At 41.7% G+C, this 211,033-nt stretch overlaps 5 protein-coding genes across 10 annotated transcripts; 2 read left to right on the top strand and 3 right to left on the bottom strand.

The window, feature by feature from the left end:
* Nucleotides 1–2,868: 2,868 nt before the first annotated feature.
* Nucleotides 2,869–47,361, bottom strand: dpysl3 (dihydropyrimidinase like 3). Of its 3 annotated transcripts, none has more exons than XM_047606810.1 (14): nt 46,957–47,361; nt 27,935–28,023; nt 26,161–26,345; nt 24,641–24,805; nt 24,350–24,411; nt 22,820–22,900; nt 21,705–21,773; nt 20,660–20,780; nt 17,770–17,926; nt 16,991–17,132; nt 14,751–14,921; nt 11,573–11,752; nt 9,027–9,201; nt 2,869–4,681 (listed from the first exon to the last, which is right to left on the bottom strand). In XM_047606810.1, exons 1-14 carry the CDS (start codon nt 47,320–47,322, stop codon nt 4,587–4,589), a joined length of 2,058 nt encoding a protein of 685 aa, XP_047462766.1. In that variant the 5' UTR covers nt 47,323–47,361; the 3' UTR covers nt 2,869–4,586. The 3 variants fall into 3 exon arrangements, with proteins under 3 accessions (XP_047462766.1, XP_047462767.1, XP_047462768.1); XM_047606811.1 differs by having other exon boundaries at nt 9,045–9,201; XM_047606812.1 differs by lacking the exon at nt 46,957–47,361 and adding an exon at nt 39,477–39,674.
* Nucleotides 47,362–52,738: 5,377 nt separating this feature from the next.
* On the bottom strand, nt 52,739–78,310 carry jakmip2 (janus kinase and microtubule interacting protein 2). 2 transcript variants are annotated; one of them, XM_047607531.1, is made up of 24 exons: nt 78,111–78,308; nt 68,220–68,470; nt 67,393–67,647; nt 67,041–67,283; nt 66,508–66,717; nt 66,041–66,139; nt 65,652–65,798; nt 65,393–65,533; nt 65,189–65,245; nt 64,066–64,188; nt 63,778–63,906; nt 63,307–63,390; nt 62,077–62,139; nt 61,788–61,886; nt 60,069–60,170; nt 59,902–59,955; nt 59,747–59,812; nt 59,591–59,659; nt 58,997–59,074; nt 58,780–58,830; nt 58,216–58,368; nt 57,506–57,571; nt 56,808–56,884; nt 54,932–55,079 (listed from the first exon to the last, which is right to left on the bottom strand). In XM_047607531.1, the coding sequence occupies exons 2-23, from the start codon at nt 68,346–68,348 to the stop codon at nt 56,834–56,836; spliced, it is 2,469 nt and encodes an 822-aa protein (XP_047463487.1). In that variant the 5' UTR covers nt 68,349–68,470; nt 78,111–78,308; the 3' UTR covers nt 54,932–55,079; nt 56,808–56,833. The 2 variants fall into 2 exon arrangements, with proteins under 2 accessions (XP_047463486.1, XP_047463487.1); XM_047607530.1 differs by lacking the exon at nt 56,808–56,884 and having other exon boundaries at nt 52,739–55,079; nt 78,111–78,310.
* An 880-nt stretch (nt 78,311–79,190) lies between these two features.
* Nucleotides 79,191–90,618, top strand: LOC125021740 (sodium- and chloride-dependent betaine transporter-like). Its single transcript, XM_047607903.1, has 14 exons — nt 79,191–79,517; nt 79,634–79,768; nt 80,073–80,213; nt 80,353–80,434; nt 80,745–80,877; nt 83,533–83,667; nt 83,753–83,856; nt 84,050–84,174; nt 84,891–85,003; nt 85,085–85,222; nt 87,745–87,847; nt 88,004–88,104; nt 88,524–88,694; nt 89,527–90,618. Exons 1-14 carry the CDS (start codon nt 79,379–79,381, stop codon nt 89,659–89,661), a joined length of 1,755 nt encoding a protein of 584 aa, XP_047463859.1. The 5' UTR covers nt 79,191–79,378; the 3' UTR covers nt 89,662–90,618.
* A 7,967-nt stretch (nt 90,619–98,585) lies between these two features.
* p4ha2 (procollagen-proline, 2-oxoglutarate 4-dioxygenase (proline 4-hydroxylase), alpha polypeptide 2) lies at nt 98,586–123,717 on the bottom strand. Of its 3 annotated transcripts, XM_047607532.1 has the most exons (16): nt 123,550–123,717; nt 116,394–116,490; nt 115,107–115,203; nt 114,231–114,382; nt 112,887–113,024; nt 111,171–111,410; nt 108,815–109,011; nt 106,807–106,983; nt 106,411–106,481; nt 104,802–104,901; nt 103,858–103,911; nt 103,162–103,221; nt 103,028–103,093; nt 101,289–101,357; nt 100,964–101,060; nt 98,586–99,249 (listed from the first exon to the last, which is right to left on the bottom strand). In XM_047607532.1, exons 1-16 carry the CDS (start codon nt 123,709–123,711, stop codon nt 99,179–99,181), a joined length of 1,848 nt encoding a protein of 615 aa, XP_047463488.1. In that variant the 5' UTR covers nt 123,712–123,717; the 3' UTR covers nt 98,586–99,178. The 3 variants fall into 3 exon arrangements, with proteins under 3 accessions (XP_047463488.1, XP_047463490.1, XP_047463489.1); XM_047607534.1 differs by lacking the exon at nt 103,028–103,093; XM_047607533.1 differs by lacking the exon at nt 103,162–103,221.
* Nucleotides 123,718–151,342: 27,625 nt separating this feature from the next.
* On the top strand, nt 151,343–197,489 carry pdlim4 (PDZ and LIM domain 4). Its single transcript, XM_047606626.1, has 7 exons — nt 151,343–151,619; nt 161,910–162,061; nt 171,659–171,740; nt 182,214–182,503; nt 184,689–184,846; nt 192,568–192,706; nt 195,000–197,489. The coding sequence occupies exons 1-7, from the start codon at nt 151,527–151,529 to the stop codon at nt 195,202–195,204; spliced, it is 1,119 nt and encodes a 372-aa protein (XP_047462582.1). The 5' UTR covers nt 151,343–151,526; the 3' UTR covers nt 195,205–197,489.
* The last annotated feature ends 13,544 nt before the right edge of the window (nt 197,490–211,033 follow it).

Genomic DNA, 211,033 nt, shown 5'->3' with positions numbered 1-211,033 from the left:
TTTTTTTTTATTTAAATAAAGCAAAGGACGAGTGAAAACAACTAAAGTGCAGGTACTGTGTAATGACAGACCACTCCAGTTCAGCCTGAGGTTGCTGACTCAGCTCCATGAAGGAAGTTACCCAGTCCTCGTTTCCTCCATGTGACATGATTACTGTGATAACATGAGGACGCATTAACCCACCACTTAACAACCCACATGGGACCTCGAGGGAGTTTTAAAAGGTGGAGGCGAGTGCGTGTGGAACCTCCCACTTCTAGTAACTCAGCAGGACTGACTGGGTGTGGACCTGTCATCTGCAGGATATCCTGAATTCTGTGCATGTGACATAGTTCTTAATAATTAAACAACATTTTAATGTTTTTTATTATTTTACCATTTTCACACATATTGTATGATTGTGTCTCTGTTTGGGATTTCTATTGTTATATTAGCTTGGCTACATAGTAAATGAGGCCACTGCCTTAATACATATAAATGACTCTTGTATTCTTAATGAAGCTATGATTTGAAATATACTACTACATGAAATTGGTGGTATCGAACATCACTACTTTAAACCAAGTCCACCTTTACAAGAGCGCTAAATTCAGATGCATTTTGCAGAGACCCATTTTTTCCACTTTGATATGCCAAATCAAGATAAGATTAAGTTCCAGTGAGCCAGCTCAAACTACACCAGGGTTCCAGTCCACCTAAATGGAACAGGGTTGCACAGTCAACTTCAGTTCATTCCTCCCTGTACCACTGAACCAAAACATTAAGTGTCCACATAGCCGGTGTTATTTTCAAACCAAAGGCAGATTCTTTTTAACCACATCTTTGCATGAGGTGAAACTGCGACTTACCTGTGGTTTAACAAACAGCCTAATTAATAGGAACTAATATGCAAATGCCTCGTGTGTTGCAAACTGAATTACCTGTGAACTAACCGGTAGTTAGTTATAGCTGTTAGTGATGTGTGGGTCGGGGCAGCACAGCGGCACGGTGGTTAGCGCTGATGCCTCCCAGCAAGAGGGAAAGTCCGGGTTCGAGTCCAATTGGAGCCTTTCTGGGTGGAGCTTGCATGTTCTTCCTGCGTCCGCCAGTGCTGGGCAAGTTAATTTCATATTACAAGTTACTTGCACTTGAAAGTAATAAGTTTCTTTACAATATTACCTTCTGTGTAGAGTAATAAGTTACTCATTACTTTTTAGTTACTTTCACCAAAATAAATATTTACGACAGGGCATTACAAAATGAAGGTGCACAATATTTTGTCATGGTGAATAGTCCTTTTAATACTTTCACTTGTATTCTTTTAATCTACTTTGTATATTAGATAGTTGCATAGTTTTAAAGGTTGTCTTCCGTGAATGATTTTTCTTCAGACACCGAGACACAAATCTCTAGTGACTCATAACTTTATATATTTCTATTCATATTTTTCTTAGTTGGCGCTTTGTTCATTACCACCCACATTGTTGTTTTACTTAACTATTAAAGTATTCTGAGATGATGTGACAACAACCATGAAAATCCCTCTGCAAACACAACTGACTTCACAAATTAAAACAATTTGTAATCACTGAATCACCTCTAACACCACCTGTAGTGTCTCATCTTAAATGAACTATTGGTGGAAATGTGTTTATACCTTAACAATAGGACTAAATCATTAGAGATTTGTTTTTACCTTGTCACTTGATCGAACAGGGATTTTGCCGTCATCTTCCGTCTGTTTGCTAGCAAGAGGTCGTTTAGCCTCTAACTCCAGGTGTTTCTTCAGGTAACTTGTAGTATTTATAGCCGTAGACAGTTCCCTCGGCCTCCCACCAGCACATAAAGTGCAACTTAAGTGAGGTTATTATCCGTTTCTGTGGCAAATATAGACTAGTGCGAGTATAACCACTTCTTCAATCAGCTGTTGCCATCGTGCACGCTTCTTCTTCTTCTTCTTCTTCCGCTGCTGATTTAAACCCGTCTTCTTCTCCTCTTTATTTACCGCTGTTATGCTGTCGATCCTCAAGTCAAAATATCGATACTTCCCATACTTCAGTCATTGGTGGTCATGTAGGAACCTTGTGAAAGTTTTCAGACAGACATTTTATTGTAGTGGTCTTATTATTTTATTTTTTGTTTTTTAGTGTGTCTAACAGCATTTTTACATATTTTTTATGATTGTGTCCTGATTGTGTTTTTTTTCTGTTGTTGTATAAGTTCAGCTATATAGTAAATGAGGCGACTACCTCAATATACTTCAGTGTTTAAAATAAATAAATAAATCATTCTGATGTCTTGTATTCTTTAAGTTATGATTTACTTTATTTTAGATTTACCCGACACATTCGGGTGTCTCGACGATACCAGCCTGAATTTTACTTAGTATCGGTCAGAAGGGAAATCGGTGGTATCGAACATCACTAATAACGGTGCGGTCGTGCACATGAAATTGTGTGATGCTCAGTTACGTCCCCTAGCGGCCGAATAAAAACAGTAGATGTTTACGCATGGGAAAGACAAATAAACCGCCCCATAAAGTGGACAATACTGTGCTGTTTTATTCAGATATTTCATTTCTTTTCAATTTTTTAAATTAAATCATGTAGGTGCAAATATACAGTATGTGTGCACTCAAATTAATAAAAAATTCATCCCTGATCTAAGTCATTTCATACTTTATAATATATTGTGGCCTACTTTTACATTTTTAATGAAAGAAGTCTGTGAGTTGACATCATTTTGCCAAAAAAAAGGAAATGTACTAATTGACACTGATTGATTATTATTCTGTGTATTGATGTATTATATTTTTATGTCAAATTTTGGTGCATAATAAATGTTTTCATGTCAAATAATTAAATAACACACGAGAGGTTAACTAGTCCGTAAGTTGCAACTCATGTTTATTCAGGAAACAAATCATACTTCCACACCACACCTTATTTTTGACCTGCCATCTCTGGGTTTTGATACAACAGTAAAAAAGAAACAACAACAAAAAAGAAAAAAACAGTAACAAAGGTCGGCAAACTAACATAAATACAACAAACCACCACTTGTGCCTGCCCCGGTCTGCCGAATGAAAACCTCCCTCCTTTCCCCCACAGTGGGGCGACGACAAAATAAAAGCTTCCCTTACTGCACTGCAATCCCCTGCCTTATCAGGAAACAGCAGAGACTTAAAAAAAAAAAAAAAAAAAAAAAAAACGAGCTCTAACCCCCACCCCCGCCACCACCTAACACAATCAGAACATTAGACTGAACCCAGCCAGGCTCAGTTATATTCAGGCTGATGTTGAATTAGTTGAATTAGTGGGTCAGGAATGAAAAAGAAAAGCAAGAAGTGAAGTGCTGTTATCTGAAAGCAGGTTTTTGTTACTTAATCGTTTCATCTATTCTTTTTCTTACTATTCTTACTATTTTTGCAGGTGCCCTCAGTTGCAAAGCGCTCCGCTGAATGTTATGGTTGAACTTTGTGGGACAGTTTTATTTCTTGTCGTGATCAGGTTCAGGTTCTTGTCGGGATGATCACAAGGTGACGAGAGCAGCCCGTAAGCTAGAAGCAAATGCAAAGGACGGTTTCTTTTTTTTTTTTGCAATGTTATTTTTATACAGCGGCGATGGAGTGCAGGAAATAAAAAAAATAAAAAAACAGACATAAAAGTTTTGGGGTTAAAATCCTTTCTAGCGTTTTTTTTTTTTTTTTTTTGTCTTATTCTTTGTTTCTTGACAGATTCTTTTCAGATGTGTCTACCTTTTTTTTTTCTTCTTCTTCTTTAAACATCAATAATGAGCATAACATATCATCATGGGAGCGGTATTCATCAAACCACCTCAGAGGAGGAGGGCGAAAGGATCCTGGATCACGTCGCCCATGTTAATGCGGCCCATGCAGCTCCACGTCCCACGGCTCTCCCGCTCTCTGATTTGATAAAACACCTCTTACTTGGTCCAGTGAACCCAAACAGGCTGCAACAACGTCATTCACAAAGCATTACATCTACCATATATATATATACAATGCCACCTAGAGTTAACCAATGGTACTGCATGATATTACATGGCTAATTTAGGATCTAGTGTTGCTGACTATGGAGAAAGCAGGCTACTGAAAAGTGGGGGGGTGACATTGAAAGTCAAACAGGATGAAAGAACCACAGCATCGTTCTGAGAAATGCAGTATCCGTTTTCCGTCTCTTCATTTGATTAAATGTGTGGAGGTTTACTGGTTTATTGTCCTGTTGTTAACATATTGTCCCTGTAGTGTAGGTAGGTAGTGTGGTGTGGTGTGGTGTAGTGTTTTCTGTTCTGAGTGTGTTCAATGTGCTTTGGTAAAAATTAAAACCACCTCAATTATCTAATTACCCAGGAAAAGGGATACTGTTCTCATCCGAGCATAGTAGCATTGTGACAGGTAAGGCATGAGGATTCAGTGTTTTGCTTTTTTTTTTTTTTCAACTTTTAACTAATCATGGTCCTCTGCATCTCCTCCTCCTCCTCCCTCCCCGGTGTCCCTCCCTCCCCTCTATCCCTCCCTCCCCTCCCTCCCACCCTCTGGCTGTTGCCGTTTTCTGGACGCGTGCCCCTTTTTCTCTTCCTGCTGTTTAACTGAGAGATGTGATGTTTGAGCGGCCACCAGGGGGCACAACGATACGCCGGCCGGCGGGCCTGATGGGGACCTCGTCTGGGGTGGGGGGGCCTGGAGAGAGACAAAAGGAGGAACGGATGAAGAGGGGTTTCGCGTACGGAGACCAAAGAACACATGAGGAAATTAAATTTTAGGGAAAAGAGCGTAAAAGAGAGAGAGGACTAACGGACGGCGGCGGATTGAGAGAAAAAGAAAAAACATAGAACATGATTTCACATGAAAGCAAACAGGATTTCCATGAGGATTTGCATAAGAATATGGACGCCTTAGCTCCACACTGCACATGCATATAACTAAATACAGAACTCTGTTTATCTTTGAATTGTTATATACTGACTGATAACAGGAAACTGTGTTAAATATTTATCAGAATAAACAGAATAAAAGTTCTTTTTTTGGATACTTTTTTTTGGTTTAATATCAACCTTGACAACAGCTGGGTTTACATGGAGTCAAATATTCTGATTCCAATCAGTTTAGAAGGCCAAACCGAATGAAAATGCTCCATATGAACACCTCGATCGGAATAAACATCGAGTTATTGGGTTTCACTGACCGATCTGAAGTCATGTAAACGGTGAATGTGAACGAAGTCAGGCTCCGTTCTGTCTGAGCGTGATCTGTCTGGACGTAAATGCGCAGTGACGTTTCCTCAACTGGAGAGCTTGTTTTTTAATAACTAGACTAAGAACTAGACATTATCTCACGCTTAGACGGCAGAAAAATAGAAATGTCAAACTGTTTACAAAGGTCTATCAGGATAGACTGAAGAGCGGAACAAATTCGGAACCGCTGGAAAACCTTGAAGACCGGCTACTATAAGGCTAACACAAACTTTACAAATCAAGCTGTTGCTGTTGCTTTAATACTCAAAGTGTAAAAAACAATAGAAACTATTGCTGATGAGACAGAGACCTGTCGAGATCGGTCGTGTGATGTTTTCTGTCACACGTCTGTAAAAAGGCCGCTTCAATTAAAAGCAGAGGTTTATGTAAACATCAGATCAGAATAAAATGAAACCTTCAATCTGAATGAGAAAAAAGTCTCCATGCAAACCTGGCTATTGTTACACCATAAGCTTCAGGTGTCATGTGCACACGTACAACACATGTGGAGGCTCAGCCGCAGTTAAAACGAATCAGGCGTCGCTGTGTTTTATTAAGAGAAGATGAATCCAAAGATACTTGGGGAAAAAAAGGTGTTGCTTGCTATATGAAATAATCCTCTGAACGTCTAACAGATCCCTGACTGCACGTACAGATAGGGCCGATTCTTTTCCTTTTTCCCTCTGCCAGCCTTTTCACACTCAACAAGTTTTAGCCGTCACAGCACACAAAGTGATCGTTGTCGCACACTGTTATTACTTCCCAGACGCTGCATGATTCTCGAGACGCGTTATTATCTGTGACATATGGTGCGTGTCACTGAGGCGACGGGGGGAACGCAGATTTCAGCAAGAACGTGCGCCAAAAGCTACGAGCGCTCTTCGTTAACAATAACAAACATTTGCACAAAAAGTGCTGGAGTTTGACATAAAAGGGTGATGTTTCCGAAGGATGAGCCAGGGTGTCGGCCGCGAACAAATCATCGGCGGGTGCATGAAACGGAAAGTGGGATGACGTCAGGCTGCGATGCGGCGTGGGCCCCGAAGCAAACAATCCTCCCAGACAAGTGGATAAACTCTGCAGGTGGGAGCCGTGGAAAAACTAAAATAGATAAGACACAGGCTCGTTCTGAGAGCGTGCACGGGAACGCACGCAAACACATAACTATTACGCAGCCTGGCAAACCGGCAGAAACCTAACTCCCCTCTTAATTCAACTTTGGAAATACTTTCCAGCGGAGGTCACTTTCTTTTTTCATCAGTGAGGTATTACACATCAGCTTGTAAAGGCAGGTTTCTCAACGCGGCCAAGGGGCTAATCCCAGCTGTGTCGACTGCTCTTTCAAAATGAGTTGTCACCTATTAATAATATCACACGTATGTACAAATACCGCTAATACTAACACAGCTGCGCGCTCGCCAGGTTAAAAAAGGTTGCTCTCGCTGATCTGAGGTTACACATGGACACGTTTAGTCTGTCAAAGGCAGAGGAGGGAATTAGCAACCGTAAAACAGTGGAAACACTGACTCTCCGGTTTGTGATTTTTACCCAGCGTATAAAGTGTCACAGTTTGGTAGCCTGACAAAAACTATTTCTCACATGCGTTTTCGGGGCCTGAGCTAATCCACCGCGGACCTGACATGTGGGCATAATCAGCCTGTCACTCGGCAGCGTGGCATAATGGAGCAGATGCTGAGCGCCGTTGTGATCTCTTACATTTGATCTTAACGGACCAGATGCCTGGACTGGGAATGTTTTAGCTGAGCTGAGCCAGAAGCCAAACTCGCGCATCCAGCCCGTCTTCGAATGAGCGCGACTGCGGGGGAAAAAACATCAGTTCCCACTGTGGATTCTCGCGTCAGGGAGGTTGCAGTTTGAAGTCGCTTCTCTCCTTAAAGTTATCGTGTTTGGGAGCTGCAGCGTTCTGCAAAGGTTATCAGTGAGAGGTGCATTTTTTAGGGATGACTCGTTAAGGGGAATGACTCATTAGGCCGAGTTAGAAACAACAAACTACTGTAATAAACTTTTGAGGAGGGGAAAATCTAAAGCATATACCCAACTATGTGACATTTACTCACGTTTTATTAATGAGATCGGTGTTGATGTTGCGCTGAACTACATCGATATGTGTTTATAGTTTCCTTCCCTCCTCATAATCCACATGAATTCAAATAGCAGCGCGACCTCTGACCTCTGGTAAACATCACTGAGAACGTCAACCGTACATTATTATCAGCAGCACGTTATTATACTGTTCTTTAATGACATTACGTTTTATTAGGTTTTCTTAATCAGGATGTCCTGATTTCAATAATAGCATTAGCATCTGAAACAACAGCTCAGACAAAACCACATCCGACAACACAGACTCTGAGGGGACAACAACAACCAGTGTTGTCTAGTGTTACCTAATTTTTATCTTATTATTCTATTCTGCTTTTTATCTTATTATTTATCTTTTACACAGTCCACTCTTTATTCTTGTTACCTCTCTGCCCTTATGCATGCTGTTACAAACTGCAATTCCCCCATTGTGGGACAAATAAAGGTTTCTATTCCATTCTATTCTATTCTATTCTTTAGAGAGTATCCATATAATACTGTAGCTTTAAAAGGATAACGAGGAGTTATCGCAAATATTCAGTTTATTGTTTTATTGTTTTCTATTGTTGGAACTGAAATAGTTACTGTCGGCCGTAACTACGACAAAACAACAACATCCACAAACTTTTCTGTGGCTGGATTCCATTTGTTTCTTCATAATGCAGCGATCCATTTACTAAGATAGAAATCTGTAAAAATATATTTCTGACTGCTTTTCAAATCTGTTGGTTCAGTCAATCGCAAAACACCTTTTTACAATTGAGATGCTATTAAAGCCTATGATTGAAACTAATGCTGCTAATCTCCATGTTCAACTGTCACTTTCTGCCACTTAGTGGCCGTTACCATGTAGACATCACTAGCTGTGATGTCACGTTCATACCCTCTATTCTAGGTAGGTGGATGGAAGAAGGGAACACTCCAAGCTGATACAGAAGAAGGAGAGTTTAAACTTCAGCACTAACCCCATCACTTGCCTGAAAACCCTTCACATGCAGCTCAGTCAGCTTAAAAAAAAAAGATGAATGATTAACTACAGCAACATCTAAACTGTAGCTTGATGTCGTTTTTCTGTGTAACGTGTTGGCGTGGCAACATTTCTTTGTAACTGGTGTTAATTAAATGAAAACAAGTCTGGAGGAAGTGTGGGGGGCAGGCTCCACTCTACGACCGTACTGATCAGTCTCTGGCTCCAAAATCCCAAGATGGCGCCGCCCGTTTCCCCAGGAAAATAGCATCAGTTCAGCCAATGCGAGGGAACAGGAACGCGTCGTCCATATTTATATACAGTCTGTGATGTATGGCTGTACGGTTTTCATCTGGGTTCATTTTAATTTCATGTCCAATCACACTAAAGTGAAAACACGCAAGTTAAACCGTGTTCATAAATCTAACTCAATGAAGTCTCAGTTAGACCACAATGAAACTAAGGACGCCAACTTAATGACATCCATAAACAGACAAATTATCGCATAAACACTGCGTCGATTCTTTCACAAAGAAACATGGGAGGCTGGAAACAAACGCATGACACACTGCGGACATGATAAATACGGATAATGAGAGATTATTAGGCTATGAGCTGGCTCACGGACATTCATACTTGATGTTCACACACAGTGTAAACAGAAAGGAAGTTCTGGAGAATAGACGGATGGATGGTTGCTCTAGTAAGAAGCTGGGCTCACCGCATACTGCAGGGTTACCTGCTAGACTAAATCCGGACTGGTGGTGCAGGTTTCTGACGGGCTGTTTGGTCGGAGAAGTGCGCGCAGACGCGGACGGGGTGCCGCCACGGGACATGGAGAATTCGGAGACGGGGCCGTCGTACATTCCCCTGGGCACTGCCCTCAGGACCGCCAGCTGCAACACAATCACACAAACAGAGACGGTGACTAACAAAGACCAAAAAAGAGGCATTTTATAACAGAACATGTAACCGAGTTCACACATGCTTAGCATTAAAGGAGTGTTTGTGTGAATTAGATATGCATTTTACAGTTGTTCCAGCTTTACACACACACATACTCTAACCCTTCTACAGATTACAGCAGAAGAAGAACAAATATGACATTTTGTACGCCCTCAAATCAAACTTTGTGCCGGTAGTAGTGATCGCGCCATTGTCTTTCTGTCTGTCGGTGGCGTGACTCAGTGGAATCTTGGAAGCGCCGTCAAGAGTTAAAACGAGACATCTGTGAATGAAGAAAGCATAACAGCGACTGCTACCAAGATAAACAACCCACTGTTACTACGGCTCCATTTTCTCATCGGCAGCCAGCTGCAAATTAAGAAATTGTTGGGCAATGAGATTTTCTGGGGCCACAAGAAAGATGGCAACAGAGCAAAGAGCAGGGGCTGCCCAAAGAGTGAGCCACTATAGACGTAATGCAATTCTTTTCCAAATTAAAAATTCTTTAATTAAATTAACTGCTAATCCTATTCACTATTTCATTCTTCCTTTTTTTTAATAAGTCTTTAAATTAGAATCATGGGAAATGCATTAATTGCTGCTACCAGACTGCATTTATAACGCTGTGAACTTTCCAAAAGTTGGACATACAAGCAGCATTCTGACGTGAATTAAATTAAATAGCATCATATCTGTGGCTCCACTGAATGCGGTGGGCCTCTGAAGACCAAATCCTTTTTTAAAAACCATGATGACAAACCCTGGACCATCATCAACGCGCGGACCCTCCAGGTTATCCGCAGAGCCAGCGTCCTGTGGCTGACCCTCGGGTGAAGTCAGACTTACTGTATCTCCTCCGCACCCGTGTTCATTAGCTCTATCCATCCTGCTTTTTTATTTTCTCTCCATCTGCGTACAACTATTTCAGCCCAAATTCCTATTCACTTAAAACCTGTTAACTCCAGCATTCCTCCTTTTCTTGAGCGTAATTAAAGCAGGAACGCTTTCTCCCGTTGTGTCTGGTTTAGGATTTATGGTATAAGTTGATTTTTCATAGTAATTAGTTTAGTTTAGTCACATTCAGAATGTGAATTCAGATACAAAAACTAACAATGAATAAGCTCGGCTTATTACCCCTCTATCAACCTCTGTCAGCTCCTACATGCTACATACAGAGCAGTAAAGTAAATAAAAGAAAACATACTTCTACATGTACCCACTGTGTCACTGTGGCACAAACATATACACTAACTCACATCCACACATAATGAGCATCCAACTTTTTTAAACATTTGGTTTGTATTGGACTCTTTAAACGTACACTATTTTTACCTTAACATCTATTTCTGGCCACCACAGCTGCCAGTATTTTACCGTAAAACACACAGATGTTTTATTTATTTTTAGGTCACACAGTACATTTCCCACAGATGCTGCGACCCAACAGTGTCATGAGCACTATGATGGCTTTTACATGAAACTAGTTCAAACTGTAGACTTTGACTTTATATTTTGGCAACTCTTCAGTTTCAGCCTAAACTGAGAATTTAACACTTCATCACGGTTGTAAAATACTAAACCATGGGTGGAACAAAACTGAATCTGGGTGGAGGGTCGTGGCCCAAAATGTTGCTGTACATTAAGTTAAATATGGGTGTTTATAGCATGCATGTGCAAAATAAACACTCTCACGAAATAATTTTGAAAAGTATATGACACTGGTTATTGTGTAATATAGAAGAGGATTAGGGGCACTAAATGGAGTGAATGATTTTAATCTTTTTTTAGTTCTGACTTTTTTTTGAGTCAGCTACACTAGTCAGTCCATAATGCTTCACATTTATGTTCAACTGACTGAACATCTATCTGGCTTCTTTAAATAGGAAAAATAATTGCAGCGCTCTGAAATATTTGAAGACAGAACTTGGATAATTACTAGACCTTGTGTCTTCAAATACAAAGACATTTAGTGCGATGAACAAAGTAACATGGGACAAAACATGTCCCCATTAATCATACAGATGTCGATCATACAACATAACAGATCTTTTATTTATTTATTTATTTGTCTGCTGCCACTGCCTAACAGCTCCATCTGCATCCTCTTATTCACTGCTGGTTTTACTTCACCGCACAGAATTTGAGCTGGTAGGAGCTCAACAGCGCCACCCTACCATCAATGTATCACAATGATATTCTCTGGTCAGGGGTGGAATTGCACCAATAAATAATCAATGAGAACAAGTGAGTGCTGACAGTGGGCAAGGTGCAAATTGGGGCAGCCAGGTACTAAACATTTGGAACAATTAAACATATGTTTACCTGCTTCCTGGCTTTAACGCGCTTGTAGGCAAAGTCAGGGAAGGGAGAGCAGGGGATGAAGCGGCCCACTCCAGAGGTGACGTGAAGGTTCCCGTCCTCCAGGACAATCTTCCCCTGGCAGATCACTACCAGTGGGGCTCCGCGCAGCTCCATGCCCTCGAAGACGTTGTACTCAGCAGCCTAAAGCACACACATGTATGAAAGTATTAGAGATGTTTATGTGAATGAACTTGTAGGAGGAGATCCTTAAGTTTTCCTCCAAGGACTCGTGAAATGAAAGAAGAGCTGATAGCAGCGGTGGTGAGTGTTTCAGGGCAGATGGAGAGACAAGGCGGCACACGTCTTTCTCTCCTTTTTTTTTTATCATTCACCGCCTCGTTTCTTACACTTGTCTGCTTGGCATGTACAAACAGCTGCCATCATCCAGCTGGCCCCCGATGCCTCTCGTAACACTTCTCACTTTTCTTCTTTCCCCTCGCCTCTTTCTTCACCCCCCAGCCTCTCATTCTTTTCTCATGCCTCTCTCCTCTTGTTTTCATCGGCCTCTTTCTTTTCTCACCCTCACCCATTCCTGCCCGATTCAAACAATCCCATTTCTTCCTCAGCCGCACTACTCACACTACTGTCTTCTATTTTTCCATCGCGTCTGCAATCTGTGATGGTCCCCTCCCCTCATTCCATTGTTGCTTACTTCCTCTGCACACGGCCCCGTTTTCTGCTGCCGTCCAAATTCAGGCCAGAACAGGACATAACTAAGAGTTACTGCATGCCAAACATGATGTCATGACTTAGCTCGGTGTGTGTCTGGTTTGCTGCCTGTTCTCGTGTTCTCGTGCATCCGAATATCCTTCGTACGCCTCCATGTATTTTTACGCTGACGACAAAAGGCAGCCCAGGCCAGATGCGGGGTAACTGATAACACACTCAGACAAAGCAGAGTCTGAGAGAAGCTGTTTACCCCAGCCTAGAGTGCGGGTAAACAGGGTCACCGTTGTGAGGTCTGGCATCAGGCTGTCCATTAAGGTAGATTTAGTGGGAGCTGCTGCACTCTTGTCCTCTGTTCTCTTCTGTTATTTTATCTGGAAGGACGACCGGCAGGAAATGAAAGGGTGACATCATTACGTAAGAACTCAGTGATCCTCGGTGGATGTACTCTACATTTACTGAAGGCATATTATTAGGCCAGTTTCCTTTCCTTTCCTCCATCCGGACACGGTGGAGTATATCTTCCCTCTCCGACTCTTCGACAACTGCTGCTGAGCCACTGAACACACTGTATGTTATGTTTACAGTCCCACGTGCACGTGACTCCTGTAAAAGCAGGAGTTGCTTTAAGCCCTGGTTTCCTGCGTGGACGCTTCCTGTGCCCCTGAGAGGCCTGTGTGGGATCCTCTCATGGCAGAATACATGCGTGATACTTGATCAGTTTGGGATGTAGTGGATTTGGAGGCCAGGTCGACACCTTGTGCTGTTCTTTGTGTTTTTGCATTTTATTGTGTGTTAGGCTGTGTCCTGCAGTCACTGCTATGGGGTGGGGGGGGTGCCCAGTCTGGTCTAGATGGATGTGACATGTCCAAGCAACGTCCACATGAATTAATGCCAGCAGAAGGTTGAATTGTCACAAGATGATCGATTTAATTTCTCATGTCAGTGATGATCATATTAAAGTGTTTTTATGTGTGTGTGTCTGTGTCAGGCTGCTGCCGTCAAGGAGAATCATCGCTATGGGGGTGGGGGTTCCTGGTCTGGTCTGGTCTAGGTGGGTGCTACATGTCTAAGTAACATCCACATGAATGAATGTCTAAAAGTTTTCTCAACAGAACATTGAAAGTCAAAAGATGGTTTAAATGTTATTTACTTCTCCTGTCAGTGGTCATAATGTTATGGCCGATTGTAGATAGACTAAAAAACACCCAAAAAGTACATAAAGTAGTTTTAAATTTCACTCCGCACTGGACGATTAGAAATAAAAAATAAAGTATTTCAGTGGATAATATCATTATCATTGACATCAACTCAAGAATTTCGAATTATGAAGTTAAATAATCTTCCCTATTTCCCCCTATTTTCTGCCCTGACTCTTATTTAATAAAGTTATTAAAGTTATCAGTCACATTGTTCTGACAGTTTTACAGGAAAATAAAACCCTAGCTGTTCATTCGTGGCCGGTTCCTTCAAACATACGAATCACCGCGTTGGAAGAAAATACTCAAATAGTAATAATAAAAAAAAAGTAATAAAAACGTAAAAATAATAAAGAAAAGCAAAGTGCTTTGGAAAGAACGGAGTAAATGGAGGTCGCAGATCCTGAATCAGATTGACGAGTCAGACGTTTCAATAGAAATCAAATAAATTATGTATTCTCCATTTAATAGAGGGAGTTTTTCCTCAATAAGCAAAGCGTACAGATGTCCACGATCTCTGGGGTTTTATGAAAGTATTTAAAAGAATAATATTTAGTGTAACGGGATCCTGTGCGATGGATAACATTCTTTAAACCCACATGTCCTATATTGCATGTACTTTGGATGATGTATTGTGCATGTACAAGTGAAAGTGATATAGTTGGAGGAAATACCGCTTGATTATACAGCACAGGGACACCCAGCTGATTAACTGCAGTTTGACTTGGTTAAAAAAAAAAAAAAAAAAAAGCATTTGGGAAATATCTGGATCACAGGCAAAATGTTTTTTGGATGTAGATAAAGAGGGATAAACCGGAAAAAAATAATCCGTATTACTTCATCATTGCTTAATGTTTTAGGGTTCAGCTTTACATTGAGAGGCGTTCGTGTGTCGAGCTCAGTGCAGGTCAAACTAGGAGTGAAGATCCACTGAGATTTCATTTCCGTTTGGAGGAACCGAGAGCTCTCTGGAAGCTGCTCAAAAATGTGCTCTCCTTCCCTCAGTCTTTCTTTTCTTTTTCTTATTTTTGTCTTTGTCTCTTGCACACACACACACACACACACACACACACACACACAGATGCAAACACTTATCTCATGTCACATATTCGTTTCCAGTCCCTTCATAAAAACCACACCCCTTCAAACAACATTTCGTTTGACTGAGAAGAATAAAGTGAGACGAGAGGACGTAGAAAAAGAGGAACCGCAGAGGAAAAGCCAGGAGCCGTGAGGTGAAATGAACACGGAGCAAATGCAAACTTTGCACGTACCGAGTTGTGTGTCTTGGCAGTGATGGTGCGAATGGAGTCTGTGTCCCAGATGACCAGGTCGGCATCAGAGCCCACGGCGATCCGGCCCTTACGCGGGTACAGGTTCAGGATCTTGGCTGCGTTAGTGCTGGTGACGGCCACGAACATGTTCTCATCCATCTTACCCGTAGTCTAAGAGAAAACCAGGGAGACACAGGGGATTACTACATATTCCTCAAAAAGAGGAAAATGGCGTCACTTTCAACCCCTTTAACTTATAGACAGTGTTGGAACAGTCACTTCAAAAACCCAATGCATTACTTATTACTGTCATTTCAAAGGAATTGGTTACATTATAAGACTTACATTACTTTTAGTCAATAGTCTCAATAGATCTTATTCCATCCAGTGTAGCTCAGGTGATGTTGGATGACTTAATGACTAAGCTAGGCTAACGCTAACAGCGGCTCAGTATAATGGAGTAGTTATGGCTCATGGCTCAACACATACTGTGATAGAGATACTGTGAATTCAGGTGTATTCGTAAAGAAATCAATATTACTAGAAGCTACTACTGTGTATTGTAACAGAACACCTAAAGAAAGCTGCCCCTAGCTACATGTTTCCTGAAATTACCTGCGCTATTTCACAAGGTACAGAGATCTTTTGGTTTCCCACACAAAGTGAACTTAACTATAATGTCCTTCGTATCTTTTTCTCTAATGAACTGAAAATAATGAGACTCTTCAGTCAGCTGTTCTCTAGCACCATGCTAGCACTCTGCTCCTTCGCTAATCTCGAATATGCATAAAAATAAACAACTTAATTACTTTAGTTAATGTCAGGTTTAAAATCCATTGTAATTCATGTTACTGACATTTTTACCAAGTAAAATATTACAATTATGTTTTTGTAATGCCTTATATTCACCCCAACACTGGATATAGACAGATATATTGAATGTTCAGTAGCTCTAGCTGGATTGGAGGCAGATTAAATTCTTCTTCGTGTAAAGGTGAATTTTTGACTTAGGCTCCCACTTGTTTGTCTCAAGCACGCACTTAAGTCTACACAATGCGCATGCAAGTGTGCAAGTACGCACATCCTACAAATGAAATGTTAATGTGTCAAGAAAAACAGGAAGTCGCTTGTTAGACCTCGTTGACACAGTGAAGATTAATGTAACTCTGCTTACAAGATAATTCATACTCCACATTTAAGGCGCCAGTGCTTTTGGACTTTTGTCTCCCCCTCTGGCAGCGACAGTAATGAGGCAAACAAAGATGATTGGCCCTTTTTGTTTGTCATCAATACTTTAATCCTAACTCTGAACGATGTGTCTTTAATTATTTGGAACATTTACGGAAGTTTTTCTTGGTTATTTTGGCACAATCCTAGACACTGGAGCATTCATTCTGTTGTTAGAACAAGTTTTTTGGCCAAAGTGGAGCCATTTGTCAGTCGGCAGGATCTCCAGAAGCCAATCCATGCATTTATTAGTTCACGACTGGACCTCTTACTGTAATGCACTTTACGTTGGCCTCAGCCAGACTTCAATTTCACGTCTTCAACTCGTGCAGAACGCTGCTGCCCAGAAGTGATCACATTACCCCTGTGCTGTCGTCGCTCCGCTGGCTTCCAGTTCGTTTCAGAATTGATTTTAAACTTGTGTTGTTTGTTTTTGATGCCATTAACGGACTTCACGGGTTTTAACTATCTGTGATCATGGCACGGCCCTGCGTTTTGTTAAAAGTCCCAAGGCTGAGACATAAACAGTGGGGTGGTCGTTCTTTTGCTGTTGTTGCTCAGAGATTGTGGAACAAACTGAACGCCGACATTGGCACCACTTCTGATCTCGGCCTACTTTTTTAGATTTTAGACTTTTTTCCGACTCTTGATTTTAATCGTATTTTATTCTTCTTATCTTTTCCGTTTTATGACTTTGGGTAAAGGGCTATACAATAAAATTTAATTGATTGATTGTTGGCTCCAGCAACTTCAGATGATGCACTATCCAACTTTTACTGTGTATGCACGTGTGTGTGGTCCTTTTTCCTTAATCCCACCACTCAGAAGGTCTAACATCAGAAGGAACAGACTAATCATTTTAGGAGACACCTTGGGTTCTTAACAGTCCAAAGGCTCAACAAGTTACAGCCACATACTGATGCAGTGCAATAAATTTGAAACAAAGCTCAGGCAAAGACAAATGATGAAAGGAATAAAAACCTAAAAAAAAAATTAAAAAAAATAGTGCTCACCACAGCTTTATCCCAGATGAGGGCCATCCTCTCCTCCACTCCGTTGACACCTTCCGGGATCTGAGTGAAGTCATCCTTGCCGATGGCCTTCTGAGCCACGCTGAAGGTACAGTGAGCGCTGCCAGTCACACTCAGGTCTCCGCTGAGAGAGGAAGAGACACAGAGATGGAATTAATTATGGCAGCACAAGGAAAGAGTCTGTGTGCGCAAAGAAAAGTCCTGCGCAAGAACGTGTGTTTATTTACTTTAGCAGGAGGAGCGAAACAAAACAGAACAAAGGCCGAAAGTAACTGAAATGTGCAGCGTGCCAGAGTTTGTTCTTCCAGTACAAACCATTACTAATGTTTCCTGTTTCCATAGAACGCTGTAAGTCACTTACCAGATGAAGCCCACTCGCTGTATAACAGCTACTGATTTATAATAAACAACTCGGGAAGACGGGACTTTGGTTTCAGAAATCAATTTAACTTTCCCTTAATTCAGCCGGGCGTTATTTGTCATTTTCGGGTCGAAACGTGCCCTTGCACATCTGTATGGAGAGAAGTGCGGTGTGCTGATGGACATTTTGACGTCGAACATAACAAGCTAATTCTATGTGTCTGGGTGTTTGGATTTCTTGTTATTTGTGTGTGTGCATAACTGTGCAAATGCAAAATGAGCCTACAACAAACATACTGTATTACATGCACTGAATCCTGTTTTACCCTTTGTCATGTTAGCTTTGTACACAATACAGTAGACGATTCAACATGATGTAGAAGACGGAGGCGCAGTGATACCTGGACAGCAGTGTGTTCAGATAGTCTGGTGTGGTTGGATCAGGGCTTAGAGGAGGTGATGTTACAAAAGAAGCTGCTTTGGCCCAATTCTTGCTCCAGTAATGTGTCCCATCAGTCCCCAGGCTGGCGGTGATTGGCTCCCCAAACACAACATTTCCTGAGGAAGAAGTAAAGGCTCATTTAAGGTACTGTCCATGTAGCATATAGCCGGTAGCCGGTGTGAGCCGTTGATACTCTCTGAAAACTGCATCCAGATTTCTGGTGCCACTGTGTCATTTTTGCCAGTCTGGCTTGATTTTTGTTATATAATGTGTATTTTAATTTTTTTCCGTGATATATATTGCAACATATTGCAATGTCATAAAATCGCATTAATGTATCATATCGTGACTTAAGTATCACGATATGTATCGTATCGTGAAGTCCTTGCCAATACCAACCCCTCCCGAATGCCGATATCTTTTTCCAGTATGATACAGATTTTCAATGCACCGGAAGCAGCCAATGTAGCGCTTCTAAACACACATGGTGCGACTATGTCACTGCGTGGTGAATATGGAAAGTTCAGAAAAATGAAGCGGCTGAGTGAGAAGACTTGTTCCAAAAAGTTAAGACAGTTAAAGCTGCCTCTGAAAATGTCCCCAATTTTAGCTTTTTATGAATGAGTGAAAAATGTTGATGGTAGACTACAATCATTACGGCAGCCGGTTGCGTACTATTGACATTACAGGCATAGCAGTTTAAATATGTTTAAATATGAATAAAAATGTCAAAATACATTAAACTGTAATTGTCCCTATTTCTTCATTTCATCTTGGTAATGTCTTGTTTTTTTTTTTTTTTTTTTTTTTATGTCTGAGCTGCAAATGTGCCCAGATTTCCACATCAGCAGACAGTGCTAACATGCCATGCAAACCGGTTTTACCACTAGTGTGGGATTATTGTACAATATTTACTCATCATCATAGTGTGTGTATGATCTGCGCTGTCGCCATAGCTACAGCATCAAATTGACACAGAAGTCTCAACCGCCGTCAGTGTTAAATATGAGGTGTGTTGGTATTGATGGAAATCTATTTTTAGTGATTCTCTGTTGGCAATGGACACGAGTTACAAAGTTTTCGTTTCTGTTTGTGCATGCAGGAAAAACGCACACGTGTAGACGGTGAATGAGGCACAACGCCCTGACATACCCCGCTACACTTTGTCCAGCGAATACCTCAAACTAAGTCGGTGGCTGATTTTGAATTGTGCAAAACGTCAAGTTGCATCTCTCAACTCACACCCTATTCTCACATCTGCGGTTGCTAGTTGGATTGTGGACAATGATCAACACACGGAACAGAAACTCTGGGCCAGTATATCTGTTATCTGTAATCCAGATACACACTGAAAGTCTGAAAGATCGGCCCCCGGAGGCCAAGTCATCAGTCGACAGCTGATGGTTTTCCCAGATTGCACCACTTAAACCTGATGAATTCGTCAGCAGTTTAATCTCACTAAAAGCTTTGGTAATTCATCTGATTGTTTGCAGGAGAGGAATCATTGCCACCACAGGCAATGTACAAATTTGGCTCAGATGCAGTTGGTCTTGTTCTTCCATGCGTTATAATCCAGAGTTTCATTTCCTGTCAGGTTTAGATTTAAGACCTTGCAATGGATCCAAACACAAGTGTCAAGATCACAAAGGCCACATGCAGGAAAAAAAAAGCCATCTGAGGTCAGCACTCTGACGGCTGAAACCTTATGTGGCCTTTCACCAAAGACATCTAAACACACATTTTTTTTTTTCCCCTTTCCTGCCCTCTCCCATTTTTCCCTTCCATTCTCAAAAATTGTATATTTCACAATCCATCACCGACCGGGAGCCCCTTGGTTCACATCTGCTCTTTCCTGTGAGAAATGGTGTGCATGACAGCTGGACCACAGAAAAACTCAAAATTGAAGATTACATTAGGAACAGCATATATTTTTTTTCTTATGTGAAGTAGAGCGTGGCCACCCCTGAGAAAAAAAAAATGAGAGGAGGTAGATTATTTTTTTTGGTCAAGCACTTCAAGAATTAAGTTGTTGAAGTACAATTTTGAGAAAAAAGTCAAAATATTGAGAAAAAAATTGAAATACAACTTTAGTCATGGGGTTAGGGTTATCGGTTAGGGTTATGGGTTAGGGTTATGGGTTAACGTCTGGTCTTTGGCAGGATGGATAAACTGTGTTCTCTTGTTGGGACCCACAGGGAGTGTGCCACGAGCAGTGTTTGTGTTTTGTGGAGACCTGGCTGCATGCGACTTCCCGGACCACAGTGCGTCTGTGCCTGGCTTCAAGACTCTATGGGTGGATGGAGACACGCTCCTGAGCTTTGGAGTTTACGTCCCTCCCTTTTTGCGGACAAGGCAACAGTGTGTGACATTATCCAGGCCACTGTTGACATGCAACAGTCCAATATAATATATCGGCTAACATATTGACTTTTCTTCTCAAAATTTCAACCTTTTTCTCAGAATTTTGGCTCTTTTTTTGAAATTCCGACTTTTTCCCCAAAACTTTCACTTTTTTCTTGAAATTTCAACTTTTTTCTCAAAATTTTGACCTTTTTCTTGAAATTTCAACTTTTTTTCTCAAAATTTTGACTTTTTTCTCGAAATTTCGACTTTATTTCTCAAAGTGCATGATGAAAAAAAAATCTACCTGCTCTCATTTTTGTTCTCATGGGTGACCCCACTACTGTTCGGTACAAGGCCTGCGTACATCTGAGAGACAGTGAATTTTTTTATCTCATAAAGACACAGTGAAAAGACACAAGTGATGAACGTATTAAGGATAGAAAAAACAAAATCAGAGAGAAAGATGAATGTAAACATGTAGTTTACGTCCAAATGTTGCTCTTTACCTTTTTTCCGGGCCTGTGAGATGATGTCGGCGGCACTCTTGCTCATGACGCGGGTCACGTAGAGGGGACAGTTGGTTTGGCTGGCTATGGTGACGGCACGAAACACCGCCTCCGCCTCCAGCTACAAAAGGAACAGGGGATATTATGGTTGACTTGGAGTGGCTTTTCCAATTAGGATTTCTTCCTTGCAAATAAACTTAAAATATCTTAACCACAGCAAATGATGCATTTGTGGAGCCGTATTATTTGGACTATTTATTTTTAACCAAAATGACGAGCAGAAGCTTATAATTTGAAATTGGAACGGTCACGGATTAATTCACTTAGACTGAAATCATGGTTGTTAAAAGCAAATTGAATTAGATTGGTAAAAATAAATACATTAAAATAAACTCAAGTGAGGTCAGAAGGGCACCGTGGTGTGGGCATTTCCTAACGGGAAGACTTTTGATGTCGTCGATGGAGACGACATGGTAAATCTGTTTTACAGTCAGCTCGCAGAAACTCAAAACCACTTTCAACACACAGGAAAAAGGAGGAAACGAGTCTCTAGTTGTGACGACCGTCTCCAACATGTGTGGGTTTTTTTTTTTCTCTTTCCAATATGGTGCAAACACCCCATCTGATAACCCGAACCAAAGAGGACACCAGACAGTGACTCATCCATGGTTGGAGATCACTCCGCTGCACCGAAGGCAGACAATTTGCTGAGTTGAAAGAGCGGCTTTGATTTCACTGTTTATAGAAGAAATGTTAGCAGCAGCAAGAACCTGTAATGTGTCTGAAAACACATGCGTGTAACTAGAACAATGTGTGTGTGTGGAGACCAGTTCAAAAACTACATGGCAGAAACAGAAAAGTTTTCTAGAGAGCGCAGTCCAAAATGGTTGCACGTTTCAAGATGAGTGCACATGCAGACTTCACGCTCAGTGTGATTTATGTACATACACTACCATTTAAAAAGTCTGGACACACTTTCTCATTGAATTGACTGGTATTGCATATATATACAGTATATAGGTGCAATGTGTTGCGGGTGCAGTACCTCTTCTGGCCTGCTCAGCACATGTCCCTCTGGTCCAGTGATGCCCATCTGCAGCATCCGGGCCTGCTCCTGTTAAACAAATGTGCATTACGTCGTTCAGTTCACAGACATGTAGGGATGTTCCATGACCTAAAATGCTTTCACCAGATTCTCGTCACACTTGTAAAGCATATTGTACTTAATTCTTGATTCCTTTTGCACGTGTGAAATATATGAGCAGCAGTTGTATCATCAGCCACACGCTGACATCTCCGAGGCTCTTTACAGCAGGATTAATAGATCTACATGTGGCCGACCACCCAAAAATTCTGGATGCTCAAGTTGTAGACAACTGCACAAGGCACAAGAACTTAGTGATGACATTCTTCTAAGAGGACTTTTTCTATAAGCATTAAAGGAACATACCATGTTTTTTATCTTGGATCTTGCTCATACCAACTCGTAAACTGATGCCGATCTCGGGCAGAAGCTATAATAAGAGCTTGAGTTTATGCACTTTGGTACTGTTATCACCATTCCTTTATTACAACATTTGTTTCATAAAGGAAACAGCATTAATTTCACATGTGTCTAAACAGGGCGTCTATCTCAGGACATGTAAAGCACAGGACATGACATAATCTGGGAGTTCAAACGTTTTTTGGTCATACTACTAATGGAAATCAGGCTCCTTTATAGTCCTTGTTTCAGGCCTTGAGGAGGTTTTGCGAGGAATCAGATCCAACTTACGCGCACAGTGATGGGGTCCAGGCGCAGTCTTGAGCCGTGACTAATACCAATGCTCAATCCACCAGCTATTACGGTTCATTCACTTTCATTTGTCCACAACCTGGCACAGCCTTTTGCAAGCTACACCCACACATTAACTGTCCTACAGGAAACACATGCTCCCTCACATCAGTGACAGCGTGTTTAGTCTGTAGGTAGTGGAGATGCGCTGTGATATGTCAAGAAAAGTAAATTCAAGAAAAAGGAAATAAATCACTCGAAACAAAAATAGATCACAGACCACCTGGACGTGGGGCAGTGACCGGAGAGAGTGTAGTAAAAGATGAAGAATCCAAACACAGGAATGAGAATGAGTGTTAGTTTATTTATTCGTTTATTATTGTTACCTCAGCGATGATCTCGCCATTTTCGGCGTGGACCTGAGCGATGCCTCCCCTCTCCGCCAGGAAGGTGAAGACCTCATAAAGCTGCAGGAGAAAGAGACAGGAACAGCGAAATTACAGTGGCACCGCTTTGATATTTAAAGAAATCCTGACCTCGCAGAACGGGACACTCCTGTTTTAGCCGGGAGTCACCCACGAGCCACAGTTTAAGCGAAGCCCACAATTTTCAGAATGTCTACCACGTCACGCCACAATTACTGTGTGTGGTCTCCAGAAATGGTGAAACTGGTGAGGGATGAGCTGCATGACATCAGGTTCTCAGGGTGGACTGTTCGGGACGCCTCATGTTCTCCTCTGACCAACCAAATTAGCTATGGCGGCATGGGAAACTAGAAGAGTCCCGCCTCATCCCGTCTGGGCTTGTTTTCACAGGACTTGTGAACTCATACTACAAACAGCAGGCTACAGTTTACATCAGGACATGGTAAAAAGAGAGAGTTATTGCACTACTCTGAACTACACATCATTCTCTCATCAGGTCATGAGCCAAGACACGGCCCTGTTTTCATGCCTCTTCACTATTCGGTTACTTGGAGTGTGAGCAGTTTCAGATTTATATCGATTGTAATTGCTCTTATTTGACTGCTACTATAAAATTATTGCATTTAAATTACACGCTGGGATAAACCAAGATCATACCGCAACGTGATTTGGATTGCTGTGCATGAACACACACACACATACACACACTTATTTGCACTGAAAGTGTTCAAGAGTATATTGTTATGGGAAAAATATACTTTCATACATGGACATAGGTTTTTGGTTACTTCCAGTGGAGAAAATCCTGTGTAACAGTGGAAAGCTAATATGAAATAACAACATCAAGAGAAAAACCTCCAACATCGCAGTGCTTTTAGTTGGAAAAAAAACTGATCTGGATCTTTAGGCGTTCAAATGAGGCCTTCCATTTTTCACAGTTGCCGTCATGTTGGTAGGAAATCATTTAAGTACTTCTCAGGCACTGTTTACATACAGATCACCAAGAATTAGTACGTTTACATGCACATGAAAAAAAATTGCCGTAATCCGACTTTAACTGGACAACTTAAGTGCACGTTAACACGTTACTCCGATTAAAATCAAGTTCTCCTTATCTGATTAAGACACCCAGATTATGCTATTGGATATAGATTTTCTCCGACATGTATACGCCTTAATTGGACTTTAACTAGACAACGCGTGTGCACATGCTCCAATCGCTGCACTGGTGCATGACCCCAGAACAAAAACATCCCAGAAAAAAACTGAAGAAGAAGGTAAACAGAGCCGGTAGAAGAACCACCTGAGGGATAGCACCATCTTATCTGCAGCAGAAGTAACACAAACATTACATATGAGATTGAAAAAGGCTGAAGTGTCTGCTGCATGAACGACTCTTGTTTATTGTTTGATGTAATAGGTCAACCGGAAAAGTTGCATGTAAACCTGGATTGAGACAGCATTCAGTAACATGTGCACAAGTTATTGTACCTCACTGTTGCTCATCTGGTAGTAGTCCTTGTAAGCCATGTAGACCTGGAACGAGTTCACACCTGTGATAAATAAAGAAGGAATCATCTGTCACTGTTATCTCACCCCTATCTCCTTAATGTTATGATTTGACTCTTATAACAGTATCTGATGTTTTTAAGGAGTGAGAAGGTTTCTAGCACACACAAAAAAGGTGGTATTTTGTAAGTATTCTGGCTGTTTGATTAGAAACGACAACTTGGAAAATCCCACATACTTCAATAGGCAGATGTTATGTTATGCCATGCTCACCTTTCTCCTTGATCAGATTATCCACCTCCTGCTTCACACTGTCGTTCCAGTGGGTGATGTCCACGTGGAGAGAATAGTCGCAGCAGGCCTTCTCATCAGCCCACTGCCTCCACTGGTCGTAGGACTCCTGCAGGCTTGCACCAGGATCTGGGATCACATGGTCCACTGGAGCAGATGGATGGAAGAGGAAAAGAGGAATGAATGGGTGAGGAGGACATAAAACATTTGCAGAGAGAGAGATGAGAAAGGGGTGATGGACACGAGGAGGAGAGATGGCAGGTGAGGACAAATGAATAGACAGACAAAGAGTGGGGTGGGGACAGTCACATAGTGTCAGGATTTGCCTGTTGGGCTGTCTGCTTTCAACCCGTATTGTTTCTCTTGCATAATCAGCTGTCTCTCTGAGTTCTTAGACCGCTCAGCCAGCAGGGACCAACCTTGTCAGATGTCACATTACATTTTGTGTATCTTATTCTGAGGGAAAGTGTCCTTGGAATAAAAGTGTGGCTTCAGCTGTTAGGAACTTTTGCTTCGGTTATCCAGTTCTTCCATTAAGGTGCTTGTTTGTTTTATTTTCACTCGCATGCATTAGCTCAAGCACAAGTAATTACAAATATAGTGGATTTATCTGCAAGTTTTTCTGCGTAACTTCAAATGCAAAACCACACAAGTTTATGTCTGTTTTCTGTCACGGTAAATGTTCTGTAAACAACAATGTCACAGCACATAAAATATCCTGCTCCTTCTTACTCAGCTGTACTAAAATAAGGCCTCCCGCTGGCTCGCCAGCTGACTGCCTTCTTCATCTCATTAAAGACAACCCAATCTTCTTATGCTAATAGGATAGAGCCGAGTACAAGAGCCGCAACAAAAATACGACAACTATGACAACATTGACAACTATTTGAACTGCTTTTTCCTCATTCTGTTCACCATCACTCTTCACAACACTTCATCATCCGCTAGCAAAGACGGGCCTAAACGGTACATAATACACACACTAGAAGACACACAAACAGACACACATCTCCACTTTCTCACACATCGCCGCCCTGGAATATAATCCCTCCATGAATGGAGCTCATGAATAGAGCTTACTACAGTAGCACGCCTGTTAGCGAGTCTGTCTGATTGAACACAGAGAGACACACACTGGCAAACAAGGAGCAGCCAAAGAAGTGTTACCAGAAACTCTGGTATCTGCCAGCTGTTGGTTGTGATAGCGTCTTTTTTTTCTAGCATACACACAAACACATACATTTTAAGCCAAATCCAACACACAGAGAAGAATGCAGACACACACTGGTGCCTTCACCCCCCCACCCCAGCCCACCGGTCCTCCTCTCCCCCTTACACTCAATCTTTTGTATGGTCCTCTTTTGGAGAGCTGCCCACAACACACTAAAACTGTTTCCCACCGACACCCCCCACTCCATTCTCTTTTTTTAAACCTTCTTTTTTTCCCCCTCTTTTCCTGCACTCAACTTCCTGCGTAGGACGACCTATCCCACAGCTCTCACCGATCATGGTCGTGCCACCAGCGAGAGCAGCCTTGGTCCCCTGAGCAAAGTCATCCACGGTTGTGGTTCCGCGGTACGGCATCTGGAAGTGGGTGTGGATGTCGATGCCGCCGGGGATCACCATCTTCCCGTTGGCCTCGATGGTCTTCACGCCACCGGGCACGATCAGGTTGTCGCCGATCTGCCTGTCAGTGGGAAATAAGCTTGATGTAAATGATGAAGTTTATACCGACACTACTTTTTCGATGCAAAGCTAACGTCATTGTTACTACATACGTGTTTTCATCAAAATCTTTAAAGGAAAAGACATAAAAACTGATTTGGTAGATGTTAAAAAAAAACAGCTGATGCTTTGTGTTCCCGACAAACTGTTCTCTAATGACCCCAAAACAAAGTCAGCCATGCCTGATGAGGCACGCTGTCACCATGTCAACACGTCAACATGTCACCCCATTAAAAAACAGCCCCGTTGTTCAGACTTTATCGAGGAGACAAACCAGACAGACAAGCTGCCAGAAGCCGGCGTCTCTGAAAGTTCGCCAGCAGCCCGATTGGTGCTGCAGGCATGTGGGTGTTTATTATGCAACGCCAGCCTTTCTGTGGCTGCCTCCCTTTGAGCCGCTCCACTAAGGGGTGATGCGGACAAAGGGCCTACAATTGGAAAATCACTTGGGGACAGGAGAGGGGGAGAAAAGGGAGTGAGAGGAGTTCACCCAAACTACGACAGCCTTGTCTGGTGGTCCAGAGACAGAACTGGGGACTAGATTGGCTGGTACCACTCTAGTGGTCATTTACTCCAAGTTTTAGTGCATTTTCGCGCTTTGTGGATGATTAAGCAGTTTGTGATCATTGTCACTTAAACTGTGAATATTTAGCTGGGATTCATTAAGACTGAAGTTTTTGTTTACTAAATATCTCTGGAGGAGGTGGTGCAATGGAGACTTCGGTCTGCGACATTATTCTCTCTGCCAAAAACAACAGATGAGATACGGACCAGGATGAATGTAGAATGTTAAATTGTTGTCACGTGACAGACAACCGACGGGTTCGGATGTCGTTGCTAATGGAAACCAAACATTTACGTCTGCTGCGTTTAACTGACAGGAAATGCAGTGTGTTTTTGTTGGATTAGCACTTACTGCCAATAAAAAATGCAAAGGCATGGACAGGTTGAGCACTTCCAATTTCTTCTTCTTAGAGAGGCAACCAACTCCTTTCACCGTGCCCTGCTCTTTGTAGACTTGTGCAGAATACAATCAAATGTAGTTTGATTGCAGTAGATAAAGTATTAATGCGCATTTCTTATTACCAGCTGCAGCAACATGGGGTCAACCAGCACTGAGGCGTTCTTTAACATGTCATCTCCCCCTCCTCTACAAATTCTCATCCTAATCAAACACACATTGGTCACATTTAAATTGAACTAAAAACAGATATTTGAGAAAAGGTGAATTTTAAGCAGTCTGCTCAGACAGTTTAAGGTTATCTCTCTTACACAGTTTAAGCTAAGCTTAAGAGGCTTCATCAATCCTGCAAATGTCCTAAATCTTTACAAGAGTAAAGACAAAAAGCACTCAACATAATGCATTTCTCGGAAAGATCAAACTGAACAGTTTGCACACAAGTCCAGAGCAACTTTAGCAATGGTTCGCACCCTCATATGGGAGAGAAAGTATTTAAATATGGAGAGGGGATCGGGTGAGCGGAAAATGAAGCTAGATGCAAAATGGGCGAAAGCAAATGGGAAGAGAAACGAGGGCAGCGAGGGACTTACTTAATGACGCCATCCTCCATGTAGATGTCGGCATGGAAGGACTGGTCATCGTTCACGATCCTCCCGCCTTTGATCAGAAGCCTGTCGCTCTGCAGAAAGAAAAAGACGAGAGGGTGGGAGATAAGAAGGAGAAATATAAAAAACACACGTAAAAATCCACTGGGGGAGAGATTTCCTATGTCCAGAAACGTATCTTCGGGCATGTTTGTCACTCTGGTCCCAAACACTTCACAAACAGTTTAGATGCAGACCACCCTGGAGCTCTGAACAAAACAACCCAGATTTGTGTGGACATATTCTCTGATAAACAGCATAAATCTGAATCTCTGTAACTACATCAAAGAGAAAAAAGACGAGATGACAATCCATATTTGGACTGAATAAAACACTGCACACATTTGTGCACAAACATTTCTTTGGCAGATTCAAATGTATGTCAGGATTTATGTAGTAATCCTATCTCTTTTTGTCCAGCTTTAACTCAACTGGATTTCACAATGTGGCTCACAATGATGAAACTATTAAAAGTAGACCTTCAAGAAGAAGCTGCAGTGAAGTCTAAATTCAATCCTTAAGTATGACAAACTCCAGCCGTGGCGATCTGAAATCTGAGACTGTTTGCTGCTGAAAGCTGCTTTTAAGGACTGACTCTGGATTAACATATTAACCGTGTTCATCCAGTTACACAACAATACTAATGGAGGATCTTATTTTCTCAGCGCAATCCATTTATCCTACAGACAAAAACGCAATCCCTAAAATAGATCAGCGATAGGCATTAATTTTTATTCTACACGAGAAAACAATCATCCTTTTCAGGGACATGAAATGCACCGAGCAACGTTGCATCTCCCGATGTGCTGAGATCTGGGCGTTGCCATGACGCCACGCGGTCAGACATCAAGAATTTTGCTGCCGCCGCTGCAACGCTGACCGACTCTGGCAGGCTGTTGTCATGGCAGCGGGGCTGACTGCAGGCAGAGAGGCTGAAGGAGGCGGGGAGGAGACTGTCTGTGAAAGAGGGTGGAGGGCTGCAGGGTTAGGCGAGGCTGTTATCTGGAGGATGGGTGACTGTGCGGCTGGTTGGGCGACTGTTCTGTTTGTTTCAGCTGGTGGTTAATGCAGAGACAACGTGAACATGCGCTGCTGGGAGAAATGTAATGGAGCAAAGAAATGATTGTTCGAACGACTCGTCAACAGACTATCCCGACAATATTCTGCCGCTTTAGTCGCCAGGAAGCCAGTTTGAACTTCCCCCAGTCTAAGTCGGTCCGCTGGGAAGGGATTACGCTCCGGCAGATCTGTCGGCCCAATTGAATTATTTGGGCGGATCTTATGCATTCATAGACAGAAGAGTAACTGTGACATAATCCTACACATTGGTTGCGGGTATTGTTTTTAATCTCGGCATCGGCTGAAACACAACCCATGATTAAGAGCTGAGACTGGCTACAGGAGACTAACCTTTTACACCAAAAACATGTGGGTTTAGACGACGAGGAAACAGTGAATCAATGAAATAATTTAACAAATACAGAAAAACAATAACCTACATGGTGAGAAAGTTCTTGTTCCTTTTATTCCTTTTCACTTTGCATAAATGATTGACAAAATAATGTAAATAGGGGCGTGTAAAGCATCTAGTATTTGTATTTGTATTTGAATAAAATTCAAAACAGGTGTGAAAATCTCTTTTTTTTATTTACACTTCTAACTGAGGACATGCATGTGTAAAAATAAGTTCTTTTATTGGTCATTGTAATAATTATGGATGTATCTGCAATATTGGTTGATGTTTTGCATTAAATGCATATAATAGAGGTGATTTATTCTGACTTGTAGGGGCAGAACATGACTGTGATGATGATTTGGTGCTTGTGGGAGACAATAGTGGCTCAGTAGGTAGAGAGGTTAGAGGTTCAATCCCCAGATCGGATTGTATGAGCAAATGGGTAGAAGTGTCTGTGACTGTAAAGCACTTTGAGTACCAATAGGTAGAAAAGAGCCGTATAAAAGCAAGACCATTTACTATTTACCAGTAGACAATAGTCTGAATTACCGAGCTAACATGCTAACACGCTAACATGAGGGACCCTGACTGCAGATGTCTCAATACTAATGTAACGTGACAGAATCATCTCCCGGTCAAACTCTGCTTCCCAAAAGTTATTTGCTGCCTCTGCAACCCAGTTATGGTAAAAAAAATAAATAAAAATCTATTTGACAAAACTAATGATGCATTAAGTTGTGTTTGGTCCAGTCACAGCGTCCTCTGATGCACATGATGAGAAGCAGCTTTTTGACTCGGATGTTTTTCGCGAATACAAATAATTATACAAATAATAACTATTTGTTCGAAATAAGTATTTGTAAAAAAAACACGTTATTTGTGCCTTTACTGTACACGGGTTCGACTCCACCCTTAAATGTAAAGAAAGATTAGTTGCTATGAAGAAGAACAAATCCTTTTCACTTTAGTACACAATGTACCTTCTGTGTTTTTGGGGGGAAAAGCTACATTGTGCTTTATCCCTAACAAGCATTGGCTCATTTGTGCATCTGCCCTGCGCAAAATGGCAAGACTCATCGTGCTAAGAGGGACAGACTTCCACATTTTCCCATCAGCACATGTGTGCAGTGATTTACACCCCTGGCTCGGGTCCCAGAGTTTCATCACCGTAATAAACTGCAGCCGTTGCTTTGCACATAAAAAAACAAAACAAAAAAACAATATGATTTTGTGCGTAGCTCGAGCATGATATCTGCTGAGCTCATCGAGGCACAAACAGTGCGGGTATTCTTGTGCTGTGCGTGCATGCGTGTGCGGTGGTGATGGTGATGGAGGAGAGTGAAACTGAGCCCAGAGCCTCTTCGAGCAACCACACCCTGAACCAACACATTACAACACGCAGTCATCAGCAGCTGGAACACAGCACCGGGCATAGATCATACTGCAGAGCCCTAAAACTGTCGCTCATTAGCCCAGCGAGACGGTTCTTTCCCAAGCGGAGCGCGTTGGACGTGAATGGCGTGCAGATAACTTCACTTGACCTCGAGAGCAGAGTGTCGAAACAGGCTTCAGGCTTCTTACATTTGACCTTTTGACACATTTCTCATTCTTTTGCAACTGAAAAGTCGATGGGAAAAAAAGTGCAGAAATCTGGATTAATCGTTGTAATGAGCAAAAAAAGCCAAATGAATGTTAGGATGTTAGCAAAAGCAAGATAAGATTTTCTAATCAGATTGAATAATATAGAGGCCGAGCAATGCAGGCCTGCCCTCATCGAATGCATCAGACGAAGTAAAGGCTCTTTATTTGATTTGTAATACTGCAGTGATGGGTGTGCCCTCATGCATGGGTGCCTTACCCACTCTATGCCTCTCACACACACACACACTTCGCCCTTTTTCAGCTACAGCCCACTGGTTGATGACAGCACGCACAGACCACAATCATTTAACAATCAATATCTTTCCATTTCCACCAAACCCCAGTGGCTGCCCCGACTGTTCGCCGGCTTCGTTCAGAACGACGGTCTGAACAGCAACGAGCCCACTTCCAAACGCGTCTCAGGTCCACGTGCCGGCGGAGCAGAATGTCGAGCCATGTCAGGAAACACGTAATCTGAATGTTTTAATCACGTTACACTTCATAAATCTGAACGCGGCCCAGGGAAAGCTCATCGTGGCTGGAATCATCGCTTGTGGAATCTGAATCAGCATTCACCCGCTGTCAGTCGACCACAAACACCAATATGTTGCACATACATAGTGGATACATCAAGTGATGTCACGCTGTTTCCAAATGCTGCCACAGTTATGTAGTGAATGGGATCGGGTCAGATTTTCCAAATATGATTGACTATGATTAAAGAAAAAGAAGGACATTACTCAAGCGTCCTCGTTCCTGTAACTGCAGACAACATCCAAACATACCAACAGAAATCTGTCATAATGACTTGTGCTTTTCCACCCCGCGTTAACTCTTGTGGCTCTGTAACAGTGATACTGCTGGAGTTAAAACCGTCTGCGCTATTATGTGGTTACGGGAATCTTTGTTAACGAGACAGTACGGTCCACATCGCGAACACACACCACAGTCATAACGCTGTTTGAATTTCAGCTGCAGCCCAGGCTTCGACCAGAACTGTTTAATGGGAGTCAGACGCTGGCGCTCATCATCCTACGAGCTGCACAACCACAGCTGTTTCAAGATTCGTTTAAGTAGGACATCCGAACAAATGACTGATCCAATTACATCTTGATGGAGCCATTAGCAGACTGCACATCCTCCTCCTAATTGTACCGATCGTAGCTACTTACCCTGTTAAAATCTAATGAATAATGTAGCTATTTTATTACTTCATCTAAGTAATGTAACTTATTATTCGAGTACAAAGGCTTTAAACTCTTTTGAATGCAACGTCTGTAACATTTTTACCATTGGTAAACAGGCTTTGTGCTGCACAGTAACGTTGAAAACTCTTTTCAGATGTCGGAAGAAAACTATTGGTGAATTTCCAGGCGTTTAGGTTGGAGAAAACAGTCACCTGACCTGTCGTTTTAGGTTGGTTTCAGGCTCGAAAGCGATATGCACTGGAGGCAGACGAGAGGCCGTTCAGTGTCTAGACAGAGATAGCTGTTAGCAAGCCGTCCTACCCTTGATTTTGTCCCAACAGTTTTGTTGACCTTCACCGTCGGGCAGCGTGCCAAAAGAAGGGCGGACAGATGCATTCTGAATACCAGCTTTTCACTGAAGGATACATTTGGATGTAACAGTAACAGTCTGAAGTAACTAAACACAGTTCTTATCACAGTACGAATCGGGTAACACGCCATTGGGCAAATACTTGGATAGTCCTACATCTAATCAGGGCTTTCATTAAGTCAATGAATTCATTTCGTCTTGGGCCAAACGGAGCGAATGCAGACTATTTTTTGGGTCAGGAGAACTCCCACGCAGATTTCTGTTTCATATATTTTGAAAATAAATCACAACACATTGAACTAGTTACTCAGTTTACAAGTGTGTCTGATTTCAGTAATTCAGTCTTTGTGTTTGTACCACACACACGAAGGATTGTCAGGCATTGATTTCAATTGTTTCCTATTCACAACCTTGTTTTTTTTTTGTCTTGGTTTCTACTCAGTTGTTGCCAATTATCCTCTACAAGGACAGTGTATTTTGAAAATATACCGTCTGACCACTGTTTGAGACGAGTTTCTCTGCAAATCACGCACTACAGCATCGGTCTTCAACAGGGGGTTCGCAACCCCTAGGGGGGCCGCGGAGGTACTGCGGGGGGGTCGTAAAATTTTTGGTTGGAGATTTTTTATATATTTTTTAATTCCCTCCCCATAAATTTAAATTTCCTTAAATATACATTACTGTAAAGCTAACATATGCTAGTAAAGGGATAAGGGTTACATTAATAGCTTAATATTGAATGCAAAATGATAATAATAATGTGTATTTATAAATAGCGCTGGGCTGAGTTTAATATAGAACACATTTAATAGGTAGGGCGTCCATACTTAGTGTCTCCATCAGTTTGGGGTCCTTGGCCTAAAAAACGTTGAAGCCCCTTGCACTACAGTTTCTATGACCTAGATTTAATTTCTATGACATTTTGGGAATGAGTGCATCTGAACCACGAGCACGAGGTTTGAACTGGAAGAGCAAAATGCTCCATCTGGGACAAATCCATTCACCAGACAAACAGATATCTCTTTCTGAAATATCTCATTTCATTAGGCCTCACTGTGAACAGTTTTTTTCTAAATAGTTTTCTTCTGTACACTTATTATAGCTCCGTGTCAAAATACTAAACGAAATTCAACCCTCGTTATTTGAAATGAATATTTCCTTTTGTCTGAGGATTTGCTCTTGGGTTGGAATATTCACATGAGCCATCAGCCATGATTTTGATTTGCTCCGAACTTCCAGGGTCACTGACCATGGCCCCGTTTGTCAATCATGTTACTATTACCACACTCACTTTCTGAAGGGAAAATGTCTGTGGCTGAGCCGCAATAACGTACAGGAACCAACTTCCCCAGGGTCATTGCACATTTATGAAATACGGCCCCAGTAAAGGAAGCACTGACATTCATCAAAACGCCCGTCTGCTGCACCAAGGAAACGTTTGTAGTTAACTGTGTTCACTTTGAATCTTTCCGTTTACTTTGTGTGTCTTTATTTTTCCAGAAGACCCCACGACTCATAAAATGTTAGTTGAATGTTTTACTGTTGCTTTACTTAATTACAAATATGTAATTAGTCCACCAGGCTCAGCCTTTACAGGCCAATAAAAACTAAACTAAGCGTGCTTTAGAGTTGATAAATAAAGTATCTAATTAAAATACAATGAAATGACAGCTTGCTAAATAGACAATGAAGTCATGTGTTTTAGTCGATTTCTCATTTATTTATTTACTAACTCCTTGTTTTCTGATGTTGTCAAATAAGTTTTGCAAATGTTAAATACAATCATTGGCACTGGCATTCATTCATGTGGATGTTACTTAGACATGTAGCACCCACCTAGACCCCCACCCCATAGCAATGACACACATGAAGAACAGCATAAGGTGTTGACCTGGCCTCCAAACTAATGAAGTATCTGTGGGCTGATCCACAGAGGCCCCTCCTCTCAAAGACCCCCACTAACAACAGACACCGCAGGACACCTCCAGAAGGCCCATGTCCATTCTCCGATAAGTCACAACTGCTTTGTAGGCATAAGGGAGACCTGCACAATATTGGGCAGGTGGTCATAATGTTAAGCCTGATTGGTGTGATATAGTTTTTTGTAGGGCCGATACTTATAAACAATTTCTCCCTCCATTTACATGATAAAAATTGAATTTAAAGAATATTTAATGCTCCTATGCATACACACACTTTTCTAGTGGAGGAGGGGCAATGTATGGGCTGCACGGGTCCGCAGTACATCCAGCCGCACAGGGCTGCCTGTGGATGCGCCTGTCTGTTAATCATATATATATGAGTGATCTCTTATTCATACAGTATGCCTTCATAGCATTTTCTTGGAAAGTGGTGGAAATACAGCACGGGTTCAGTTCGCCTTCTGCACACTGTACCGTGTGAGTATAGATGGGCGGAAAAACAGAAAACACAACCGTTGCCAGGGATTTATGTGCACTAGCTAAGATGTGTGTTTGTGTGTGTGTGACCTATTCTCAACACTTTGAAACGGTTTAAACAGCAGAGGATTCAGTGGTCTTAGTCAAATCAGGACAGTTGGAAGAGGGTTTGGATTCACAAACATCAAACACACTTAACAGCTCTCTTTAGAGCCGACCTCACACGATTACACAAAGTCTGTACGAATGCTTTGAAATTAAACTTACAATTTGAAATCTGACTTGTTTAGGAAATGTGTGCGTCTTGTTCTGTACTTTAGATGTGATGTCAACTGTAATACCTTGTTATCGGCCTCAGCCGCAACTTCTCACAAGTGCTGACAAGCTCATCTGTTAAATTTCTGGCAACGGAGTGGAATAAAGTTCAGGTGGTAAAAATATCTTGTCATTCAACTCCAAAACAAAGCTCCGAAAATAAATTGCCTCCCGCTGCACAGGAAACTGTCATTTTCTCTTACACAAGCCAGCAGTAATCAAAAATAGCCGGCAGGATGTTGTTCTTGTACTACTACACTGGTATCCACTGACACATTTTTTCCACTTTCACCAGACTGGAAAGGGGGAAGAGCTCATAAAGCGGGATGCAAATTAGTAATAACCACTCCGGTGTGCTTAATAAACGTCTCTGGAAAACTCCGCGGCTACAAAACAGGTCAAAGGGGCCAAGAGGATATTTCTGTAGAGGAGACCTCCATTAGCTGTGACAGAGACCTCTGTGTGTGTGGGAGGGGGGGAGGCGTGGAGGTGGCTGTGGGGAGGCAGGCGGGGACCAGTGGAAGAGGGAAGTCATCTTGAATGTGCACCAGAGCCTCTGCAGCGGCCCTGTTGCCTAGCAATCGAAAATATTTACTCTTTACCCAAAACTGCACAGGATTTTTTTTTTTTTTAATTTATTTATTTTTTTTTTTTAACATTCTGGAAAAGTGAACAATGAGACGTATCCATCTAAATTAATCGTGGAGGCTCCTGCCAGCCACGGTCATACGGCGGAACTGCTCGTCTGGAATGTTGATCTTGTGATAAGCCGGAATAGTGTAAGTGTGTAACCATGGCGACGGGGGGGAGAAAAAAAACCTTCAATCTGGATCTGATTGGGCTGGACAGGTTGAATTATAAACTTTCTCAGTCAATAAGTCTGAGAAATGTCTGTGCTTGTGTGCGTGTGTGTGTGTGGGAGGCCGAGGCGCGTGTCCAATCACATCTGCACACGACGAACCGAACGGGGGCTGTGTTTTCCCGCTGTCACGACTGTATGTTGGTTGCCATGGCAAGTCGCACCACTGCAACATCTGGGTGGCCGTGGGGTATATTATTTGCACCGGAGCCCCGCTCTGCTGCTGCAGCCGGCGTGGTGATGGTTACGGCCTGGCGTGGTGGGAGCCCCCGTCTCGTGGCACGTCAACGAGGGGGGAAGGGGGTTCAATTCCCACCCCGGGCCGAGACGCCTGTCTGCCAGGCCCCCCGTTTCAAGCCCACAGATGGAGTTGGAGTTGGATTACGGATGACATGTACCAGCCTGGAACAACACTGCGAGTCGGTCTGAGGGAAAGGAAGAACCACACCTAGAAATCTGACAGGGCTACTGTGGCAGAGGGTGGATGTTCGAAAAAACAGCTGGAACACGGGTGGAAACGAGAGGTGGGGAATCTGTGAAGGGAACGTTAGGAGCAGGTATACTGTTGCAGGTCCTTCCTAGTGAGTTTTCTAAAAGCATTCTGCGCTCATCCACCCACAAACATTTCTTTCTCAAGATTCCAGGGCCTGTTCTTGTTAGAGACATGTCTCCACGTAAATAAGCTTTCCATAATAATGAATGAGTCACTTTTATTTTTACCGGACAAACTGCACCTCTGCAGTGTGACAGAGCACAAATGATCTTATAGTGGAACATTTATACACAAAACTAAAATGTTTGCTTGGACTTTCCGGGTTCTAACTGATTTCTGTTTTGTTTTTACAGTACAGATAGTGGTAGTTCAGAGGGTAGAGAATTTATCTCAAGATTTATGTAAAAACAAAACAAAGAGCACTATCCTTCACCGCGTCCGCCCATCCATCCACCCTGACCTCCTCCCTCGACAGTCGCCTAAAGCTAATGTTACTTCCTCCTTTGTTCGCAAACAGTTATTGTAGTTGCTCTCCGTTCCTGTGACAGATGTGGGAGTGAGAAGTGAGTGTAAATAAACGGGCGTATTTTTTAATAACATTGATATAAAGAGCGATCAGCCACAACATTATGACCAACATCGACTGGAAATTTGCTTCACAATTGGATATTCAGTGTTCTCCCAGGAAGCTTTTGGACCTGGCATTCATTCGTGTGGATGTTACTCAGACATGCACCACCCACCGAGAACCAGACCAGACAACCCCCACCCACCTTGATGGCAGCAGCCATCCCCAGCAGGATGCAGCCTGACACAGACACACTCAAAAAAACATGAAGAACAGCGCGAGGTGTTGACCCGGCCTCCAAATTCACTAAATCTCAAACTGTTTAAGCCCCCATGAACAGGAGGCACAAGGGAGTATTAGGAAGGTGGTCATAATGTTATGCCTGATTGGTGAATACACCCTGTTCACAAACACTTGCCCGTACCATCACCTAACTCAAGGGGTTAAATTCTGAGGATGACACATTAAATCCACCGGATCTGGATTTGAATCGGTGCACGACAGTGAACAACTGCACTTCACGGTGTCATAAATTACACCTTCGTTCTCCTCGAGGACAACAATGAGATACTTTGTGCTGTGGGAGCAGCTGTCAGTCTGCGTTAACGTCTGGTCGCTGGTTACAACTGGCAAGACGTTGCATTATTCTCTAATAGAAAAATTGAAGTTCAGTAACCAGATTACGCATCTTTAGGCCGTGAGCCTGAACACAATTCACTCATGTTCCACATCCTTCCAGCCTGTCCCTCTTTAATGCTCTCTGCTGCCATCGCTGGTTCTGTCTATGGGTGTGTTCCTGTTGAAATAATCTGTGTGCATTTACAAAAGTCCAACACTAAGGCAAATGAATACGAAACCAATACTTTCTATTTCTGGGGTAGAATTAAAATTTTCATCCCTATAATGACTCTGCAAAACATGCCTTGGGAAATAATGGCCTATATTCCGATATTATCGAGACATGTGCTGCTTTATGGGTAATGATATCAATTATCTGTGCTATGAATATGGATGGAGAATATAAGACCTCTATAAGGGTCAGAGATGCAAGTCTTCCCCACATCACCCCTGTGGTTTAAAAGCGGCTGAAAAGACGAGACAAAGGCTGAGCAACACACCCCTGACTGCAGCGTAAACTGCAACAATGAGACCAGGAAGGCAGGCGTTTCAGATCCTCGCTCACAGAGCGCAGGAGAGGGAGTGGGAGAGGTTTCTCTGCAGTTGTGACACACTCCAGCACCCGGCTGGCTCGCTGTGTAACACCAGCGTGCCCTGAATTCAACCCCCACCCTCGGCGCTCTGACAGGAGCCTTGACTCTTTCTCCTTCTCCTGATCCAGAAATACAAGGCCGGCTTATCACAGCTCATCACAAATGGGCGTGTGTTTCCACCCTCCCCTCCTCTCCTTCTCACTCTCTGCCGCACCAGCCTGCAACACAAGCCCTGTCAGTGGTCTGGGGAGGGGGTGATTTTATCCTTTAAATAAATGAGGGCGTTCGTTAAAAGGTGGGCCGATGTACGAGGAATCATATGAGGTCAAAATACTAAAATAAGACAAATTTCACTCTTCAATACACAGCCCCTTGTAAGTGATTGATTAGGCCCAAAAATAAAAAATAAAAATTTATCACACTCAAATTGAACATTCATAATGTCTAAAACGCGATTCTAATCCATGCATGGCTATTTTTATGCATCTGTTTTTACAATTTGTGTGTTTGTTGTTGGGGTTTTCCGCCAAAAAAAAAAAAAATATGAAAATGAAACTACATTCATGCAAAATTGTCAGGAACTGTCAATAAATTAGATCATAAAAATGGTTCTTAAGCTCAATCCAGTCACCACGGAGTCTCAGCTCTGAGGGCAGCAGATGTCCCTGCACAAACGTTACAGTGATTTTTTTTTTTTTTTTATGGGCGAGCCGGCTCGCCACACGGCGTGGAGCCCCTCAACAAAGAAGATGCAGGACACCTTTAAGAAAACGCCTCATCTCCCTGCCTGCTTGTCACTGTGGCATGCCACTCATGCTATTTCATTGTGCGCATTTATTTTATTTTTTTTTTTTTCCACCGGCTTCCTGCAGCCAACATTTCATCAAGTCTCGCTGGTGATGTTTCAAATGCATCGCAGCAGGTTTGAGGTGGAAAAAAATGATCAAAGTTCCTACGGCCAGTGAAGCAGAAATAACTCATTTACTCACTGTGATCTTCGGGATGTTCTTTTTTCCTTGATAAGACATTTTTTATTTGTCCGATTCCACCTTCAAAAAAAAAATCGAGCTTCAACAAAACGGTATTCCCTCTTTGCGGATGCTGCAGCGGCCCTCGCCTGGATGAGAGCTTCAAGGAATGGTCGCCCCTCCGTCAGTGCGATGTTCAGTGCCTCGCTGAGCGCTATAGGAGCGTCTGTGGTCCAGTCACCCACCCGGCCCCTCCCTCCGATCGGCTCAAACTGGAACGGTGCGGTGTCGCAATCTTTCCGCGGGAGGGCGCAGTGGAGCAGATGGTTGGGCGAACATCCTGCAGCCAGTTGTCTGCATGTCAGAGCTGTCCAACATTCTTTCTTGCACATAAAGTGTACAGCACATATCCAGCATTACTCATTACTAAACTATCAGAAAATGAAAACGTAATGAGAACCACCTGGTTCCAGAGAATCGCATGTAATCCGCGGTCTCTTCAGGAGAGGACGAGGAGCTGATTGATATGAGGAAGCCAGCAGTGATTAATTGGTTCAAAAGGGAAATAACAAAGGAGAAAAAAAATAATGAAATCCCCTCCATTACACCCTGACTGAATCCTTATTATCAGCATCATGTTCACCATGTGCGGCGATGGAGACAATTCAGCAAGTCATCTAAATACATTTAGACTCATAAAACAGGCGTCATATTCTATGAACACGTCAAATGGACGTGAATGCTTTAATTTTCACGTCCTTTCACTAAGTATCCACTGCAGATTTCGGGGAGGGGGGTTTGTTTTGGTGAACGCAGAGGAGCAAAATGGTGTAGCAGCTGCCACAGGGCCTGTCCACCACATTACACACCCCACATGTCTGCTCTCCACGACACACACACACACACACACACACACACACACGCCCTCTCGCTGCGTGTCCCCACCCAGCCATGTGTCTCTATTGTTTGAACCTAAAGTGGACCCCCCCCCATCACTCCCCTCCTCGGCACTAATGCAGATAATGAGGTCCTGAGATCGACGTGCGCGGAGGGCGGGTGGGACACGTGACCGAGGGTGTGTCTGTTTGGGTGCACGCATGAGAACCACTACTGTTCCTGAAAAATCCTACTGTCCGTCCATTTTACTTTAGTTTCAGCATCGGCAATTCTTCAAAAACAAAAAAGCTTGTGTTTTACATCACGTGTACAAGATATGTCAGATATATTAAGATTTAAAAGCAGCATCTTTAGATTTATATGAACAACAAACCCCTCACACCACCTTTCTGCTTCCATCCAGTAGGTGATACGGGGCCTTCAAGACCGGTACCACTACGCAGCAAAACACATCTGCGTTTGTGTGGTCATTAATGTGGGAGTGTGTGTTTTGTTTCAAAGCCTGCACAAGCAAATGTCTGCTTTCACTGTGCTAGGACAATAAAGGCAGATCTAATTCCCATATGACATACTCCTGGTATTTATTCTAAATTATTTGTCTTGTTGATCATTTCCCCTCGGCTCCGGCTTCAAGAAGACACAGCGCCTGCATGCTGACATGTCCTTTCATGGAAGTAAAGCAGCGAGACATTACCTCAGCATTTGAAGGCCTCTGAGAATGCATCAACAACACGCTGTTCAGCTTGCAGCCCTGCTACCTCTGCAAACCACATTAAGCAGCTGACACTGACGGACAGACAGGGGGCAGACAGATCAAGGATGCAGAAAAGGACTCGACGAGGAGGCTGCGCCGGCGCGTTTCACACGCGGGTGGCCTCCGAACGGCGTTAGAAACGTCCAGCTTAACACTCGGCAGTCATTGTGAATTACCGAATTTAAGTTTAGCACGGCCGCGTTTAGCACCCCAGCTAATGTGCAATCTCATCATGCACAAGAAGTCAGTGGATTTAGGAAAAAATATCTACTGTGACACTGGATAGTGCACAAGAGCCCCGCAGATCTGTGCAAAGATGGAGACCTGCAAGAGGCATGTAAAAACTGAGATATGCTCATATAATTATTTTACAAGGCGAACGCCAAAAAAAAGGGCAGATATTCCAACAGCATCTCTTCACTATATGCCCTTAATCTTCCTTTTTTTGTATGTGTGTGATGAAAATCTGAAGTGAAGCTTGAGGACCTGTTTCACAGGTGAATGCTTACTTGTGTGTGTGTGTGTGTGTGTGTGTGTGTGTGTGTGTGTGTGTGCGCGTGTGTGTGTGTGTGTGATTGTATAGAGATAAAGTGCCACCCCCAGCCTGGTGTCCACTCAGCACGACAACAAAGGAAGGGGGGGTTCATCATCTCTAAACCAGCTTCCTTTGGACATCTGGTCAACCACTTTTCATTATTCACTCCATTACTGCAGCTCACTGCACTAATTAGCTCAGCAGAAGACAGGAGGAGACTTAGAAAATACATGATCGTTTAAGAATATAGAGCAGAATATATGAGCATAAGAGTCCCAAACACTTTCTGAAGGAATTTAAATAAAAGTAAACTGGTAGACTTGAAAGAATTGTCATATAACAAAAGCAAACAGATTTTCCTCTGTTTCTGCAAGTAAAGGTTAAGTCTGACCAGCACCTCAATGCGCATAGATAACGTTAGAAGAGTATGCATGTACTGTCTTTGTGAGATTAATGTCTGTGTTGATTTCTGCTGAATCATCTGGTCCCTCTGGAGGTGCAATACTGCAGTTCAGTGTAAGGCCACACGGTGGGAAACTGGCTGCACGCCACACTGAAGACGTCCACGGCTGGGCTTAGAGGAGAGTAAAAAAGGGAGAATACATTCAGAATTCAGGAGGGAGAAATGAACTACATCACTGGTGCGCATGAGGATGCAAATGCAGACAGACAGAGATAGAGGTCAGCCAGGCAGGGAGCAGTTCAGCCCTCACAAAGATCACCGTGAATCAGTAGCAACATGCCGGGATCCACAGAGGTGCAAAGAGGGAGGACAAACTAGTCAACGAAAGCCGTGGAGAACCATGCACCAGGCAGTTTTTGCTCACAAACACTGAGCTGTGCAGATTCAGCCAGCCTCTCGGCGTTAGTCTGACAACAGGTCTGTCAGTCTTCCTCCTCTCTGCTGAGTCTCCGATGACTCAAAGTTAGAGGGAGATCAGAAGATCTGCCACCACAGCACAAACCGCTGCAGACTCTCACGGTGTGATTCGACCTAGATCCAGCACGGTTACTGTTTTAGAAAGAATGTGTGAGTTTCTTTTTATCATCACAACAAAGCTTTTATTACTATTAACAATAATAATAACATTAAGAAGAAGAAGAATATCCTATATAGGAATTTATTCTTCCTATATAGGAAGATATTCTTCCTAGGCATAAGTTTTGATTATAATTAACACATGAATGAGACAATTAAGACCAAGAGAAATCCAATAAACAGAGTATTGAAAAAAAAACATGACACTGGAACACAACTAATGTGATTGAAAAGCCTGTTCCAGTAACTTGCAGCATAAAAGCTAAAAGCAGCCTCATTAGAATAACTACGAAATAGTAGGTATTTGGAAAAGTGGATTAACCTCAGTTTCAGTTATTTTCACTTAGTTTTAGTTCATTTCAGTTATGATAAATGTAGCTAAACAAAAGATGCTAATGCTAAGAGCTTTACTGAGAATGTTAGCCAAACAAAGGACAATGAGGAGTGATCACAAATAATCTGTTTATTGTTTTATTGTTGGAACTGAAATAGTTACTGTCGGCCGTAACTACGACAAAACAACAACATCCTCAAACTTATCTGACAGCACCTCCAGAACGTAACTTAGGAAGTAACTTCATCAAAATACAGCATAAATTAATATTACCTGACACTAAATGTAAACCACAACACCAGGTTTCTGTGTCTGGATTCCAGTTGTTTCTTCTAATGCAGCGATACATTTACTTCTCTTTTCTCTGATCTGTAAAAAATATAAAATATATCTCTGACTGTTTTTCAGATCTGTTGGCTCAGTCAATCACACAACAGCTCTTCACCTTTAAAAAATTAATTTTACAATTTAGATGCTATTAAAGTCTATGATTCAAACTAATGCTGCTAATCTCAATGTTCAACTGTCACTGTAACCATGGAGACTTCACTGGTTGTGACATCACATGCATACCCTCTACCCTATTCTATTCTATTCTATTCTATTCTATTCTATTCTATTCTATTCTATTCTATTCTATTCTATTCTATTCTGTCATTATGCTGTCAGTCATACCACAGAGATATTAGGGTGTGACACTATGAAAGAACCTATCACATCACATTTGTGTAGAGACCTTTCCTCAGCCGTTACTGTACATGTTCCTTTTTCTAGTTAAAATTCTGGCAGCTACATCCTGGAGAGGCCAGATTTTTCAGATTAATATGAGTTTTCTTTTCAGTGTTTTCTGGAAATATTAGCAGCACGTTCGTATCTACAGGTCTTTTTCACTGTTTTCACCAAAACCTTAAATGTGTCGACATTAGGCAGAAGAATTTTATGAGATTCTGTTTAACCATAACACATGACGTATTGTATTCCATTATCTCATTCCATAATCCGTGCTTAACTCTTTCCTGCATCTCATAAAGAACAACTCGTCGCTCTATTCATACATTACATTCACATGGGCCTGTGTTTGTGCCAATATGTGCTCAGCAGTTCAGTGACTAAACGGCTAACTGGTAATTATCCTCACTTCATCTAATGGCTGCTTGTCTCTCTCGGCCAAAGTTTTGTGCGAGTGTGTAACCGTGCGTTTGTGCCAGAGGCAGCGAAAGAGACGTGAATCATCAATTTCTTCGTCGGCCGGAGTGATCTCAGTCTTACATCAGACACTTTCTTCTGAAAATAACTGGATAATTAATGTAAATCACACCAACTTAATTCTTTCTTGTTGATTTGTAGAAATGCAAATCTTTTTTTATGCTTATGCTGTTATATGGGTCTTCAACAGAGGATCCACGACCCCTGGAGGGTCTATGGAGGTACTGCATGAGGGTCGCAAAATCTCTGGTTGATTAGACATTTTTTATATATATATATTTTTAATTTTCCCCCAAAAATTTAAATGTCTTAAACACACATCAACATGATTCCAGCATATTTTTGTAAAGATAAATGGAGGCAGAGAACGTTTTCTTTCATTCAGTGATACAGGACCTGTCTCAACAGCTCACTGTTTCACGCAGAGCGCCACACTGAGGCGGAAGCCTGTCAATCTAAGCCTCCTGTACACAGCAGGCCCCGCCCCTATCACTGCTGAGCCAATCATGAGGCTGCATATTACACGCTGACTCTGTCAGGTTCCCCACAATTGGCCGAGAGCCTATTCAGGGTCCCTACTTGATCTCTCATCAGTTTGGGTCATTGGCCTGAAAAAAACATTAAAGAACCCTGTTCTATTGTAGTTCACTCTATTTATTTTACTTTATTTTATTTCTATGATGAATAAAATCTAATCACACATATAAATATCACCTGCACAATATTCTTTTCCTTCTACACTTATTATTGTAATAAAATTAATCAAGACAGAAATTTGAAAAACACAATTTTCATGAGAATAATTTAGACCTCATGATAAATTGTCATGTTTTTGAAGTTTTTTCTATTTTAATGACTTGATTCACTTTACAATGCTTTATTTCTGTGGTGCTTAGTTTCCATTTCTCTCTCTCTCTCCATGGTGCTGAAAATATTAAAACCCAGACACACATATGACTGTATCATACCATTTCATGTTACTAGTTATGATCTCTACTGTAAAAAGGCATATGAAAACTAAAAACTAATATACAAGTGCAAGTATAAGCTTTGTTTATTCTCGACAAATAGGTTAGAACGGACTGTGTTTTCAGTGATCCCATAAACATGGCTGTGTGAGTGCAACTAAATAGTTGTGCGTCTCCCTGTGTTAGCCCTTTCATCCTTTGTGAAGATTTTCAACTTATTTGTATAGATACAGGCCTCGTGGTTAAATAACTGACTGTAACACTACTTGTATTATTATTATGCAGCTTTTAGACCTGGCATTTATTCATGAGGATGTTACTTAGACATGCAGCGGCCACCTAGACCAGACCAGACCAGACAACCCCACCCCATAGCAATGACACTCCTCGATGGCAGCAGTCATCCCCAGTAGGATGCAACCTCACACAGACACACACACACACACACACACACACAAACAGTTGGACCCACAGGACCCAAAGGTCCCCACCCACTATCAACACTGTGCTGCCAGACACCACAGGACGCCCCCAGAAGGCCCATGTCACTTCTAGGATGAGTCAGGCTAGATTATAGTACTACCAATCAGCCACTTTATAACAGTCTTTGTTCTCTCTAGTAAGAAAGACAGAAGAGGAGAGTGGGAGAAGTCAGACGGATGTGAGGCTACACTGCTTCTGGTCTGGTCTTTCTATAATCAACTACAATCAACACAACAGTCACGACATGTAATGATGTACTGAAAAGCGTCAGAGCAGAGGTGAATTAGTTGTTCTCCAGTTTCAATAGAAACAGAAGGATGAGCAGAAACTCCCCAAATATTTCCAGACTGCACTAATTGAATGAGCACAATGAGGTGTAATCTGATAATGTGGCGTAGCTGTTCTGCTTCATCTATAAATCTGTGCCACTAAGATGAGCACGCTCTATAGCTTCTCACTTTAATTTGGTGTGTATTTCATTTCAAACCTGACACTCGCTTGTGTTTACCAGGGCAGCAGTGTGTCGCTGGCTGGCTTGCTAGTTAATCTATACAGTTGTCGCACAAAAATAGCACATCAATACGAATGTAGCAGCAACACTTGTTGCTTTTCTTTTTTTGTGTGTGTTAGTATATTCAGCATCAGCAGCTCTGTGGTTTCATGCAGACAGAGCGTGGTCTGCTGAGGCCCAGGCCCGTAGTGATGACAGACATTTTCATTCGTCCAGCCTTGAGGCTTTCCACTCTGGCTCCATTATGCTTTGCTGGTACATCGGTTGAATTCTGCTGCACTCCTCAACCAGACTTCAAGAAACAGCCCAAACAATAGCCGGCTGTGATGGGTACGACTGTCTCATTTTTCAGTCATTTGGGCAAAAGATGCACTAAAACACTGCAGTGATGTGGCACCACATCCAAGCAACAGTTAAGAGACTCATGTATAATTAAGAAATGCACTTCACAGCCTCTCTCAGATGAACAAGTTTATCGGAGCCTGTGAGTGTATGGACGAAGGACAGGCTTTAAATTATTGGCTATTAGGCTTGGCCCCTCAGCTTAATAGCCAGCCACTGTGGCCATCTGTACATTACAATCATAAAGTTATATTACCGAAGCCATCATAAGAGCCCACAAAGCTCAATAACTGAATGCATGCTGTTGTCTAATACTACCACTGAAGCAGCATCATTAACTGACACAAAAGAAACAACTAAAGGAGGAAAAAGTAAAAGAAAACACACATCTTCTGTTATCCACGCATGCTGCTCCAATCATCCAGACCTTACCTTTTCATCTCCCAGGTTCTGCAGCACTTCTTTCCCACCGCTGGTCCTGATCTCAACCTGCGCTGGGTCGTTTCCTCCTTCCCTGTCTGCAGCGAGACTTTCCACAGCGGGGAGGCTCTTGCTGTCACTCGCCGGGCTCCTCGCCTCCTGAGCGGTCTCTCTCTTGGAGATCCTCGGGGTGCGGGAGCCCCTCTGCCCAACGCTCAGGGCGTCAAAGTCTATGGTTTTACTCTCGAACGCGCCCTCGACGCTGCAGAACAAGCCGCCGTATTTCTGCCGGGGCACCTGGTCTGCAGTGCCGGGTCGGGCGAGGTAAACCGGCAGGTCGTCCTCCGCTTTTTCCCAGTTTCCTCTGCGCTCTGCCATGGTGGAAGCCCTGCACAAGTGACCGTGGAAGAAAAAGGGGGGACTGGTGCTGGAGTGGTGCGCGTCTGTTTGTGCGTGTGCGCACGAGAGGAAGCCAGAGTAGAAAGGCAGGACAGGAGCAGAATTAAAGCCAGAGGTGGCACTGTAGTGGTCACTTATGGCAAAGTAGTGTTGTGTGATTTCTCTAACTGTTTAAAATAAGTTCAATTACGCGCGGGTATGTAGCCTTAAACTGCAGCTTGCAGCAGAGCGATCCAAGATACATGCACCATTTCAAAATGTCATATTTTATGATGTTTTTGAAATCCGAAACAAGCAATTCTGTTTTGCATTTTTAATGTCTGGTGACTTTAATTCAGCTGAACTAAAACGGACACAGGTGTGTGCACTTGGCAAGAACACAGGTATCCAGAGTCTCTCCTTTCCTTAAGACATTTGAGAGTCTACATCAAGCACACACTTTCTTCAAGTGCTTGTCTGGCCCTTCAGCAAGGACGGGGGCTGGACTGCGTCAGCTTTCAGGCTGCAGGTCTCAAACTGAGAGGATGCTGAGTGGAGCGGACAACGGAGGGAAAACAGGAGTCAACAGCAGCCCTCAGTAAACAAGAATGCAATTATGTAACAGCCAAATATCAGCATGTTTCACAAGTTGGGCTGAGGTCACAGCGGGGACATTAGCGGCTTCTTCTTCCTCATCTTTTCCTCCCAGAAATGATAAAGTTCTGCATATTTATTAAAGGTAGTAATTGCAGTAACATATGCATCTCATATAAATAATCATTATGGGATAATGAAACAGATTGCTCCACCAAATAATTCAGATTGTGGATTCACAGGGCGGTGAAAGAACCGGAGGAAACTTTCATCAGGTGGATTAGAAATAACACCCAGCTGCCTCAGTGCTGAGTGTGTGTGGGAGAGTTACATGGGGGGAGAATGAATGAGGGCACACGCTCCACAGAGATGAGATGGAAGAAAGACGTCCAAGGTCAGTCACACTGGGAGCTATACAGAGAAGTCCAACAGGCCACAGCCTCAGGTCTCATCTAACAGGTTGTCATCGCTGAAGTGAAGCCTCGGCTTCTGGGCAGGGTCGTCACATCAGCTTCCAATGTGTCCTGCAGCTCCTGCAGAAAACAACCCATGCACGGAAAGTCAAACTAAAAAAAAAGTTCATTGCAAGTTTGCAAGTTTGCAAGCCAAAAAAAAGTTAATGTGCATGATAGCATCAAGGAAATTACTACTAGTCATATACTGTAGATGATTTTTCTAATCTTAACTCCATATGATTTTGTAGCCGACGTCACTTTGACTTTGCAACGATCACACGCTATAATCTGAAGAGACAGTTTAGTGGAGACATATGTAAAATATGACAAGAAAGCTCTATTTGCACATGTTTTCCTTTTCTCTCTCTACTGAATAACAGTCTCGGTTCCTGGGGCTCGGTTGGCATCTAATGCAGCAACTTGTCAGGCCAGCAGAAATTTTCCCCTCACATGAATGTGATTAAAGCATCAAGGTTTGTAGAGATGCCAAGAGCCCACTAAAAATGTTCTGCTTCTCTTATCCTCGTCAGAGTCCTTTAAGGCTGCCTCTCTCCTTCCACCGCTGCCAGTACGTCACATGTTTTTAGGTTTTCACCCTTGGAAAAGTTTTCGTCCGACACCAACTGGCTCTTTGGCCTTGGATAGAGTTAAATATTATGTGAGAGAACAGAGCTCAGGGGCTCGTGCAGAAGATTTTTGTCTGAAAGCGTTCCCTGTTTTAGTTTTGGCCGGGACGGAGCAGACAGACTGGGAGGTGGTGGAGGCATCAGCTAACACTATGTGGCTGTCAGTGTCAGCCGCACGCTACAACGGCAGAGCAGTCAGTGGTTTATCCCAAATTAAAAGTTTTACTGCAAAAGTAAACCCCTCTGTTTGAAGACACATTCGCTGGCTGCGTATCTTCTGAATGATATTGATTGACGATCCTGCATCGGAAGCAGTTTCAACCAAACAGGAGGCCATCTCTGGCTCCATATTAAAAATGGATGCGCATGTAAGGCCAGCAAATAAAAACCGATGCGCCCCCCAAGACAACAGCTCTCATGTTGCCACTGACTTAAGTGCTTGTTCATTCAGGCATGATGGAACGATGGCAGATAGGACAGACTTTGGCAAATTCACACCCAGTGGTCTTCATGGATTTGGCACGAGACGCCTCGCGGCAACGCAGACCTTTGAAGAAGTGGGTAAGTGGGCCACTGTTGCGCAGACAAGTCGACAGGACTTAATTCAAGCTGCACGAAGTCTGACATGCCCCGTGCACCGGAGATGTGCAGGTTTTCCTCTACTTCTAGTCAATACACAATCTCAGCACTAACCTACATCCCTGCATACGTATACATATACACAACCGGTCAAATGTTTTAGAATAAATGTTTTAGAACACATATTTCTTTCTTTTTTTATTGAAATGAATGCAGTTTGATGTCTCATTCTACTTCACTGTCTTACTGTAGGATGAAGGATACTGTGTGCTGTTTTTTAAAGGTTGGAGTCTATATGTATATGTGGATCCATTTTTTCCTTCACATGTTTGGGGAAAAAAAAACAGCATCCAATTTCTGCTTTGGTTATTCATAGGAGAGCATTAGTGCAGTGGCCCACAGTCAGGCAGCAGTAAAACCTTTGGGAACAGGCACCAGCATTAAGCAGCTTATACGAACTCTCATATTGCTGCTGTTTGTTGCACCCTGCGCATCCTCTGTGTCGCTGCGTCCTCGTGATCCTTCGAAGAAACACTATTGACACATTTTAGGTGAAAGTAAATAAATAAAAGGAATAACTAGAAATGCGTTAGCTGCAAGTCTCGCTTGGAGTCTGAGCCGTGAAGTCAGTGTTGCTAAGCAGCTGAACGGAGCAGACCGGGCAGCTGCATCCGGCTGGGATGCTTTGGCCTGGACCAGCTGCTGCCGAAATAAGGTTAAAGAGCCTCCAAGGATGGATGTGTTTGTCCCTTCAAAGTGAGACCGGCTGTCTAACGCGCAGCGGCACAGGGGTTTTCCTGTCGTCCTCAATGACTCATGATCAAAGTACAATGTCTTAAACTTTCCTTTGAGTTGTTTTCTTTTTTACTTTTCAAAAAATGATAGAATGCTCTGGAAAAGCATCTTTCATGCAGAAGACGCACAAATAATAAAGTGCATTAAAGATAGAACCTAGTGCAGATGGTGTGTTTTGCTAAAAGTAAAAGTACCTTCATTTTATCAGCTTTACTTCCCCTTTTCCCTAAATTGCAGTTATTCGTCCACTACGAGCACAGAGCTCTGAGAGTGACCCCTGGGTGAGCGCTGAAAGAATGACAGATAAAAATGCATTTGTGACAGACATCCTTTGGCAGTGCTGGCGCACAGCAAAAAGCCTGGCACGCCCTCCGTTCTCGTCTGGCTTGGCAAGGACAGGCACGACAGAAGTCAAAAGACAGACTGTTCCCCTGGACTCGCTATGCGAAAACCACAATGTTTAAAAAGCCTGTGATACAACTGAAGCCTTCACTGCGAGACACAACAAGCCGCACAACTGTTCCTCAACACTGAGCTCTTCTATGACGAAGCTGAAAATTTAATTAACCTTTAATAATATTAATGATATTTCTGCCTTTTGATTGGGAGGGAAGAATCTGCAGAGGAAAACCTGACACCAGCCGCAGCTCAACGCTTATTTCCTCTCATGACATGAGGACGGAAGCTAACAGACACTGACAGTAGACAGCGGTAAAGTGCAAGTCAAACAATTAATACACACGCACTGCAAAATCCAATGTGTTACCGGACAGACAACTGATGAATTATGAAATTCTGATTTTAAAAGGTAACTCCTGACATTGGAAATCTTGCAGGACAAAGGAAACTGAAGTAAACACTTTAAATTGTCCAGGAAGTCCACAATCTAAAAGACAGATTCATGTGGTTCATAAGTATAGTGCAAAATCAAAAGGTTTTTCTGCACAAAAAAAACAAAAAAACAACTTAATTTAACATGTTGGTCGAAATGAAAATAAATAAAATCATCTCAACTCAAAACCACTTGAATTTTCAACAGATATTTCTCCTTATCTCATCATAGTGGTGTGTTCAGCCCAACTTAAAGTTCTTCATAAATAAGTTATCGTATTCTGTGCTGCCGTTTGGGGGGTTAGGACAATTACAGAGGCTCCAAAAGATAAGTTAAAAAAAGAGAAAATTTTCACAACAGTAAAAATAAGTCTTGATATTTATTGATTTTCCAGTCGACATTGAAATTCAGATGAACGAATGGTACACGGACCCTTCAGCCTTTAGCTGTGAGGGGGGGGGGCCCAATCAGATTTTTTTTCATGGGCCCCAAAATTCCTGGCTGCGCCCCTGTTTGTAATAAAAAAACAATATAAGGTAACAATTTGCATGAATCTTTGTAAGTAGAATGAGGCAGGAGGTTGAGTTGTCTAATAACTGAGAGGTTGGTAGTTTGAGCAGCTGGTAGTTTATCTATGATAAAGCGCTATATATTATTATTTTAACACGAGAGAGACTGAACCAGCCCAAAGCAGCTTCACTTTAACGTGAAATTTAAGCAGCACTGTAATTCCAAGCAAAGTTGGCAACACCACCAACACCATAAAGCATTTGTGGGGACGCATGGTATTAAATATTGAAATAGCCATGAGTGTCAATGAGTCTCAGCAGAACATCGCTAGTGAGGATCCAGTGACCAATTTCATATTTGTTTCTTGTTTAATAAAATTGCTGTTGTTTTTTTACACGAAACCACGAGTGCCTAGTTTTTCTAGACCAAAAACTAACAAGAGGAATTGATGAGGGAATCAATAAAGAATCGGATCGATAAGATTTAAATCTTACTTGGGAGTAGGGTTGTAGAAAGGAGCAAGACAAGTGACAACTGTGACAAAGCATAATTCACTGATCACTGACAGAGGCCATCTCATCTACAATCTAATGACGACACCACGGACGTCCCGTACTGTGCACTCATCCTTTTTATCCACTGTCATCCTCCCACGTGTCATGAATCAGCACGTATCCTGTATTAGCCTAGTATCATGTATCATACACCACATATAAGCTTGGCCCAGGTGGGTGCATGATTTTAGGATTCCTCCTCCTCTCCTCCATTCTCCCCCTCTTCAGACAGCAGGACCTGAGGTGATGGGTTCTCCCATATAAGCTGCTTCCTGGTTTCTTGCCACCATCACCGTGTTTGTGCTCGATGTCGTGGTTCCTGGCTCCAGGTTTGATAAACTTCTCGGGACAATTTGAATTATTATTGATGCAACGTTAATAAAGTTGCATTAAAAATGTTCCCCTTCAACATAAAAGTGTCACAAAATGCCTGTAATTAAAAGAAAGACAAATTCATCTTTGAGATCAAAGGCCATTATTGTTTTTTTTTATTTTTTTTTATTTTTTACAGCATTACTCTTTTTTTTCTTGTTTAATAAATAACCTAAATTAAATTAGGAGGGATTATGTTCTCGTTGGAAGACAGACGGGAATAACATTAAAAAAAAACTTCTCTGAGAAATAAAAACAAAAATATATATATATATATAATATGTATACATTACACAGAATGTAACGTATATCTACAACATACTGTACATAAACCTGAAAAAATAAGAGCTCAAAAGGAAAGTAGGAGCAGAAAAAAGGGGGGAAAGTGCATTTAAGGCAACTGCTTGTTAGCTGAGTTTGCACAAAAATAGTCTCAGTCGTTCCCCGTGGTGGGATAAAGTGAACGGGGATGTAGTTACTCTCCGCTTCACGTAAGGAGATCCCACAGAGAGGCAAAACCCCGGCCGGTGAACGGAGCCACGGGGGTGATGTGATGGCAGATACACTAGCTCGGATACACAGGGAACAAGCACGGTCGACTGGTAAATATTTCAGGGGCTGGGCAGAGTCGGCCTCGCGAGAGACAAGTGGAGCAGGTGTAGCGTTGCATTCACTTTCTCCTGTTTCATGTTGGGGAGGTGGACACCTAAGCGCCCAGTGGCGTTGAGTAAAAGAGTGTTGTTAGTATCAAAGATGATTCTGTTAGTTAAAAAGAGAGAGAGGGGAGAAAAAGAGACGGCCCTTTCATTTTTGGGAGCAGTGGAGTGGCCTTCCACGTATCTGAACCAGACAACCAGCCCGAGCATGATCACAAGTCCCCTCGAGTGGAACTTTAAAGGGCATGTTCAAAGCAGCACCCCCTGCTGGTCAGCCAGAGCAACACCACTGTGACAGTAAAGACGAATTTAAAAATGATATTAAAAAAAACAAAAGAGGGATGCACATAATCCATTATTCCACATTCTTATTCCAACGATTTCTCAGTTATTATTTTCAACGAAATAAAGTTCATCTTTGCAGCCGTCACCACAATAAAACAGAGCAATTTATACCCTTTTTTTTAAGTCATTTATAAACTGCCGAGTACATCAACTGTTCAAGCTGCATCAGAGTGAAAAAGAAAAGTGCCACCAGTCACAAATAAAAAAAAGGAAAACGTGAGGAGGAGACTAGAGTAAATAATTCAGACACATGTACATATCAACAATGTATATATATATATATATATATATTACAATACAGAATAGGGATGTTTCCTCAGTGGAAATCTTGGGACACAGTATCTGAGTGGTAAAAAAAACAAGAGAGAAACCAGAGAGTAAAGCTCTTGCAGTCTGCTGGCTTTTGAGAAAAATTAAGAAGCAGTCCGTAGGCTTTCCTGTGGAGAGCTGGAGCCGGATCAAAGAGTTGCCTTTGCCCCCAGAATCTTTCCTTTTTCATCTCCCCGCTGTCACTCTGTGTGTCCGGTGAAGACGCGTCAACCTGAGGGTCCCGCGTCCCACTTTCAGGGTCCTCGCACACCAGTTTCTGCAGCGTGGTTCCGTCTGTTTTTTTTTTTTTTTTTTCCAGGTGTAACCTCCGGAGAGTGCGAGCAGTCTGTGTAAGCACCATTCTGGGAACGGCGACGTCAGGCCAGCCGGTGAGACACCGTGTCCCAAGAGTCCCTTAACACGGTTTGACCTAAGACCAGTTCAAACGGCCTCTGCACTCGTGGGCCCTGAGTTGCAATGGCTGCGTTCGCGGAAGGACGTCTTCTCGAGGTTTGGAATGGGAAAGAAAAGAGAAAAAGAGGAGCGTCTGTGGTCGGTCTGGTGGTTTGTTTTCCTCGTTGTCTATGAGTTTTCTGTCTGTTTATATTCCCACTCTGGCTAAATGGTGGTGGGTGACATATTATTACCCTGCATGGCAGAGAGAACATTTCTCAGGCTTTGGTTTGGATTAGTCAAAGCTTGTGTGTGTGTGTGTGTCTGTGTGTGTGTGTGTTTGCATCTGCATGCATCTGTATATGCATGCGTGTCCATAAACTATGTGTGCACGTATGTGCGTGTCCGCATCTGCTGTGTCTTTCCAGCAGCGTGCCCGTTCTTTGCAGTCCGAAGTGACATTTAGCATCCGACACTGCTCGTCCCGGGGCAGCATCCAGAAAAAAAAAAAAAAAACCCCACCCCCAGTTAAAAAATAATTTAAAAACGAGAGGTAAATAAAATAAAAAAATAACATCTGACGTGTGAACAGGCCAACGCACATCACATCCACCTACACCGACAGCAGTCACTGATGTTATGACACGAGCAGCCACCGCTACGCACACCGCTTCACGCTTGTCCAGAAAATAAATAACACCGCGGTCACAAACAAGATCTCCAAGCTGACACACCACCTGAGAGGAAAAGAGACGGAGAAAGAGAGAGAAAGAGAGAAAGAGAGGAGTCACAAAGGATTACAACAGAGAGACGCACACTGGGCACATTCAACAGTGTTTAGATGCGACTAACGCACATTAATAGACTCAAGGCAGGTCTGTCATCCCGCAGAGAATTATAACCACACAACCTCATCTCCGCTAAATCTCTAAACCAATCAGCCATAACATTATGACCGCCTAATGGCCACCCTTGTACACCAAAACAGCTGTGGCTCATCAGAGAACGGGCATGGACCCACAGACACTCGACGCTGAGGTCAGCTCCCGATTCGGCGCTTAAGGGGAAATGAACTGAATGTGCAGTGCGACTGTTTCCCCTCTTTTAGACCGGACATTAACGTTGTCTCACACCTGCTACTGTATCTGTGAAACCTTTATTCTATTCGTGAAAATGCAACAAAGCCACATTTACTACACACTGATGAAATTGCATTTATTGCACTTTCACAAATAGAATAAAGATTTTACAAATCAGAGACAGTGTTATGATGAATGTTTAGCCTCTGTAGATTAATCCAGTCCAGATCTGAGCAGCCTACGTACGGTGGCTTGAAATCACCCCTTTAGCATTTTCACAAATCAAATAAAAGTTTCACAAATACAATAATGGGTGTCAGACAAAGTTAACGTCTTGTTTAAAATGTGTAAAATGTTTTCATATGAAGAAGTGTAAAACAACACAATCAGTGGGCAAACAGTCATACTGCACGTTCAGTTCATTTCGGCCGAATCGGAAGCTGACTTCAGCGTCGTCACAGATACGTGATCAGTTTGGGATCTAGAACCATTTTTGTGTCTGTGTGCATCCTACTGAGTGTCGCTGCTATGGGGTGGGGGTGTCTGGTCTGGTCTAGGTTGGTCCAAAAGTTTCCCACGAAAATACTGAATTGTCTCAAGATGTTTTAGTGTCACTTACTCCTCTTGTCAGTGGTCATAATGTTATGCCTGATCGGTGTAAGCCTACAAGTTAACTGTTCTGGTTCATTGTCTCCAGATCCAGCCAAAGCAGAGCAGCTGTTTTTTAGTGACACAGATTTACTGGCGATGGACTGTGCTGCCCCCAAGTGGCTGAAATCAATATATATTAAAAAAAAAACAACAACTGTTCAAATTGTTTAAATTCTAAAAACACATGCAGAAACATAAGTTAATTCCCCAGAGATGACAGCAAATTAATACACAAGAGATGTGGAGATGCTGATGTTGATGTTGATGTCAGTGTTAGACAGTAAGTTAAAATGTTATGCTCATGTCACATGGGGAAAAAAAGAAAAATACATAGTGTGAGATGCTGAGAAAGTTAAGAAAAAGAAATAATAAGCTAAATATTTCTAGGTGGAGGCAAGCAGGAAGAGTTTACAGACCAGGGTCAAAGATATATATATATATTTTTTTTTTTACTTGTGGAAAGTCTGGCGCCACCCAGTGGTCACATGTTATTGTACAGTTTGAGGTGAACAGGTGAAATTCTGTTAGAATTAACCATTGACTGGTGGATTGAAGTAGGTCAGAAGATGTTGATGAGGAAAAACATCTGACTATTCACATTAGTGAAGCCAATAAAATAATAATAATAAAAAAAACTGCAGCTTCTACTTTAACTGGTAAATATTTGACCGAGGTCCAGAAAAACAAAGAGTTGGTGGAGGTTTGAAGGTTCTGCTCGAAGCCCACAGGACTCACCTCTGCTACAGGACACGCCAAACACTTCAAGGCCAAAGGATAAAGGCAAGAGAAAAGAACAAGAATAGAAACAGAAACTGCAGACAGAAAGAAAGACGAAGAAGGGAGAAAGAAAGTGAGAGAATTAGAGAGATACTGGAGATACGTTAGTAACAGCCAGACAGGGCCAGCGAGAATCAGTGAGAATCAAACCACTCTGACACCACAGTTTCTTCATTTGTTCTAAATTTGTTCTAAATTATCAATTTTTAGTTTGTTTTGTTAAGATCTTGATGTGCGGTTTATGCTTCTGTGAACTTGACGTCGTAGCTTGTTTCTGGCTGCTTCTCCATCTCTGCAATATTTAAATTGATTGTTTGGGATCAATAATGACAGAGGAAAGGTTAACTGAGGGATGACAAACATTTCCATGACGCGTCTTTCATCGGCACAGTTGAAGGTGAAGCAGGAAGTAGAAAAAAAAATGTATCCGCCTGTCAAAAAGGAAACAGCGCCGACTAGTGTTTGGGTGGCGTAGTTACACAACGAGCCACACTACGGCTCCATGTCCTCCAGAGGCATAAACCGCACTTTAGGGTTAAAAAATATCCTTGATTGTCTCATCTTGTGTGTAAAAACTAAAACTGAGCTAAACATGAATCTGATGCTGAAGTTGAATTAACTTCTTCTTTTACAGAAAGACATCGAACACATCGTACCTTTTCCTCCAGGTCTTTAATCTGCCTCCTCTGGATTTCTGTCTTGTCTTCAAGGTCACGGATTCTCTGCAAGAAAAATGGTTTTAACTGTGACCCACAAATCTTGTTGTTTTGTTGTTGCTTTTTTTTCTGGTGCTATTTATAAATATAAATTATTATTATTATCATTTTGCTCAATATTAAGCTATTCATGTATTAATTTTTTTATTTCAAACATGTGCAAACATAAACATATATGTATATATATATATACTGTATATATATATATACATATATATATATATCGTGCACTGTTAGCTTCTCTTCTGCTAATATTGCAGCGTGAGTCTGGGATTTCACAATTGAGGGAAACCTGACAGAATCAGCGTGTAATATGCAGCCTCGTGATTGGCTCAGCAGCGATATGGGCGGGGCCTACTGTGTCCGGGAGGCTTAGATTGACAGGTCTCAGCTAGTGTGACGCTCTGTGTGAGACGCTGTTGAGACGACTCCTGTATCAATGAATGAGTGAAGCGCTGAATGAAAGATAACGTCTTCTGCCTCCATTTCTCCCTTCTCTAAATTATGTTGTATTCGTGTTAAAGAAACATAAATTTGCAGGGGCAATATTGTGCGTAAAATTTTTTTAAAAAAATCTAGAATTTTTCTGCATTCCTGTTTAAGACCTTTGCTGTAACGCTTTGTTTTAACAGGCACAGACGAGGACAGACCTGGTGGGCCTGGTGCAGCAGCTCCATCCTCTCCTGGAGGATCTGGCAGTCGTACTCTCGACTCTTTCTCAGCATCTGCCTCCTCAGCTTCTCCACCGCCGTGCGCAGCTCGTCCTTCTGGAGCTCATCCAGAGGCTCGCCGTACTTTATAACCTGGTGGAAGGAAACGCGTTGGATTAAAAACATCCCTTAGTTAAACTCATGTCCTTAAAGCCTGTTTCCTAATTTCAAAGCGCGAACGTTCAGTTTGCAAGAATCCATGTAGATCTACAGTGTCTCTTCTACTTTTATTTATTATTTTATTCCTAGTTCACTGGTGCAAACTCCAATAAGAAAACAGCAATAACCTGAGTGACAACAACTCCTGATTCAAGCACAAAGAAGAACAGTATGTTAGGAGAATAGTTTCAGTTGATTCTGGCACAGAGTCGTCTGCTGTGTGGTCCTGGATCGCATTGAAAAACTACAGTCAGACAGATTAGAGCCTCTGGCAGCCCGTGTGTTTGACAGCTGTGATCTAACTGATAAGGATGTACTGCAGGTAGTTAAATTAAAAAAAAAAACCTTGTCCTGCTGCAGGGCGTTGTATAAAGTTGCTTCCAGCTCCTGGATTTGCTGTTGAGAAGAAGAAAGGAAGAAGAAACGCCTGTTACTTGGTTTTTACTGTCATACTTTCGTTTAGATTAATCAGAGTTTAAGTTTAAGTTTTACAGTATCCTCTCACAACCATTTGACTTCAGCATGAGTCTGTAAATGAAATGAGATGTTGACTGTGACCAACCATGTAGGCCTGGTCCAGGGCCTGTTTCCTGTAGTCGAGCTCCTCTTCCAGATATCCTTTTTGTTTACAGAACATCTCCTGCACACAGCGAGGCGGTGGGAACATTCATCAGAATAAATGAAAGGTTTTCTTTTATGCAGCTCAGCTGTAACATGACACCTGACCTCCATCAGTTATAATGTTTAAAGCCAACATTTTTAAAGCGAGGGTGTATGGAACAAAGGCGAATAAATAAAACGTTCAAGAGTACATTACGCCATACTGAGTGTTAGGTCTATAATATAACTAAAATAATTATAACTAACAGTAATGTTTGTTATATTGGGATAATTTACCACTAGAGTCTAAGAGGGGATATTCAATAAACCAGCTGCAAAATACTGTCATGGTTGCAAAAAAAATTTTTGGAGCTTACTGAGCAAATTTGCACAGATTTGCAGTTGCACATTTGCAAATACATCTGCAAATACGTATATTAGCAACACCATTGTGCTTTAGACTCAGGATGATAGATGGGGTGAAAATGCATGTGCAGGAGACGCTTTCGTCTCACTATTTATCCCAGAACACTGATCAGTTGTATCAGAAACCCACCATCTCTATCTCCAGGTCCACCATCTTCTGGTGCAGCGCCGCCTCCGTCCCTTCGATCTGCTGAATCCACTAGAGGGCAGCACAAAGCAAACAGGGGTCAGAGCAGAGCAGAATATTCTGCGACCACATCAACGGTGATGTAACTACCAGTCGTACCTTTTCTGCTAGCGACAAAACAGTGCTGGCTTGAATAATGGCCACCTGCTCCTCGTTCCTTAAGTTCTGTCAAAATGGAAAACAAAATATTAATAAAGTGCTTGATTTAGAAGATGTTTATATGTTATAATTTATATAATATAAATATATGTTACCCCGTTGTCTCCGAGGATGTCAAGTAGTTTAATCAGATCTGGAATGCACACGTCCTGTAAAGAGAATTTAAATATACGTAACAGGAGCATACATTTACTTTTCTCTGCTTTGGGTTTGTTATATGCTTTATTCAATGATTAACCCGATAAAGTGACTTGCTGCTCACCTTCACCCCTTCCTTCATGCAGTAGATCTGCAACGCACTGACTCCCTCTGAGAACGGATGCATCCTCAAATGATTGAATGGAGGGGACCTCCTCTCGCGCTCCTACAGCAGCAGGAAGGAACAAAACGTCATTCACTGACGACTCCTCGCTTCATTTTGCTGCACTGTCTTTAAATCGAGATTATCTCAAATAAGCTTCAGTTCTCTGCACTCTTTCTGTACGTTTGAGATCAGTCAGTGAGTGATATTCTCTGGGCAAAACTACAAAGAGTTAAAACTGACACACACCTGATACAGACACTACAGGCCAAACATTTGGAAGCAGCTTCAAGTTTCTGTTCACGGAGCCTTTCTTAAAAGAGCAGCATGAGTTCTATGTATTTACTGCATGATCAGACTTCGCTTCTATTGATATGAACCATTTTCCTCAGTTTACCTTTAAGTGTACACTAATGTTACCAGACCATTGCTGAATAAATGTGAGCAAAAGAAAAGAAGGACTTAGTTTTGGGGTCGAGAACATTTGCAAGAGTCACAACTTCAGTGCAAAAGAAAAAAAAAAAACAAAAAAACAAATCACAGTTTGTATTATTCGCTTTAACTCTTTGGGGCTTGTGAGAGTCTGCAAACAAATATCTCTTGGGCAGTGAATGCCTCGTACATGCCGTGCTGTTGTTAAAGAGGAGGTTACTTACTTCCACGAAGCTGCACTTTATGTTCATTGTTACACCTTCTTTGTACGTATTTTTTTACTTTAAGGGTGGTTTTTCTATTCAAGTGTTATTTAAATGTTTGTGTATTTATTTGTGCCTTTAAGCCGGGGGTCTCTGCAAAATTTCGTTATGTTCTCAGTATGACACTAAAGACTCGGACTTGCATCCAACCTTCTGGCCTGTAGTGTACGTGCATTAAGGGTTTTTACTGAAGACATTTGGACACTATCCTGTGTGATCACTAGGTGGCGTCTCAGCCCTCACAAGCTGCCGTCAGTATCTGCACTGCAGCACGAACCAGAAGACTAAAGGCCAGCGATCGGCCTGACAAGCTGCCTCTCTTCATCACCAAGTCAATAACTTCACAGGTCGATTTCAACAAGGGAAAAACCTGTAGTTCATTAGTTTCCTAACAGGTTAAAATTGCACAGTATTTTAATATTCCTTATCCTGATTCTCTGTCAGTTGACAAATCAGATATTTGCAAAGTTGTTGTTTTTTTTTAAAACCTCACTCTTCATTTCTGTATCTCATTTACAAAACTACATCATCTCTGAGTCACTGACCTCCTGGAAATGAGACCATGAGATCACTGCAGGGACTATCGGATATATTTCTGTTTCTTCCCATGACACCCACTGAACTTTTTTTTTAAATAATGGCCCAAGCGACTGCAACAAATAAACAATTGGGCTGCACAATAAGCCCCAGTAAAATGTTAATGTGAGCTCATAAAAGGGTAATCTGGGTGATGAATGTGCTGACAGGACCTGCCTCGGAACCCGATAGGGCGCCTTAACAATGGTCTCAGGATGTGTTCTCGGAATAATAAAGTGGTTCCATGAAACTCCATAAAGCGAGATCTAGGCTCACACGGCTGGATCTATAACGTGTCTAGTAAAAGGTCTTTGGAAGTAATGGAATTCTGGGTCCGACTCACAAGACTTATTTATTAGCTGCAAGACTCAAGTTTTGGACTCCAGAGAGTGAAAAATCTGTGACCCACCTCGAGCTCCAGTATCCGAAACTCCAACAGTTCATTTTGGTCTCGGGAGTCTTGCAGCTCCTGCTGCAGCCGATTGCAGTCTGACTCCAGCTTTTCCAACTAGACACCATAAAAATGTTTTGGATGAATGAAGGCAACTACAACTGTAGGAAACACCTTCGATTAAACGATGCTCATTACCAAATGGTCCATTTCTAAAAAGTGTTACGTAAACCAGCTTCAGCAGTGCAGATTTAACATCGACATTTTTAAAACTTATCTGTTATTGGAAATAAAACTCGAGTCCAACCTTCTCTATTAACTCCTGATTCCTTCGCAGGAACAGCTGCTTCTCCTCCACCCATTTGGAGTCCTGATAGGCGACAGTGACAACAGATCAACTGATGGTTTGAAGCAGTTCATAGATTAATAAACTGATACATATATATATATACATATATATTCTTCCTGTTAAAACAATGTACAAATTCAAAATTTCGCAATGGTATGACACTGAAACAAGAGACAAGATTTGTAATTTTTGCTAAAGTTTTTGTATATTTTTCTTGGATGACGAACAAATTATTTATCTATCACATAACCTTGGTTTCTTGTCTAGTTGGGAATATGTGGGTTGCAATTTTGAATTATGTGGTCTTCATTAATCATCGGCAACATGCCAGGACGGTCTAGACACAAGTATGGAGACCAGGGAGACTTTGACACTCCCACTCATCCCACTGTGAACAGGCAGGAACCAAAACTCCTCTCAGACTAAGGGGTTAATGGATAACTATTGAAATGTTACACCTGTAAATAAATGAAGTGCAGGAGCTAATTAAGAAATATCACAAAATAAACCAAATCCTGCAAAGTCCTACTTAAAATATTGCCCAATTTAAAATGTAAAATTATTATTATTTTTTAATTAATTTACTTAATACACAACATGAATCTTTATTATTATAATAAAACCACATCCTTAAAATAATCCCAAAATTAACAGGTGTAACTACGGTTACAACTAAGGTTACAGTTACAATTACCGTCCCATTAGAGGCTTCACACAGTTAAGCAGTGACTACATTTTACACAGATGTGAAACCCGGAGGATTGTGTATGCATTGTTCCTGGAGGCCATAGGACGATGAAGGGCAAGGGAAGGAGACTTTATTCCACAACATTTAGCTTCAAGGCTAAGCTAGCTGTCAGTGTCACAGACATTTTTGTCCTCATGAATGTAGTTTCTTTGCTGCTGGTCCCTTTTAGGGGATTTCAGTCTTGCTGCAAATTGCCCAATTCATTGACTCATCTTATTAAATCAACTTTCTTCAACTTTCTGCAATGTATCATGAACGGATTAGGTATCACGAATGTCTAAATGCACTGGTCATGCTTTCCACAGGGACGAAACTAATGAGGGACCTGGCTGATTTCAGTGAGGGGGCAACTGATCGTTTACTTACTTTGAGACATGAGCACAATTTCTACATAAGTGACTGACGGACTAATACTTACTCTACTGTAATCCATTTCCTACCTGTCCCTTCAGGGTTAGTTCCTTCTCCAAGTCTTCTATTTTGGCTTTATACCTGAGAACGTCTGCATGGAGTTGTTCTTGAGCCTGAAACACAAGCAAAACAGACCTGCATTAGTTTGTGAGCCACTGGAGGTGGGAGTCCATTGACCTCTGGTGCAAGAAAACCACCATCTATAGCTGATATGAAGCCTGAAGTAAACAGTTCTGATTAAGAGTCAAGCACATTTGATGCATCGCCATAAAGACCACATCAGTAACTCTGGTCTATAACTGATCATGAGGACAAGCACCTAGTTAAAAGGAAAGGAGATAAACCATGGACTCCATGGAATGATCATATAATAGTCTTATGGCAGCCATGTAACACTGTCACGCATTCAGTACATATGCAATAAAGAAAAGTAATGAACTGAACCTGAGCTAAATGTTAAATCACATTGATTTTATCGCCATCTACAACATGTGCGGTACCTTGGCTTCCATCTCAGCATCCAGGATGCCTCCTTTCTGCTCCTGCAGCAGGGCGTAGGCTCGTTGTAAGGCCTGATATTCTCTGGTGAGCTGACGGAAACGTAGCTCCGACTCCTCGTTTGCTAGACCCTTAATTGACACGTACAGGAAAGGGGTCAAAATCTCGTTAGGCTATAATTCCTCATCTGGTGCAGCTTGAACGGATTTGATATCAATGCTGAAGGTCAAGGAGGTAAAACTCAATAGAGGATACTGATGTAGTCATTGTAGTCGCTGACAAGCCCTCACCTCATCCAGGTCTTCGTCGGGAGTAGCAGGGGTCCTGTCCATCCGAACTGAAGCGACTGAGGATGTCTCAGAGTCCATAGACTCCTCGTCGTACCCGAAGTAGGTGTCTACTACAATGGGCCTCTGCAGAGAATAAAACAGAAAGGACTATGTCCTCACTCTTTCCCTTGTGTTTAACTTTAGAAAACAATTTCAGTTTGTTTTCTGACTTATTCTAGGACACTCTAGAGGACTTGCTGCACTGACTTGCTTAAAGTTACAGTGCGATACATACAGTCAGGTACACAATCATCTCTTTGGCTCTATACACCACTATGAACAAGATTTGCTTGAACTGCAGACTTTCAGCTTTAATTTGAGGGTATTTACATCCAAATCAGGTGAACGATGTAGGAATTACAACAGCTTGTATATGTGCCTCTCACTTTTTAAAGGACCAAAAGTATGGGCTGTTCCATGTCCAGGTGTGTGTTATTCTCTCATTATTCCATTTACAAGGAGCAGATAACCCACTTGCTTTTCAGTGCTATATTACGTCGGTATATAGCGACATTCTGACACATTCTAACCATTTATGGGGCAAGGAACCATATTTGGTAACTTCGGCACACCTGTTCCTCTCAGTGAGGTTTTCATTCAGTCAATCAGAGAAGATCAAGGAAATATGCTCTGCTCAAATCAGAATCAAATGTGGTCTTCAAGGTCCACCTCTGCATTAACACTGAGCAGAACTGATTTATTAGGCACCATGAAGAGGAAGTGGCCTAATGCTGTCTAATGTGATAATGTTGACAAGTGTCTGAATCAGCTCTGATGTTCTAATGCTCTAAATACATCACTTACATCACACATTTATCACTTAAGGCGCGGCTCTTCAATGTTTTTCAGGCCAAGGACATCAAACTGATGAGAGCTCATATTAATGTGGGGAAAAAAATAAAAAAATATATATAAAAATGTCTAATCAACCAAAAATTTTGCAACCCCTCTGCAGTACCTCCGTGGAGCTGGAGTGTGGTAAAGTGTCTGCCTAAACCTGAACCCAAGACTTTCGCGAGCTTTAGGGATTTTATCTAAACAGGAATGCACATTTTTCAGAAGTCATAAAATCAATTCTTCCTACCTTTAACGACCTCGTGCTTCTTTTATGTCTTTTCTTTCTAAGCAGTTTTTCTCGGTCCTGGGAAAACAGACAAAGGCAACGAAAAAGAAAACACAAATACTATTAGCTATGAGCAGAGGCAGATGGAGATCATTAAATCGTCAGCGTACATGTGCGTTTAAAAAGGTGAAACACAGTGAAAAAGCTTGAATGCATCAAACTTACTCTTGCCAGTTCATCAATCATGCTTTGCTGCTCCAGGACTTGAAGTTTGAGAAAGGCTATTTCCTGGTCATCGTGGGCTTGGTCCAGGTCGTTCAGAGACTTCGGCTTCTTCAGCGGCGGATGGGAGCTTATTCTCTCCTTCTGCAGATGCACAACACAGAAAGAGAAAAGAGAAATGAACCCCTAACATCACAACATCCGTCTGTATGGCAGTCTGCTTTAAGTATATGGTATGATGTTGATGTGGATCTGCACTGACCATCTCAAGGTTCTCCTTGGCCAGGCTCTTCAGCTTGTCCTCCAGCTTCTGGATCGTCTGGGTCAAATCGTCATTCCTCTTACTCAGTAGCTTGTTCTTGTCCAGCAGGGGCTTGCATTGCTTGTCCGACTCTCGAACTCGCTTCAGCTGGTGGGGGAAACAAAAAATCTCTTATTTGTTTTGGTTTCGTCTGGATTACTGTAGTTGTTACCGACACCTGGTGAAAATATCATGTCAATAGCACTTTTAGAAATATGTTGACTATGAAAAATTGTGATGAATTCAAAATTTATTTTACCCGCTGTACATATATATATATATATATATATATATATATAACCGTTGTACATTATTTATTATGAATCAATAATTCGATGATTTGGTCATACCAGCTCACTTCTCTCATCGACCAGCAGTGAGTTACGGTCCTCCAACTTGCGTATGGTTGAGTTGAGTTCAGCCATGCGCCTCTGGTTTCTTCTCAGGTCCTGAAACAGCAACAATAATTTGACCAATCACAACTTATATGTGGAAAATGTATATCAGTGTATATCTACTATTGGCCAGTGTAAACATCCTTCAATAGTTACATAACAATTAAACAACCACATCAGCTGAGGTTAGAGTTCTGAAACATTAAAAATTATAAAAGATTAATTTCAACAAGTTATACACTACTGGTCAAAAGTTTCAGAAATACTATTTAGAACTAATATTACTCTGAAATGAAAGCACAGACCAAATAAACAACTGAAATGTTGTGAATGTTTCATGAAAGCTAGATCTGAAACTAACAGGTGATATTAATGTTGGAAATGAATGACCACGTCTTCTCCTTGCTATTCTCTCTACTCACTGGACTGCCACAGTGCTCTGCACCATCTCCAGCCCGGCCCGGTATCTCCCTTTTCGGGCTTCCCAAGCCGCACTCGGCCTCCTTGACCAGGAACAGCTGTTCATCCAGGGCGTCCTTTTGAAGCTGCAGCTTCTGCAAGTAACCAGCTGTGGACTCCAGCTCCTTCTCCAGAGAGAAAATAGTGCGATCCTTAGATTTAATTTCATCCACCTGGAAAGAAAGAGAAGGAAATGACGTAGGAAATAAGTCCCAACTAATGTATTTTATTCTATCATTCTGTTAATAAATTTTACAATTTGCGGTGTTTTGTTAGTTTAACATTGTACGAGAGGACAGTAAATACATTGTTTTCTTACTGTTGTGAGAAAAAAAGGAAATTTAAGTATTTTTAGACATTTTATGGACCAAAAAAACATGATTTTGTGGCCACGCCCACCTGTAGTTTAGCATTAACCTTAAACAAATCTACCCAACTGTGCTCCATCCCACACAAGACATTTTGTCATCAGTGTTCAAGTGACGACTGTACACACCAGTCTGCGGATGTCCCTCTCACAGTCCCACTTGATCTTGGAGATCTGCTCCTGGTGCTGCTGGTGCTCCACCCGCAGGTCTCCGGCCTTCATCTTGTCGGCCTGGATCATGTTGCTGAGAGCCTCGTCCGTCTGCTTCTTCGCAGACTTCAGCTCCGCGATCTCCTGCAGGAGCTTCACTCTCTCCTGGTCAAAGAAGCGCCGGGCCTCCTCCTTGGCTTCCAGGGTCAGTGCTGTGCGTACCTGCAGACGTAGCGACACGACAGACGCACATTTCAGCAAACGCACTTTTGGTGTCTCACTCACATCTGCCATCTGAAACGTGAGCTCCACGTCTTCGGCTTAACCTCACCTTCTCTCCGCTGCCGTCGCGTATGGCGCTCAGAGCGGCTTTCAGCCTCTGGTTCTCCTGGTCTTTGATTTTGGCGTGGCGGGCCAGCTCCTGCTCATGCTGCCGCGTCAGGTTTTCCCTGAGAGCCTGGAGCTCTTTCTGTTTCTCCTCGTGCCACTTGGCGCGCTGCTCTGTTAGCATGGCAGTGTGACGGTGCTGCTCCTGCTCCCGCACCCGCTTCACCTCCTGCACCTTGTCGCGCTCCAGCTTGCTCACCTTCAAGAGGAGAAGAGAGAAGGATTCGAGTATTTTACGTACATACCTACTAGTTTTCTTTAGAAAAATTTAAATTTTCAATTGAAATTGCCAATATGAGCTAAAGATTAAATAATAATAAATAATAAACCCCCAACTTCCGTCAATACACTCGTGTGACTGGTTTTCAGGTGCTGCTTGGTAAAGTGGTGCTTTACCAGAACTAGTCCCTAGTCTAATCTTTCTGCCATAGGCAATCCCTTCATGTTAATTGCCCTACATTTGTAGTCGATGTGAATGTACAGTTCGCAAGAAGTAAATAGGAAAATTCTTGAGTTTTTTTTATAACTTTTGGCAAACGACTGGCTAATTGGCAACACTACATTACAGCGGCGATGCTAAGCTAACAGCTGCCCTGCCAGATAAGGACAATGCCTGGACCGATTTAAAAACGCTTTTTCTGACTTATCCAATTCTGGGGAATACGGTGAGTGGCTAAATTTCATCCCTTTAAGCTGAAACAGACACAAAGTGACAGAATGGATCATATTTAAATCACATATACTGTATGTGTTCGTATTTTTGTGCAGTACCTTGCATTTTTCTTGGTGCAGCTCTATCTGAATGTCAGTCAGCTTGGACCTGAGATCTTCATTGGCTGCCTGTAAGGCAGAAATGAGCGCTTCGGGCTTCTCGCCCTTCGTACGCCCCTTCTTAGCCATCGAGTCAAAAAAAACTAGAGAGGCTCTTCTGTTGCTTTCATCGAGACTTCATAGAAATTTTCCAAGGTGCTCCCAGGGTTTCCAGTTCCTCCTCTTCCTCATTCTCCTGTCAGACACAAGGGCTGGAGGGTTGGAGGAGACACAAAAAGAGAGACCGAATGAGACAAGCCTGTGTCTTCAAATTATATGTGCTTGAGGCTAACGACAGATTTTAAGAGAAGTTTTTAGATTTTTAGCAGATACAATCTACTTCAGCATATCAACATTTATTAAGTGGGAGTGCACACAACATACAGGTTGACCGAGGTGCAAGCAGCCTTGCAGATAACTGTTAATGTTTTGGGAAACTTATATTTTTAGATATTACAGTTCAAACATGGTCTGGACAGCAAATTAAATGTTGCCGAGAAGCATTTAGGTTTAATATGCTCAGATAGCAGAAGACCACAATGCAGGACATGCAAAGAGAAGAGGTTAAACTCTCTTGACTAACAACAGAACTGAATGTCTGAGAGAAAAAGCAATAAAAAAGACCATATGGGCAGAAATTGCATAACTAAATTTTCTAGATTAAATTCCTCATTGCCATCATCATTTTTGGTTTCTAGGAATCTGTAATCATGCAGTGGTGTGTATCTCAAGAAACTACATCGCATGTGACATGCAATGTGTTAAACTGTATTATGTCAGTATAACATGACAAGTAAATCTCAGTGATATAAAACTGTCAGAGATGCATTTAAGCATATACAAAAACATAGTCAAAACGAGGGCAGTTTGACACTGGTGCACACTTAAAACTCACATGTCTGGGTTCAGTTAACAACTAATCCTCACCTGCAGTTACACAAATTTGATAATCTAATTGCAGGTGGAGGGCCACAATAAGCGCCCAGGTAGTGTAATGGTCTTAACCATAATGGCTGTGCAGCATTCCAGAAAAGTGTCTTTTGGAACAGATGGCTATTCGGTTATGCAGAGTCTGGGCTAATCTGTCCTGCCCTATTATTTGGCTTTGCTTTGCTCACTGTTTGAGGTCAGCGGAAAGCCAACAACCAGCTGGGTGTCGCAGGCACCAGGCTTATGTCGGGATAGGGCGAAGACTAAAGTCAGACTATGAGAAAGCGTGGACACCTTTGTCTGACAGTTAGTGAGCCTACACAGATTACTTTAGTTGCTATGGGAGAAAGATTTTTTTCTATGTGGAATTTTTAATTAAGAAAGTTCAATGCTGAATATTTAACTTGACGGCCTAACAAGAATTCCCATGGTCTCTCTAAAACTTTCATTACTGGTGACGTATCAGGGCATGAAATAGTTTATACTTTTGTTTTTTCTAATAGTCAAACCAATGAGAGAGTGAGTCCGTCTAGGCTAGGGTTAGGTTAGGGTTAGAAATAAGCCTAACACTAACCCTCTAGATTTTCTAGATTTCTGCATGTAAGTGACTAAAAACTTCAGTAGATTTTCCCGTTGTGGACAAAGATAGGTCAATCAAACAAATGAAAGAGTAATATCATGCTTTCGTTTATGCTTATTCAAGAAAATTGGTAATTTGTACATATTTGTGAGGCTCACAGGAAGACCTCTGCTTGGTCACTGCCTGTCTGACTAGATTTGTAGAATCCAAACTCTTCAGAACTTGTTTTGTAATTGTTTCCAGCCTGATAATCAGCAATAAAAAAAATTTCTTCATCCACACCATCACACACTTCTGCAAACGTCTTATGAAGATCAAAGACAAAACCCCTATGTCTTTCCCAACAAAATGGTGTACTGAGTGGCCCTTGAGTCTTCATTACATTGATTGCTATTATATTGATTATTATTGCTTAGCAGTTGTGGAAAGTGGTGCATATATATATATATATATATATATATATATATATATATATATATATATATATATATACACACACACAGCTGGTATACATGCTGCTGTCAACATCATGAATTGAACTCATGGTTACTGGCTGAGCTAATCAGGGTGACTTTAATTACAAAACGTCAGGGCAATCTATACTGGCATCGGGCCTAAAATAAGGCTTATCAGGTTGGATAAAATGTCTTTATAACACGAAGATACACGTATTAGAATATGTTGCTCCATCCCTAATCTGCTATGGGAACATACAGTGCTATACAGTATCATACTTAGATAGAGGAAGCAGCCTGACACAGACACACATACAAAAAAAAAAAGGAACAGCTAAAAAACACGAAGAACAGCACAAAGTGTTGACCTGGCCTCCAAATTCTCTAAATCCCAAACTCAAAGTCATCCTGGAGACAAAAGTCAAAAGTTTGGGGACACCTTTGACTGGCAGTGTATATACTGTATATCTTCGACTACAGTAGATTGCAGCGCAACAGTTTGCTTTGAATCCACACATGCTGACGCTGTTGCATGTTTTGGATATTCATGTTTAATTCCTGCTTAAAACTATGTCTCCTAAACCAGAATCGGTCAACTGCACCAAGCAACTGACCCAGACGATTATCAAGCTCCTACAGAACACTGAAAGTCTGTACCAGATGCGTAACAGTGAGAACTTTGCTGACTCAAGACTAGCTAACTTATCAGTACTAACAACCAGGAACTGCAAGAATAAAAGTCCTGACGTTCAAAGTACTGAACGCACAAATGTCAAGAGGTAAACACGGGACTGAAACAATGACCGACGGGTAACTCGCAGACACCTGACGCCTCTTAGTGCTAATCTACTCCGACCAAGAACTGGACTGATGTCGTCTGTAATGGCAAATTGAAAAAATGCAAGAAGGGAGAAAAAAGGTCCTGCTGAAGTCAAGCAAGGTCCTGCTCCGTGTATTAAAAGCACTTCATGGATGGGCTAAGACCAAAGTACATCAACTCACTATCAGCCTCCAGGAACACTTCAATTATCTTGTGGCATTTTATTACCTTCTCATTTATGTTTATTGTTAAATCGGCCACAAATATCTGATGGTAAGTATTAATAGCTGAATCATGTGTATACAAGACTATAGGTCATCGACCAGCATGAACGCTTTGTTCTAATGCTAGGGCAAGAAGTTTTCTGTTATTGTTCTTTTATCTCTTTCCTTTCTTGATGTTTTTAAATGTTCTTATGTTGCTTTTAATGTTCTTTCTTTAATGGTGAAGCACTACTGAGCTCCAGTGTTTGCACGGAATGAGCTATACAAATAAAGTTTATTATCATTATCATTATCATTTAAATCACAGGCAAACATTCAATGCAAGAAATATGCGGTAGCTCACTGGTTTATCACATTTATCTGGAGAACGTCCTCACCCGTTCTAAATGGTCTCAGATGATCATTTGATTCAATAGTGCACACGGATAAAAACTCAACCTGAACACGCAGTGACTGAAACTGCTTTTTAATTGCTACTTCTGGGAGATCTGTTATTAGTGTCTCAGGTGGGTTGTAACCGGATGCTCCCCGTGAACCACACACAAAAGGCATGATAAGAATGTGACGGGTTGTGCGTTGCCACGGAGACTCAGTAGGAGGTGGACGCGTCCGTCATAATCTGAAGGGTGATGACATAACATCGCTTAAAAGATTTTGAGATGCAGATTAGAGATGAAGCAGTGGTCACGTTTAGGTCACACTGCTGCTGCTCTTTTTAAGCTTCCCTTTAGCCAAGTGTCCCGTGTGTCACTTAGTCGCTAACACATCATACACATTAACAGAAACCTTGCAACTGAATAAAAATGGCAAAAACTTGAACTCTGCATAGATATCTCATCCTTCCTTTTGGTTTGCTAAGGGTCGCCTTTATTTTTACTCAACAGACCTTCGTTCTCCTGGTTTACCTGACAACTACCTCTGCAACATGCCGCTCTTAGCATACTCTGGGGCAAGAACCATCCTTTCCATCTAAATGTTATTTCTGCCGCTGTCCTAATCATTTCTATTACTTTAGACAATGTTTTACAGATTCTTTTCTTTACATATAAAATAAAAAAAAAAAAAAAAGACTTTGAATTTCTGTTTTACAAAATATTATAAAACATAGGTTTTCAACATGGGGTTCGCATCCCCTAGGAGGTCCGGGATGGTACTGCAGGGGGGTCGCAAAATCTTTAGTTGATTAAACTTTTTTTTTTTCATATTTTTTAATTTTCTCCCACAAATTTGAATTTGAAATCCAACATATTTTAGTAAACATTTAGCTATGTTTTAAGTTTAAAATTGAATCCAACAATTCTTTATATGTTTTCCACAGTTATTTTTATAGCTAATATTGAAATTAATGATTTTAAATATTATAAAAATATAATATAAACAGCGCTAGGCCAATTTAATATAGAATATAGAGGGTAGGGGGTCCCTACTTAATCTCTTGGCCTGAAAAACATTGAAGACCCCAATTATAAAAGATATAACTAATGACTTCTTAATCATTAACTTAATGATGCTTCATTTGTTGATATTAATGAACCAGTTAGTGAAAATTCAATTGGCAAGATAAGCAAAAATATGTGCAAAAAAATAAAATAAATTAAATAAAGCTAGAAATGACGGTGGGAATTATGATGATTCACTACCTTCATCTTGGTTCCAGCTGAATGCACCATCATCATGCAGAGCTAACCACAAGTCACCATTACTGCTAATACTGTATTAACCTACAAACCATCCACAGAAGCCAGATAGTGCTCTGCAGTGCTGGGCTAGATATGAATTGGCCTTGAGCCCAAGTCAATCTGATTACTGTCACATTCCACTGGAAAACACTCTGCCGGCTAGACAAATGGATATAATCTACCAGCACATGGGGATCATCGGAAATCCATGGGCAGTAGGCCCCGTCTAACCTGTTTTGACTTCCATTTCTATTTTTAAACGTATCACTTTCGCTGACTTTCACTCCTCTTTTTGTGATGTTGCTTAACTGATTTCAGGGGTAGGACTGTGGTTCATTTTGTTGAAATTAAAATAAATAAATAAATAAATAATGCCTGGTTGTGCAGGATATATACATACGGGAAGGTATGGAGTGGGAGATTTATCACTTAAGCAGGATTTCAGCTGTTATTAAATAGGCTTAAAACTAATTAGTCACATTATAATAGCTTCATCTCGTAGACACTATAGTGTTCCACATAAATACAAAGTGACAGCAGCATAGAACATTTAATAATTATCTCCCAATTAAACTTCAGAACAAGCCTAAAATGATTTGATAATTAAATGATTCCTGTGTGTCTTTTGCAGCAGAGGTTGTGCTGCAAAGTAGAGGTGACGAAATCCGCATGTGCCATAAAATAAAGAACAATGAAATTCCTACAGAAGTCATGAGTTAAGAACAACTTATCCACACTGCAGATTGATTTTTTTCCCTTTTATAGACCAAATAAGAAGCCAAATGAGAAATGACAACAACAGTGTGTATTACTGAGTGCACTCCTTTGGGAAAAAAGCTAAAAACAACACCCACCGTTATCATCTTCACAAAAGTAGAATTACCAATAAATAAAAATGACTTTAGAAATATGAAATAAAATTTTAAAAAATGTAGAATAAACAAGTTAGAGCACCAGTACCTTAAATCATTTTCCTAGTAGTTGTCAAAGCAAATCGTAATCGAAGTGCAGTGGCAGCTTCTCGAATAAGAAATGACACTGACTGACCAAACGGAGAAGGACTTTATGGAGGAAGGAAAAAAAGTTAAGTGAAACGCTCCACTCAGATCAGAGAAGGGTTTGAAGTAGCAGATTGTGCAAAAAGCGGTTTCCAGTTTTCTTCTACGAACTACTGAGCAGAAGATGGTTCATCCCTTTAACTATAATTTAAGAAGATCTAAATCAATATGTAAAAAGCGAGCAATAAAGCTATAAAGGGCAAATACTCCATTACTACTTACTAGCATTATCCTTTAATCTTAATACCACATGTTTGCTCATTTACTGGAGTCCTTGGCATGGGGCGCCCTGGTCTTTCTCACACTTATGCAACCACGTCTTCATTGCTAGCTATGGCCGTGTAAGAAACAGTTTTAAGTCGGATGGAGATGTCGTAGAGAGATCTGCTAGTATCATCACCCAGGTTGGATGCACTGTTGTCGGAGGGTCGTACGCAAGTGAACCCATAACCTTTGTTTTGGCTGCATCCCCATGAGCTTTTACTTTGTGTAGATGATGAGCTACATAATCAGATGCTAACACAATACCATAAATCTGCCTTAATCCCTCAGGCATGTAGCAACATTAGCATTAACTTGGAGGAAAAGTACTGGTGTTCACCACACAAATATTAGCCCAAAGTTCAAGCTGCATTTTCGTCATAATATTCACCCTCCACTTTTCTCTGTTTTTGTCTACGCTGGACATATCTCTGAACTATATGGTGCCAAACAAGTAACACACAGCAGGCTTATCAGAGCTTTTCACTGACAGCAGCTGCGTCCGGCTGCAAGGTGGATTAGAGTGGAAAGACTGAGCCATGCAATAAATGTGTTGTCCTTTGAACTGAAACAATGAGCAAAAACGGAGTGAAAAGCTCTATAGAGCTGCAGAGGTAGACAATAATTATCCAGAAACTTTTTACATTACATGTACTCCTGTGATATTAATTAGTGAAACTTTAACAACTAATCTCTGAGCTCCCAAACGTAAAAAAAAAAAACCCAAACCTTTTCAAATGGAACACTATTTGAACGGACCAAGGACACGCGTGGATGATTAAATACCTACGTGAATGGGAGGTGGTGCGCAAGTCGGTCTTAAGGAAGAGATAAGACAAAAAACATAATAATCTACAGTGTGACCCTGCATTCAAACGCTCCGTTTTCTTCCCGTAGCCTTGATGCGAGTGTGTGGTGCATGCATTATCAATATGTGCTTGTGAACGGTTAATACTACAACAGGAAGCACAATGGTGCCCACTGACCCACTTTTGATTACTCAGACATTAAATTTCAGTGTTGCCACTGGATTTTCCAGACGGAGTCTGCGAGAGCGGCAGTGCAGAGGCTCATTGCGGACTATCCACTTTATAAGGCCTCAAGATACAAACCACATGCAAATGTTTTCGGGCTTTTTAGGCCATATTTTTATTTTTTTTAGCTGTGTTTGGACTTCACTGGCCTTCATCGTCTGCAAATTTCAGTTGTCGTGCAGTCGCTCCCTTGGGAGTTGATTATGCCTTGGCAAAGACCTGCTGGGCCAATGGAATAGTTTGGGTGGTCAGACAGAGTTTGTTGCGATTGGCTGAATTCCCAGAGTTAAGAATACGCATGTCCACTTGACAAAAATACCCACGAAGATGACCATAACCGCTCATCCACGATGACGTGGCTGAACCATATTCCTGTAACACAAAAATAGGAAAAGGCCTCTTTCCATGGCACCAAACACCAAGACAGTGTCTCCTCTCACAGAACCCTAAGACACTTGTGTCCAGTAAATCACGAAGAGGGAGACAGTAATATCCTCAACAGAAACACTATCGTTGTGTGTGGTTGAGAATATCCCAGTGACCAGGTCAAACCATTTTTGAATTAATAATCAACTAGTAAATTCACTTCCGCAATTGGATCATCTAGTTGCATGGAGAATTTTTTTTTTTCCCATATTTTCCATCTTGAAATCCCATCGGCATGTTAACGGACTCAGGCCAAATGTGGCTCCTTCACTTCCTTTAGTTTTACATAACATAAAAAAAATGAAGAGTCAGCAGCGACGTTCTGCTCGGTTGCGGCTTGCATCAGCTCTGGGCCTTCTGACACTTACAACTGGCCATTTCATATTAACTCAGGGACATGTGAAAGGACAACAAGCTATTGATCCCTCCATTTCCAGGATGAAACCATTCTAACTGGAGTCAACGTTAACCACGCTCCATAAAATAACTTAACATGTAGCAGCAAATGTCTTTTAAATGAAACCTACTGCCGACTTTTCTCTCGGCTTAAAGACGACGCGTGATGTGAGATATGCATACCAGGCAAACCGTAGAAAATTATACATTTAATAATTCGATGTGGAGTAACCCAAAGCGGCAAAGCCACAGACATCGATCAAACATTCTCTAATACCAGACCTAGACAGACAAATCTCTTTAGTGATTTCATGTCCACGTGTTCCTAACTGCTCCATCAGCCGTTACTTTCCGCCCTGGTCTTCATCCAGCAAATAAAATCTTACATTCCAACACTATTTCCCGTCTTCCCCATAATCTGTGTTATGCAACTGCATCAGCACAAGTTACACTAATGCCAGTGTGAATGAGCAACTTGAGTTTAATCAGTATAGGGTGCGATTTAGTTGTAAGCATGGTTTAAAGTGTCACTGCATCGGCTGGAGTGTAGCAGCACTCTCCAGGCTTCGTTTTGGTTTGCATATTAGTTCAGTCCAAGAAAAAATGACTTCTAATCCATCTGCCTGAGGTCAAAAAACGTCCAGAGCTGTGCAAATGGTGCAGGACGGTGGCCGAGGTTTACGTCTGCTCCGTGGTTTGCTTAAATTTGTAAACTGATTAGTAAACTGAATGCTGCTAAAGCTAAAACATCTGCTTTAAAAAGTGGCACAGATCTGGAACTCAAGTACCAAAACCATAGTGTAGAAAGTCATCCATTTATTTTTTTACTTAATTAAAGTATTAATGAAGTGTATATTTCAGAATAACACACAGTATACTAATAAATAAATATGATGATTGCCCTAACCCTGGTTTTATCCTGTATAATATATCCATCCATTAGACAGAGGGGGAGGCCTATCCAGGTAACACTGGGTGGAGGTGGGGAACACCCTGGACGGGTCACAAGGCACATCTGGAGAGGATCAATCATTCATACTCACACATGCACAGATACAGAATCACCTATTAATCTAACATGCAGGACAAATCAAGCCTAATCGCATGATTGCCATTATGGCCAATAAATAATTACCTTGTTGGTTTTAATCTGTTCGAATAAATGAATGAATGAATGAACCTTGTGGTCAGTTCTGCATCTGCTGACCCTAAAACAATAGTGTGACAAATGTCTTCCTGGCTGCTGGTGAAATCAGGCCAGTGTTACACCCTGAGGCGGCTGCAGGCTAACAGGCTGTGTGCTTCAGTCTGGAGGCCCCACCACCAGCCCACTGTGGACAAGCATCCCTCTTGCAGCATCACTGCAGCATCCGTTCACGACTAATGTGTGGCGATGTGCCGGGCGGAAAAGTGCACACACAGAATACCACGCGTTTAATTATGAATAGAAGCCGATGCGCATCCGGTTTTTTACCTGGGGCGCAAGGAAATAACAGCTGGATCGCTGCACAACAAGCACGGCTACCAAAAGCCGCCCCCCCAGGAGCGGTAGAAACGGACGGACAGACGGCGGGCTACTGGAGGCAGCCCGAACAACCGTCGTGAGCGAGAAGACTGTGCATGGCGGCGCAAATCCCTAATCGGACGCAGACTCCATCCCCGTCATCTTTAAAGGGCTTGCTGGTGTAGGCCGGGCTGTGCTACTTCGGACGTGCAGAATAAAGGAACGCCAAGCGGCCAAATAAAAGCACGCTTTTCGGGTTTATGAGGTGGTTCGCGTCTAAACCATCGTTCCCTTCACCAATACATGTTTTTATTTATTTTTTTTTTCTAATCAAAGCACCGCATAAATAAATCCCACATCTCGCTTCCTGCCACTGAGACGATCAATGTGACTCAAACCGCCAGGCCCGCTAGTAACTCCCAGTTCAGACGATGATAAAACCGACCCGGCGCCATCACCATCACCATCAGCGTCCACCGCCTTACCTCGTGATGGATTTTCATCATGTGCGTTCTGCTAATCTGTGTGAAATCGTGTCCATTGGCATCCTCTTATTTCTCTTATTAAAAAAAAATATCTCCCCCTCCGCTGTGATCTCCGCATCAGCAGCAGCCCCGTACAATGAAGCAGTGATGGCCGGTGGTGATGATGCTGGGAGCCCCGCCTTCCCTCCTCTCCGTGCAGCCAGAATGAGCTCACTCCAGTACCGCTGCAGTCCACCAGCGCGCCGCAAATAAACTTTTATTTTCCCTTAAGCCTTTGGTTCGGATATTTATGTCTTCATTTCGTGTTTTCGTTCTCTTATTTCCACCCTGTCAGATCTTGTTTGGGTGTGAGCCGGACCCCCAGCGCCTTTTGCTTTACTTTTTATTTGAAGGCAGCAGTCCAGATCTTGCTCAAGACTTCATCAGCTCCCCCTAATGACGCTTTAGATAGTGGAGACTGCAAGATTGAATTCATGTGTTGCTTTTTTTTCCAGATCCCCATCAGTTTCTGCTACAAGGTCTGTAGAGTAACAGGATGTAGGTATGGACGTGTGACTTTTAACAGGTTATTATCATTTTCGTATAATTTCCGGAAGGTCAGCTTGAGCGCAGAGTTTCTGAAGGATCTACAAACGTGTTTTTTTTTCTTCTGTTTTAAGCCTAGATTTGAGACGGTGTTTTTTTTTATATATATATACATATCACAGTTACTGAAACCCAAACTCATTGTCCTGTTCAGGATTGTATATTTATCATTGTAAGCAACTGAGTTCTTTACTACTTCATCTCTGAATGCACTAGAAATTTACCCCGGTAGTTTCCTTTTATGTTCTGTTTAAGTAAGTGATGTTGAGAGCTTGATGAATTGTAACGATGGCGACCCCCCTCATCTTTTAAGGGTGTGCGGGTGTAGGCCAACCTGTTGCTACTTCCACCATGCAGAATAAATTAACACCAAAGGCACGGTTTTGGGGTCTGTTCCCGTAGACTGTACCACTATTTCCTTAACTTATTCGACATTTTTGCATGAATTAAGGCGGAGCCAATGCGCGCTCTCAAAGCGCACCAGCACCCTCCCTCGCACCCCTAACCCACACAATTATTTGTCTCGGCCATTCACAGTGATAGGACTATCAGAGCTGCTGTCACAGGAGGACAGTCCTGAGCGTGTATTCAGCCTTAACCTGTGCCAATGTTGTTAGGATTTGGCACAGCACTTTATGCAGTAGCATAGGGCACTGGGCCATAGTGATTTTAAGGACGTGAAAATGACACAGAAGGCTAAACAGGTGAAGGATAGGGGACACTGGGAGAACAAAGCCGAGTTCATCCTCACTGTGATGGGCGCAATCATTGGACCTGGAAATATATGGAGGTTCCCTTACCTGTGTTACAGAAACGGCGGAGGTGAGTGATTTCACACAGAAAATACAGTGTTGTCAGATGTCAAGCACTTGAGCTCAGTGTGGCATCATCTCGGTCATAGTTTGAAAGAACCAAAAAAATTCTTGTCTTTCTTACAGGTGTGTTTTTCATCCCATACACCTTGTTCATATTTACATGCGGAATCCCCTTGTTCTTCCTTGAGACTGCCTTGGGACAGTACACCAGCCAGGGGAGCATTACGTGCTGGAGAAAGATATGCCCTCTTTTTCAAGGTAAAGAGGAAAAATTATTTCCTCCATAATCGAATTTGAAAACGGCAGTAGTGATATATTAACTGCATCGGCTGTCAGCTGACGCGGTCTGGGTTTCACACTGCGCGCGTAATTACGCACAGACTCGAGCCTTTTCACAGCTGGTCCTCGGTTGATTTGAAACAGAAGTGGTATTTTTTACCACATCCTAATATTACTTTATGTCTGAAATACTTACATCACAGGACACTTATTACCCAGAAAATATTGTGCAACAGTCGAATATTTTCAGTGCGCACACATGGTATCTATTTGTTTTCTCCAGGCATGGGCTATGCCAGCCACTTGATCATCGCATTCAGTGCAACGTCCTACATTGTCATCCTGGCATGGGCGTTCTTTTACTTCTTCATATCCTTCAGTGCGGATTTACCCTGGGCATCGTGTGGGAATTATTGGAACACAGGTAATTGCAAATTACAGACTTCAGTCCACCAGTCTCTGATTTTGCTTTTTTTTCCCCCAGTTAAAATTGTTCGTTATGACTTTTACTTTGCAAATTTGAAACAGTGTTGCATTGTTGGTGTTTTATTTTCTTCAAACAGACTCATGCTTGGACCTCAACCAACACAATCTGAGCATGACACCCAGAATGAACACTACTCTTCCAGTTGTGGAGTTCTGGCAGTAAGCAGCTTACACAAAGTCAAACTGAATGCTAATTTTTTCTCCCACACACACCCCCTCCCCCTCCCCCTCCGTTTGCTTTTCTCTCTCTTATATCAGCCATCCCCATCTCTTCAAACCTTCTCCCCCACCCCTGAACCCTTACCCCCTTTTTTTTTAGCCTGCCTCTGATTTCTCCTGCTCTCCCGCTGTCACTCATCCACCCTCTCAATGTGAAACTCACTTTTCCTCATTTATTTAGTTTCTTCCCGTTCACCTGTCATTCATTTATGATTTTACCTCCCCACCACTGCTTCCTTCATTTTTCCAGGCGGAGGGTTTTAAATATCTCAGGTGGCATTGAGGAGGTGGGCAGCTTGAGGTGGGAGCTGGCCCTGTGTCTCATCCTGAGCTGGGTCATCTGCTACTTTTGCGTTTGGAAGGGCATCAAGTCAACAGGAAAGGTTGGGTGCTCAAACAAACACATCCTTGTAAAAAACAAAACAAAACAAAAAAAAAACTAACAAACAAAAAAACTTCTTCATTTCTAAGGGACCGGTGTGAGGTTTGAGGTTTAAATAGGAAACAGGTGTAACAGGTATAACCCACAGGAACTTGCTTGACTTGTTTCTGTAAAACAAGCTTGCGACAGTGCCACCCCCTGGCATGATATTTTTATGCAGGCACACACATTCAGTATGCGCCACATATCTCTCTTTGAAGAATAATTCCTCACATTAAAATGCGAGCAGATAGTGAATGTTCAGCTGCATCAACCTTGCACGGAAGGTCATTACGAAATAAAAATAACAAACAGAAATTATTGTAACATCTCAGTATTCAGGCAGCACAGTGGAGTGGTGGTTATCACTGATGTCTCATAGCCAGAAGGTCAACTATGGAGTGTGGGGGGTGTGGAGCATGTTCTCCCTGTGTCTGCGTGGGGGCACACAACCGTCCTCAGGCTGCACACAGGTACTGAACATATGCTCCCAGGTCAGGTGCATGGCGTCAATACTTTGCCATCAGAAAGTTCATAGGTTGCAGGACCTTTCTGGACAAGAACTCTGAGGGGCTGTGTGGACTTGGAGTGTCCTTTCTTTATGATTCCTGGCTTCCTGATCCGAACAAATGACCCACACACAACGTTCATCCACATAGCGCTTTGCTTTGGTTTGCTTCAGAGTCACAGTCAGTCTCACAGCTCCAGCCCCCCCAACTTGGACAGTAGAAGTTGGATAGTAGAAGTCCAGCTGGGGAGACTTGAGACTTGAGACAAAGGTCTTCCATGGCTTCCATCTTCAATATCAGCTGTTTGCAGAGTCCTTTGACGCTCCGTTCCATTGTTCAACTTCTTAGGGTTAGGGTAGTAGATGGAGCTGTGGCAGTGTGTAATGTCCTGAGCTGCTAAGAAGCCCTCAAACTGGGCACGCTACGAAAGGATGACAGAACCAACCTGGACCAACCTCAGACCTGCCTGACTACCACCTATTTCCAATTTAATGGAGGATTCTACAGGCAAAAACATAGCTGTGCAATGGGGTCACCAATGTCACCAGTCGTGGCCAATCTCTACATGGAGGAGGTAGAGACCACAGCCCTGAACACCTTCACACAATCCACCCTCACCCACTTATTTCAGTATATTTACATGTTCCACAGTCTGTAGTGGATCTCCTCACTCACAGTAGCCATGTCCGCTAGACCCCACCTCTGCATTGCTGCAGCGAAGCGTTCCACGTCTGTCCTCAGCTGGTTGAGGGTTGTCCACTGCTTTCGAGGCAGGTGCTGGCCAGGGACATCTGTGGGATCATTGATGTACTGGTGAAGCTTAGATGGTCCTGCTGCCTGCCACTGGTCCCTCCGTGTTGTCCTAATCCATGACCAGCTGCCCCATAAACCGGCCACCAAATGGTGCTGGTGGCATGATTGACCTGGACGATGGCACACTGGATTGGCTCGCTGCAATGGAGCTGAAGGTCTTGGGACATATGCAAGAAGAAGAAGAAGAAGAAAGTATGTTTACGACACTTGGGTTAAAATCAACACAGTGGAATCTTGACAGCAACATCAAGTTCATTTCGATATCAGTGGCCTCACAGCAATAAGGTCAATTTGAGTGTGGGTTGTCTGTCTCCCTGTGATAGACTGGCGACCTGTCCAGGGCGTACCCCGCCTTTCGCCCAGTGACAGCTGGAACGGGCTCCGGCCCCCCTGTGACCCTGAGGACAAGCGGCTACAGAAACTGAATGAATGAGTCTCCTTGACTGTGATATACGTTATGATGTGGAACCCCACTGGTTCAGGTATGTGAACAACACTTGGGTCAAAACCAACACCAGTTCACTCAAGTTCACTTGGGAGGACATCAGCGGGGAAAGATTGGCCTTCTTGGACTGTCTGGTGCACGTGGTAGAAGACAGAATCCTCAACGCGGGAGTATATAGGAAACCCACTCACACTGGATCACAAGCTAGGAGTCATCAGAACCCCTCAAGACTAGATGGAAAGAAGAAGGAGGAAAAACACATCAAACAAACCCTCAAGACGTGTGGACCTTTGTTAAATGTTAAAAGATATCCCAAAAGGACAGGGAGGAGGAGAAGAACAAGAGGAAGAACGCCATCATTGCCTCCATGGCTGGTTTACTGGAGAAGTTCAGGAGTTAGGCAAAAACCGCTCCACTCCAAAGACAAAAGGCAGAAACAGAGTAATGTAGTGTGTTCGAATGTTCAAAAGCATGTTCAAGAATAACTTCTGACAACACTAGTGTTGTAAACAATGTTTAATCGAGGTTCAAAGTCTCCTCTCACTGGGTGACAACCAGGATCTTTTATTAAATTCCTTCAAAGTCCTCATTACATGTGTTACATGAGTCTAGACAGACATGACGGGTCAAATACAACTCTATAGGCACTGTGAGGTGGTAATAAGTTAAATATTTACAATTTACTGTGTTCCAGGACTTGGTGCTAGCACGAATCTCATCCATATTTATATCATATCATGTGAACTGATTGCTGTAAAATCGGAAAGTAAAGCAAAGGAGGACATTAGTTTCCTGCAAACTAATCTGAGCCTACAATTTGTATTTAACCTACTTTCCTTTTCCATTTCAGGCAGCTTACTTCACAGCCACCTTCCCCTATGCTATGCTGTTTGTATTGCTAATACGTGGTGTTACCCTACCCGGGGCGATGGATGGAATCATTTACTACCTGTACCCTGATATCTCTCGCCTCTCCGATGCCCAGGTACAGTAAGACGATGTGGACAACTTTTCAACTTTTCATCTGCTCCAGTCTTAACAGGTGCACTGTGTGTGTCGAACCTCTGCAGGTGTGGATGGATGCCGGCACCCAGATCTTCTTCTCTTACGCAATCGGCCTCGGTTTCCTCACCTCTCTTGGGAGTTACAACAATTACAACAACAACTGTTACAGGTACCAAACAGTCATCACTATCATCTTCTCACTATTAAAGTTTAGTTGTAAAGGGAGATATTGGAAGATTTTTCATCTGTTACGTAATGTTACCTAACTCTTTGTTTAGACCAGTTCCAGGCTTAAACGCAGAATTATGTTATGTTTGATGCAATAGGCATTCAATTCTATTTTTTATCCATTTCTCTTTCAGGGACTGTTTCTACTTGTGTCTGCTGAACAGTGCTACCAGCGTCGTAGCAGGCTTCGCCATTTTCTCCGTTTTGGGTTTCATGACGTATGAACAAGGAGTGGATATCTCTGAAGTGGCAGAATCAGGCGAGTGTCGACTCAGTCGAGCTGAATGTTAAATTGCGCCCTGTCAAGACGCCCTCTTTTCATTCTGTGTGGAAACTGTGTGAAATCCTATGGAGTGGAACGGAATTCATTATATTTGGAACCTAAGAGGCAATCTGATCTGACGGAGCAACCTTGGCAGCCTGTCAGAATACTTGTTGTTCCTTTTTTAGTTTTTCATCTGATGTATGGACTTTTGTGGCTAAACCGCCCTGTGTCAGGTTCCCGGTGAAGTTGGAGCCAAATGCAGGACATAAACGGGAGGCAGGAGTAGGACACAAAATAAACACTAATGTTAAAATCAGTAACACCTTTGCTAATTATAATGGAGCTGGGAACTTGAACTTCAGTCCACCTGTTAAACTAAAAACAAACAAAACTATCCAAACAATTGCAGTAATAGTATCCAAAAGAAAAAGAAAAAACTCCAAAAACAGACGAACTGGACAGCGAGACAAACGGGTTTTCCAGTTCATGTAAGAGTAATGGTCAATAAAGTTTTCTGAGTTCTGAGTTAAAAGGCAGAGGTGCATACCCATTCACACACACAGGGGCTGATGGACAGGTGAGAGAAATGAGGTGAGGAGCACACAGACAAAAGACACAAGGCAAGAATCAGGAATCAGATATTCATGGTCTAAGGATGCAACTCGGTGGGACTGGCGCCATCAGCTTACTTTTCGTGTGTGTGTTTGCAGGTCCGGGGTTGGCATTCATTGTCTACCCACGTGCTGTAGCTCTGATGCCCATGCCTCAGGTGTGGTCGGTGTGTTTCTTCCTCATGATCATCCTGCTTGGACTGGACAGTCAGGTATGAGCCGAACACATCCGACTGGATGAATGGGAAAAACAGAATGAATGAATTTGACCTTTTTTGGGTTTGATGCTGCAGTTTGTCGGCCTGGAGTGTCTGATGACGTCAGTGGTCGATCTGTTCCCCGTGTATCTGCGAAAGGGATTTAGACGTGAGCTGGTCCTGCTGGCTATTTGCTCAACCTGCTGTTTGCTGGGAATGTCCCTGGTCACGGAGGTTTGTATGCGAACGTGCAGACAACTGAGCTAGAGACTTAGCAAAAACCCTTTATAATGTTTTCTTAAGTATCAGTTATGCAGGGACAATTCAATAGGGAGAGGATGAATTAAACACTCATTAAGCACACTCATAGTGAGTCCACACCAAAAAGGCTTAATAAGATTATGCAGAGAAACACAAGAAGGGGGGTGGGGACAGCTAGCCTGGCCTGCTACCACCTCTGAAGAGCTTAAATTAACATTGGGACAAATGACACTGCAGACAGAGGGTTATATGTCAAATTATTTCTCGACTACCTACCAGACTAGCTGTTTCCTCCCATTTCTGGATCTCCTGAGGTCTGTACGGAATTTTGAGAAAAAAGTCAAAATACATAAAGTATAAAAAAGTTATGTTTACAACATAAAGTAGACCCTCAAACTGGCGGTACTGTATGCGTAGGCACCGGCCCAATACACCAGACGAGTATTAGGGCTTAATTAATAATTAATATAAAGAATTTTTCAGTTATGTTGTTGATATATTAACATGCATCGGGAGCACGTCCCTACCCACCCATAGAGTCCCAAAGCCAAGCACAGACGTACTCTGGTCCTGGAAGTTGCAACAAGTGTGCACAGTTTATAGAAATCGGCGGTACGATCTGTACTCATGGCGAATGTGAGGTCTTTGTCAGGATGGATAAACTGTGTGCGCTTGTCGAGACCCACGGGGACTGGCAGTGAGCAGTGTTTGCGTTTCGCGGAGACCTGGCTTCATGCGACTTCCTGGACCGGAGTGCGTCTGTGCCCGGCTTCTGGACTCTATGGACGGATATTAAACCAGAAAAGTTAATAATCATAAATAAACAAGTTTCAACTGTTAAATTACATGAGGCTTTGAACCTTGTCCACTTTCGTTACGTGGTCGGCTGCAGAATGAATCCAAGTTTTTAGATCTAGTTATGAGGATAAAAGTCTAAATGAAGCAGAATAAGCCGCCACAAGCCTGAAACTTAACGTCCCCATGTGAGGACACAGGGTCTCAGGAGTTGAATTGTGATCTAGACTGCACCACGGTCACTTTAATGCAACCTTTAATGCTACTCACATCTTAAAATGTGTAATTGTGAAATGATCTAGTGTAAATACAATCTTTTGTAAATACTTTCCAAACATTTCATTTAGACAAAACTTATATGAATTGGAAACAACAGACTGAACTTCCTGTTAGCAGGAACTAGCTTTTCCTAACTATGAGTCTCCAGCCACAGTCTCCAGTGTAAGATTTCACTGGGTCATCTCAGGGTACCGACCGCACTGTAGAAGCGCTAACCTATTAACAGACAAGTATAGTTGCAGGATTTTATGTGCAGTGCATCGGCGAGCAGATTAAATGAGCAGCGAGTGTTGTAGTTGGTAGGTTTTCAATACAGAGTTCAGAATCTCAAGCTACTGCATAGAAATAAAACTTGGCATCATATACACTCCAGCTTGCTTCAGTTGCTAGGCTAGGCTGAAGGGTATGCAGAAAGGCCAGCCAAACTCCTCAAGCGAGTACCTTCTTGTCAGCTTTCTAATGTTATTGTCTTTTACAAAGAAATGTTTCACAACCTATAGCGCACAAGAAAAATGCGTGGAGTGAAATGGAATAATGGAAGAGTTTGATTCAAGCAGCATTACTTTCCACATTAAAGAGTACTAAGTTCACATTTAACGCAGGCTGAAGCCACAGCAGCTGAATGTACTTGAAAAGAGGATTAGATTAAAGGATTACTGTCTTTCTTGTATAATGGAAGTTTAGAATTTGTGAGGAAACCGTTTGTTGATTATGTGCATAATGTTTCTGATCCTGATGTTAATGCGGTTACTGGCTACAGTGTGACCACGGAGGTTTATTAATGTTATTAGGAGACATGGTTGACTTTATTATATTTGTTTTTATCAGCATTCAATTGAAAAAGGGGAGCTTGGGATAAAGTGGACAAAGCAAGTTGGATTTTTCTTTTTATTACTTTGAAGAACTCTGGCTGACACACACAAAAGCTGCTCAAGGGTTCATCTTTGTGATATCTCGACAAACAGTCTTCAAATTTGGTACAAGCATTCGGTACAATTCTGGGAAAGTGTTCAATCTGTACAAATCTTATGCGATATCTCAGGATCATCCTCACAAAAAGTCTTCCAATTTGCCACGAGCATTTGTTTGGTCTCAAATATTGTTGCGTGAGTGCATCAGTTCAATGCTGAAGGTCCTTGTAACCTCACCAAACCCAAGGTCTGTCCCATAACTCAACTTATGAACTCGACTTATCTCAGGAACAACAAGAACAAACTGATTTCAACTTGGTGGTCAAAAGTGAAACTTTTAGTTTGCCCTTGCAAAAACATGTTTTCTGGGCAGACAGCAAGAATTTAAATTTCTAATTATTTTTTGGCAAAAATTAGTAAATTGCAACTTGATTGGTGGATCAGGAAGTGTACAAATGAAAGGCAGTAAGTGTAGTTGATGTGGATTGTTACTTTTTTCCTTGTTTCTAGGGGGGGATATACCTGCTTCAGCTTTTAGACCATCATGTGTGCAGTGGCACCACCCTGCTGCTCCTCTCCTTGTGCCAGTCCATCAGCATTGGCTGGGTGTACGGTGAGTCCCAGACATTACTGCGCAAGATCTTATTATAATATATAATATAACCACAGGTCCTGTCGAACATTTAAGAGCCAATGCATGCCTGTTTTGGTTTGCATCTGTGTAAACTATGACAGTGAACCTGTCTAATACCTTTCCTTTTCCCTAAAGGTGCTGACCGCTTTTATGGCAATATCACAGACATGATTGGTTATCGTCCGTACCCATTTATGAAATGCTGCTGGCGCTACATCACTCCCCTCATCTGTTTTGTATGTTATTTCATTGTTTCTGTCATTGGTGGGGTTTTTGTATGCGTTTTCCTTGTCCATTCTTGCCAAAACAGTCTGTTGAAATATGCTAACCGGCGTTTACAGGCTATAGTGTTTGAGATTTTTTGCCTCCAGCTAAGCCCCGCCCCTCAAAAAACATCACACTGTTTACAAACTGTGAAGGGGTCTATACATCCAAGTTTAACTTTGCACCCTAAATACCCCAACAGAACTTCTGCCACTAAAAGTTTTAATACTATGCATCTCTCTGTGTCTCTTTGTTACTTTGATATTTAAAGATGTCCAGTATATAATGACTTGATAAGAAGAACATGCGAGAATCATTTTAGTTTCAACCAAGATTTCACCAGTATTAGATAATAATCCATTTTGTCTCATCTCATCTCATTTCATCTCAGGGGACATTCATCTTCTCCATTGTCAAACATTCCCCACTGAAGTTCAGTAACTCTTACGTTTATCCGTTCTGGGCAAACGTTCTGGGATGGTTCATCGCCACAATCTCCCTCTCCCTCATCCCGCTGTTTGTGTTGTTCAAAATGGCCCAAGGAAAAGGCACTCTCTGGGAGGTAAGGCACGAGTCCATGTTTTGTAAAAGTGTCTTAAAGTAGATTTTGTTACAAAAAAAAAAGAGAGAGAGAGAGAACAGTCAGCGTATCAATTGCTGCGTTTCCATTTCCCCTAGAAATGCGCAAAACCCAAATATCGCAATCAACAACTGGTAATGGAAACACCTACATTTCGAAAAACCTCTCGAATATCTAATGCTAAAACACTTTAACGGTCTCGTGGTGTTTCAGATGTATCGATTGATACCCTGTCACCGGAGATGACGCAGGGGGTCACGTGACCAGTTCATTTCGAGTCAGTCCTCCTTAAAGTGAAGTCTTTCTGGCTTGACGAGACTTTACAAGAGTCACAGCTCATTCGCAAAACACCTAGGGGTTTTTGGAAAGGCCTGTCAATGGATACACGCACAAAGTGAAAATGTTTTTATCGAAATTTCAGACTTATTGCTTTTATTTTTCAAAAAATAAGGTTATATCATACAAAGTTATATAAATAACATAGTTTTGTACTTGTGACAGATAAGTGGTTTTTTTTGTGCCAATAGAATTATACTTCTATGATGAATACATTTATATATTTATTTCAATTAAAAAACATTGTTTCAACTTGCCACTGTTTTTAAAGAGCAAGTGGAACTGGATGAATGGCAAAGTTAAATGTACTTGTTTAGGCCTTGCTCCAAGCTTGGCTACTGTAATTACGACACAAAACTAAGCTGGTTCAGAATTACAACATGTTTGCAGGAATGTTGCATTCAGTAAAAAAACAAAAAAAGGATTTTTTTTTTTCTTGCTTGGACTGGTTGAATCTGTGCGCCTTTTCTCTCCTCAGCGTTTCTTGGTCCTCTGTCAGCCTGAAGACAACCTCCCCATGAATCAAAACCGCCCTCCCGCTCTGCAAATCAACGGCACCGCCTCCCACACGGAGCTCAGACCTTTATCCCACAACGGCGAACCCTCTCAGTGAATGCACCTGAGAGATGAACTGCAAAACAGCGTGTGGCCTTCATGGCACGCAATCACCTCATGTTTATAATCATGCACAGGAATTTAATACGTTGTGTGCCAGCGGGGCAGCCACTTGAAGAAAATATCCCTAGAGTGGCCCGTACTTACACATTAATCTGCATCAGTTGATGAGGTTTTATCGAGGGGTTTGGTGTGTTTGTGTGTTAAACTTAAATCAGTTTGGATTTCACTTTTTGCTTTCATTCTGATATATACAGATATACACTCACTTGCCAAAATATCGACATGCCCATATATCAATCCGTCATATCCAGCAGCTAATATACTGGGTATATGTGGAAAGTAGTGTAAGACGTGCACCGGTTTCTATTGTGTTACCATTTTGGATGATGACACTGGTGCTGCCGCGTCAGTGAATTTGGAACACAATAAGAATTCATTACTACTGTAAACCACAGCCTCCCAGATGAAAACAGCTCTGCTAGCTCATTTACACAAATGTTGATTATCCGAGAGCCAAGACTTCTTTGCCAAGACTGTTATATATTAATAGGGTGTGCGGTTTAAAGGTTACACACATCACTTTAGGAAAATCATGAATGAAAATGGCTCTGTGTTTATTGTTTTTTTGTGTGTGTGTGCATGATACATTAACAAGTATTATATGAGCATTTATTTTAACCTCTTGGCTGTCTGTCTCACCCTGCACAGTGCTGCAGATTATCTGTATCTTTGTATCACACATATGCTACATATGCATTGACTATATACTGTATGCACAGTACCTCTTAAAACTATGTTGTGCCTTACAGCTACACAGGTCATTAGCTTGTTTTATTTCCTGTCCTTGGACTCACCTATATAAAGTGGGAACTAGTATTGTGGGAGGTGGATTTTTGATTGAGGAAGCATGTGTGTTCATTTTAATGCTTAATAAAGGGTATGTTATATTGGATCAAGGATCATTATTACTGTGTTTATGTTGTTTACTTTTTTATGCATGGTGGATGTGATCACTTTACCACAGTCCACACGACAGTGGTGTCGATAAACATAAGACATAAGATATAAGACAATGTTTATTTATCCCACTTATGTGAAATTACCTTTTCACAGTAGTGTAGAACGTAGGTCTTCAACAGGGGTACTGCAGGGGGGTTGATTAGACATTTTTTCTATATATATAGTCTTCCATTACAATTTTAAATTTCTTTAAATACACATTAACATGAATCCAAAATATTTTAGTAAAAGGTGAAATGGAGCCAATCATGAGCTGACTATGTCAGGTTTGCCGCAATTGGCTCAGAGCCTATCCAGCCCCCAGGTAAAAACCCAGAGGCACACTGCAATATTACCCGAAGACAAGCTAACAGTGCAGCTTGCTCCCATCAGCCAACTACTGATGCCAAAACTGCTTGGTGATTCACCGTCCCCACTACATTTAGCTATGCTTGAATCTGTGTATTATTTGAATAAGGTAATTTATAAATGGCACTAGGCCGAGTTTAATACAGAACACATACAGTGGGTAGGGGGTCCCTACTTAATCTCTCTATCAGTTTGTCGGTCCTTGGGCCTGAAAAACGTTGAAGACCTCTGGCGTAGAATTTTGTAATAAATACATACAAAAAAACAATAAAAGACAATATCGATTTGAAAGAATGTACTAAAAAGCACTCTGACAGTCAGTATGTGGGCTGGGAATTAAAGAGAGGGAAGAAAAAAAATGGAGTATAAAATAATTGCTATAGATAGCAAACGTGGTGAGTGCAGAACAAAGACAGACAGGGCAAATAAAACAGATTTTTGTGCAAACGAATCTGTGAAAAGAACAAAGGACAAAGGTTTCTCACGTGTGAGTTATTGTTGGCTGGTGTTGTTGTACAGCCTGATCGAAGTTGGGATGAAGAACCTGCGGTAGTGTTCCTTCTTGTAGCGTGGATGCAGCAGTCTGCTGCAGAACAGTCTGATGTAGTGGGTGACGGGGGTTGTCCAAGATTGATGTCAGCTTGGCTAAGACTCTCCTCTCACCCACCTCCTCGATGGAGTCCAGGGAGCAGTCCAGGAAAGAGAAAGTCCATCTGACCAGCTTGTTGAATATCTCCCTGTCCCTCTCTGAGCTCCCACTCCCCGAGCAGTCCACAGTGTACCGGATGGCATTAAGCCTAAATCTAACCCTTCATGAAACCTAACCCTAACCCTTTATGACCTCTTACCCTTCATTAACCCTAACTCTAACCTTTCATTAAACCTTACTCTAACCCTTCATGAACCGTAAGCCTAACGCTTCATGATCTCGAACCCTACAGGACCTCTAACCCAAACTCTAACCCTATATTAAACCTAAATCTAACCCTTCATAACCACCTAACCCTTAATTAACCCTAACCCTTCATGACCTCTAACCATTTAACCCCAACTCTAGCCCTAACCCTACACTAACCCTAATCCTACATGACCCAGATGAAGGCCCGGAGCCTCCATCTAATTAAGTTGTTCCTTATACTACAAGAGCTGCTGGAGTTTCGACTTTTCTACAATTTCATTTTCTCCCCCATGCACCTTGGGAGCAGATGAGGTCGCACCAGAAATCCAGTCTTTTCTACAGCTGACATTTCTACATGTAATAGCAGGAAAAACACGTTTTGTATGGGTGGATTTCAAAATGGCTTTGCTCTACATTGTTAGGATTATGGTAGCGTGACAGTGACCTGGCTAAACCCTGAAATCAAAGAGGCGAAATGGGATTCACCCGGGGTTATTTGTTTTAATTAGTGACACCTGTACCTTTTCGGCATGGCGAGATGTCACCGCCTATAAGCTCACTCACTCTTATATGCCCGTAGGGTCGGCAGAGGGTAGGAGAAAAACTCCACCTGACTGACATTTAAAATGACAGGTGTAATCACATAACACGTTTCAACATCGCTTTCACACTTCTGTCATAATACGAAACCAGTTAAGTTCAGATAGTTGGCAAAAAGTCAAGAAAATTCAGAAACCAGGGGCGAGAAGACATTGCATGGACACAATGAACAATGAATTACATTAAAGTTGTATAGACAATGCCTTCTAAGTGTTGGCACATTTATTTCCAAATTTTACAAACCAAATTATGATATTACATTAGATTACTTACCAGTAGGATCTAATTCATACAATTTTTGTTTTGTTTGTTTTTTTACAATAAAAGTCAGTGATTTCAAATAAAATAAAGCCAACTTAAATATTTCTATTTTCAATAAATGTGTTTCAGTGGCAATGAAGCCACTATATAATTTGTAATAACTACTTATTTCGCATCCTCTTGAATCAACATTTACTATTATCTAAAAATCCACTTTATTGTGTTATATTGTGTTATATAGTGTGTACATGTCTATATCTTTGTTTTTTCATCAGCTTCTAATGCCGCCACCATGCATTCTAAAACTCCTAACATCCGCTCCATCTTTCCAGCACGCTGATTCGTTCAGGAGCCTTTGGGTCTCCTAACAGCACCACTCTCCCAATTTCTATCAACAACATCAACCCCTGGCTTGCCACATGACCTCTCAACTTTTCAGATCCAAATTCCAAATGTTTCTTGGAAGTGGAAGGTAATTAAACACAGCCAGAAACTTGGACATGTGACGCCATGAGGAAGAGTCACACTGGGGCTCCAGGGCAATATATCGAAACTGTAAATAACTTTAATTAGCTGCAATGCGCTCAAACACAAATCAGATTACTGGTAATGACACAGGTATGCATGGAGATTAAAGAAACTTAGTTTCGGATGAATCAGAATCGCAGACTAAGAATGTGTGCATCAAAGTTTATTGAAGTTTATGCAAATGAAACAATCCAAAACTGATTTTATAATTTAAAAGTCACCCCATATCCCCGACCTTGATGTAACATGCAAGAATTTCTCAAATAAAGGCATCGTGATTGCACTTCCTTTGAGGGCAAGTCAGGTCAGATCTTTGACTGTCGCCTCCAGTTCCAGATAGATTTACTGCCAGAGAGATTATGAGGATCCGACGAGAACAAGCCAGGACTTGAGAAACCAAATGTGTGAAAAAGAGGTGGAGTAAAGCTTGTTTTTATCATGTTAAATCGTCTCTACATCTGTTTCCCACAAATCTACAAGCTAAAAAAACAAGCTGAATAACAAGTGAAACCTCTTTTGCTCCTCAAGTGTTATTCGAAATGATGGTTTTCTAACTTTGCCTGACATCACACAGTTGTAATTATCATTTCCTCCTTTGGGGCTAATGCCGGCCAATATATCCAAACCTGAGAGCGTGCAGACAATTCTTTGAGTTGCAGGGGCAGTTATAATAGGACTCTGAAGTGGGAGAAGAAATGTGACGCAAGTGAACTGAGCCTAAATCGATGCCTCAGGTGACGGATAGTGGGACACTACAAGGAACTGACCCGTCACCTTTTTCAGTCAAACCTGGCTTTAGCTTCAAATGAGGAAGGACTTAATATATACTGTACCTAGGATGGAGTAGTAGTTAAAGATCTGGAGCCCCAACCATCCAGGCCAGGACAACCCCCAGGATGGCGCCCCTGCAGACAGGCCAGATGCAGCTTCTGGCGTGGAGGGCCCTGTGAGAGAAAAGAAAGCCCTTCAGCTTCTTCTGAGCTAGCTCAGGTTCTATAATGCGTGCACTAAGCTGCTCCAGATGACCTGTTGATTTCTAGTGGCCAGTGCTGTATTGTGCTGAAGAGGAAGAGCTAGGACTCGTTCATCCAAAAGCTCAACCAAGTCACAGACTCAACCATCAGAAAGTTGCTGTGCCACTAATTCTAACTAATTGAATGATGCTCTAAGGACCCAGAAGCTAAGGCTGTATTGTAAATTGATGATAACTCAGTTCACCTCCTCTGTTTGGATGGCGTCCTTTACTCCTCTTTCAAACCATCTGTCTTTTCTGGCTAAGATCGTTTCCCCAATGTTCAAGTTTGTACATTCCTGGCTGCACTGACTAGCCTTCACTACATTACTCTGTTTCTGTGTGCGTGTTTTGTCTTTGGGGTGGTCCACTTGTTGCATAAGTGTATTGCTGGGTTTGAAATAAACTGGAATGCGGTGTTCCCCGAAAATTCTCCTGAGTTTCTCTGATACACCAGACACGTAGGCGATGACATGTTCTTCCTCTTGCTGTTCTCCTCCTCCTTGTCCTTTCTGGGATATCTTTTGAGCCTTTAACAAAGGTCCAGTTGGGACATCCACACGTTTTACGGGTTTATTTGATGTGTTTTCTCTCCTCCTCCTTTCCATCCAACCTTGTGGGTACAGTCTGTGCTTGGTGCTGAAGGGTTCTGATGACTCCTAGCTTGTGTTCCAGGGGGTGGTGGGAATCAAATAATAAATGCTGACCAGTGTTAGTTATATACTCCCACGCTGAGGCTTCTGTCTTCTTCCACATGGACAGGACAGTCCAAGAAGGCCAAACTATCCCCACTGATGTCTTGATTTTAACCCAAGTGTCGTCCACATAACCCACATACCAGTGGAATATCCACATCACTACGTATCTCACAGACAAGAACACATTCATTCATTCACTTTCTGTAACCACTTGTCTTTCAGAGGGTCGCCAGGGGGGGCTTGATCCTATCCCAGCTGTCATTGGGCAACAGGTTGCCAGTCTATCACAGGGAGACAGACAACAACACTCAAGTCGACCTTATGGTTGTGAAGCCCTCAGGAAGTCATACCACAGATATCGCATATGTAACGTAAAGGTTTGTGGTAATTTGTTTTGCATTTCCCCTCTGAGGGATGTATAAATGTGGAGCTGACCTTTGACTGTCAACTAAATGTTTAAGTTTAGATGGCAGATAAATGTGGCTATTAAATCACATCCTTGGGTCACACAACTCACATTGTAGCTCCAGTAAAACGGTGAAGGCATACTTAGTCCTTAATTCCTCCGGGCCTAAGAGAAGCAGCCATGGAGGCTCATAGATAAGACAGATAGATAGATACTTTATTTATCCCAAGGGATATATAAATCCAAGTTTAAGGTTTAGCCCATAATGCCCAGCGGGTGTGAGGAAGATTTATATATGTGAACGCATGTTGAAATCACCCTGTAACTGAAAGCACGGGATGTTATCGGCATCATTTTTGCAGAGGGCCAGGACACCTGTGGAGAGCTGTTCAAGAAGCTCTGAATGTACTGTACATTCCAGGGCGAGACGGTTGAACGCTCAATGGCAAATTTACAGCCCAATACAGAAGATCTTTTAAGAAGTTTAAGAAGTAATAGCATTCTTTTCGAGTTCAATGGTATGTCACGAACGGCTTTAGCAGATCTGCCTGACACCGAAAAGTCAGATCACTTTTCTGAACCTGGAATAAACCAAAAGTAAAGTGTAAAGAATTAAGCATTTGAGCAAATTGGCATTTTTTTAAAAATTATTTTGACTTCTTACTGTAATGAAAGTGTAGTGATAAACAACTCCATTCAATTAATGTCATTTCCTGTGAAAGTGTTTGGATAATGGTACCTCACATTTAAGCCAGAAGTGACAGTCATCTTTATGGGCATGCAGACTGCTTCTACAATCATTTGTCAAAGTATGGGTCAATCTCTCGGGAGCTCAGTGAATTCCAGCGTGGTCCTGTGATGGGATGCCACCTGCGCAACATATCAGTCGTGGAATTTCCTTGCTACTTAATATTCCACAGTCAACTGTCAGTGGTATTGTATCATAGTGCAAGCGATTGGGAACAACAGCAACTCAACCACTTAAAGCCGGTTATCCATACGTGGCCTACCTCCACACCACCCCACACCGCCTACCTCGTGTCGGTACATTTTTTAAATGATGACTGGAAGAGTAATGGCGTTCTGGACCAACCCGGAGGTGAGGGCTTTTCTGTCCTTGTTGGGAGAAGATATATATACGGTGGGAGCAGGTCAGGACCAGCTGGAATGACAAGGTTTTGCAGTGGATCATGGCTGAGATGGCCAAACTTGGCTTTATCAGAACGGTAAAACAAATGAAGGAGAAACTTTAAAAAACTGAAGGCCGATTATCGGGTAGCCAAGGGGCACAACAATATGAGTGGTGCTGATCGAAAGGTCCCGAAATAATATGAGGAGATGGACGCGATATATGGCCACAGACCAGGGAGCACTGGTAGGGAAGCTTGCCTCGAATCCATTACACCATTGGCGCAGTCCTCCCCTAAGTTTTTATCTTTTATTACGTTCATTGTGTTCTGCTTGATAGCTCATAACTGCATAATTGTTGTTTTCTTTGGTTCCCTCTGGTTGTTGGAAGATAACTTTATTGTGTAGACCGCGGTTGCTAGTAGCAACAAGTGTGGATCACTATTAAGCAATAACAGGTAGTTAAAAAAAAGCTGGAGCGGTGCGGGGCCGTGTGGAGGTAGGCCATGTATGGAAATCCGGCTTAAGTGTCAGGCTACAACACTGGCAGGTGCCAGAGACTGCATTGTGCCAAGTGTGAAGTTTGATGGAGGGGAGCTTATGGTGTGGACTTGTTTGGCTGGGCTTGGCCCCTGAAAGGAACTCTGACAGCGGCAATTGGGTTAGCTCAAGAACAGTGCGTAGTCCAAAATTTCTTGATAGGCTGAAACATGCATAATTCTATGCTCCCAACCTTATGTGAACTTTTGGGGATGGCCTCTTCCTGTTCCAGCATGACTGAGCACCAGTGCACAAAGCAAGGTCCATAAAGACATGGATGAGCGAGTCTGATGGGGAAGAACTGGACGGGCCTGCACTGATTCCATGACCTCAGCCCGATAGAAGACCTTTGGGATGAATCAAAGTGAAGGCTGCAAGCCAGGCAGAACAAGAGAGGAGGCAGAGCGTGTAGCTAGGTGCTCTTGCTATGCTTGGAGGGTCTTACTGCAGGACATGGTGACCACACAGTGATGCAGCTGGTCTGGATGCTGTTAATGGTGCCTCAGCACAACATGCCCATAATGGAGGGCGAGGCTCTAATTTTCCTCAGTTTGGCAAAGGAAGTAGAGGAGGTGTTGAGCCTTCTTTGCCGGTGATGCTGTGTTGGTAGTCCAGGAGAGATCAACTGTGACGTGTCCACCCAGGAACTTGGTGATGCACACCCTCTCCACAGCAACACCTTTGATGGTCTGAGGAGCATACTGGGTGTGCACTCTTCTCAAGTCCACAACAATCTCTTTTGCTTTCTCCACATTCAGAGATTACTGTCTCTGCACAACATAGCCAGATGTCTTACCTCACTTCTGTTGTTGGTGTCATCTCCGTTGCTGGTGAGACCCACCACAGTCGTGTTGTCTGCAAACTTGAAGAATAGGAGCTGTTCAGTTCAAGATTCAAGATCACTTTTGATCACAATTGATCCATGCAGGGAAATTATTTATTCTTTGTGTCACCGTGCAGTAAAGGTGCAGTAGAGTGAAGAAGAGGTGGCTCAGCACATATCCCTGGGGGACACCGGTATTCAGAGGGATGGTGCAAGATATGTTGCTGCTAAAGCATACTACCTGTGATCTTCCAGTTAGGAAGTCCAGCATCCAGTTGCACAGCGTACTGAACCCTAGCTCCAGATTTCGGATGAGCTGTCAGGGGAGGATTGTATTGAAAGGTGAAGTCCTTCGCGTCCCGATCTGTGTGAGATGAGTGAAGGGTAATGGAGATGACACAACCAGCTCTTAGAAGCTCTTCATGAGAATGGAAGTGAATGCAATCGGACAACTTGTCGACAACTTTTGTCACAGGGGTATGAAAAATGATTTGAGCTAAACTGACAAGGAATTTTGTTCAACTATTACAAGCCATTACAGTGCATTGGAAAAAATAAGTGACCATTGGCAACACTGTCCAAAAAGGCCTTTGTATGATACATATCACAAAAACAAGCAACAAAACATATCACACAGTGAAAAGAGCCGCAGAACAGTTTAATAAAAGACACTGTTTATTGACTGTCTTGTTGGCCATCTTGTAGAAAGAGGATACAATGTAACAACAGTGTAATAATTTAATCGCTACATAAATAAACACAATGAACATGATTTGAAAGACAGGTCTATCAAGTTTGAAGGGGAATAAAATGCTTTGAGTGCAAATGATAAGGAATGAAATCACAACAATTGACCAGTTAGCAATACATTTATAGCGCTACTGCTAATTTGTGTAGGAACATCACTGATGTAAACTTGAGACGCTTTTTTTTCCAAGATTTCTTCCAGTCCAAAGTGTAAAATGTAATTTCTGGAAACCAAGCATGATCTCATGTTGTTTTTAATGCTTGTTAATTCAACAGTCAGTGCATATTTTTTTAGTCAAGAGGGATATGCAAAAGAAAACTGAGCTCTCGGCACCAATGGGCTTTAACTGTCCTCGTCTGCCCTTAATAATGCAGACAAGTTGAGAAAGAGAGAGAACACTGATGTAATTTTTGTAGAATATGTCTGTGAGTTGTGTCACTGCCAGGGATAAAACATAGTGTGAGAGAACATGTTTGTGTGCTGCATAGATGTGTGGTAATCTTCAGTCCACTTCTGTGAGGCCACACGGTCTCCTGAACTCTTGTCCTCGCTCATGAATCCACTTGTTTGACACTGACAACACAGGAAAAACAAACGCGAGGAACAAAATTAGCTGAGATGGTTGAGTGAAGTCTCTAACGTTTGCTCGAATATACAGAAGATATGAATGAATTTAAAAGATCTAAAGGAACCTGACACGACACATTCAAAATCATCACTCTAGAAGAGTTTTTTTTTTTTTGGCTATATATCATGCGTATTTTTGGATTGAAGTGCCACAAGATAAACAGTTTGTGAACTAATTATCCCCTCAGGTGCCATCAAAACACACCCAAAGTAGGAGACACAGACAATGAGAGTTGCAACCATTGTATTGTTATTGATGCTACATAAAGAAAAATAAAACTGAGGGAATATTATAATAAGACCACCAACTAAACCTCAAATGGTGGAAAAGAACGTGGCACTAATCATTTTGCTAGTTTCATGCAGCCGTTTATATAAATGAACAACTAAGACAACTCTAAAAAAGCAGTCACTTCAAATAGCTGCTGACGGACGAATACGCAATAACTGACACAGGCATTTTTCTTTACACCGATCAGGCATAACATTATGCCTGACATAATATTGTGTAAGTCTCCCTTGTGCCTCCAAAACAGTTGTGACTCTATCAGAGAATGGACATGGGCCTTCTGAGGTGTCTGGCAACACAGTGTTGTTAATGGCGGCCTTTGGGTCCTGGGTGGGATGGCTGCCGCCATCAAAGAGTGTCATTGCTGTGGGGTGGGAGGTGTCTGGTCTGGTCTGGTCTAGGTGGGTGCTACATGTCTAAGCAACATTCACATGAATGAATACCAGGTCCAAATGTTTCCCAGCAGAAAACTGAACTGTCACAAGGCGGTCAATATTATTTATTTCTCCCATCAGTGGTTTTAATGTTGTGGCTGATTGGCCACAACTATATATGAAGTATGAGTAGAGTTTGAACTGTCAAGACTTGTTAGAGACCATTCCCAATATACACCATGATTTAACTGCAGTAGCTGACAGTTTGACTTGCTCACATTGTGTCTTGTTCGTTCAATAATCGCACAACATAAGTGCTAATGTGGACTGTTCCAGTAGAGAAGATGTTTTTATGTGCATTAGGAACATTAGCACGAGAAATTAACATCGCTTTAGTTTTATTACTGTAGAGATAATGGAATCGTGAGCAATTGTCTGAAGAGTGCTGAATAAAACCTGAACAGTCTGCACGAGTTACATGCGTATTATATTGTCATTTTTTTGGAAAATGCATCAATACACACTGTACACTTCATCATGTCATGGAAAACCTGGTTGGTTCTGTTGACAAAATTCCAGTTGTTTTTCGGGAACACCTGCCCAGAAATTGAGTAATTTCCTCTTTCTATAAATCTCTCGCGGCTCTGGCTTGTAAAGTGTGGGAAATTGAGATAAAAGGGAAAACATTTTGGACAAGTCGGTAACACATATTGCTATGAGATCCTGGGGTTAGAGATAAAAGATACAGTAGGCCTACAAGATGTTGTTGAATATCAGAGAGGAAGGCAATCATTTCACGGTGGGGAGCATTAAAGATGACTGAAATGCACCTTTACCAGCAGTGACCACAGCGGTGCATTGCTTGGTTTGTTCGCCAAGCAATGCTTCTCCAACGTAGGAGGTGCAAAAAACATTTACCGTAGGTAACACTTTTAATAAGTACCTCATACAAACCTATCGATTCCATCAAGTATCACAAATCTGAACTTAGACTCACCCCATTTACTTCCTACTAGGACAGGACAGGCTGCATGTCTTGTCCTATAGTCTCCCTCCCCGCTCCTGAACAAATTGTACCAGAACACGGCCGTCCCCTGTGGGAAAATTAAATAGAACAGAATTATGGTGATAACCATAAAGACACAGATGCTGGATTAAAGAGGAACGGGAGCACATGAGACTAAATGCTGAGTTTCTGGCCGGCTCACACGCAATACACGAAAATGCATCGGTCAGAGGTAAGTGAAACCAATTTAAAGTTAATATAAAATCTTTCTCATACTCATTCATATGGACAGTAGACAAACATACACTCTGGTTACCTTTCTAGGCCAGATCGCTGCTCCAAAGTCAGGGAAGACTGTGGCTCCTCCCGCCTCAACATCAGTCATCTGAGAAAAGACGAATTGGTTCAATTAAATTTAATTTCAATTCCAGCGGATTCATAGAGTGTTGACAGAGATACAAATTGACTCAAGATGCTTTGCAAAACCCTGGAAGGTAGTAAAGTTTGTGCTTTTCTTTAAGGATAAAACTCAATAACTCTGAAAAACCGTCAAAGCAAGGCGTGACACAACAACATGCTGAAAGAGGCAAGTACTGACGTTAACCCTTTTTTATGCATTTCTCTTCTCAGAATAGAATAGAATGTCTTTATAGACCCCTTCATGGCCCACATCACAGTGACGTCACGTCGTTAGCTGGAGGCAAAACAGAGAAGCTGGAGGCGAACAATGTCACTGTCAACTGGGAAAATGTTGTCTTTGTGTATTTTTGGCTGTCAAAACCGAAAAAATCAAAGACACCTACCAGCCAGTTGCATTTTACTACGTTCAACCTCCACAGTGGTTCCACTTACTTCTTGTAATATCTTTGTTGGAGAGGCTTCACTTGATAAAGACAGACCAAACTTCGTCCCCTCTGTGTCCTCCTTTGGTCAAATTATCCATCCAGTGAGTGAGAGTGTAGGCGTCAGTGAATAAAGACCCGTCAGTAAAGTTTTTGAAATAACACTCACGGTCTCAAGGAGTGAGCATGTTAATATATTCTCTAAAATATGCGTTTTCCTCATCCATTCTTGCCAAAACAGTCCGTTGAAACATGCTAACTAGCGTTTACAGGCTATAGTGTTTGAGCTCTTTTGCCTCCAGCTAAGCCCCGCCCCTCAAAAAACATCACACCGTTTACAAACTGTGAAGGAATCTACTGTCATTGCACAAGTACATGTAAGGTGCAGTCCTCCTTAAGTGCATTTTTTAAAAAGTATGATAAAAACACAGAAGAATAAAGGTGTAAAAGAAAAAGAAAAAGTAGGTGCACAATAAAAACAAATAAGAAAAAAAATAACGTTTTCATGAGATACTAACACAGAACATTGAGTATTATACATCATGCTGTCTCCACGAGTTAAACCTAATTGTGTTCAATTTGTGAGTTGTTTTCCCTCATACTGCATCAATGTCTCGGTGTAATTATTTCCTTCAGTGCTTTTTTTTTTTTATCTGTAATACAAAGTGCTACTTCTCTGTTGTCCTGAAATACTGGTTCATCCTAACCACGGTTTATCAGTAAATATATAGTGTTTATTCAGTGGATTTTGCTAATATACTGATGCACATTTCATGCTGTGTATCAAGGATGAACCGTACTGGCGAAACAGGAAGAAGACAATCCATACACTGGAATTTTTTATTTTTATTTTTTTTTTATTTGTAGATTATTTTGTTAGCAGGGGCAAAAAAAATAAATTAAAAAAAAATAAGTAGTTTCTTTACCGGCGTGTTAATGGTGAAGGGCCAACAAAACTCTCCACAATATGTACTGGAACTGATTGACAGACGAACTAGATTTGTTTCATGCAGGTGTTGGTACACTCATTAATTTTTAGTCAGGTTTGAGCTGTAAAACTGTGAAGGCCAATTCCAAACACGTCAATCAATCCCAAGTCCAAGATTGAACCAGAGCTGATGCCCACGCAGCTAAACAAAACGAAGGAGAGCGTGTTTCAGGGGACCGCCACCACCGGCCTTCAATCAAACGGCGACTGGATGCACGTACTTACGTAGTTTAAAAAAGTTGCCACACGATTTCCAGTGCCTAATCTTTTGAAAGCATCAGGCTCATCTTTCTATAAAGATAAAATTTAAGAATGAAAGTACACAATGAAAAGGACGCAGTCACACACACATTACTTACGTAGTTTAGGAAGGTAGCAAGTCTATTTCCATCGGCCTTGAGGTTGCTGTCAAAAGGACGCTGCAACAGATGTTTATATGTTTAACCCACCGATAAGACTCACACTAGGAACCCGCCGCTAAAGGCGCACAGATGGAAAACAGATCAAACTGAATTTTGTTTCTAACTGGGTTGTAATAGCTTCAAATGATAAGCTTCAAAGCACGGAATTCAACTCTTATATTATCTTATTTATCATTGGATGATGGAATGGATGACTTTTGTAATAGTTCTTTGCATCGTATATATATATACATATATATATATACACACACACACACACACACACACACACACACATATATATGTATATACACACTACTGGTCCAAAGTTTTAGAACAGCATCATCATATAGTTGGTCAATGCTTTTATTTTGGAGTAAAATGAGACATTAACCTTTATGCATTTCAATAAAAAAAGAAAGAAACATTGGAGTGTTCTAAAACGTTTGACTGGTGGCGTATATACACATTAAAATCAGTCATTCTGTAGCAGCTACACATGTGTCGCGTACATAGAGGGATCGCATGACATTCACAGCCACGGCCGGAGAGAACACACACGAAAAAGTGGAGCTCAGAAAAGCAGCGACAAAGTCAAATGAGAGAAAAGCAAACATTCACACGAGCACACTTTGAACCGGAAAGTCAACTCACCCGTGAGAAGTCATAATGTGGCTCGTACTGTCCCCCGACTCCATAGTTTGCAACCTGGTGAGCCATTGGAAAACATAATCCACACATACAGGTAATGAATAAGCCCTTCTGTCCACTAGACACTGTATTGTACGTCATTCTCTTGCCCTGTGTACGTTTTAACTTTTTTTAACAAACCTCAACCACAAAAGTGTGACGTCAGAAAACTGTTTATCTGGTTCGTTAACATCGTTCGTTAACATAGCGGCTGTTCTTCTACTGCAGCTGCACGATACACAGTGATACACAGTCCTACCAATGGATCATTTTACTTCTGGGATTAATGATGCACACTTTGCTACAATATTTTACTCTTAGTTAGGGGGTCAAACTACTCATTTGTCAGCAATCGAGTGACTTATTGTTTGTGGAAGGACATACGCTTGTATAGAGATTATTAAACTCTTTAATTCCTTGAGTTACATAAATGAAAATGTTCCCCATCAAAAATTAAAATGTCCTGAAATGCACATTAACGTGAATCTAAAAGGGTAAAGGGTGAAATGGAGCCAATCATGAGGCCACATATTACACCGACTCAGTCCCCAGAGAGAATCCCAGAGGAACGCTGCAATATTAGCAGAAGAGAAGCTGATAGGGCAGTTTGATTGCATCAGCCAACTGTTGCACATGTTTGAAATAAGGAAATGAATATTTGAACCCGTACAGCTTAATACTGAATGAAAAATGATAATAATGTTGTATAGATATAAACAGCACTAGGCCGAGTTTAAAATAAAACACATAGAGGTAGAGGTCCCTACTTAATCTCTCCATCAGTTTTGATGGGTGGGCGCAGAAATCAACAAGCACGCCTTATACTTTCTAATCCATTATTATCTGCGACGTTTTAATTTAGAAGCACGAGAGAATATTTTGTGACAACGCAGCAGTTCGTGCGTTACCTGCAGTAACTCCGCGGTTTCCACCGTGAGGCCCGTGATGTCTTGTATCCTCTGATTTACTCTCTCAATGACGGGGTCGTCCTCTGCTTCCAGCCATGCACTGAAGAAACAAATTAGAATATTACACACACACATTCACACTTAAACAGCTTGTGTATCCACCTTGATAATATCTGACTTGTAAGCCTGGAAAGGAAAGCTTGGTATGAGTACACTTCTGTATAAATCATCTTGATTTCTGTGAAGGTGCTCATTCATCTAGGTTGTGGTATATCTTCATCAGAAACCGACCCTTTGATCCTACCCTCTTTCTCCAGTGAGTGTGAATGGAGATAAAACTTCTTGGGGTCAGATGCTGAGACTATGTTGTTACTTTATACGATCTTTATAAACATCTGTCTTCCCTGGCTAAAACGTGGATGACTTTGTCTTCAAGGATTGTCCTTTGTCCTTCGGGTGTAGGTGGACCGCCGAATCGTTTCCGGACGCGTTGTACTGTGTTCTCAACGTATAAAGCTGTACATTCCTGAATGCACTGCACAGCACTGAGCAGCACCGAGCAGCGTATCTAAATAGCTCTATTTTTGCCTGGGGGGGGGTTTTGCCTTGGGGTTAACGGGTTTCTGGGTTCTCAGTGTGTGACCAGGAATGCGGCGTTTCCCGAAAATTCTCAGCAAGAGGAACATTGTCCTACTCTACGTGGCCGGAGTACTAATGAAACTTTTCAGGAAACATCCCATGCCCTCTGTAGATTCAGTGCGGTTCATTCACGGGTTATTAGAGGACCATTCATTGAGGGTAGAAGACAGGATCAAACGGACTCCCACGACGACAGGTATTTATCTAGTCTTCACAGAGTTTCTGGTGAGTAACACCCACAGATGTTCCCATTTAAACTCCCCATCTGTTCTGTCAGAGCTGAAGAAGCTACTCGGATGAAACATCCTCAGGAAAGCCCGGTTGCCCGTCTCTTCAACCTTTTGGGATACAATCTTGATTTAATCTCCCTCTATCTGATCATATGATTAACTTATTACAGTGATCTTATCCTCAAAACAAGTGGTTGGTTGTCAGTGTTTTTAATAAGCGCTCGTACTAATCCATCCCAAATCTGATATGAAGTAAAACATCAAGGCCTTGGATCCGCTTTCACTTGCTGGCGACGTGGCCCATGTTACATAGGGACAAGTCAATACAGGACATGGGCCTTCCTCACATGCTCCTCATCAGCAACCTGCTTTAGTATTTATTTGTATTTTAATATTTTTTGCAAAACAATCTATGCAGCTCTTCTACCTGCAATCATTCCTGTTGACATTTACAGCCACAACCATTTGTTCTCTGCTTTTAGCTTGATCCAGCAGCATCTTACTGATGGCCGGAGTAATGCATTATTATTATTATTATTATTATTATTATTATTATTAGAAATTTACGTAAGGAACGTTGAGGTGAAAATGTCCCAGAGACTCTCAAAGAATTATAAAAAGCAAAACAATGAATAATCACTTCAGTTAGATTAATAATAATTAAGAAAAAAATGATAATAATGACCTAAAATTATGTTTTAATGTCTAAAATCCACAAGAGGAAATCCTGTAAGCATTACCTCTTTGATACTCTGTAGTTGGCTGTGGTCAGGACACCTGTTTTGGGGTCGCGCACAGTAGCTCTGGCAAGCTGGAAACACAAAATAAAAATCAACAAACAAATTTGCAGCTTTAAATTTGAATTATATCTACTTTTCATCTACTCCTATTAATTAGTGTAGTTTCTATAAATTAATTTAACATACTATACATCTATTCCTTATATTCTATGCATAAGCAGAACAGTTTTAATACATTTAGTAATGAGTGATCTGCAGAGTTAATTCAGAATTTGTGCAGGATATCAGGTTTCCAGGAGCTTTTTTTTTTTTTTTGTTAGAGGAATGCATCGCAAACAAACGTGCATTGTAAAAAGACAATTTCAGTCATTATTTACTGACGGCTTCTTGTCTCACCCTGGGTTTAGCCAGCTCTTTAATCTTCTCTATCTCCTCATCTGACAGCATGTCCAGGTAGCGCACAATGTGGGGACTGTCCCACTCATCCTCCTCCTTCATGGGCTTCAGCAGGAGGCGAGGGCTCCTCTTACCGTCCTGGTAGCGACAGAACAAACGGCTTCGCCTCGCTTCGTTCTGGTGAAATATGAACAATAACCAGGAAAAAAAAAAATGAAATAAATAAATAACAAACTGCATTTGGAATCATTTTGTGCATTTGTTCACTTGAACCTAACGAGTGTGCCATAACATGTGTTTCCAATGCAGCCTCACAGCAGGGGGAGGCTGAGCACTGGGCTCCACCCATCTTCCTCTTTGGTATCGGGGCCAAACACAGCTACCCTGTTCTCGTCTCTTCACGTGTCCCCAGTGTCGAAACTGAAAAACCCTCCGTCTGTAAAGTCTCTTTGTTTTAAGGTCTCTGCACTTTTGTTGCGCCAACTCGATTCTCAGAGGCTCACGATTTGGTTTCACCCCTATTGTATTCTCTTTTTTGTAGCTATTATATTTGGCCGCGTCACAACCGTACTCAACACCTCCTGCTGTTGCTGCTTTTCTGCATTTTTCAAAGAATTGGTAGGAAACAAAACACGTCCATCAGAGAGTTAACAGAGCTTCATGGGCGCTGCAGGTAAACTTTTTGACCCTTCTGCACGATACAATGGAAAAACACCTGCGGCGCAACTAATCCCCTACACGGTGGAGCAGCCCTGTTCTATTAGAGGAACGGACTCTGATTTATTTTAACTGTACCCTGCTGAGAGAATCCAATTTCACAAAATAATAGTTTGACAGTTCTGTGTCTATAGAAGTTCTTATAGACTCACGGTGCAGCCATATGGGTTCTAACATTGTTCCGCAGGTTTGAACAGTTACGTTTCTTCTCACGCTTTTTAGACTTCTTGACTCGTGTGGACCTTCTGAGGGTGTCCTGTGGCGTCTGGGAACAGAATATCTTTAATGGGGAGGGAGGGGGCTTTGGGTCCTATAAGTTGAGGGGAGGGTCCTCTGTGGATATTTGATCAGTTTGGCGATCTAGTGGAGGTCAGGTCAACATATTTTTTTTTTAATTGTTCCTAAAGCATTTTTGTGTGAGTGTGTGTGGCAGTTTTTCATGCCTTTAGTAACGCAAAACACCTAACATCCTACCAAGTTTCTTTAGCTGTGCTGTTGTTTTCCCGATGCAAAACCATTTTATTAAATACTGTAGATTATGATTTTGGTTCCATTTTTTTAAATGTATATGCTGCATGTACCGTTTCTGATCTGTGATTCCTCCTGTGATCTGAGCCACTGCACCAAAATTTAAATGACAAATAAAGTCTGTCCATGTCTAGTTTCTTCTTTTCTTACCACAGTGCTTCCTGGTTCTGGGCAGTGACAAAGGACCTGAGCAAAGTTAGAGGCTGTCTTTTATAATGCCTGAGTATAAAGAAGAGAACATGCTCAGTCTATCTTACTGCACCATAATAAAATGAGGCGTTAAGTGAACGCTTTGACTCATTTAATGTGTGGTAAATGAACGTAAATAGATTTAAAACGGTTCCTGATGTGGAACATCTGTGTGATTGAATTTATTCAATTAAAGATGGTATGGTCCAGTGGGCGGGGCCTGGTCTTTGAATAGAGGGGATGTACAAAGAAGGTCTGTGGTGCTGTGTAGAAACTAACAGTGTTTTCTGGCCAAACTTTGCAAATATCTTTGTGTTTCATGGACTGTCTTAGAAGGACAATAAAAAAAATCATGTAACACACTCGGTCTTGCTACTTTTTGTAGCTTTTTTTCCAGTGAGATTTTCACTACTCTGGGTTGGTGTTAACATGTAATATAGTTTTGTAGACAAGTTTTCCTTTATTCAGTTTTAGATTAGATGTGTATATTTGGATAATTAATATATTATTATCACGATAAATGCTCAATTTAAATAAAAATGTTCAGAATGCTTATTTCTTCTTCATGTCTCACCAACTGAATCCCCTCTCCTCTGCACAGAGCCTCGTAGGCCTCTCTCTCTGGGAGATGGTCTTTGGGTCTACTGTAGGTTCCCAGCTGAATGGGCTCCTCAGAGGCAGGCTCGTAGTCCTGGTTCATCTCACGGAGCTGCTTGAACAGGAGCCGCTCAAAGTAACGGAGGTTTCCTCCTGCCCTCTGGTGGGAAGGGTCTGTGAGTACAAAGCAGTCGGTTGTTAATGTCTCAGATCTCAAGTGAGAAGCGGAGTTGAAATACTGCATTTAAATTGGCTGATTATATACATTTTGATCCTTCTGATGAGTGCAGACACCTTAAATCTGACACAGAAGAAGTCTGCACTTTCACATTAATGGGCTTTGTTTTCTTTATTTAAGTTCTCAGTGGTGGATTAACTCATGTCGTACATGTAATTAAGTTATGGCGTCCAATTCTGAAACAAAGGGCTTGTGGAAATACCCTGTTATCCAGGAGAAGACTACACAGTGTTGTTGGTATTTCAATGATTCGATTTGAGTTAAATTCAATGCCAGACTTTAACATGCACTTAATTATTTCATAGTGACTGAAGAGATATTCAGAGCGATACCACCAACAGTGTCTCCCTCATGTTATTAGGTTAGTGTTTGGTCAGAGTCGTATGTTAGAGAGAGTCTGACCAGTTATCCTGCTACGCTGATTGGTTCTCAGCTGGTCCCGTGTCTAAATGGTTGGATAGATCTACTCAATATACACCCGCAGAGAATTGGCAATAACAGAGAATAAAATTGGATTAAAAGTTAAAGTCTACGGGGGAAACTCCCCAGTGAAGTTATGGGAACAGAAGGTTAAAAGGAAGAACTGGACGTCAACTGATTTCTCTCTATTATGTGATGAGGTAAATGTCTCTTTGACGTTTGTTAAGATTTTATGCAGAAAAAATAAAGTCATACCATCATCACCTTGAACTTAAAAAACACCCAACACCGCTTTACAAATGAATGAAGTTTGAAGTTAGCCTAGCCTTATGCTAGCCTTATGCTAGCTAGTTATCTAGACTAAAGGCGTAGACATTTAGCAGCTAGTTTCATATATACTGTGAAACACATGTGTTCATGTAATTTATGTCCATGTAGATAGACACATTTAATTGACATGTAACTTACTTTTCTGAGTAATTTCAACCTTTTAACGATGATGGATGAACACGGAGACTGAGGAGAAGGTAAACACAGCTGCAAGACTGATGGGGTGATTGGGCTACAAAGCATTTTACAGCTCATTTAAGATATTTAAAGGAAGTAGACGCTGGGATATTGAAGTGAGGGCCTTTTAGGGTTACACTGTAGAATCTAACCTGTGATGTAGCAAACATGGCACCCACGGTTTGAGTTGGACTCTCTCTACAATATTCAGCTCTGTGTTTGGTTGGTGTGGCACTCCCTCTTGTGGAGTTAGGGGGAAATGCAGTAAATACTCTGGGAACACGTCTGTGAGATTCTTACACGTCTGTGCAGTTCAAGTTTCACCTTACTGGGTGTAAAATAGGAAGGGACACAAAGGACATTGCAAATGAGTGTGTGTGTGTTCTTTTATAGTACACTGCTTTGATTATACAAATTTAGCTGGGTCATGACAACACCGTCCCACTGAGAGAGCTCCTCTTAAAAGTAACTTGTATAAATTGCCGTACTGATGGTAGATAATATGTGTGTGTGTGCATTTTAGTTTAGCCCAGATACTGTAAGTTCTGTGGGACTGTTAAAATAACTTAATTAAGAGAACATATATAAAATACTCTTACGGTTACATTTAAACACATTCATTTACCGTGTTTCTGACAATTAGATGAGAGGTTTAAGACCACTTCCATATCTGTAAGTACGAATTAAAAGTGCAGCCCATCCCCTTAGCTTAGAAACAGGGAAGCAGCTGTTACAAGGCGGCAAAACGTGTCTGTAAGCACCTTTAAAACTCACTGAATGACAGATTTTTTGGAGGGTTCAGTTTACTCTGTGTATGAGCTGTTTTTTAAAACTCCTCAAATAATTTCACTTGACGTCAAGGAGCTACACTTTAAAAGATGGTCTGCATCTGTCAACAGAGCCCCTGATGCAGAGACTAAAATAACACAGTGGAACCACAAGCCCTTACTTTGAATGGACAACACCCTGCCTCTGTGGCAAACACTGAGCACCGCAGTAAGAGCGGGAGGCTGGACTGTAGTGATTAGTGACACAGGAAGAAGACAACCCCGCAATTACGCCGCGGTCTGAGGTCGTGTCGGTCGGCCCGACGGTGTCTGTCAATGGGATCAGCTGAAACAAGTGCAGCTTTTGGTTTTGAGTTTCACTTGCCTATGCTGCATCTTACCAATGGCCACCAGGCGCCGCGTTAGCTCAATGGCTCGGGGGAGGTCGCCCATCTGGTACACAGAGTAGCTGAGGTAGTCCAAGATGTCCGCTTTGGAAATCACAGCTTCCTCTCCGTCATCCAGCTGCTTCAGGGACTGCTGCATCCACAGCACGGCGTGGTAGTAGTCTGCGTCGTTGTAAGCCGTCTTCCCCATGTCGAAGCAGTCGTCCACCGTCAGCAGGGCGCTGGAGTGCACGCCTGGGGAGGGTTTGGTGAAATGGAGTTACAGACCACGGCTCATTTCAAGACAAATTTAGTGTGTTACACTTTGCTGAAAGAGTGAATTTGGGTTGGATGTTATTTTTATATAATTAATTTAATTTAATTTAGATTTTTTTCTCTTCTTTCCATCGCTATGTGATATATAGGATTCTGGTTTCTTGGTCAAAATATACAGAAAAGCACAGTCAACTATATCAGATAAACAAAGACACAAACACATTTTTAAGCTTTATCCAGCTTGTATTTAGATGGAGATAGAAAAGAAGGCCAGGCTGCAGACTGGTTGTATTAACAAATAGTTCAGTTTCATTCCATACTTTTCCATACTTGCGTAGGAACCCTGTAAACTGGTGTCTTGATGTGTTATCGTGTCTCGTGTGAACGAACATCTGATGTAGAGATAAATAAATTCTGAAGGATGTCTGGAAGATGTTGTTTCCTATATATGACTATTATGTATAAATAAACATGTTTGATACGCATTCACTTTGTCAATAGGTAGTAAATGATATTTTTTTGCACATCTGCTTTAGTGGGATATCAGTCTTAGATATTTCTTCTGTGTTGTACGTAATTTGTTGAGGTATGTGGGGTAGGTCCCTGCCCAGACACATGAGTTTCAGGAATAGAACATGTACTGAGTATGATGCAACATTAAATGAGTCATTATTTAGTTCTTAAACCACATGGAATTTAACCCTAAATCCAGCCCAGAACCAAACTAAGAACTAAGAAAGAAATAACCTTGTAGCAACAGTTAACTATAGGTTCCTCACTAGGGAACATTAATGTGCCATGAGAGATCATCAGGGAAATTATCCAATTTCACTTAATGGGTCAGAAAATTATAAATTAATAAAATTATTTATTTACTGCAAATAATTAGTCTACGTTCATCTATGCCAACATATCGTATAGTGACAGGAAGAGCGATTTAAACCTCCTCCACTAGATGGCAGAAGGTAGATTATTAACCTGCTGCCATTCAAACAACAGAATAAGTCGTGATGCTTGGAGTGAGACAGCACTGACAGCGGTGGACAAATACTGGAAAAGGAAAAAGCACTCAATCCAAACTGAGTCCTGGAGAACATCGTGACCCAGACGAAGGTCCTAGTGTGAGAAGTGGTGAAAAAAGGCTGAGCTCAAGACAATAAAAGATTTATCTTTCCTTTGGCTTTACTTTTATCGGGGAAAAGAACGGAGCCATGGTTCCAAGCCAACACATTATTTTATTTTTTAGACTTTGTCACATATTTATGTGGTGATGTGCTTTGGGATTTTTCTAATGTAAGATATGTGCCATGCCTCAAGAAAGGTTGGGAAACACATGTAAACTCATATAAATCCGCACTATATACTGCTGTAACGTGGCAAATGTCCCCACTGTGGGGTAAATTAAAGGACTATCTTATGTCATATATTCACTATTTGTGCACACTCCTTGGTTACCTGGCAGCTTTCCTTTGGAAAACGCTTCAGAATCCAGTTGGTACGTGTCCTGCAGCCGCATCAGTGCCTTGGCTGCACCCGTCTCGTCCTCAGCATCTGGGAAGTACTGCCTGTGCACGGACATGTTGGAGACGAAGCCTGTGCACAAAGAAAAAAAGCACTAAAGTAAAGCAGAAATGACAACGTTATTGACACTGAAAAGGAATAGAGAGTAAATTGCTGATTCATCAAATCCTCAGAATCATTAAATAAATGATTTATCCCTGAGGGGTGTTTAGGAGGGTGAAGGGTGGTACATAAATAAATACACAAAGGTGGACAGGCAATGGCAGGCCTTCTGCTGGTAACTGAAATATGAAGCATGAAATAAATAATAAAAAATGTAAAATAGCAGACTCGGTACAGCAATAAATAATGTGAAGCATGGATTAAATTAAGAGATAAACGAGGTCATAGCGATACTGCACGTGAGAGGATATTGCGCAAAGTGTAAATCTTAAGTTACTGTCACCCCTTAAAGATCAGAAGGAGAATGACGATGCTCTCCTCCTCTGGGTCCTACAGGCTGGAAGGAGGAAGCTGCACTGTCATCCTCATCGTACACAAATAAAGCAACAGCAGGCAAAAGAGTCTGGGAGGTGTGACTGGACTTTATTTACATAAACAGGACTGGAGAACACTTAGTTCTTAGTTTGCATTCAGCCTTTTCTTTTTACTTTTACAACTTTTTAAAATCAAACAGTAAACATTGTGAATAAAGGGAAAAGCATCACTCTGAGCTAAATGCTAAAACACATGTTTTAGCATTTGTCTTTTACATCCAGGCTCTTAGTCACTGTGGCCACGTAAACACATTCACTTGAGAGGCTCAGTCCATCTTCGTCATAGAGATTTGAACCCTAGTGTAAACACGTACACACTTCCAGGTCCAAACACAGGCACACACACACACACACACACACACACAAAGGGAGAACATGGCCAAAATATGCAGAGATGGGGAACAGCTGCAGCGAAGACATGACGGGCTCTGTCTGCCGTTTGCCTGTGAACTGGGGAGCTTCTAAAACAGAACTGCACAGCAATCATTTCCACTCGGCAGTCAGAGCTGTAATCACATTGCTCACATCCGCTCTGGATTTTAACATTCACTGCTTGCCACTCGCTCTCTGCTCATGATTAAAGAAGCCTCTCTGAAACTGTATTGAATGCCGTCCTTTACATCTGATGTGGTTGGAACAGTTTAAGCTTAAACTCAATTTCCATTTTTATTACTTACTCATCCAGACTTAATGCATGAATAAGAACTTGACCTAGTGAAAAGTTGTGGAGACATTTCCTCACCATCAGAGGGGTTCTGAAGCACCAGACTCTCCAGCTCAGACCACTCGGTGTTGAGTCTCTTCATCAGCTTGTAGGCGTTGACTGGGTGAGCCAGGTAGCCCTCTGGATCAGAGGTGGACACTCGAGTCAGAGCATCGAGTTTACTGGCCCAGCTAAGAGAAAGACAAAAAACATGTTTCTGATATTGTAAAAGCCCCTTTCCAACTGCTCATTAGTGCAAATATCTAATCAGCCAGTTTACATGGCAGCCACTCAGTGTATGCTGTTACAGTTGCGTTATGCAGAAGATGCACACCACATTGAGAAAAAGGCCGACAGCAGCAGAAGACCACACGCCTGTCACTCCCCTGAGCTACAGGCAGGAAACTGAGGCCATTAGAAGATTGGAAAAGCCTTCCCTGAACTGATGAGTCATTTCTGCTGCGTTCAGATACTAAGGTCAGAATGTGGTGGAAACAATAAAAACACACTGGTCTTCTGATGACTACTTTCTGCAGGATAATGCACAAATGTCACAAAGCTACAATCATCTCAAACTGCTTTCTTGATTATAATAATCAGTGCGTTTATATGCACATGAAAAAACAACAATTACTGCCTTAATCTGACTTTAACTGGACAAGTTAAGTGCATGTAAACGCGTTACTCCAATTCAAATTGGAGTTCTACTTATCTGATTAAGATAATGATAAGATAAAAGATGTATTTTTAATGGCATTTATACACCTTAATGTGAGTTTAACTAGAAGACTAGGCTGTTCTAAAAGTTTTGTGTAAATATAGACATTATAAAGCGAGTACACAAAACAACCAGAGCTCACCTGTGAGGCCACTGTGCTAATTTAAAGTTCCAGGGCCGCAGGGTTGAGAACGTACCTTTTAACAGCAGCGAGCTTGGACTCCTCCGCTTTGATGTACTCCCTCAGAGACTGAACCAGCTCCTTCTCCGTGTAGATCAGGTCTGTCATTTGACCTGCAGACACACAGACAGAGTCGTCATCACCTTCCATTCTACTGCTTTCTGCAGTCTGAGATGTGCAGACTTTAGTATTTGCAATGAGTTGCTGCTTCATCAAACAAAGACGCAACAGTCCAACTTTTACATCTGGCTTGGTTTTCTTCAGAAACACTGTAAAATCTATTTCTGGTCACACTTTTTTTTATCAGACTCAGGCTGAAGCAAATTAAATCCTCAGCCACAAAGTGTTTTGTGTGTGGGGGGGTTGATAGTATAGAATTACTCATCAGATTGTCTTTGAGGAGACCGTTGGGGCGTAATGTGCTTAGTAAACATTTTTATGATTAATTCACAAAGCTGACTCCAGGAGAAAAAAACACCTTCACTGTTTACGCATTTAAAAGACAATAACTGAACAAAATGTAAGAAAAGATTTACAGGCATTTCAGGGAGTGTGATTTGTTATTATTGTGTTATTTTTGTCTATTCTGTGCATATTTATTCAAAGATCTGAAACAAAAAGAACTGACCAACACTATTTCTCTCTAAATTTATTAAAGACGAGTTTAACTTCGCCTCCTGGCCACATCCTCTATTTAAAACCGCCATGCACAGAAACTAAACATCCCCGTTCTGTCATAAAAGGGTCTTTTTTTGTGTGTGTTTTTGTTACAGGGGTTAGATCAAGAATTACAAAGTATCAGAAGCTGGATGTGGCTTCAGAAAGGAATAAATTTATGTATACAGTTTATACAGTGCGTGAAGCAGCACAGAGTTCTAGGACTTTTTATTAAAATGTGGGATTAGGTGGTGTTTGCCCAGGTTGCCATGAGACACACAAAACTCTTCCAGCGGTTTTTTCTCACTACTTAGTCCACATTTTACACTAAATGTTTATGGATATTCTTCAGTCAGATTTATTTACTTAAAACCTAATGCATAAACCTCACACTGTAAAATAAATGTTAAAACACTGAGTAATAGCGGTGATGGTTTACACACAGTTAAATGGTTAAATATGTAGTCTTGGTTCTCTCCTCTGAGGGAAACGATGTTAATAATATTTATAAAAAGGATGGATTCTGTGGATGATCTTGAGGCATTTTATCTCTGGTTTGCACCGAGGAAGCATGAAGTAATGGCAGCACGGCTGATCTCAAACTGACAAGACTGGAATGTATGTAAAGACATATGTTTACACCCACCGATGGAGGTGAAGATCTCTCCCTGTGCGGTCCGACAGCAGAGCAGACTGCAGGAGATGACGAGCAGGAACACCCTCATTATGTCCACTTCAATCGTCTGCAATGACAAAAGTCATCAAGTCGTGTGTATTTGTGCTATACGTTGATATGAAACACTTTCACAGTGACAAACAGTAACCTGATCTGATAGTGTGCAATATCCTGACTCAACAGTCCACACAATGACTCTGTATTTCCATGCAGCCTTCACTGGTGTTCTACCAATATTCAAAGTTTCCTACAAATGAGTCACTGCTGCCTCTCAAGCTGCAGACACCGTGCACGAGTGGTCGTGTTTTCTAGGGCAGAAAAGATCTTGATCTGCTGCAGAGCCGACGACACGGCTGAAAAAGCAGAACTAAATGACGATACGATCGCAGCCCAGCGCCAACAAAAAGGTTTCCCTGTGAAGCCCTGCTCCACCTTCTGCTTTTGAATCTGCTTCACCACGGGGCTTCTCGGGGCTTCAAATGCAAGCACAGGCGCACTGACGCCACCTGCGCGGCTTTGGAATCAAAGGCTTAGAGTAACAGGGGATCTGAAGTGCATAATTGACACTCTATCTGACAGCGTAGTAATACCTCGGATAGGAATCTGCTCCGGGTGAAAATCATTTCACTTTCACAACACGGAACTGACAACGTGGAGGTCGAGCACGTTCAGATTCAGATTCAGATTCAGATATAGAAAGCTTCCTTTATCCGCAGGGTGCAACTAAGGACACACAGAGACTGCAAGCAACAAGACTGAGTGGAAAAGCTCAGGTAAAGATTTAGGTAACATAGGTTTAACAAAATTATTAAAATAAAGAAAGAAACAAACACCTGGTCATGAGCAGTGCTCAGTAGTACTGTTGCAAAGTTACTGCAAGCAACACTTCTGAGCCTTAAAATGACACAAAGACACCAAAGTGGTGTCCAAACGGTAAGTTGGACATCTTGGACTCTACTCTCTTCTTCCAGACATACATCAAATCTGCTCTTTTCCACCTTAAAAACATCTCCTGTGTCCGGCCGGAGACACTCATGCATGCCTTCATCATCAACAGCCGTCTGGACTGTTTCAATGGAGTCCTGTTCAGGGCACCCAGCAAAACCCTGGACAGGGTCCAGTATGTCCAGAACTCGGCTCTGGCAGCATATCACCCCCACACTTATCCAACTTCCGCATCTCTTATAAAACCCCCTTCTCACCTCCAAAGCCCTGCACTCCACCTCCACACCTTCTCAGTGAGCTCACCGTGTGCCGTGCGTCTAATTTGTCTTGTCTGCTCTTGTAAAGCGTCCTTGGGTGTCTAGAGAGACGCTGTATAAATTGAATTTATTATTAGTTGCGTGCACAACATATTTCCAGGACTGACTGTCAGTGCACACGCTTGAAAGAATGAGCATGTGAAAGCAGCACATCCGCGTGCGCAACCGCAAGTCGACTGTAAAACAGCGACGCTGGAAAGCGGAATTTGGCCTTTTTGTGGCGAATGGATCGTTTCCATGAGCAACACCAACAGCAGACAGGACCGGAGATAAGCTGTGAAATGTCTTTATCCCGTATAACCAGTCATTGTGGAGTCTGACCGCAATCTCAGCGAGAAGAAAGAAAAAGAAAAAGAAAAGAAAAAACAGTGCACGTTTAGTTTTAACATTTTCAATTATAGTTATTACTCTGGAATGTAGCACAGTGAGTTTATGGTAGTGAGGGATATATCACAGATTTCAGGCTACAGGCTAGAATTACCCCAGCAGCACTTAAATTGTTTTTTCTTTTGTTGTTTTGTTGTCTCAAATCAGCTTGTCAGGTTAAAAATAGTGAGATAAATAATCCAGTGACATCAAATCCTTGAAGATACTGAATCGATTTAAGGTTGTTTTGGCTGATTAGGTGAAGGACACACATGCTTCCACGTTTCTTTAACTGCAGCGTGAACCTGCTTCCATTTAGAGCATGATAAATACATTACAAGTGCAAATGGCCTTTCTATTTAACTGAGGTTTTCCTGCACGTATACGCCAAGCTCCATAAATAACCCTCCCGTCCTTCTCTCTGGTGAACGTCTTCCTCTTCCTAATACAAATTTAGCTTCCAGTGTATTTCCTATGAGAGCCTCTGGTTCACCTAATGACTGCGGACGGCCATCGCCACAGTCGTAAGCTACAAATTAAACGGCCACTTCTCCGCCCTTTCATTTACAGCTGATACAGTCGCTGAGCTCACACACAGTCTGGCCTGTCGTTGCACGCTTGTAACATCCAGGTCGCATTCCTGAAGAAGAGGTCCTTTAACATTAACTATGCAAATGTTCCCAAGCTCTGACCCTGCCTGGTATTTGTGGGGGAAAAAAAAAGGTGCTGGAGTGTTGGTTCATGAGAGGGCAGGTGTGAACAGCCACTGGAAACTACCCACACTGTACTCAAAATAAAACGATTAAAATTACCTGTTTAAAACACAGTGTATAAAATAAAACATGTCATTCTGCTCTATTAGGAGTCTCCTTCATAAACATCTTGATTTACAGCAGTGAGTACAGTACCAGTATTATGCTCTGCTTCTCCAGAACTCGCCTGGGCTGAACGATGACTACAGCCCTGTCGATTCCTGCTCATTTCTTACGGGAGGCAGGCGATGGGGTTGTGTTTCTCCACATTTTTGTTATTTCACACGGAGGTGTGGCTCCATTACGGAGATAAGAAACTCAAGTAACACATTTTCTGGCGAGGCAGTCGGGATCCAAGGTTTGCAGCGGGGCAGGGGTTTGTCGAGAGCCAACGATTACTCCGACAGTAACTGTTCGACAGCTGAGGTCAGCGTGTTCTACTTTCACACTTGAGAAAAAACAAATACGCGAAATGAAACAGTGTTAAAATAAACTTTAAAAAAAAAAAAAGCCGCCTTCTGGGCCAGTAGAGGAAACATCAAATTTTATATAATTCACATTTATTTTTGTGGACGAGCAGATTGAAGTCTGCTCCGTGAAATGGATCAAACTGATCTTTAGCATTGTTTTTTTCCAAACTAGTTTCCTTTGAAATACAATCCAGAGCAACACAAACGCCAAAAGCGCCGGACTGTGGGTGTGTGTTGCCAGGACAACTGAAGCAACACGGTTGCAAAAGACCTCGGCCAAACCTCTGAGAACATTAAATATTTTAGGAAACGTTTTCTGCAAACTAGTCTCGCCTTTAATACGGACCGAAGCGCTTAGAAGAAAGACTTCAAGAAAGTCAAAACATCTATTTTTCGCCCTACACTTAAAAGTGATACTCGCCTACTAAGCTGCACAGTTAATGAAAGTGAACATTACAGTAATGATCCGAAGCGTGGGGCTGAAATTATAATGTAGTTTACCTGCTTAAATTATATCAGGGCTTTACATTATTCTTAATTAGAGGGTGTGTTGGCTTTGAGTGACGAGCGGTGCCACCACAGATCACCACCTGTCTGCCAAAGGGCGTTCTCTGCACGAGATCTAGTCTGTACTTGTGTTCTTGTGAAATCTCATCACTCACAGTCCAAGTGCTGTTCTAATTTAAAGCATTTTAATCTGACCAGGCACAGTCCAAATGTGTCCCAGAATGAAAATTCATTTCTAGTTCGGAGCTTCAAAGCTGCTCCTCAGGAATCCTACGGGGGATATTTCTGAGGATCTGTCCATCTGTATATGCAGTCAGTGGTTTGTGTACTTTGCAAAGGAGTGACGGTAAACAGGCAGGAGGATGTGTGTCTCAGACTGCAGTAATATATATTCCAACAATATACAAGTAATGGCATATACGCGAAAAGTATAACAATTCAGTACTTTTTGTATACATGCCAACACTTGTATATTGTTCATTCTGTTTTTTATCTTTCACACAGTCCACACTTTATTCTTGTTCATTTTTTGCCCTTTTGCATGCTGTTGCACAACTGCAATTTCCCCCGTTGTGAGACAAATAAAGGTTTTTCTAATTCTAATTTCCTCAGTTGTGATGCATATTCTGAATGCACTTTATAAAGGCCCAAAAAATCCTCCAGAAATCCTTTTATCTGAACCCAGTGCAAAACATAACGTCCCTACCTGAATCACTCCCATCAAATCTGTCATTTTTTGCAGTGATCGTGGAAGTGCATATGTAAACATACTATATTTGAACAAAGAATGAAAGCTGCATGCCAGAAAAGTGAAGTCCTGGTTAGAAAGAAAAGACACTTTCCAGTCAGCATCGCCCTCAGCGCTGTGATGCCTGTATTTGGTGCACTGAGTTAGACGGCGAAAGGTTGATGCTAAACAGACGTTTTCTGGTATGTAGTGCACCTCTACAGGGACACGCCACAGACATGTTCAGCATGTTACAGAGGAGACCACATGCATGTGCACACATGAACAGTATCCACTGACTGAACACGCTCATAAGTCATCGCTGCTGCTCGTGCATTCTGGGATGATATTATCTGCTCTGCTGCAGGTCACTGAACGGTTAAGATCTGACAACTTATTTAATGAACAAAATCATCAGATTCACTCTACATACCACCCACTCACTCAAAAACGTGCTTTTACTTTCACTTCAACAAACACGAGGGGTGAATAAAGGACAGTGTTGCTCGCCGTGAAGCAGCACCGGAGTTTTCAGTCTTACGTCACTTTCTCGGAAGAAGCTGGAAGGATATTGCAACAAGGGGTTCAACAGTTCTCTAATCTGGCGACCATATGTTCTTACATGCGTTTGTTTCATATAAAGTGAGGTTAAATATATTCAGAAGAGAATTGCTGAGTTGTAAACAGATGCATCTCCATCTGGTAGAGGGACTCACACTGTTAAACGTACCGGATCGAAGTTGCATTGGTTTACACAGGCAGGCATCCAGACGGGACGGACAAGTGAGCAAATAAGTGAGCACGAGTGTACGCCACAGGTTTTGTGCGAGGGTTTGCACTCACATAAATGACACAAAAAAAGAGACGAGTCTAAATCAAGCAGGGCTTCATAATAGTTATTTGATACAAACAAACAGGCATATCCAGGACAGCAACTGTTTTTAATGAAAGAGATGTGGGTTAGGTGGGTGTTATTACAGATAGGGATCAGGTTTCTTCTTTTATTTCTCGTAACTTACCAAGGCCGTTCTGTTTTCAGGCTGCATCTAGTGAGACGTCAACCTCAGAGCGCGCATGTCACCTGCCCCGAGGTCTAATTACTGCTGACAGATTTATGGCATCCCTCCATTTGCTGCCTTCCACTCACACACGCTCCAGTGGCCGCCACAGCCAGTTATTGCCGTCGCATGAATCAGTGCAGGGATTCACGTACCTGGCGGGCGTGCCGTCTTTTATGCTGGGGATGTGTGTTCAGCGACATTACGAGCTGTTTGCTAACGGCAGACAAAGCTTTTCCGTTGGAGCTTCTTTTCTTATCTTATCAGCTATTTTAACAATGGGTTTAACGAACTGATTTACATTTTTTATTTTTGTCTTCTGAGCCAGGTGCTGATAGCAGCTCAGACAAAAACATTTCACATTTTAAATGACAAAAAGAGGTTATTTGATAATGGAAATAATTCTTAGTTGCACCAGAAAACTGTTAAATCCCTTTATAAGTGATATTTGCGTCAATAATAATAACAAGGATTGAGTAATATTTCAGGTTTTCAGGTGTTTTGATGTTTTAATTTTAAATATTTTACACAGATTTGTCACTATTGCAAAGGCAACTGTAAATCTCCTGAACCTATAGTAAATCACCGCTACCCCACCTATCCAGCCCCCGTCTAACCTAAAGTAAGGCAGGTTTTGCTCGTTCGAACGTTAATGTCCATTTATTTCTAAAGTGCATTCAAAAACAACAAAGCTTGCAATTTAAAACAAATAAATAAATAAACAAGGCTGACACGAGTACAGCTGCTCAATGATTTTACAGGATGTGTGTACAGAATAGTAAGAATTTCAAATTCAGAACAGCCAGACTTGACTCCTGCTATATTTTAAATGGACAGACTGAACGCTTTAATTGTGTATATTTACAGCCGGCACACTTTCCATCAGGGCCATTTATTCTCCAGTGAAAACTGTTTACTTGCCTAAGTTTGTTTTGCGTGAAGCCACTGCACTGAAACACAACCCAGAGAGCAGGTCTGTGCAGAGAGAGCGCATGTCAACACTAACTCGCAGCTTATGCTTCTGCGTTAATGGATGACGTTAATGACGCAGACGCCTACAGAACCGACGCAGAGCCTTGTGCACCTCCCCAGAAATGTAACTACGTGTCATGGTGAAGCAGACCACAACGGCTGTGATTGGTCCTCTTGATGTTAGTGCGCATCTGCTTTAGATTCAGTGCATCCTCTGTAAAGGAGGTTTGGAGATACAGAATTTTTTACAACTCCGGTTTGGCGGAATTTGGCCAAAATTTGGGCAAAAGTTTCTGCCACCAATGTTAAAAGTAGCGCCGTCTAGTGTTTGGGTGGCGTCGTTACACAACGAGCCAGACTGACGAGCTCCCAAGTAGCAATGTCTCGCACCCGCGTACGCGTAGGCTCCCCGCGTAGGTCAGCGCAGTACTATAAACGGGCCTTTGGAGCGTGCAGCTCCTCGGCCCCTGCAGTGACGTCAGCCCAGAACAGTTGTTTCTAGAAACTCCAACTCTTCACCTCTCTGGTCCACTCAGTGTCCGGCTGCCTGGGCTACGTTTGGAGACACAGTTATGTCTGTGGCCGTATTTTTATTATTAATCATTTATTTATTCAAAAAAAAGAACCGTAGGTAATTAAAAATGTCATGTACCGACTGAGGGGCTCGGCCAAAAAAGTTCGCGCAAACTTTCAAAACTTTCTCCTCTCCCCGCGGTGAACCATCGTAACCGGGCTGCCTCGCCATGTCTCGCATAACAATGTAACACACAGAGCGGAAATAATCCTCACGGCACGAGCAATGTCACCTTATTGTAAGAGGTGATAAAGAATCCCTATACTGTGGTACCCCCAAGCAAAACTGAACAGACGCAACAGAAGCCTGTTGGACGCAGTTATTGATAACCAATGCCAGCATCATGTTCGAGAGGCGAGCGACACTGTCTGTTCAGCGGGGGCGCAAATACAGGCTCCTGAGGTGGCTAGTGAAATAAGATATTTTGTGACAGCTTACCTTTATTCCTCTGAGGACCGTCACACTTTCGCAGGTGGACGCAAATCCACTTGGCACCCCGCGGCTGTGGATAGTACCGAGAGGGGCTGGAGAGAGACGCTGCCACGTACAGAACCTCCCCGAGGACGGGCCGTAATGAGCCGAAGAGACGCGCAGCGACATTCCTCACTGAAATCATTGACTTGAGCTTAGACAGACTTAGATGATCCACGAGGGAAACGGTTTGGTCACAGTCGCTCATAAGTAGCACATAAAAGAAACACTCTTAAGAACCACAGGTAAAACGAAATAGAATAAAATATAAGTAAAATAAAATAAAATACAAAATAGTGCAAGCAAAAAAGAATATATATCATATACATAGGAACGACAATCAGGTGCAATAGTGTCCATTAACATAGACGTGGAAATTCCCTTGTAGGAGTGTGGAATTAGAATAATATAATATACAATATCCAAAAAAAAAATTGAAAGAATATGCAAAATATACAAAAAATAATATATAGTGGTGCATAAAGTGCAATATTTGCATTTGGAACATAGAGGAGCACAGGTGTAATAATCTCATATCATGTGATAATATCCCTGTCATAGTAGTGTGTAAGAGTAACTCATATTTTCACTTCTGATTTTATGAATTTTGGAATTAAAAATCTGAACCTCTAACAAACACTTCAATTACATCCAGGCTTCGGGAGTGTACATGTTTTTATTTGAGTCCAAATTTTTGACTAACCTTGCAAAATCTTAACAAATTTTGAAAATTCATTGTAATTTGTTTATATGTATGTTTGATCAATGTAATTATGTGTTGAAACTTTATTTGCTGTCATTCTTGACTAGGTCTCTCTGGCAAAAGAGATCTTGGATCTCAATGGGACAAACCTGGTTAAATAAAGGTCATAATAATAATAATAATAATAATAAACACTGACACTGAATTCAGGACTTATGTCGTCTATAATAGTTTTGCTTTTGCAGTTTGCTGAGCACACTGAGATAAATGTAACCCGAGGATGTAGATGTGTATTTCACTTGTCAGGACACCAGCAATATTACTGACATACAAACCTTCTGCAGACCCAAAATGCCAAACCTTTCAATTCATACAGAAGCTGATATTCCCAGTAAAAACTTTTTCTTTCTCCAATAATCAAAAAGCAACACGGTTGAACTCCCCCTTTTTCTTCTTTTTGCCTTGGCTTTCCGAGTCTCTTAGGACATGTACGGTAATGGAAGCCATGCATTCCGTCACGTTTACACTTTGGAAATGTGTGGAGTGAACAACACGTGAAAAGAGGGGGAAAAAGCCTCGCTCTGGCTTTCTTAATTACCCCCTACTTCTGGAAGTTGGACCCCTCCTTCTACAGTGTCTGGAGTTTGACTAGTGAGGGAGGGAGGGAGGGAGGGGAACAGCCCCCCGCCCCCCTCCACTCCCACCATAAATAAGATTGACGACAATTGTGATTGCGAGGCAACAGAAGCCTTTGCTTTGGTTTGGTGGACTGGTTTGGGTTTGGAGATTGACTGTAACACGTGGAAGGCGCATCTGATGAAACACTCGTTGTGATTGCAGCGCACACGATGTGCAAAATAATGTTGTTTTCTTTAGCTGGATGCAAGAGAAGAGGAGAGAGGAGTCCAGAAGAACAGAACCATCAGTGAAATCCTTACATCAAACCAATAATACAATTTATTATAAATGGGAGTTTTGGTTTACTGTACGTTTTACATTTATATTTATATTTCTGACTGTGCTCATTTGATTCAGACTTATAACGCATGTTCCTGTGATTTCCGACAGACTGTCTGGTTTTTAAACCGGTGCATGAGGAGGGCACTTCGTTTAACCAGCAGGTGTCGCTGTAGGACAACAACAAATTCTACCACCCGAAAAACACAGGAAAAATGAAGAAGATTAAAAATATACGTTTATAAATCATGATCTTGGCTGTAAACATAGACTATAATAATCTAAAATTAGATTTTATATGAATGCTCTTCAGTGGATCTGTTGCTGACCATTGGGGGGTTGTGTAATCTTTCTCAGATTCAAATACAAATATGCCACTATATTATTCAGCCACACAGCTTAAATACGAGGCCCTGTCTTTACTGAAAGCTGTTTAATTTTGCCACACAGTGTAAGAATATAAGTTCAATGTGTGCATGTTTTTATTTTCTCTTTTTCTACAAACTTTTTTTATACAGTTACAACCCTTTCTGAACAAGAACTTTATTCTGGAAAAATTTCAGTCTGGGTTTAGGTCTCGTCAGAGCACTGAGTCTGCAGTGTTAAAGGTGCACAACGATACTGTTCTGTCTGTTGACGCTAAGTGTCCTGTTGCCTTAGTGCTGCTGGATCTCATGACAGCCTGTGACACAGTGGACCATAGAGTCCTCCTGTCACACCTGAAAGAATATGTCGGCATCCTACACTTAAGTGGTTTATGTCTTACTTGTCCAATAGAACCCTTTCAGTAATGATCTGACTTTTCCTGATCAGGTGATTCTCCTTCCTGTGGGGTCCCTCAAGGTTCTATTCTTGGGCCGATTAATTAAATTATAGCCAGGCACAACTAGACACAACTTAACTTTTCATTGCTAAGCAGATGATTTGCAAATGTATCTGCCATTGAAGCCGATGCACAGAACACTTTATTGTGTGACTGCATCGCTGACATTAAGCAGTGGGATCCTAGAGTCTCCCAGTCTTCCCTAAGCCGCCTCCAGCTTGTGCAAAATGCAGCAGCCCCTCTTTTAACAAACACTAGGAGAATAGAGCATATATATCACTCCATGTCTTCCAGTCCATTTTAGAACTGATTTTAAACATTTAATGTTTGTTTTTAAAGCTCTTTTAAACGCCCTTGTCCCATCGTATTTATCTGAGATGATAACTGTTTGTGAGTGTGTCTGGGCTTTGGCATCATCTCACCAGGTTTTGCTGGAAGAGCCCGGGTCAAAACTTAAACAGTGGAGGGACCGAGATTTCTCAGCTGCTGCACCCAGACTCTGGAATAAACTCTCCACTGACATGCGTCTTATTACTGACCTTTTTAAATCTAAAATTAAAACTCATGTATTTAGAATGGTATTAGTACCCAGTAATACTTTTTTTTAATCTTATTTTATTTTACTCTTTTATTTATAATTTTGTATTACTGTATCTTTTATTTGTTTAATTGTTGTATATTAATTGGTCACCTGTGGGTTGTTGTAAAGAGTTATATCCTCCTCAAACTCCTTTTAGTTGTTAAGATGTATTTAGTTTCTAATAATGGAATAATTCAGAGGTGAACAAACTCATAACAAAAGAACAAAAGACCACACAAGGGCGGCACCAGTGTTTTGTGCATCGCTATGACTGACAGACCTGTAGCCTGACACACTGAGGATAAGCGGCACTGCTCACATGTGTCCACTAGGTGGCAGCAGTGTTCTATGGATCCTCAATGGCAACCAGAAATCTTTTAATATGACACATTACTTAAATTCTGAATTAATGTGACCAGCTACAACAGACAGACGTTTTTTGTGCATATTAAAATACAAAGCAATATGTTTTTATATTTTAACAAGAATATTAATTAGTTCAGAGGTGTAGAGGTAGAAAATGCGGCCTTCGTGCCAGACAATCACCGAGTGCAGATGTTTAACAAGTGATTTCCAGCTTTTATATTGGGAAGAGTCGCAAAACAAAAAAGAGAGCTGATAAAAATAAAAGAAAACATATTAAATGGGGAAAAAGGAATCATTCATTAGCTGAGCCAGTCACCACCACCACCAGTACAAGGGAAGGGCACTAACAGCTTTCATATCAAGAAACAGGAAACTGAACTGATACTTAAAACTAATTGATGAGATGATCAAATGGCAGAAATTACAAAAGATTAGATTCTCTTGCATGGAAACAGAGAGACTATGGTTTTATTTTATTTTATTTACTTAGTTCCCTGCATTTTCTGTATTCTGTATTTTGTTACATGTTCAGAAATTATAATAAGAATAAAAAATAAATCATGCTGTTCACGCTTTGGTCAACAGGAGTCGCTCTTTGCGCACTCCAACGATTTTTACAATTAGCTGACTTGATACTGTCCAACACTATCTGTTACGTTTTCCAGTAAAATACAGCTGTTTGTTTATAGCATATCTGCGGCTGTATCCAGCGATCTTTCCCACAAACAACACAATAGTACGACGTGAATCCAGTCGTAAATCTGGTGAGAAGTCGCTGACGTAACCGGCCTTTTAAACGCGGAGGTATTCAGCTTGCTCTTTCTGTCACGTTTCAAGATTCACCAAACACCGATTAGCTAACGCTCAAACCTGAGCAAGAAGCTTTGAGCTAAAAAAAGACGAGGAAGAAAGAAAGAAAGAAAGAAAGGCTGTGAAACGAAACTGTGCTTACATGATGAGAACTGAATGTCTGGCATGTCACACGTCCTGACACACAGAAACCCATCGGAGAGTAGTAAACAAATAGCACGGCTGTGGAATATGTCATCCCTCTTTGATATACGGGCTCGGAGATGCTGTTTTCGCAAAAGTGACATCAGTGCACAAAATATGCTTTCCGCCTCCGTCTGGAATCAGACCATGACGATATTTTTTGTTGTTTCTTTTTCTTTTCTTTTTTTTTTTCTGAGTGTCACATGAAGACAAAATTGCTACAGAAAAACCAAGCATCTACTTCTACCTATTCATTTAAACGAGGTTAAGCCTTTCCAGATGTTGCGGGTGCTTCCAGCTTGTCCTGTACTTGGCTCATTACCAGCCTCGAGGTAACAGGCCAGTTTGCCTTCGCAGAGGTCAAAGATGCTCCCTTGGTTTTGAGAGGTGATTCAGACACGGAGAGGCAGTGGAGCTGTGTAGTGTGTGTGTGTGTGTGTGTGTGTGTGTGTGTGTGTGTGTGTGTGTGTGTGTGTGTGTGAGCCCCGAGTGATTGAAAGTGAACACACATGGAGAAAGTTTTGGGTTTCAGTCGCTTTAATCAAAGCTCATCAGCTGAGCTCCGGAGCTTGACAGGGACTCTGGCCTGGTTTGAACAGACCCAGAGAAAACAAGTCACTGTGTGTGTGTGTGTGTGTGTGTGTGTGTGTGTGTGTGTGTGTGTCTGCTCCAGTGACTCCTACCAGGTAATGAGGCAGAGAGAAAGAAAATCACAACGGAGGGATTGTGTATTCTGTTGTGTGACAGGGCGAATCCCCATGAGCTGCCTTTCTGTTCTATCAGGCCAAAACGTTTTGTCACAGTCTGTGATATCGGAGCAAATTTCAATGCAACATTACTTTTTTTTTTTTGCGAGACACACTTGTCCCCACTTTTTACAAAAAAAAAAAAAAATGCTGACAAATTCAATAATAAATGACCAGAATATTAATTTGAATAAATAAATAGATATAATCACTTAAATATGATCATATAGTGTAAGGTATCCATTCCCCTCATTAATTTAATTTAATTAAATTAATTATATTTTTCTGGGCTTGAAATTGCAACTACTTTAGTCATGTATCTAATCTGTGCGACTTGAGAGCAAACAAATATTGTGTTGTCAGTGAAAGTCATGCCTCTATGTAGATCAGTTTTTCACCTTTTAAGACATAGGTCTTCAACAGGGGGTCCATGACCCCTAGGGGGTCCGTGGAGGTACTGCAGGGGGGTCACAAAATTTGTGTGGGAAAATTAAATTTTTTTTTTTTTTTCCCACACAAATTTAAATTTCTTTAAATACACATTAACATGAATCCAACATATTATAATAAGGAGATAGCTTAATATTGAGTGCAAAATGAAAATAATAATCCCTGTTTTAAGACCTAAACATAACCTGCACACACACACACACAAAAAAAAAAAAGTTGCGGTATTTGAATTACTGTAACTCACCGATGGACTAAATTAAATAAAGTGTGGCTGAACACTGGGAAGTTGCACTTGTAAAAAAAAAAAAAAAAAAAAAAACTGCCATTACCGTAATGATGACGCACCACTGGTGTCGGCTGCAGGTTGAGGACAGCAGCGGTCCGGGAAGTCCCAGAAAAGATCCAAAGTTGTTTGGAGGAATTTGTTGGTAAGTACCCTTGAAATGCCACAAAGGTCCTCCAGACAAAAGCAGATCCTCCCAGTGTTCAGCCACACTTTGAATTTTGTCAGTAGCCCAAACCATTGTGAGTTACGGTAATTCAAACGCTGCATGCTTTGAAAGGTCGCTGACCGATGGAACATGTGTATATAAACAGGCTGAAATAATAACAATAAATAAATTCTCAGTCTTGTCAGCTGTTTGTGTAATTTTGTGCTCACACGTTGCGTTCGCTGACATCCTGTGCACCTCCGGGGGGCTAAGCCTCCCCTGCCCTCAAAACCTAGTGACGCCCCTGCTTGGCATGTTTTTGTTGTGGTTTAAATGTGTAACTCCAGCGCCAAGTAATTAGTCAGGCCCGACTGCAGCAACCTGAGGATTGGGTTACACGAGCTGTCTGTCAGCAGCGCAGACAAAACGAGCCCCTCCGGGACAGGAGAGACAAAGTGTTACTCACGCCGCACTCATGTCAAATACTATTTAGAAGCAATCCTTAACATTTGTTCTGGGCCGCCACATTCCCAAATGGGTGGCGTTTGACACCGGACACCTTTAGAAATCCCTGGAACGCATCGTGAAGTTAGCGTGAATGGAAATGTTACTGACAGCTTCACCGACAGGACGGGAATATTTCCACTTTCCGTGCCCACTTATCATGTTCAGGGTCACGGCGAGTCTGTGCCTGGGGAGAGCGACGCCCAGGGCAGGTCACAGGCCTGACTCACACAGGCAGGTAGCCATTCACCGCCATGAATCACCGGCCGACTCCAACCTTCCCCTTCCTTTCTCTTTTCACGCCTCAGTCTGCACAGACTGTACAGACTGTGAATAAGACACTGAAGACTCAAACGTCTTCTCATGGCTAATTAGAAAACAATTGTGCGGCGCCGCTGTCGTACACGCCACATTAAGACTTTATTTTCACCTCAGCAGTGACTGATCAGATTTTGACCCATGGAGACTAAAATTAGAAGGTTTATAATAGAACTAGAAAAGTTGGGGGGATTTCCACGTCTCTTTCTCAGGCGAAAACAATTACATAACATAAACACTTTATGGATTAAGCAGACGAAAATACAAATAAAATACAAATAAATAAATAAAACAGAATAATGAGTCTAAACATAGTCCAGTTTTGGACTGTTTTTAAAAAAATCAAGGATTTTAATAATACTAAGTCACTATTAAAATGGGCCTAATAACTTTTTAGAGCTTTATTTCGGCCTCGTTAGTGCTTGATTATTTTTTGAGAAGTTTTCTTTAAAACACGCACATTTCCTGAGGAGTTTTTGGAGTTTTCTTCTTTTTTTTTTCTTATGGACTCCCTTTTATTTATTTATTTTTTAAACTTTATTCGTTAATGCTTCATCCTGTGAGCTTGTGTGGTAGGAACCACCTTGGTATCTAAAGTTGAATATTCGGGGACTGTACATTTGAACTGACTGGTGAAACTGTATGAAAACTGTTAATTAGATGCATCCTTAGTTTACATTTAACAGTGAGATATGAATGAATTATGAACACGAATTAAAAGATTTGAAACATCTGAATAAAATCTGTGACCCTTGAAAAATTATCAAAGAACAAACTGGAAAAAAAAAATTATCAGATTAACTTTGAGGGTCTAATTTAACTCCTAGTTCAAAGCCTGAACTCTAAAGAGAAATCATCAATGCAGCTTAAGGTTGAGTGTTCGTGTAAGTGTCTGTACATGTCACCGCTTCTTCTTCTGTTCCTTTAAATCTGCCTTTCCTCCCTCCTTCATACTGTACAAGCATGTAAGCGCATGTGTGTTTGTGAGTGATCGTGCGGAAGTGCTTGCGTTTGCACACACCTCATTTGGCTTAAGGCTCCTGTCGCGAAAGCATTATCTAACCATTCCGCATATCAGTGAATTACGGCTTCACCAATATTGACACAGCTCTTTCTGGTGAAAGGACAGGCAGCTCGAGCAGATGCACAAACAGGTCGCAGCCTATTATGATTGTGAAATTCAAAAGGAAGGGCCCGTCCCTGACCCACGGCGGCCGAGCTGCTCGTTTGTTTTCGAAGAAACGGTCCCTCCTCGTCCCTCCTTGAGGATCTGTGTCACACAACATTATTGTTTCGGCGAATTTATGACGGGATGTTTAACGCAAACTTGGGTCAAGCTGAGTTTGCGCAAGACAGTTAGAGACAACATATTTTAAGATTGCGTAAGAAGAGAGTTGTCTGTTCTTGTTTTAACCGTTGCGTTTGAGTACAGTATGAAAAATGCTTTGTTTTAACGTTGTTTATGGAGTTAGAGACGTATAAATCTTTGACATATTTGAAAAGAGAGTTTGTTGACTTCATTTGTAAATTTTAATTGGTGACAACATACTCAGAGAGCATCACTGGTATTGCTTTATGTTATTTTAGAGCACGAATCTTCAACAGCGAGCCCTAGGGGTCCGCGGAGGTACTGCAGGGGGGAGTTGCAAAATCTTTGGTTGATTAGATATTTTTTATATATTTTTTAATTTTCCTCCACAAGTTTAAACTTCTTTAAATACACATTAACATGAATCCAACATACTTCAGTAAAGGGATAAGGGATAGCTTAATACTGAATGCAAAATGATAATAATAATAATGTATATTTATAAATAGCACCAGTTTAATATAAAACACATAACAGGAAGGGGGTCCCTACTTAATCTCTCCATCGGTTTGGGGGTTCTTGGCCTGAAAAATGTTGAAGACCCCTGCTTTAGACATGGTGATGATGGACAAAAATATATATATATATACAAATAATTTATTCTCAGAAATATACACCAATCAGCCACAACATTAAAACCACTGACAGGTGAAGTAAATAACATTGATCATCTTGTGACAAATTCAATGTTCTGCTCGACCTGGCAGGCCCCCCCAGACTCCCCACCCTATAGCAATGACACTCCTTGATGGTAGCAGGCCTCCCCAGCCGGATGCAGCCTGACACAAGCACACAAAAACACATGACAATAACCTGACAACCACAGAAGGCCCATGTCCATTCTCTGACGAGTGTTTTGGATGCACAAAGGAGACCTACACAATATTAGGAAGGCGGTCATAATGTTATGCCTTATCAGTGTAACTGAGATATGGATAAACATATAGAATATTTAAATACTTAAAATGGAAAAAGTTCAAATAAATTACCTCCGCAGCTTCGATTTTAGGAATTTATTGACGCCTGCAGACACAGGTCTTTGTCCAGGGTCACAGACGAGGTCACCTGAACCTGTACATCATGTGTTATGATCTGACGACACTGAGACCAACACGCGTGCCCTTCTCCAAGAACCAGGCCCTGGCTGGTTTATAAACCAAACAGAACAGCCATCACTCGAGGGAACGGGAGGGCGGGAAACTTTCCAAACATGACCCCGGAGGTTGAGTCTCTAGAAAGAGCAACTCCCGGTCCACAGAGGGCCGTGGTGCCGTTGTGGACTTCATGCCGCAAAAGGACTGGAAACCGTCTCCTGTCTGCTACAGTAGTTCCCACAGCAATAAAAAATACAAATGAGAAAGACAGATTATCAGACACTGGCTGGCTCACTGCTTCACTTTCTTTTTTTTTCTGCTGGTAGTGTAGAATGGTTGGTACTCCATGGCCCAGTTGGCTACATATGTTTGAGGACTCAAGCCGAACATTTCATTTTTATTTTACTTTATTTGGTTTTTAATTTCAATTTAATAGAAAAAAAAATGCCCATATTTTACAAATGTCTCATGATGTGAAAAATTTCATGAGAACACGTCCGATCCGAAACTACACAACTGGACCTGACTCACAGCTTTGGCAACTGAAAGGTCCGGAACGAGGTCGAATCATCTCCGCTGTGTAAATTACGAGCCCGCTAAAACCGCAAAAAGCCTGGTTTTGCGCGACCCCGGATTTGTTGCACTGCTGCTCGCTGTCAAATTACACTGACGTCCGGAGCACTTTGTTCTCATTTGGAAAAGGGTGGCTGGCTGGTAACGGCACAGGGAGGCATAGAAAAATACACTCCCTCGGACATGTGTTGGAGTCATCAAGGAGCGGAGGGAGGATGGCAACCTTTCAAAAAGTAGCTTAGGCATAGAGCATGAGTGCAGGCCCTCGGGTCTTCTTCTTCTTCTCAATCCATGTGGAGCCTAAACTGATCGCGTCAGTCCAAAAAAACTGCATGGCTCTCAAAGCCACAGCCTGCTGAAGGAAGTGAAGCTCATTTCCTGGAGAATGACCGTAGCAGAGGCAGACACGAAGATGAAGAAAAAGGAAACTCTTGTGCCAATCAGATATCTCGGGGAAGATTTCATCAGTTGCAGAGACTCCAGGGACTTTCTACATATCTAATCCTTCACAACGGAATCATGCAAAACTAAAAATATTGTGTCTATCTGAGGCCCTGTTTCTTTTTCTTTTTCCCTGGGAAAGATTTAAAACATCCTCCGGAAAAGACATGATGTCAGACAAGAACCACCTAAAGTAGCTGAAAGAATGGTAAACATTAGTGCACCTGTAACTGAATTAGGGCCTCAGTGTAGAGGGAATCAGCCACAACATTAAAACCCACAGACAGCAGAAGACATCTTGTAACAATCCAGTATTCTTGTGGGAAACATTTGGACCTGGTGTTCATTCATGTGGATGTTATTATGCTACTTAAACCCCTTTCAAACCAGGGTTTTTCATCGGATGTGAAAGGGTCGATCCAGATTATTGACCCGGGATTTTATTGGCTCAGCTTTGACTCCCTAATTTATACAATGACGCTGATGGATCTGCCTGGACGGCCTGTCAGACTGGGTCATTGTAGAAGCTCCAGGGCTGCGAGCAGCTCAAAAAACAAAGTTTTGGTCTACTCCCTTAAAAGACTGATCTCTGGAAGTGCATAGGTGAATTAGCCCTACATCATGTGCAGGAAATCGCACCGATCAGGGAATGCATGTGTGACTGTGTGCTATATAGCGATATGATACACTTTTTTTTTTTTTTTTATCGATCATGGCAGTGTACAAAGTGTTGATCTGGCCTCCAAATTCACTAGATCCCAAAATGATCAGGTGTCTATGGGAGGATCCACAGAATACCCTCCCATCAAAGCCCCCCCACTAACAACATTGTGTTACCAGACACCACAGGACACCCTCAGACAGCCCATGTCCATTTTCCAATGAGTCACAACTGTTTTGGAGGCACAAAGGAGACCTGCACAATATTAGGAAGGTGGTCATAATGTTATGCCTGGGATATGGATAAACATATAGAATATTTAAATACTTGAAATGGAAAAAGTTCAAATAAATTACCTCTGTGGCTTCAATTTTAGGAATTTATTAACGCCCACAGACAAAGGTCTTTGTCCAGGGTCTCACAGTGTAATGTTCTCACAGTGCCTCAGTTGCTAAATATTCCTTTTGTCTGTCTATTTCTGTTCATGTGTGGAGTTTTGGATCCATCTATTCCCCCCATTCTCTGTGGGGAAATAACTTTGACATGAAGCGAGTTGACCTAAATTTGAAGAGTTTCAGAGCTGTTAGGGAATGGCGCTACGGAAACACGCCGTAACAGTCTTGGCCGGCGCGGTTACGCCACAAAAACCCAAACTCAGCTGACCCATTTTAACCACGGAGCGTGACTAAAAAAACGCTGACTTACTCACTCGAGCGGAAGGAAATCCTGCGGGCGCTGTATGGGAACAAAAACACCCACAAATAAATACTACACTTTACACAGATTGAAATGCTAGTACAAGCATTCCACAACAGTGACGTATTTTTAATTAAAAGGTCATCTATTTAATTGAATTTCTTAAAGTTCTGTTTTGTGCCAGGGTTTTAAAATACAGTATTAAATTAAGAAAATTTTCAGAAAATTACAAAATATTAGTAAACGGGATTAGTATTGGGGCCACATCAGAGGTCCTGGGATAATAGTAGTCCCATGCAAATTGAAATTCCTGTGATTTAGGGTGTGCTTTTCAAACAAACAAGAAGTGAATTTTTTTCTAGCATTGAAAAAATATGTTAATTAGGGTCGTTTTCTTCTTAACAAATTATGTGCATGGCCAATTTGCACGACTGGACTGAGATCCCAGACAAATTCTTACAAATTACTAGAGGTCACCAGGAAATACATATTTCATGAATTCTTTCAGGATGTCACGATGTAGTATAATTAGGAGTTCAATTATTTATAAGAATTCAAATCCTTATATGGCCACATAAGCTATATTTGTATTGGCATCCTTTAAATCCAGCTTGGATGGTTTGTTTTGGATGATCCACCATGAAAATATCACCAATAAAAGTCTCTACACGCTGTTGTACCGAGCAAAGCGGTTTGGTCCGAGACATAAATCAGTCAAACCCCCTAAATCTGTACCATAAAAACCGTGTCTCACAGAGGGATAAACTCAATGATGGACCCTGACAGGGGTATGCGGCGTTAAAGGGAAGCAACACGCGATAGTCTGGAAGTCATTATGCAAAGGAGGTTAAACTCTCCCTTCCTTGACTCTTCCTAAAGCCACTGAAGTCCCTGAAGCCTCCAGAAGGCTGTAAACAGGTTCTAAAGAGCATTCTCCGGGGACGTCTCAGCGGCGTTCGGCTTCCCCTCGGCCAAACAATGCGCACACAAATCCTGCAGACATGCAAAGGCAGAAGCTTTTACAGGACCCCGGAATGCACTGGGGAAGTGGTGCGCAGATGTTAATGGTGAACCGATAAGGGGATTTAATTCTATTTTTAAAGGCCCACATTTTGCTGATTAAAGGTTTATTCTTGAGAGGACTAATAGTTTCAGTGTTGTATCTGGACAAAAGCTGCTGCATTGTTGTAGATCTTTGCAAGCCTCTGTGGCGTTCTCATGATTACAAGATGATACTGTGTTTATCTGAAAACCCCAAATCACACAAAAATGTCTCATCTCTTCCCACGCTCGCCTTTGTTAATTGAGCCAAAATGAAGATGAAATGTCCAACCCTGGAAACAATTTGTAGCCCTGAACACTGGTGTTGTTCTGTTCCCGCCGGAGCCTCTGATTGATTGGAGACGTGCATCCTTTACGTCCTCGGTTTAAACCACCGGAGCCTTCTCTAGTTCAGGTAACGCTTTAGGGGCTTCAGGTGAACAAGCTTTTTAAGAAATGAAACAAAAGCCAGACACTGGGTCATTTCCTGAATGTGTGTGTGTAGGTGGGGGTTCATGAGTGCATGTTTGTGCCCCTTTGTTTTTATGTTTCTTTCTCTCAACTTCACAAAGTGAAGCATTTAAAAAAGCCGGAGGGTGAAAAGCGGAGCTGAAGGAAGGTGGAACTGTTTATTCAGTCGTATTTACAGAAAACTTGTTCAGCATTTGTTTTCTGAAACCTCAAAAATGTTTCATTCTGGACATGTTTTCCGTCTGGATGTTTTGCATGGTAAGCCAAGACGTCTTATCCAAACAAGAACTCCCCCTCCAGTGTTTTTCACTGGCCTGCCTCTCAGAGTGTGTTGCCTCCCTTGTCAGTGTGTGTGGTAAAGGTGGGCGTTTAAAAAGCAGCTGCTGACCAGTAGCTGTAATTCATCCCATATTCCAGAACTCCCCAGAAACCAATGCTGTGGTCTTATGAACTGGATGTAGCCCCTGATAACATATGTAAAAAGCAGAGTTATTCATGAGCCTTGTGGGAAATGGTCTTGCTTCAGCCCAGTTTGAACACACAGAGATAAACACACATAACTACCAGCAACCACTAGTACACAAAAGGAATCAAATCAAACTATAAAAACACATTCATGTATATTTCCAAAAAGGAGGTTACATTTGTTAGCACTGCTGTGCAACAATTGGATCCAGATTAGTTAGGGGGTTTGCATGTTTGTGCATGTTTCTGGGTATCCCACCTTACTCCAGTCCAAAGACAAGTGCACATCAGGTCAGCTGGCATGCGTGTATGGTTGCCCAACTTGTCCGTGGTGTATCCCGCCTCTTGTCCGTCGACACCTTAGATGGGTGGTGCCGTGTGGTACGTGGCACCACCCTGTACAACCATGTACCAGCAAAAGATTGATGGATGGATGTTTCCTATGGAATTAAAAATGAAGCATTTACATGGATTCAATTTGCGTTGCATTTATGCATACATAGCAGGGATTTATCCACGATGGGCTTACCTGATACCTGGGGTAGAAAAGTCCAATAAACAGCGGGCTGGACCTGCCGGCGGGTGTCACATGTCGGCAGTTGTGACGTATATTTTGAGCGACAAAAAATTAAATACATTTTATTTTAATGTTACAAGATCATCATCAATTCAAATTTAGAATTATGTGTAAAAAAATAACACACTAAAATAAAAATACATTTGAATTAAATACTCGACAGCAACTAGTAAATGTGCTGCAATGCACTGTGGGAGTTCAGTGTGGTGTGGCATTCAGGGTCATTCAGTTGTTGTGTAACTCACACTCATCAGTGACTAGTTGCCGCTATTCTGAGGCAGTTAGTTGTCGCCAGTTGCCGACCCCGCGAAGATCTTTGTTTGATTAGACATTTTTTATATATATCTTTTTAATTTTCCTCCACAAATTTAAATTACTTTACATACACATTAACATGAATCCAACATATTTTAGTAAAGGGCTAAATGGAGGCAGCAGATGTTATCTTTCAGTGATTCTCAACTGGGGGTCCGCATACCCCCATAGTGGTCTGTGGTGTAATTCCAAGGGGTCCGTGAAAATAAAAGATCATGTGACATTTATATAAACAGGATTATTTTAATCAAATGCGACTGAGACAATCATCTACCTGAACTACAGAGGGTAACAGGATTTTTTTTTTTACACCTGTTTTGCAAATTTGCATTGTTCAAAGTTACTGCATGACGCTGTTGATGCAAACTTAACACAACCTGCATCCGTTTCAAGTAATGAAGCCCCTAAAGTTTCAGTATATGATATCCATTTCTTAATAATGCTCGTATTATGATACATCTACAGGAAGGTGTTGTGGGAAACTCATTAACTTTCATGTTCAGGTTAGCACTTTAATTAAGCTCAAATGAAGCTAAACTAATTTTTCATCTACCTTGAGGATGGGTGGGGTTCCTCAGGGTAGAGCAAAAATATGCAGAGGGTCCAGGACCCCAAATAGATGATGGGCCATCACTGCCATGCCTACGCCTTAAGGGAAACACAAACCGTGAATGTGCATGTGTGTGAGGACAATTGTCCCTGTAAAAGTCTCTCTCCTCCCTCCTGGTCTTGTTGTTAAGTCTACCATATAACTGCTTGTCTCAAATTCAAGACCAAACTTGCCCGACAAAAGACTTGATCCTTTGTCCTGCTTTATATCGTATATACATTTTAAGTGCAGGTCAGTGGACTGTGGCAGGGGTCATGTATCTACAGAAGGTTGAATCGTACCTGTGTTGAAATCAAACCCTCTCAGTTTGAGTCACCAGACTTTTAACCTACTAAGATAAAAAAATACCAACTTATATGGTTATAAAGTGAGATAAACTGTGACTGATTCACTTGGATATGTGAGATGTTTCAACTTTTGTCTTGGAAATGCTACATGGAACTGGAACCTTACCTAAAACGGGTCTGAATCTGTTCACTATTAAGGCCTGAAGTTGGTATTATTTGGTTCTCATGCTCATCCTCTGCAGCAAGGCGAAGTAAACTAATGATGCATTTTTGAAAAAATACTACAGGAAACACAAGTTTTCCTAGTTCATGCTATAGTAAACACAGTAAAAACATGGTACACTCGTTTAGAATTAATTCCCCATGTTACAAGTCCTTTTTACAGACAAACAAGAATCCCTAGTATACAGTACAAAGCTAAAGGAGGGAACTTTGTAACACTGCCACAACCGACAAAGAAGTTTCCAATTACTTACCACAATTAACAGACGGAGGGATCACAGAGCACTGAGCTCGTAAAAATCCCTTAAGACCCAATTACTGCCAGACTTTGGAGGAACACACGGCTACTGTTAAATACCTCATTCTGTAGTATGAAATTGTCGAAGAAGCGCCTTCAAAGATTTACTCACGACAAACAAACAAATGTGTGCATGGGTGGATAATACTAGGTAACAGTACCGTATTTTTGGTTGATATTGAACAGACTTTAGAATGTGTAATCATTTACATACAGTACGTTTAGATGCATGTGGAAAAAAAATAAAAATTAATGCCTTAATCCGACTTTAACTGGACAACTTAAGTGTATGTAAACACGTTACTCTGACATGTATACACCTTAAGCAAACTTTTAACTGAACAACATGTGTGTCTATGCTCCTCAACCGCTGCACTGATGTATGACCGCAGAATAAAAACATCCAAGAAAGCTGGTCACAGAAGAAGAAGGTAAGACCTGGTAGAAGAACCACCTGAGGGATAGCGCCATCTTATCTGCAACGGAAGAAACGTGCACATTTTGTATGAGATAAAAACTGCTGAACTATTATCCATCTTATTATTGTTTGAAATGTCGGTCTGACACATGAACAATTATTGTTTATTATATGATGTAATAGGTCAACCAGAATGAGGGCGGTATTAACATGGTATTAACCTGCTGAAAAGACACATATCGCCACCTAGTGTGGAGGAGGAGGACATGTTCCCGTAAGTTATTCGATTTTCTCCGTTGCATGTAAACTGGGACAAGGACGGCATTCAGAAAGTCAAATTTGGAGCATATCTTGATTAAGCTGTGCATGTAATTGTATTTTAGTATCCTATGACATTGTTTAATGATCAACAAGTAATTAATGTTGTATTTTCGTTTGCAATATATTGGAGTTTAACTATGAAGTTCTACCTCTTCATGACATTTCCATAAATATTACATCAAAATGGGAATTTTTAGGAAGTGAGTGTCTGGATTCATTAATAATCTGCAGACAATGCGCTGTATGTGCCGTAATATTATAATGCTGTAAAGACATCCATTTGATTGCATGATTATTAAAACCACGTTGGGTTTGCGTCTCATGTGCATTAATGCCATATGAGTTAAAATCTGTACATAGACAGACAGGAGGTCCCAGAGGCAGGCCTGGCCATCTGGCATCCACAGTGGTGGCCTTCAGCTCACTCTGTGTTGCATTGTGCTCTGTAAATACAAACATAGCAATGAATGTGCTGAACTCAGTTTTCAACGGCTGCCATGTATACCCATGGGAAACATTTGTGTGACATTCCCAGGTTAGAAACGACCAGAACAGAACAAAGGATGCTTTGTTGTCGTGTTGATCTGCTGTAGTATCTGTATGCCGGGCATTTGGCACCGATTCAGTTAGATCAGAGGATTCCAGAACCGAACTCGAGGCCTGAATCATCATTTCCATACATTTCAGTTGCCTCTATGGCCACCAGCAGAGCTTCAGTTCACAGGATTAATTAAATCTACTCTCAAAAGATTTTTTCCTGAGGCTTCACCTTTCAGATGGAACCAGATGACGACGATCATTTGAATGTCAACATCTTTGTGTATACCTTAATGCAGTTTCAGGGCTGCTCAGATGAACTTCAGACATATCCAACATAGGACTTTGTTAGATATATAGATTGCATAAACACTTTTGCTTTGCTTAGGTCTGACAAATAGCCAAACTGCAGAGATGCTGTGTTTCCATTTCCACCTAGAAATGCACAAAACCCAAATATCGCAATAAAAAACTGGTAATAGAAACACCTACATTCTGAAAAACCTCTCAAATATTTAAAGCTGAAACACTTTTATGCTTTCATGACATGGTTTTTCAGATAAATCGAAAAACATTTTTTTGCAAAACTGAAATGAAAACACTTCCCCACACGCATTTCCTCGTCACCGGCGTCACCTCAAAGTGAAGTCCGCGCTGGATGTTTCTTCGGATTTTTTCAGAAACACAACAAAGACATTTGGCACCTTTCGGCCAAATGTCATTTTTCTCGTTGTCTTTTTTTGTCCTGAAAGTCGTACATGAATCAATTTGTTTGGTTTAAAGGAATTTCTCCCCCATTAGATTAATATACTGAACATTATGTTCAAACATACTACGACTGCACATGGCAGTGTGTTACCTTTATTAAAATGCATGTTACCAATTGAAGTATTTTTTCAAGTTGGTCCATCAGTGTGGCGTGATGAGAATTAGAGAGAATTGTGGGATATTGCAAGACGAGACTTTGCGAAAGTCTCATCCTACGGCTCATTCGCAAAACACATTTCAGTGGAAACATGTACAAAGCACAATTCTATTTGATCAAAAAAACTGGGTGTATTCTGCGCCACTTTTTTCCTCTCAACAGCAAAAAATAATCATCCAGTTGCAACCCAGCCTCAGTGTTTATATACAACATGTTCTAAGGGAAAAGTTATGTGACCTTGATTGTGTTTTCAAATTATATGAGGAAAAAATTATAGCTTATGAACATCTGGTTAATATTGGATGCATCAGGAACATGTTCTGGGTGGCTAAACCTAACTGCAGGGTAAGAAACCTGGACTCTGTGAGGAGGACCGAACCGTTCTGGGGACTAACGAAGGCTAATGAAACCCTGGGAAGCTTCCATGAGAACTGCACGCCTTCAAAGGCTTTTTTCAGTTTACGTTTGCACTGCCAATAGGAACTCTGAGGTGACACAAAGGCTTAGAAAAATCACTCAATTCTGTTCGACATACAAGGTTTGATGAAGTGGCACTCCAATTAAAAGTACAGTACTTTCTAGACATGAGGAACCTATGAACTTTATACGCCCACTAGCCGCCCTGCAGTCCACCACAGAGCTCTATTGACTCGTTTGGCAAAGGTAAAGCAGTGGTTTTGAGCTCAACAAAGAAGCACAGTAAATTCCAACAACAACATGCCGTTAGCCTAATAGCCTAATAGCATAATTGGAAAAAGTCATATTTGAATGATTTCGGAAATCAAGAAAAAACACAATTTTCAGCAATCACATTGGTATTTTTATTGATATTATAACAGCAAGCCAATAAATGTCTCACGCAATGATGATATTATACTAATGATGTATTGTCTTTCATTTTATGTACAAGTTTGAATTGTTCAAATTTGAGCTTTTTAATCCCGACATTCATATATTTAGAAATGGAGTCCAAACAAAAAAAAAAAGCCTTTGCAAGCATTTATTCTAGTCTCGTACGTTTGAAGGGAGCATCATTGAGCCTAACACACTGCTGAGCCAGCCACTTGACAGCTGAATTACTTCACAAAGTACCCACTTATTGCAAATTCCTAATGCCACTCTCCTGCTGCTGTGGACCAGTTCGGCGACTATTCTTTTTCACCAGACGTAGATTGTTTGAAAGAGAGAGGAGCACTGTTTGGGAAGTGCTTCAGAACCCTGGTCACATCATCAGGTTTGCTAATTCTGGTATAATTGCTCGGTGTCAATTAGGGGGTTTGTTTGCGACACTGGAGGGAAACTATCTATAGCTCGTTTGGGTTTCAGTGGATGGGTTCGGTTGGAAAAAAGTTTCGTGATTCATCCTGGTATGCTTAATTAGACACTCCGTGTGAGAGAAAGTGAGACCTAGAAAGAGATGGAGATGGTCAGAAAAGCATGAGAAAGGAATGTCCCAGATTTTATCTAAGTAGTGGAGAAAATGATCTGAAAAGCCACTCATTTACATTTTAAAACCTCTAGTTTGATGTATTAGTTTTTCCAACCAGCAACCACTTTATCTCTGCCTTCTGAAGTAGTTACAAATCACTATTCAAGCAATTTACTATGTGATTTACTCATGTTATGTTGGTTGGGATTAGTGAAAGGTTTGGGCTCTTCTAGGCTCTAGCTTTTCATGGTTGAAGTAATAACCATTTGGTTAAGACGTGGGCCTTTCACTGGTTTGTATGAATAAATAAATAAATTGTGTACTTTGCTCTCTGCAAGACATGTCTCCACAACCAGAGCACAGCAATGTGGTGGTTAGCACTGAAGCTTCACAGCAAGAAGGTTCTGGGCTTGAACCCATTGGCCTTTCTGGGTGGAGTTTGCACGTTCTCCCTGTGTCTACGTGGGTTCTCTATGGGTACTCCGTTAGGTTCATTAGTGAGTCTAAATTGGACGTAGGTGTGAGTGTGAATGGTTGTCGGTCTCTCTGTGGTAGCCCTGTGATATACTAGTGATTAGTGATGTTCGATACCATTGATTTCCTTTCTGAGTGAAATTCAGGCTGGTATTGGCGATACCGATTCGATACTTTGTGTAAATACTTTGGGTAAACCTTAAAAAGTAGTCTGTTTCAAATTATAACTCCATAAATAATACAAGACATCAGAGTAGTTTATTTATTTATTTTAATCTCTTTAAAAGTATATAGAGGTAGAGAGCTAATACAACAGAAAAACCAAACAGAGACACAATCATAAGTGATATAATAAAGTAAAATAATAAGTTTAACTATTTCAAACGACTAAAAAATGAAAACTTGCATCTCTCCTCTTCTGTCCTCCTCATCGTAAATGTCTCGTATTCTGTGTTGTTGTTTAACCTGAGGTGTTTCACAAGGTTTGTTGTGTTGCCACAACTTGTATTGAAATTAACGATATTTAGATTTGAGAATCGATTTTAGAGCATAAAGACCTGGTATGATACGGAAGTATCGATATTTCAGTATCGATACTTCAGTATCTCACCCACATCAAAGCTATATCAAAGTTTTGATAAGGCTTGTTTATTCTACTTCTTATAGACAGACCTCCAATGAGAGGTTATATTTCTCGTATATTTATCTCTGATGAACACAGATTTTAATTAGCTTGATTTAATTGAGTGGTGAGACAGACCAGAAGTTTATATATCATTGCACTGAGGTGGTGACTGATGATTGTTACTACAGAGAAAAACGTGTTGAGTGTAATTGTCTTTGATTAATGAATGTGTCATTCTTGCCTCGTTGGATCTGCTGCCCTCCCCCAAGGACCACGATGGAAATAAGCCTTCGGGCTTTATTGTGTTATCTTGATTTTTTTCTTTATTTTCCTTGCTCTTATGCCTTGGCAGAGCTGATGTTATTGTTTTAAATGAAATTGTCAAATAAATCAAATGAAATGAAATCAAAGTTACTACCAACACAGTAAACATGTCTAAACCTGTAGGTCACAGTACCAGTTTCTGTTAAAAAAAACAACAACAAAAAAAACAGCTATCACATCTCAAAGTCAGATTTCTGGGCTCTGATTTATGTCACATGTTGTATTTGTATATGTATATGTATATGTATATGTATATGTATATGTATGTATATATCTATATGTTGGAAAATGTTATCCTTCAGCAGCGTTTTATTAAAACCCTGTAAACTGGTTGAGATGGTGCAGTGTGTGTATCTATGGCACAGTTTCAGGTTACCTCACACTTTTCTCTCTCTCTCTTTTTTTTTTTTTTACTGTTGTCAGTTTCTGGGAATGAAAATCAAAACAGTCCAGCAATAAATCACTTTCTATTAGGGAATCATGCACCATGCACTTCATTAGAAATAAGTCATAAATCATAATAAAACGGTCAGTGAATTTGTCATTTTCGTTAAACGCTATCTCAGATTATTTGACTATATTTGAAGATCTATTCACATCTGTTTGTTATTCCAACAACAGTAACGCTGCAGCAACACATTAAATATTCACTGACGGCATCAATGGCATGTGTGTGGCCACGGGATCCAGTCGGCCGGATGATGGATAACTGCGTGAAGTAGGATTTTTATTCTTTCAACAATTTTCTCACCAGCTTGGCAAACTAAAGCCACAGCTCTAATGCGGCAATTACACTGGTCAAGACATGACTGATGTGAAAAATAAATACATTTGAGGTTAATCTTGATATTTCGTGTGCACATCGTAAACATTCTAGCCACATTTAATCATATATACACAAACGCAAACACATGGGTGTTGGTTAGGAGCTCTACTAGAAAACTTAAAGTTTTGGGAGTAACTATGAAAGAAGGGGACACTAGTCATTGGATGATGGTACAAGGTATCATCAACTTGTTGATGATAAGAGGGTAAATCTGCAGCATTTCTATGTGATAGCATTGAGGCTGTGGTGGTCTTGTGCTGTGAAATCATCTGCTTTTCATTTCTGACTCAGCAATATTGCAACCACATGAATTGTGCTTTGTGATTTCTCTATCATACTTGGTTTCCCACAGGGCGCTCCAGGCACAGCACTGTAAGTGGCACCATTGTTGTGTCATTACCAAGAAACAACCGTTTTCAGTGGAGAGGAGATAAAGTTACCAAAATGTTATGCGAGCTGGTAAACAGGGTACAGACGTTGTTCTGTTAAGGTAGCAAAAGGCTGTAACCAATTAAGAGCTACAGATGTGCCTGCAGAAAAGAGAAGAGAAGTTCAAAAGATATTAGGGTAATGTCTCTAAACTCTGAGTTAGAGCGGTCGTCCAGTAACCGAAAGGTTGGTGATTCAATTCTGCCCTATCCCTAGCCTGTCCACGGTCAAGACACATAACCCGCCCCATCCCAGTTTGTACCCCACTGGTGCAGGCTTGGAAGTGAGTGATATTTATATATGTGGTGGTTGGAGGTAGTTTACCACCACCAGAGTGTGACTGTGTGAGTGAATGAAAAGTGTTTCCAATTGTAAGCACTTTGAGCATTTAATTATTATTATTATTATTATTATTATTATTATTATTATTAATATTATTACAATGATTAAAATGACAAAGTCTATCGTAAGAAAGACTATATTAGTACCTTGGACATTCCTTTGGAGTAATAATTCAGACTCCTTGACAAAGTCTCGCTTTTGTTCCGACGTACGGTCCATTTTGGTTCCCACCAGCTAGGTCTTTGGCAGCTAAATGCTAAACTCTCCTGGGATCACTTGTTTGGTATTATTTATTTTGCTCTCTAAAAGCATTCTATGCTGCAAACATCACCATGAGACACAACTCGATTCTCACAATGTTAATGAGACCACACAACAATCCGTTTTGCCAGTTTTTGCTTCAAGTTATGCACTTATGGCAATCAGGATCCTGTAAGGAGCGAACAGCAGCTATGTGACAATGGTCACTCCTAGGGCTATATTCATATGTACCAAAACGATCTTTTTTTCTCCGGTTTTCCTTGGTGTCGTTTCGAGAATTTCTCCGTAAAGGTTGATCCATTGTAAAACCATATCTAGTTGTAGAAAGGCTGTAGTACATATCCCAGGCCTATGTGTGGAGCTGTTTCTGCTACAGACCTCAGCAAAAAAAAAAGAAGAAGAAGAAGAGGAGGAGCATGCTAGCCACCCAACAAGGGTCAATATCTCATGCAACACTGCAGCAAGCCTGATGAGACAACTTTCAGGTGTCCACACGATGAAAAAAAGATCTGTATTTGTCTTTTTCACCCTGGGTCCTGGATCCAAAAAGGTGTGGTACCAGTCACTGAAGAATCTAGATCCGTCATGACAATCGGCCCTAACGTGTGAGACTTGCGGTTTCTCCCAAAAAACGTATTCATGTAAACCTAAGGGTGTTGCAAACCTTCCTTACGAAGACAGCAAGGATGTCCGCAAAGCAGAGGTTTAGTGGTTAGTGGGTTACCCCTAGCGACTCCCAGAGAATGGCACTGGTGTGTGAATGTGTGAGCACTTGTCTGAACAAATGGGTTGATGTGTCGTTGTGACTCTAAAGCGCTTTGAGTGCCAATAGGCAGAAAGCACCATATAAATTTATCATTCATTTACCATTTATCATCATGTCAAATACATAGCTAGCTATGCTACACATGGACTACGGCTTATGTTTCCTCTTGGGTTCTCTCCTATTATGTGATATGGTTGGTTGGACTCACACAACAGGCATTGATAGGTAGACGATTCGTCCATTTGCCTACCAAGTATTTTTATTTGCCTTTTTTGAACAGTTTCTAAGATGGCTCAGTATATCAAACCATCTGGAGGGTCAGTGTAGCTGGAAATAGAGTTGATAAGTGCATTGAGTTTAAACATATATTTGTATAAGTAAATGTTTTATTACTGATGCCACTGACTGTGGAATCAAGGCTTATGCAACAAGATGACAAAACACTGCCTAATAGCAGACAGAAAACCAGACGGAGACAGAAAGCCGATGATTGCATCATTGCTTGTCTCACCTGCTCCATTGTGGTTTTTCTTTTTCCACTTAATACAAACTCGGAGCACAGATAGAAAAAGACTTGGTAGACATTGCTGAGTGTGCGCCGAATAATGATCATTCAGGGAACAAGAACAGAGAGACGGAACCTCTCTGTAGTTTGTCTGAGATTTATTGCAAACATGCTTTGAAGAAGATGTCAGCCAGTGGATCTCCTCAATAAATCTTCCATACAGACTACAGGCCATTAAACCTTTGTTGTTCTTTGGTTAGTCATTCTTTTGATGTACTCACGGTAGCATGTAAAGGAGCAGTCTGAAAGTATTTTGTGACACCTTCGGAAACCAGATTATTGTCATTATCTCTAAGTATAAACTTCCTTTTTTATTCTAGAGTGTTTGTTGTTGACTAAAGTTTGATCATGTGAAACACAATGGTCTGTCTTTTCAGATTTCCAGGTTTGTGTACACTGAATTGATCCGACATCTCAGCAGTGAGTTTTAGGAGACATCACTGGATTCATACACTTTCTCCTGACTGTTTTCTTTAGGTAATCCAAAAGGCGTTTAGATAAAGCAATCACATGGCTTGCATCATTACCAAAGACGTCAGTTCTTCCCAATATGATCTGTGGCGTCCCAGCAGCTTAGTCTGTTGTGCAAAGTACACAGGCTGAAAGACATCCAACACACTGTTACTCATGCAGTGACAACAAACCTGACGCCGAGATCCTGTTCTTACCCAGTAACTGGGATAAGTCTGTGTCTGACTCAAACTGACTCAAATTTTCAGACAGAGCTCCACATGTCTGCAGTTGTCTGAAAGACACATTCACAGGAATGTCTATGAGATCATTCCCTCAGCCGTAGAAAAACTGTACGCTAGCTAAGTCACTCAATCACCACCCGGTTAGGAAAATGAGTGAATCAAATGGGGCAGAGAGGATACTAGAGTATCTACAAACAAATGGGAGAGGCATCCAAATCATAACAATTAGTAATAAATCTGTGTTTCAGTGTTTCACTGCCTGGCTTTAGTTTTAAGTGCATGCCCAGATTATCCTCCCAGAACCTAAAAGTGGGCATATTTCATGAGTAATTTAGTAATGTCAGTGTGGTTTTGGCAAGTTATCATTTGCTGGTTAACTGTTGATCATGAAAAATATGAAATCATTTGATGATTAGTGCCAAATAAAAAACGCTAGAACACTAATACATACCTGTAAATGGTGGACGTGGTCAACATTACAGCCTTCCTTTTAAACATTAGCATGTAACACTGAGCGTCGACATTTGCGAACTTCAAATGCGACCAGAGAACCTGTGAATGGTCCCCTCTTGTGGTATTAGCGATATCCTGAGCAGAAATGTTTGGTATGGTCAGAGGTCACAAGTTGTGATGTTGGAAACTTTATATATTAGTTATTTAGTGCTTTGCTTCATTATTTCATATTATCTTAATGTTGATATTCCTAAATACGTCATCCACTCATTAGGCAGAGCCTTTACATTTCCCACATTAACTAGTCGTTAGCTTCCTAAGCTGTAGATAACAACGTTTGCCTAGCAGCATTGTTTTCCCACAACTTACTGCTAATGTTGACCAAGTCCTTTGGCTACAGGACTTATCATGAGCAAGCTCACAAGTTGTATTTGAAGGCAGTGGTTATAATTTTAAACATTAACAAACTAATACTGAGAATGTGTTTAGCATGTTAACACTAAGATGGTGAACTTGGCTAAGGTTGCATCTGTTAAGCATTAACATATTAAACCGGGAGTGTGTTATCATGCTAACACTAAGATGATGAACATGGTTAACACTGTATTTGTTAAGATTAGATTAAGTTAGATTAGATAGACACTTTCTGACAACGTGTTAGCGTGCTATCGCTAACATTTAGCTCAACACACTGCCTGTTATTGTTGTGTTTTTTAATTTTTCCATTATTTTTCTATTCCTTGTCTTAACTAGCTGCCAATATTCAAGCACATATTTTTACAATATGAATAGAAACGTCCCGATGAAGCAAATCTAGAGTTTAAAAATCACCACATATGGAGGAATACAGAAGTCAATGCTATATCTACTGGAGAACCTTTTTATGGAGATAGACTTTAGCCAATATTATTTAATATTATTACTATGATAAATCTAAAAATGCAAATACCATCTGTGCATAAAGATAAGTTAAGAAGAAGTTAATAGTTTCTATATGTGCTCTCATATTCATAACAAAAATTAAAGAATCAGAAAACAAGCTCATTAACAAAGAAAGTCATCCCATCAATTACACATAACATTAAAGGGGTAGTGGAGCTCATCCTCCAGACTGATTCAGCTCTGCTCCCATCGTGAACGCTACAAAACTTCTTTTATACTTTACTCTATACAGCTGTATAACAGTGTTTTTGTATTCAATAAGCTATAGTGACCGAACAATTTCCCTTGTGGATAATTAGTCTAACTGTCTAAGTCGTAGGTCTTCAATAGGGGGTTCAAAGAGGTACTGCAGCAGGGTCACAAAATCTTTGATTTTTATATATTATTATTATTATTTATTTATTTTTTTTTTAATTTCCCCCCACAAATTAAAATGTCTTTAACCCTTAGACGGCCATTGTAACGGCATGGTTGATCTTTTTTTTGCAGCGGTAGTAGTAGACAATAAAATGCTTAATTTCTCATTTTGTACCCCCTTGCTAGTCATTCAGTTTGCAAGATACACAAATTTTCCCATGTGTGAACACATTATTTATAAAAAATCTAAGCAGTGGCGTTTATACTTCTGAGATGTAGCGGTTTTGAATAGATGACCATAGCTAAAAAAAAATACATCATATCGCTGTACAATCGTGTGAACATTTTAATAATGATAAGTCAAAATACTCAGTTTGCAGTGCACACTATTAACATTTCTTAGTGTGGAAGTCAAAGGGTTAAATACACATTAACAGAAATCCAACATATTTTAGTAAAGGGATAAATGAAGGAAGAAGACATTGCTGTCACCCTAGTTGCACATGTTTGAAATAAAAAATATATATAATAATAATATTTGAACCTGTGTATTATCTGAATATCTGAATGCAGATTGATAATAATAATGCATATTTATAAATAGCACTGGGCTGTGTTTAATATAAAACACTTTTATAGTGTTTTATGTATATATATACCTACTATATATAGTAGGTAGGGGGTCACATCAGCTTGGGGGTCCTTGGTCTGAAAAAACCTTAAAGACCCCTGGTCTAAGTGTAATAATCTTACCTGCGGGATCTTCAGAAGAAATGAATGAATGACAAGTATTTTAAGCGTATAATATCGTATGGAACATACACAACACCGCGAAACCACGTATCTTTACAGCGTATAGCAAGGTGCATACCGAGTCCCGCATTTACACCTGTCCGCAATAAACTCATTTCCCAGACTCCTTCTCCCTGAAGCAGCGCCGTCCCTCCCACTCCATGTAGACCGGCCTAAGGTGGGCAGGACAGGCCCTCCCTCCCCCTCCACAGACCGGCTGAAGGTGGGTAGGACAGCCCGTCCTCCGACGTCAGAGGCGGCTTCGTTATTTAAACTTGAATCAAGAGGGGAGGAAAGTTTTCAGAGCCGGGACAGCGTTGCCTAGCAGCTAGGCGGAGGACTCGGGCCAGTTCCCTATTTTTTTTTTTACGCGCATTTCGAGGAACGTTTCTCCACTACTCTCCGTTTACCTGTCATCTCTCTAGCTGTATTCTTTATTTTTTATTTTTATTTTTTTTTAAAAACGCCAAACATGCCCCAGACCGTGACACTAAGGGGACCCTCTCCGTGGGGGTTTCGGCTGGTGGGAGGACGGGACTTCAGCACACCGTTAACCGTCTCCAGGGTAGGTAGTGGCCGTGGCCGCGCTGTGTTCTTGCGCCTGCGTGTGTTTTCATTCATTGATCCGTGCGGAAAGAAAAAGGCACGGAGAGGGGAGCCGGCTCATGAACCCGGCGCTTTTTCCTTTCAGTGATTCATTGAGCAAACGCCGAGCTGGGATGCGGGGAAAGTTCGCAGAGAGTCGCGTTGGAATATTTCAGACTCACTAGGGTCTGTTATCCCTATCGGCGGTAATTAAACAGGAGCTGTCCTCCAAAAGCAGACAGATGGTGGCGTCTACTTTCTGGCAGACAAATTTGCCAGCGCTGTTGTGTGAGTCATTGCATCTGGCCGACCATCACTTAGAGGAGTTCAGCATTGTCATACTCAGAAGAAGGTATATTTATATGCACAACCAGTCAGAAGTCTGTGCACATTGTTTTAAACCCTGGAAAAGGAGCCATCATTATGTTATGTTTATTTTATTTTATTTGACATGGACATCACACTTTTCTAAAAACAGAATAATCAGCAATGACAAATGAGACAAACCAAAAAATTAATAAGAATATTAAAAGAAAGTCCATATTTATACATGTGAACATTGCTGTTTTGCTTTACGCTCTCTGTTGAAAACATCCAGTTTTAAGTTGACCAGTCATAGTTAATATTGGGAGACGTGGTCCTCAGAAGGTCTCATGAACTTCCCCAACCCTCACAATGTGGGTCAGGAGTCAGTGGATCTGGCAGTAGCCAGCACTTCACCTCAGCCAAGGTAAACAGGGTCTGGTCCCGGTCCTGCTGCAGGGGCTAACAGGAGGGACGGAGGGGAGGGCAGGGGGAGGGCAGGGGGGAGAGCGGCGCTGACATTTGTTTTTCATCAGAGCTCATTGGTGCCGCTGAGGGATTCCAGGTGTTGCACCGAGCTGTACCGCCAGCTCCAAGCCGACCCTGTAACTACAGGGCTCTTGCACTTCAAACCAGAGGTGTAATTTTTGGATTTACTGCGGGCAATTAACGACTTTGAGAGAAAGAGATGAGCCGCTGACGCTTTGACCCAAAGTGCACCCGGGGCCCCTCAAAGTTTGTGATGACACGAAGTTTTCACTCGCACTGAGAGGTCTTGAGAGGTTTGACTCCATTGCAACTTTGGCAGTTTTTGCCTCTGCAAGTCACGGTCCAAAAAAAAAAAAAAAAAACTAAAATTTGCAATTTCAAAAGTCCAGAAATCAGATATGAAAAAATTCCCTTGCAGTTTTCTATTGGAAGAATCCAGCTTTCAATTAGTTTTCTTTTGGTCCAGTATAATTTACAGCAGGTGCTTTGCTCAAAACCAAAATGAATATGGGATATGTGTGAGACTACAATCTATTGGGAACCACTTGTGTTTCAGGATGATCGTAATCTCAAACTGTTGCTTAGTGCGTCTTAAGTGCATCAACGTATTTGATAACTTGTTCAGCTAGTTCAATGAGGGTACATCTTATCTTTAAACTCATTGTAGCTTATCGCTCAGTTTTTCACCAGTACAATCAGCGCATACCTGCATGACTGCCAATATTAAAAAAGCATTCCACGCTCGGGGAAGCCTTTTGTATGTTGAACGTTGCATAACTGTGTGATGATGGCACGGCTGAAATTAATTGCTGGTTACATTTCATGGACAGTTACATAAGAAAAATGGCAGCAAAAACCAACGCGCACATCGAGCAGACGCTTGCGGGAGTAAATTGCGGGGGATTTTCGGCTAATTCCAAACTCTTGGCTTGAAAGTTGGACAAGGAAGCAGCTGCTGAGATGCAAGCATATTTGGCAAAATAAGTCATGTCAGAGGCATAATTACACAGGGTCCTGGCAGCAAGCTAAAGGCTTTCTTTTTGCTTTCCACCAGCCATTACAAAGCAGTTCTGAGTCCAATTGACGTCATGAGCTCCGGAACATCAGCTGATGCCACAAAATTTGGTTTTCCTTGCAGGACGTGTTGATTGTTAAATCCTGCTATCTGTTTTTGGTGTGAGTGAATAAGTAATTGGCCAGATAATAAAAAATAAAATGAAAACCGAAAAGGAATCGTTTTCGCCGCGTGGGAGCTGATCGAATTGGATGCACGGTGTGATTCATTGTTGCTGATATACTGGAGCAGCAGCTCCTAAACCCGCAATTCATCACATGCTCCCTGCATTCCTGCTGCGTGGTGCATGCTCGAGATGGCCATTAAGATGTGTTGAGCGGTGACATGGAAAAGGGATAGGAAGTGTTTTCTGAGAGAAGGATGGTTTATGCCTCATGGTGTCAATAAATGGCTCTTGAGGGGGTTACCATTTATTTTTTACCATTTGCATATTCCTTCCTTCCTCTTCCATGTCTTTGTGCATATATATATGCGTGAATAGCACGAGACACCTGCATTTTGAGTTGTAAATACCAGAAAACAAGTTGTTACGGCAGCAGCTGTTTCTTTGCTTAAGGTGATAATGTCCCAGGATAAGCCCATTAGTCCCCTGGCAGCCCATTAGGCCTTGAGCCAGTTAAAGACGTGCCTGTTTGACTCTGGAAACATTTTCCCCTAGTTAGTGTGTTTGCGTGCACGCTGGGTCAGGTTGTTAAATGGCTTTGAGTGAATGAGAGATTGAGTGGCAGAGAAAGAGGAACATAAAGGAAAATAAAAAACACAGTGCGCATTTAGAGTGGGTGCGTTGCATGTGGCGGCTGTGGTAGAAGTCCCTTTGTACATCGATGTCAAACTCACTTCCAGACAGAAGGTGACGCAGGACACTTGTCAGTCCTGCCAGTTGGCAAACACTGGTCGTATAGACAGGAATTCACAACGGAGTGTTGAGTAAATACATTTGAATCCCCCTCTGACGCCTTTAAGTTCATACTGTCGCAGCACTTGCAGCTTCTGAAAGATGGACGATTTCTTCCACATTCTCTCATTTTATTCTGAAACACTTGCAGTGAAAGTAAATCAGAACGGCAGACTTACATATGGATGTTTGAGAAAGTTTGAGAGATGAGTTAAGTGTAGGGTTGGGCACTGATAAGATTTTATTGATGCCCTTATCAACCCCTCAAGTAAATTTTTTGGTTCAGAAAAAGTAGGCGTTCGTGGTTTTGTGTGAACAACAGCAATTTTTTATTGACTTTCTAAACAACAGATTGTGTACGAAAACAAATAGGAAATTGACCAGTGGATACTCTCTAGCTCTGCTCTGCAGAGACTTGGCGATAGCTGCGCTTGTTGACCGGAGATTGCCGACACATGGTATTTAACGACGTGTGTAGTCGACAAACGCTTCAGCGTGCTGGTGGAGTTGCCGCCCTAGCTCGAAATTACGGTGCTGCATAAGTTGCACGTTGCGTTGTTACTTCTGGTGAAGTGAAGCCACACTTTGGACAGTTTCAGTCTCTCTGCCATTTACTTAATATTTTACTGAGGAAGAACTTCGGTCATCCAGTAGTTTCACCTCTACATTCTAAGTTTGAAGCCTGAAAGCTTATTTGTGATGAAGTGTAATGCATCTGCTCCACCTGTAGCTTGTTGTATACAGTATACAGTAAGGTATCAGCTTACATGTACCTCAGGGTTTTCTTTTTTTGTTATGTCTCATGTGAACGGGAACAAAGTTCACCCTCCTCATGAGAGTGTGATAAGCTGGTGCTGGTAATCTTTGCGGTTTATTTGTGAGTTTAAGAGACAAAGAAAATCAATTGAATCTCATGGTCTATGTTCCCACTAATGAACCCTTTCTTCTCGTATTCACTGGAGTTGTGCGTCCTCCAGTCAGGCCAAGTCACGTTGCTTGTTTCGTAACAGAATTGAAATCACAAAACGCAAATTATAACTGAGCACATTAGCACGTCAAATGACTTAAGTGTCCTTTGTACCCTTTAATCTCCCGGTGTGCGTCTGTCCGGGCCACATACCAGAGACGGGACACATGACCTGAAGCCACATGGGGCTGTTTCTGGGACACTGCGGGTTATAATAGTCGGCTCTAGTCTTCTCTTTGGCTGCTCTTTTCTCCGGGCTAGAATTATAGATGATGCATGTCCACAACAAACTGAGCGAGAGATAACAGATGGTAACTCTCGAAGAATTTCCTGTTGTGGATGAAGCTGTTGTGTTCTTGAAGCAGTAGGGTAAGGGTGGGTTGTAGCTTGCTTAGCTCTTCTTCGTTAACGTGAGACGTGCGAGAGGTTCTGTTGAGATGGGAAGTTTTGGTCCAAAACAAATATCACGAGTAATTATAGCTTTGCAGCACATGATCAACGTGAAGGACACAAGGAAAACGGCAATTTGTGAAATTTCTAATTGTAAACAGCAGTGCAGATTGGAGTTATTTGCGTTTACTTCTACTTCCTGACAACATCTGAATTATCCCTAACCTTGTAACAAATCAGATTTCCAGGGACTGCTACAAATCTCCCATGACTAATACTGATGCATAGTGTTAGACTCATTCTGGAAGTACATGAATGCCTCACAGACAGCTTTTAAGCTGAAGTGACTCTCCCATTTCCCCATGTTCTCTTTCAAGTCCAAGCCCACATGTTTAATCATTAGCTGCAGTCTTTCTGATTGGTCTTGGCACGCTCGGCCTCTTTGTTTGAGTGTGATTAACGCACACCAGTCAGGAACCTCACACTCCACCCTGTGTAGAGGCTTTCCAAAGTGCCACCAAGGTCATAACCATGGTTCCTATCACAGGTCCAACAAGAAAACAAAGGCCTCTGACACATTGCCAGGAATTACTCACTGTGCGACTTGGTGCTCCCACCCCGGCAGAAAGAGCCTCTGAGGAATTTGCGCATGAAGTTCTTCTTGGCACAAAAGTTAAAAATAAACCACCAGTGAGTGTTGATTTAGAGATTTACAGGTCAAGAGACACCTGGACGATCAGTTGGGGCTGCGAGTTGCCGTACAAGATTAAACATAACTAGTGATTCAGCAGAATTAAAATCGCGGTAGTTCAATGTGAGTCAGAGCTTAACCACTGGATTATATAGTAATTTAAAATACGTTGTAACCGTGACATAGTCTTTTATACTGTAATGGGCCTTTGTCTAGTTTGAAGTTGCTCTCTGACTAATAAGAAAAAGAGAAAGGAAGAGAATTTACAGAAAATTCACACTGGACTTTTGGGGTTGATATCGATACCGATATTTAGGAGGTAAAATCTTCTGACATTGAGATTCTGTGAGGTATTTAGCTTGCTAGTCCTCTTGCTAACTTTGCATGTGTGAAGCTATGACTGTCAGGGAGTTCTTAATTAACTCCGGGCATTCAGTTATTTCACAAGCAAGTTAGCAACTTACTGTGAAGATGCCACTTGACTCGTCGCAACTGTTTGCTCAGACAGCTTTAATGCCTCCGAGAGTATTGTAAACCATGGAGCGTGCTCTCCAGGACAAATTTCGTGAGCACACCAGTTCTTAATTAGCAGCTTGTTCTGTATTATGTCCTATAAAGAAGTTTTCATATCATACAACATTAAAACCACTGACAGGAGAAACAAATAATGTTCTGCTGGGAATCTTTTGGACCTGGCATTGGTGTGAATGTTACTTAGACATGTACCACCCACCTAGATCAGACCAGGCACCCCCACCCCATGTCAGTGACACTCCTTGATGGCAGCAGCAGGATGCAGCCTGAAGAACAGCACAAGTGGTCGACCTGGCCTAGATCCCAAACTGATCAAGTATCTGTGGGATGATCCACAGAAGCCCCTCCCCTCAAAGACCCCCCACTAACAACACTGTGTTGCCAGACACCATAGGACACCCTCAGAAGAACCATTCTTGGATGAGTTTAGGAGGCACAAGGGAGACTTGCACAATATTAGCAATGTGGTCGATACCAATATCTGTGCTATTGGCAGGAAAATATATCGCTTCTCTATCGATGTAAAAGTGTCCTAAATAATTGTGTATTCTGAAAATTTTCTCAAAGGTAGCCATGGTTTAAATGTGGATTTGTGGTTTAGAGCTTGATCACTACAAACAATAGTGGAACAAATCAGCTTCATCGCACACAGTCCAGAGTATATCCGAACTTCTTCTTTGCTGTGCTCTCAAACGCACATGCTCTCAGTGAAACCGCACTGCGGCGCATATTCCCCAAGCCTCAGCACGCCACATGATGACTCCGTGTGACATGAGGCCGTCATTTACGAACCGCTCTATCTGTTAGCGTTTAACTGTGTCGCTGTTTGTGGAGCAGCCCCGTGTGGAAACCGAGCCTCTGTTTCCTTTGCGAAATTGCCAGTTCCCTGAGTTGTGTTCTGCGCGATCGGTGTTTCCATCACGGCTGCTTGTCTGATCCACATCGGTGACTTTATTGCTATGTAAAATGTGCCTTCTATCGGTCCTAAACACAGTGTGCTTCGCATATCTGTGAGCAGTTTGTGATGACTAAAATAAGCTGTTCTAACAATCATATAACAGCTGCATGACAATTATTAATTATCTAAATTAACTTTTAGTTTCTTTTGTTTTTGACAATTCTTTGCACATCTGTTGGATTTACTGGGTGAAAATTACACTTCAATTCTTACCATCTGTCATGAAGTCACTCAAGTGAAATCATTTTTGTGTAATTCATTGTCTTTTATTTCCTTCCAGAGAGGTTTGGAAACCACTTTTTATTATTCAGAGCAACTTTGCAACTTTGGTGCCTTTGCAACTCATTTAGCTGCAGTCACACGTGCTGTTTGTTTTCAAAAGGTTTCCTCTTGTTAGCTTTATTTAACCCAACAAACGGAGAAAGTGGAAGTCCTTTGTTACTATAGAAGTGGTTTCTTGGGAGAAAGAAGATGAAAAAAAATAAAATAAATAAATGTTGGTATGGCTTGCTCGCCCGGACCATAGAATTAAATCTTAATTAGAAAATGACTCTTAAAAGCTCTATAGACTTAAATCTTTACATTCTACTCTGAGCACAGTGTAAATATAGCACGCCGTGATTATGTCTGAACCACATAACTCTACATCATCCTTACATTTTCTAGTAGACAGGAATGTTCGTCCTCCAGTGACGACCTCAGCCGTGCCATTGTGGTTCTTGGCATGCCACTGTGTGTGTCTTCACGGCCCTGACCCTGAGGTGATGTTATGAGTGTGTGTGTTGGGGGTGCACAAACTTCCATCCACTATGACACAACCCAGGCACAAACCCAAGACGCAGACACACAAACACGCATTCTCACTGGGGGAGGTCTTGCTAAATGACAGGGGGCTCAAACTATAACCTCCAGTTAGCGTCTGTCAACTAAAGCACTGACAAACAACAATCTGTTCGGTATTCCTCCCAAAAAAAGAAAGAAAAAAAAACATTAGTCATGCTTTTGCTTATTTTAAGAAAAAAAACTTTAATCTTCGAGATTTAGATTATTGTTTATGTCAGATTTCTACAAGTGCAGCTGGAGGATAAAGTAAGCTTAGGTGGGTTTGCTTTTCCCTTGAGACTCTCAACTCACAAGCTTACTCACACTCCCCACAGTGACCTCTCAGTTTACCGGAACTGAGTCAGGGACATGTTGGGGGGCGGGGGTGGGTGGGGAGAGAACGGGTTGGGGGTCAGAGGCTGTAAATTAGGAATTCCACATCTGAACCACACGACTCAGCTATTAGTGCTTCATGGAGCGTGAACTTGTGTGCCTTTGCTCTTAAAGCGCTCTTCCCGGTAAGCGAGCCTTCTGCTCTTGTACAAGCAGCAGTTCACTCTTTTTTTTTTTGTTTGGATTGCATTCAGTCATATCTTAATTTAGCTTGGATTAGATTACTACTACCTGCAAGGCCTTATTGTTCCAAACACAATACATCTTAAAGGTTCAGCTGTCAAGGCAGAAGGTTTTGTCAGGCATTGTGCGCTCTGGTACTGAGATGAATGACCTTACAAATAATGCCACACTTAAAACCTTCATCAACAGGAACACCATCTTAAATCTTATGATCCCTTCTGTTTTATATACACTCAGACTTAGACAGGCTTTAATGATCCACAAGGGGATAATTAAGGGGCCTTTTAATCCTCAGAGGGTGGACTCTCAGTCTATAAATCCACAAACAGAACATTAATTAGCATTTAAGTAAAAATAACAAGTGTTTTCTAGTTTCAACCTTATTCATTAATGCACAGGATAAGATGTTACAATCCCTTGTGCCGACATCCGAGGCAAAACACATTTAGAAGCCGAGTCCAACTGAAAACCGACCAGCATGCTAGCAGTCAGCTACCAACTAGCAACCAACAAGAAGACAAAAGGCTAACTAGCCTAGTGAGTTCCAACGTCTTGGTCACGTTACCTTTAGCTTGCTCCCTACCTAGCATGTTTCCTCCTTACCCACAACCACTCACATGCTCACTCGTTCTGCCTCCAGGGACATGTTGTTTACTGCGACCCTCTATTTTCTCCCACGAATGCCCAGCTCACACAGGAGAGCAGTGGAGAATTTCACCTTCCACCTTCACTGCTCAGCTTCTGCTGCCATCTCTGCATATCTAGCTCTTTTTTCATTAGCCTCCTCAACTGTGTCTTCCCACAGACAGTAAGCTCAATAAAATACACTACTTTCTCTGGTTCTCTGGTTCCGACCACAACAGCAGGTAATAGGTAAAGATTTTAAACTTTTAGTAGATTTTATTATTCATTAAATTGACAAAAAGGGAAGTATGTTTGAGGTTTCGCCATCATTTCATTGACTTAACTGTTTATTGAGATGATAATCAGCGGATTAGTCATTAGTGAAAATAACCATTTTGCGCCATAGAATATGAAGATCCTTAAATTTTAGATAGTAGTTCCTATTAGAAGATAGTTTAGAAGATAGTTCCTATTACTGTTATGCAAGAAAATGAACACACTGTCACTACTATAACTCATAGGTCGTTTAACCTCCCAAGTCTATTTAGCATTTCCAGCTCCTTGCCCGTCTCTGCAATACTTGAGTTAATTGTTTTGGATCAATAAAGATGGAACACATCGAGCAAAGGTTAACTGAGGAGGTTCGGAGATATAAACATTTGCACGACTTGTCTACGTTTGGGTGTGTTTTTATGGAGTGAGCTGCACCAACGTTGGCTACACACATAGGTTACACCGTCTATGTCCCGCAGTACCCTGAATTAGCCTTTAGGCAATCTCAAAAGTCCAGATTTGTTTGCCCAAAAATTCCCCCAAAAAACACTTTGACTGCAGAAATTACATCCAGCTGCAGGAAGTCTCTTCACATTTAATGGTTGGAAAAATATAGACACATGCCATTGCTCGACATTGCGAGATGTGATGACAATTGTTCGCGTTACATTACATCTTTTTTTTTCTATGCTATTAAAGAATAGCAGTTTTACTGTGGAAGAAATAATTTCTTCTTCTTTCTGTGTGCCAAAGCCATATATCAGTCAGATACAGGCTTAGAAATAGCTGGGACATTTGTATGTGTGCGTAATAATGGAAAATTGATATCACATGTTGCTTGGTATGTCCATGAAGGTGAAACATACCCACTGGGACGCCCGCCCCCCCCAAATGCCTTCTCTCTACCTCAACCTCCCTGTGGGGCTCAAATGTCCTTAAAGCGTTTCAGGAATGAAAGATCACAGAGAGAAACCTACGCTGTTCAACCACTGAAAGAACATCTCCCGGATTAAAGCGATGCGGACACATGTTTTACAAGATCAAAAACGACAGTGACGAATCAAAAGAAGAAAAACGGGAGAACATATTGACCAGATGCTTGCAAATCAATCTAACATTACACAGACACAGTGGTTAAGGTTCAAAGTTCAAACTATATGCAAGCTCTGTTCAAAGTAGCTCCCTCCCAGACTGCTGAGTGATCATAAAATTGTATCTGTTTTTTTCAAAAGGGAAAGTGTATAAAACGTTAGCAGTTATTTCCAGATATTTCACCACCTTCAAAACTCCGAGCAAACCTCTCATTTCCCAGTGTCACTGTTGCTGGCTTTTGAAAATGTAAACCTAGAGTGCTGCCCAAGGCAATATCTCATAAATCAAAAGAGAGCTGCTTTTGTTGAATTTGGCCCCCGTGTTGACACTCCCACCACACTCATGCTCTTTTTCATTTCTTCCTTTTTGTCTTTCTTCGTCGCTGACAGTTTGACGCCACTTAAAACAGCTCTTTCTTTTCTTGGGTGTGTGTGTGTGTGTGTGTGTGTGTGTGTGTGTGTGTGTGTGTGTGTGGTGTGTGTGTGTGTGTGTGTGTGTGTGTGTGTGTGTGTGTGTGTGTGTGTGTGTGTGTGTGTGTGTGTGTGTGTGTGTGTGTGTGTGTGTGTGAATGTTATCTTTAGGTAACACCTGGCAGCAAGGCGGCTCTGGGTGACCTGTCTCCAGGCGACACCATTCTGGCTATCAATGGCGACAGCACGGAGCAGATGACACACATGGAGGCTCAGAACAGGATCAAAACCTGCACTCAGCAGCTCACACTCAGCATCACCAGGTACGGAGAATGTCCTTAACAGAAAAATCCTACATTATGTTGACTTCTTGACCCTGGTGAAGGTTAATGGATGGGTATATGATGTCAAATAATTGTGTTTGTATCAAAGAACCATAATGCATGTGGATGCACAAGTGTTTTATTAATTTTTTACACTGTCCTTAGGAGGATTTTAACTCCTTAAATAAAGTTAATGCTCACCCTGACTTAGATAAGATACTCACATGACTGATGAACGGTTTCACCTTCTAGAGATGATCACCCTCTATCTCTTGGAAATTGGTTCACGTTCCTAGAGAACAAGAATAAAGTTTGTTCTGGCCATGTCCCTTATACCTCACGAGAACCTCATCTGCCAAACTCCGCAAAGTCCTCGTAGGCCCCTCCCAATGAAGCAGACGTCACACGTGCTAAGCATTGTTTGACATGCGGGAGATGGACCACGAAGGACTCATTCGGACCACTCCATTTATTCACCACTCACCCACACACAGTATGCCGATCTCTGCCCAGGGCAGATTAGCGGTCACACTGTGAATATTAGCATCTGGGAGCTCACAGAGCATTTCCGGTAGCCGCTAGCATTCCCGATTTCCAATTTCTGACCACTCACAGAACAGTAACCGGACACCACACGAGAACAAGCTTCTGCCTTGTTGATGTGTCAAGAATAAGCCGTGAGAAGAAATATCTCTGTAACAGCCTTTAGAATCATTGCATTGTCCTTGTCGCTGGACAGCACAAGACATGGCTGACATGCAAATTAAATCAATTAAAACAAAAATCCTGATGCGGTTTGCCACCTTTACTTCTTTCACTATAGGTTACACAGCCTATACTGAAAGCTTGTCATGACACTACAAAGGCCTAGCTTATTAACTCCAAACCAGTTCATGGTTCAGAAGGTTTCTTCATGTTTGCTTGAGAAACCCCATGTAATGTCATGTCACACAATAACAAATAGCCCGGGGAGTTGCTTATAAGGGCTTGTTGACACACTCCCTTCTAAGCACGTCTTCCAGTGAGGATGGCCTGATGGGATTTATAAAGTTCACAGTAATTGGACAACAGGAAATAATAAGCATTAGTCAAAGTAATCATCACCACTTTGACCCTCTTAGGGATTTTGCACTGAGGCTCATTAAATGAGTTGAAGAACTTGACAGATTTTTTATTTTTATTTTTTTATGACTAAGGTCATTTACAGCTTGTCCATGAACACACACACACATCGTTTCGGTTTCTGGTCATGGTGCATTCAGCCTGGCACACTCTAGTCATAGCATCAGAACACAGTTTTATGACGCTTTAAATAATCTGCTCACTATCAAAGTCAATGAGGCCTGTGGACACGTTGCGTCAGACGGTGACCTTTGCAGATGAAATTAACAGGTCGATATTGTGCGTTTTACCAGTTCACAGGCTGGAAATGCGTCTTCTGCCCTTCAGACTGATGCAACATTTTATGAGGATGCATGCAGTTGACCTTAAGCGAAAGAGAGGCATGTTTCTGACAGCGTAGCGGAATGGAAATCATCCATGTAAACGGTTAATGACAGAGGCGGATGGTTGGGAGGTTGTAACCAAGGAAAAACTGAAATGTAACTTGCTTCCCGCATTTATATTAGATGGTTGCTTTGGGCTGCCAGAGCGTTGGAAAGTGCGGAGCGCATCTGGCAAACTCCGATCCCCGTCCTCTCAGATGAGGAACACTGTGTGGTTTCAGAGTCAGTTACAAGTGACAACTGCCAACTGGTGCTTCAGCTCTCTCCTTTTAGGGCAGCGGACGACACTCTCTTTCTCTTTCCCATAATGGTTTGGATCATGGAGTTGACTTCTTGCAACCAGACCAGTCAGATAAGAAAAGCTTCACTCATGCACCATCTCCAAATACAGTCTTTTTTTTTTTCTCTGAGCTGTATTTGTGTTTTATGGCATGCACTCTAGCATGAAGCAGCCCCCCCCCCCACCACCCTACGTCTATATATCAAACTGAGCGGCTGAGCGTTAAGTGGTTTGTCCACATAGGGATTGTAAATTTATTTAAGGATACATAAAGGAGCATTCAGTGTAATGACCAGGGAAGCTCGCAGGCTACAGCTGCATGAACGCAAAAAAGAGTGCACTCCCACACTTCACTACTTACACCTTAATCTTTCCAAATTTGACTTAAATTTCCCCTGAAACTGTGAAAACACATTAGAGAATGTGAGAAGTAATTTAGTGTGATAAAAAGCAGGACCACTTCATAGTGATGGATATGCAGCACATACGCAGAACTGATTCCATGTTGCTTCACGCTTGGCCTTTGTCTGGTTGTAGTCAGATTTGAACACATCTGTCATTATAAAGGTGATCCATCTACATCCAAGTGGGAAAATGCGTGTTTTTTCCCCTTCTTTTTTCTTTTCGTAGTTGTAGGCGGACACATTTGGTGTTTGGAAACTCTGGGATCATGACTTGAACTTCAGCTGCTTGTCAGAATGGGTGGGACTGAATGAAAAATGAAAACTCATTTCCGTCAATAGAAATAAAGGAATCAACTCCGAACATACGTTAATACGTAAATATGTTTTGAAGGATATCAGCAGGGGATGTTTCTAACTTATTTAAAAATGATTCTTCCAAATTCAATCCACAAGTAAACTGCCAGTCTATGTTGTTCACTGTACTACCTTAATTTGCAATTTAAACTGACAAGATAGGATGCATTTGGATGCAGGGCCATAAAACTAAAGGCCAGACGCGGCTCGCTGCTGGAATGTGACCTCTTCGCAGTATATTGCTTGAATAATTACAGTGAACAGCCCTGCTGCTGGACAGGAGGAGGGTAAGGCATGCCTGAGAGATAGGAAAGTACCTTTGGCGCCACTACAGAGTTGAAACGAAAAGCTCGTGAAGGGGAGGGTAGAAACAGAAAGATGGGATCAAGCAGAGGAAAGTCAGTGTTTTTGAAACGAATCTTTAAGTGTAAGATGAAGATGAGGGACAGAGACGTCTAAAAGATGGTGGAAATAATGAGAAAGAGGAAAAAGAAACAGAGATGGCAGTGAATTCGGGGAGGGGGGGGGTTAAAGTCGACTGGAGGAGCTGTGAATCAGAGAGAGCAAGTGAGAATTACACATGTGCTCATCTCTGCTTAGAAGGCAGTTTTACAGCCAACATGTTCTGGTTTATGCATTGCTAGAGATACAGTTAAGTCGCAGTGAATCTTTGTTTCTCTCCTGTGGATAGAGAACGTACAGCTCCGGAAGTGTCGAAATAATCTTTGAGTATTCCTGCAGGGATGCAACTTTTTTTTTTAAGTCAAATATAAATCAAGGCAGCACCTGTGTTATCCAGTTCAGTTATTTGCAGCCAGTAGACATTGCATTCAATGTCCTAAACATTGAGTGTAACTTTTTCCAGTGCTGCACAGGAAATCCTGTGTTAATAAACAGTAATGGTCACTATGACTGATCAGATAAACAAAATGCCACCTTTAAAATCTCATTTATCAAAAAGGGGAAAAAAAAGTTACCTCCAAGAAACACAACGAAAGAAATGGTCCTGGGAACTGTAACCCCTACCATCTGATCTCGGCTTGGGTGAGGAAGGTTCAAGCCCTGGTTCAAGCTCCCAAAAAGAAAACCATTTATTCTGGTGCGTAGAAAAATAGGGAGTGACTCGATGAACCCATGCTGACTCACTAGAAAATAATATTTTAGAGGACAGCAGTTCTCAGCACTCATTAAAGGACCGTGCCATAAAATACTCCAAACAGTCACAAGAAACGGGAGACCTGTAATTTTCTACTGCTGCCGATGGACAAATATATGAGTCCACACGTCTGCCGTGAACCAAAATTACAGTACGCTGGATGCATCTGAGCTTGAGGTCTTGTGTAACACAAGAGTGTTTCTTTGTAATGTGTCCACGTTTAGTTTCACTTAGTTTCATGACCCTCATTTTTCATCATTACCGTTGAGGAGCATTTTTAAAGCTGCTCAGCATCAGGAAAGATTTTTTGATCTGGTTCACTTGCACGCTAAAACGCAGTTACACCGATCAGCCATAACATTATGACCACTGACAGGAGAAGTAAATAACACTGACCATCTTGCGACAATTTAGTGTTCTGCTGGGAAACCTTTGGACGTGGCATTCATTCATGTGGATGTTATTTAGACATAGACCAGGCCCCCCCATCCGATGCAGCTTGACATAGGCGCACACAATAACCTGACCTCCAAATTCTGTAGATCCCAAACTGATGGGATGATCCACAGATGCCAATCCCCTCTACCCATAGGACCCAAAGCCGGCCTCTAACAACATTGTGGCCAGTCACCACAGGCATGAGTCATAATGTTATGCCTGATTGGCGTAAAATGCATCACTACAAACAAAATTTAGCGTGGCACAATGTCAACATTGGCATTTGCCGTGTTTATGCCTGGTGTTTGGATTGGCTCAGGGCATTTTTATGTCCCCCCATGCCTCATATATGAACGGCTTAAGAATTCACTACTATTGCTGTGTTCACACCTGGTCAAACAAACCAAAGGCTGGAGTCCAACACGCTGTGATCTGAATCAAACAGATGTTGCAGATGTGAAAGCCTCCTCCTTGGTGTGGTGTTGGGCCACGTAATGCCTCTGAAGCTACAGCGTTCTTTAACACTACCAAATGCTTTTCCCTCACTCCATGAGCACTATCTAGGGCAAGCTTGGCACTCTACGGTGGCTGTAGCAAATGCTTCACATCACTTTCATGCATGCAAACGTTGCTGCAAGCCCTGATGTCTTGGGAAGCATACCAAAGAAGAAGAAGGCGTGGTCATAAGTGGAAGGAACAGTAATATCTCTGTCTGCAGAAAAGTCAAGATTAGAACGATACAGACAAAAGCAACAAAGAAAGAAGTCAAGACATGGACAAGAAACAAAAGAGTACACTGAGGTCAAGAAATAAACATAGCTTTCAATTTTCCACCAGGCCTCCCCACTGATTCAGGCCTGTCAGCGCTTCGCTGTGAGTTGAAACACCCTTACTAGTTTTTGTTAGTTCCTGGCATTCGTGTTCAAATGGAGCTGCATCGTCTCACCGAGGAGGGAAAATGGCTGACGCCCCGTACACATGCAACGTACAAGTTCACTTTAAAGTCAGAGGACCTGGACCGGCACACTGGGCTCATTGGAGTGTGTCATGTCTGCTTTTCCCAGTCTGTATATCTTCAGACCTAAACAGAGCCTGTGAATACATGAACCAGCTGTGGAGGGAAAGCTTCTCCCCCCCGTTCCTCTTTTCTTCATCCCGTACTTTCTCCATCCCTGACCTCTAAGCTACCCCTCTCCAAACCTAAAATCCCAGTCCCCTAATCCCCTTTTCTTTTTATATCTTCATCTTTTTTTTCTCCCGTTGCTTCCATGGTGCCTTCACCTCTCTGCAGTTTCCGTCCTTCTGCCAGAGCTTAATGGAGAAAGCCATGTGGCTGCAGAGGCCTGAGAGACAGATGACGGTGGTTGGGATATGTGTTTCCACTGCTGGTCAGGCTTTTTGGAAAGAGTCGTGCTGGGATGGCAAGTTAAATGTGCTGAGAAATGACTCATGGTGCCTTCACTGTGTATGTTACTCCGACTGCATGTCTTGTTCTTGTATTCCGTAAAACAAAAAGTTAGATGTTGCCATCCTACGGTTGATGATGATTGAACTGATGGTTTACAGGTTTAACGCAGAGAGGGACATGTTTTGTTCTTTCTGGGGTTTGGCTTTCATTCCAGTACAATAGGGATGAATGGAATTTGTGTGTCTCAGAACAACATAAATTGCCACGGCCAACACAACAGCTTTCAGAAAAATCTTGGTGGTTATTCAGGATCGTCCGCAAACCTCACTATAAAGAGTTTTATTTAGAAGAGAGCATCACAAATTTCAGATTCTATTCATCTGCATTTTATTGGCAGATTTCAATGGAAAGGCATTAAAGGAAAATTACAAATGCATATGCTCACATAAGCATGTAACAGCGGTGGTCGATTAAAGCAGCAAACGGATTCAAACGTTCTCATGATGGCTTTTTCAGAGCTTTCCGGTCGAACTCACTGTGACTTTAACTTAACAGAGTGTTTTATACTTTGGTAACATAAAGAATAAAGGCAGTTGAGGATTCAACCGATGTGCAGGATTCAAAGGAACACTTATGCGCGGCCTTCGACGAGCCAAAAAACTGGTCAGCCTAGATGATGGTGCCGTGCGTAGGTCAAATGCTGACAATTGGTTGGAAGTTTAGCTCGAGCCAGAAAGGGAAAAACCATCATAAATCCAAAGTAAAACTCACTTTCACTTCTCGGCAACAGACTAGTCCAGTTTTTTCCGGTGCAGGGGCAAAGCTAAGAGACCAACATTGGTTAAGCAAAAACAAGTGGAGCCTACATTTTCAGCACTATCCTAGACTTGAAGTTTTGAGGGATGATGCTTTGTATGATTGCTTCATCCCCAAGTAAGGTGATATAATACATGTAATACACAGTGTGCATGTAGAATGAATACATAACGGGGCCCGGCAGGAGATTAATATACATGGATTATCATCTGGAGTGCAAAACAAAAGGAAGAAATGGAGCAGATGATTTTGAAGGAGAAAAGAGACAGAGAAATTAGATCTGCTCCTGCTGTCTCGCTTTGACTCCACGACCTGTGACTCACTGCTGAGGAATTATGCATAAGGCTGCATGGGACCAAAGGAGCAAAGGACTCCAACTGGGACAAAAAACATAAAGAAACCTCCAAAGGAACCATCTAACGCACGCCGCTCCCCTACCGGCACCGCTGCCTTCTCATGCCTTCATCTCGTCATTGCTCTTGAACTTTTTTTTTTTTGTGGTTATGAATGCAACATTAATGGCTTGTGAGAGGCTTTGTAGCAGAGGCTGTGTTTTGGGTGGAGGACGTGATCCTCCTTCTCATTTCCCTTCTTTCACTAATCTCGTCAACACCCAGATGTACTTTTGTTGATCGTACCCTCCGTGGCTTCTCTTTAAATGGTCTGTTTGTGCTCCCTTAAGAGAGAACTATTAAACTGCCACATTACAAAATAACACAGGAGCGACTCTGGCGGCGTCTGACAGATGATCACGCTGAAAACTGGCCTTTTACAGATGGGTGTGATCGAGCGAGGCAATGAGGCGAGACCCTAAGTGAACCCTGAAATGATAGGTGATCAGCAACATCTTAATTTGTACTTAGTTTTCAGCCACTCGTCTCCTCCCCGAACGCCGTGGTGCCAAAGTAAACTCATCGACCACTCCAAAAAACCAGAGCTCCCCAATCAGGAAATTAAACCTGTCAGGAAGAGGTCATGCAAGGGAAAATATGACCAAAGGAAAGTAGAGGAAAATCATCTTGACGACCTGAGACTTCTTTCAATTTTCTGTTCCGCTTTCTGTATATTTGCTTTTCCTTTTCCATATAATGAACTTTATTTTCATAATTCAGTTCTGCTTACCAAATTAAAAACACGTGCATTTCAATTAGGTCCTCATGTGGTTCCTCTTTACCGTTTGCCTTTTTTTGCTTTCTTTTCATTTTTCTGTCTTCCTTGTTTGACATTGGCGTATACAGTTATAAGGGGAGCTGATGGCTAGAAAGTCCAGGACCATTTGTATGTAGATACAGACTGACCATGTCTGCTGCGTCCATCAGGCTTCTCAGAGTGTACTTTGGCATTTGGAAACTAGATTTTAAAAGAAGACCTCACATTTTCTATAGCTTTGCAGATGATGTGATGATCTTTTTCAATACATCGGCGAATTTGAGATGGTATTTCCAGGCAGGTCTTTACTTCTGAGGCTTCAGAGATTTGTCCTCAGATCAGACAAACAGATGCAGAGAACTGGAAAAGTAGAAGCAAGACAAACTGGATTACAAAGACAATCAACAGATTAATGAGTGTTTGTCTGGTGCACTTATCCCTCCCATATGTTCTGGGGTGATCCCTCACACCCTGACTCAATGCTGGAACTGAAAATAACAATACACGCCATTGTCTCAAAGTCAATCTTGTGTGCTGCAGATTGTTTCTTTCTGCCGTGACTATTTATGTTTATTCAATAGTCGAAGTTGAAGTTGAAGGATGAAGTCTGCTAACAGCCAAAATTCCAGCTGTGTACCAGTTGTGTTTCAAGAGGAATATTGAAAATGAAATTAAAATGCCAAGCACATAAGAGAAGTCCCTCTTCATAGTGAACCTACCCTCGGTTTTATAACTCCACAATTACGGATGCACTTCCAAAATGTCAATTCAAATTGGCCACTTCAGACTTTCAATAGGCTGTTTGTGTGGTAACCATCACAACCAAACAAATCGGAAAACATGAAGGCATTCTATCCCTAAATCGTGGAGTGGATGAAGGGTTTCATCCTCCGCAGTAGCTGCTGCTCATCTGCCAGACACTCGGCGCCCTCACAAGAGCGCCCTTGATGGCAACACCTCCGTGGTTCATATCTGAAGCGTTGCCTCAGCTCAGCGCTGTGCCAGCTGCAGCTCCATGACCTCACCTCTTTAGACATCAGCTCTTCCCCCGCGTGGGGTCAACAAATGCGTGCACGCTCCGGTTTAATGGTTTTTCACATCTCTGTGGATGAATAGAAGGTAGGAGGGTGACGGAGAAAGAAAAAAAAGAGAACGCGCACACACATTCTGCTGTCCTTCATCGTGACGTCCTGTTGTTACCCTTTTGGAAGTTGGATGCTTTCCCACTTAACAGCCAACGCTATGGCAACCAAAGGCCGTTGAACCAAAGAATTCCCCTTCCATAGTTCATAACCCATGAAAAGTAAAACTTGCAAACTGCTATCGGCCTGGGAAATAAGTCTCACCAGAGCATTGTACTTTGTCTTATTAAAGGAAGAGATAAATTGTATGGATCTGAGCCTGGTAATAACATATTTTATCACTGCTGCAAGTCATGTACTGTTCAGTTAGTATATACAACTGGAGTCAATTACTAGTAGTCTAAAGAGGAGCGGAGACAGCCTCAGATACCAGTATTCCATTTATCACTACTTTTTGGAAAAAGAAATCTCAAAATGCTGTGGTGTTCTTCCAGCAGTAGCTCATTCGGTGGAGCTGCGATATGAAGAAGACGACTTTATCTGCACATCAGAGGAAGGAGTATGGAAAGTAGCTGCATCCCTTTTCGAAATCTAAATCCTGCCAAATGCAGAAATCCCCACACAGACGCTCACTCATAACAAAGTCCAGAATACGATTTGTTTTGGCACATGAACGGGACCTGCACGGCTAATATTAGATAACATATCATGTGTATATGGATATTATGTGACGCTTAAGCCGTCATCTTTCCCAGCTTACAGTCGTTCGAAGGGGGATTAAAGCAGGCAGCGGCGTGTTTGCTTTCCTTCATTTCTGGGTGTCTTTTCACGATCTGAAATAATTACACACTGCACATGAGCACTTAGAGGTGGAAATCAAATTCTGTCAGCATGAATAATAAAGAAAAAGTCTATCCTGCTCAGCTGAAATGATGGCATGTTTCAGCGCGTGGGTGTTAGGTGGCGGCAGGTTTATCTGACTCTCTCATGGGTATTGTCTTTCAGATCGGGATCGGGAGAAAGAGTGTGGTCACCGATACTTAGTGAAGATGGCAAGACAAGCCCTTACATGGAGCCCGACTCACAGGTAACCACTGTTTACTGGTGGAATCCCCTAAGAAGTCACACGGAGAAGCAAAAAAACGGAATAAATAAATAACCCCATTTATAAAATATATATGTATATATATATATATATATATATATAGATATATATATATATATATATATAGATATATATAGATATAGATATAGATAGATAGATAGATAGATAGATAGATAGATAAAATACAAAGAAGTACAGTGTGTCATTAACAGGGATTAAATTAAACCAAACTTAGAATTAATAAAAAATAATTATAGCTATTAATACATTTATAAAACGAGATTGTGTAGGTCACTGTAACATTTGATTGCCTATTTAATTATTTTATTTGTTATTTTTATTCATTAAATTATTTATTTATTATGAAATTATTATTATTATTATTTTATTATTATTATTTTTAAATATATATTATATCCCTGCATTTTTATATTTAATTTGTATTTTTTTCTTATTTATTTCATTATTATTATTATTATTATTATTATTATTATCATTATTATTGCTTATTGTGTATTTAATTCCATGTATACAGACTTTCTAAAATTCTCCTGCCAACCTATATTTCTCCTGTTTGAAATTTAATCAGACCTTGGTGGATTTTCCTCTTGGCTCCATTTTGCAATAAGGCTAGTCTCTGGTCTTACAAAGATTGTTTGTCCTGATTGTCTTCGGTGAAAGAGACACGATCCCAATGCATCATCTAAAATTAAATGCTTGGATATAATTATATGCATTTACCCGACCACCTAAACAGACAAGGTGGCTGATCGTCTTCGGTCCGATACAGCTGAATTTAGACTTTAGAAATCTACTGCTGCGGATTAGTGCCTTTTGCAACCTACCCGCTGTAGCCGCAGGAGAGGCTGAGTCACATCTGGGGTCATAACTTTATGGTACAGTTTGCTGGGTGTGAGAACCAAATCTTCTCGCTCTGTTTAGATGTAAACAGAATCCATGGAAACGGGCACAACACTCGATCTGTAAACTGCTCATACGCTGTCATTCACATGCCTATTAATGAGATAATGCATCCCACTGTCCGCTGGAATGGTTCTGAAATAGTACGCTGATTGTTCTCCAGATGTACGAGCTGCCAAAACGACGTTCAAGGCATGATGAACTCTAGCAGATGATCTTTCCCAAGTTTTCCAGTGCTGGCAGGCTAGCAGGTTTCTGAGCACGGAGAGAAGAGGAGGAGGAGGTGTCTGTGTTGTGTGAGAGCATGTGCGCACATGGGTTATGAGTACTGAGATTGTGCGACTGAGACGGACAGACAATGAGCATATTGTGTCCCGGATATGTGACAGATGTCTATTTGTCAAGTATTGTGGTAGGTGAGGAGTCTGGGGACTGATCTTTCGTGGCCTTTTGCCCTCGTTATGTATCCAGGCCTAATACGCTGGAATGGACGCACAAAAGAGCTGAGGGAAAATCCATCCATTCGCTGATAAGTCTGAATGTTATGAGTGGCAGAAAGTAAAAGTAGAAGAAGCTATGCAGTTCACTGTGGTTCACTGTGGTTGTCATCAGATGATTTCCCAACTGGAAAGTCTACAGCTTCTCTGGGGACTCTGAAACAACCAATAAATGAATGGATGTGGTGCGTTGATTAATTTTTGACCAAGTCCAATAAATTACATGTAAAAGGCAGAACTGTAGGTAAGTGAACCCCTGACAACACAACAGTGTATAAGAATCATTACATGTGTGAATCCATGGCTGCGTAAAAAATGTGAAAGGCTGAAGTCCATGACACATTAATTTGACTGTTGGCCGGTGTCAGGCCTTTGAGAGTTTTGTCAGTGTGTACATTGGCACTAGTCGGACCCCTCTTGACCAATTTAGCATGTTGAATCTGTGGTAGTAAGTATAAGTTCCTCACACCGGCCATCTATGTCCTGCAGAGGTACAAACTGAGCATAGAGAGCGTGATATGAGGTATGGTTTTATTAATAGAGTAAAGAAAAGTAAGCACGCTTTTCCGCGTCCAGCAAACGGGCAAAACTCTGGCTTTCATGTCCCAGTCTCAGCACCGGCCCCCGTCTTGCTTTGATTAACACAAGGAAATACCAAACCTGAGCTCGAGGAACCTTCGGCTTTATACAAACACAGACGTGCATGACAGGAGGATTTTGCTTGCGGGTAATATGAGAGGAGCAAATTTGTCTCTCTCCTGCTCTCTTCTCCATTAACTCTCTGTATCTGTGGAACATCTTATCCCGTCCTTCCTAAAAAAAAAAAAAAAAAAAAAAAAAATATTCCTCTGGCGTCTCGTTTAACGAAGTGAACCTGGACGGCTGGAAACCGCCGAGGCCGGTCCATTTCAGCGTCACGTTCAGGTGAATTCTTCTGCGCGTGGGGAAAAGAAACATCCGCTCCCTGAGGTCACATAAAAGACCGAAGTGTTCTCTTTCTTTGCTTCCCGCTGTATTCCGATACAGCCCGAGCACACAACAATGCGGATTGTTCTTGAGACGCGCTGGAAAATTATATGCGCACTGCGACCTGCGTGATGTGGAGCAAACTTGAAGCAGTTTGGACGGCATGAGCAAAAATGAACCGAATCAAATCGCTGGGTGACGGCAACGATTCCCATTCCCAAGATTTGATGTTTGAAAGCCTACAGCCTTTATAGTCTTTTCTTAGCGGGGTGAGAACTGAAACCAAAGGGCCACACCAGGACAGTTAAGCTTATGTATAAACAAATTCCTCCACACGTGTTTATTTTCTCGCCTTCACATGCACTTATTTGTGTTTTTGCCCAACTCGGTCAACTGAGGATACCGCAACAGGGGAGAATCGCAAGACAAAGCATTTTTTTTTTTTTTTCGTGCACAAACACTACAACTCCAGCCCAGTAAAACACTGATGGCATCTTTCAGGACATTCCATTTTTAACATTTCCCTTCCTATTCATGCGCTCCTGCATCCACTGGCTATGTTGGAAATTCCAGTCTCACTTGTGGGAATGTGCTACTGAGGAGGAAGTGACACATGGAAGCTATGAGGTGTTTCCTTTCACCTCGGGACCATGGGAGACGCTCATAAAAGCCGATGAGGAAATGCTGTATTTTTGGATAATACACTATGACTGGATTCTGTGGAGGGATATGACTGTATTTGTAAAAACTTCTGGGTTCTTTCTTTTAATACTTTGGGGGATTCTGTGGGGCTGCATGATGCTTTTCTAAGGAACTGTTCTCATGCCTTGGCAAGACTGTCTACAGGCTACCGGGTGTCACGCTTTCTCAAAATGACTACAATGAAGGGGGCTGGCCGGGATGAGGTAATAAGAAAGGGGTTTTAACCACCATGTGCATGAGTAGCTTCGACAACCAAATTCTTGTCCGAAGCTCCCCTGCATGGCTGTGGGAAGACAAATGAGTTGTGATCAGATGAGAATTTCCAAATTTCATTCCAAAGACTGACGTGGACTAGAGTGAGAGGAGTTTGTGGCAGTGTCTAAATTTTAGAAAGTTCAACGAATCATTTGGATCTCTGACCGAAGTGCCGCTCTTTTGTCTTCCACTTCAGAGGGAGTGATTACACAAACACTGGTGAACTCTTCCAGGACCACTCTCTTCCAAGTTGACTCACAGTTGCCACTCTACTTTCAGATGAGGAAAAATCAGACAAGCGCACAAGTGGGAATTGGTGTTTGTGTTGGCTATAAATAACTTTCATTGTTGGACTGCAATCCTTCCTCGAAGTGGTTAGTTTCTGTTTCACCTGAAGCTTTTCTTTGGGGCTTTCCAGTTTTCCACAGGCACCATATTCCTAGTTGCTGCAATATACCGATCAGCCACAACATTGAAACCACTGGCAGAAGAAGTAAATAACATTGACCACCTTGTTACAACACAATGTTCCATAGCAATGACATGGGTCTTTGATGGCAGCGGGATGCAGCCTGACACAAGCTAACACACAAAAACGCTTTAGGAACAACTCAAAGAAACATGAAGAACAGCACAAGATGTTGACCTGGCCTCTAAATTCACTAGATCCCACTGGACCCTCTTAGACGGTCCATGTCCTACACAGTATTAGGAAGGTGGTTTAAATCTTATGCCTGATCGGCGTACCTCCCCTTCAGCTCTGGCAAACCTATCATTGTTTAAGACCTTTCCACAGATGACATGTTTAAGCACACCAGAAAATATAGAAAGATATGCCTGCTGCCAATTGTCTTAATCTGCAAAGTTTGAACTTATTTGGAACTTAACTTGATATAAGACACCTTTTTGTCGCCTTATTTTCATACTAGAAACACGTTTATCTTGCACATCTAACATTATAAAATCAGCTTTACTTTTAAACCAACAGAACCAAAGACAAGTCATGCAATAAGGTACAACCTAGAAGCGTATTCCTGTATTTCTTTGAATCGATTTGATGTGAGGACAGCACAGCGACACCTCTGAACGCAATGGCCCGGGAAAAATTCCACCTCTTTCCAATGAGATTTTTAAAGTGAAAATGCCTCTCTGCCTTATAAATCTCATCTTACATCTGCGTTTTAGCGTTCGGCTGTCAAGTTTTACTCTTGGAACATTTTTATGCACCAGTAAAGCGATACCATCAGTTACTGACATTTTGGGTTTTCAAAATTCCTTCCCTTAAATTACACAGTGGCAGCTTCAAGTAGGTGGGAACGGACTATAGTCAGTGTTAAAGTCATACAGCATTTTTTGGCAAGCCGTGTCAGAATGCCATTCGTTGTAGCCAGCCTGTGATTATATTATGGTGATAACCATTGTGGCTGAGCACTATGGCCTTGTGGAAAGAATGAGGCTTAACAATGCGGAAGCTGCAGAGGTCTGGATCACACGTCACTCGAGGCTTCCAGTCTCGGCCCAGGAGCTGGCAGCTAAAACCGAATTCTCCAAGCTAACATTAATAGGAGCTGACAGATAGAGTCCTTGCATGACTTACAGACCACTATTCCCCCTCTGCTTGGAAGAGAATTATGCTTTTAAAACAAAAGTGTGTGCGTGATTCAGATTTGTTTTATGAATGGAACAAGGCGTTTGCCTTCCAACATCTGACATTAAGAGCCATTTGTCTTTTCAGAGTTCAAAAGTTGTAGGAGAGGCACATTCATTCAGAGCAATAATAAATACTCAAATGTTTTGGAACCAGGCTTGTACTATAGCTGTAGGGGGTTATCAGGTGGCTTCCGATAATCTTAATGGCTGTCAAAACATGTTTACTCGGTCCACCTTTACTTAATCCCTTGTCTGGAAATTACAAACCAATGAAGCATTGGTGGAATGTCTTTTTAGCAGCCCCACGGTCATTCATGGCAGGCTTTTAGGATCACAGACCTTGGACCCTGCTCATTTGGTTGTTTGTGTTCACTAATCAGCTGGTAATCCCCAGAAATGTCCAAATCGGTGGATGGGATTTCTTAACGGAGCCTTCCCAGCTTTGCTTGGCTGCACGCATACTGAGGAGTGGATTGAGCCAGTAAGAGCACTCTCACCTCCTAAAGGCAAAATGTGCAGAGTGACTGAAACTCTTTGAGAATTTAGAAGTCTTGCTCAGGGTTGTCAGGGATTAAAAGGTTTCTGTGGGATTTCTTAGTCTTAAACCATCAATTTTCTGCTTTTCTAAACCAGTGAAATCTGTCACTGTAGAGACAGAGAAGGGACTGTTGTCGATGCTGTGTAGGAACTTCATGGGTATAAGCAAATTTATGGTCGACTTTGGTAAATGTATTAGTCGGTAAATATCTGGAGGTCCCCTTTTTCGTTCTTTTCGAAGCCAAAACGGTTGCTTGTCCTGATGGTGCTGGTGATGATACTCAGATTTCATATGTGATACAATACACATTTGTTCATACCAGCCTAAAATTATACTTGGATTTTATAAGCTGTGAAAAATCAAGAGCAGACTATGCAGGACCACAGTTACCACCGACATCCACATGGGGATTTGAGTGATCTCTGTTTTAGACAAGTGTTGAGTGCATCTTGGTTAACTTTGATATGCAAATTTGCACCAGTGACCAATGGAAAACCATCCTGACTCAGCTCTGGGGGAGATGAGTGACAAAACATGGAGGAAGCTAGTGATTCTTTTTCATTCCATCCACTTTTCTCAAACTTTACCCGTAACTAGACTGGAGCAGTTGTTTTTTTTTTTTTTGTTCTTCTCACACGGTCAGTTTACTTGAACCAGGAGCCTTTTGCCACAACATAAACTATACATCTAAATAGTTGTTGTAGTTGTTCCCACTTTAAATGCAGTAGCTGACACCTGACATTTTCAGGCAGCATCACCGCTCTGCGATTGGCTACAGCACGACAAAAAGAAATCAGAGGAAAATTGCAGTCGTATTTTCATACATTAGGAGCCCACATTCCACCGCTTTGTTAATCTTCCACACGACACCCCCACCATCCAACTTCTGCTCTCTGCTACCTCTCATCTGGCCCGTCTGTCTTTCCTCGCAGCGAGACACCCAAGGCCAGGCCCGGGGAGCCATAAAGGCCTGGTTTGTGTTTGGCTAGTGGTGCAGAGCGGCATTTGAAAAGCTTAATTTTGAATGTCCAGGAGGATTAAACTGTGCAGGAGGCAGCGGAGGGAAGGAAGTGGGGTGCATGCGTGTGCGTTATCATGAATCGGTTGCACTGTGGGCCTGGTGAGCCAGGCTGTGCTGAGGTCTTGGTCCTCGGTTAAAGAAGCGCATATGACTTCAATTAAGGTCCTCCACCTCCACCCCCCTCCGCCCTCCTCCTCCGCTCATCTGTCTGCCACTCTCTGACCAAACTGTAGTTGCGGAGTGAGACAACGTAGCCGCCGTCTTCTCCCATTCAAGCTCATATTAATCAAAGTAACTTTTAGTCAGGTTAATGAATGGATTAGCTGTTCGGTGCATGCTCTTACACATGGCCACTCTTCCTGAACCATTAGCCATGCCTGGTTACCATTGGAAAAACAATTCAGTGAAATCAGATGGCTGCTTGATTTTTACGAGCATAGAGCAGTAGACAATGCTCATAAAAAAACTTCTTTTAGTTCTTTCCCCCACCCCCCAACCCTGTGTCGGAGCCAGAGGAAATGCAGCCCAGATTTGAGAGAAAACGAAAGAATAGCTTTTCTCAAGAAAGAGAAATGAGGAAATAGATGATCTCACAGATGGAGGTTTTCAACAGCCGTGTTATATGGCGTGTGTTATACCGACAGGCTGAGGCTGCTCGTATAAATTTTAAAAAGTTTCGAGAACAACATGTTTGGGGCGATAAGACGTTCTCCAGATTTATGTGACTATCACCTAAAGACAGCATCTCCATTAAACCTGCATTCAGCCCAGTCGTGGAACAGGAGAGTAAATCTCTGTAATGAGACAGTCGGTTTACAGCTGATGTGCGTAATAAAAAAGAAACCAAGCCACAATACTGTTACAGCAACTTGAAAACGCTTGCAGGTCCTGAATGTTACCAAACTGGCATTTTTATAAGGCAAGCGCCAGATGTGCTGACTAATAAATCTACCATCCGCACTAAGCAAATATCTGTGGAACAGACGTGCACACCCAGAAAGGAAACACTGGTATGAAGGGGAAAAAAAGACGAAAGGAATGGATGGAGAGGGTGGTTCAGTTAACCTGAAGTCTCAGACAGAGACAGATAATAGGTAAAGAGGCCGTAGCTTTTGTGAAATTTTAAATCTGGCCTCTTTTACTTCATTTTAGCAATATCTTTGTTTCTGTAGGCAACAGATATAGAGATATCACTTTATTTTTTAATGTTATATCAAAACCTGACGCCTATAGTACCCACAATGCATCTCAATATGAGGTTTTGTTTGCCGTAAGCTTCTGCACTCATGCAGAGATAAAAAAAAACAAACAAAAAACATGCTGAGAACTGGGAACTTATTTCTAAAATCCACAGATTTGTGAGTGGCCAGTTTATCCTGAGTTTGCAAAAAAATTGAGGTTCCTGAAACAGAAGCTTTTTGAGGACCACTCCATTCATGAAAACCGCACAGGGTTGAATTGTTATATAATAAACACTTCACAATCTGAATGACTTTTGAGATGGGCAGAGTCTGGGAAGATACTGAGCTTTAAAACGGCTCTTAGGGAAACAAATGCAGGGTTTATGCAATGATGCAGACTGATGTATGAAATGAGTAGATGCCTTTAAATGACATTTCTGCATCACAATATTTCTACTTAAACATGTCACCTGGTTGTACACCCTGTATGGTCCTTGTCCTTTTCCCCTTTAGGCTCTCACCACTGTATATTTGTTCCCGATCTGGATCTAGGTGCTGTGATACAGTACATTAACGTGTGATTACATGCAGTGTTTACACAGATTATGGTCTTAAAATGTAATGTCTTCACTGTCGTGCCCCTGCAGCAGCGTGGAACTTAATACACTCTGGGGGATTTTCCTCCACTTACTTCCTTTATTCTCCGAACCCAGGCATGAATGAGCTCGCCTGGCGATGAAGGTTATTGTCCTGATCATTATCTGCGGATTTAGCCCTCGTCTCGTTATGAGAAATGAATACTGAAGTCTAAAAAAGACATGTAGGGGCAGCGAAGTGTTCCGAAGAACGTCACCCTTCCAGTTTTGTGTGTGTTCTCAGGAAATAGAAAGATCTTGAATGAATAAATAAACAAATAAATAGGTGGAGTAAAGAAAGGGAGCAAAAATCTCCCACGGTTTACAGAAAACGTTGAAGAGATAATCATTAGGGTTGCTCATTAGCATGCTCATAAGCATGGCCTCTTTTTCAGTTGACCTCTTCTCATACTGTGTAGAAGAAGAAGTCGAATCGATCACAGATAAATGTCGATAGGATTATTTCAGTTCTTCACAAGGCCTTTGCCAATTTGGGACATTTCATAAAACGTCAAGGAAACTTTGACAAACTCCCTATGAAGTCCACCATCTGTGCAAATACGGCTAAAGATAACGAGTAGGATCTGGTTTGGCCCGTTTGCCTCTGTGGTGAGAATCAGGCTTCAGCGTGTCTGGTTTACTCGGGGAGGAAGCCGCAGAGAGCTGGGTGTTTCTGACATCCTGCCCAAACAGGGTTTGGCTCTCGGGGTGAAGCTGCTTTGAGCTCCTACTCCCCTCTCCGCTGCTCCCGACTTTAACCAAGTATGGCTATCTGCTAGCGCTTTGTTTTATGGAGCTCCTGGATTCATGCGTCTTTGTTGCCCGAGGTTTTTGTGGAGCGCAGGCAGTGGGGGTGTCCGGTTTCTTCAAAGTCATCCGTCTTGACTGCAGCAGGCTGGGCAATGACAGAGCGCTTTTCCAAGCTCAAGATGTGGGCTTTTTGGTGTAGACGAGAGGAGGTTACAGCATCGTGAAAAGTGCTGAGTACAGAAGACATGTGTGTCTATGTGTGTGTGTGTGTGTTAGCGCGCGTGTGGTCTGGTCGAGGGCCGAGGACAGGATGACATCCAGCCGACCCATCTGTTGCGATGACAGGGGTCTCGTCTGGAGAGGCGGTGAACCTCCACCACCTGTGGCTGGTGCCCTTTAAACTAGTCCAAAACACACACACAGTCACGCACACACTAATTCCAGTGGTTCACAACAGTCCCGTCTTGCTGTACGGTCGGACTCGTAAACAGGCCTCTTTGTTTCATCTGAAATGTTTATAATCTGAAGTTATGATAATGTGCAGCCCTGCTGACTCATTCAAAACTGCTCCTTATCTGTAAAGTTCAAAGCATTATCAGAGGTGGTGACATCATCCAAAGTACTGCAATAAAACTTTATCTGCAAACTTTAGTGTCTGGGAGACGATCAAGCTGGGGCCGTTATCGCTGCGGCGCTGATGGCTGCGCTGAACGCCGAGCGGCTCGGTGATGTCACTGCGGCGTTTGTGCAAATGCACGAGGAGGGCATTGACCCCGGCATGAACGCACTCGCTGAGTATACAGCGGGGAGACTGTAGGTGTCTGTGCATCTGTCCTGCGTTAGTCGGACAGCTCCGGCGCAGCGCTTACTGTATGTGGCAAGAATCTGCAGCCTTTCAGAAGAGATAATCTTCTGCGGCGTCTTCAAACTCTTTAGTAGCCAGGAATATTTGTACCACATGAGTTAATTTGTTTGGACAGGAACATCTGAAAGAAATCGAATGTGAGCTCCTTCTTAATAAGCCTGGGTATTAAAGAGGGCAAAGCAGAAATGAAGTGGAAAAATCTTTTCTGTCAGACCTCACCATTGCAAAGCCTCAGACGGTAACAACCGCTCTAGTTGCCTCTGAAGAATTGTGGTTTTATAACCAGGGCCTTTTTTTTTTTTTTTAAACTCTCATTTCCTAAACTAAAACATAATGGTTCATTCCATAATAGGTCCATTACCCCCTTTGTTCTTCTTTGTCACAACAGTAATTCCTCCTCGTTTGTCTTTTACCACTAAATCCAAATGTTCACTTTGTTCACTGTCTGCCTGTTTTTCTCTTCTTTCTCTTTAGAAGTTTCGTCCCATCACCAGCGGATACACCAACAGCTACCCCCGCAAGTCTTCGTACACCTCCGAGGCCCAGTCCCCTCCGATTTCCCAGTCCCCTCAGGCTCCTCAGCCCGTTCACCTGAACAACGGACACTCCAGACCCAACAACGGCCACAGCTACGGCTACGGGAACGGGACCGGGCACGCTCAGTACAACAGCCCGGCGGGACTTTACTCTCACAACGGCAGCAACGGAGACAGAGCATCTCTGCCAAGCAAGATGGGAGGTCTCAGCCTCAGCGCCACACACAGGTGAGAGAGGATCAGAGTGTTTGTGTTCTGTGTGGATTTGAAAAGAAATGGGACCTAAATCCAACATCAACTCACAGTTTTGACAGGATAAGTAGATGAGTCTGCAGGGCTTAATGTTTCTTACTACCGTTAATACCGTTGCTCTTCCGTCTCTTTCAGTGAAACATCTGGAACGAATACCTATGTTTATACTGATAACTCCAATAAGCATAAGGCAATCATGACCTCTAAAGTAAAACACAACTAAAAAGACACTTTTTCTGTGAACAAACAAACTTTTAAGGGACTATAGACTCCTTGGCTTTTCAAGGGCGGGGCTTAGCTGGAGGCAAAATATCTCTAACACTACAGCCTGTGAACGACGGTTAGCGTATTTCAACAGACTGTTTTGGTGAGAATGGATGAGGAAAGCATATTTTAGAGAATATACTAATGCACTCACACTCTGAGGCCGTGAGTGTTATTTTAAAAAGTTGACTCTGACTGATGGGACAATATTCACTGACCCCTACACTCTCACTCACTGGATGGATAATTTGACCATATGAGGACACAGAGTGGACGAAGTCTGGTCTGTCCTTATCAAGTGAAGCCTCTCCAGCAAATATATTACAGGAAATAAGTGGAACCACTGTGGAGGGAGACGTAGCAAATGCAACTTCTGCTTGGACACCACTGAAAGATACAACTAATGTTGCATTAGCTCGCGGTTAGCATTAGCATATATCTAGAATCCATAGAACATACTTTATTTTCAAGTCACGCTTTTACTCTATAGTCTGCATATCAAAGTTTGTTGGAGCAAACTAAAATGAAGTATGTACTTGAAATAAATAATAAATAATTGTGACCGAAATAACTTAACGTTATTTCAGTCACCATTTAGACTAACCCATAACCCTATCCAGGCTGAAAATGGATGTATTAGATATTCATTTTACCTGATTTCAAATGTGCACAGCAAACAGAGCTTTGTTGATGAATGTCTCACTCCAGTCGTTACTTTTAATCGTGTTCAACCCAAGTTGTCTACGTCTGTCAGTGACTCGTATGCAATAAGGCTTAAAATACAGCATGACAACATTTTCCTGGGTAACAGTGACAGTGTTTGCCTCAAGCTTCCCTCTGTTTTGCCTCCAGCCAACGTTGTCACAGTGTCACAGTGTCACAGTGATGAAGGCCATGAAGGGATCTGTTGGCTCCAGGAGCTTTTTATTTATTTTATGTCCCAGGCTCCTCGCTGCACAACATCACTGTGAGAAAATCACCCAGAGAAATAGTAGCTGAGCATCTGCATCTAAAATCCATCAACCATTGTGTTGTCAAACCTTCACCAGGTATCATTTTATACAAAAACAGCAAGGCAGTTTATTATGCTTCGCAGATGCCTGCGTGTGTGTGTGTGTTCTCAATCCGACAGATGCGCACACAGGAAAAGACACACTTAGGATGTCTCATGACCCACCTGCACAGATAGCCATGTTGCCTGGAAAAGCCATTTGTTGTTGTGCATCCCCTCGAGCGTCCAATAAATGTGTGCGTTTTGTCTCCTGGTGAACATCCTCTCCAACACTCCCAGAGTTCAGCTTCTCTGGACCGTTAATCCGCACTCAGCCCCTGCACGCACACAACACACAGACAAAGATACGGTTAAACACTGTTTTACCAGCGTGCATTATCTGCTGCCACTCACTGTGTACCTCTCTAACTCAGCCTTTCCAGCCTTCCTGGTTAAGTGTGTCAGGATGTGCACACATCTGTCAGCAGCCCCATTCATTTCTGTAAATATTTAAATGTTTCAAATGGGGATCTATCCTGCAAGGTTTAGGAATCACTTGATGGATGGACGAGCATGCAGAAACAAGATGCCGTGATGAAGACTTCACGTCTGTGAAATTGCATGTGGAGTGTAAAGCACACGCCTCAGTTTTCCCCTCTGAAAACAACATGCGCTGACTTAAAGAGTGAAAAATGTTCTTCCGCACTTTTGGTCCTTTGCCAGCCTGACACCAGTAATCTATTCTTTTGTCTTTTTAAGTTTGTTTTATTCCTACAAACACAACCTCACGCCGAGTACCAATGTTGGAAATGATTACCAAAGGATATGTGTGTTTTTGTTGCCTTTTTTTTTTTTTAACTCATTATCTTTTATATATTGACCCTCTGTTTCCATTGCATCCTTCAGCCCAGAGCCTCCCATGCACTCCCCTGTGAGCCGTAACGGTTTTGACCCACAGTCAGACGTCTACAAGATGCTGCAGGACTACGAGGAGCCCGTCTCTGAACCCAAACAGTCTGGCTCCTTCAAGTACCTCCAGGGAATCCTGGAAGCCGAGGATGGAGGTAGGGATTTATGTGTTTGAGTTTGTGTAAGCATGTGTGTGTGATGGATGAGTTAAATAAAAAAAAAAAAAAGAAGAACAGAACAAAGAGCGGTTTCCCTGCAACAAAATATGAGCGCTGCGTTTGGAGGGATGACACGTTTTACTGCTGCTGTGGTCCATGGTAACACATGAAGGTGATGAGGCTGTGGCCACAAACGACTACAGGAAATGAAAGTTGGGTCCACATAATGTCTCAAAGCATTTTATCCAAATAACATTTCAGTATTCATTACTGAATGTACGGCTCAGAACCAGCAGAGAATTCCCGTTTTAGAAGAAGGAAGCTGTTGATTGTTGGCGTTTCGCTCGTTTTAAAATGAGTAAATTGACTATCATAATAGACTCCGTTTTCTTAGGCCCTGAAAGGCTACGCAGTGCCAAGCCGTCCTAAAGGGGTGCAGTTTTGCACATTGCCAAAACAGATTCTATTTAAGGTTCGGCTATGATGCAATATCAGCTATTATGACACACTTGGCTGCTAAAGCAGGTATAAAGCAAGCATCTGGTCATGCCCATGTGCATCTATACAATCTGTGCGGATTGCTGGATTATATCAACAGCATGTGTAAATTACTGAGTAAATATTTCCTCACATGCAGATGAGGCTTGTGATTCCAGCCACAGGAACATCTTGCACGGGCAGTTCCAACTGTCTGAGTGGCATAGCTTTCCTTTTATAGGAAAACACAGACAGTTTGAGGTTAAGAGACAGATAGGACCAGGGAGAAGCTCATAAACAGGAGAAAGGTGAAGCGCTCTCAGTCTTGAGTCACGTACGGCTGGACAGGGGAGGGGAAGTTTTGTTAAGGCAATTTACTGCAAAAACAACCTCACCGAGGACAATGAAGCGAGAAATATGGTTTTCCTGTCGGCCTTCTGACCATCCTGCATTCCAGCTTCGGAGCAGGAGCCATGTGACGCTGACAGCAGCAGATAAAAAGCTAATCCCTGGAACTAAAACCCTTCTCCTTAAGGTTTCTGTGTTTACCACTAAAGCAGGGCAAGAGTTGAGAAAGTGGTAATGGCGAGCCATGGGTTGGTAATAGCTTAGGCGTCTGAGAAGTGGACTTGAGACGCAAATCGTCAATGATTAATGTTTTTCACAAGCTTAAACTAACACGGAGGTGTCCTTGATAAAACTCCTTTAACCATAGTTACAGTTAGAAGAGTGTTACCAGCTGCGGTTGAATGGATGCATTTTCCAAGTCGCCATGTGTGTTTTTCTACTGATAAATAAAGGCTGTAATATGAGAATACTTCCCCAGAGTCCTCTACGTGACTCTGAACTCTTCCTTACTCTCATTAGAGAGCCTGACCTCGACTCAGAGTTTTGTTCGGAGAGAGTTTACGGCGCTGGTTTGACTGATGTGGGTTTTGGATGCTGGTGCTGCTACAGATGGTTTTCTTTACAGAGTCTAATGTTGGTTAATATTTGTTGGTAATTTGAGTACCGTTTAAAGGATCCCTTCCAAGTGCAAACAACTCCGAAAGGTGAACTGATAAGTTAATAATAAATGATAAACATCACTTAAACCACACAAATTTAATCCTGGATGTGGAGGAAAGAAAAGGCAGATAAGGAGAGACTACAGGCCACAGGTCACGCACAAAAAAAAAAGATCTAATAAGATTTCTTGTCCCGTGCACATAAACATGTGATCCCAAGGAGCAAGGAAAATTGATTTGTCAGGGAGTGAAGGTGATGTTCTCATCTAAAGGAACAAAAATGAGGGATTAGGTTCATCTAAAAAAGGGATGACGTGACGAACAAGAACAGGTTCAGTGGCTGCCAAAGGAGCTGTGCAATTCACCCGATGGTGGTCCAGGGTAATACACTGCTAGCAAAATTATAAAATCTGTTTCTGAGCAGTGGCTGGATGAGGCCTGTTGAATGCACGGACGGTGGCCTTGAGTGGTCAAAACATCTTATAGCTTTATTACACATAAAAACAAACCCAACAAACACAGAGGAGATTCACAATAGATGCTCTTACACTTGGTCCATATTACTTTTCAAGTCTTTCTATTATTATTATTTTGTTACGCACCAGATCTTTGCAATTACCCTAAAATGTTATTATACATGTACAACATATATCCCATAGTTCGCTCCTTATAACCTGCGTCAACCTTAGCAAAAGCCTTCTACAAGTATCAGGGGTCAGCAGAGGCAAAATCTTTGGTTGATCAGACATTTTTCATATATTTGGTTCAGATGTTTTACTGTGTGAAAATAGCCACCTTCCAATCGAATCCCCCTCCATGCTGGAGTATTACTTAGTTTATGTCCTTCTTTCAATGTTTCCTCCCATTCTCCCATTCATTTAGATGGTGTTGTACAAATATTCTCCCGTTTCTGGTGTTTCTGCAGGTAATCCCTTAGCTGCAATAATTTATAAACGTCATGGTGAATAATTTGTCTTTGAAGAATTTCATGGATTATCCCTTAAACATTTGTTTTGACCCGTAAACACAGCTATTTTTAATGAACACACACAAACTCACCAACTCCTTAAACTCATTAAAAAGTCATATTTGCAACCCATTCCCGACGGACCTGTTAAACAACTGCTCTCCCAAATTATTTGCGGTCTAAACCTATAGAGAAGCCATTGAAATATCTCTAACATCTGTTTCTCATATATTTAAATAAAGCAATCCCTTATTTTCTTCCCCAGTAAAATCCACCATTATTGCGCTTGGTTATCACGTATCTGAGACTCCCTTTGATGTGGGAGCTGACAGGATAATTCACAGCATAAGGAGCAATGTAAACGGCTCCTGCAGTGAGGCCTGGAGCAGAGCCAAACCAGGCTGTTTCCTTAATTTATCGCTTCGTCTAACACTCCGAGCAATAAGAAGGAAGGAGACAGATGCTAATGACAGATGCAGAGAATGTACGGCCGCTGATGGGTTAAAGGCGTTTAAAGGGACCTCCTTTTTGTCTGCTCTCAGTTGTCTTTCAGTTCGGGAGACGGGCGGGTTGATTGACAGGCTGAACCCTCGATGAAACGGGGAGACAAGTCAAGTTGACACAGGGATCCTTTTAAAAGCTACCTACCGCTTTGCTGGTGTCATTTAATCTGTGTGAGCTGTTGAAACCCTGCCACAGATGTTGCCCTTATCTTTACTTTGGTGGTTTCTTGTGAATGGCTCAATAATAATAACAAAAAAAAAAAAAAATACAAGACAAATTAACAGCTGACCACATCCCGTTAAAGGTGCATCATCTTGTCCCTGAATGCATGCCTTCCTGTCAGGCTTTTAAATCACTGTAGTCGCCCGTCTTTTGAAGGCGGGAGCCCCTGCAGAGGCAGTGTTGACTTTCAAGGGCTTTTCAGAGTTAAAACAAACAGGAGTGTCAGTTTACCCAGAATTCCACGAAGCTCTGCCACGACTGGACCGCGCCGTGGATGGAAGAGGGGTGGAGTGGCTGTTAAATACTGGTGTAGAGTTAGGGGGCTCGAGGCGATATCACAGGATCAAGTTTTAGTGCAAGAGGAGACTCCTTTTTGCAGCACTAAATTGTTAGAAATACAAAAAAAAAAAAAAAAAAAAACATTGAAACAATAGTGAAATAACTGAATTACATGCACCACCAAGAGCAGTTGTGGCGCATAATAATAATGAAAATACAACCTGTTGCACCCATAGACTGTATAGAAATATGGACAACTCGTCCCCGGTCTGAGGGTAGAGCCAAGTATGTATAGTATACATGGTATTTATTTATTTTTCCTATTCTCACGCTTCTATGGGAACACTTAATGGCAAGGTTGGCATGGCAACTTGCAGTCATCATGATGTCACATCCTGTATAGCATCAAATAACTAAAATGAAACTTATCAGAAACATTGACACTCGATTATGCATCAGCGTTACATTAACTACGTAAAATGACTGAAACCATCCTTGAAAAAAAGACCTGCAACCAGCCACCAGGGGGAGCTCTACTTGCTTCGGCTTTAAAACGTCTGTTTTCTAAATCTCTGAGTAGAGGGAGGGAAGGTGTGGATCTCCTTCAGGCAGCTTTCTGTGTAATTTTTCTACCTCAAATTAAACTATCGATGGATGTTTTTTGTAGGCGATTGTTCGTTTTTGGACTAAAGTGTGGAGTTGTAGAGAAGCGAGTGGCCAATCACACAGTAGCCAAGACGTAAAACACCCCGGTCTGTTTATCTCTTTTACTCTAAACATGAACAGAATGTGTATTGATGAAAACTTGAATCGAATAGTGTGTGAAAATAATCATCAGGAATTAGATTAGTCAAGTGAGCGGCAGCACAATTCTCTTATACGCTGTTATGTAATCTGACGTCCCCTGCTGGTCTTTAAAAATATACATTTAAGGAACTTAATCAGTGGCTTTTCTTTCTCTGAGGCGACGTACATATGTTTTCTACATTCTGCGGTTAAATACTAACAAAATAAGCTTTTACATATGAACTTAACTGTTTGTGTATGTTTGAAATATGTGCAGAGAAATTGAATTGTCGACCACTAGCCATGCGATTTTATGGGCTTCATTATAGAAAATAAACCAACTTGATTGAATTAACCCTAATCCTCTAAGAGTTGAAAAGGGAAATGCCAAAGCCCCCTCTGTAAAACCCCTGTCCTTTGTGCAGTTATATATCTAAGTCATATTTTGTGCTGTTCTTTAAGTATGAGACCCACATTCAAACTGTTGTTTCTCAAAAAATGGATGCTGTTATTTTTAAGTCACTTATCATTTATGGGAGTTTAATGGATCCATCCCTCGAGAAAACAACAGGGGAAAAAAAGGTTAAAACGATGCAGATGAACCAGAATCGCATCAGTCATTTTCATTTTATCCACTAATTTAACCCTGGATGTGGAGAGAAAGCAGCAGAGAAGACGGACGTGGAAAAACCCCGGCAGGAGGCAAACATGTGATTCCAAGTAGCGAGGAGCTTAACCCTTTGGCTGTCTCATGGAGACTGTCTTTTAGCATTTTCTTTTTCTCTTTTCAATATGTCTGAACAACCAGTGTCGTCAGAGTTACCTTGGAAAAGTAAAAGTACATGTTTTTTATTAAGGAGGCAGCATTTTTTCTACAACATTCTGCCCGACCAACGTCTTCAACTCTCCCTAACTCACTGGTTTTGCTACAAAGTCTTGACTTGGAGACTTTTAAGTCTATTTTTCCTTGGGGAGGTGAACCTCTGACCCTCTAACCACTGCTCCAGTGGTGGTATTTCCAGCTGAAAAACACTCATCTCTCTCCTCCCTCCATGGGGGCTCCCTATTCTCATCAGTTCAGGGTCCTTGGCCTGAAAACTGTTGAAGATTAGAGTAACTAAGATTAGAGTTACTAAGTAATGTGTTACCGGCATCACTGTGAGCAACAATGAAAGATCATGGCATGAACAAAAAGAAATACTGATCCTTAGCTTTGACGAAAAAAAGATAATAATAATTTCCTTCATGCCTTAAGAACTTCAGTTCTTTACTCGTTTGTCAGTCAACTAAAATAAATAACGTGTCTAAAACTTGTATTTTTGACACATTTCAGTTTATTTTATTCTGACATTTCCCACTCACACTGGGGGATGAGATTACGTGGAGCTACTGTGGTTGGCTAGGCTAGTTAGCTGGTGTCTTCTTGTTGGTTGCTAGCGGGTAGCTAACTGCTAGGATGCTGCTCGGTTTTTGTTTTGCTTCAGATCTTGTCCTGTGTATTAATTCATTCTCATATAATTTTAATATAGTTGAAATCCTTGGGTGAATTCAAACACGCACAGCATGCAATAAGAACCCAGGCTCCCAGACATTGTTTCCGACCTCCATGAACAGCAGCCGTCTAGAATAACATTGATTAACCTCAAATTGTGTGTTTTTGAGTTAGGGTTAGGGTGTAGGATTCACACAATGTGCTGCAAATTAGACAGTAACAGACAGTACGTGTCTGTCTCTTTAACAGCCCACATTACTCCTGACTCTGCTCTGAATGCATTTATTACTCAGCGTCACATAAAAAGCTTTTCCATTAGATTGCATCACTAGGTAATAGAGGCATTAATCCCGGGAATAATATACCCAGCTAATGTCAGCTCTTAAACACACCACGGAGCAGTCAGAGGCTAACTTTTATTGAGGGATAGAAAGGGCTTTGAGGCAGGTGCCAGATGAAAGGTAATTACGCTGTGGTTTGGGGCAGTGAGTAGTCTCTGCTGTCACATCATTGGTGAAGTCATATATGGTTGAGTCAAAACCACAGATCCAGCCCGCTGCGCTTAGAACCAGTGGAGTGGCTTATGAAGCTATGCCCGATTCATACATTCCAGACTGGCATGACTAAACGCTTGAGCCGAGAGCTTATAGTAAAAAAAAAGAAGAAGCCATAGGAGGGCAGTTCCTTTGACACCAATATAATTAACAGCTTCTGTAATTTTTATTTTATTTTTTTTAAGAAATAGTCACAGTGAGTTTATGACAACATAAACGAGCATCATCCTGGTTTTCCATTTAACAAGCTAAGAATTAAATAAATGTTATCATGACTCACCTTGTGTCATTCATGTACATAGACTACCAGTCAAAAGTTTTAGTCCAGCATCCTCCAGTCTCCTCTGGTACAGTTGGTCAGAGCTTCATCCTACAGAAAGATAATGACCCAAAACTTAAGTCCAAGCTCTACCAGAACTACCTCAGGATAAAAACAAAATGAAAAGCTTGGAAACATGGAGTGGACCATGGCCCAGTCTCTAGACTTTAACCCCGTGGAGCTGGTTTGTGATGAACTAGACAGAAGTGACACACATTTCACTTCTGCAAGAAAGTCGAGAGTATAGAATATATTTTGGGTTATATATTGATTCCATGATTTTTTATTTATTTATTTATTTATTTTACACTTCAGTTTATTTGGTCTATGTTGGATGGATGGATGGATGGATGGATGGATGGATGGATGGATGGATGGATGGTTTGGGTAGGGAGTGGTGATAAATAACCAGAAGTTGCCTTTAGCATGACTAATGATGGACCCCTGATGGTGAAATAAAGATCAAGATTGTAACTATGCTGGGTTTGGTCTTGGAAGTATTCTCTTAAACGGTGACTAGAGCCACGTGGGAGTCCAGGAGGAAGTTGTGAATTAGAACCAGTTCACTAATTTGGTAAATTAGCAGGTCTCCAGTTTTTTGATTTTTCTTTTAATCTGCACGCACATCTTTGAGAAAGTAGAGTCAGAGAGACTGTGTCACCTTAAAGCTCATTTTTGCTTGTAGTAACCAGTTACTTGTAACAACACCAGACAAAGACATTCAGAAAGAGTCCAAGTGAGTTCAGTGTTGAGCAGAAACTAACCCGTGGTGCCCACTTTGAGAGGAATGTGGGGAAAAAATGCATTACTCACCTCGTCGTACTATCTGGAACTCAAAGGGAATTTCCTGCACAGTTTACAGCCTCGTGTACTGCATCCCCCCTTCAATTACCCGATATGTACTAACTGGAATTTACTGCCTCCATAACACATGCATGTTTATAAAAACCGGTTACCAGAGTCCCAGGGAGGACGTGTGCGTGTTTAGTCAATGCCTTGAAGTCTTGGAACTTCTCGTGCATTCATTTCGTATTTGTAATGCGTCTGGTTTCTGAATGCTTTATTGTGTAGGTTCCAACATTTACGCTGTGGTTGTTTCTGTCATTTCCAGGTGTCTCACCAACGGACAGGATGAGGAACCTAAAGTCTCCAGTCAGGTCTCCAATCCCTAAGGTGGGAAGCCCCATCCCCAGCCCCATGCCTGGTCTCCAGAAGCTTCCACAGTGCACGCGCTGCGGAAATGGCATCGTGTAAGTGTTATTAGATAGTGTAAAGCAATGTATGTTAAGTAAAAATGATTCTAGGGATATGACCAGCTTTCTGGAACACCTTAAAAATCACTACGCCCGTGGTCGTAAATGTTTAAGAGCACGACCTATGTGAGATAAGTTCAGGTTCATCCCTGATTCTGAGGTAAACCAGTTATCCTGCACTAATCAGCCTGAACCAACAGGCCTTTCATAAGAACTCCGCTCCCATTTATCATTTTAATGATTAAACACAGACATCCTCCACACCTTTTCCCATGCACTGGGTCTCAATACACATGAGCACATGCACACTGCTGCATAAATTTACATGCAGCTTTTGCCAAAGTAACCACATGCGCCGGTAATTCCCCTCCTCCATAAAAGCAGCTGCAGGTAAGTAATGATGTCATATGCTTTCTTTACCTTTAACAAGAGGACATTGTGGGAGCTTGCAGGACATAAACTCTTATGACCTCAGAGCACTTAACAGCATGTATAGAGCACTGTGTCAAGAGTTTACGCTGCAAATCGTGTGGTTTCGATGGGAAAGCGGTTTAAAAATGAAGCAGGCGTATGACTGAATGGTCTGTGGTCCAGAAAGGAAAATCTTATTGGGAAGAGTGACTGAACAGTGAACGCCCTTAACAGCAGCTGTCACTGCGAAGCGCTGAACTTGATAAATGCCCTGATGCTGATCAGGAGCCGAATAGACGTGTAACTGTACCAGGTCTCACAGGTGTGACAGTATGAATACGTGTTGTGTTCTTTGAAAACCTTCCCGATACATCAGGTAATGACACGCATTCAAATACCTGGTTATAAGGGCGATAAATGCCGATTTGCATGGTCAACATGTCAAAGGGTGTGAGTCAGTGTTGCCAACATCATTTACCTCATTTAAAGTGATCTGTTCTCTGCAGTGAGACACCTCAGTAAAACCTGCTTTCAAGAAGCCACTGTTCATCAGTTTCATGCATCGTTATCAGTCTGTGCAGTTTTTGGCATTTTAAGTTTGGTTTTAAACAAAAAGAAATATATAAGAAATAAGAGTTTATTTAATGTAAAAAACGAACAGGGTCCAGGATGGTCAGGAAGTTTTTTTATATATATATAATGAGGGAGCTCTTTGGGAAGGGACATAAATAGCAAAGCTCAAAAGAAAAGTCCAAGGCTTCTCTAGCTCGACTATACTGTATAGATAGAGGGTCTGCAGTGACGTCACTTCCGCCCGGGGCCACGCCCCCCTGAGTGACAAAGACACGGTGAAATGTTTCAGTAAATATAAAAATATCAGTGAGACCGGGGAAAATGTGGATTATGAGATCAAATTAAGGACAACTGGATTCAAATTAATATTACCTGACACTAAATGTGAACTACAACACCAGGTTTCTGTGTCTGGATTCCAGTTGTTTCTTCTAATGCAGTGATACATTTACTTCTCTTTTCTTTGGCAGATATCTGTTAAAATATAAAATATATCTCTGACTGTTTTTCAGATCTGTTGCTTCAGTCAATCGCACAACAGCTCTTCACCTTTTTTTAAAATTAAAATTAAATTAATTTTACAATTTAGACGCTATTCAAGTCTATGATTTAAACTAATGCTGCTAATCTGTATGTTCAACCGTCACTTTTTACCACTCAGTGGCTGTTACCATGGAGACTTCACCAGCTGTGACGTCACGTGCATACCCTCTATATAAAACAAAACCTTTTTTAAGGTGGCTATTTCATAATGAAATCATTTAAAACTTAGGTAATAAAAAACTGCAAACAGCTGTCTTCACCGTGTTTGTTTCATTTTTGAATTTAAGTATATTTGCCTCATTTTTAATGTATGTAAAAAGAAAACAGAGGAGAACCAATGGAGGCAGCAGTGGTTATTTATAAAACCAGACGTTTCTGTAGGTGAAGAAGTAAGAAGCAGTTGTTGACAGGAGTCGGTGATTTTGTAGCTCTCCACAGAAAACTTCTCTGTTGGTCTAAACGAACCACTGACATGGGTTTGGAACAACACTCGGATGTAATTTTAGACTTTACGGCTCGAGGTATGTCATCTGAATTTGGCTTCGCCGAGCGCTCGTCTTCTGAGTACGGAGGAGCACCAGGTTTTTTTCGTCCAAGAAGCAGCCAAAAATATTCCGCTGAACATGTCCCAGGCTGTCACAATGATCCATGCCTGAGAGAGAGCAGTGTAGCAGATGTAAGCTACTTCTACAAAACCAAAAAAAAAACGAAAAGAGCCTCTCTAAGCTTAAGCCTAACCCTCTCCCTTTATATTCCCATCCAGTGGCACCATTGTGAAGGCCAGGGACAAGCTCTACCACCCCGAGTGCTTCATGTGCGACGACTGTGGCGTCAACCTCAAGCAGAAGGGTTACTTCTTTATCGAGGACAATCTGTACTGTGAGACCCACGCCAAGGCCCGCGTCCAACCCCCAGAGGGCTACGACGTTGTTGCCGTGTACCCCAACTCCAAGGTGGAGCTGGTCTGAGAGGGAGGAGCTGGCTGTGCTGTAATATATAACCGGGTAGTGTGGGGCTAAAGGGGCGTCCTGTCTATCAAACAAGGGCTGCTAATCTTGGATCGGTTTTGCATTTGGGAGAGCCTCGCTGATCCCAGATTAGTAATTCCACACTGACAGACTTGCTAATGTGTATCGTGCATATGTTGACAGAAAAACAGAAAAAAGAAAAAAAAAGACTGCCTTCATCTCTAAACCAGCGTGTTAATATTAAATATTCTAGATCCAGGAGATATGCTGAGCACCACGTCAGAATAATTCATTTACTACCAGCATAACCAACTCAAGCCTTACAGTAACTTTAAGACTTTTGTGCATTATCACGGGAGGTTTTTGTGCTGATTGTTGTGTTTGCAGTGGCAAACTGCGCAGAGGATTTTGGGGGTTTGTATCTTCTGGGACTGCTTTTGGATTGTCCGCACAAGCACATTACAAAGTGTCCGTCTGCATTGTGAGAAGTCACATAAGGTGGAGCGATACGTGTTTTGTTTTTCTTTTTGTTTTTTTTAAATTCTCGGTTAAGGGTCAAAAGGTTTCAGTGTCTTTGTAATTATGCTACAGTTAAACTCATTATACTCTCATCGGATGCATTTTTCATTTACGTGTTTTACTTTTCAGACTTTCTATGCTACAAACCAGCGGCGGCAGGGGGGGCGTCTATGTTTAATAACCACTTATTCTGCTCGGTTTGATAAGCAATAACTCACTGTAAGCAGGTCTCTGGCTAATTGTTGTGTCTTTTCTTTGGAGACTGGAATAACATGGGCTCAAAGTAGGGTGAATACAGTTTGGAGCTTGCAAAGTACACAATAATTCCATTTTACACACAGTTTTCTGCTTTACACAGATTTTTTTTTAGTATTATTATTATTTCACAAATTAGTTTCACACCACTCGTGCGAACTGGAATAATTTCTCCTGCAGATATATATTTACAGGTTTCCAAGGGTTTATTTGCTTCGACAAACATCGGAACCACCTTTGAACTTAATGACCCTAATTTGAGCCCACGGGTTTACCAACCAAACCGTAACCTGTTGTTGTAAATGAGTCCACATGCGGCTGTGCAAGCACCACCCTGCGAAAAGTAAACACATCCCCGCGTGAGACGTCCTGGAAGCTCCGTGAGAAACTTTAAAGGGCCAATCGGCCGCAGTAATCTCCCCCAGATGTCATCACGGCGGCCTTAATTTATAAGCAACGAAATTCAAAAGGAATGAGACTTTAATGATGGAGTGACTTAGGTTAGCGCGGTGCTCGCGAGATATTTTGAGCCGCCGTGATGCACACGTACGCACGGGATTAGCGGCCAGCGGTGGTACGGGTGCTTCGGGCTCATGCACCTGACTGAGAGAGGAACTCGCACTAAAGAATTCCTGCTCATAAACGCAGGAAGAAAAAAGAAAAAAATCTCCAGGTTCACATCAATATGCTCTCCCCCTGTCAGGACGTATTTAAAAAAAGAAAAAGCAAATGTACATTTTAGACGGATGACATGGACCTCCTCCGTCGACCATAGAAATCTGTTGTAAACTCAACCGCCTGCAACATGTGGTAGTAATACACACTTTGTTTTGTCTTTTTGGACCCACGGCACAGATTCATTACAGTTCCTCTCCGAAAGAGAGAGAAAAAGACAGAAGTTGGAAGCATGCATAGCTGTATTCCCTTCCTACTATGATTTCTAGATTTCAGGTCACAGCCAAACACCTGAAATGTATTTCTGCGCTTCCTCTGAGGAGAAAGGGAGGGAGCAAGAAGGGGCCGAGGATGAGAAATGAGGGGCCGGTGTGTATTTTCCCTTTCTGACAGAAGAAGTATGTCATTATCTAGCCATCAGCTTATTGTGAATGGTGGGGGTGAACCGGGTGGAGCGGAGCGTTGTTATTCCTCATTTTAGAAAGATTTCTGAAATGAGAATGAATTTTTGCAGTGCTGATATCCATCACCGTTCCCCATATATTTCCCATCCACACTTGTATTCTTGTAAATTATGTGAAAATGTCTATCGCCGCCACGTCGTCTCTTTGGTCTTGTACATATTTGTTCCGTTGTGATCGCTTCAACATGCAGTACATAACTTGTCACTCGCGTGCCTTCGCATACTGCCTCTAAAAGATTCCTTTAACACGAATCCTTTTCATGTGTTTAACTTATTGTTCTACCAGCACGTGTTTTTGTTCTGGATCTTCTCGTTTTGCTCTTTATTTTTTTTCTAGGTTCTGAATAAATGGAAAAGCTGCATTACCATGAAATCATCGTTCGTGTTCTTTGCTGGGTTTAGCTGAAGGGATTCCCACAACTTCAAAAAACACAATTCATCTTAGCTTTACACCCTATTTCTGACATGACACTTTCCACCAGGCGTTGCAGTGAGAAACTATGTGTGTGTCGTAACTGAAATACTCAGACGCACGCATCACAGAGGCCTTAACTCTGATTATTAAATTGAGCAAGCCTCGTTTTGAGACTGTTAATCCTCGTCATAAAAAAGTGGCCCACTGAAACACATTGTTATAAGAGCAGAAAGTCTTGGACAAGTTTAATGAGACTGATTTCAACAGTGTATCGTACCATATTTGAGTTCTTATTTATGACTGTGTGCGCAGACAGTGTTGGTAATTAATTAACTGTTGGTAATTAAATTAATGCTGTGGCAGAGTAGTAAAACTAGATGAAAGTAAATGACACAAGTTACAAACAAAAAAAAACTAAATCTTGATTAGAAGTTGGAGGGAGTTTAGAGGACTTTCCATTGTTTCCTTTATGGAAACAGTACACGGCTGAGTTTCACTGTGATTCAGTTTAATTGGACTGCGTCTAACAGGACTGTTCCATCATCAAGGACTTTTTGATAAGTTTTGCTGCAGCCCATACTGTACCACTGACAGGAAACCGAATCATCATTAATTCAAGTCTCTAGAAGAGAAGAAAGCTCAGTCCCTTTCTTGGAAATGTGCTAACCACATGTATATCGGTCTGTAGAGCTTGTCCCCACAGTAGGAGCTCATTCAACAACCAGGGTTTTGAAGATGTGGTATGAGAGAAACCAGGGTGAGAGGGGTCAGGGTCAGTATTCAAGACAATAAATGAAAGAGAGAGAGGTCTCCATCTCCGCAATTTTCAAACTGATTGTTTTGGATCAATAAAGAATCGGTAGGGTTAGCTGAGGAGGTTTGGAGATACAGACATTTGTACGACTCAGCTTCGCTTCAGTCGCCATTGTTTGATGTGAAGCATGTGTAAGTTACAGCATCCAGGTCCTGCAGTACCATGAAATTGCCACAATAATAAACACAACACTCTAGCAGCACCATCTAAGGACAAGGGACTTGTAATTGATAAAATCTTTGTAGTTTTACAAAAGAGAAGAAAGATCTCAGATTTATTCTCTTCACAGGGGTCAAATGCTTTCAGGGGTAAACGCCTGGGTTTCATGATCAGTCAGTTAGAAGCTATGAGGCCTATGAGGCAGAAATAATGGGAATTAGGGCTGGGCAGTATAGCAGTACGTTTGTTATCATATGAAATTTGAAGATACCGATGTATTTCTATCACAAAGTGTTCAGAACGTTGCGCCGTGAGACACTGTTTCAGACCATTTTCAATGTAGCGCTTCTAAACAAAGGTCTGAGAAATGAAGTGGCAGAAAAAAAGGTGCCGTTTTTTTAGGGTGACCAGACGCTTTTTATGTATTGAATTTTATGAAAATGCCATCATATACCTTTTCTTTCTTTTTTACCTCATTTAGCAACAGATGAGTTCCTCTGATCACTGAGATCCGATCTAGCGTGTTCAGAAATGGTATTAACATGCGCCTCCAAATCCAAGATCCAGTCTTACTTTCATGCTGTGTATGCAAATAAACCTTGACATCATTCAGTGCCATTAGAGACATCATCTCTCTCTAATGGATCTGTACCTGGGCCGAGAACACACATTTAGTTATTATTTATTGACCTCGGCACTTTAATTTAAAAAGTATCGTTTGTAAGTTTCTTTGTTTCACTGTGATATGATTTCAGAAACTGGCATATGATATTCACCAAAACGACCTTAAATATGCTCCAAAAGCACCTTGCAAAAAAGAGAAAGTATAACCAAAACAGAGGCAGTAGGAAATACAGAGGGAGAGCCTTTGCCGCACGGAAAGAATTCTGCTTCTCACACGTCTATAAACATTTAGTCCACTTTGATGATAAACACTTCAAGTTGCTCAGAAACAGAGCTCGCTTCGCTCTGCAGACTGCAGCGTGACCAGCGACCACCTTGTGCAACATCCATCGCAGTGTGAGCGCCGACAGAGCAGCTCCCTAAAGCCGGGGTCGAATTCTTCACGTTGACCTGTACGGATGCCGCTGTAAATATGCTTAAACAAATCAGACTGTAAATATTGTAGCTGATGTGATGGCGCGACAATAGTTGTGTCTGCTGAAATGAAAACCCCTAATAACGAATTTCACAACAACACCTGATCTCTCTATCCACTCATCTCATTCTTTATGGAGCATAGCATTCATTCCAGGTTTGTGGCTCCATACGGTACTAATCTGTTGCCTGTGACAGCTGTGATTTGTAGCCTCTCTCTGGACGAGCGCTTACTCTCAGACTGTACCTAGACATAAGCGACTGAACATACAGAAGAGAAGCAGCATTCTAGCCATTCCTCCTCCTCAGATATAAATTGAAGGCATGCACCGTAACTCGTAAACCCGTACAAGCAGCACACGGAAACTTCATTTATTAGAGTACAGGGTGTGATCTGGAGCTCAGTAGGAAGAGTGGGCCATGATGAAAGAGTCTCGAGATAATCTCGAGTTTAGCTTCACAATACCACCGGTATTACGATGTATATTAAAAGACTTGCTCGATTTAAATGGCTGTAAAGTGACTGAAGCAGTGATACGAGCGATTATGTTTTGATTGAAAGGACGGAATAAAGGTGTAGGCTTTGAACCTTAAAGAATCTGGGTGTGTGTGTTTATAGTGTCTTCTCATGTCTGTTTTGTGTAGCATCGCTGGGATTCTCCTCCTGTTACTCAAAGCTCATGGTTGGCGGCCTTCAAACGAGAGTACAATTCTGTGTGTTGATGTGTGTTGATTAGGGCTGACAACTCCCAGAAACACAGCTGCATTAGCATTAACACTGGCAATGAACAAAATGAGGTCATTTTAAAAAGTGTGATTTTCTTTCACTGTAGCCACCTATGCTACACTAAACTGGCCCAAACTCACTTTTTTCCAGGCTTAAAAGTAGTTTAGCCTAAGTCTACTAGCTAAACAATGATAGACGGTATGCCGCCCAGGGCCACGCCCCCCTGAGTGGCAAAAACAAGGTGAAATTATCAGTAAATACAGCGAAAATGTGGATTATCAGATAAAATTAAGCACCATTGGACTCGACAATGATCCATATGAACTAGTATGGATTTGGAAAAGTGTATTAGCCTCAGTTTCAGTTAGCTTAAGTTAGTTTTAGTTAATTTCAGTTATGATAAATGTAGCTAAATAAAAGATGCTAACGCTAAGAGCTGAGAAGTACCGTTGGCCATACAATACTGTATCATTAAAAGGATGACGAGGAGTGATCACAAATATTCTGTTTATTGTTTTATTGTTATTTATAGTTGGAACCGAAATAGTTAACATTACTGTCGGCCGTAACTACAACAAAACAACAACATTCACAAACTTATCTGACCGCCCTCCAGAATGTAACTTAAGAAGTAACCTATGACTTCATCAAAAAAAGAAAAAGCAAAAACATTATTAATATTACCTGACACTAAATGTGAACCACAACACCAGGTCTCTGTGTCTCGATCCATTTACTTCTCTTTTCTTCAAATCCATTGATGCAATCATTCACTCAAGTCAACAGCTCTTCATCTTTTGTTAATTAATTTTACAATTTAGACGCTATTAAATCCCAGGATTAAAACTAATGCTGCTAATCTCCATGTTCAACTGTCACTTTTTGCCACTCAATGGACATAACCACGGAGACTACACTACCTGTGACGGTGGCATTACATTTAAAAATAAAAAAAAAAAAAAAAAAAGAGGCACACAGCTGCATTAACATAGGCAGTAAACAAAATTATGTAATTTTTATTTCTGTACATTGTAGGTAAAAACTGTCCCAACAAGCAGTCACACTTTTAAAATGCAGGATTTAAGCTCCATTTTTTAATAATTTTTGCATATTATACACAAAAAACCTTGGAACAATCAAACATCTCATGTAATTGCCAGTTGGTCCAACACAGAAAGATTTCAAGAAGAAATATCGGTTAACAGAGTATTTGTTTGTGTAAATTCAAAAGGGACTTTGTTTTGTTTTGTGTAAGCGAATAAAAAATGTACACACACAAACACGGATGAAAAGAAACACAGTGTGTAAACCCAATTGTTTGCAAGGCCTTTTTCGTTTGTGTACATGGCTGGAAGCCTCTTGAGCCTCTTAATGTTTCGGTTGGCCTGGTGAAGGGCTGACGCTTGGACTGGGCTTTGCTTTGATTCTCATTAAAAGCGGATTTAGAAAGAGACAGTCACTGATCTGGAGACACCGAAGGGATGACCTCACCGTTACTCAGCTCTCAGATGAGAATCAAACCCTTGTGGAAAGTCGGTGAATAGAAAATGGGGTTAATCACTTCTGAGGCGATGTAAAAGAGGATGCAGCTCTGGGCCGGTTTTGAGGCAGAAGTCGTTGTGTACTAAACATAACAAACCCAGAAATGGGTTCAGCGGGTTTGTTGAAAGAATAGTGGTGCATGAGTGGAGGGAACTGGTGGAGCTGAGTGAAAAAGAGGGCTGGAGAGTCACTAAATTTGGAGCACAAAAAAAAAAAAAAAAAGGCGGTTGACAGTGACATGCTAGAGAGATGAGTGTGTGGCTGAAGGAAAGACAGAGTGAGACACAGAAAAAAAAATCAAGCACTGTCATGACCGTGGGACACAGAACGATCTGGCTGTGATTGGGAGAGAGCACACTGGCAGCGATGGGCTGACAAACCACAGGTGAGCTCTGACAAACAAGACAAACCTGGGAACAACAACAAGGAAATACAAGGAAAAGAGAGGAGGCAGTGCCAGGACTGTGACACAAGACAGGATTTATTTATTTCTCTCTGCTGCGACTCAAATGGACTTCTCAGCCACATGAGAGTGTTTTTCACTTCTTAACCTGTCCCAAACCTCAGCTATGTTCACAGAGAGGGTTAGTTTCAGCTCCTCTGTTTGTCTGACTAGAGATATGTTAAAATTATTTTGACAGATTTCAATAGAAACGTGGTGCAATGTGAGATAAGGACCAAGTGACAAGTGGTGATCACTTTTAGTATTTTCTCAGGAGTTCACTTTAAAGCAATTTGGTACATGTAGCATGTATCTCATACCCCTTTCCCTTTGAAAATCAGACCCGGGTCGACTCACCTTTGGTGCACTTACACATCGCCAGAAGTCCCGTGTCTGACCTCCCGTTGTGAGATATGTATCATACATCACCACATCAGCAACGTCATCATTAGACATTTAAGTGCGCCAAATCTCCTCTTCTCCTCGGATGCAGAGCAGCCTGCGGATCACACTGTCTGACTTGCCAGTTCTGCATATATACACACCTGTGCATGTGCAGTTCACTTCCAGATTCCCCGGTGCGACTTCCCAAACATGATGTAGGGCTAATTCACCTATGTGCTTCCATTAACGATGCTGTGACAACACATTTGATTTGTAAGATTGACAGGAATCTCTATCCTTCAGAGATCGGTCTGTTATGGGAGTAGACCAAAACTTTGCTCTGTTTTTGAGCTGCTTGCTGCAGATTAAATTTCATGGTCATTCATGGTCGCCGACTTTGGGTTCAGCTCATGTTGAACATTTCACAATAAACTAAAAACCAAACCAAAAACCATTTGGCAGTGAAGAAACAGAACGTGCTTGGAAATCATGTTGCAAATGTGTCATTTTGTGGTTCATATGGAAGAGAATTAGGACCATCCAAAGAAAAGAAAAAAAAATGAGAGGAGGTACAGCAGTTTTTTTTTCATTCTGCACTTGGAGAAAAAAGTTGTAATATCAAGAAAAAAGTCGAAATACAATGTAGAGAATAAAGTCGACCTTCAAACCGCCCATACCATATGCGTATGGTACTGCTGGTGCTTAATTAATAATAATAAAACTGTATTGTGATTATTTTGTCAGTTATATGGCTGGTATATTATATTGGACTGTTGCATGTCAACAGTGGGCTAGATATTGTCACACACTGTTGCCTTGCATGCAGCCAGGTCTCCGCAAAACCCAAACACTGCTCATGCCACACTCCCTGTGGGTCCCAACAAGCGCACACAGTTTATCCATCCTGCCAAAGACCTCACGTTCGCCATGAGTACAGTGTGTACTGGTCTGTATTTCAACTTTTTTCTCAACATTTCAACATTTTTTTCTCATGGGTGGCCCTTAAATATGGAAGACCAACTCTGCCATAATTAAAAATAAATACATATATGGAATAAAAGCAATTTGTTTATTTATGGCATATATCAGTTGGTATTTATGGTGTTTATCTGTCGGTATTTTTTAGATTTTTTAATTAATTTATTTATTTTTAATTATGGCAGAGTTGGTCCCTGACATTAAGACCTCACATTCGCCATGAGTACAGAAGGTACCGGTTTGTATTTCAACTTTTTTCCTCAACATTTAAAAAAAAAAATTCTCATGCGTGGCCTAAAATATGGAGGACCAACTCTGCCATTATTAAAGATAATAAATAATAATAAATAATAAATAAATGAATACATAAAAAAATACCTACAGATATATGCCATACATAAATAACATAGACCTAAATACATATGACACAAATAATTAAATAAATAATTGAATAAATAAATACTTAAATATATGCTATAATAAGCTTTTTAATTATTTATTTATGGCATATATCTGTCAGTATTTTTCATATTTTTTCATTTATTTTTACTTATGGCAGTGTCGGTCCTCCATACTAATACTCTTCTGTAGTTTGGAGGTCCAGTTTGATCTGATCATAGCGCAATCCACTCTGCCATACATGCACAAACAAATGACTTCAGTAAGCTGACATCAGAGTTTAAAAGTCAGCCTGTGCGAGGACTTACTTTATTTTACTGTCAACATTTATTCATGATCGCATTGTTAAATAATCAAATAATGTATTTTATGTGGAAAGAATATCCTCTGAGATCTTGTGTTTGCTCTGAAGAATGTGAATGACCTCCATCCAGTTGCCAAGAAGCCCTAGAAGCGTACAGTGTCCACTGGTTCTCAGACACATGCAACGCATCTCTGCCCTCTCACTAAAGTATGTTCGAATAAAAGTGAGAAGTGGGATTTAAAATTTCATAGAGATTAGATAAACGTTTCCCTCCCTCCAGTGAGTCAGAAACAAACCTGATCAGGGCTCTTACTTCAGGACATTCGGGCTATGGATGACAGATAAAAGCAGGAAACAGGAAAACTCAGTTAAACTAAACCGATGGCAGCAAGCCGAGCGAAGCGGCAGAATGTAAACAGATGCAGCAACTGTAAGGAAATCTGACCCTCCTTCCGTCTCCCTGCCTGCCTGCTGGCCCATCTTCTCTTTTATCCCACCTATTTGACATTCTCCTCTGTACTCCCTCTTTGCATTTCTTCCTGTCTTTTGAAAATCCTTTTAACGGCACACACATTCACACACTTTTCTTTACATCCCCCTCTCTCCGTCCCAACAATACCCTAACAAGAAGCAGCTGCATGTTTCGGCGGATACCATAGTGACTATATGAAAAGTGCCTCAGCGGTTGGCACGACATGACAAACCCCGAAGGATGCAAGTGCCAGCTCTCGCTCACACACATTCTTTTTATTTCTCTTGCTTTCTCCTCTCTCCTCTTTATGTCTTTCATCCCCCCCAGACATCTTTAGCCGAGGGAAAAAAGGGCCTTTATTTCCCCAAACTACTCAGTCTGGACCTCCTCAATCAGACGAACCCGAGCTTCAATCGTCCGTGGGCTAAGTATAGAGCAAGAAGAGTCATAATTCTCCAAGAGAGACAGCGAGAGGTGGGTCCAGCCTGTCTACTGGAGTTATTTGTAATTCTGGCTTTGGCCACGCAGAATGAATCACTCACACACTGACAGCCAGGTTTCTATTCACCTCTTAACTCCGGCACTAAAAAAATAACAATGAACAGTAAAAGATTTTTAGGCAACTATTTTTCTCTGACCAGTTCTATTAACATCTCATAGACTGAAGCAAGAGGTCCAGGGTTATGGATTGGGTTAGCATGCTGCAAAAACAAATACGGATTTTCGATCAAATCCAACTCTGTGGAAGTAAATTTTCCAGCCATAAATATAACCGCATCTTATCATAGTGGACTTTGGCCGTTTCGTTCTGCACTCCCTTCTGTGTCTTGTTTTTTTCAGCACCTCGACCAAGTCAGTGGTTGTGAGTCTAAAAAACAAGCTTCAGACTTAAATAGCTAACTAGTTTTTATTTATGTTTTTCACTGAAACTTCTGAAGCGACTACATCTATAATCTGGCACCGCCCTAAAGTCATAGCCAGACAAGTTTGTTACAAGTTAACACGAGCAAAGTCAATCAAAGTAGGGGTGGGCGATACTGGGAAGTTTTGTATCACTACGATACCAAGTAAAGACAGGGCCAGTATCGCTGATACCGATACTTGAAATGTCATGATTATTGAGTAACTTTGTAATTTTGCCTTTAGTTTGTTGATTATAATTATGATAAAACACAGGACAAATATTTTAGGCAAATAACCCTGTTTCTATTAACTAGTTACAATATGCAACTAATTTAACAGAAGAGAGGGAAATGTTGGCTCATTCATTTCCCACCAAAGAAGTGAGTCTGCATCCTGTGGAATTGTCTGTCCACCTTTTACTACAGGTGGGGATGGAGAAACTCCTGACGCCTGCAGACTTGGAGAGAAGCTGAACTCAAGCGAACTCTGTGAGGCATTTGAGGGGAGGGGCCTCTGTGGATCATCCCACAGATACTTGACTAGGTCAACAGGTCAACACCTTGTCCTGCTCTTCATGTTTTTTTGTTCTTTTTGTGTGTGTGTCTGTGTCAGGCTGCATCCGGGGGTATGCATCCGAGTAACATCCACATAAATGAATGCCAGGTCCACTGTTGCAAGAGGGTCAATGTTATTTACTTCTCTTGGTGGTTTTAATGTTGTGGCTGATGGGTGTATCTACCAAAAAAAAAAAAAAGAAAAAATCCCAAAAAAGGTTTCATCTATGATCCATACCGGAAGTAGGAGACTCCAGAAAATATTTATTTCAACCCACAATGTGAACGGTTTATTAAAAGAAGTACACTGAGAACTCCAAAACCATTCCGCTCACACACACACACACACTGAGTTCACAGTAATCCATCCCTATGTAAATGACAGGGATTGTGTAATTATAGTTGTGTTAATATGACATAATGTTTGATATATCCCCAGATGTTTGGGGGCTTTCTGCAGACTGCACTATGTCACTGAGACACATGAGCTCATCTCCACATTCAAATTTATGACTCCAAGTTGCAGCTTAAAATTTGACTCATGTGCACTCAAGAGTGGAGATCTCATGTTGCCGTTCCAATATTCGCCGCATTTAATTGAGATTTGCAGCTGGGAAACTGCATTAACCTACTTGGAGTACGTATCTGGGGCTCACTGCCCCGAACTGTGTCGCACAGCTTGTCAAGTATGAAGAAGTGGAACAAATTAAAATTAAAGTGCTTTCTCATTTTAATCTAAAACAAATACAACAAGCTATTTGGCCTGCGTACCGTGTGTTACCTTTGGATAAGGAGTCAATGCTACGGCTCACCAAATATTCCAGATAACTCTGAGTTGCCAATGCAGACCTTGCCCTGAGGAGCTGGCAGCCACCCAGCCAAAAGAATTTCATTAATATTGATTGGTTTCAGGGCAGAGGTTTCATGTTACCTCATCTAAATGTTATTTTAGAGGCCATCCCACACAACCAAGACAAATATCTTGAAGGAAGCGCAGCACTTGAAATTCCATTTAAATGTTCTCTGGTAAAATTGCGTAAAGATAACAATGTGTTGAGTGTTGCAATGAGACTGCCGCGGGGGTTCATGATGTCTTAGTTTAGACGCCTTGTAAAAACATACAGGAGAAGATAAGGAGGGATACAATAGGTGAGACGTTAACTAATCCACGGGGACAGGAGCTCACAGGTACTTGAAGAATGCATTAGAAGAAGTTTAAGCTCTTAATAAACCACATGCATGGACAAAGACTGTAAATGATGTCTCATAAAGAATTAAAAAGACATTACTAGATTGTATCTGTGTGAAATTCTGCAAATGCCTCAAGTGTAGTAGTGTACAGTAGGCCCGTCGCAGAAGAGAAAACTTGTTTTCAGTCATTTATTCAGATCTTTGGCCACAAATGTGAATGAATAGAAGCAGGATCTGCGCTCCAGATGTACGACTCACTCTCTTGATGCCCTGAAGAAGATCAGAAGTTCAGAAATAAAGTGTATTCCTCTCTTTTCTTCTCAGACTGTGATTGATGACACACATGGGATTTCTTGAACTGGTTTATGTTTTGAATAAAGTGCCGTTCGTTAATGTAAGCAGCGCACTCTTAAAGAACATGGCTGCACACTCCGTGCCGCTTAGGACTTAACCCAGCGTTTTCACACGCACACAAACTGCTGCAAGATTTGTACTCGGTCTGAATTTGTTCGGTTCACCTGTTGGTGCAGGTGTTCACTGCACTCGTGTCACAGCGGAGCTAGGAATATCTCAGGTTTATAAAACTTGCTTCATGCCAGCTTCCCTCTCTACCACATGCACATATACTGTAGAACTTTTACCAGTCTGCATCTTGTTCCTGACTGAGGCCGGATGACATTTCAGTAAACTAAAATAAATTATGTATAGCATGTGAAACTGTAAAAATGTGATTGCATATGAATAAAAAAAATATATGACACATAAATCAGCAGTTGGAGAAAATGTTTATTTTGCAACAAATATAACTTGAGTTGGTCTCAGGTGCAGAGCAGCTGCTGTGATTCATATTTAAGCTGCAATAATTCTGTAAACAATTACACCGATCAGCCACAACATTAAAACCACTGACGGGAGAAGTGAATAACATTTAAACCATCTTGTGACAATTCATTGTTCTGCTGGGAAACATTTGGACCTGGCATTCATTCATGTGGATATTACTTAGACATGTAGCACCAACCTAAACCAGGCCAGGCACCCCCACCCCATAGCAATGATGCTCCTTGATGGTAACAGAAAAAAAAAAAAAAAAAAAAAAAAAACTGTGGGATGATCCACAGAGAACACTCCCCTCAACCCAAAGGCCCCCACTAACAACATTCTGTTTTGGAGGCACAATATTGCAATATTGGGAAGGTGGTCATAATGTTATGGCTGATCAGTGTAGAAGGTTTCTTTTGGTTCTTTGTTTTTCAGTCATGCTGCTTCTAGTATGCTGCTGTTCTTTAAACCCAGTGCTCCCTGCTTGGTGTAGTTAGAATAAATCAGTATCTTATCTCTTTTACGAAAAATGAGGTGCAGTGCAGTTAAAAAAACAAAAAACAAAAAAAAACAAAACTAAAACAATCTGAAAAAAGCCCTGTGGACATATTTGTTATGAGTTAATGTTGAGTATTTCAGATGTCAAATGGGGAAAAGTACAAAATGTAGTAATCCTGAAACTGAGTCTGGTTTCTGTTACTGAGAATTATAGAGTAATGGTCACATTATTCATCCACAATCATAAAGTCGAGCTTTACCTCAAAATAAGTCATTTTGCAAAGCAAAAAACAACCGGAACACTAACCTGAGGCTCATAATGAACCACAAAATGCCCCAGAATTAATGTTGTGATTCTGTAGCACGAATGAAATACCTTGCTCTTGGTGAGTACACTAAAATTAGACAATGCAGATGGATAATGACTCTGTTCAAAGCCTGTGGCTGTTGGAACCGTTGCGTGGTGTATAAATCTGAGCGATCTATCCAGCAAAGGAATAGAATTTCATGCACAGGCCCACTAACAAGCATCATAAGGGAGTTTCAAGGAAATCTTAAATTCTTGTTCTTGACTTTTGTTGTTATCCACTTATCTTGACCAAAACCCAAAAACAGTCATTACTCACAGCAAAACATAAAACTTTGTTTTAATAAATCAAAACATAAGTGGGCTGCAGTAGAAATGTGTTTAACTTATGTTTCAATCTCAGTGGTGTTCCTCTTCTGCTTTTCAAATAAGCACGTAAAGTAAATTAAGGGCAAATGCAACCGTGTCAGCTGCCTCGCCGCCCTCACTGCTGTTTAAAGGTTGAGTCAGGCTTGTACGGTGGCCCATCAAACATCTGACACAGCAGCTTGGTACAACATTTCCCACAGACACAAGCCAGAGGCCTCCCTGCCGGCCAAATGACAACACTTGTTTGCTTGGCATTTCCATGGTTTCCACGTGCAGCAGTATAAAAGAGGAATGTGTGAGTATGCAGACAACAGGCAAGGCAGGGAACTGCTTGGGGCCCTCAGGCCGGTAGTGGGCCCCCAAGGGCTGACAAACTTCAAACTTCTGCAGTGGAAATGTGCAAAGTTTTCAGTGACAGTAGCAGGACTCCCGTTCGGGCCACCCACCTGAGACTAGGCTGCACAATAAATCCTGTTATACACCGATATATACCTGTCCTGTTTTATGCTTATTCAGGGTTCTTCGCACCGTGTTCTATTGTAAACAGGCACCAGCACCAACTACCCTCATACCTTGCTAAATACACACCGATCAGGCATAACATTATGACCTTAATATTGTGTAGAACATAGGCCTTCTGAGGGTCTCCTGTGTTGTCTGGGAACACAGTGTTTTTAATGATACTTAATCAGTGTGGTGTCTAGAATTATAGAGAAGGAACGTGAATAAAATAGCATCACAGGAGCTTGTGTGAACTATCACCATTCGACCAACTGAGCTTCGTAACCTTTCATTCCTGTTCACCGTTCAGACTGGGGACATGAGTTCACTCGCTGGCTTGTTTCCATGAAATCCCAGATGACATAATACTTTCCGGCAGGTTCAGTTTGTGTGCCAAAGTGGTTCCCTTTCTGGACACTGGGTTGATTGTGTTCGACGCTGCCGACGAATGCTTACTTGACCAATTTATTCATTTGCTTTTCAGGCTGGGTAATGACCATAATGGGCTGCAAAGCTTTAAAGCTGGTTGTATAAACATTTAGAACCTAAATTAGATTATAAAACAGTGATTCCAATGACTTCACGTCAGGACTGATATTGTTTTGTTCAATTCAAGTTAGATTCTGAGATTAAGTGTGTTTCATTGTGTTTTCCTACTTCACTCACCAGGGAGCCTTGGTTGGAAGGTAAGAGCCTTCATTGTTTGAATGTCCCTGAGAATTTAACCAACACCAAGATGGCTAGTTCTCATTCCTCCAGAGAATAAGGTAACATTAATAACAGTGTTCAAAGACCTTGATCCTTCCTTATCTGACTTCCAGCTGAGACCAAACTATTAGCTACTATGCTCCAAGTGGAAAACAAAAGGAGTTTTGGGAGTGGTTTGGCCTGTTTTGATAGGAGGAAAAGTGTTTGATAAGGAAGACTGACGGCAAGAGGAAACTTTCTTGCCACAGCCTTGGCTCATTAAGTACACATTGTTGGAACAGACGTGCAGAAGGAGTCTGATGGTATCAGGTGGACAAATTCTGCACCTTG

The sequence above is a fragment of the Mugil cephalus genome, chromosome 15 (genome assembly GCF_022458985.1).
Source record: "Mugil cephalus isolate CIBA_MC_2020 chromosome 15, CIBA_Mcephalus_1.1, whole genome shotgun sequence".
In the NCBI taxonomy this organism is placed as follows: domain Eukaryota; kingdom Metazoa; phylum Chordata; class Actinopteri; order Mugiliformes; family Mugilidae; genus Mugil; species Mugil cephalus.
Note: the sequence above shows the minus strand (reverse complement) of the source record. Positions and strands in the feature narration are given on the sequence as shown.

Excerpts from the sequence above, each read along its gene's own strand:
- jakmip2 (XM_047607530.1), bottom strand. The coding sequence starts at position 68,348 with ATGGCTAAGAAGGGGCGTACGAAGGGCGAGAAGCCCGAAGCGCTCATT. Across the intron at positions 67,648-68,219 it reads TGCACCAAGAAAAATGCAAG|GTGAGCAAGCTGGAGCGCGA; the intron begins GTACTGCACAAA and ends CTCCTCTTGAAG. Across the intron at positions 65,534-65,651 it reads CCAAGGAGAACCTTGAGATG|AAGGAGAGAATAAGCTCCCA; the intron begins GTCAGTGCAGAT and ends GTGCATCTGCAG.
- pdlim4 (XM_047606626.1), top strand. The coding sequence starts at position 151,527 with ATGCCCCAGACCGTGACACTAAGGGGACCCTCTCCGTGGGGGTTTCGG. Across the intron at positions 182,504-184,688 it reads AGCCTCAGCGCCACACACAG|CCCAGAGCCTCCCATGCACT; the intron begins GTGAGAGAGGAT and ends TGCATCCTTCAG. Across the intron at positions 184,847-192,567 it reads CCTGGAAGCCGAGGATGGAG|GTGTCTCACCAACGGACAGG; the intron begins GTAGGGATTTAT and ends TGTCATTTCCAG.
- LOC125021740 (XM_047607903.1), top strand. The coding sequence starts at position 79,379 with ATGACACAGAAGGCTAAACAGGTGAAGGATAGGGGACACTGGGAGAAC. Across the intron at positions 80,435-80,744 it reads CCAGTTGTGGAGTTCTGGCA|GCGGAGGGTTTTAAATATCT; the intron begins GTAAGCAGCTTA and ends TCATTTTTCCAG. Across the intron at positions 83,857-84,049 it reads TACAACAACAACTGTTACAG|GGACTGTTTCTACTTGTGTC; the intron begins GTACCAAACAGT and ends TTTCTCTTTCAG.
- dpysl3 (XM_047606810.1), bottom strand. The coding sequence starts at position 47,322 with ATGGCAGAGCGCAGAGGAAACTGGGAAAAAGCGGAGGACGACCTGCCG. Across the intron at positions 21,774-22,819 it reads ATGGCGAGATCATCGCTGAG|GAGCAGGCCCGGATGCTGCA; the intron begins GTAACAATAATA and ends TTTGTTTAACAG. Across the intron at positions 20,781-21,704 it reads TGCTGAGCAGGCCAGAAGAG|CTGGAGGCGGAGGCGGTGTT; the intron begins GTACTGCACCCG and ends TTCCTTTTGTAG.
- p4ha2 (XM_047607532.1), bottom strand. The coding sequence starts at position 123,711 with ATGTCGCTGCGCGTCTCTTCGGCTCATTACGGCCCGTCCTCGGGGAGG. Across the intron at positions 116,491-123,549 it reads CGGTCCTCAGAGGAATAAAG|ACGATTGAAGTGGACATAAT; the intron begins GTAAGCTGTCAC and ends TTGTCATTGCAG. Across the intron at positions 101,358-103,027 it reads TGGCAACTTTTTTAAACTAC|ATGACTGATGTTGAGGCGGG; the intron begins GTAAGTACGTGC and ends GTCTTTTCTCAG.